This window comes from Taudactylus pleione, unplaced genomic scaffold, assembly GCF_031769625.1.
Source record: "Taudactylus pleione unplaced genomic scaffold, aTauple2 ptg000225l, whole genome shotgun sequence".
In the NCBI taxonomy this organism is placed as follows: Eukaryota; Metazoa; Chordata; class Amphibia; order Anura; family Myobatrachidae; genus Taudactylus; species Taudactylus pleione.
The window spans coordinates 6,891,591-7,179,948 of NW_028284627.1; the positions used below are offsets into that span (position 1 = coordinate 6,891,591).

At 45.7% G+C, this 288,358-nt stretch overlaps 2 protein-coding genes across 3 annotated transcripts; both read right to left on the reverse strand.

The window, feature by feature from the left end:
• Positions 1-32,187: 32,187 nt before the first annotated feature.
• Positions 32,188-128,845, reverse strand: PWP1 (PWP1 homolog, endonuclein). The gene is made up of 15 exons (XM_088478916.1): positions 128,668-128,845; positions 127,295-127,353; positions 123,019-123,197; positions 114,416-114,501; positions 113,922-114,018; positions 97,050-97,160; positions 63,400-63,530; positions 60,994-61,067; positions 58,759-58,855; positions 57,736-57,797; positions 53,504-53,615; positions 44,196-44,286; positions 40,623-40,744; positions 34,264-34,369; positions 32,188-32,615 (listed from the first exon to the last, which is right to left on the reverse strand). The coding sequence occupies exons 1-15, from the start codon at positions 128,731-128,733 to the stop codon at positions 32,515-32,517; spliced, it is 1,494 nt and encodes a 497-aa protein (XP_088335042.1). The 5' UTR covers positions 128,734-128,845; the 3' UTR covers positions 32,188-32,514.
• Positions 128,846-150,856: 22,011 nt separating this feature from the next.
• LDHB (lactate dehydrogenase B) lies at positions 150,857-167,228 on the reverse strand. 2 transcript variants are annotated; one of them, XM_088478918.1, is made up of 8 exons: positions 167,181-167,228; positions 162,693-162,826; positions 161,063-161,177; positions 160,122-160,295; positions 157,680-157,853; positions 157,486-157,603; positions 152,027-152,150; positions 150,857-151,129 (listed from the first exon to the last, which is right to left on the reverse strand). In XM_088478918.1, the coding sequence occupies exons 2-8, from the start codon at positions 162,819-162,821 to the stop codon at positions 150,962-150,964; spliced, it is 1,002 nt and encodes a 333-aa protein (XP_088335044.1). In that variant the 5' UTR covers positions 162,822-162,826; positions 167,181-167,228; the 3' UTR covers positions 150,857-150,961. The 2 variants fall into 2 exon arrangements, with proteins under 2 accessions (XP_088335044.1, XP_088335043.1); XM_088478917.1 differs by lacking the exon at positions 167,181-167,228 and adding an exon at positions 166,261-166,368.
• Between the last annotated feature and the right edge of the window lie 121,130 nt (positions 167,229-288,358).

Genomic DNA, 288,358 nt, shown 5'->3' on the forward strand with positions numbered 1-288,358 from the left:
CGGATGTGCAGCATATATTCCTTTGTGGTGTAAATACCGCTGTCTCTTCTTACATATACCGATTACTCTGTGTAATAACGCTGTTACCAGTGTTACATCTGTTACCACTGTTATCCTTAATAAACCTGCATGCCTGGTTAGTACAAACTGTGTGTCCTAAACTCCATTTCACAGTTCTGCTGGTGCCTATTGTTAAACTCACAGGTTCTTCACAAATAGGACATGTCAATATAATGCACTTGTACAGTCAGGGCCGGTGCAAGGTTTCCGGCCACCCTAGGAAACAATTCACCAACCGCCACTGCTTCCTCCAATTCATAATATGCCATGCATCAGTCTCCCCAGTTAAATAACATGCCACACAGCAGTGTCCCAAATTCATAATATACTATATAGAATATTGCACACAGCAGAGCACCAAAATCGTAATGTACCTCATAACACTGCCACAAATTCATAATATGTCAACCAGCTGTGCCACAAAATCATTGTATGTCACTCAGCCATGAATTATGCCATTCATTTTTATTTGTGGACTCAGTGGCGCCCTCCAGTGGCTGGTGCCCTTAGGCCGCTGCCTAATGGTAGCACCGGCCCTGTGTGCAGTAAATGTAACTGTCAAGGTGAGGATGAGAGAGATTTTTGGGGGGTTGTGGGGTCTGTTGTGAAAGCTATGGGCATACTTACCTACTGTCCTTTATAAATGTCCTCTGCGGGCATGTAGCATCTTGATTTGTAGCATTGTACAAAAGGGTTCAATGAGAATCTCATCATGAAATCCCAGGACCACCCGCTTCACTGGGTAATTGGCATAGATGCATGAGGCTAGTTTATTCTCCAAGAAATCCTAAAATTTGTAAGAACCCCTGAGATTCCAGGAAGTTAGGTAAGTTTGGGTATGATTGTCTCTCATTACTGTAAAAAGCATCTGACTTACAAGCTCCTCCTCGGGTCATATATTCTGCAAGTGTCTCACATTCTGTTCCCCAACCCTCCCCATATCACACATTCTGCTCCCCAACCCTCCCCATGTCACACATTCTGCTCCCCAACCCTCCCCATGTCACACATTCTGCTCCCCAACCCTCCACATGTCAAACATTCTGCTCACAACCCTCCCCATGTCACACATTCTGCTCCCCAACCTTCCCCATGTCACACATTCTGCTCCCCAACCCTCCACATGTCAAACATTCTGCTCACAACCCTCCCCATGTCACACATTCTGCTCCCCAACCCTCCCCATGTCACACATTCTGCTCCCCAACCTTCCCCATGTCACACATTATGCTCCCCAACCCTCCCCATGTCACACATTCTGCTCCCCAACCTTCCCCATGTCACACATTATGCTCCCCAACCTTCCCCATGTCACACATTATGCTCCCCAACCTTCCCTATGTCACACATTCTGCTCCCCAACCCTCCCCATGTCACACATTATGCTCCCCATCCTTCCCCATGTCACACATTCTGCTCCCCAACCTTCCCCATGTCACACATTCTGCTCCCCAACCTTCCCCATGTCACACGTTATGCTCCACAACCCTCCTCATGTCACACATTCTGCTCACAACCCTCCCATGTCACACATTATGCTCCTCAACCTTCCCCATGTCACACATTCTGCTCCCCAACCTTCCCCATGTCACACATTATGCTCCCCAACCTTCCCCATGTCACACATTATGCTCCCCAACCTTCCCCATGTCACACATTATGCTCCCCAACCTTCCCCATGTCACACATTCTGCTCCCCAACCCTCCCCATGTCACACATTATGCTCCCCATCCTTCCCCATGTCACACATTCTGCTCCCCAACCTTCCCCATGTCACACATTCTGCTCCCCAACCTTCCCCATGTCACACGTTATGCTCCACAACCCTCCTCATGTCACACATTCTGCTCACAACCCTCCCATGTCACACATTATGCTCCTCAACCTTCCCCATGTCACGCATTCTGCTCCCCAACCTTCCCCATGTCACACATTCTGCTCCCCAACCTTCCCCATGTCACACATTATGCTCCCCAACCCTCCCCATGTCACACATTCTGCTCACAACCCTCCCCATATCACACATTCTGCTCCCCAACCTTCCCCATGTCACACATTCTGCTCCCAACCCTCCCCATGTCACACATTCTGCTCACAACCCTCCCCATGGCACACATTCTGCTCCCCAACCCTCTCCATGGCACACATTCTGCTCCCCAACCTTCCCCATGTCACACATTCTGCTCACAACCCTCCCCATGTCACACATTCTGCTCCCCAACCCTCCCCATGTCACACATTCTGCTCCCCAACCTTCCCCATGTCGCACATTCTGCTCACAACCCTCCCCATGGCACACATTCTGCTCCCCAACCCTCCCCATGGCACACATTCTGCTCCCCAACCTTCCCCATGTCACACATTCTGCTCACAACCCTCCCCATGTCACACATTCTGCTCCCCAACCCTCCCCATGTCACACATTCTGCTCCCCAACCTTCCCCATGTCACACATTCTGCTCACAACCCTCCCCATGTCACACATTCTGCTCCCCAACCTTCCCCATGTCACACATTCTGCTCCCCAACCCTCCCCATGCCACACATTCTGCTCCCCAACCTTCCCCATGTCACAGATTATGCTCCCCAACCTTCCTCTTGTCACACATTCTGCTCCCCAACCCTCCCCATGTCACACATTCTGCTCACAACCCTCCCCATGTCACACATTCTGCTCCACAACCATCCCCATGTCACACATTCTGCTCCCCAACCCTCCCCATGTCACACATTCTGCTCCCCAACCTTCCCCATGTCACACATTCTGCTCCCCAACCTTCCCCATGTCACACATTCTGCTCCACAACCTTCCCCATGTCACACATTCTGCTCCCCAACCCACCCCATGTCGCACATTATGCTCCCCAACCCTCCCCATGTCACACATTCTGCTCCACAACCCTCCCCATGTCACACATTATGCTCCCCATCCTTCCCCATGTCACACATTCTGCTCCACAACCCTCCCCATGTCACACATTCTGCTGACAACCCTCCCCATGTCACACATTCTACCCCCAACCCTCCCCATGTCGCACATTCTGCCCCCAACCCTCCACATATAACACATTATACCTCCAACCATCCCCATATCACACATTATACCTCCAACCCTCCTTGTGTAGCATATTCTACCCCCAACCCTCCCCATGTCACACATTCCGCCCCCAACCCTCCCCATATCACACTTTGTACCTCCAACCCTCCTTGTGTAGCACATTCCGCCCCCAACCCTCCCAATGTCACACATTCTGCCCCCAATCTTCCCCATATCACACATTCTGCCTCCCCATATCACACATTATACCTCCAACCCTCCTCGTGTCGCATATTTTGCTCCCCATCCCTTCCCATGTCACACATTCTGGCCCTCCCCAACCTTCCCCTTGTCGCATATTCTGTTTTAATGAAAGCTGTGTTGTTCCTTCCTTCCATTTACCACTGTATTCTTCAATGTGATACCATAGGAAGCTAAGGGGTAAAGAGGAAAGTTTGCAGAGTTCGTACTACAGTATATCCAAAGAAACTCTAGTTACCCCTCTAGTGGATGGATACGGGCAGTGTGTCAAACTATAAGGCTAAAGTTTAACTTTCACCTGTTTTTCCCCCCATTAAATAAACATGATTCTGCAGCAAGCTGTCTTCTCCGGGCTCGGTGAGCGGGTCAGTGCTTCGGGAGAGGGAAGAATCAGAGAATGAAATGTGGAATGAAGTCAGCGGCTGCTTTTCTCACATTGCAGTTTTGTGTATAGTTGCCTGTCTCCCAATGTTATAACACCATCTGCATCTCTCATTTAGAACGTCGCTTTGCAGTCTCCATTTAATTTATTCGTTTTGAAGCATTTATGAATGTGCGTAGTCAACTCTGCAAACACAAAAAACACCAATTACCAAATGTTCTGCTATACTGTAAATCACTGCAGCAGCTCTTTAAAGAACATCAAGCTGAAATGAAGTTAATTATATAACATTATGCTATGGTATGCAGACTTGTATTTTTACTTTTCCAACCTCATACACATACAGTACTTTGCAGATACAGACTCTGGAAAACCCACCCTCCACCTACCCGCCGGCGTTACTGGTATATTCTCAGCGGGAGGGAGCGGCACTGGTTCGTGCTCTATATGTTTCTGCTTAAGCTATACTCTGTCCCAGTGGTTTTCAAACTCGGTCCACAGGTCACGTTTTCCAGGTCACCCAGCAGGTGCACAGGTGTATTTATTATTCACTGACACATTTTAAAAGATCCACAAGTGGATATAATTATTTCACTTGCGATTCTGTGGGGAGACCTAGAAAACATGCACTGTTTGGGGCACAGTTGCCGACTTCTAGCTCCCTCCTTCCGTGAGGGAGCTGTCGGGCGTCCTCAGAAGGGGGGGCGTGTCACTTCAACAGGGGGCGTGGTCCGGAATATGAAGCGTCAACGGTGGCGGGGCATGAGTGTCACAGCACGATCGTGATATTAATGGCATTGTGAAGCAGGGGGCGGGGCCACGATGACGATATTCAGCCAGATGGATCGCCGGGGACTGGGAGGATTGCCTGCCTTTCTGGGGGGGCCGGGAGCAGCACCCGATTTTCGGGAGGCTCCTGGTCGAATCGGGATGGTAGGCAAGTATGGTTTGGGGTCCTGAAGACTGAATTTGAGAACCCCTCAGAGGGGCCTATTCATCATGAGAAAAAATTATAAAGTGATAATTATGTTTTGAACTCGCATTGAGTTCACAGCAAATTTCAGAGGCATTCATCATGCCACCTTCACAAAATTATCACTTCCGAAAAGCTGCTCTTTTTGCGGAGACAGCTTTTTGTAAGTGCTCTATATTTCCCCTGCTTCCTCCATATCCTCTTCACAGAGTCCATGCTCCTTCCCGCATCTTCTCTACCCTGTTGTATCCTCTCCATCCTTCCATCCTCTCCTTCGGTGTCTGCTCCCTCTCTTCAGCGCATTCTCTAGTGTGGTACCTGCTCTCTCCCTGCAGTGCATCCTCGCCCCTGGTACCGGCTCCCTCCCTGCAGTGCATCCTGTCCTCCAGTACCAGCTGCAGGCTCCCCAGTTGCCTGCTCCCTCCCCGCAGCATATTCTCTCACCCAGTATCGGCTCCCTCTCTGCAGCTCATCCTGTCCCCCAGTACCGGCTGTGGGTTCCCCACGTGCCTGCTTCCTCGCCGCAGCAAATCTTCTCCCCCTGTGTCTGCTCCCTCCCCATAGCCTCTCCCCCAGTGCCTGGCTGTTCCCTCCCTATAGCCTCTCTCACGGTGCCTGCTCCTCACCCGTGGCGCATCCTTTCCCAATTGTCTCCTTTTAATGAATACTACTGTTACTTGAATATGTAAAATATTACCTAAAAACTAAACTTTAGGTTAGTGAGTACGGCTGTATAAACTTACTACCACTCATTAAACCACACTACTGGTTAAGTCCTAGGTTGTTTTGTGACTTTGAGGATCTGCTGGTGTATATTATTATTCTGCTTATACAGTACCATCGCCAAATAGTACACACTTACTCAACAGGGATAGGGTTAAGCAGGGATTGAACTATGGCATATCAAGATACCAGGATTAGGGATAGTTTTTTTAATATGCTAACCAATGAAATGTGCCCCAGTATGTGACAGCCTAAACAATAATCAATCACACCAAGTATCGATAATGGGTACAAATCCCACCTAACCAAATATGTTGATAAAAGTAAAAGCACTTTTATTGTGACAGCGAAACACTAAAGGGCTATACATAGCAATGTATTACCGCACCACACCTCTACACACAGGGGGTCGTTCAGAGTCGGTCGCAAGCACTGAGCACTCGCAACCGACCCGATGTTGCCCCACTGGGCATGCGCATGATGGAGCCGGCTCCGTCGTGCGCATGCGTGAGACCCGGCTAGCGACGGACGCTCCATCGCTAGGGGTCTCGCAGCAGACGGGGCGAGCTGTCGATGGTGAGTGATAGCTTGCCCCATTTGGGAGGCGGGCAGGGGGCGTGCCTGCCCAAACTGAGGCGTTCCCGCTGGAACGCTTGCCGTTTGGGGGCGGCCACACTGACATCATTGCTGATCTCAGTGGGGAGCTTCCTGCTTGATCAGAGCAGGAAGCTCCCTGGGGCTTACGAGTGCCCAGACCCAACCTTAGGGTCTGGTCGTAAGCCCAGATGGTCGCGATGGTCGTGACCATCACCCATGTCGGTCACTAGAGCTGTGGGTGTTAACCCACAGCTTAGCGATCGACAAGGAGGCGGTCGTTCAGGATGCAAGCGGCCGCCCTGATTCAGAGCGACCGCTTGCAACTAACGACCGCCTCTGAATGAGGTCCTCAATCCTATCCTGGAGAGAGCTCTAATTACCATTCCTGCTTTTCCAAAGGAGTCAATCTCTTATCTTCATTGTTGGCAAGTCTGCTTTTGGTAGGCAGACAAACAGTTTGCAGAGACTTCAAGCCATGTTCAAATGTCCTCAGATTATTGGAGGAGCTGCCATCAAGCTTCTCTTGTTAAGCATGAATGCAGTAGACTCCATTTTGAGTTTGGCATCAGGTAGTCTGGTCTGAGTTGGTGTTGAACAATAGTGTCCATCTCCCATATAGAGGAGCATGGTTCTTCTGGTATCCTTTCTTCATGAGCACCTCCATGTTTAACCCCTTGCTATTGATTTGGGCATAACCGTGTTCCAAAGGGTTTGGTACGGGATGTTGGCGGTGGGGATCCCATCGGTCAAAATCCTGATGCCAGCATCTCAACAGGGTTAGGATACTGACACTTATCGGTAGGTATGCTATCCCTCCCCCTCTCCCTACCCTAACCGTCCCTCCCCGGTGCCTGGACCTAACTTCCCCCTGGTGCCTAAACCTAACCTTCCACTCCCCGCACCCTAAACCTAACTCTCCCCCCTTACTGCCTAAACCTAACCAACTGCCAAGCCCTAAGCCCTAACCTTCCCCCTAACCCCGCTGCTTACCTTTGGGATGCCGTTGGTCGGGCTGCTGGCGCCAGTATTCTAAGCACCGGCATCCCATGTCCTGGGATACTGACTGTATCCCATTCCAAACTGACTGGAAATTTCATGGAAATGTGACTTCTTTAAATCCTACAATGTATAATGAATACAACAGTGAATACAGATACCCCTTCAGCTTGGGTCTCCGGTGTTGTCAGAGGATAGCGCTTTTAGGAGAACATGTATAGAAAATACTGGTGACTAACGAACCCACATGGCAACAATTAGCAAAACATAATAAACCATAATAATCCACAAAAAACATACATATTGGCAAGAGATAATGCCATGGGGGCTTAATCTTTATTCTGACAGCTTGGTATTCTGCTCTCACCACAACATGCATGTTCCATGTCCCCGAGATCAGTACATGCTATGTGACTGTCCAAGATAAATACTCTGACACAGACTATGGAAAGAAACTAAACAGCTGTTAAACCTAGAGACATTATGGGCTCCATTTAAGAATGAGCTATAACTCAGTTCGGCTCTCACAAGGGGCTACGCTAACCGTGCAATATTTAGTCAGCAACGCATCTACGGCAATGCAGGACTACAGGCAATTCAGCAGAGGATGCAGTAGAGGAGGGGGACACTGCTGGACTTCACTGGGCAGGTAAGCTATGGTTAATACCGGCGGCATATTCATTATTCTCAATGTGATACTAAACAAAAATTAATACTGGTGCTAAGGGATAACAAGCCGAATGCAGAGGGTGTATCCTCTAATGGTCGGTAAGTCACAGTGACAAAACTTTTTCTACCAAATAGAACGCAAGACAAATGAGACAGTCACTCCGGATCCACAAAACCGCATCTCTAATAAAGCAGAAAGTTAGATGGTAGGAACAAATCAGTACATACTGTAGCAGCATCACTAAACAATGTGATCACAAATGTGGTCAAGAGTCTCTGCATACAAGGATGTGAATGTCTTATGTATCAACAAGAACAATGGACTTCAAGTACAGTATAACATCTAGAGGGATGTAGTCAGCACAGTGGCGTAACATCATCCCAGGTGCCCGGAGAAAAGATAAATGTTGGTGCCCCCCCAAATTAAAATGTACCACCCCCCCAGCACCTATGCCAGCCCCAGCTGCCGCCCCCCTATGCAGTTTTCCCAGTAGTGGTCCCCCTGTGCAGTGCCCTCTGTAGAGGTCCCCCTATGCAGTGCCGCCTATGTAGTGCCCCCCAGTAATGGTCCCCCTATGCAGTTCCTCCAGTAGTGGTCCCCCTTTGCAGTGCCCCAGTACTAAGGGCCCCTGTAGTGCTCCCAGTAGTAAGCCCTCTGTAGCAAACCCCCAGTAGTAAACTCCCTGTAGTGCCCCCAGTAGTAAGCCCCCATGGAATGCCCCCTGTAGAAAGCCCCCAGTAATGCCCCCTGTAGTAAGCCCCTGTAGAAAGCCCCCTGTAGAAAGCCCCCAGTAATGCCTCCTGCAGTAAGCCCCCAGTAGTGCCCCCTGTATCAAGCCCCTTGTAATGCCCCCTGTAGAAAGCCTACAGTGATGCCCCCTGTAGTAAGCCCCCATAATGCCCCCTGTAGTAAGCCCCCTGTAATGCCCCGTGTAGTACGCCCCCGTAATGCCCCCTGTAGTAAGCCCCCAGTAATGCCCCCCTGTAGTGAGCCCCCAGTAATGCCCCTTGTAGTGAGCCCCCTGTAATGCCCCCTGTAGTGAGCCCCAACAATGTCCCCTGTAGTGAGGCACCAACAATGCCCCCTGTAGTGAGCCCCCAGTAATGCCCCGTGTAGTGAGCCCCCCCCCCCGCGAGCGCACACACATACATACAAAAATATAAAAAATAAAAAAAATACTTACCTGAAACCTCGCTCCAGTCCTGCTGCCTTCCGTCCCCGGCGCCCGCTCCTCGGAACTATGGGAGTGACGTCACTCCCATAGTGCATTGCGGGACCCGGAAGCGGAGCTCACACTGAGCTCCGTTCCTCCAGCTACCGCAGGGGGGAATGAAGGAGCCGGGCGCCCGCTGGTAATACACTCAGCAGGCGCGCGGCAAATAGGGGGTGCGACTGGAGCCCCCGTATTGATGCCGCTGGAGGTGGAGCACCGATCAGCGGCGCTCCATCTCCATGGCAGTGACCGGAACGGCCCTGGGGACAATGGAGCCAAGTGCCCCCTTAAGGGCTGGAGCCCGGCGGCAAATGACTCCATTATCTCCAGGAGTTCCGCCACTGAGTCAGCATCCCGGGGTGTGGGATGCCGATGGCGTAAAAACTAAATGGAACAAAGGACAGTGTTTATAAATACAGCAAATATCAACCTATGGTTGTGCTGCATGCCTTACTTTCCACCGAAGAGCATGAGCTTGTGGAATAAGATGGAGTATATATATTTGCACTGGCTGATGGGAGGAATCAGGAAGAGAGAACATACTGTATGTTCCATCCGGCGCTTTACAAGTTGTAGAACTACTGTCCCCAATCTAGACACTCCTGTTGGAATCATTGTCATTTTTACATATAATCTTATACCTAAAGTGTTTGCACTGTGTGTAGATAAAAATATTCTATTTGCTTGATAGAAAAACTTATGTATATAAAGGCGGAAAGATTGCTAATGGCCTGTGCAGTGTTTTGCTTGTACCTAGCTCCAATGGTACCACCAAACTAAGCTGAACGCTACATTTTAACATGCTTTCCCAGCTGGAGCGTTAAGGCACCGTAATAAATAACCATGTGATTGTGGTGACCATCTCAATATATGTTATTAAAGCAAAACCCGCTAAACTCCCCACCACCAGCACCACCATTACAGGCCCTAGAGGTGTTGCACCCCCTGTTTAGTAAAGTGAAGTGAAAGCTGGTCAAAATAATCTTTACCCATGATTACCCAAACCCCTCCCCAACCAACTCTGCCCACATATAGTAACTTTCACTTCTGACCAGGCCCGGGTGCTGAGAATCGGGACAGTGCCAAAGAATTCATGACTGTTTGGCATATGCTGTAAGTGTTGTTCAAACACAGTGAAGTACTGTACACTATTATCTTTATCACACTCTAACATGGGAGGGGATCATCCCAACATGGCATTATCCCAACATGGCCACTGTGGTTAAATATAGCCAATCAGCTCTTAACTGCCGTGTCACAGGCTGTGTTTGAAAACTGACAGCAGCTGGTTGGCTGGTACTTCTCCAAGTCTTAGTAAATAGACTCCATTATCTCTGATGACTTGTAATTTCAGAGGATGACAAGTAAAATATAATATTTTATCTCTGTTTCATCATGTAGTCTCACATACTGTACTACTTATGTATTATACTTCTTCCTTATTTTGCCACGTGACATTCTTATATGTTCAGTTCTAGCACGGCTTGCTAGTCCCTAGTTACATTGCCGAACAATATAACTTTGTATTTATTGGACATATATTTTTTTTATTTGCTTACCAACTTCTGTTCTGTACTTATTTCCCAAAAGGCATATGGCTTCTTGTAAATTCTCTGTGTAAATCCGGCAGATGCTAAAGGTTTATTAAGTATACTATACGTAATAATATATAAAAAGGGGGAAAAAAATAACTACTGTAAATATATGGGCAGCACGGATGCATAGTGGTTAACATCACTGCCTCACAGCATTGAGGTCATGAGTTCAATTCACAGTCATGGCCCATCTGTGTGCAGTTTGTATGTTCTCCCTGTGTTTTGCGTGGGTTTCCTATTGGTGCCTCTGGCACTCCAAAAAAACATACTGGTAGGTTAATTGGATTGTGACAAAAATTGACACTAGTGTTTATGTATGTATGTGTGTGCTTGTATGTTGGCGACTGATATGAATGGTATATTGTATCTGTACAGCACTGCGTAAATTGGTGGCACTATATAAATAAATATATATTAAATACATATATACAGACATATTTAGCAATTATTATATGTTGCTCTCTGTCTAATTTATGTAACTATATAAATAGAATCAATGGGGTATATTTACTAAAGTGCAGGTTTTTAGAAGTGGAGATGTTGCCCATAGCAACCAATCAGATTATTTATACAGTACTTATCATTTATCTTGCCCCTTCTAGAAGATAAAAACTAGAATCTGATTGGTTGCTATGGGCAACATCTCAACTTCTAAAAACCAGCACTTTAGTAAATAAACCCCAATGTCTCAGATACACAGACATTTTAATAGAGAAGTAACAGAGAATGTAGAGAGAAATAGAACATAGTAATGGACATTAATGATATTTCTATGTATTATTTATCCTGCTACTTGAATCACATAGTGCGCCCATTGTTGCCACTGATATTGTACTCCATATGTTGTATTTCCTCATGGGGACTTTTGTAGTGTACCCAAATTGCCTGCTTTAGCCTCACTGTATTATGTGTTGTTAGTTACCCTCAAATGTAAAGTGCTTTTAGTCCTACTGGAGAAAAGTGTTGTATACTTTACTGGGGTAAATATATGATTTCTAGAGGGGGGTGTCCAAATTCTTGATTTCAGAGCAAGTTGACCAGTCCATAAAGATGGCATAATTAGCCAGCAACAAGCTGCCTCATACTGTGTATGCAGTATATACAATAAATCAGACGGGATGTAGTTAATATGCCGTTCTGGATGCCGGCCGTGATATCCCGACGCCTGAATCCCGAACCACGGGCAAAAGCCCGGCTTCGGAATCCCGTGAGATCCCAACGCCTGAATCCCGACAGCCGGTATAGCGGGTAAGTATATATTTAAGCTGCGGGGGTGGGAGGGTTAGGTTTAGGCACCATGGAGGGGGTTAGGTTTAGGCTCCGAGGGGTGGGGGGAGGTTAGGCACTGCGGGGGGGGAGGTTGGGGTTAGGCACTAACGGGGAGGGTTAAGGTGCAGGGAGGGAGGGTTAGTGGGTGAAGGGGACACAGTTAGTGTACCAACGGAGTCCCTGTCGGTGGTCGGGATGCCGTTGTCGGTCTTTTGACGAACGCTTGCATGTCGTATCACTTCCAATCAGACAGGTCAGCAATCATTATAAGCCATTAGATGTGATAAGTGCTCTCTGTATTATATGATCCCGGTGTCTACTTTCTGGGTCCAGCAGTGCTGGTGTCATGTAATTCCTGTGGGCAGGGGCGTATCTATAACGGGTCCCTGGGTCCGGGGGGGCCCCGCACCGCACACCCTGCACCCAGTGGCGGTTCTAGGGGTGGGCTAACAGGGCAGTCGTCCGGGGCGCCGGCCCCTAGAGGGCACCACTGAGTCCCCAGAAGGTAAAAAAAAAAAAAAAAAACAGCGCCGGTCCCCCCGGGCACCCGGCTCGCTCCCTGCAAAGGCAGCCAAAGCTCACTCCAGAGCTCCGGCTCCAGCAGAGAGCACTATGGGAGGGATGTCATGACGTCTCTCCCATAGATCCGTGGTGGAGCCGTGGTCGGACCAGACGGCAGCGGACGCAGGAGTGGGGCCTAAGGTAAGTATTGTGTTTGTATTTTTTATTTTTCAGAAGGGAGGCATGGGGGCATTACTACTGGGGACATGTCTATAAGGGGGCATTACTACTAGGGGCATGTCTATAAGGGGCATTACTACTGGGGGCATGCTATAAGGGGCATTACTACTGGGAGCATGTCTATACAGGGGCATTATTACTGGGGGCATGTCTATACGGGGGCATTACTACTGGGAGCATGTCTATAAGGGGCATTTCTACTGGGGGCATGTCTATAAGGGGGCATTACTACTGGGGGCATGTCTATAAGGGGACATTACTACTGGGGCATGTCTATAAGGGGGCATTACTACTGGGGACATGTCTATAAGGGGGCATTCCTACTGGGGGCACTGCTATAGGGGGCACTAATGGGGGCATTCCAACTTTGGCCACTACTATAGGGGGCATTCCTACTGTGGGCATTACTATAGGGGGCATTATTACTGGGGCACTACTAATGTGGGCACTACTATAGGGGGCACTACTACTGTGGGCATTGTATTAGGGGCACTACTACTCAGTACTGTGGGCCTTGTGTATAAGGGGCACTAATTTGGGAATTGTGTAAAAGGGGCACCACTGTGTATCATAACATGAATAAGGGACTAATGTGTTGCATAATTTGAATTAGGGATACTGTATTATAAAGGGAATTACTGCATGTGGCATAATGTGCTTTACAGGGCATTACTGCATGTGGCATAATGTGTTATACAGGGCATTACTGCATGTGGCATAATGTGTTATACAGGGCTTTACTGTGTGTGGCATAATGTGTTATACAGGGATTACTGCGTGTGGCATAATGTGTTATAAAGGTCATTACTGTGTGTGGCATAATGTGCTATACAGAGCATTGCTGCATGTGGCATAATGTGTTATACAGGGCATTACTGCATGTGGCATAATGTGTTATAAAAGCCATTACTGCATGTGGCATAATGTGTTATACAGGGCTTTACTGTGTGTGGCATAATGTGTTATACAGGGATTACTGCGTGTGGCATAATGTGTTATAAAGGTCATTACTGTGTGTGGCATAATGTGCTATACAGAGCATTACTGCGTGTGGCATAATGTGTTATACAGGGCATTACTGCGTGTGGCATAATGTGTTTACAAAGGGCATTACTGCATGTGGCATGATGTGTTTACAAAGGGCATTACTGCGTGTGGCATAATTTGTTTATAAAGGGCATTACTGCATGTGGCATAATGTATTTATAAAGGGCATTACTGTGTAAGGTGCATTACTGCACATGGCAATTATTCGCCACGAGGGGAGAGCTTGGGGGAAGCCCAGCACCTTCATAAGTGCTGGGCACGCCCCACAGTTTGATGAATTGGGGGTGTTCCGCAAGGACACGCCCCCTCTCCGGAAGCGCGTGTGCTTTCAACACGTGCAGAGGAACGTCATCTACAAAAAGTTGTTGGTTGTTGGGGGGGGCGCAACTGTGAACTGTTGCCCTGAGCTCCACAATGTCTAGAACCGGCCCTGCCTGCACCCATAGTATTACTTACCTCTCCGGAGTCCCACGTCGGCGTGGGGGTCCGGCGCTGTAAAAACGAATGGAAAATGGCTGCCGCTGCCATTTTCCCGTAGTTAGCATGCGCAGTAAAGGGAAAATGGCCGCCGCGGCCATTTTCCCGGTGACCAGCACCTACTCTATAGAGTCTGGGTGCACTCTAGTGCCCAGAGTCTATAACTCCGGCGCTGGCCACGCACAGCTCACTGCGCTGCCGGCTGCCGGACAGAGAGGCTCCCAAACCTTACTCCAGTGTTCGTACCATTAGTGATCCTTACTGCTCTTTCCTGACCTTGGCTCTGCTTGTGACCTGATTCCATCTCCTTCCTGGTACTGCGCTAGGTAATTCCGGTTTTGACCATGGCTATTCCCACGTGACCTCTTTCCGTCTCATCCTTCTATACCGCTTCGTCCATCTGGCTCTGACTCGGCATGTCGACTACGAGTACGCCTATGAAGTACCCTACTATGCTCCAGTGTACACCCGCACCTGTATTAGGGAACCAAGTCAGGGGACCGCGACCTGTGTGTCGGACACAGCCAAGTCCAAACCTCCTTGCAGGGGGTCCCTGGTAAATGCTGCCAGCGCGTTAGACGCTGCACCTGTATACTGGGTTTTTGTCAATCCTGAAGTACAGACAAGCATCCACTATCCATCCGAGAGTTTGTGACACTCTGTATTTTATGGTTTTCATTATGATGTTCTCTATACTATATAGATATATATGGCTGTCACCCTGACTTTCCCTGCATTATATGGCAGACACTGTGATGTTCTCTGCATTATATGGTGGTCACTGATGCTATTTGTATAGTATGGTTATCACTGTGATTTTCTCTGTATTATATGATGGTCATTGCAATGCTCTCTGTATTGTATGGCGGTCACTGCGATCTCTCTAGATTATAAGGCGATGACTTTGTTGCTCTTTTATAGGTGAACTAGTGTAGTACAGGCAGCGATACTTACCTTTGAGTCTGGAGACAGTGGAGCCTGCATGCTCCAATTAAAAGTGAAGACATGCCTGAACCACAATATAAATACAACTGGGGCTGGCATCTTAATGCACTGGGTTTTGTCCCCACTCTAGAAACATTTGTCTTTAAAATGTTGACATCTGTATTCAAGCAAGCCAAGGAGAAGTGCTTAATACAAGGATAGGGGTGTGCCTTAGCTTTGTCTTTGCTCTGGGAGACAAAAAAGCCTTGCTACACCCCATACAGTATTACAGATTATGCAACCTTTCAGCCGCTATGTTGTTTAGCCCCTATGCTGCACTTGTACTGTGAATTATTGGTTTGTGAGCAACTCTGATGGCTAGAGAATATGCAACATTTATATAATACAATACTTCTGCTATCATAAGGTACCTTCCTATGATTCACCAAGCAAGCAGCACTTAAGTTCATATTGTCCAGGTTTACTAAATGCCGTGTTACTGCTTGCTGGTATTAGGCCATTAGACATTAGAGAGACAGTTGTCCTAACATTGCGGGATACATTTTAGTCCATGTCGAGGAGACGTTGTCCTTTCTTCCCTACTCTGTGAAGCTGGAGAACAGTATAAGAGCTACAGTATAAATGTATTGAGTCTTAATTAGCCATTGTGTGAGGGACAACGTGCATGACTAAACAAGTGATGGTACTCCCTACTATAGTCACACTCATTAGCCAGGTACCTTGAGGAAAAACTTGGGGGAGAAGAATACGGTTAAAGAAATAGTTAAATACATCTGCGAGCAGCGGCCATTTTCTTGTAGTACATATCAGTTAGAGCAGTGTTTCTCAATCTGAGAACTCTATCGTTCTGCTAGGAGTGTCAAGGGTTCAGCAAAGTGGGTGTGACTGGAACTGGGAAAATTGATTAATATTGGGACTGAATATTAATTTGACATAGTCTACATAAATTCCAATCTGGTTGGGGTTTTTTTTTTTTTATATTATAAATATTAATGTAACACTGTCACAGCATGTCTCAGAACAACACTGCACTTCTGCTCTTCTCCTGCCCATGATAAAGCCTATGATTTAATGAGCTGTCTATGCTAATTGCTCTATTTGGCTTCCAAGTAGAGTGTTGGACAGCACAATGCTCTCTCCTGACGCTCCCTATACCTTGTCAGCGCTAGTGAGGCAGCTGATCCACTAAGTATCTAGGATGTCTGATCATGGGAGAATATAAAGCAGTCAGAAGCTTATCTTGAAAGCAGTGTTCCATTATTTGCTTAATGTATTAAGTTGCAGTTCCTCAATCTGGTGACAGGTTCTCTCTCATTTTGAGGGGTTTGCTATTAACTTGAGAGTAGCTTAATATTTGGCTAATAATTTGTTGTTGGAGACTTTGGGCCCGATTCTGAGTTGCGCACAATTCCGATGAGTTGAGTGAGAGAGGGCTTGATTCAGAGATGTACGCTTTTCCGTCAGTCATGGTCGCACTGCGCATGCACCAAGGTAAATCTGCGATGTCGCTCGCCGTGAGGAGTACCTCGCAAAGTAATTGACAGTCAGGGACCGTTCGGGGGAGTTACAGCAGTGACAGCAAAAAACGCAGGCATGTCCTGGCTGTCTTCGGAGTGTGTCATAGCCTACATCTGCAATCCCGTACGCAGATAAAGTGGTTCCAACGCCTCAGTTCATGCGGCCATTATGTAATACCATAGGGCTATACAGATGGCCGATTATCGAATGATCTGCGAGGACAGCTGCATATTTGTAAGCGCTTGCTTGTATCGGGGCGTCTCAGAACATTTCCAGCCAGCTGCGCCATTAGCATATTTTCGCACAGGAGCTGCATGCGGGATGGCAGCGGCGAATGCATTAGCGTACATCACTGAATCAGGCCCCGGGTCGCAGTTGCGATTTCAGACGCACACATGGAGATGTATTGTGTGTTTCTGGGCAGTGACTGGAAGGTGGCTAATCAGATGCACGAAGATGGTCCATCTTATGAGCGTGTTATAGGAGTGTCGAGGTCACGTCACTGAAGTGTTTGTATACACAGGGCGGGATGTACTAAGGGCACAGGTTTTTCTGAGTTTTGGACACATTTCCATATGTACCAAGCTCCGGAATGTGATACATTCCAGAGCTTGGACCGGTGGGTAACGCCACCTTTAGATGGCATTACCCAATAGAAGCCTAAGGGCTTCTTTCTGCATTCCTTCTGGAAGCGATACCCCATGACGGTGCATCATACTGTGCATGCACACATGGACTTCTGGGTCATAAACCCGGAAGTCTCTCTATCGCAAAGGACAGCTCTTATAGGAAGAGTTGTCCTTAGCAATTAGAATTGGAATTTCAACCCGATAAGTGATAGAATGTACTGCATCACGGATGTGATGATTAGTACATCCCGCCCACAGTATCTTCATTGGTCACATAGGAGGCCATACTCAGATGGAAAATCTGCACTTGCTGTAGGGCTGGTGAAAGTTTTGATGGTGGCGTCTAGAGATGCACCAAGGTGTATTGCAGAATCTACGGACGCTGAAAGTGGGGGTCTCGGTGCACTCACATGCACCAATTCGGATGCAAGGGTGTAAACCGGGGAAGGACTTTTGGATAATGTCGCAGACATGCAACTGGCAAAAGACACAAATCAGGCCCTTAGGGTTCTTCAGATCCCATTCCATCAGCCTCTAATGCAGTGATTCCCAACCTCGGTCCTCAAGGCACACTAACACTCCTGGTTTTAGTGATATCCATGTTTGAGCACAGATGGTTAAAACAAAATAACTGAGGTACTAATTAAGTCACCTGTGCTTAAGTATGGTTATCCTTAAAACCTGGACTGTTAGTGTGCCTTGAAGACCGTGGTTGGGAACCCCTGTCCTACTGCAGAGATGCACAACACAGGGAAACTATTAATATATGTCTCATGATAAAGGTGTGCAAGACATATAATAAGACATAATTAAAGCAGCTAAACATATAAGGGTTTAAAAGTATAGAAAGATAGTAAAATAGTATCAATAATTTGTTACCAATAAACACTAATAAAATCAATAGTAATCCCTACCACTGTTAAAAGTCCTTTTTATTAAACAGACTATCAGTTATATTGTAATAGGATTATATCCAGCTGTGGCCTGGGAATAAGCAGCTAATGAAATGTCTAGTGATTATTCTGTGACCTGATTTTTACAAATAGATTAATATACTCATACGACTCCAAAGGACATAACCAGCAAACAATATAAAGGTTGTTCCAATGGGATTTGATAAGGATACAATTATATTGTTTCACTGAATCCCAGTAAAGGCATAGATACACAGCTGCTGAGAGTCACAGTCGGTAATTGCTATTTTAAATAAGAGCTCACAGGAGTTATTCGTTTAACATAATGGCAATAACAACAGAACTGATTCCCATCAGAAGAGGATCACAAATGAACATGGAAACAAGAGATCATAGTGGGTATTCATACTTGCTGAACATCGGCCTGAGATTTATTATGTAATATGGATAATAGTATATAGTGTCACATCTCTTGTTTTGTCTGCTATATGTAATTCCCTGCATAGGCATCGGCTCTGCGCCTCTAACCCATGCTGGCCCATAGTGACGCTCTCCTGGAGATCCCAGATAGAACGGGCAGGTGAGGGGTGGTTGGTTGGCAGTGCAGTGAATCGCATCATCGCAGCACCATCATCCACTGCAGCTCAATGCCGTGATTTGTAACTTCGGCCAGCAGGTAAAGTGGTGACCATGATTATGCGATACTACCCCACACACCTCTCACCTCCCCAGGGAAGACTAGTCATGCCTCACATCCAGCCAACTATATAATATGCTGGGGATTTTAGCTTTGTAACACATAATATTTAAGGTGCATACACACACAACGATTTTTTGAACGATTATCGATAATGATATAGTTTATCATTCAATCGTTGAAAAAATCGTTCACTTTCTGAGTTAAAACGATGAACGATTATCGTTCATGCTCGTTCACGATTGTAGTTTGTAGCTCAGTCAGACTGACCAACTCAACGATTTTCAGTAAGGGATATGCAAAAATCGTTTGTAGTTTAAAAAAATCGTTCATTATATTTCGTAATGAAATGAACAATTTTAGTAAACGATTTTCGTTCATTTTTCCCTTGAAAAAATGAACGAAAACTGTTTACTAAAATCATTCATTTACTAAATCGTTGTGTGTGTATGCAGCTTTAGAGCAGTTGTATCATGATCATCGTTAGGTATTGTTACAGTAATTGCAGCTGCAGTTACAGTACCTGCTGGTCCATGTGTGTGATTCAGAATCAGCCCATGTTGTGCTATGTCAAGGGCCAGGTCTGCAATTACCGGCTACTGGGGACTGTACAATGCACCCTGAGGTGTGCATTCTGGCAGTAGCTATGCAAAAGAGCTTGGATGATTGTGCTTTATAACTAGTGCTATGCAACTTGGTGCTGACACTGATGAGGCAAACAATGACAATGTAAGTATTTAGTAAGGTGAAGCGGGTCTTTATCTTGCTTTCGAAGCCAGTAAACACTAGTCCCAGGACACAGATACACACTACTGCAGACATAAAAATATGGAAACAATACATTAGTATTTTTCCATAGGTATATCAATAAAACACACAAAGACCAGTTAAGGTAATCTGGGCCCCACTCAGGAGCCTAAAATGGCTAATAGATTATCCAATATTATATATATTCATAAGAGTATGGTCCAGCCGCTAGGAAGACCAATAATGTCTTCACGTAACTCTCCATGTCAGCTGCTTTCCCAATTTGTTGATCATTTTCTTTAAGCTATTGCGCATAATTTCGAGTTATGTAACACCTGATTTTTTTGAAGCGCCTGGGAAATTGAAAGAATATTCCATATAATTGTATTATGGTCAATGTTTTCAGTTTATATAACAGTATACCCCATGAACTTCAAAGAACCCCATCTTCGGCAGTTAGTTAAATAAAGGTCCTACTATAGATCATTTTATGTTGTTGATTGATGTAATTCTTCACAAAAATATATTTATTTTTTCATTTTTCCCTGCAGCTACAAGGGACTGCGATGGGGTCGAACATGGCCACATTGTATGATAACATATTTATATATCAGTTTGGATTTAACTACATTACAGATAATTCTGATATTTCAAAATATACATATATTTTTTACATAAGTTATATAGACTATTATTTGTGTTATAGACTAGCAGGGATAAACTTCTCACAACCTTCATTGATTATTTAAATGGCCTGGACACAACCATTAAGTTCACTTAGAACTATTGTTTATCTACTATTAATTTTCTTGACGTAACTATTGTACGCACAACAAACGGTTTCTCCACTAAAGTATATAGGAAGAACACTAATAATACACTTTTTTGATGGCTGAAAACTGCCATCCAAAACCAACAAAGGTACTGCCCTTAACCCAGTTGATGAGAGTTATGCGTATTATCTCGGACATTATTGAATTACCTCAAGCTCTTAATAATATGGGGAGATGTTTTATTGAGCGAGGATATGATTCTTTTAAAGTTGAACTGACTATCTAATTGTATGGACTTGAGTCATGAGCAGTTATTGACATTACGTAAAAAGAGGGAGGATGATCAACGTATTACATTTGTTCATACATATTCGATGGCTTGAAATAAAGTAAAGCACACAGTCATGCAGCACTGGCTTATTATTAATTTGAACCCGATTTTGGGTACTGTTTTGAAAGAACCTCCATTGTTTTTCCATAAAATAAGTGGCAATTTTACCTCTAGGTCAAAAATATAATGAATCAATATAGTAGAATACAGCCAAATTGGGAGAACACAAATGTAGGGGTTAAATTAATTGACAAAACCTATAGAACTGACTGGTAATACTTTCAAATAACCTAATTCTGAAGAAACCTTAATTATAGAACAAAGTATGACCTGTGATAGTCATTATGTGGTATACATTATAATGTGCAATTGTTCCAAGACTTATGTGGGCAAAACATTAAGAATGCCCTACAGAAAGTCCTCCATCAAGAAAGCATATACAGTACTTTATTGGGCAATAAACTGCCATCTGTGGCGAGAAACTTTATGGAGGTTGAACACTCTCTACAAGAGTTTAGATGTACGTCAAGTGAATAAGTGTCACCTTTCTGGCGAGGAGATTACAAAAAGAAGCACATTGGACATAACACCTTAATGAGATGTCACCTAATGGATTGAATGAAGAGCTCGATTTATAATTTTTTCTATAAAATCCGCTTATATGATCTCTACTTTTTAGTTGATTAGACAGTCTATTGCTGCACTATGATCTATTGTTAAAGTTTTCTGGGGTATTTTAGTATACTATTATTTCTTCATTATTGTCTAACAGATGTGTCCTTAAACACTATGATTTCAGTCGCACTAAACAGCCCCTCTCAGAGCGCCAGATCCCGGGCAACGCGGCTGCGCAGAGCACCATTCCCGCCCAAAATGTGCATCTTATTCGCATTAATAAAACAACTACTTTGCTAGACAAAACTACTTTGCTAGATTGCACTGATCTATTTGATGTGTGACATTTGTATATCTGTGTCCGAATGAGTCTGAATCTGTATACGAAGTGCTACGAAGCATCAGCCACGGCATTTTCTCACGCCATGTCCCATTGTGGTTCATCTGTGACTTTGTACGTGTTTAACACTAAGGGGTCTATGTACTAAGCCTTGGAGAAAGATAAAGTGAACAGAGATAAAGTACCTACGAATCAGCTCTTGTCATTTTACAGGCTGTGTTTTGAAAAATTACAGGAGCTGATTTGTTGGTACTTTATCTCTCTCGACTTTATCTCTAAGGGGGAGATGTACTAAGCTCTGGAAAATGATAAAATGGAGAGTGATAAACTACCAACCACTCAACTCCTAACTTCATGTTACAGGCTGTGTTTGAAAAATGACAGTTAGGAGCTGATTGGTTGGTAGTTTATCACTCTCCAACTTATCACTTTCCAGAGCTTAGTACATCTGCCCCAATGGTTTAGTATATAGACTCCTAATTCTTATGCGGTTAAAATCGTAGCCCAGTGTTTGTAGTACACTGTGAGGGTTGTTTTGAAGTATCTGCGAAGTGAATAAGATGCAAAATATAAACAAAGACTGTACGCTGCACCTCTCAGGGCAACTCATTTACTCAAGGCATCTTGTGCTGCATGGTGTATAGACAGGAGCGTGTGCTGTCTCTGTTTGGGTCCCCACCTCTCTGTTGGCACAGTGAGCCCAGTAGATTCTGGCTTCGTGCCAGAATCTACTGCGCATGCGTGGGTCTCCGGGAAAATGGTACCCGTGCCTGTTTTTCCAGGGACATCTCTTCTATGCATGCGCAAGTTACCAGGAAATTAGACGCCGCCATTTTCCCAGTGATTTTTTGCTGCTCTGCAGTGCCGGTCCGGTGCTGTGGAGCAGCACATCAGAATCTGTGGAGAGGTAAGTATTTATTGACTATGGGTGCAGGGTGCGCCAGTGTACACCGCACACCTTGCACCCATTATAAGATGCCTATGTGTATAGATGCTAGGTATATGAGGACACATCTGTATATAATATACTGTAGTTTAGTTTTGAAGCGGTTTATTCTTTCCTATCTGCCCGATATTATTTTTGTAGGGGTTCCACAGTGGTGCTCTGTAGTGTCTATGTAACGTCATCTTTGAGACATGCCGCTAACATCTAGTTACCAGGCATCATGAGGAATGTATTTAGTTTGACATGCTCAGGAGGATCCCAATTGGAAACAGGTGTATTTTTAGTATAGCTGTCCCAAGCATGTAGTAAACAATTATGAATATGCTCATTAGTTGTGCGGCTTCCCTTGATAAAGGTGCTTATGCACTGAAACAGCTGCCGGGTCTTCCCACATATTGCAATGTATACAGATGAGTAATACGCTGTCGTGCTTTACTTTATCTTTGTGGTAATAACACATTTTTACATAAATATCAAGGTGAGCTGTCTGCCAAGTATTTTTTTTTTGGGGGGGGGGGTGGGGGGTGGCAGAATTGATACACATTGCACCTGGATTGTAGTTGGGGTTATGTTTGTGGAATTTATCTAAAGAGAGAGATACAGTATTTTTATATTTGAAACAATGGCTGTAGAAGCAGATGTTTCACTTTTTTTGCTCTCCAAACTAAAATTATTGTCACATAAAACAACAGAAATAGACTGTTGGGTATAATAAAAAAAAGCTACTTGTATACCAGTTATATGTATTCTGCATACGTCTCGACCCTTGTACTTCATTAGCATGATCACCATCGACCACTTTAAATAAATAATTATCCCTCTTAGAATTGCAGGATTAACACTGCAACAAAGAGACTTCCACATACAAAGCTGAAATGGCATAAAAGAAGAAGTGCATTAGGAGAGTGATTTAATATTTATGCATAAAATTTCCCCACAGAATTAATAGGACTTCCATTAATTATAATAATTACTGAATGCATTTTCAAAGAACACTGCTGAAAATGTAAGAGCTGAGTCTAAAGAAGTATTTAGCTAAAGTTATAGTTACATGAATAATTCATACAGTGCTGAAGTTGATTGTGCGCTGTCTCATCCATGTCTAACTTGTTATAGTGAAGAAGAGTAAATATTGAAGAATAGCTTTCATAGCCTTTGATGTAATCATATTCTTATTTATAAGAGGTTGCAATGTATGCAAAGTGGATATAGGCAGCCTTTATGCCCCATATACACTGTGGAGGCAGCCAAGTTGTTTAACCTCTATTATATAAAAACAGAAAGACTTTTGCTATTGGCGCTAACAATAATTCACTGCAAATCTGTGTGTATCCAGCAAATAGCAGCATGGGGATTTTGTACATATTTTGATCAAAACATTTAAGCTTGAGCCAGCCGTCAAGGGACCCCAATTCTCAGTCCTACACTAGCATACAGTACATGCACAACACACCATTAAATTGCAGTTAAATGCACTCACCTCAGAGAGTAGAGAATAACATCTATTCAGCGCCATAACAGGGCTCAAATGAGCGGTCAGCACTGGTAAGTGCAGTGTGGACCAGAGCGTCCTGATTGGCTGTAGTCTGCAGGGTGCTTGTTTGGAGCGTCTGAAGGACACTCTGGTGGCATCACGGCATTGATCCTGGCTGCATGGTCGAACCACACCCACCTAGGCCTTTTATAGCCATGATTGGAAGCAGCTATGATAGCACTAGGCAAAATTCTGAGACAAAACAGAAAATAAATATGCCCCTGCTCAATTTTGTTCATATGTCCTATTGGGGTAGAACATTAGGAATACATGTGCTGCACTCTCAGATACTTGTGCATGTACAACTACACATGGACAAGATGGCACCGGGTTGCGCATGCTCAGTAAGGACTCCGGTGGCCATCTTGGTAAAGGTGGCTTCTGTGCTTCAATGTAGGGTCAGGAGATAGCGCTGGAGCGTACAACAGATTTTACCCATATTCTATATGGTACTAGCCTCTATGATGTATGTGCTTCCTATAGTCCTATATGGGAAAATTCTGGGTTGCAGAGAGTGGGGTGGGGAGGATGCAGATTACCCAGGCCTGGACCTGTCTGGGAGGCCTAGGTCAGTTTGAGAGGAGCAGCAACAGACCCCTTTTGTCTTGTGTCGCTGCACTGAATGCATACTTGCTGAGCAGTGCATGGCCACACCTCCACATTTGGCCTCACCCCTCTCTAACACTGTGCCCACCTGATGTTTTAACGTCCGAGGAACAGGGGCATATTTATAATGGGTGCAGGGTGTGTGGTGCACATGGGCCCCCGAGTCCACACCCTGCACCCATATTTAGATTATACTTACCTTTCCGCAGTCTTCAGGCGCTGCAGAGCAGAAAAAATTTAGAGGGAAAATGGCGGTGGCCATTTTTTCCAGGGACTCACACATGTGCATGCGCAGAAAAGATGTCCCCGGGAAAATGGTGCCCGCGCGTTAAGCCAGAATCTATTGTGCTCAGTACGCTGCCTTCCTCTCTTAAAATGCACCTGCTGGGGAAAATATACTCATCGGTGCAGATAGTACTGTAGGTACGACTCAGAGCATCACCCCCCAACATCTCCTGGAGGGCCTGGGTAAAACGTCAGCAAGTATGGATACAGCAGATCATCAGAGGTGATGTGGTATCTGCTTGCTGAACAGCTACAACAGCCTATTTTTGAGCCAACACCTCTGTTTACTAAATCACAGTATTGAGTGATTATTGTCTCCAATTTAGAACAACTCAGGCTTACTAAATAAGAGTCTGCTGTTCAGTGTCAGCACTTTCATTACATAAGGCCCATTTGGGTGGCCTGGTAGTGTATACATTTGTTTTTTAATAATGTTTAATTATTGCTCTCTGATTTGTTGGCCCTTTCAACCAACCAGAGCTCAGACCAGAGTAAATGATCTAATATGTGGTGAAGGAACACCACATAGACAGAGTTGGCAATGTATAAGAGTGATGCCCACCACACTAGAGGGACACCAGTAATGCCACAACAGAAGCCTGGGGTGTTACCCTACCACATCTGGAGCAAAGTGCAAACATTCACATGTTATAAGGGGGGCTAGAGTAGGGTACAGAGCACCTCAAATTAGGTTATATTAATTGTTAAGCCTTTTGTTGCTTAACGATGCCTTTGTCTGATGTGATCTTAGTATTTAGATAAGATTCTTGTAAAAGGAGATTCAGTCCGTAAAATGGCTGCTTACAAAGTGTTCTATGGTTTAAAAAAAAACAATAACAAAAAAAGACCCAAACAAGTAATATAACAAAATAAAATGTAAGTTCAGAAATAAACTTTATTCAATGGACGTCGTGCAGATATTGCAGCAGAGAAATAAATAGTGCTTTGTGGAATGAGGCATACGATCTATAATCATTAAAGATGCCATAATCCCTAACAGCTATAACATTTCCTGAAACAGAATACAAGTACATCATGTGAATGCTGGAAAGGTCAGCTCACATTATAGCTGTCCACTCCTGAGCCCTACTGCCCTATGAGGTCATTTTACACTCTCCGCATTCTAATTGACAACAGTAGAGGGCAAAGTCTCGGTCAACAAAAGTTTTATCAGCCGTTGCTCAGTAACAATATGCACCGTCCCACGTGCAGCGTTTTTATTCAGCAAGTGTCAAAGTAAAAATATATTTAAAAAAATGCCTAGATTTAAAAATATTGTATCTAGCATCATGCTAGATAAACATGGCAATCCGCACCTACGTCACCCGTATGTGCACTCATTGAAGCTCTTGTAAATATCTCTACCAGCAAAATAAATCACCTTTTTGCCTGAAGATGCATAACGCCCAACATTGGGAGAATGCAAATCGGGATGGGGTGTGGCTACAGCATGGTGGGGCATCACCACACCGTTGGGGTACGGCCACACAGCGGAAGGGGGTTTACAAATGACACCATTTTTTTTCTATTGTAACGCAGCAGAATACCTCCCTACACCAAGCAAATGGGGATGAATGTGCCATTCATGGGACAGTCCTCCAATATGAGGACTGTCCTGCCTAAAATGGACTGTTGGGAGGTGTGCTTTCCAGGAGTGTACCTAGCCTACATTTAGCTAGAAACACCTCAAACTTCCCAGCACCTCATATTAAAAACCACTGATGTTTACCTGCCGATGGCAGATGATTTTATCATCGATGGTGGATATGCAGATAGTTTCCCGCCATCGATGATAGCTGGGTTTTTTCCCCCCCCCACTTGCACTGCAGAGCTATTAGGATGCCAGCCAGAAGCCCTGCACCGCAGCTGTCAGTAACTATCGATGGTACACGATTGCATAGTTTCATACCATTGATGGTTCTGCCTGTATTTTCCATCAATGTAAACCATCGCTGGAGGAGGGCACACCGATGGCCATTCCACCAACACATCAGGAAATGCAAATGTTTGCAGTGAACAACAACTGAACAGGAATAGCTCTGGTTGAGTGCATGTTAGACAATTAAACCAAACATTTGGTTGATTGCGACAGACTTTCCCATTTTCAGTTACATGGACTACATAAAAGACCTATTCACACACTACTTTTAGAATCAATAACAAAAATGGTCGGGACACGCCTGCATTTGAGTCGCCAGTCCCCCGTTGTTGCCCACGACCGGTTCCTGCCTGTCAATTTGCGATAAATCTTCACTGCAAGTGACAACGGTAATGGAACTTGATGAATGCTCAGTGTGACTCAGAAACATGCACAGATCACCGATAATCACTCAACTCCGTGAACATCGGAGATGCGTCCCCCTCCGATTCAGAAGCCGATAGTATGCTTTGTTTTATTGAAGGTTTCTTGCTCTTGATGTACCAGCAACATGCTGTTTAGACTATAATAAATGTGGAATTATTTAATTCATGGTTATGTGTGAACATATTTCTCATCACTGACAGTTTTTATCCATTGCATTCGTCTTTGTCTATTACACTGGAAATTCTTTTTCGCAGTCCCTGATTTAATATTTTGGTTTTATAGAAAGTGTCGGAGCAGCAAATATTGATAGAAATGTTTACATAGATGTAGATTTTAATTTTATTGTATCGCAGCAAAGGAGATATAAAGAGTACCAGATTAAAAATGGGAAGGATGGGACTACAGCTTCAGGCCTCCATAGAAAATATCCCATCTTAATGACAACATGCCAATGACCAGCCGCCAACACGGTCAGCCATAAATCATAGTATTAAAATTTTATTTCTATTGTCCTCACAAAATCATGCCATTTTTCTACTTTTTTTGTATGTAAGGAGATATTGGGGTTTATAGCGTAGAAGATGCGCATGCCCATTGGCCACACCCACACAGCACTGGCCACACCTACTCTGCTTCCCACAATAGGTCTTTGATCATTCTCACCCCAGGCCCATGTGTTCCTTAATGCAGCCCTGGATATCTGGATTATTCCAAAGTGGGAAAAATCGGGTGACTGGATGGGATTTTATACTTGTACAGTAGGTTGGAGTTGCCTGAAGAAAGAGGAAACATCTGAAATATTCATGCTATCTGCTTCAATATTGGGCCACATCTTAGATGATACGGAAAAGTCCAAAGAAACCTAGGACAGTCATTTTCACCCAATTAATATGGCAGATCCAGGATATTGTTTGTCCGGGATGTAGACAGCATCCTGGCTCCAAAATCCCGACCACTGACATCTCGTTGGTACAGTATTAGGCTTTAGGCACTAGGGGGAGAGTTAGGGTTAGGCTGCGAGAAAGGTGTGTTAAGGTTAGGGGGAGGGTTAGGGTACTTACCTGCAGGCGTCGGGAACCCGTACCCAACCCGTTTGTCCAATAAGGTAAGGTCAGGTTTCATTATCGTGATTAGAAGAGGGCAGTTAGCTTGGAAAAATGGATATTGCTTTGAAATAGAACCTCCCAGCCATTTAAGATTGCAACAGTGTCACATAAAGGCAAAAATGGCTTGTTGATTCGGTTTAACAGATGCTGGAATACAATGGGTCTAAAATATCTGTCTTGGCTGTACAGTTTATGTAGCCATAAAATTCAATTTCCCATAAGATATTTGGGTGAGACTGCTGGGGCAGATATCAGCAGGATAATACAAAAAATAACAATATACAGCGCTAAAGATAATTTACATATAAAATTTAATGGTGTAAATCTGTGTTAAAAATAATGACATTTGAAAACTTTAAATAAGTACATGTATCCAAATATAGAAGTATAGGGTCATGAAAAGGCATACAAGACATGCACCCTGTAGGCACTATAGTCTAAAATAGGACAGTTCAAGGCACCGGACAGAAGACTTTGGATGTCAAGTGTCCAGTAGAAAAAGAGAGGGGGGTTTAACCCCCTATTGTTCCTCAGCACACTGAACCATACCAGCAACAATATATGAACACTATATGGTAATAGAATTTCAGAGATATTAGTTGCATGCATTTGCAAAAACATGGGATGCTGCTAGGCCTCGTCGAGGCTTCTCTGTCACTAGCAGTCCCTACACTAAACGGTTCACGTCCGGGGCGCAGAGCACCCCAAAGTAAGTCCAGCCCAGCACCCCCCCAGGGCATCACACGAAAAATGGAAAAAGAGTGACAGTGCAGTGTAAAGTATAGAATTGTACAAGTAATTACTAAGTGTTAAGGGGTTAAAATATATGTGAAAAATTACATGAATATTAAACAAACATAAAAAGGTGATGTGAAAAGTAACTATGTGTATTAAGTGGTGATGCCCTCAGGAGACCCAGCCAGAGCAGCCTCGGGGGCCCTACGCCCAAACGCTCACCCCAAATGTAATGTATGCCAATTAAAGCCTCATAATAAAGGCACGTAAGAATCAGGGCGAGCCCACCAACGCGTTTCACTGCATCCAAGCAGCTTTTTCAAGGTGTCTGTATGCCTACAAATATCATATATATATATATATACATATATATATATATATATATATATTGTCTAAGGAAATCTAAATTGCATCTACCAAGACTACAGAGATCTTTGCAATTAGAGGATTTGACAGGATTTTAACAGCTCAACAACTACCAGCGAGAATATTAAAGGTGAATGGGGGTAGCCTTGACCAATCCTGTTCAATGCGGAAGGGCGCCGATACGGTCCTGTTTACGGAGACTCTGGGCCTTATTCAGAGATGGACGCAAACAATATTTTTGTACTTGGAGGTTTTAATTACTATGCATGCTTTGGAGTAATGCGGCACATGTGCCCCATGGATTACCATTGTCATTCGCGGGAGAGAATTTACACGCAGAGTGGTTGATCGGTATGGACCGTTTGTGCTGGAGTTGAAGGGGAGTGGTTAGAGAAACATGGCTGTGTGCCAACTGCGTCCTTGTATGCAGATTCGCTGGCTCCACCATATTAGTTTCAACAGCCATTCTAAGTAACCATAAGGTTAGAAGTTCGATAACCAACTGATGTTATTTGTATGCAATTTGGATTTGCGTAAACGTAACATAAATGGTCAGGACAACAGGCTGAACTTTTTTCAGCATCTAGGGTCATTAGAAGAGCGGGACGTTTAAGCTTACTAATGATTGGATAGATTGTGCACCTAGTGTGGTCCAATGCAGGACAGCCTTAAATAAAACCAACTTTGTCTCAATCACATCCTCCCGTCAGTTCTTCATTTGTAGGACATTTGCACAAATCCTTAAATCTACATTTAACAACTATATGGACAATTATATGCATAGATTTGGATCACGACCAGGTTTTGGTATCCAAAATGGCTGCCCCCATTCCTTTATCCTTGGTGGCATTATTTTGTTTTCCTGTTTAATCATGACAAATAGTTTTTTCTTCATTAAAAACCCTAATGTAACTTACTTTTCAGTTTATTGTTTTCCAAATGAAGAGATATTAGAAGACCTAACAGTTGTGTAAATATAATGCAAAGCTAATTATTTGTAGAAACCCGCACTGGTATATGGTCTTTCCATTCTGATACTTCATTCCTTTATGTTATTTTAGAATTCATAGAGCTTCCTCATCTATAGAGCCTCTCTACACCATCTCCCCCTCATCTTCAACCTTGTCAAGAAATACTCTCCTTCTCGCCCACTCTACTCTGATGGTAATCTTCATCTCTCCTTCTCTGGTATAACCACCTCGTATTCCTGTCTGCAAGACTTTATACATACTGATTTTAACTCCACACTTACCTTAAAAGACTCAATGGTCTATGGCCGATGGCAAGCGGGATTTTCCATCGAAGATGCGGCTCGGATGCTGCACCATTGACGGAGTCAGCCAGTGTTGACAGAACATTGGTGGCTCCGTCCTGATGGCTAAACCATTGTTTGTTTCCTACTGATGGTTTAAAACCATCATTGGTGTGGCCTTCGATGCTCATCACTACTGCCAACCTCCACTCATTCAAGCACTCCCTTAAAACTCCCCTCTTCACACCTGCTTATCCCAAGTGATCTTCCTCCTCCTGCCCCATCATCTATTGGTGTTCTCCACCATTCATGTCCTCTCTCAAGACAAGGCCTCTCCTTTCTCCTGTCCTCACTTCTTTGTACACATGAACGGTTTCTTTACTTTCAGCTTAGTGTCCACTGACGTTATTGCATTCTTATATCTCAATGATCTCTAATAAAATAGGAACAGCTCCCTTTAGCCACTAATGTGAGGGTTCTGCTACATTAAAAATAATAATTTAAAAAGTGACTTTAAATTAAAAAAAAAAAAAAAGTATTTCTTAAACATTTTCTGGCCACCTACTGCTTTACATAATGCAGAGGTAGAGACTCTACGCTGTGCGGTCATTTTAAAACAACACTCCAAACTGCTGTCTGTATAATGGCGCTGGCAGCTCTCTCACAGCACACAGGGCTCATATTTGCTGCCATCTCAACTGAAGAGTAAAGCCAGTGACTACATACTACCATCAGCAAAGGGCAGTCACTGTGCAGTGCAGCAGAATTCAGTGCCACGTCCCATGTAAAATAAGAACATCTCTATTAGGTCCTGTACACACAATCCTGTACTACTAACAAAAGAGGAAACCCATCGGGGTTCCAAGTTATTACAATATATATATAATAATAACTATACAGATTGAAATGAGAATATGTGGGTATATGAGACATCTCATTCCTCGGTCTCTGCCACATTTAGGCCCAGGGTGACTGTGCCCCTAACGGCGTCAGACCTGCTCCCCTGACATTAGGCCACATCCTCATTATTATTCATTATGGGAAGTTATCCCATTTGAAAGTGTGACAAGAGGCAGAGACAAAACCAATGGTTCTATGGACTAGCGAACCCTCTCCGCATATAGGGCCATTATGGACGTTAGGGAAATGCCTTCAACAGGAACCTTATATATGCATCTCCCTCTAATACATTAATTACATTACAAAAGACAAAGGGAACAAGGGATGTGTGCGATTGTAGCACGATTTTTCGGATAAACTCTGTAGTGTACATAAGGATTAGCTGCTGACAATATAACCACTATAGACTGTATTCTCTGTAATAGACAATAGAATGCAGGTTACTATTTCAAATAAACAAGTGTTCCTACCAAAGTGATGGCTCATAGAGCATTTATAGAGATGCTAAACAGCACTTTATATCTTGTTATATTAAATGGTGATAATCTGAAGTATTCTCTCTATAAGGACATGACGTGTACTGTACAACAGGACTCCAGGAAACAATTAAAACATTTAATGATCTCGGGTGTCTGGTTCCATACAAATTTGTATGTGACCGATCACATTAACAGCAATAATGAACAAAACATGGCACCTCCTCTATAGTCACTTTAATCGGTCCATCGATATATATATTTTATCGATATATATATTTGAACGACAGTCACAGCCGTAGAGGTCACAGGCAATCCTAAGAATTTTACTAAATGGTTTCAAATAAAAGTCATCTGAAGTTGATATACACATTTGCATTAATGTTGCAGCCTTGCTGATCGAGGATGATGTATATAATCAGCTGTGAAACATAGAAGGGCATCAGCGGGCCCTAAGACTCCATAGTTTCGGCAGCTGCGCCGCTGGTCCCTTGGGTGGCACTGGATACGTTGGTCACCATCAGGCGCTCTCTGCTCCCGAATGCCTCTTTCACTGAAAATGAATGTGCACAAATGTGAAATAAATCCATTAACTACTTTTCAGATTTAAAAAAAAAAAAAATGTGCAAAACCAGCCCTTATTATTGTCTACCTGTCGTTTTGTGCCAAATACCCATTTTCTTTTCAATGCCCACAGTGGAGTGACTTATCCTTCCACCACTTACATAGAAAACTTATTGCAAACAATGGGGGACATTGGAGCGGCTGACGTGCATAGTAACCAATCAGGTGCAAGCTGATATTTTCTAATAAGGGCCGCCAAGGCATCAGATAGACATGGGTGCTATAAAGGGGGTGTGGCCAAGTACAGGGGTGTGGTCATGCCCCGCTCTGCATACAGGGTCTTGTTAAAAATCTGTGCAGCGATATATTGTGCCCTGTGATGAATGTGAGCTCTCTGCCTCCATGGCTGACTCCGCTTCCGCAAGGCTTGGGCCAGGGTAATCTGTACCCCCCTCATCTTGGCACCCCTGGTTATGGCCAATGCAAACTTTTTCAGAAATATATCCCACGTGATCAATGTTACAGACCTGAATCATCAAGCTAATGTTTTTATCCATAGGTAATTCATTTGAGGGGAGATTTATCAAAGGTCGGACAGAAATAAAGTGAAGAGAGATGAAGTACCAACCAATCAGCTCCTGAGCTTTTTCAAGCACAGCCTGTAAAATGACAGTTAGAAGCTGATTGGTTGGTACTTTATCTCTCTCCAAGGCTTGATACATTTCCCCCTGAGTATGTCTTGACACAGTGGGGGGAATTCAATTCAGTGCGATGTTGAATAGCGACGGGAGGGAGCTCCTGAAGCTGTTCAATACACCGCGCAGTTTGGGCGCGCTAAGGATTTCTTCTCGCACCCCCCCTGAGGATGTGAGGAGAAATCCGACCAAAGTGCCGGGCATGCAGCTGTTTTTCTGCATAGCACGGCGCTAACAGCCGCGTGCCCGTCACTTTGGCCAGAGAATGCTGATTACCGCACCTTAACACCCTTGTTAAGGCACGATAACCGTCATTCTCCGACCACACAGCGCACTGAATTGAATAGCTCCGGGAGCAGGCTCCCGGCGCTATTCAATTCGCGTTGAATTGAATTCCCCTCAGTGTCTCCACAAGAGATCTCAATTGCAATCCCACAGTACATTTATTCCAAAAATAATTAAATGCTTTTATTTGCCAAATATCTAACCACATAAAAAAATATTCAAAATCATACAAAAGTATATACAAATTTAATGACAATGTTAACCGGATTAACGTAAATACCTCATTGTTGTAAGTGTAAAGCCTCACAAAGGTCACTAGGCTGCATTCTTATACATACAGTACTGGTTCAAACCACAAAATGGCTGCTCCAGCTGTGTGTAGGCAATTGGTACACTTTACATTGAGTAAAAGAAACCTGGAGTAAAATTATGCACGCACAGAGCATTCCCTCTGCTCAAACCAAGAGATGGGTCCAATTTGGCCAGGCAAGCAATTTCCATAGGTGATCTTTCAGCCCATTTTCCAGGTTTTGCCTACAACACTGCAGTGTGTTGGGACGGTTTAAGAGGCAATATTTAATAATTCTGTAGCAAATGTTGCGAAATTCTCAAATAACCCTACTTTCATAACAATCACGCACTGAGTGATCCACTTACCGGCAGCAATACTGCTGATGTCCCATACCCTTAACCCGTCCTTCTGGCCTCCAAATGCATAAACAAATGGAAAATCTGGGCAGCATGCTGTGCAGAACAGTATACTCTAAAAAAAACAAATTAAGATAATATCATATGCTCAAACAACAATATAATGTCCACACAAATATCTAATGACTTATTCAATATTATGGTGTGACAGATATATTGCAACTCATAGCAGCCAATGAGATGTTAGCTCTCATTAGTCTAACATGCACTGATGTGAGATCTGATATTGGATTGGTTGCTGTAGATTAGAACACATTTAGGTTACTTGATCCACGGAGCTATCAAACTCATCACTTCAATTGGCGTGAGACTAGGAGAAATGAACAGTGACATTGGGTAATCCTTTTATTAATTACACTGGGTACTGCTTACACCCCACCTAAAAGAAAGGGGTGCGGCATATCCAGCAGCATTAAAAATACTGTCCATTAGAAGATAATGGTCACTGTATGAGGAATGAAAAAGCAGATAAAAAGTCTCCAGCTTAAAAATAGAAAATAAACCCGAAATGTTTGATATTTCAAAGACACCAATTTGGTTTACTCCAAGATTTAGTATTACAGACCCATATACTATAGTATTTGTATATATCACTTTCTGTCTCTTGGTCACAAAATCTTCACGCCATAAATTAAAGGAAATTCTAGCTTCTATTTTTGTTTCCTCTTTCGAAGCCCATACAGACCAATAACAGGGCGGAAACTACTGGTCGGCCAGGATGGCACTTGACAGGTACACTGGTCAAGGGTAGGCGTCTCATGGCTCAGCAGCACAAATTTAAACCCCTGGGTGGCCCGCAGCTGCCCAACGTAGTGGGAAGACTCGCCTTTTTTTATTTTTTTATTAAAGGTATATTTATTAAAGATCCACACAAAATACAGCAAATATGTCTACAAAAAGACAAACAATATTCACTGAGAATAACAATAGAAATAGACAAGAACAAAGGGCCTGATTCAGAGCCACTCGTAAGCGACAGCTCGTTCGCTCCGAGCGATGTTTGCCCAACTGCGCATGCGTACGGAACGTTATACGCATGCGCGAACCAGTCAGTGCGGTCGAAATTCATGTGCTCGCAAACTAGCGAATGCTTGCTAACTTGAGTGACAGGATGAGGCGTATGTGGGTGGTAACAGGGGAAGGTGCTTGAAAACGGGGAGTGGAGATCCGATCGCAGGCGCGCTTAAAGGTCAAAACGGGCGTTTTATGGGTGTGCATAATTAAAACAGCAGCGTCATTGACCACGTCACTGGGTTATTTTTTAGCCAGAACTGCTCGCAAAATTGTGGTAGCAAAAACCAACTACAAGAATAGCGAACAGTTCATACCCTGTACGATGTACTCGATTAATCTAATAAATAGCGGACATGACGTAGGATGCGAGCGGCCAGGGGGCGTAGTTTCCCAAAAAACAACCACAAGTTTTGTTCGCTCGTTCAGACCTAGAGGCGTGAACAGACCGCAAACAGCGAACGGTTCATTTGAATAGCCACCCCTATTTTCTGGACGAGCGAGCGCAAATAGCGACCGGCTCTGAATCAGGCCCAAAGTTCAGTGGTGTAAGTAAAACTGTGGGATATTATTATTATTACATTTTATTTATAGGAAAGACCAGCAAGGAAAACAGAAGATAAAGAGGAAAAAGGAAGACAGCGTGGCTAGTACTGTCAAAGAAGAAGAATAAAGGGGGAAAAATAGAGAAGATTAGGTGAATGAGGAACTAGCATTGAAAAAGGACAACCAGGGGGCCCAGACCTTATCAAAAGATTTGCAAGAGTGGTTAAGGATACTGGTCATATTTTATTCGCTGAACTGACCAGACCCTATTGATGACTGAATGACAGGAAGGAGGCAATTGTCTCCAATCAGCTGCAAGCTGACAGGTAGCAGCTGAGAGAATGTGCCCGATTAATTTGTTTTGGTAGTAGGTGGCAGCCAAAAACCAGTGAGTTTTGGATAGCTCCACCAAATGTGGAAAAATGTACCTTCTGACAAGCAACCACGCCAGCATCTATCGGATGTACAGTGGGGCAAAAAAGTATTTGGACAGCAACCGATTGTTGCACTTTAAAATATGAGAGAGGTCTGTAATTTCCATCATAGGTACACTTCAACTGTGAGAGACAGAATCAGAACAAAAAATTCCGGAAATCACATTGTATGGTTTTTAAACAATTATTTGTATATTTTCTGAAAAAAAATATTTGGACAATCAAAAAGTTTAACTCAATACTTTGCAAAGTAACCTCGGTTGGCAATTACAGAAGTCAAACAATTCCTGTAGTTCTTGACCAGGTTTGCAAACACTGCAGCAACTATTTTGGCCCACTCTTCCATGCGGATCTTCTCTAGATGTGTCATGTTTTGGGGCTGTCGCCGGGCAACACGGATTTTCAACTCCCTCCACAGATTTTCTATTGGGTTGAGGTGTGGAGACTGGCTAGGCCAATCCAGGACCTTGAAATGCTTCTTACAGAGCCACTCCTTAGTTGCCCGGGCGTTGTGTATGGGGTCATTGTCATGCTGGAAGACCCAGCCACGTTGCATCTTCAATGCTCTTACTGAGGGAAGAAGGTTTTTCCCCAAAATGTCACTATACATGGCCCCATTCATCCTCTCCGTAATACGGATCAGTTGTCCTGTCCCCTTTGCAGAAAAGCATCCCCAAAGCATGACGTTTCCACCCCCATGCTTCACAGTGGGTATGGTGTTTTTGGGAATGCCACTCATCATTATTCTCCCTCCAAACACGGCGTGTGGAGTTTATACCAAAAAGTTATATTTTGGTCTCATGTGACCACATGACATTCTCCCAATCCTCCTGTGGATCATCCAAATGGTCACGGGCAAACTTTAGATGGGTCTGGACATGTGCTGGCTTAAGCAGGGGGACCTTTCGGGTGCTGCAGGATTTGAAACCATGACGACATAGTGTGTTACTAATGGTAGCCTTTTTGACTGTGGTCCCAGCTCTCTTGAGGTCATTGACCAGGTTCCCCCGTGTAGTTCTGGGCTGATCCCTCACCGTTCTCAAGATCATTGATACCCCACGAGGTGAGATCTTGCATGGAGCCCCTGGTCGAGGGAAATTGTCAGTGATCTTGTATTTCTTCCATTTTGTAATAATTGCGCCAACAGTTGATCTCTTCTCACCAAGCTGCTTGAATATTGTCGAGTAGCTCATCCCAGCCTTGTGCAGGTCTACAATTTTGTCCCTGGTGTCCTTAGACAGCTCTCTGGTCTTGGCCATGGTGGAGAGGCTGCAGTCTGACTGTTTGAGGGTGTGTACAGGTGTCTTTTATACAGTTAATCAGTTCAAACAGGTGCCATTAATACAGGTAACGAGTGGAGGATAGATGAGCTTACTAAAGAAGAAGTAACAGGTCTGTGAAAGACAGAATTCTTGCTGGATGGTAGGTGTCCAAATATTTATTTTTTATGCAAGAATATACAAATAAATTGTTTAATAATCATACAATGTGGTTTCCGGAAATTTTTGGTCTGATTCTGTCTCTCACAGTTAAAGAGTACCTATGATGGAAATTACAGACCTCTCTCATCTTTTAAAGTGCAACAACTTGCACAATCGGTGGCTGTCTAAACACTTTTTTGCCCCACTGTATCAGGAAACATCTTTTTCATTCGGGAGGGGACCAGGTACCATTTGTAAAGGATTTTATAGACGTTCTCTTTTATTCTAATGCAGATGGAACTGGAGGCGGCTCTCTCCCTAATCTCCTCCCAATCATCAGGGTTCAGGGTTTCCCCCTGATCCCGTTCCCAGGCTAACTCATGTGGGTCACGTGTGGAATCTATACGTGTAAGACTCGCCTTTTCATCTGAGCTCCTGGCTCCTTTACGGAGCCTCAATGATTTGGGCCAGAAGGCAGCACATGCTGCTGCAAAGAAGTTTTAATTAGTCAAGTACTTCACTTTGCCTGGGTACCCTGACCCCTAGATATAGACAAGCCCACTCCCATACACTGATTTAGGTTTATACATACAGATTGTGCGGTCAGAAGTTCCGATCAGCAGAGTTTGACAGGTTACTATGGGGTCAGATTATACACTTGCCTATAGAAGCTAGTGTTTAGGAAGCATTTAAAAGCTTAAAGTCTGCTGGCATTAGTAATAAAGTGTCTGAGACTAGGGGCCTGATTCAAAGTTGTACTCAGTGCCGATATATATTTGCAGTTGAGCGATTATCGGCTGCTGCGCATGCGTCAAGGTACATTACCGTAGTCGCTGGCAGAGAGTATTTGTTCGCAGTGCGATTGACTCAGGGAGCTCTTGGGGTAGGTAATGGGGAGTGGCAGCTAAGAACACAAGCGTGTCACATCCTGCACCTGTGATTCCATAGGCAAAAAATATGGCTCCAGCGTCTCAGTTCTCCCAGCCATTCTGTGCGGCCATAGAGTCACTCAGGACTGCTAACATCGAATGATCTGCTTTTGTACGCACATGCCTGGATTTGAAAAGAAGCCGGCGGGTGTCTCAAAACATATCCTGGCGACTGCGACATCTGCAAATTTACGCACAGCAGCAGCGTATGGGTGTCAGCTGCGGTGGGAACAGCGTACATCTCTGAATCAGGCCCTAGGTGCAGCATGTGTGAAATCCTAGAAGCGTCAGCAAGAAAAGGAGGTAGGAAGTAACCTGTAGAGCTGAAGTTCCATTTGGGGGGAGTACCTGGAGATTATGGAGGAGGGGTGAGATTGCTGACGGCTAAAACGAGCACTTTGTCACTGTATACTGTACGTAATAAAGAGCCAGTGTAGGGAATGAAAAGAGGAGAGCTGCTGAATGCAGAACAGGTTGATCTGTCCAGTGGTAGATGCCAGGGGTATGCCTTCACCATGTCCACATCTGACAATTTGACATAGGGGTTAAGGGTTGAGTTATAGCAGGGGTTCCCAACCACGGTTCTCAAGGCACACTAACAGTCCAGGCTTTAAGGATAGCCATAGCTGAGCACAGGTGACTTGGGCCCTCATTCAGAGCCGTACGCTCTGAGCAGAGCGCACGCTCTGAATGAGGGCCGCCCTCCATAAAAATGGAGCGTCCTCCTGGACGCTCGTATAGCTGTGGGTCACCACCCACAGCCTATACGAGCGTGCAGTTTGATGGCCGCGATGGTCGTGACCATCGCGACCATCGAAACTGCGAGCCGGAGCCTGCGGTTGAGGTTTTCAACCGCAAGGCCCGGAGTGATTTTATCAGAGCCAAAATCACTCCCACTGACATCACTAGTGATGTCAGTGGGCCGGCTTCTGACGGTAGGCGTTCCCTTGGGAACGCCCCTGTCAGGGAGGCACGCCCCCGGCACGCCCACCAAAGGGGGAGTGCTGTCAATCAACATCGACAGCACGCCCCCTTTGATCAGACACAACGAGCGAAGGACTTTCCTTCGCTGTCGCGTCTGGCGCATGCGCACGACGGAGCTCCCGCCGTCGTGCGCATGCGCAGTGCACAACATCGACCCACTTGCGAGCGGACAGCCACTTGCGAGTTGGTCTGAATCAGGCCCTTAATTAGTACCTTAGTTATTTTGATTTAACCATCTGTGCTTAAGCATGGATATCACTAAGACCAGGACTGTTAGTGTGCCTTGAGGACTGAGGTTGGGAATCACTGAGTTAGAGGTTGACATTATGTAGTCAACATACCGTAGGTGGACATTATGACCTCCTACATAACGTATGTATCTAACCAGAGTATTATTAAAGCATGAAGGCAATATTTTTGTTTTTCAGGAAACAGGGACGGAACATGTGAGATTGTAACCTGAAGACGGCAGACATCCCTTTGTGCGCACACCGTCAGGTTGGAATGTTACCGCCGCATATTGTTAGGTCACCCAGAGAGTATGGTTCGTCAGGCAGAGGAACAAATACAAGTTCAGTTTAAAGCAGCAAAAAGACAGGAACAAGAAGATGGCGGCAACTAAGGACCATTAGGACGCAACATAGATCGCATACAGTGTAATGTTTAATGGATAACTTATGCCATAGACGTGTCATGCTGTCAGGACACAAAGGGCCCCTTCAGGCAGCATATACAGTACACAGAACCACACTCCAGCTGCATTTATTCAGTGAAACTACTGACAAGAGAAGTATATAAATAAAATTGCTATGATTAGAGTAAGCGCTAATATTTGTGTGAAGCACTTTTCGGCTACATTAGCTACACAGCATGTAATAAAGATGGACTGGTCTGTTCAGTGCGCTAAACACTTCTGAAGCTGGTAAAACACAAGGATGCTGGAGGATGACCCACTGTACCGTTACCATCGGGCGCACTCTTACCATTTTCATATCCCGAGTATGAATGAGACTTGGTTTGTCCAGTAAAATGTCCCATATCTTCACATGCTTATCTTGAGACGATGTCACCAGACAGCCTTTAACTTGGCTGCTCAGCTCAAGGCCTGGATGTAAAATGGCAGACAGACAAATTACACAGCATGTACACATATATGGCCACATTTACATAATGTGACTGTGATCTGGCACTGCAGGACTGCTATAGTGTAATCTCAGCTCCGTCATACGGATTCCGTCTCTGCAGATTTATAGCACACGCACCATGCACCAATTCCTACAACAGCACTTATTGTGCAAGGTAGGTTACAGGGATATTCACTTTCCAATATAACGTCCTGCAATTCCTCCTCAGTTACCCTTTTATTTCTGTGTTAGAAGATATTAAGCCAGCGTAGTATTCATTCATTTATATGCTTATTTTGAGGCTGATTCTGAGTTAGGAGCAAAGCAGAGAAAGAACAAGTTCAGTGACTTTGGACTGGGGCAGGTACAAAAAGTGCAGACATTTAGACTGTCCAGTATTTTTGGACTACATGCAGAAACAGACAGTATTTACCTGCATGCAATAATATAAATGTATTTGCGCCCCTTGCATTGCTACATGGTTTGTTCCAGATACAAATGTAATTGCTTTTTCTGCTTTGCTCCCTCAGAGACTTTCCTACTTCCTTCAATTTAATGACGTCGGAAACGTTCAGGTTTTTCTCTAGCAGAGAGATCAGCGAGTCCCCCCTCCCTCCCCCCCTCCCCCCTCCCCTCCTATAGGTGGGTGTCAGAAATCAAAACATGTCAACATATACATACACACACTGAAGTGCCAAATGTGATTGGATTGATGCCTAGTATCGTGTAGGATCCCCTCTAGCCTGGCGAAGTGCAGCAACTCGATAGGACATTAATTCCACAAGTCGACTGAAGACCTCTGGGGACCCATGCCGTCTAGATAGCTTCCCACAGCTCCCTGATATTTGTAGGTGCAGGATCTCGGGTGCGAACGGATCTCTTCAGAGTCCCATAAATGCTCAATTGGATTCATGGTGGGTGAACATGGTGGCCACACAATTCATCGGAACTCTCCAGAATGCGCCTCAAACCTTCTGGAATATTTGATCGTTGTGGGGGTACATGAAGGGCTGCAAATGGTCATCAAGCAATACAAAGTAGTGGTTACTGGTCAATGACGTGTACAGGTGGACCAGCAGACCCAACCCATGCCACACCATTATGGAACCACCACCAGCCTGCATGGTGCCTTGTTGACAACTGGGGTCCACATGGCCTCATGGGGTCTATGCCACACCCGAAGCCTACAATCAGCTCGAAACAACTGGAACCGTGACTCATTGGACCAGGCCACATGTTGCCTGTCCTCCAGGGTCTAATTAGCAACGCAACAAGCCCAGATGAGCCGCTGTGTCTGGTATCGTCATGTTAACGGGCACTCTGATGGGTCTTCTGCTCCCATATTCCATGGAAGCTAAAGAACGCTGCTCTGACCTGTTGGATATGTTTCTAGATCCATGGAAATGATGGGTTAGAACTGCGCTCTGCTGTATGGGCAGATGGGATGTGAGATGTATTGTTTGTATCGTGGTGCTGCACCTTCCTAAAAGCAGGAGTGCCGGGTCCTGTGTAACGATAGAATGGGCTAGAGGGTGCGCTCGCCCTATGGGTGTAATGCTGGAGTAATAGTGTGTTGTGGTCTTTTGTGTTCGATGTTGTGTGTGGAGTGATGAGGTGTAGGGAGGGAAGGGGGTCTAATGGACTGGAGGTGGTGGGTGAGGAAATGAAGACAGAGGCAGAAATGGGGGCCAAAGGGTTTATTGAAAAAAAACAGTACTAATCCTGTTCGGTCCCAGGCACCCAGGTGGGGTGAGCGATCCACTTAGGGGTGTGGGTGGGTGGAGACTGGGGAGGTGAGTGGACCTTTTTAGGGGGCTCCTTTCCGTGCAGTTCAATAGACCGGCACGTTACCCCTGCTGGACCTTTGGTCAACAGTCTTAGGATGTCTCGGGGGGAGGGGGTGGTGGGTTGGCAGCGGGTCTGGCGGTTGTGGATGTACACCCTGGCGGCGTCCCACGCAGGGGTATAAGTCTCGGAGTCACTTACCTACCGGTAGAATTTGTTGGTGAAAAAGGCTTGGGTTGCTGGTAGCTGGTGTTAGAGTTTCCTTTTGCAGATGCGGTGTTGGATGGCTGCTGCGGTGTCAGCAGTTGGAGGAAGCTCTGTGTGTGGTAGTGGCTTGCTGGTGCACTGTGGGGCTTGGTGCACCGCGTTGCTGGCGTTCTGTTCCCGCTGCCTGGTGGGTGCCTGCTGGTGTGGATCGCTTAGGGATTGCTGCTGGACGAACAGCTGTGAGTGGAGCTGGTGTTGGTTGCTCCCAGGGGGCGGTGCGTGGTCGCCTGGGTCTAGCAGGTGGAGTGGTGATCAAGAGGGGTGCGCAGGGCTTTGCTAGGTGTGATGCCCAGCGCGGCCCTGCGGGTGGTGGGTAGAGAGGGTTCTGGAAGCAGCAAGGCTCGACCGAGTTCTCCGCGGGAATGAAGAGCTCTGGTGTAAGCTGGCTGTGGTGTCAGAATGTAGGGGGTCTCTGACGCGTTTCGGCAGGGGCTCTGCCTTGAAGAACAGCAGGCACCCACCAGGCAGCGGGAACAGAACGCCAGCAACGCGGTGCACCAAGCCCCACAGTGCACCAGCAAGCCACTACCACACAAAGAGCTTCCTCCAACTGCTGACACCGCAGCAGCCATCCAACACCGCATCTGCAAAAGGAAACTAACACCAGCTACACCCACCTGGGTGCCTGGGACCGAACAGGATTAGTACTGTTTTTTCCAATAAACCCTTTGGCCCCCATTTCTGCCTCTGTCTTCATTTCCTCACCCACCACCTCCAGTCCATTAGACACCCTTCCCTCCCTACACCCCATCACTCCACACACAACATCGAACACAAAAGACCACAACACACTATTACTCCAGCATTACACCCATAGGGCGAGCGCACCCTCTACCCCATGTCTCTAGATCCCCCTGCATTTGATTTAAGCCAGTGTCCGACAATTCTGGCCAGATGGTGCTGATCACGATCATTGAGCACCCGTGGTCAGCCACTACACTGTCCAATTTGTGTGGAAATGCCTTCCATGAGGTATTTCTGGTACACACGTGACGCCGTAGAATGAGAAATGTTGAATGTCCGCACAACTTCGGAAATAAAATGTCCCATCTACTGGACATTCACTATCATGACCCTTTCGAACTCCAATAATTCACATCGCTTTGCCATGAGCAGCCTAACCGGTGTTCAAACTGACTCACAAGATGTCAGATTACAACTGATGCAGGTCTGGGCATTTCCAAGATGTCACAGAACGGTGATGCCCCCTACCGTTACATACTGCTATCCCAAGACTTTTGGCACTTCAGTATATATTCACAGACACAAATAAATTTTATCCAGATGGACAGACCGATCACACTCTTTTCTTTATGATTGTTCAGAATTTATAGTATATTATATAAAGTATATAAATAAATAACAACATGATATACATACCAGACACTTCTCCATCATGAGCCTTTAATGTGAACAGGGGCTTGTCCGACCGCGCATCTAAACAGTACACAAAGCCGTCCTCTGTGCTAGCCTAGGAGACACACCCCGGTCAGCGACACATTAGCAAAATAATGACTGACCTTTCCATTACAGCTAAAATACAACTTGTTTGGCAATACAGAAAATTAATTAAACCAAGAACAAAAAAATTGTGTCTGACATTTATCGAACCTCTCAGTCACACTTCTGGTAGATTTATTTTCTTTTTAAGAGATCAATTTTTTAGCCTGTAATTTGCTGGAGGTCACAGTGGCAGCTCATCTAAGTGAGAAGCAATGTAAGTAGACTGATCACCAGTTTGGTTAATGCAACTTCACTATTATTAAAGCCCAATTTGCTTGTTGATTCATGGCTGACTAAGAGCACAAATAGGTATTTGTGGATGGTTGTGAAACATTTATCTATTCACTTCTGTCTACTGTCACAGAAGGGTAACTTCAGTTCTAACATAAAAGAGCAGATGTGTGCCAACAGCAGGATCAGCCGTCATGTAACATGGGACCGGCACTTTGAATGTACATAGCAGGCACTGTAAGCACCGGGGGTTCCTTTGGGCTGAAATAAGTGTAATCTAAAACCCACTTGTCTCTCGTCTAAAGGATAACTCTAGGAAACAATATACATTTGATCGATAAGCCTCACTTCATCCAACACACAGTTTAGAAGACCCCACTCACCAGCTTTGTCAGTAATGCACAGACAGCCTGCACTGAATGTGATCATCGTGGCAGACAGGCCAGCCACAGCAGCTTGTCCCAACTATTGTGCTAACAACCAGTTAGCGTAAAAAGGGCTGAAAGAACGCTGGCTGTACTACCTCTAAAAATTTTACACCGATTTAAAATTCCCGGGTGGATGCACGTGAACACGCATCAACGCACGATTTTTGTCGGTGTAAACGGATCAACCCGGGTCCAGTGACCGTGGGTCCGACCAGGATGGTTTGCAGGGTTGAGCATGTGTTGTTCCCGTGTCACCCTGCAGTGTAAACAGCGCGACCCGGGTCACAATGACCTGGGTCGCGCCGCATATTGCCCGATTGGCCGGCTTCAGTGGCGCTTGGAGATGACAATTTAAGAAGTTAAGAAGCGATGCTCACTTGTGCCGGAGAGCCAGGTCGGTGCTGGTCCGGCTCTGGTCTGAACGGTGTTGACGGCGCCGCGGTGTAAAAGGGGGTCTGTCCCGGGTTGAAAACGTGTTCCAAATCCAAGACTTTGGTGTAAAAGGGGTATTAACAGCGCTGGTGACTGTGTGCAAGTCTCGGAACCACAAAGATTTTGGGCATCTGGCACAACCAGCCCTGTAGACACTGCAACTTATTAGACGGTGATATACATTTGTTCCAATACCTGCACCCACTAAACGAGCATTAATCTCATGTGATACAGGAACTGAGAGCTCTGAGAGCCCTATCTCAATTACAGCACTCATTAGCATGTGTGGTTTGATGTGTTATATTCTGACATTATGTTTATATCTACAGGCATGCTGAGATTAGATCAGATGTCATGAGAGTGGAGGTTGTTATTTCCTTTATTTACTTACTAATAATATTGTGGCAATTGATATATGGACAGTAGTTGGGAAGATTTAACAGTGACGCACAAACACATGCTTTCTCTGTATAAATTGATACATATGACATCGGTACTCAGAGATCTAACACCACAGCTAATGTTAATAATGGATATATGGATGTGGTAATTGTGTTACTATAAACAAGATTTAATCCTATGATAATATACTGAGAACACTAGTTATTCAGTTACCAGCAAAAGTGGTACATGTCACAAGTATAAAAAGTCACAGGGTATATTTAATGAATGTGATAAACCAGGTTGGAACTATGTGTCCATTACATGGTTTTGTGATATGATATAAAATCAGACTTGCTCTGTTGGATTATATGATTTAGTGCTGAACTGAATGGTTTTGCACTAAAGGTTTTTTCTTTTGAGTTTTTTTATTTTGCAATTAATACGCAATTTATGTGAGTGCATTTATGTGGAACTCAAAATTGGCTGTTGCTTGCATGTCCTACCTACTGTAGAATTGGTTAGCCACATTATTTATGAGAAAAACTAAACTCATGTCAAGTGATATTTGCGGATCTGATGTTTTCTGAACAAAACATTTTGCTGTGTGTTCCCCGAGCATAATTACTAACATAGTATGTCTAATTAATTTTTTGACTCATTCATTTTAACTAATACATTAATAAAGGTTATATTTTAGCTGAATCATACTAATCAATAAGAGTGCCCCATAAAAAAGAGTCTGCTTTCTCTCCTCTTTGTACGAATTTTGTGTATTCTGACTCAGAGGGAGCACCACCAACACTTAATTTAATACAGGTTTTCTGTATATGGAATACTTTGAGTTGGTTTTTGTGTAACAAATATTTGTGTGTCAATTATAGGCTCATCTGTATAGACCAATATATTTTTTCTAGTGCGGATTCAATTCTTTGTTGTTGTGTGATATACATATTTTAAAAGGACTGCGCTTGCGCTTTACAACAAGTGCACCAAAATTATTCACAAACTTTTCAAATAACCACTCTAATGCACAGGCATCAGAACGGGGGGGCAAGGGGGCAGTTCGCCCCCCCAACATTTGAAAGGTGCCGGGCCGGCCGCGGACAGTCAGGAGCCGAGCTTTACAGCAACAGCCCCTGCACTGCAAGGAGGAAGAGGTGTAATATGTGGTGTTTAAGTGAAAACACAGCACATTACACCTTCCCCTGACTGTCCACGGCCGCTGTTTCTCCAGTCCCAACCCGGGCCGGATGTGATGTCGCGTGACGGCGAAAGTGCGGTTCCATGAACACAGCCGGGTTTCATTCCCACGGAGCTCCAGTGCAACAGGTAAGTTGGGGTTGATGTTGTGGGTGGGGGGCGGCGAGGGGAGGAACGATTTTATGTTGCCCCCCCTTCCACCCCCCCAAAATAAAATCATTCCCAAGCCATGCTCTAATGTCAAGTAGGCATTTAGCGTTTCAAGACAATTCCACCACTTTGGCTAATTGTTCCATTGGAGGTTAAAGATCATTCACGTTATATTGGCAATAGATACATTTTTATCTGTGTTTAACAACCTACAACCATGCGACAATCACCTACAGCGATGTGTGAACTCTAATCTGGATGGACCAATATGATATATGCCTTTTTCCCTATAGATTGTAAACTTGTGAGCAGGGCCCTTTTACCTTTTTGTCCGTCTATTATTACGCAGTCTTATGGTTTTGTTCCCAATTGTAAAGCTCAACAGAATATGCTGGTACTATATAAGTAACTGTTAGTAATAATAATAATAATGTTATTTATAAAAGAATACAATGAATATAAACCCAACCAATATGTTCTCTGTAAAGGACAACTCCACTCAAATATTATAGTTACAATTTAGAAGTTGGTTACTACAATGTGATGAAATAGGTCCTAATACCTTCCCAAAATTGCTTTCCCCAACTTAAAAACACACTAGTAGATGCCATTTGATAGATAGGTGTTTATGGTTTGGTACGTCTTAGCAACACCTGTAACCATGGTAACTGTGGACAGCACTGTCAACCTGTCAATTAGCAGCAACAGTTTGTTTCTGAGTTTTAACCAGGCAAATTTATACAGAAGTCATCTCAAGAATTAGAATTTAGACTAGTAAACTAGGGGCAGACTAGATGGGCCCAATGGTTCTTTTCTGCCATCAAATTCTATGTTTAGATTACCCTTTATATAAGACAAGAAAAAGTTACTGACGGGCCAAGACCCATCCTGTCTATCTCCAATTAAACAGTAAAATGTTATGTTACATAACTATATAGAAATGCAGGCAATCCTTGGGGCTACAAGTCACAGCTGTGAAAATACAAGTTACAACAAGCTCTGCATTCTGTCACAATGAAATTATGAATTATTACAGATTAAACACACCCTATTACAAATCCCATGATGTTGAATACAGATTTCCACAAGTATCTTTGAAGATACAGTATGTTCTCTAATGATCACTAAATTTAAAGTTGGGTTTATCTTTTACTATGGCACAAAATACAAAATAGAGAACCTTAAAATGATTCTTGTGGCCGCTGATTATGATCTAAGGCAAATCAATTTATCACTCTGTGCCTCCAGCAAATGTAAAACCTTAATCTCTGTGGAATTCATGGTCTGAAAAATATGGTTTACTGGGCAGTGCACACAATCTGTGATACTGAAGCTGCAAAACGTATTCAGCTAGGTATATTCTGAACACTCATTAAAAATTATTTATATTGGAATTGTACTTAAAAAGACAATAGTCCAAATAAAACTAAATAAAAAACATATCAGATTGATTTTCAAATCAGGTTCTTATTTGCGGAGAACGGTCTCTCGGAAGCAAGGAAATGTTTCCCAGCAGAGGAACTATCACCATTCTGGAAGGGCTAGTAGTGAGACATCCATTTTTAAAGCCACTTTATAGAAACTGAATTATCTTTCAAACTATTCTACAGAGAACTTTCACTGCCTATTATGAGTATGCTCCAATGTGCCTCTTCTGCAGGCTTCCTTGTGGCATAGACTGTAATGAAACAGTGCCCCCAAGTGGGTAAACTAAGACTGCAAGTGCTGGATACTAAGCCAAACCTTTCCAACTAAACACATCTTTGGCACCAGGACAGTCTTTGTCGTAAGTCGGTGAAATGTGCTCCACAAACATATAGGGGGAGATGAATCAAACCTTCAAGAGTGATAAAGTGGAGAAGTTGCCCATAGCAACCAATGGGCTTGTAACTGCCATTTTATAGACTATGCTAGATAAAGGATAATTAAAAACTAGTGGTTGCTATGAGTCTTTTTTCTACTTCTTCTCTCTCTAAGGTTTGATACATCTCCCCCATATTGTTTTTCAAATAACGTTTTAGTATTATTTATTTTAAAGTGACTAGTTTAAATGCCTTCTCTTGCCTTGAGTGACTAGTTTTAAAGTGACTAGTTTAAATGCCTTCTCTTGCCTTGAGTGACTAGTTTTAAAGTGACTAGTTTAAATGCCATCTCTTGCCTTGAATAGCACTTTGGTGGAAGCCCCTTACTAACAACCCTGTACTGAGCAGGGACTCTGGGTAATGTATACCCGGGGGCTCTGGCATTCATTTATTTCCCTACTAGTCTAACAGCAGCAGAAGTCATCCATCACAGTGGCTGCACATGAAAGCCAGCTCCTGATTGGGGGGGCAGGAGGACCATGTACTATTAGGGAGGGCAATCAGAAAAAACATATGTAATAAAACTTAGGCAGGGCACAGGCTATAAATATTGTCAGCGGTATCACGTCCACTGGAAGAGTCTCGCAGTAGGCGACGTCTGCTCAATCTAACTACTGTTGCGGCTCAGTGTATCATATTCAACTATTTTAAAGAACAAAATACCTGTAAGTGAAATGTTATCCTTAGGCAGAAAGGTTGGGGGGGAAACAGATAAATGGAATGTGACAATAAAAAAAAAATAAGATTTCATATACACTGTAGAGACATTTTTGTTCAGTTCAACAAAGCAAACACAAGTGCAGTGTGCACGCCATTTCTCAGTGAAGTGTTGCAGGCTATTTGACACTAAACGTGTCCAGATTATTTATGATGTGGAGTTTTCATTTGCGGTAAATGAGAAGTGGATTGTGTGCTGCCTTTAGATCTCTGGTACAGATTTGTGTAGTAAATTGAGAGAAGTGCTGGTATTAGTCACCCCTCTGTTGTACGCTTTATAAAGACACACTGACCAGGCTGACTGCGGGAATCCGTCATCCATTAGATCCAGAAGCACGCAGCAGTGTTTTATTTTTCCGGGACAGATGAGGGTTTTATTTACGTACATTTCTTTTTTTGTTCTTAGGCATTATACACAGATGTGTCTTCTAGCCTAAATACATCATGCGGCTCTAGACGATGGGCGTGAGTGAGCCGCGCCGAGATTGTAGTGTAGAGATTTTCTCTGTAAATCTGCATCTTACTCGCACCGCAGGTGCAGCTAAACACCACTCCATCTGTACCAGAGATACTTTGTGCCTTTTTAAAACTAATTCCTGTGCGGTTAAAGATGCAGATGAAGCACAACGGGACTTGGTGTGACAAAGCCGCGGCATTGCAGCACTTCGTATACAGAATCACACATATGTACAAGTGTCGCACATCAAAAATACCCAGTGCAGTCTGGTTACGTGGTTTTGACGCATTACATTATGACTACGACACATAATCGAGCAGAGAAGACTCTCAGCGCGCGCGACTTGGCGGGCTATGTAGGCATGTTCGGGGCGACTACGGCAATGGTGTATGAGGACATATCTCATAAAATAAACCCCAAGTTCTATTTTTCAACACCGACCGTAATTTGTCTATATGTGGTTTTCAATAAAGTTTTCTAATAAAATGTTTTGTTTTTTTTCTGGAAGACCACTTACATGTGTCCCTAAATCTACTCTAAACCTTTAGAAGGGCGCAGCACAAATACAGGAAAACCATATAGAGTATCATTCAGAGTGGATGCCATTGTTTTTGGGCATAAGCATAGGCTTTTACATAGTGTGCATACGTTTTCATACAAGAGTACATTAGACTAGCAGCTGGTTATGCCTGGAGAGGCGGAAGTGTGAATGGAGCACAGTAAGGGCACACACACATAAGTGGAACATTCTCCCCATGAACATGTGACCTAATGAGACTTGGAGGCAAGCAGGGGTGTATCTTGGGGTCCGAGCGCCCCTGGCAAACTAAGGGACTGGCGCCCCCCTCCAATGACTGCTTCTACTTGAAAAAATAAAATAACACACACTGGGGGTAGTTTTTCTCTTTTTAATCTTTTACAGAACTTACTCTATTGCAAACCACTATTTACTAATGCCAAAATACACTGGAAAAGCTTGAAAATATAGCATCGAAAACAAACATGCATTATGGGTAAAATAATTTACATATATTCAAATTGGACTGTACACTGCATTATGCTTTTTTAACTTTGCCATATAATTCACTTGTAAAACCACCCGCATGGGTCCATTGCTATCTCACACACAATAATAAAAACAGCCCATAAGGATTATCTCTTATTCCAAACACCAGAGTATCCACAACCTATAAATATCATGGTCAATCCCCCATACTGAGGAAAAGATAAATGTATTAGTACTTACACTGGGGGTAGTTCAACTTACACGCCTGTAGAAATAGGGAGACAATATATATATATATATATACACACATATATATATATACATACACACACTTTTTTTTTTATATATATATATATATTTTTATATTTTTTCAGTTATAACACTTACTACATGCAAGCACTGTTTATTAATTTCTATATGTCAACAACACAGGAAAAGAGGGCATCAATAACAAACAAGGTGCATTGTGGGCAAGATAATTTGCATATATGCAAATTATCTTGCGAATATAGCATTGCGGTTGATGTGGTGCTTACATTCTTTTCCTGCAAGCTTGACATAAGGGAATTAGTGAGTGGTGATTGGTATGTAGTGGGTATTGTGGGAGAAGAGATATATTAGAAAAAATAATAAAAAAAAAATTAGTCTCTCAAATTTTAAATGTTTCTGATATAAAGGGACATATAAGAAGCCTGATACACATTAACAATCAATGGAGGACACTGATAAGAGCAGAGGAGACAGAAGGAGACCAGGGATCATTTACTAATGACAACTGTCTGCGGCACACTGCGCAGAGCAAACAGGAGACCAGTGATCATTTGTTAATGATGTCGGGTGGCAACGGCGCCCACCCTCGGCCGGCGGCCTTCCAGGCCAATAGAAAGATACGCCCCTGGAGGAAAGCACAGTTATGCTTCTTAGGAGGCTTATCTTCAGTGAGTACCAGAGGCATGGTGTTATATAGAAGTTGATTTTGGATGATTTTTGGTCAATGTTGGATCGATTTTTGGTTGATTTTGTGTTTCAGGATCTAAATCACACATTTGCTAACAGATGATTTTTTTTTTTAAACAATGCCAAAAAACATCTCTAAGTGAATGTGCAATTTGCACCCCGAAACACAAAATCGTACAAAAATTGGCTCAACATCGATCAAATATCGACCCAAATCAACTTTCAGTAAATATACCCCTAAAGAACACATTTTCTAACAGATGCTTTGTGACGTGGTTTAAATTAATTATGTAAAAAATCATCTGTTAGTAAATGTTTGATTTAGACCCTGAAATACACTCAACCATTAGAAAATATACCCTCTGGTGTATAGAGAGGTGAGGACAATGACACCAGTGGCACTATCTAGCCCAGTGATGGGCAACACTTGTGGCCCGACAAGACTTCTTCTCGCACATCTTTTTCTTTTGTAAAGGGGCATATCCATTACCCGACTTTTTGAACAATCCGACCAAAACCAGGAGGTTTTGGTCACATTGCTCACAAAGTCGGATAATGGATAGCCGGCAAGAACCAGCGATGCGCGTGCACGCTGGGTCCTTGCCGTCCCTGACTATCTACTGAACATGCCCGTCAACCTGACGACGCTCGTCAGGTTCGGCATGATTAGAGATAGGAGGTCGGGCTCCTTCACTGAATGCCGTTCAGTGATCGCCGTACATGGCACCGCACCTCGGCGACCTGAAGGTCTGAACGCTAGACGTCCAGTCTTTCAGGTTGCCTAGTGGATAGGCCCCTTAACACTTGTATAAAATGCCTGCGGATAAATTATTGCAGAAGTGTCTCTTATTAACTGTATCAATATAACTCTTTACTCAGATCAAGGGTAATTGCTCGACCCTTTGGAAGGTTGGTGGCAGTCCAATGAAAACAACTGGAGGCATTCGTATTTAATTTTGTATGGAAAATATGATTTTCCCATTTAGACACTGCTCTTTTAGGAGTATGCACCTTTGTTACATTATATGGCATACAAATAAGGTAATACAACTTGTGTATTTACAACCAATATTGACAAGCCACATCCCTACACTGTTTTTGGCATTAGTACATCTCATGTAAAGATACTGCGTTTTGAAGTGGATGAATTTTGGCATACATGCAAACCAGACACATGTAAATCAGCGACTTTCACAACAGAATTGCTTTTGGAAAGGTTCAGGAGGCAAAATGGGTCCAAATCTAAATGAGGCCCATGCTTTGCAAGAATTAGTTATTTTGCCATCAATATAAACTAAATGTTTTGTTATAAAAGAAAATAAAATAAAGTAAAATAAAAAAAAAAACTACAAAACACTTACTAAGAAGTTTCTGGGAGAAAAATGATTCCATGTGACTCTCTCGACTTCACCACTAAACCTCCAAGTTCTGTGATTTTGCTGGGGGCTTCTGCAGTCATATAATATCACTGATCTGAAGGGGAAAAAAACAATACATGAGACAATAGCAAAAGTATGCCACAAAATAAATACAATACTTATGCTGGGCATACACAGCCAGATAAAATGTCTGTCAGACCGACAGACATTTTATCTGGCCGGCTGCCAGCCGCAGATGTCGCCGGCATACACTGTGAGAGAAATCTCACAGTATATAGCCCGACATCCGCGCTCCGCCCCCGAGGGAGGAGACATTTCCCTGTTCCTTCCGTAGGAAGGAACACAGGAAATGTCTGTCTGTCGCTCGCGCTGGGCATACACTGCCCGATGCGGCCGAGTTACCAGGGTAAATATCGCATCGGACGGGCATGCTGGACAATCCTGCATGCCCGACCGAGCAATATTTAACCCTCGGTCACCCGCACACACGCTACAATTATCGGGGCGATTCGCCGATATCAGGCGGATCGCCCCGATAATTGTAGCGTGTATGGCCAGCATTACTAATTAATTGTGATATACAAGAATCTAAATATTTAAAATATTCAAGAATGAAAAAAAAATACTTTGACAAAAAAACCAAACACGGACTGCAACTCCGCGAAGACGTGAGTTTAGACTAGAGTCTGTGCACCAGACATCACAGGGTAATTGACTAGACGTGCGTAGGCGCAACAAATTTTTGGTGAGATGCCTTCAAACTCTATGCATCGGGGACCACACAGAACCTGATTTATTACTTTGCTCATCACAAAATACAATTCAGATTTCACCAAGGGTTGAGCGGTATTAGATAAATGATCTAAAAACACCACAGCAAGCCATCTGTCGCAGAGCTAGACAGCGTCCCAGATGTACTGCAATTCACGTTGTCAAAGCACGTGGCGAAAAAAAAAAAAAAAAGTCAGAATGTAACACTGGATTGAATGGCCCGTCCAGCACAATTAACAGATGGCACAGACAATTTCTGTAGCATTTAGTGTATTGATGGCATGTTTGCCTTTGGTTATCATTGAATAGGTTGTCACTGCAATGCAGGAAATCTAAAAGTTCACTTCCACAACTTGCTGGGATAAAGGTATACTAAAAAGATTACAGACACATGCCGATACACCATTGCCATAGGTGAGCATCTACCAAAACCTTGCATAAACATTACATCAAAAATACCATTTTAGCATTAGAATTTAGTGTACGCCGCTTCTTTTATTGGGAATATCTTCCATAGTTCCTTATAAATAAAAAAATTAAATCTCTGCAAATATATCAGTGTTTCCTGTACAAGGTACCCTAACATATGACATCACATAACTTTTGTGTATGAGGTCATATCACACACAAAGATGCTATGAATCCTTAGGTATTGTGAGTTGGCCGTGATTACACAGACATTGCGTGCTCAGAGAAAATGGTGTATGTTCGCCTGTATGTAAAGTTATATACACCCATGTACTGCCCCATAGCCACATGCTTAGTTTTCTATGCCTTCATTATCAGTGTGCACCTGTCCTTTCCCTGATACAAGGGATCTGCCTGAAAACTACGTATGTACAGTACTGTGCAAAAGTGTTAGGCAGGTGTGGAAAAAATGCAGCAAAATAAGAATGCTTTCAAAAATAGAAGTGTTAATAGTTTGCATTTTGTTAATTGATAAATAAATAAAGTGAATGAACAAAAGAGAAATCTAAATCAAATCAATATTTGGTGTGACCACCCTTTGCCTTCAAAACCGCATCAATTCTTCTAGGTACACTTGCACACAGTTTGTTAAGGAACGCGGCAGGGAGGTTGTTCCAAACATCTTGAAGAACTAACCACAGATCTTCTGTGGATGTAGGCTTGCTCAATTACTTCTGTCTCTTCATGTAATCCCAGACAGACTCGATGATTTAGAGATCAGGGGTCTGTGGGGGCCATATCATCACTTGCAGGACTCCTTGTTCTTCTTTACGCTGAAGATATTTCTTAATGACATTGGCTGTATGTTTGGGGTCGTTCTCCAGCTGCAGAATAAATTTGGAGCCAATCAGATGCCTCCCTGATGGTATTTGCATGATGGATAAGTACCTGCCTGTATTTTTCAGCACTGAGGACACTATTAATCCTGACCAAATCCCCAACTCCATTTGCTGAAATGCAGCCCCTAACTCGCAAGGAACCTCCACCATGCTTCACTGTTGCCTGCAGACACTCATTATTGTACTGCTCTCCAGCCCTTCGGCGAACAAACTACCTTCTGTTACAACCAAATATTTCAAATTTTGACTCATCAGTCCAGAGCACCTGCTGCCATTTTTCTGCACCCCAGTTCATATGTTTTCATGCATATTTGAGTCACTTGGCCTTATTTCCACATCGAAGGCATGGCTTTTTGGCCACAATTCTTCCATGAAAACCACTTCTGGCCAGACTTCGCCACACAGTAGATGGGTTTACCTGGTTCCCACTGGTTTCTGCCAGTACTGAGCTGATGGCATTGCTGGACATCTTCAGATTTCGAAAGGGAAGTAAGCATGATGTGTATTTCATCTGATACAAAGTTTCCTTAGCCGACCACTGTGTCTACGGTCCTCAACGTTGCCAGTTTCTTTGTGCTTTTTCGAAAGAACTTAAACAGCTCATCTTGAAACCCCAGTCTGCTTTGAAATATTTGCCTGGGAAAGACCTTGCCGATGCAGCATAACTACCTTGTGTCTTGTTGCTGTGCTCAGTCTTGCCATGGTGTATGACCTGTGATATGAAACGGTCTCCCACAACCTCACCTTTGTAGCAGAATTTGGCTGTTCCTCACCCAGTTCTAAGCCTCCTACACAGCTGTTACTGTTTCAGTTAATGACTGTGTTTCAACCTACTGTACATATGAAAATGATGATCATTATCACCTGTTTGGTATGGTTGGTTAATCATACACCTGACTATAATCCTACAAAATGCCTGACTTTGTGCAAGTGTACCTACAAGAATAGATGCTGTTTTGAAGGCAAAGCGTGGACACACCAAATATTGATTTGATTTAGATTTCTCTTCATTCACATTGCATTTTGTTAACTGATAAAAACAAACGAGCAACACTTTTATTTTTCATACTTTGCAGCATTTTTTCCACACCTGCCTACAACTTTTGCACAGTATTGTACATGTATGCAGAACTCTGCAGAGCCGCAATTCCGTCATCATGCCTTCACTGCACTTGGCCTACGTGCGAATGTCCCAGTTACCATCCAGTTATGCCCCGGCAACCACTAGTGCAGAAACTACTCAGCTGTTTATGACTCTGAACTGCCCATAGATGCGCTCTGCTCTGGAGCCCGTGCAGTACAAATATACGCACGAGAGCCACAAAACTGACTCCTGTTACCTCGGATCTTGTGCAGGGGAACGGATGAAGTTTTACATTGTTCCTCGGACCAAGTTATAAGCAAGCTCGGGCTGTAATGTCTCCCCTGTGCCTGCTTTTTATCCTATTCTCAGGCCACTGAACCTGGACACACCCTAAACGCTATGCGAATCTTACTCTGCCATGCCCCCAAGCTGTTGCACTCTGCAAGGACTATCACATTAGTATGGCAATGAGAACACAGATGTCCATTTCTGTCTCTCTTCCGTTATGTCTTCGACAGCTGAATGGAGGAGGGAGGAAGACACATATAGAAATCGATTACATCCATTGATAAAGGCCAACGCAATGCTGTCTGTTTAAGTCAGATAATGGAAGAGAAGGGGGAAGTACATTCTAATTGTTCCCGTCCTGGCTTCGGCACGCCCTGAAAATAGAGGCGACACGCCTCCGTTTTTCAAAGTCGCCCCCAAACGCCTGCAGAGTGTCTATCAGGTAACTCCATACTGCAACCAGAGCTGCAGTACCATCTCGGCACATGCATACCGCAGCTCCGGCGCATGCGCAGAGAAAAGAATCATCACCCAATTGCAACCAAATCGAGACTGCGTCCGTGTCTGAATCAGGACCCGACACATTAGTGTCACCCCTTAGGGACGTCGTCTTGGGCTGCATTTCAAGAGCTGTTCCCACTATAGGAGGAGCCATCGCAGCTCTTGGAATATTTTTCACAGTATTTAAAATCCACACAAATAATAATTGTTCTGTGCTATGTAGTAATTCTATCCATTAACGGCACTGAAAACAGTGTACTTACTTGTCATACGACCCAGATATAAGGGTCTGTGGCTCAAAAGGGTGGAACTTTAACGTCTGGACCTTGGGGAGAAAGGCAAATAGGATATAAATAATTAAAAAAGACAAAAAATGTCAATATTTACAATAAAGAAATTTGCTGATATAGAACACATTTTTGTATAGAAAAGAAATATTTTGCAGTGACAAGTAGGAGGACATTACGGGGGGTGCAATAGATCCAAGAACTAACTTATCTAAATCCGAATTATGTAGTTAGTTATTAACAGTTTTATTCCTTCCTGTAATGTGAAATTGGCAACTACAGTACTGTACTAGGGCAGAGTTTCCCAAACTCCGCCATTACAGTCCAGGTTTTCAGGATATCCATGCTTGAGCACTGGTGAAACTTAGTACCCTCAGTCAATTTGTTTTAACCATATGGAATCAAGCATGGATATCCTGAATACCTGGACTGTTATGGCGGAGTTTAGGAAACTCTGCACTTGGGTTTTATTTTATCTGAAACAATATAATTAGAATTCAGTTGACCCTGGTGGATCTGTGTATTTTTTTTGCACATTGCTCATCTTCCATGGGCCAAACATAGAAAGCCTCCTTCTTACGCCCAACCAACTCCATTTTACTCATTCTAGCAGAGCCTTAAATTCCTTGTCATCCTAAATATTCTCTCTGCAATGGTTTCTGGACTAGATTTGATCCCTAGAAAGGAATTATATCTGTTTATTTTACCATGTTGGATTGAATATTTGTTTTTATACCCGCATGTTCCTACTTAAGTTTATCTGTATTCCCCCTAGAATGTAAGCTTTCAAGAGCAGGGCCCTCTATCCCATTGTCGGGTTGGGGTGTAATACAAGTATGTTATGTGTAAAACTAGTCTGTAATGGAGTAATTTACTTTCATATTTTGTTGTATGCCATCACCCATGCAAGATGATCGGGCACCCTTGTTGTGTCTTATACATATAAAAGAATAATAATAAAACACACGTAAGCAGTGTATGAGTTAGACCCTACAGTACCTTGTCTGTGTGCAGTGTAAGGCTGGCAGCTGGTTTACCCACAGACAAGTCCCAGAGAAGTACTGTATTATCTGCCGATGCACTGGCCAGGACATTACTGCAGGAGAGAGTAAAACAGAACAGTTGTCATATAATATAATGTAATAGTCTAGTACAGTGTAATCATTTCAGAGGACATGGAAGGGGAAGAGCAGGATAAAACAGCAGCAGCACCGAAGGGGCACCTGGTAAACTCTGTACAAGTGTAAGGGGATATGGGGCACCCAAAAAAAGTGCATCAAGGGATCTGGGCTTTTCGAAAGTTACAGGGTTTGGTATAAAAGATCTACATGAAAAAGATAGACAATGTCTAGATAGACAACAGATGTTAGACATGCAAAAGGGTCGATAGGGTCAAAAGGTCGAAACAAAAATGGTAGACACCTTTTTTTTCTAACCCTAATCTTCACCCTAACCCTCTCCTTAGTGCCTAACCCTAACAATCGGGGTAAGTGCATAACCCTATCCATCCCTCCTAGTGCCTTACCCTAACCCTCACTCCTAGTGCCTAACCATAGCGGTACATGCCTAACCCTAACTGTCCCTTCCAGAGCCTAACCCATCGGTAAGTGCCTAAACCTAACAAAAAGAAAAAACATGTAGACCATTTTTGTGTCAGCCTTTTTTCCCTGTCAAACAGTTGTCCATGTCAACCTATTGCCTGTCTAACATCTGTTGTCTAGCTGTCGACCTTTTTAAAGTAGATCGATTGACTTGAACCCAAATGTAAAATCCAGGAACAGCAAAGAGAAGTACAAGGGGAACCTTGTAGAACGAAATGGCAGCACAGAGTATTAGAGAACGAAGATGCCAGTTTGCCACTGAATAACAAGTACGTCTGTTCAATGTGAATAAAAAGCAGATATTCCTACATTAAAAATGTTCCAAATTATTTTTAAAAAAACAGACAGTAGCGTTTATGCTGTGATGCAAGTAAATAAAAAAGTAAACATTTCCTAGAATGAGGGAAAAACTGAATTAATCACAGATTTTGGTTATTAGCAATAGACCTAAAGCATGTTTTGATCTAAAAAAAATAACTGCAAGCACCAGGCAATAATGGTTTCCTAATGGACTGCAGAGAAAGCAAGTCACAGGCAATTCATCAGCCTGAGTTATTAAAATGCTTTCAGTGTGCGCAAAGGAACTACACAGAGATTTCCACCCACTATGCTTCAGAGCGGTTTATTGTTTATGATTGACAAACATACTTTGGCCAGCTGCTAGTTGACATTGAGGCCCTTCAGCTGTGGAACTAAAAGTACCAGCAAGTCGTGCCAACCTATTATAATGATGGTAATGGTGGTGCATGCTGGGATTCCACAACTGCCGGGGAGCTACAGGTTGCCAACCTTTCTGATAATGGACTCTCCATAACCATGCAAACAAATTGAAAATCAATCAAAACCATACCTACACATGAATTTGAGATCATGCACTAAAAGCCCCAAAACACCGCTGTTGTAAGCGAATAATCGTAATTGTGAACGAGATTACAAGGAGTAGAAACTGGATAAGAAAATGAATCTTTATTTAACAATTGGTGATAATTGTCCTCAATTTGTTTTAATAAACTCACAACTAGCATACGTTTTTAAACCCATTAGCCCCACCTTGTTCATATGTCATGAATAACTAAAATAAGTTAAAAATAGCTTCCGTAGAGTCACATTTAACACATACAAGTAACTTGGAAAAAACAAACATCAACGTCATAGGTCACCTTACAGATAAGTGAGGGGACAAACACCAACCCATACAACAAAGAGATGACTTCTACCAGCCAATACCATAAAGCCAACTGCATTTGAATTGCTGACAGTGAAATATTATGAGTAAACAATAAATGCAGAGTTGAGCAAAAGTCCATTTTGTGGACGAATCTTGTAGTTCTTCCAGTCTGTATGCTTTGTAGCTGAACATACGCAGCTATGAGCGTTTTCTAAGTCGCACGTGTCTCAGTCGCCTCTCCACTTGCTACCGAATGGGCATACCTGGGTGGTAATGGGATTGGTACTCCAGCTTTCACTGACATTTATAGTTGGTCAATGTAATTTGATTTGCCAATTCTAAATGACAGAAGCACTTTAGTGTTTAGCCTTTGATGTGGGTGGTAGTGCAGGATTGAAAAAAGAATTTGTATAAAAAAAAATAAAAAAAACAAGCAGCAAGTGATAAAGTTCAGCATCAATTTACCGAATTTGCTTATTCCACGCGAGATCTAATACTGCATCAGAATGACCTTCTTGTGTTCCCTCCGAAGAAGCACCCTGTAGGGATAAGCATAAGAGCTGCTTAAATCTGGCAACCCAGTATCTCAGAATGACACTCAATTCTTACCAGACCTTAAAAACAGAGACTCGTATCTCGCCACATTCATTTAGACAGCATAAACCTTCTCTTTAAATTACAGAAAAAAAATCTTACAAAATTAGTAAACAAAGTAAATAATCTAAAAAGAGCTACGAGTAAACATGTAGCAAACTGGAAGAGGCAGACTGCTCTCTCCAGCACAGTCATTGTATAAAAAATGGATAAGGTTACAAGTACTGTCTATGGACAAGCACTACGACACAGCAGTTGTCTATGGAGAGGTCTCATTACACTCTGGTACTCCGACAGTCTAATAGCAATAGAAATTAACAACAGCTCAGCCTTAGATAAATAGTGTGTCCCTGTCACCTACATCTGAAAACTCAACATATAATGGGTGTGTAGGGAATGGATGGATCCTCAGCGATGGCGCCGGTGTGTAGGGAACGGATAAGGCTGCATCCTCAGTGATGGCTCTGGTGTGTAGGGAATGGATAAGGCTGCACCCTCGGTGATGTCTCAGGTGTGTAGGGAATGGCTAAGACTGCACCCTCAGTGATGGCTCTGGTGTACAGGGAATGGATAAGGCTGTATTTCTCAGTGATGGGCTCTGGTGTGTAGGGAATGGATAAGGCTGCATCCTCAGTGATGGCTCTGGTGTGTAGGGAATGGATAAGGCTGCATTCTCAGTGATGGCTCTAGTGTGTAGGGAATGGATAAGGCTGCATTCTCAGTGATGGCTCTAGTGTGTAGGGAATGGATAAGGCTGCATCCTCAGTGATGTCTCAGGTGTGTAGGGAATGGATGAGGCTGCCGTGTAGGGAATGGATAAGGCTGCATCCTCAGTGATGTCTGTGGTGTGTAGGGAATGGATAAGGCTGCAACCTCAGTGATGGCTCTGGTGTGTAGGAAATGGATGAGGCTGCCGTGTAGGGAATGGATAAGGCTGCATCCTCAGTGATGGCTCTGGTGTGTAGAGAATGGATAAGACTGCATCCTCAGTGATGTCTCAGGTGTGTAGGGAATGGATAAGGCTGCATCCTCAGTGATGGGTCTAGGGTGTAGGGAATGGATAAGGCTGCATCCTCAGTGATGTCTCAGGTGTGTAGGGAATGGATGAGGCTGCCGTGTAGGGAATGGATAAGGCTGCATCCTCAGTGATGTCTGTGGTGTGTAGGGAATGGATAAGGCTGCATCCTCAGTGATGGCTCTGGTGTGTAGGAAATGGATGAGGCTGCCGTGTAGGGAATGAATAAGGCTGCATCCTCAGTGATGTCTCAGGTGTGTAGGGAATGGATAAGGCTGCATCCTCAGTGATGTCTCAGGTGTGTAGGGAATGGATAAGGCTGCATCCTCAGTGATGGGTCTAGGGTGTAGGGAATGGATAAGGCTGCATCCTCAGTGATGTCTCAGGTGTGTAGGGAATGGATAAGTCTGCATTCTCAGTAATGTCTGTGGTGTGTAGGGAATGGATAAGGCTGCATCCTCAGTGATGGCTCTGGTGTGTAGGGAATGGATAAGACTGCATCCTCAGTGATATCTCTGGTGTACAGGGAATGGATAAGGCTGCATCCTCAGTGATGTCTGTGGTGTACAGGGAATGGATAAGGCTGCATCCTCAGTGATGGCTCTGGTGTACAGGGAATGGATAAGGCTGCATCCTCAGTGATGGCTCTGGGCTGTATTTCTCAGTGATGGCTCTGGTTTGTAGGGAATGGATAAGGCTGCATCCTCAGTGATGGCTCTGGTGTGTAGGGAATGGATAAGGCTGCATTCTCAGTGAAAAGGCTGCCGTGTAGGGAATGGATAAGCATCATTGTCATGACTGTGTGTGTGCAACAGATGCACTTTATGTCAAATAAAAATATATATATTTTAGTCATCTATAAAACTATAAAATGAAAAATTATATATGACAAATTACACTCCCTTAAAAAACTTACCACCTTGTCCCCTTTGTCAAAATAATGCTATCCTCTAACAAAACAGAACACTGGCAATTTCACATAAATCTATATTTTTCAAGATGTCAGAAAGAGATGTCTGAGGCACAGCCCCGCTGTTACATTTCCCTGCACAGTACTCCAGTCTATAAAACTCCAGTAACACAAATTACCCAGCACCGCTGAGCAGTCCTAACATTTGTCCACAATCTGTTCCTCATCAAGTGCAGTAACCGCATTGGCATTTATTGACCAGTCTGCTCTCCAATTCCATCAACCACAAGCTGTAACTGGCCCTCAATGGGTTATTTGGAAAGAAAGAAAAGTTACACATCTACAAAATTACCTTTTTTCCTTTCTTTTTTTTCTTTTTCATTTTCTTGCTTCCAAGGGAAAAGACAGGCTCTAGGCAGTCCACCAGATCAATGTCCCAGACATCAATGACGGGGGTCATGTTCCCAACAGCTACGTAATTTCCTGGTGAAATACAAGTCACCAGATCAGAGGCGCGCAAATAGCTAAACCTACTGAAACTCAATGTTGTGCTTATTGCATACCAATCAGACATGTGCATTCATAGAGTCTAAATACCCAGCACCGTTCTGAGCTTATGCCGGGCACAGGGCTCAAACCTGTTGCTCAGCCCAAGCACAACAGAATCACAGTCCAATCTGGCTACACACACAGGTAGCCCAAGCTGAATGACATCAGGCCACACAATACATTGACTTACAATGGAGCAAGTTTATGCAGAACAATGACCATGCGCATATGTAGATCAAACATTTACCAGCATGACCACTAATTGTACTATTATGTGAGATTATTAACAAACGTCACATTCGTTTGAGTCCATCTGCCGCAGTTTTGGGCCAGTTGGCCAATATCAGTATGTGGACACTTTACTTCTGGTCGGATGCTTTGGGCTACCGAAATATAAAAGGTAATATCTGCTTAATACAGTGACTGTATAGTGCAAACAAACAGAAGTACAAACACATTTTGTTTATTTATTAAGTAAAGTGTGCATTTCTATTTAGTTCAAGGCACACAGAGATCATACAATAACAAAAAAAAGAACTAGACAAGACAATGTGTGTAATCGAGACAAAGTCAAAATACTATAAGACACAGTTCGACAGACTGCATATATCAAAACAGAAGTGTACAACCACAATGTAAACAATTATGTTGCAGTAAATCGACTAACTACAAACGGTGGATTACTGTGCGATCTGGCACTCACATGTAAAAAGAGTCATTGAATGGCTCCCGTCCCAGGGCTTACAGGGAATCTCACCACCTTGACCACCAGATAGACACTTGCTGCATGTATACACGAGCCTTTCGTGTCAGACTACAGAATTAACCAATCCACTCCAGAAAAGTAGCTGCTTGTAGAGTCATCCAGCATCAACACAAACAGATTGTTAACATATAGTTGGAGGGATAGAGAGAATCTATAATGTACAGACAGAACATAGCTGTCCCTGGGGTCAGCAGGAGGATACACAAATCCCAGTTCTTGCTATAAAATGTGCCACACAGGACCAGACTAATGAAATCAGGGCACATGACCACAATAAATGCCAGACCCTGGTGCACCACACTTTGGATAATTTGTGGTATGAACCCTTCCAAGCTTAACTAGCCCTAGTGGACCCCCGTACATTCTATTCAATATGTATATGTGCATCTGCTGGAACCAGGCAGACTACCTAACCATCCAAGTGACTGCATGCAGAGCAATTTTCCAATCAGCCTTCTCCAGCACCCCTAGATCAGGTTCCCACTTAGCTCCGAGACCCTGCAACAGGTCACCACCCATCTCGTGCAACAGAAAGGAGTACATAACTGATATTTGCTTTCATGTCCTAGAGATATTATAAAACTTATATTGGAGACTCAGAGCCTCATTCAGCAAGATTCGCTGATGCGATCAGGGCTGCAAACGCACACGCAGGTCTGCTGCGAAAGTATGCTAATTAATGCAATCGCAAAGCGCTCGCACGGACAACATGCAGATGCCTACTTCCCCTCTCTCACATCCGTAATACCTAGCAAACCTCCTCAAACATCGAGTACCATTGACCCCTCATGCAGAATAACAGCAGTCCTGACCTTACCTCTAAATTGCTAACCTCGTTGCACGCAGGGAGTACTCAAGCTGCATATGCAATCGCAGAGGCTAATTTAGGCGCACCCATGCAACGGTGTTCAAACGCACAGGAGCGCCTGCATTTCTCCATCCACCCCCCCATCACCACCCCTAAACGCTTACTGCCTGCCAATCATTCTACGATGGCTCTACGTGGTCTCCATTACGCTACGCGATGCATGCGCAGTATGCAACAATCGTCTATCTGCATACGCTTTAGCAATAGCGATCCTTGCTGAATGAGGCCCTCAGAGAAGACCAGTAAGTTCCCAGCTAATTGTATATGAAGGGAATTCACTGCGACTCTCTCTGCATTATCTGGCATTCACTGAGACTCTCTCTGCATTATCTGGCATTCACTGAGACTCTCTGTGCATTATCTGGCATTCACTGCGACTCTCTCTGCATTATCTGGCGGTTACTACAACTTTCTCTGCATTATCTGGCATTCACTGCGACTCTCTCTGCATTATCTGGCAGTGGCGTAACTATAAATTTAGCTCCCCCCTGCCAAAAAATGTCTGACGCCCCCCCCCTCCACCCCCCCAAAAAAAGAAAAAGAAGATGTATAAAGATGACATATTTATTATGGTTAAGATCTAAGTACATTGAAATACTTTGCAAGCCCCATACATTATGATGCTTCTGGTGTAAGTAGTAGTGCAGGGAAAGGGTGAGAATGAGATTAGTAGTAGTGTAGAGAAGAGGGCAGGATGGCAGTAGCAGTGGGAGGCAGGGGTAGGATGGGAGTAGCAGTGGGAGGCAGGGGTAGGATGGGAGTAGCAGTGGGAGGCAGGGGGCAGGATGGGAGTAGCAGTGGAAGGCAGGGGGCAGGATGGGAGTAGCAGTGGAAGGCAGGGGGCAGGATGGGAGTAGCAGTGGAAGGCAGGGGGCAGGATGGGAGTAGCAGTGGAAGGCAGGGGGCAGGATGGGAGTAGCAGTGGGAGGCAGGATGGGAGTAGCAGTGGGAGGCAGGATGGGAGTAGCAGTGGGAGGCAGGATGAGAGTAGCAGTGGGAGGCAGGATGGGAGTAGAAGTGTGACGCAGGGGACAGAATAGGAGTAGCAGTGGAGGGCAGGATGGGAGTAGCAATGGAAGACAGGACAGCTTATGAGTTGTGTTCCACAGGCGAACGTAAATCCCCGGAGCGCACTGGCTGACATATGAATCGGCCTGTTACTGTGCCATGTACATTGCACTGGTGTAGCAATGGGCCCTGCGCCTCCCACCCTTAATCGCCCCCAAGCCACAGCAGGGTCTGTGTGGGCTGTTACGCTACTGTTATCTGGCATTCACTGCGACTCTCTCTGCATTATCTGGCGGTTACTGCGACTCTCTCTGCATCATCTGGCGGTTACTGCGACTTTCTCTGCATCATCTGGCAGTTACTGCGACTCTCTCTGCATCATCTGGCGGTTACTGCGACTCCCTCTGCATTATCTGGCGGTTACTACGACTCTCTGCATTATCTGGCATTCACTGCGACTCCCTCTGCATTATCTGGCGGTTACTACGACGCTCTCTGCATTATATGGCGGTCACTGGGATGTTTCCTGTATTATCTGACAGTAACTTCATTCAAAAATTCTACTTTATTTGCTGCAAAATGCTAAATGGTTTCTAACATGTTATTAAATGGAATAATAATGCAGCTGTCATTATGTTATTTTTTGTATGTGTTACTGATACAAATGTTCCTGGTAGTTTGTGTTACTGTAGATAGCAGCCATCCCACCAGGCGCAGGTGGAGGTCAAGTTCTTATAGAAGATCCAAATGGAGACTATCCCCCATTACCGATTTGTAACCTATTTTACTGATAATAGAAGTAGCTTCCTAGGGGTGTAAGTGGAGGTCTATGAGCCCCAGTAAAACTCTACTGGACTGACAACTAAACACCCTGCTCTCACATTTTTATTACCAATGTTACCGAATTGTCCTCCTGTATTGCTTTGACACATTTATTGTAAGTATATTTATTTGGTAATCTAGCTACCATGGGCAACAAACATGTAAATGGTAGGAAAGGCTGCAATGCGGTGGAAATACACTGTAGCATGTGTATAAGGGGCACTACTACTGTAGCATGTGTATAAGGGGCACTACTGTGTAGGTTAACATGAATAAGGGGCACTACTGTGTAGGTTAACATGAATAAGGGGCACTACTACTGTGGCATGTGTATAGGGGGCACTACTACTATGGCATGTGTATAAAGGGCACTACTGTGTAGCGTAACATGAATAAGGGGCACTACCATGTGTCATAATTTGAATAAGGGACACTATGTGGTGTAATGTGAATCGGGCACTACGTGGTGTAATGAGATTGTGCTGCATGTGGCGCAATTTAAATTGGGGGTCCGAATGCGTTGTCAAGCTCCTTACTTGTGACAGCACAGTTCTTAGGGGCGCGCTGTGCCTTTACAGAATATGGGTGGGAGTGCGGAAATTTATAGCTTGCAGGGGGGCGCCGAACATCCTAGCACCGGCCCTGGTGACGTCCTATAGCTCCTACTGTACATAGTGACAGGACATAATAAAATCCTTAAACAGGTGGCGTATTGTAAGTATAAAACAAACATGAGGCAAATTAACCCACTTTACCCTGCCTCATGTTTCTTTTATTTGTACAAGTGCCGTCTGTTTAAGGATTTCCAAATATAAAAATTTAATTGGGTGCCAGGATGCACTAGTAAATATATATTTGCAAAATGCTGTAATAGACACTCAGGGCCTAAATCAATTAGCGGCAAAAATTGAGGTTTCTTTCGCCATTGGTGAAAACGGGCGTTTTGGCCAAAAAAACGGCAACAGGCGAAAAAAAAACTGGAGAAAAGTTTTCTTCATCCCAGACCAGGCAAAAAAAAAAAGCAAAATCCCTATTTTTGGCTAATCATAAATCACCATAAACAAAAATTGCAAGTTGAGTACTTTGGCGAAAAACGAGCACGCAAATTTTGGGTGAAAAAAAATAAAATTGTTGAAAATAGTTCTAACGTATTGGGTCTGATTTTTCAATGGGCGGTATGGATGCGTCAAGTGTTTTAAACATCGCACATGGTCGCAGCAGGCGGTTTAAGTTTTTAAAACTGTGTTTTTATGACACGAAAATATACTTGGACCCATTTTAACGTACCCCCAACATATGTAGAACAGTCATTTCCTGGAAAAAAAATTGCTTTCAATCTTTTTTTCAATGTTTTTTTTTTTTCTTTCACCCAAAATTTGCAACTTACGATTTTTTTCCCCAGTAATTTATCATTAGGGGGGAGAAGTGGGGGATGGGGGGGTTTGGAGGGGGGGGGGGGGGTGATAACCTGCAAAAAAAGTTTCTATTTTTTTCTGTCTAAATGAATTTACAAATACACAAATGAAGATCTAATCTGTCCTGCAGCTGGAATCATGACCCAATAGCCGTAGTATAAAATATAATTGTACTAAAAAGTGGTTCATATGGATAGGACTTATGAGAGCTACCCCATACTATTAATGGTAGTACCCCATGCACCTTTTACACTATTGTGCAAGCGCTGCAGCAGCTGCGGGAGACCTGAGTGGGCAGGCGGGAGCTGGAACTCTCAGCACACGGGCGGCAGTTGGCAGCTGCATGTGCTGTAGTATAGGGAACCACCATCCTGAGCATCTCCTTCCAGAGGTCACCCGCAGGAGTGGGCTGTGTCGGAGGTGTGAGGGCAGGATGTGAGGTGGAGCCAGTGAGAGTGACAGGCTGCGGGCGGAGATATCTGGCAACTGAGGGGGAGGGGGTGCTGGAAGTTACACTGGGCCCTATTAACGCTGATGAGCAGTCAGACAGAAGAGGACGGCTTCCGGCTGTGAGACACCTCGGGTACAGTGCCCAAACTCAGTAAATTTTCCTCAATGTATAAACCATTAGCTACAATAACAGCTGTGTAACTATGGGGTCTATTTACTAAGCAGTGGCCCTCATTCAGAGCCGTACGCTCTGAGCAGAGCGCACGCTCTGCATGAGGGCCGGGCTCCTTTTTCATGGAGCGTCCTCCTGGACGCTCGTATAGCTGTGGGTCACCACCCACAGGCTATACGAGCGTGCATTTTGATGGCCGCGATGGTCGTGACCATCGCGACCATCGAAATTGCGAGCCGGAGCCTGCGGTTGAGGTTTTCAACCGCAAGCTCCGGAGTGATTTTGGCTCTATCAGAGCCAAAATCACTCCCACTGACATCACTAGTGATGTCAGTGGGCCGGCTTCTGACGGGAGGCGTTCCCGTGGGAACGCCCCCGTCAGGGAGGCACGCCCCCGGCACGCCCACCAAAGGGGGCGTGCTGTCAATCAACATTGACAGCACGCCCCCTTTGATCGGACACAACGAGCGAAGGAAAGTCCTTCGCTCGTCGTGTCTGGCGCATGCGCACGACGGAGCTCCCTCTATTCTAATGTGAATCAGGCTTACATTACTTACACTCGTCAGTCGAACATTACCATGTGTATTCCTAGAGGAAGCAGAGAAATAGCACACATTTTGGTAAAAGCAAGGTTACTTGCTACTGCAGTATTACATTCATTTATTGGTATTGAGGTAAATTGTTGTATCAGGCAACTTATTTCTTGTAAAGTGTTGTGAGGATGACGCAACAGTTAATTCTGCACTAAAGGTATTTTGTAACTTAAGAGTAAATTGTTGACATTGAATTTTATAATTGTATGGATATGTGCACTGTACTATATGTACTAATCTGTTATATATATATATATATATACACATACATATACACACACACACACACACACATATATATATATATATCTCTCATAGTGTATGCAGTACAGTTCAGATTTCACCAACTGTCACTCCAACTGCTGCCAAACATCACTGGCAGTTGGTGTGGCTCCTCTACTTCAACAGTGAGGGAGAGAGTAAAATGTGAAACGTGTTACTACGGGGTGAAGGAAGGGAATAAGGCCCTGATTCAGAGCCGGACGCTCTGACCAGAGCGCTCGCTCTGAATCAGGGCCCACCTCCATAATTATGGAGCGTCCTCCTGGACGCTCGTATAGCTGTGGGTCACCACCCACAGCCTATACGAGCGTGCAGGTTGATGGTCGCGATGGTCTTGACCATCGCGACCATCGCCACTGCGAGCCGGAGCCTGCGGTTGAGTTTCTCAACCGCAAGGCCCGGAGTGATTTTGGCTCTATCAGGGCCGGTTTTTGACGGTAGGCGTTCCCTTGGGAACGCCCCCGTCTGGGAGGCACGCCCCCGGCACGCCCACCAAAGGGGGCGTGCTGTCAATCAACATCGACAGCACGCCCCCTTTGATCAGACACAACGAGCGAAGGAAAGTCCTTCGCTCGTCGCGTCTCGCGCATGCGCACGACGGAGCTCCCTCCATGCGCAGTGCACACCATCGACCCACTTGCGAGCGGACAGCCGCTCGCGAGTGGGTCTGAATCAGGCCCTAAGTTACAACATGGGTAACGAATGGGAATGTGTTACTAAAGGGGTGAGCAGGGGTAATGTGTTAGTACATAAGGTGAGGGAGTGGAATGTGTTAGTAGTGTACATAGGTGAGGGAGGGTAATGTCTTACTTGCATGATGCATTACTATTAGAGATGTGCTGGTTCGGATTTACTCGGTTCTTTTTGCCACATTACCACAAGTTCGGATTAGTTTGGATTTATTTATTATTAGCTATCCAAAACACGTGACAGTCGTATAGCCAATATGATGCCATTTTCAAAATCAGAGTAAAACCGAACCGCACATCTAGGATTAATATGTTAATGGAGAGGTCTGTTTCCATCTTGGAAATGGAAACAGTAAATAGCTACCTAAGCAAAACCGGGTACATCTGCTAGTGTCCAGAACGAGGCAAAACATTATGTTCTGTGCCACGATGTCCATGAAAGATGACATTTTGCCTCGTTCTGAGATCTCATTTTGTGGGGGGGGGGGGGAGATCCGATCCATAACCGAACCGTTCTTCTCTAATATTTATCTGTGATAGCCTATGTGAGTATATCTTGTAATCGGACAGAATAAGAATTACAAATGTATTGCAGCTGTTACTATGTTTATCATAATTATTATTGTCATAATTTTAATATGTGACCTCTTACAGGGAAACTATTTGTCTCAAACTCTTATTCGGATCCCAGAACCAAGAGCTTGCACTCACATTCCTGACTGATTTGCCATTTCAGAGAGCGTTTAGATGTGAACTTCTGCATTACAATTTATAGTCTTAAAAAAAGACTGCAAGACAGAATTTCTGTCTGCTATAAATATTGCAAAATATTGTTAGTAGTTACTTGTATTGTGCATAACATGAATGACATTTCCAAGAATCTGTTATTTCTCAGATTGTCTATCTATTCCACTTCCACTTGGTAATGCAGCCGGGAAATTCCTTCACATTTCATGTAACAGTCATAACATTGTACTAGAAGGCCGACCAATCCCAAAACTTTAGGATACATATTAAAATAGCTTTAGATAGCCTTCTCCTCAGCTGTGATAATTAAGACTGATATACTTTGCCTCTTTTTTTGGTAGCACAAATAAAACATAACACCTCTTACTACATTACTAAACTATGATGACCAGGGCCCTATCTGTGTGGAATCTGTATATTCTCCCTCTGTTTATATAGGGATTTCCTGTGGCTGTTCTGGTTTCTTCCCACATACCAAAAACATACTGGTATTTTACAAATGCACCCTATGGCACTGTTTCCCACCTCCAAGCGCCACAAATTTATTAGCGCAGCAATTTTATCAGCAGAGGGGGACCTGCTGAGAACCCCTAAGAGGCGGCTGAAGCGCTGCAAATTTATCAGCAGAGGGGAACCTGCTGAGAAACCCTAAGAGGCGGTCGAAGCGCCGCAAATTTATCAGCAGAGGGGGACATGCTGAGAACCCCTAAGAGGCGGCCGAAGCACCACAAATTTATCAGCAGATGGGGACATGCTTAGAACCCCTAAGAGGCTGCCGAAGCGCCACAAATTTATCAGCAGATGGGGACATGCTGAGAACCCCTAAAAGGCGGATGAAGAGCCGAAAATTTATCAGCAGAGGGGGACCTGCTAAGAACCCCTAAGAGGCAGCCGAAGCACCACAAATTTATTAGCGCCGCAATTTTATCAGCAGAGGTGGACCTGCTGGGAACCCCTAACAGGCGGCAGAAGTGCTGCAAATTTATCAGCAGTGGGGGACCTGCTGAGAACCCCTAAGAGGCTGCCGAAGCGCCACAAATTTATCAGCAGATGGGGACATGCTGAGTACCCCTAAGAGGCGGCCGAAGGGCCACAAATTTTTCAGCAGATGGGGACATGCTTAGAACCCCTAAGAGGCTGCCGAAGCGCCACAAATTTATCAGCAGATGGGGACATGCTGAGAATCCCTAAGAGGCGGCCGTAGCGCAGCAAATTTAACAGCAGAGGGGGACCTGATGAGAACCCCTAAGAGGCGGCTGAAGCGCCGCAAATTTATCAGCAGATGGGGACATGCTAAGAACCCCTAAGAGGTGGCCGAAGCGTTGCAAATTTATCAGCAGAGGGGGACCTGCTAAGAACCCCTAAGAAGCGGCTGAAGCGCCAAAAATTTATCAGCAGATGGGGACATGCTGAAAACCCCTAAGAGGCGGCCGAAGCACCACAAATTTATCAGCAGATGGGGACATGCTTAGAACCCCTAAGAGGCGGCCTAAGCGCCGCATATTTAACAGCAAAGGGGGACCTGCTGAGAACCCCTAAGAGGTGGCCGAAGCGTTGCAAATATATCAGCAGAGGGGGACCTGCTGAGAACCCCTAAGAAGCGGCTGAAGCGCCAAAAATTTATCAGCAGATGGGGACATGCTTAGAACCCCTAAGAGGCGGCCGAAGCGCCACAAATTTATCAGCAGATGGGGACATGCTGAGAACCCCTAAGAGGTAGCCGAAGGGCCACAAATTTATTAGCGCCGCAGTTTTATCAGCAGAGGGGGACCTGCTAAGAACCCCAAAGAGGCGGCCAAAACGCCACAAATTTATCAGCAGATGGGGACATGCTGAGAACTCCTAAGAGATGATCGAAGTGCCGCAAATTTAACAGCAGAGGGGGACATGCTGAGAACCCCTAAGAGACGGATGTAGAGCCGCAAATTTAACAGCAGAGGGGGACCTGCTGGGAACCCCTAACAGGCGGCCGAAGCGCTGCAAATTTATCAGCAGAGGGGGACCTGCTGAGAACCCCTAAGAGGCGGCCAAAACGCCACAAATTTATCAGCAGATGGGGACAAGCTGAGAACCCCTAAAAGGCGGACGAAGCACTGCAAATTTAACAGCAGAGGGGGACCGGCTGAGAACCCTTAAGAGGCGGCCGAAGCGCTGCAAATTTATCAGCAGAGGGGGACCTGCTGAGAAACCCTAAGAGGCGGCCAAAGCGCCACAAATTTATCAGCAGATGGGGACAAGCTGAGAACCCCTAAAAGGCGGCCGAAGCGCCGCAAATTTAACAGCAGAGGGGGACCTGCTGAGAACTCCTAAGAGGCGGCCGAAGCGCTGCAAATTTACCAGCAGAGGGGGACCTGCTGAGAAACCCTAAGAGGCGGCCAAAGCGCCACAAATTTATCAGCAGATGGGGACCTGCTGAGAAGCCCTAAGAGGCAGCCGAAGCGCCGCAAATTTATCAGCAGAGGGGGACCTAATGAGAAACTCTAAGAGGCGGCCAAAGCGCTGCAAATATATCAGCAGAGAGGGACCTGCTGAGAACCCCTAAGAGGCGGCCAAAGCGCAACAAATTTGTCAGCAGATGGGGACATGCTGAGAACCCCTAAGAGGCAGCCGAAGCGCCACAAATTTATTAGCGCCGCAATTTTATCACCAGAGGGGTACCTGCTGAGAACCCTTAAAAGGCGGCCGAAGTGCCGCAAATTTATCAGCAGAGGGGGACCTGCTGAGAACCCCTAAGAGGTGGCCGAAGCGCCGGAAATTTAACAGCAGATGGGGACATGCTGAGAACCCCTAAGTGGTGGCCGAAGCACCACAAATTTATCAGCAGATGGGGACATGCTGAGAAACCCTAAGAGGCGACCGAAGCACCACAAATTTATCAGCAGATGGGGACATCCTGAGAACCCCTAATAGGCGGCCGAAACGCCACAAATTTATCAGCAGACGGGGACATGCTAAGAAACCCTAAGAGGCGGCCGAAGCGCCACAAATTTATTAGCCCCGCAATTTTATCACCAGAGGGGGACCTGCTGAGAACCCCTAAGAGGCGGCCGAAGTGCCGCAAATTTATCAGCAGATGGGGACCTGCTGAGAAACCCTAAGAGGCGGCGAAGCGCCGCAAATTTATCACCAGAGGGGGACCTAATGAGAAACCCTAAGAGGCGGCCAAAGCGCTGCAAATATATCAGCAGAGAGGGACATGCTGATAAACCCTAAGAGGCGACCGAAGCATCACAAATTTATCAGCAGATGGGGACATCCTTAGAACCCCTAAGAGGCGGCCGAAGCGCCGCTAATTTAACAGCAGATGGGGACATGCTGAGAACCCCTAAGAGGCGGCCGAAGCGCCGCAAATTTAACAGCAGATGGGGACCTGCTGAGAACCCCTAAGAGGCTGCCGAAGCGCCACAAATTTATCAGCAGATGGGGACATGCTGAGAATCCCTAAGAGGCGGCCGTAGCGCAGCAAATTTAACAGCAGGTGGGGACCTGATGAGAACCCCTAAGAGGCGGCTGAAGCGCCGCAAATTTATCAGCAGATGGGGACATGCTAAGAACCCCTAAGAGGTGGCCGAAGCGTTGCAAATTTATCAGCAGAGGGGGACCTGCTAAGAACCCCTAAGAAGCGGCTGAAGCGCCAAAAATTTATCAGCAGATGGGGACATGCTGAAAACCCCTAAGAGGCGGCCGAAGCGCCACAAATTTATCAGCAGATGGGGACATGCTTAGAACCCCTAAGAGGCGGCCTAAGCGCCGCATATTTAACAGCAAAGGGGGACCTGCTGAGAACCCCTAAGAGGTGGCCGAAGCGTTGCAAATATATCAGCAGAGGGGGACCTGCTGAGAACCCCTAAGAAGCGGCTGAAGCGCCAAAAATTTATCAGCAGATGGGGACATGCTTAGAACCCCTAAGAGGCGGCCGAAGCGCCACAAATTTATCAGCAGATGGGGACATGCTGAGAACCCCTAAGAGGTAGCCGAAGGGCCACAAATTTATTAGCGCCGCAGTTTTATCAGCAGAGGGGGACCTGCTAAGAACCCCAAAGAGGCGGCCAAAACGCCACAAATTTATCAGCAGATGGGGACATGCTGAGAACTCCTAAGAGATGATCGAAGTGCCGCAAATTTAACAGCAGAGGGGGACATGCTGAGAACCCCTAAGAGACGGATGTAGAGCCGCAAATTTAACAGCAGAGGGGGACCTGCTGGGAACCCCTAACAGGCGGCCGAAGCGCTGCAAATTTATCAGCAGAGGGGGACCTGCTGAGAACCCCTAAGAGGCGGCCAAAACGCCACAAATTTATCAGCAGATGGGGACAAGCTGAGAACCCCTAAAAGGCGGACGAAGCACTGCAAATTTAACAGCAGAGGGGGACCGGCTGAGAACCCTTAAGAGGCGGCCGAAGCGCTGCAAATTTATCAGCAGAGGGGGACCTGCTGAGAAACCCTAAGAGGCGGCCAAAGCGCCACAAATTTATCAGCAGATGGGGACAAGCTGAGAACCCCTAAAAGGCGGCCGAAGCGCCGCAAATTTAACAGCAGAGGGGGACCTGCTGAGAACTCCTAAGAGGCGGCCGAAGCACTGCAAATTTACCAGCAGAGGGGGACCTGCTGAGAAACCCTAAGAGGCGGCCAAAGCGCCACAAATTTATCAGCAGATGGGGACCTGCTGAGAAGCCCTAAGAGGCAGCCGAAGCGCCGCAAATTTATCAGCAGAGGGGGACCTAATGAGAAACTCTAAGAGGCGGCCAAAGCGCTGCAAATATATCAGCAGAGAGGGACCTGCTGAGAACCCCTAAGAGGCGGCCAAAGCGCAACAAATTTGTCAGCAGATGGGGACATGCTGAGAACCCCTAAGAGGCAGCCGAAGCGCCACAAATTTATTAGCGCCGCAATTTTATCACCAGAGGGGTACCTGCTGAGAACCCTTAAAAGGCGGCCGAAGTGCCGCAAATTTATCAGCAGAGGGGGACCTGCTGAGAACCCCTAAGAGGTGGCCGAAGCGCCGGAAATTTAACAGCAGATGGGGACATGCTGAGAACCCCTAAGTGGTGGCCGAAGCACCACAAATTTATCAGCAGACGGGGACATGCTGAGAAACCCTAAGAGGCGACCGAAGCACCACAAATTTATCAGCAGATGGGGACATCCTGAGAACCCCTAATAGGCGGCCGAAACGCCACAAATTTATCAGCAGACGGGGACATGCTAAGAAACCCTAAGAGGCGGCCGAAGCGCCACAAATTTATTAGCCCCGCAATTTTATCACCAGAGGGGGACCTGCTGAGAACCCCTAAGAGGCGGCCGAAGTGCCGCAAATTTATCAGCAGATGGGGACCTGCTGAGAAACCCTAAGAGGCGGCCGAAGCGCCGCAAATTTATCACCAGAGGGGGACCTAATGAGAAACCCTAAGAGGCGGCCAAAGCGCTGCAAATATATCAGCAGAGAGGGACATGCTGATAAACCCTAAGAGGCGACCGAAGCATCACAAATTTATCAGCAGATGGGGACATCCTTAGAACCCCTAAGAGGCGGCCGAAGCGCCGCTAATTTAACAGCAGATGGGGACATGCTGAGAACCCCTAAGAGGCGGCCGAAGCGCCGCAAATTTAACAGCAGATGGGGACCTGCTGAGAACCCCTAAGAGGCAGCCGAAGCGCCACAAATTTATTAGCGCCGCAATTTCATCAGCAGAGGGGGACATGCTGAGAACCCCTAAGAGGCAGCCGAAGCACTGCAAATTTATCAGCAGATGGGGACATGCTGAGAACCCCTAAGAGGCGGCCGAAGGGCCACAAATTCATCAGCAGATGGGGACATGCTTAGAACCCCTAAGCGGCTGCCGAAGCACAAATTTATCAGCAGATGGGGATATGCTGAGAACCCCTAAGAGGCGGCCGAAGCGCCGCAAATTTAACAGCAGAGGGGGACCTGCTGAGAACACCTAAGAGGCGGCTTAAGCGCTGCAAATTTATCAGCAGAGGGGGACATGCTGAGAACCCCTAAGAGGAGGCTGAAGCGCTGCAAATTTGTCAGCAGAGGGACCTGCTGAGAACCCCTAAGAGGCGGCTGAAGCGCCGCAAATTTATTAGCGCCGCAATTTTATCAGCAAAGGGGGACCTGCTGAGAACCCCTAAGAGGCGGCATAAGCGCTGCAAATTTATCAGCAGAGGGGGACATGCTGAGAACCCCTAAGAGGAGGCTGAAGCGCTGCAAATTTGTCAGCAGAGGAGGGACCTGCTGAGAACCCCTAAGAGGCGGCTGAAGTGCCACAAATTTATTAGCGCCGCAATTTTATCAGCAGAGGGGGACATGCTGAGAACCCCTAAGAGGCGACCGAAGCGTTGCAAATTTATCAGCAGAGGGGGACCTGCTGAGAACCCCTAAGAAGCGGCAGAAGCACCAAAAATTTATCAGCAGATGGGGACATGCTGAAAACCCCTAAGAGGCGGCCGAAGCGCCACAAATTTATCAGCAGATGGGGACATGCTTAGAACCCCTAAGAGGCGGCCGAAGCGCCACAAATTTATCAGCAGATGGGGACATGCTTAGAACCCCTAAGAGGCGGCTGAAGCGCCACAAATTTATTAGCGCCGCAAATTTATCAGCAGAGGGGTACCTGCTGAGAACCCCTAAGAAGCGGCAGAAGCGCCACAAATTTATCAGCAGATGGGGACATGCTGAAAACCCCTAAGAGGCAGCCGAAGCGCCACAAATTTATCAGCAGATGGGGACATGCTTAGAACCCCTAAGAGGCGGCCGAAGCGCCACAAATTTATCAGCAGATGGGGACATGCTGAGAACCCCTAAGATGCAGCCGAAGCGCCACAAATTTATTAGCACTGCAATTTTATCAGCAGAGGGGGACCTGCTGAGAACCCCTAAGAGGCGGCCGAAGCGCCGCAAAATTAACAGCAGAGGGGGACCTGCTGAGTACCCCTAAGAGGCACCCGAAGCGCCACAAATTTATCAGCAGATGGGGACATGCTGAGAACCCCTAAGAGGCGGCTGAAGAGCCGCAAATTTATCAGCAGAGGGGGACCTGCTGAGAACCCCTAAGAGGCAGCCGAAGCTCCACAAATTTATTAGCGCCGCAATTTTATCGGCAGAGGGGGACCTGCTGAGAACCCCTAAGAGGCAGCCGAAGCGCCGCAAATTTATCAGCAGAGGGGGACCTGCTGAGAACCCCTAAGAGGTGGCCGAAGCGTTGCAAATATATCAGCAGATGAGGACATGCTGAAAACCCCGAAGAGGTGGCCGAAGCGCCACAAATTGATCAGCAGATGGGGACATGCTTAGAACCCCTAAGAGGCTGCCGAAGCGCCACAAATTTATCAGCAGATGGGGACACGCTGAGAACCCCTAAGAGGCGGATGAAGCGCTGCAAATTTATCAGCAGAGGGGTACCTTCTGAGAACCCCTAAGAGGCGGCTGAAGCGCTGCAAATTTATCAGCAGAGGGGGACCTGCTGAGAACCACTAAGAGGCAGCCGAAGCGCCACAAATTTATCAGTAGAGGGGGACATGCTCTAGACCCCTAAGAGGCAGCCGAAGTGCCACAAATTTATTAGCGCCGCAATTTTATCAGTAGAGGGGGACCTGCTGAGAACCCCTAAGAGGCGGCTGAAGCGCTGCAAATTTATCAGCGAGGGGGACCTGCTGAGAACCCCTAAGAGGCAGCCGAAGTGCCACAAATTTATCAGTAGAGGGGGACCTGCTGAGAACCCCTAAGAGGGAGCCGAAGTGCCGCAAATTTAACAGCAGAGGGGGACCTGCTGAGAACCCCTAAGAAGCGACAGAAGCGCCAAAAATTTATCAGCAGACGGAGACATGCTGAGAACCCCTAAGAAGCGGCCGAAGCGCCGCAAATTTATCAGCAGATGGGGACCTGCTGAGAACCCCTAAGAAGCGGCTGAAGCGCCAAAAATTTAACAGCAGAGGGGGACCTGCTGAGAACCCCTAAGAGGCAGCCGAAGCTCCACAAATTTATTAGCGCCGCAATTTTATCAGCAGAGGGGGACGTGCTGAGAACCCCTAAGAGGCAGCCGAAGCACCGCAAATTTATCAGCAGATGGGGACCTGCTGAGAACCCCTAAGAAGCGGCTGAAGCGCCAAAAATTTATCAGCAGATGGGGACATGCTGAAAACCCGTAAGAGGCGGCCGAAGCGCCACAAATTTATCAGCAGATGGGGAAAATGCTGAAAACCCCTAAGAGGCGGCCGAAGCGCCACAAATTTATCAGCAGATGGGGACATGCTGAAAACCCCTAAGAGGCGGTCGAAGCGCCACAAATTTATCAGCAGATGGGGACATGCTGAGAACCCCTAAGAGGCGGATGAAGAGCCGCAAATTTATCAGCAGAGGCGGACCTGCTGAGAACCCCTAAGACGTAGCCGAAGCGCCACAAATTTATTAGCGCCGCAGTTTTATCAGCAGAGGGGGACATGGTGAAAACCCCTAAGAGGCAGCCGAAGCGCCACAAATATATTAGCACCGCAATTTTATCAGTAGAGGGGGACCTGCTGAGAACCCCTAAGAGGCAGCCGAAGTGCCGCAAATTTAACAGCAGAGGGGGACCTGCTGAGAACCGATAAGAGGTAGCCGAAGCGTTGCAAATTTATCAGCAGAGGGGGACCTGCTGAGAACCCCTAAGATGCGACAGAAGCATTGCAAATTTATCAGCAGAGGGGGACCTGCTGAGAACCCCTAACAGGCGGCCGAAGCGCCACAAATTTATCAGCAGAGGGGGACGTGCTGAGAAACCCTAAGCGGCCAAAGCGCCATAAATTTATCAGCAGATGGGGACATGCTGAGAACCCCTAAGAGGCGGATGAAGAGCCGCAAATTTATCAGCAGAGGGGGACCTGCTGAGAACCCCTAAAAGGCGAACAAAGGACCACAAATTTATCAGCAGATGGAGACATGCTGAGAACCCCTAAGAAGCGCCACAAATTTATCAGCAGAGGGGGACCTACTGAGAACCCCTAAGAGGCGGCCGAAGCGCCGGAAATTTAACAGCAGAGGGGGAGCTGCTGAGAACCCCTTAAGAGGGGGCCAAAGCACCACAAATTTATCAGCAGAGGGGGACATGACGAGATCCCCTAAGAGGCGGCCGAAGTGCTGCAAATTTATCAGCAGACGGGGACCTGCTGGGAACCCCTAAGAGGCGGATGAAGTGCCACAAATTTATCAGCAGAGGGGGACCTACTGAGAAACCCTAAGAGGCAAAGCGCCACAAATTTATCAGCAGAGGGGGACATGCTGAGAACTCCTAAGAGGCAGCCGAAGCGCCGCAAATTTATCAGCAGAGGGGGACCTGCTGAGAACCCCTAAGAGGCAGCCGAAGCGCTGCAAATTTATCAGCAGAAGGGGACCTGCTGAGAACCCAAGAGGCGGCCGAAGCACCGCTAATTCATCAGCACCACAAATTTATCAGCAGAGGGGGACCTGCAGAGAACCCCTAAGAGGCGGCTGAAGCGCCGTAAATTAAATCAGCAGAGGGGGACCTGCTGAGAACCCCTAAGAAGCGGCCGAAGTGCCACAAATTCATCAGCAGATGGGGACATGCTGAAAACCCTAAGAGGCGGCCGAAGTGCCACAAATTTATCAGCAGATGGGGACATGCTTAGAACCTCTAAGAGGCGGCCGAAGTGCCACAAATTTATCAGCAGATGGGGACCTGCTGAGAACCCCTAAGAGGCAGCCGAAGCGCCACAAATTTATTAGCACCGCAATTTTATCAGCAGAGGGGGACATGCTGAGAACCCCTAAGATGCGGCCAAAGCGCCGCAAATTTATAAGCAGATGGGGACATGCTGAGAACCCCTAAAAGGCAGCCGAAGCACCACAAATTTATCAGCAGATGGGGACATGCTTAGAACCCCTAAGAGGCGGCCAAAGCGCCACAAATTTAACAGCAGAGGGGGACCTGATGAGAACCACTAAGAGGTGGCCTAAGGATTGCAAATTTATCGGCAGAGGGGGACCTGCTGAGAACCCCTAAGAGGCAGCCGAAGCGCCACAAATTTATCAGCAGATGGGGACCTGCTGAGAACCCCAAAGAGGCAGCCGAAGCTCCACAAATTTATTAGCGTGGCAATTTTATCAGCAGAGGGGGACCTGCTGAGAAACCCTAAGAGGCAGCCAAAGCGCCGCAAATTTATCAGCAGATGGGGACCTGCTGAGAACCCCTAAGAAGCGGCTGAAGCGCCAAAAATTTATCAGCAGATGGGGACATGCTGAAAACCCCTAAGAGGCGGCCGAAGCGCCACAAATTTATCAGCAGATGGGGACATGCTGAAAACCCTTAAGAGGCGGCCGAATTGCCACAAATTTATCAGCAGATGGGGACATGCTTAGAACCCCTAAGAGGTGGCCAAAGTGCCAAAGAGGGGGACCTGCTGAGAACCCCTAAGATGCGGCCGAAGCGCAGCAAATATATCAGCAGAGGGCGACAGGCTGAGAACCCCTAAGAGGCGGCCGAAGCGCCGCAAATTTAACACCAGAGGGGGACATGCTGAGAACCCCTAAGAGGCGGCTGAAGCGCCGCAAATTTATCAGCAGAGGGGGACCTGCTGAGAACCCCTAACAGGCGGCCGAAGCGCCACAAATTTATCAGCAGAGGGGGACGTGCTGAGAAACCCTAAGAAGCGGCCAAAGCGCCACAAATTTATCAGCAGATGGGGACATGCTGAGAACCCCTAAGAGGCGGCCGAAGCGCCACAAATTGATCAGCAGATGGGGACATGCTGAGAACCCCTAAGAGGCGGATGAAGAGCCGCAAATTTATCAGCAGAGGGGGACCTGCTGAGAACCCCTAAATGGCGGACAAAGCACCACAAATTTATCAGCAGATGGGGACATGCTGAGAACCCCTAAAAAGCGCCACAAATTTATCAGCAGAGGGGGACCTACTGAGAACCCCTAAGAGGCGGCCGAAGTGCCGCAAATTTATCAGCAGATGGGGACCTGCTGAGAAACCCTAAGAGGCGGCGAAGCGCCGCAAATTTATCACCAGAGGGGGACCTAATGAGAAACCCTAAGAGGCGGCCAAAGCGCTGCAAATATATCAGCAGAGAGGGACATGCTGATAAACCCTAAGAGGCGACCGAAGCATCACAAATTTATCAGCAGATGGGGACATCCTTAGAACCCCTAAGAGGCGGCCGAAGCGCCGCTAATTTAACAGCAGATGGGGACATGCTGAGAACCCCTAAGAGGCGGCCGAAGCGCCGCAAATTTAACAGCAGATGGGGACCTGCTGAGAACCCCTAAGAGGCTGCCGAAGCGCCACAAATTTATCAGCAGATGGGGACATGCTGAGAATCCCTAAGAGGCGGCCGTAGCGCAGCAAATTTAACAGCAGAGGGGGACCTGATGAGAACCCCTAAGAGGCGGCTGAAGCGCTGCAAATTTATCAGCAGATGGGGACATGCTAAGAACCCCTAAGAGGTGGCCGAAGCGTTGCAAATTTATCAGCAGAGGGGGACCTGCTAAGAACCCCTAAGAAGCGGCTGAAGCGCCAAAAATTTATCAGCAGATGGGGACATGCTGAAAACCCCTAAGAGGCGGCCGAAGCGCCACAAATTTATCAGCAGATGGGGACATGCTTAGAACCCCTAAGAGGCGGCCTAAGCGCCGCATATTTAACAGCAAAGGGGGACCTGCTGAGAACCCCTAAGAGGTGGCCGAAGCGTTGCAAATATATCAGCAGAGGGGGACCTGCTGAGAACCCCTAAGAAGCGGCTGAAGCGCCAAAAATTTATCAGCAGATGGGGACATGCTTAGAACCCCTAAGAGGCGGCCGAAGCGCCACAAATTTATCAGCAGATGGGGACATGCTGAGAACCCCTAAGAGGTAGCCGAAGGGCCACAAATTTATTAGCGCCGCAGTTTTATCAGCAGAGGGGGACCTGCTAAGAACCCCAAAGAGGCGGCCAAAACGCCACAAATTTATCAGCAGATGGGGACATGCTGAGAACTCCTAAGAGATGATCGAAGTGCCACAAATTTAACAGCAGAGGGGGACATGCTGAGAACCCCTAAGAGACGGATGTAGAGCCGCAAATTTAACAGCAGAGGGGGACCTGCTGGGAACCCCTAACAGGCGGCCGAAGCGCTGCAAATTTATCAGCAGAGGGGGACCTGCTGAGAACCCCTAAGAGGCGGCCAAAACGCCACAAATTTATCAGCAGATGGGGACAAGCTGAGAACCCCTAAAAGGCGGATGAAGCACTGCAAATTTAACAGCAGAGGGGGACCGGCTGAGAACCCTTAAGAGGCGGCCGAAGCGCTGCAAATTTATCAGCAGAGGGGGACCTGCTGAGAAACCCTAAGAGGCGGCCAAAGCGCCACAAATTTATCAGCAGATGGGGACAAGCTGAGAACCCCTAAAAGGCGGCCGAAGCGCCGCAAATTTAACAGCAGAGGGGGACCTGCTGAGAACTCCTAAGAGGCGGCCGAAGCGCTGCAAATTTACCAGCAGAGGGGGACCTGCTGAGAAACCCTAAGAGGCGGCCAAAGCGCCACAAATTTATCAGCAGATGGGGACCTGCTGAGAAGCCCTAAGAGGCAGCCGAAGCGCCGCAAATTTATCAGCAGAGGGGGACCTAATGAGAAACTCTAAGAGGCGGCCAAAGCGCTGCAAATATATCAGCAGAGGGACCTGCTGAGAACCCCTAAGAGGCGGCCAAAGCGCAACAAATTTGTCAGCAGATGGGGACATGCTGAGAACCCCTAAGAGGCAGCCGAAGCGCCACAAATTTATTAGCGCCGCAATTTTATCACCAGAGGGGTACCTGCTGAGAACCCTTAAAATGCGGCCGAAGTGCCGCAAATTTATCAGCAGAGGGGGACCTGCTGAGAACCCCTAAGAGGTGGCCGAAGCGCCGGAAATTTAACAGCAGATGGGGACATGCTGAGAACCCCTAAGTGGTGGCCGAAGCACCACAAATTTATCAGCAGATGGGGACATGCTGAGAAACCCTAAGAGGCGACCGAAGCACCACAAATTTATCAGCAGATGGGGACATCCTGAGAACCCCTAATAGGCGGCCGAAACGCCACAAATTTATCAGCAGACGGGGACATGCTAAGAAACCCTAAGAGGCGGCCGAAGCGCCACAAATTTATTAGCCCCGCAATTTTATCACCAGAGGGGGACCTGCTGAGAACCCCTAAGAGGCGGCCGAAGTGCCGCAAATTTATCAGCAGATGGGGACCTGCTGAGAAACCCTAAGAGGCGGCCGAAGCGCCGCAAATTTATCACCAGAGGGGGACCTAATGAGAAACCCTAAGAGGCGGCCAAAGCGCTGCAAATATATCAGCAGAGAGGGACATGCTGATAAACCCTAAGAGGCGACCGAAGCATCACAAATTTATCAGCAGATGGGGACATCCTTAGAACCCCTAAGAGGCGGCCGAAGCGCCGCTAATTTAACAGCAGATGGGGACATGCTGAGAACCCCTAAGAGGCGGCCGAAGCGCCGCAAATTTAACAGCAGATGGGGACCTGCTGAGAACCCCTAAGAGGCAGCCGAAGCGCCACAAATTTATTAGCGCCGCAATTTCATCAGCAGAGGGGGACATGCTGAGAACCCCTAAGAGGCAGCCGAAGCACTGCAAATTTATCAGCAGATGGGGACATGCTGAGAACCCCTAAGAGGCGGCCGAAGGGCCACAAATTCATCAGCAGATGGGGACATGCTTAGAACCCCTAAGCGGCTGCCGAAGCACAAATTTATCAGCAGATGGGGATATGCTGAGAACCCCTAAGAGGCGGCCGAAGCGCCGCAAATTTAACAGCAGAGGGGGACCTGCTGAGAACACCTAAGAGGCGGCTTAAGCGCTGCAAATTTATCAGCAGAGGGGGACATGCTGAGAACCCCTAAGAGGAGGCTGAAGCGCTGCAAATTTGTCAGCAGAGGGACCTGCTGAGAACCCCTAAGAGGCGGCTGAAGCGCCGCAAATTTATTAGCGCCGCAATTTTATCAGCAAAGGGGGACCTGCTGAGAACCCCTAAGAGGCGGCATAAGCGCTGCAAATTTATCAGCAGAGGGGGACATGCTGAGAACCCCTAAGAGGAGGCTGAAGCGCTGCAAATTTGTCAGCAGAGGAGGGACCTGCTGAGAACCCCTAAGAGGCGGCTGAAGTGCCACAAATTTATTAGCGCCGCAATTTTATCAGCAAAGGGGGACCCGGTGAGAACCCCTAAGAGGCGACCGAAGCGTTGCAAATTTATCAGCAGAGGGGGACCTGCTGAGAACCCCTAAGAAGCGGCAGAAGCACCAAAAATTTATCAGCAGATGGGGACATGCTGAAAACCCCTAAGAGGCGGCCGAAGCGCCACAAATTTATCAGCAGATGGGGACATGCTTAGAACCCCTAAGAGGCGGCCGAAGCGCCACAAATTTATCAGCAGATGGGGACATGCTTAGAACCCCTAAGAGGCGGCTGAAGCGCCACAAATTTATTAGCGCCGCAAATTTATCAGCAGAGGGGTACCTGCTGAGAACCCCTAAGAAGCGGCAGAAGCGCCACAAATTTATCAGCAGATGGGGACATGCTGAAAACCCCTAAGAGGCAGCCGAAGCGCCACAAATTTATCAGCAGATGGGGACATGCTTAGAACCCCTAAGAGGCGGCCGAAGCGCCACAAATTTATCAGCAGATGGGGACATGCTGAGAACCCCTAAGATGCAGCCGAAGCGCCACAAATTTATTAGCACTGCAATTTTATCAGCAGAGGGGGACCTGCTGAGTACCCCTAAGAGGCACCCGAAGCGCCACAAATTTATCAGCAGATGGGGACATGCTGAGAACCCCTAAGAGGCGGCTGAAGAGCCGCAAATTTATCAGCAGAGGGGGACCTGCTGAGAACCCCTAAGAGGCAGCCGAAGCTCCACAAATTTATTAGCGCCGCAATTTTATCGGCAGAGGGGGACCTGCTGAGAACCCCTAAGAGGCAGCCGAAGCGCCGCAAATTTATCAGCAGAGGGGGACCTGCTGAGAACCCCTAAGAGGTGGCCGAAGCGTTGCAAATATATCAGCAGATGAGGACATGCTGAAAACCCCGAAGAGGTGGCCGAAGCGCCACAAATTGATCAGCAGATGGGGACATGCTTAGAACCCCTAAGAGGCTGCCGAAGCGCCACAAATTTATCAGCAGATGGGGACACGCTGAGAACCCCTAAGAGGCGGATGAAGCGCTGCAAATTTATCAGCAGAGGGGTACCTTCTGAGAACCCCTAAGAGGCGGCTGAAGCGCTGCAAATTTATCAGCAGAGGGGGACCTGCTGAGAACCACTAAGAGGCAGCCGAAGCGCCACAAATTTATCAGTAGAGGGGGACATGCTCTAGACCCCTAAGAGGCAGCCGAAGTGCCACAAATTTATTAGCGCCGCAATTTTATCAGTAGAGGGGGACCTGCTGAGAACCCCTAAGAGGCGGCTGAAGCGCTGCAAATTTATCAGCGAGGGGGACCTGCTGAGAACCCCTAAGAGGCAGCCGAAGTGCCACAAATTTATCAGTAGAGGGGGACCTGCTGAGAACCCCTAAGAGGGAGCCGAAGTGCCGCAAATTTAACAGCAGAGGGGGACCTGCTGAGAACCCCTAAGAAGCGACAGAAGCGCCAAAAATTTATCAGCAGACGGAGACATGCTGAGAACCCCTAAGAAGCGGCCGAAGCGCCACAAATTTATCAGCAGATGGGGACCTGCTGAGAACCCCTAAGAAGCGGCTGAAGCGCCAAAAATTTAACAGCAGAGGGGGACCTGCTGAGAACCCCTAAGAGGCAGCCGAAGCTCCACAAATTTATTAGCGCCGCAATTTTATCAGCAGAGGGGGACGTGCTGAGAACCCCTAAGAGGCAGCCGAAGCACCGCAAATTTATCAGCAGATGGGGACCTGCTGAGAACCCCTAAGAAGCGGCTGAAGCGCCAAAAATTTATCAGCAGATGGGGACATGCTGAAAACCCGTAAGAGGCGGCCGAAGCGCCACAAATTTATCAGCAGATGGAGACATGCTGAAAACCCCTAAGAGGCGGCCGAAGCGCCACAAATTTATCAGCAGATGGGGACATGCTGAAAACCCCTAAGAGGCGGTCGAAGCGCCACAAATTTATCAGCAGATGGGGACATGCTGAGAACCCCTAAGAGGCGGATGAAGAGCCGCAAATTTATCAGCAGAGGCGGACCTGCTGAGAACCCCTAAGACGTAGCCGAAGCGCCACAAATTTATTAGCGCCGCAGTTTTATCAGCAGAGGGGGACATGGTGAAAACCCCTAAGAGGCAGCCGAAGCGCCACAAATATATTAGCACCGCAATTTTATCAGTAGAGGGGGACCTGCTGAGAACCCCTAAGAGGCAGCCGAAGTGCCGCAAATTTAACAGCAGAGGGGGACCTGCTGAGAACCGATAAGAGGTGGCCGAAGCGTTGCAAATTTATCAGCAGAGGGGGACCTGCTGAGAACCCCTAAGATGCGACAGAAGCATTGCAAATTTATCAGCAGAGGGGGACCTGCTGAGAACCCCTAACAGGCGGCCGAAGCGCCACAAATTTATCAGCAGAGGGGGACGTGCTGAGAAACCCTAAGCGGCCAAAGCGCCATAAATTTATCAGCAGATGGGGACATGCTGAGAACCCCTAAGAGGCGGATGAAGAGCCGCAAATTTATCAGCAGAGGGGGACCTGCTGAGAACCCCTAAAAGGCGAACAAAGGACCACAAATTTATCAGCAGATGGAGACATGCTGAGAACCCCTAAGAAGCGCCACAAATTTATCAGCAGAGGGGGACCTACTGAGAACCCCTAAGAGGCGGCCGAAGCGCCGGAAATTTAACAGCAGAGGGGGAGCTGCTGAGAACCCCTTAAGAGGAGGCCAAAGCACCACAAATTTATCAGCAGAGGGGGACATGACGAGATCCCCTAAGAGGCGGCCGAAGTGCTGCAAATTTATCAGCAGACGGGGACCTGCTGGGAACCCCTAAGAGGCGGATGAAGTGCCACAAATTTATCAGCAGAGGGGGACCTACTGAGAAACCCTAAGAGGCAAAGCGCCACAAATTTATCAGCAGAGGGGGACATGCTGAGAACTCCTAAGAGGCAGCCGAAGCGCCGCAAATTTATCAGCAGAGGGGGACCTGCTGAGAACCCCTAAGAGGCAGCCGAAGCGCTGCAAATTTATCAGCAGAAGGGGACCTGCTGAGAACCCAAGAGGCGGCCGAAGCACCGCTAATTCATCAGCACCACAAATTTATCAGCAGAGGGGGACCTGCAGAGAACCCCTAAGAGGCGGCTGAAGCGCCGTAAATTAAATCAGCAGAGGGGGACCTGCTGAGAACCCCTAAGAAGCGGCCGAAGTGCCACAAATTTATCAGCAGATGGGGACATGCTGAAAACCCTAAGAGGCGGCCGAAGTGCCACAAATTTATCAGCAGATGGGGACATGCTTAGAACCTCTAAGAGGCGGCCGAAGTGCCACAAATTTATCAGCAGATGGGGACCTGCTGAGAACCCCTAAGAGGCAGCCGAAGCGCCACAAATTTATTAGCACCGCAATTTTATCAGCAGAGGGGGACATGCTGAGAACCCCTAAGATGCGGCCAAAGCGCCGCAAATTTATAAGCAGATGGGGACATGCTGAGAACCCCTAAAAGGCAGCCGAAGCACCACAAATTTATCAGCAGATGGGGACATGCTTAGAACCCCTAAGAGGCGGCCAAAGCGCCACAAATTTAACAGCAGAGGGGGACCTGATGAGAACCCCTAAGAGGTGGCCTAAGGATTGCAAATTTATCGGCAGAGGGGGACCTGCTGAGAACCCCTAAGAGGCAGCCGAAGCGCCACAAATTTATCAGCAGATGGGGACCTGCTGAGAACCCCAAAGAGGCAGCCGAAGCTCCACAAATTTATTAGCGTGGCAATTTTATCAGCAGAGGGGGACATGCTGAGAAACCCTAAGAGGCAGCCAAAGCGCCGCAAATTTATCAGCAGATGGGGACCTGCTGAGAACCCCTAAGAAGCGGCTGAAGCGCCAAAAATTTATCAGCAGATGGGGACATGCTGAAAACCCCTAAGAGGCGGCCGAAGCGCCACAAATTTATCAGCAGATGGGGACATGCTGAAAACCCTTAAGAGGCGGCCGAATTGCCACAAATTTATCAGCAGATGGGGACATGCTTAGAACCCCTAAGAGGTGGCCAAAGTTCCAAAGAGGGGGACCTGCTGAGAACCCCTAAGATGCGGCCGAAGCGCAGCAAATATATCAGCAGAGGGCGACAGGCTGAGAACCCCTAAGAGGCGGCCGAAGCGCCGCAAATTTAACACCAGAGGGGGACATGCTGAGAACCCCTAAGAGGCGGCTGAAGCGCCGCAAATTTATCAGCAGAGGGGGACCTGCTGAGAACCCCTAACAGGCGGCCGAAGCGCCACAAATTTATCAGCAGAGGGGGACGTGCTGAGAAACCCTAAGAAGCGGCCAAAGCGCCACAAATTTATCAGCAGATGGGGACATGCTGAGAACCCCTAAGAGGCGGCCGAAGCGCCACAAATTGATCAGCAGATGGGGACATGCTGAGAACCCCTAAGAGGCGGATGAAGAGCCGCAAATTTATCAGCAGAGGGGGACCTGCTGAGAACCCCTAAATGGCGGACAAAGCACCACAAATTTATCAGCAGATGGGGACATGCTGAGAACCCCTAAGAAGCGCCACAAATTTATCAGCAGAGGGGGACCTACTGAGAACCCCTAAGAGGCGGCCGAAGCGCCGGAAATTTAACAGCAGAGACGGAGCTGCTGAGAACCCCTTAAGAGGAGGCCAAAGCACCACAAATTTATCAGCAGAGGGGGACCTGCTGAGAACCCCTAAGAGGCGGCCGAAGCGCCGCAAATTTATCAGCATCGCAAATTTATCAGCAGAGGGGGACATGACGAGATCCCCTAAGAGGCGGCCGAAGTGCTGCAAATTTATCAGCAGACGGGGACCTGCTGAGATCCCCTAAGAGGCGGCCGAAGTGCCGCAAATTTATCAGCAGAGGGGGACCTGCTGGGAACCCCTAAGAGGCGGATGAGGTGCCACAAATTTATCAGCAGAGGGGGACCTACTGAGAAACCCTAAGAAGCGAAGCGCCACAAGTTTATCAGCAGAGGGGGACCTGCTGAGAACTCCTAAGAGGCAGCCGAAGCGCCGCAAATTTATCAGCAGAGGGGGACCTGCTGAGAACCCCTAAGAGGCAGCCGAAGCGCTGCAAATTTATCAGCAGAAGGGGACCTGCTGAGAACCCCTAAGAGGCGGCCGAAGCACCGCTAATTCATCAGCACCGCAAATTTATCAGCAGAGGGGGACCTGCAGGGAACCCCTAAGAGGCAGCCGAAGCGCCGCAAATTTATCAGCAGAGGGGGACCTGCTGAGAACCCCTAAGAGGCAGCCGAAGCGCCGCAAATTAAATCAGCAGAGGGGGACCTGCTGAGAACCCCTAAGAGGTGGCCGAAGCGCCGCAAAAATATCAGCATCACAAATTTATAAGCAGAGGGGGACCTGCTAAGAACTCCTAAGAGGTGGCCGAAATGCCACAAATTTATCAGCAGAGGGGGACATGCTGAGAACCTCTAAGAGGCGGCCGAAGCGCCGCAAATTTATCAGCAGAGGGGGACCTGCTGAGAACCTCTAAGAGGCGGCCGAAATGCCACAAATTTATCAGCAGAGGGGGACCTGCCGAGAACTCCTAAGAGGTGGCCGATGTGCCGCAAATTTATCAGCGCCACAAATTTATCAGCACAGGGGGACCTGCTGAGAACCCTTAAGATGGAGCCGTAGTGCTGCAAATTTATCAGCAGAGGGGTGTTTATTGAAATTGTGTCTTAGTCGCATGCATACGCATTGCACGAACACTCCACTGTAATTGGGACTGCAATCGCAGTGACTACGCAGACCCATTGTAGAGTGATTGACAGGAAGTACCGTTTGTGGGCTCCATTGTAATAAGCATTTTAACAAATACATGTGGTTTTATATCCAAGTTCATCATTTGAATAAGGACTTTTCTTCCTGAAAACAACAGTATTGATATCCTAAGGAGATGTGATTATCTATGAATTGTTAACACTTTACAGATGGAGATGTATGCAGCTCAAAAGCGGTGCGCTGATACCGCTCCTTCCCGATGTATGATCGGGTGTTGAGCTACTCGCCCCTGTCATTATCGGCGCTGCTATCTACAAGATAGCAGCGCCGATAGCCTGGGCCATGTACGAACGGTCAGATCACCTGACCTTTCGGCCCGCTCTAGCTGTCGCTATCGACAGCTAAAGCGTGGCGCTGCCCTATCTCCACAGCAGTTGCAGCGCTGTGCCTGCTGCAGCGGCTGCCGGCTGCACGTGGGAATCTCGTGATACTTGTGAGATCCCGCGCATGCTCAGCTCTAGGCTGATGCGCTGTGGTCTCTAGTGGGTAGAGCCGGGGGGAGTTAACGCTCCCCCTCCACGGCCGATGAGATGTTCATACATCTCATCAGTAGTGCTTCCTGCTTTGCCTCGGTAAAGAGGCGAAGCAGGAAGTGTTATATCGGCATGTTAAGTGCCGCCTTAATACATCTACCCTATTGTGTATACTCAATGTGAGTCAAAAGTCAGCACAGCATTGAAGGGGCTAGGCGTTTATTATAAGCAGCTTTCTGACCATAACTCAATTTTAACTTGATTAGAATTTAAGAAATTAAGAGGCATATTAATTAAAATAATTTAGCAGGAAAACCCTAAACAAAGCGGATACCCGCAGCAGATGTTCATTGCAAAAGCAGACCCCAGTAGGCTTCCATTGGGAGCTGCTAAATTGTGAGATTGCCCAACTTCAGGAATGGGAGCTTGACCCTAGAAGCCTATTACTGTACCGCATTTTGTCTCAGAGAGCAATGCTTCAGATCCCTTACCGTGCACTTGTACTGGCAGATGTTCAGCCCAATTTAAAACCATGGGAACTCTGCACTCACCATATACGGGATGAAGATTATATCCTGGCTGTCGGCATGCCGGTGCCAGAATCCCGACACCTGTCAGAATCCAGCCAGCAACTCTATCACCGGCATCCCAACAGTTAAGTATTGTGGTTAGGCAGCGGCTTAGGTAGTTTTAGGCTGTGGTGGGAGGGTGTGTATGTGTGTGTGTGGGGGGGGGTTAATGCTGCAGGGGGGGGCGAGGGTTAGGTTTTGGGGGTAGGGTTAGGTTATTAACCTGCAGGTGTCGGTATCCTAACCCTGTCGGGATGCCGTACCCACCCCCTTATACTGAAATACCAGAAGTTCCAAAACTTACAGTCCACATTTTAAGGATATCCATACTTGAGCACAAGTGACTTAATTAGTACCTGAGTCAGTTTGATCTGACCATCTAGATAGACAGCCTTTAAACATGGACTGCAATGGGTTTGGGAACTACTGCTGTATACTATGAACACTCCAAACTGCATCCTGTATAAAATCAGGGAATTAAATAAACGAACTAGGTGGTCACATGCTGTGTGCGCCCCAGATATAGTATTTGGGAGTGCTGTGGATAAAGGCCTCGTTTAATCTGGGGTTTTTTATTTGTTTTTTAGTGGTCACTTTTTCTCTTCCAGTTTAGCTCATTTACTCCAGCTTGTGGCAGGTGATTCCCCAGGGGATTTCAACCCCAGTATGTTAGGTACTTACCCTCAGAGTTTACCTGGGCACGGTGGGTAGGCCCATAACCATGGCCATGATTATGCCAAAACCTCTATTCATTTATTGCAAAATTCTATTGCAAAATGTATTATATTATATATAATTAGTAATGTTGGAGTTGTGCACTTGTAATTCTTCTTTTTGTGTATGCAACAATAGTCTCCCCAGGAAGCACCTCCCACTATATATATATATTCAGGGTGTGCATTCTAGGGCCCCTTTTCTACATATTCTATTTAGTGTGCTCCTATGCACACCTGGGACGCCTTCAGCCTAGGCTAGCACCCCTTCCCACCTGTCCCCCTACTGGTTTTAAGCAGCGATCTGGCATTTTGACTGCACTTTAGTAAGAGGCACAATCTAGTCAAGTCCTAAAAATTTTTATACAGTAGTGCAGCTATGGGTTGATTTTTGGGGCGTGGGTCCCCTGGATTGCTTTGGTGGGGCTGCTTCAGGGCATCGCATTATAAACACATTTTTCCTTTCTTGCACTTTTATTGTTTAATATATGTATTATTTTCACATCTTTATTTTGCACCTTACTACATGCAGCAGTAGCTGCTCTTATCGATCTAACACCTTTTTACACTTCAGCTTTCCTCATAAGAGTGATGCCCTGGTGTGGCCTGTTTGGGGGTGTCCTGCGTTCTGGATTTCAACCCCAGTATGTTAGGGACCTACCCTCAGAGGTTACCTGGGCGCGGTGGGTAGGCCCATAACCATGGCCATGATTATGCCAAAACCTCTATTCATTTATGGCAAAATTTAATTGCAAAATATATTATATTATATATAATTAGTAATGTTGGAGTTGTGCACTTGTAATTCTTCTTTTTATGTATGCAACAATAGTCTCCATAGGTAGCACCTCCCATTATATATATATTCAGGGTGTGCAGTCTAAGGCCCCTTTTCTACAGATTCCCCAGGTGTATAATAGTCAATGTGCATGGTGAAGGTCTTGCCCTTAAAAGCCAGTAAGCAGGTGAGCCTCAAACCAGGAAACATATCTTATATTTACAATGTATGTGATAGCAATTGCCATGTTTAACAATCTGAGTGTTAAGGGGTGCATACATCAAGCTGCTATCGCGGCAATTCCCTGTTCTGCCAATGACCAGGGAATTTGTGATATTCAACATGTTGAACAATCTCGATTCCCTGATCCCAATTCGAAAATGGTCAGAATCGGCAAGTTGGGGATTTTTAACAAGCTGAATTTCCCAGATTGCCGATTACCGATGGCCACCGATCTGCTGATCGTATTGTCGACTGGTAGAACGGGTAATCGGGCTGTCGATGTACACAGAGTAGGACTGATCAGATGGGGGAAGCCTTTGGTGCAGTTGGGTCAGCTTAACAGATATTGCAATATTTGGAAATAACACTCCCTGATTTTATACAGAATGCACTTTGTCGTGTTCATAGTATACAGTATATGGTGAGTGCAGAGTTCCCATGACTGTTTACACAAAGTGGTCACATGCCACGTGCACCCTAGATATAGTAGTGGAGAGTGTTGTGGCTCAACGCCTCTTGTGTACAGTACGTGTGTAAGATTTTCATTAAAGTCTGTATAAATAGCCATTATAGCTGCTATTATTTGATGTTGTTAAAGTAGCAGCAATGGATCCCCCGAGTAAACCAGCTCTAAAGTCATTATAACCACATTGTGGGATTTATCAATAAAACAAAGCACAGATCAGCCAAGGCGGAGATTGGGCCAACGCTGATTTAATGTAATAATCGTAACCGAGAGGAGAAGAATAAAAGTTTTACTGCAAATAACGAACACTTACCAGCTATTACAGTCCTCCTTCTAGGGCTTATTATGAAGTCAGCAAATAGCTAATAAATCAAGTAAGGACTATTGCCAATTATATTGTTTGCTGTTAGCAACAAGGTAAAAATCCATTATTTTAGGTAGAAATTAAAAAGGGTACAGGTGCTTTAGATTAAATGCTTCAATTCAGTGGGTATCCCAGTTGGCTCTTAAGTGAATGGCTGTAATTCTGGATCCAGCAGGCCGAGCACAGCAGCCAGATTCCTCTCCAAGTCTGACGGCAGCTCACTTCTGATTGTTGGGCAAAGGTATTTGGTATAAACCTGTTCATATACCAGACCACCTGCCCACTTCTGCTATCCTACTAAATATTAAAAGGTGTTCCATAATGGATCCAACCGTGGATTTGGGAACCAGATTGCTCCCCAGCCAGCACATTGTCCCTGCAGTAAGCACTGCAGTCCATACACAACTCTTTAAGAGAACCCTAAAGGCAAAGGTTCCCAAACCTGGTCCTCATTCATTCGAATACCGTTTTATACCTAAATTCCGGGTCTGACCCAGAGGTTGGAACAGGGTTCCAAACCGGAAAAACACGGAATTTAGTTGGCGACGTTCACACCGAAGCCAGCTCTTCCGATGTGGAAGTGGACGCATGGAGAGGACGTCATCTCCAAGCGCCACTGAAGCCAGCCAATCGGCCGCCATGCGGCACGCTCCAGGTCATTGTGACCCGGATCGCGCCGTTTACACTGCAGGGTTTCACGGGTCTTTCCTGTGTTAATCCCTGCAAGTTACGTGGGTTGTATGGCCAGGTCACTCGATCCAGGAATCCAACCCTGTCCCTTTTTACACAAAGGAGCTACCTTGGTTAACCCTGCAATAACCCGGGTGTTAGCTCTGGTGTAAAAGGGGTATAACAGTCCAGGCTTATCCAGGTTTACCACCTGTGACTTCATTAGTGCCTCCATCAATTTGATTTAACCACCTGTGCTCCACCATGGATCTCCCTAAAACCTGAACTGTTGGGGTACCTTGAGGACTGCATCTGGAAGCCTCTGCCCTAAGGTATTGCAGTTTTATGAGACAAGCAGTGAATGCTGCAGATGTTCTATAACCCATAGCAATGACATTCCCAAGGTCGGAAATCTGCTGCATTTTAGAAAATGTGTGCTCTGAGCAGTTGCCAAAAGTTACATGAAATACATACAAAACCTGTTAGATAAGTCCAAATTTAGGCAAAACAATGTACAGTATATTCATATCATACAAGCTACATTTTTATTTATTTGAAACTGTAGCTTTGCTCTTCACAAAAGCCACAAGGTGCTGCCTCCATTTATTGCACCACAATCACAGTGACAAGACTGCCACAGCAACAACAGCCCCAACCCCTGTGGCTGTCCTTATACATAAAGGTTGTAGACCAATGTACTGTACGGAAAAAATATATTTCAGTGGCCTCAGATGATTTCACAACATTAGCGCAGAGAAGCTGTAGATCCTATTATGAGATCAGAGCAGCAGTATTAACCTATTATTAGTTGCTAGTCAAACTGGTGAGGAGACATCACCATCCAAATGCTAAATAACCTGCTACATAGACTACTTGTCTGTACAATGTTCCTCCTGTCTCATCACAAAACAATCAGTAACCTGCTACAGAAACGATGTGACTACACTGTGCACACCCTGTGACATCACCATCCAATGCACACAAACCTACTACACAGTCTGTGTCTACACTGTGCCCATCCTGTGACATTAAGGGTGCGTAGATAGATAGAGCAGATTACAACATTGTAATCATACAGTTGTTCCTCATCCCCTGTAGTGCCTACACTGAACGATATGTCGGTCAGTGCAGGCAACCTCCCTCATCCCCGAACATACCCAATCTGTCGTTATCAGCAGATTGACCAGCATGTTCAGGCGAGGACTGATGTCGGAAACGACCAGCGGAAGTGCGCATCGCTGGTCGTTTCCAACATTATAGTGCACGATTAATGAGCGATTGAACGATAACGATGTCGTTATCGTTCAATCGCTCATTTATATCGGCAAGTGGATATGCACATTAAGAGGCACTCGTAGAATAAACAGTGGATAAATGACAAGTTAAGAGGGTCTTGTGACACCTTTGAGGGCAGTACGTAAATTACCTGTAAATTCTTCAGGGCTTGGGTCAAAGTTCAGCCACTCGGTGCACAGAGGGTACGCAGGTAAGATAATGTCATGATGCACATAGAATGAGTCCTCCTCATGGTTGTACACTGGATAAATCACAAGGTAAAAAATTATTTTACATTACAGCAACTTTATAAAAACACACAGGAGAAAGGTTTTAAAAAGGGTGTTTACACCTTTACATGACCATAATTTATTACTTTAGCTTCTACAGGTTCTCCAGCAACTTTTGCTTAGAGCGGGTTTATTTCAGTGCCTAGTTAGATTTATCCAGATGGCAGCTTTGAGATATATCTAATTGCAGAGGACACAGCACAGCGGGTAATATCCCAAAAGCATCAAATCTCAGCACCTGATTATGTAACTACATGGCGGGTCATATCCCAAGCATCAAACCTCAGCACCTGATTATGTAACTACATGGCGGGTCATATCCCAAAAGCATCAAACCTCAGCACCTGACTATGTAACTACATGGCGGGTCATATCCCAAGCATCAAACCTCAGCACCTGATTATGTAACTACATGGCGGGCCATATCCCAAAAGCATCAAACCTCAGCACCTGATTATGTAACTACATGGCGGGTCATATCCCAAAGGCATCAAACCACAGCACCTGATTATGTAACTACATGGCGGGTCATATCCCAAAGGCATCAAACCACAGCACCTGATTATGTAACTACATGGCGGGTCATATGCCAAGCATCAAACCCCAGCATCGGATTATGTAACTACATGATTAACATGTACAAAAGAAGCCATATACTGTTGTACATAGAATGTATAGATTTATATTAATGAAATAGACATTGAAAAAATAAAAGTTCCTTTCTAATAGTGTCCTTTGGAAGCTCACTCACTGCGATAAAGTGGGTTATCCAGGCAGAATTACCTCACTCATTTTTGCTTGCACCCGCAATGTGCGCAAACGCATAACGCACTAGCCTGCCGTGGAGCATTGCTCTTAATTGAATCTCCCCATAAACATCTCAGACTGTCCCTTTAAATAGTGCTGTAATACAGCATGTACACAGTAGAGTAACAGGCGCATTGTACCATGTGGTAGTCTTTACTCTTAATCCTTAATTCTCAAGAGCCAATAATCTAAATCCTTTTAATTTAATTTAACATAAAAGAAATCTTTCTGTTCTTCCCCTCACACACTTTTCTGTGTTCCGCTAAAGGTACTTAAACATACATAAGCAATTAAGCAACAATAAAATACAAATGCCTGTAGCAAGAAAAAGTATGTGAACCCTTTGAAATTACCTGGATCTCTGCATATGTTGGTGATAAAATGTGATCTGATCGTCATCCAAGTCACAAGAATAGACAGACACAGACTGCTCAAAGTAACGCACAAACAATATGTTTTGATGTCTTTATTGAATGCACTGGGCCTGTTTCAGAGGTGGACACAGGGCCTGATTCAGACCAGCTCGCAAGCGGGTCGATGGTGGCCCAGTGCGCATGCGTACGACGGAGCCGGCTCCGTCGTGCGCGAGACCCGGATAGCGACGGCAAACCGTCGCTCCGGGTCTCATACCAAAGGGGGCGTGCTCTCAATGTTGAGTGACAGCACGCCCCCTTGGGTGGGCGGGCCGGGGGCGTGGCTGCCCAGACGGAGGCGTTTCCATGGGAACGCCTACCGTCTGGGGCCGGCCCCACTGACATCACAAGTGAAGTCAGTGGGAGTGCTTTTGGCTCTGTTAGAGCCGACAGCACTCTTGGGCTTGCGGCAACGAGACGCTACCACAAGGGTCTCGTCACCATGGCCGCTCGCTATAGCTGTGGGTGGTCACCCACAGCAATTCGACCGGCCAGGAGGCCGTTCTGCAAAACCAGAGGAACCGGCCCTGATTCAGAGCGAGCGCTCTGTCAGAGCGTCCGGCTCTGAATCAGGCCCACAGTCTCAGCAGCTACTGTACCTTTATACACAGCCACTACCACGGCCGATGGACTTCCTACTGAGACGCGCACTGGCTACAACGCTACACAGCCGCTGTGCGTATAAAGATTGCACCAGCCCTATGGAGGTGCAATTTCTCTGTCTGAACAAGACTGCCTGTGTCACAGCGCAACTGCATGTATAGACAGTCACCGCTATGGCACGCCCGCGTCTGGCTGGCCAACCCCAATACCACCCAGAAACGCCCACAGAAATGGCCTCTTTCTGCTTCCAAATTAACTCTGCGCACTTCCAAAATCGGCCAACTGCGTGAATACCGGTTTTGTGTGCACTTAGTGTGCATCTCTTAATCAGGCCCATTGTGTGACTATTCGCAGTGCAGGGTGGAAAAAGGATGTGAACCATTGGATTTAAGAACTGGATGACCCTCCTTTGGCAGCAATAACCTCAACCAAGTGAATGCTGTAGCTGCGGATCAGACCTGCACGGTGAGAAGTGATTTTGGACAAATCCCTCAGTACAAAACTGTTTTAGTTCAGCAATATTCTTGGGATGTCTGTTGTGAGCTGATATCTTAAGGTCAGTCCACAGCATCTCAGTCGGGTTGAGGTCAGAGGGTGTATTTACTAAAGTGCTGGTTTATAGAAGTGGAGATGTGTTACTGCAGAAGGCAAATTTTCTTCTGCTGAAGCCATTCAGTCGTAGATTTACTTCTACGTTTTGTGTCGTTGTCCTGTTGCATCACCCAACTTCTGTTGAGCTTCAACTGGCGGACAGCTAGCCTTCCATTCTCCTGAAAAATGTCTTAATACACTTTGGTAATTTATTTTTCTGTCAATGAGAGCAAGCTGTCCAGGCCCTGAGGCAGCAAAGCTTCCCCAAACTATGACGCTCCCTCCACCATACTTTACAGTTGGGATGAGGTTTTGATTCTGGTGTGCTGTGCCTTTTTGTTCTTTACAAACATCTCCACTTCGATTCATCTGTCCACAGAACATTTTGATAGTAGCGCCATGGAATATCCAGATGCTCTTTAGCGAACTTCAGACATGCAGCTAAAGTTTTTGGACAGCAGTGGCTTCTTCTGTGGTGTCCACCCTTCTTCTGTGGGTTACACCATTCTTATGCAGTGTTTTGCGTATTGTAGACTCTACAAGTTGCACAGATTTCTAGAACTCTTTAGCACAGGGCAGGGCCGTAACTAGGGTAGTGCGGCCGGTGCCATCGCACAGGGCACCACAGGTCAGGGTGCGCTGTTTGAGCCTGTCAAATTTCTGTTTATTATCATTCTTGCTTGCAGCTTCCTCTTATTTCATCCCCAGCATCTCCTGGTCTCTCCTATCTCTTCCCTCGCCCTTCCCCATGAACCCATGGCCCTTTTTTGGGTGCATTATGTCCCTTTGAAAAATGAGGAGGGCGCCAATGCTCTTTCTGGCACAGGGCACCAAAAAGTCTAGTTACAGCTCTGGCGCAGGTGTTCCCAACCACGGTCCACAAGGCACACTAACAGTCCAGGTTTTAGGGATAGCCATACTTGAGCACAAGTGACTTAATTAGTACCTCAGTTATTTTGATTTAACCATCTGTGCACAATCATGGATATCACTAAAACCAGGACTGTTAGTGCGCCTCGAGGGCCGAGGTTGGGAATCACTGCTTTAGCGGAAACTCTAGGATTATGGTCATCCTCTTTCAGCGGTGCTCTAGTAATCATCTTGGCAGGACAGCCACTCCTGGGGGTAAATTTACTAAAGTGAGAGTTTTTAGAGGTGGAGATGTTGCCAATAGCAACCAATCAGAATCTACATATTATCTTCTAGAAGATGCTAGTTGAATGTTACGTAGAATCTGATTGGTTGCTATGGGCAACATCTCCACTTCTAAAAGCTCTCACGTTAGTAAATATTCCCCCTGGAGAGAGCGGTAAAAGTGTGGAACTTTATAGAACACTTCTTTTACCGTGGACTGATGAACATCAAAGCTTTTAGAGATACTTTTGTAACCCTTTCCAGCTTTATGCCAGTAAACATTTCTTAAAATTAGGTCTTCTGAGATATCATTTGCCCGAGGAACAATTCACATCAGTTAAATGTTTCCTGTGAATAACCAACTGAAACTTTGCGAGTGGCTTTTAAAGGGAAGGACAACTCTAACAAACACCTCCAGTCTTGTCTCAGTGATTAGACTCCAGGTTATATTACTGCTAACACCAATTAGCTTTCTAAAAATCATTACCCTAAGGGGATTCACATTCTTTTTCGAATATATACTTCCAGTGCTAAAAGTATTTAATATGGACAACAAATGCACTGTCATTTTTGCATCGATAGTTTAAGCAGACTGTCTATATTAGTGATTTAGATGAAGATCAGATCACATTTTATGACCAATTTACACCAAAGGGTTCACATATATTTTTTTGCCACTGTAGATCAAACTGCGACCTTTCTGTTAAACTGTACAATTAAAAATGCTTTCATCCTAAACTACCTGTACTAAATGGATGATTATATTCATTTGATAAGATTTGCAAATCATTACAGTTTGTCTCTGCCTTATGACTAAAATACAGAACTTGCAAATACCAGTATTTCTGAAGCAGCATTGTTACCTCTGTGTGTTTGGTATAGCTCTGAGTGATAAAGTGGCCACATATGTTGCATTATTGAAGCATGTGGACCCAAAACATGCATCACAAATTAATAAGCCATGACAAATTAATTAGATAATTAAAGGGCAAGTTGGGGATTAAAAAATATCAGCCTGTGTACAGTCTACTTTGTCTAAGGATCTTTGCTGCCACACTGCAAAGTAACCAAATGACACTGTGGTGTGTTATGGCACTTGGTCCTCACAGTAGGATTGGCCTTGTGTAATTATTATTATTAATGGCTTTCTGCCTGACAAAGTCTGCTGCAATAATTACTAGACAGCAGAGGATGTGTTAAAGCCCAAACTATTTAGCTTAGGTCTTGCTTCAGATGAACAAACATTCATAAAGAGCACTTTTAAGTGCTGTATTTCAATCATATAGTACAAATTGTCCAATTATAGATTGGAGTCGAAAAAATATGAGATATTGTTAAGAACGTACCTTTGTTATCTCTATTTCTACGAAGTCCATAGGGTTCCACAGGATAGGTGTGACATCAGTCATCGGGCACCATAGAGTAAAGCTTTCAGCCTCCCAGGATGCACTAGGGTCCCCCTCCTATACCCCGCCCCCGAGCCAAGGCATCTCAGTTTTGTACCAAGCCATAGGCCGAAGGAGGAGAAGGAAGAGAGAGAAAAAAGATCTGGATACACACAAGAATCACATTATCACCAGAGGGAGAGGGAAAAACCGGTGACCAGAGCAAAGCCCATCTGCAGCACAGGTGTGACAGGGCGGGAGTCCTGTGGAACCCTATGGACTTCGTAGAAATAGAGATAACAAAGGTAAGTTCTTACCATATCTCATATTTTCTACTTCAGGGTATAGGGTATCCACAAGATACCTTGGGGATGTCCCAAAGCAGTATCCTTTAAGGGTGGGGACGCTCCTGTGCTGAAAGGAGAATCCGCCGCCCGAAGGAAGCATCCTGAGAGGCGAAGGTGTCAAACCTGTAATACCTCACGAAGGTATGGACAGAGGACCACGTAGCAGCCTTGCAGATCTGGACTGCAGAGGCACCACGTCGAGCTGCCCACGAAGGACCCACAGACCTAGTGGAATGAGACTTCACAGAAGGAGGAACCGGCAGGCCTTCATGAAGATAAGCTTCAGAAATAGCCATACGGATCCAGGCTGCCAAAGTTTGCTTTGAAGCAGGCCAACCCTTTTTACGGAAGCCATAGAGGACAAACAAGGCGTCCGACTTCCTAAACGAAGAAGTGCGGTCAACATAAGTCCTCAAGGCCCGCACAACATCCAAAGTGGCCTCACCCACTGAAAGGCCAGGTGAGTTAAAAGCCGGAACAACTATTTCCTCGTTAACATGAAACAACTTTGGGAAGAAATTCAGGACGAGTGCGTAACACTGCCCTGTTCCCATTAAGGGGGTCTACAAGAAAGAGCCCCTAAATCAGAAACACGTCTGGCCGAAGCTATGGCCAGAAGGAAAACAGTCTTAGCTGTTAGCCATTTAAGATCCACTGAGCCCAGTGGTTCAAACGGCGGTCCCTGGAGAGCCCTCAGGACCACAGTCAAGTCCCAAGGCGCAACAGGTGGAACAAAAGGCGGCTGAATTCGCAGAACGCCCTGCATAAAGGTGCGCACATCAGGGATTGTAGCAATCCTACGGTGAAACCAGACAGACAGGGCCGAAACCTGTACCTTCAAAGAAGCAAGACGAAGCCCATGGTCTAGTCCCGCTTGCAGGAAGGCGAGTATCCGACACAGACGAAACTCCCGCGGTGCATAACCTCGCGGTCGACACCACTGGAAGAACGTATGCCATACGCAATGGTATATCCTCGCGGAAGACGGTTTCCGAGCTCTTAACATGGTACGCACTACAGAGCTGGAAAACCCCCTGGACCTTAACATGGCCGTCTCAACAGCCACGCCGTCAAAGACAGCCGAGTCAGGTCCGGGTGAAGACAAGGACCCTGCGACCCTGAAGGTCTGAGAACCAGTGCCGTCTGGGCCACGCAGGAGCTATCAACAGGAGCGTCCCTCCTTCCTGTTTGAATTTCCGGATTACCCGTGGAAGAAGGGAAACCGGAGGAAACAGGTAAGCGAACCGGAACGTCCACCGGACGGACAGAGCATCCACCAGAGACGCCTTTTCGTCTCTTGTGCGAGACCCGTACACCGGCAACTTGTTGTTGTGCCGGGACGCCATGAGATCGATCTCTGGAAGACCCCACTTGTCCACCAGCAGTTGAAAAACGTCCGGGTGCAGGGACCATTCCCCCGGATGAACGTCCTGGCGACTGAGAAAGTCCACCTCCCAATTTAGCACTCCCGGGATGAAGACAGCTGATATGGCCGGAAGATTGCGCTCCGCCCATACCAGGATCCGAGACACCTCTACGAGAGCCGCCCGACTTCGGGTTCCTCCTTGCCGGTTTATGTAGGCCACGGTGGTAGCGTTGTCCGACTGGACCTGCACTGGGCGACCCTGGAGAACCCGATGTGCCTGCTATAGAGCATTGAAGACCGCTCGGAGTTCCAAGATATTTATTGGAAGCTCTGCTTCTGTCGGAGTCCACCTGCCCTGGAACAAGTGTGGACCCGAAACTGCTCCCCAGCCCCGAAGACTGGCGTCCGTTGTCAACAGGACCCAATTCGGTACCCAGAACGGACGACCCTTGTTGAGATGGGTCGTCTGCAACCACCAGGCAAGGGACAGGCGAACCTCCGGGGTGAGCACTATCGTCTGGGATTTTAAAGACTGAGGCAGTCCGTTCCATTTGGACAGGATTAGGTGCTGCAGAGGTCTGGAGTGAAACTGGGCATATTCCACCATGTCGAACACCGACACCATGGAGCCCAGTAACCTCATTGCCGAGTGTAGAGACACCCGGCGGCTGTGCAGACAACTGCGCACCTTCGACTGTAAGGCAGAGATCTTTTCCCCCGTAACAAAGATCCTTTGCTGTCCCGAGTCCAATAAGGCTCCGAGGTGCAGAATCCGCTGAGACGGGATTAGAGTGGACTTCTGCCATCTTATCAACCAGCCATGCCTGTGCAGTAGGGCAATGGTCAGGTCCAGGTGACGCAGAAGGAGCTCCGGCGATACTGCCACTAAGAGAAGGTCGTCCAAGTACGGCAACATGCGGACTCCCTGCAGCCGCTGAGAAGCCGCCATAACCGCCATCACCTTGGTGAACACACGTGGTGCTGTCGCCAGGCCAAAAGGTAACGCCCGAAACTGAAAGTGGTCGCTGCGGATTGCAAACCTGAGGAACTGTTGATGGCGCAAAAGAATAGGGACATGCAGGTAAGCGTCCTGTATGTCCAATGACACCATGTAGTCCCCAGGTTCCAGCGCCAGAATGATGGACCGTAGGGTCTCCATCCGAAACTTCGGCACCCGCAAAGACTTGTTGAGAGCTTTGAGGTTGAGAATCGGACGATACAACCCATTGGGTTTCTGCACCAAAAAGAGATTGGAATAGAAACCCAGGCCCCTGTGGGAGAATGGAACAGGCACTATAACTCCAGCCTGGATCATAATGTGCAAGACCTTCCGCAGCTCCGTGGCCTTGTTCCGGTCTGATGGTAGACCCGTGGTGAAAAATCGAGTCGGGGGTCTGTGCCGGAAGGAGAGGGCATACCCGTGGGAGACTACCTCGAGAACCCAAGTGTCTGTCGTGGTGACCGACCAACACCGGGCGAACTGCAGCAGGCGGCCTCCCACCTTGGGATCCCCCAAAGGGAGGCCCGGACGTCTGGTACTCCAGGCCTGCTTCCTGGGCTTGGCCGATTTCTTGGGACCAGCCTGTCGGGGAAAAGACTGTGGTTTGGGCCTGCCCTGGGCCCTATAAGACCGAAAGGACGATGGCCCTGAACCAGAAGGGACAGCAGCCGACGGGAGACATGCCGATTTAGCCGCCGCCAGTGTGGCTACAATCTTGTCCAGATCTGGACCGAAGAGAACTTCTCCGTTAAAGGGCAACGCCTCCAAACCCTTTATGGAATCAGCGTCCGCCCTCCAGGATCGCAACCACAAGGTGCGACGAGCAGCCACCGCTGCCGAAGAAATTCGAGACACCAGGGTATTAATGTCTAAGGCCGCCTCGTTGATATAAGTGGCCGAATCACGGAGATTACCAATCAACTCCGCCTGCTCAGCCGGACAGTCGGAATCGAAGGACGCCTCCAATGTATCTGCCCAGCGCTCCATAGCTCTGGCAACCCAGCAAATGGCCATAGCCGGCCGCGCTGCCCCCCCCCGCAAGTGAATAAGCGGACTTCAGGCAGATCTCCACCTTGCGGTCCGTAGCATCCTTAAGGGAGGACATGGATGGCATTGGTAGTGTGGCACTACGGACAAGACGTGTCACATGAGAATCCACCTGTGGAGGGGATTCCCACTTAGCAAAATAATTATCCGCGAACGGATAAGCCACCGCCAGACGCCTCTGCGGCTGGTATCGCTTGCCAGGCTGTTTCCACGCCTCCTCTAAATGGTCCACCAACTGACCCGAAAGAGGAAAGACTGTGGCGTCACCCTTCACATCCTTAAAAAAGGCATACTTGGATTTAGCCGCTGGGGGAACTTCGTCCTCAATCACCAAGGCTGTGCGGACTGCCCTAATAAGTCCAGGAATAACAAGAGATATGGTAAGAACTTACCTTTGTTATCTCTGTTTCTACGAAGTCCATAGGGTCCACAGGGTTGACCTTGGGGTATAGGTTGGGAACCAAATCCGGGCACCACGCAGTTAAAGCTTTTAGCTCCCAGGATGCACTTGGGTCCACTCTCCCTATAACCTCACCCCCAGCCAGAGGCACCTCAGTTTGTAAGTACCCAAAGGCCGGAGGAGGAGAAAAAAGAGAGAAAACTGGAACACTCGATAACCATACTCACAGAAATGGGAGACGGAAAACCGGTGACCAGTCACACAGCCCATTTGAAGCCAGGTGCGTCAGGGCGGGCGCCCTGTGGACCCTATGGACTTCGTAGAAACAGAGATAACAAAGGTAAGTTCTTACCATATCTCTTGTTTTCTACTTCAGGGTCCATAGGGGGTCCACAGGGTTGACCTTGGGGATGTCCCAAAGCAGTTCAACCAAGGGAGGGGACGCTCCTGTGCTGAGAGGAGAATCCGCCGCCAAAAAGGAAGCATCCTGAGAGGCAAAGGAAAACAATGCCTAGAACCTTAAAAAGGTGTGGACAGAAGACCACGTGGCCACCTAGCAAGGCAAAACAGCCAAGGCGCCACAGCGAGCAACCCACGAGGGTTACATGGCCCGAGAAAAAACAAGCAGCAACAACAGAAAGGCCTACCCATGGGTAGGCCCCTGAAGAAGACATACGAGGCCGTCCAGCCAACATATGGCCATAGGCCGGCCATCCTTTCCTGTTAAAACCAGAAATCTCAGACCACCAATAAGGAGTCCGATTTCCGTCAGGAACATGAATGGATCACATAAATCCACAGAGGCCAAACCACAGTCAATGAGGCCACACCAGCCGAGAGGACTGGGGACTGAATGGCCGCACCATAAGTTCCAGAATAATATGGAACCTGAAAATCACTAAGAAGAAACACAGGGTGAGAACAACTCACACCCTGACAAGATGCCGTCCAGAAGAGGGAGCCACATGAGAACGCTCCCAATTCCGCCACTCACCTGGTTGATATAAACTCCCTGATAGAAAGAGAGAAAGCCAAAGCAATAGACCATGTAATGGCTATCACAACCAGCGGTTCCATTAACTTTCCCCGGAGTTAACGAAGAACCACTCCTAACTCCCAAGGAGTCCCTAGGGAGGACAAATGGAGGCATAATCCAGAAAACACTCCAAAGGATAAACTGGATATCAGAGCGGAGCAATTCCATAACCTAATCATACTGACAGTGTAGAGATCTGCACTGTCAGGAAGGCCAGGCCGAGGGTGAAACCCAAGCCAGCCGGAAGGAATGCCAGAATATCTGGAAATCCTGGACACCAGAGGATCGTATCGATAGGTATAATACCATAAGAATTATGGCTGCCACAGTTTGTGGTAGGTCCCAGCAAAAGCTGATCCATGTGCTCCAATCATTCCAACGATGACAAAGCTATGGAAGCCGTAAGACCACTGTAGGGACGTAGTCAAAGACAAACGACCCAGGTCCAAGGCAAACCCCAGGACCCTGAGACAACAGGTCTGGGTAGTGAAGCATCAGGAATGGAGTATCGATGGAGAGACTCCGAAAAAAAAACCAAGTACCCCTGACATCTGGGGCAATCAGGAGCCACCAGCAGGAAAGCATCTCTGTCTCGATTGAAACACTTCCCTCGAGGAAGAATGGAGACTGGAGAACACAGGTACGCAAATTGGAAGAACCCCTTCACCGACAAAGAGTCACTGAAGGTTGCTTCAGAATCCCCAGAGTTGGACTGTAACACCATAGTGTGATAGAGTCAGAAGGCCATGAGTGTCACCTCAGGAGGGCCCCCCCCCCCCCTGCTCACCAGGAGATGAAACCTCTCTTGGGGAAGAGACTAGTCCCCGGGATGCACGTCGTAACGGCTGAGGACTCCCGCTTCCCAATGGAGAGCACCTGAAATGAACACTGTCGAGATGGTCGGGAGGAGACCCTCAGACAATGTCCGAATGTATGACATACCTGACATTGCCACCCAACGAACAGTATTGCTAAAAAGGAAGCTACTGTTCTGACCCTGTCGGACTGAACTTTTTCAGGTTCACCGGGAAACAAGGGCTATGCCAGAGTGAAGGCCCAAGACAGGCTAAAGTTCCAACAAGTTAATTGACAGGGTGGAATCGACAGACATCCAATTGCACTGAAATGGATGCGAACCAGACACTGTCCTCAGCAAAGAATACCCTGGACGAGATGGTCATAGTCACCCGAAAAGGGACAGACTTGCCTTCGGGGAGAGCAGCATCATTTGAACAGTGATCAGACAGAAAAAAACTTGTTCCATCTGGAGATAAGCCAATTATGGAAAAGCCTGGAATGGAACTAAGCCCATTCCACCCTTCCAAAGGCAGACACTGAATAGTGGACCATGCATCCCAGAGTGCAAAGACATATGTCGACTGCGCAGACATCCATGTACTCCTAATGGAAGAGTGGAGATGCCGTCTTACGCCAGAAGAATTCTCAGATTCTGAGAATCCAGCAGGGCTCCTAGGTGAAGAATACCCAGAGAGGGATGCAGGGAGGACTTTTTCCCCATTGATTAAACTTCTGCACCCTGAAGAAGCCACAGTCAACCTGACCCGGCTGTAAAGTATCCCGGTGATCCTGCCAAGAGCAGGAGGCCATCCAGGTACAGGAGCATTGGGATATACTGAACAGAAGAACTGTCAGAAAATCCAAAACGCTGGTAAACCCCTGTGGGGCTGAGAACAGTCCCAACAGGCAGAGCCCGAAAACCGTAAGTGCTGTGATACAGCAAACCTCAGTCCATGCTGAGGCAAGGTCTCTGTAAGTGCCCGTAGGCATGCGTCCTGTATATCGAGTGATACCATAAAGTCCCCAGGTTCCAAACATAGTATGATGGAGCATAGGGATTGCCTCCTGAGCCCAGGTAGCTTTAGGAACTGGTTCAGGGAATTGAGACAGAGAATAGGCCAAAGAGGACCATTCAGCCACCGCACCAGAAAGAAAGCAGAACAACCAGTCCCTCGCTGAGAAAGTGGGGATGGCCCAATTAGCTCCGCTTACCCCAACAACTGTATAGCTTTCTGGATTCGTAAGGCCCTGTTCGGGTCCGAATAAGGGCCTGCGTACCATCACATGGAAATAGGCCGCCTGAGCAAAGAGAGGGCGTACCCTCCTACCCACGTAGCCGCGGCAACTAGACACTAGTACCGGGCGAACTGAGAAAATCGCCATCTCCCAGTGGTAGGCCTGTCTCGTCATGCTGACGATATAACCGTAGGTTCAGAAGCAGGATCGGCTGGCAGTCCAGGCCTGCTCGGTTGAAGAAACAGACCTTTAGGCTGACCCAGAGGACAAAAAGACTTAACAGACTCAGTCTGAGGCCCTGTAGTGGGCATAACTGAAGGCGGGAAATTTGTACTGCCACTGTCAAGGTCAGGACCCAACAAGATCTACCCTATAGATGGTATCTGCACCTCTGCATTCTCAGAGCGCAGCCATAGGGTATTACGGAGGATACCGTCGCAGCCGGAACTCTGAAAGTTAGGAGACTGGTATCCAATATAGGCATGTCCACCTATGACAACTGCATATATTACATGAGCGACCAAATACATTTGAACCCCAGACGTGTTGGTGGGGAAAAAACATTACAAATGCATCAGCTCAGTATGCAATAGTATTGACCAACCATGCTATAGCCATGGTAGGATGGGTAACAACCCCTGAAAGCGAGTATACTGATTTCAGGCAGAGTTACCACCTACGGATCAGAAGAATCCGACCACGCAGGAATGGGATGCATAGTAACGTCTGTAATCTGACGAGTAACATGCCCATCCACCCCATGAGGGGCTCGTGATGACCCTCAGGGAATTTGGGACAGGAGGCCAAACACTGTTGTAATACCTCATAACTGACAACAGCCAGAGTCCCGCCATGCGATCCCCCCGCTAGTCAGCAACAGGGAACCAGAAGGCACGCAATACTGAGGGTGTATGATACAGGTGCAGGTCAACATTCACTCTAACCAGAATGGACCTGCCACCAGCCCAAAGCAGGGATAATAATACTTGAAATAGGCTTCCCCCCGTCCGTGTAAGAGGGAAAGAGCCCAAAACAGTATCCAGTTCACGCAGAGCCAACTGGGAAGTAACCACAGGGCATCAACCACGCCAATTTGCGTTTCGTAGAAAACAACATCCACCCAGGGTGGCCGTGGGAATCCCTGCAAGGGGAATGACAGACTATGGTGGCACCAGGGGGATTTCATATACTGCGAAAACCCCCTGCAGGGAGCAGTAGTCTGTGTCACAGGGGAAGAGTGCAAGAAACTGCGAGATACCCTGAGATGAAAAGGGCATTATTGTGAAGTAACCCCCAGGTGAGGTACAACAATGGGGCCCACCCGGCGATCCGCAATTGAGAGGATCCCGAGAAAACAAACCTCCCAAGGGGGTCGTGAAAGGGGCCGGCACCAGATGACGCCACACACAGAACTCTTTATGAAACAAATCCTCCGCACTAACACCTGCAGCACATGACTTGCAGGATAGCAAAAATGGGTGCAGTATAATCTCCTGGTCAAACATATCTGACCAATCTTGGCGGAAATATCAAGCAGTGCTATACTGGTCCTGACTGATGCTAAAATTAGCCGCAGGGACCCATTTTCAGCGTATGCAACACACAGTTCCAACGAAAATGTGGCAACGTGCAGCACGCAACAGTATGTGACAAACCTCACAAATATCAACGAGTATATAAATGTGAGGTCTCAGAACCACCCTAAGTACAGCTGTATTAGGGCAGATAAGGAAAAGTGATAGATATACCCTGACAGGTGAGAGAATTAAATACAGACAGTCAGCACTAGCATAAGTCACATACCATGCAGATATATACATATATACATAAACATGTCATATAATATACTGCACTATTACACTGCATTCAACTTACCCAGATTCAGTGTCTGGGAAGGCTACAGCGCTGTGTACACTGACCTGATGGTGAGGTACGCAGGGGGACTGGACTCCCTGCCATCTCCGGAGCTCTGCTGCTGCACCACAAGAAAATGGCCGCTGGAGACCTCAGAAGAAGCGTGGCCCGCGGAGGAAGCAGCTCAGCGACGCCAGACTATACATACTGAAAGGCGCGCTGAGCTGAGGGGAGGAGCCGCTGTAACAGGGAAAGCTTCCTCCCCTGGCCGGCTATTAACCTCCCGGGACGCCGGCTCCCAGCGCCGATCAGTAAGTCCCTGGTGGTCTAGTGGACACACGGGGTATGGGGGGCCCGCCGCCACTGCCGGCGCCTCCGGTCTGTCCCCGGAGACCGGAGGCACAGGACTGCATATTAAATGCGCGGATCACCGCAAGCGGTGATCCGCGACCATACCTGCTCCCCGTAGATCCGGCAGCAGTCCTGGGCGCCCACAGAGTCCGGCTAGTACAGACTCTGGGGTCCCGCTGAGATCCCCAGATCTGTACTGGCGTCTCAGCGCCGGCGGGGTGACGGAGCGGCAGCTTAGACGTCTTATGGACAGTCCGACGCTGCCGCTCTGAAAGTCCAAAGTAAAAATAAAAAAAAAAACTCTGTACTTAGAAAAAATAAAGCTTAGGGGCTGCTAATCAGCTCCCCACTGCACTAAACGGTGACCCGACTCCGGCCGAGCACAACTTAAACTGAGGTGCCTCTGGCTGGGGGTGGGGTTATAGGGAGAGTGGACCCAAGTGCATCCTGGGAGCTAAAAGCTTTAACTGCGTGGTGCCCGGATTTGGTTCCCAACCTATACCCCAAGGTCAACCCTGTGGACCCCCTATGGACCCTGAAGTAGAAATACACCTTGGACCTAGCGTCAGCGTCCTTAGTATGGAGAGGTTCCTGATCGTAAGGATCCAGAATCTCCCCATCATCAGACGTCCCTTCGTCATCCTCATAAGGAACCGACAGAGACGCCACCGGCCATTTATGTGGCCGCATCACAGACTCCCCTTGCAACACATCCGACAAGTGCTGTACAGAACTCGTCAGGGAGTTAACCCACGCCGGCTCCTGAGAAACCGGGAGAGGGGAAATAGGGAGACTGCGGGGTACCACCAATTGTCTTGGGAAACCCTGCATGGGTGACGACACCACTGATTGCTGGGACAAACCCATCTGTGTAAACGCGGGCTGCGGAGCTAACTGGCCCACTAAGGTTGTAAGCGCCTGAGCGAAACAAGCCCAGGGCGGCTCCTGTACCGGTGCTGTAACCGTAAAAGGCCGCGCCAACGACAAACACTGCCGGCAGAGGCCCTCCGCGCTACCCTCCCCCTCCGCTAAAGGTACTTTACACGTAGTACACTGCAGCCGGAGAGGAAAATCACTTTCAGACATGATGGTAGAAAGTATGTGACCCCACTCACCAATTTTATAAAAAGGCGAGAGACCACCCTGCAGCACCGCACCGCAAGGGCTTTAGCAGAAAGAACAGGGACAGTAATAAGGCTGACAGTCAGAAATGGAAGATACAGGCAGCAGCGCTAGCACAGTCACATACAATGCAAAGAAACTCAATTCCTGCACTAACAGCGCTGATAAATCAACTACACAGACACAGAGTCTGGTAGGACACAGCGCTGCATACACAGACCTGACCACAGCGTAGGAGAGGTATGTGGGGGGACCCAGACCACGATGCCTCCGTCCAGACTTCCAGCAGCGTTCACCATGCGTTCTTGAAGATGGCCGTCGAGGAGCAGAGAGGAGGCTGGTCTGGTGGAGGAGCGCTCCCACAGGGCCAGTCGGCGTGTTGCAGAGAGGGCTGTGTGCAGCGGGGGAGGCGCCGGCTGTGAGACAGGGAAGGCGCGCTCCCCTGCCATGCATTTAACCCCTGGGACGCCGCAGCGCTACCGCTCTGCCGCGGTCCTGCAGTCCCAGGGGGGTAGTGGAAGCGCAGGTTAATACCTGGCTCCACGCTGCAGCCAGTCCCCAGGGAACCCCCTGCCTGGGGACTTCTGGACCATGTATCAGCGGGGACCCACCGCGGGACCCCGCTGCTTACCTTGCTGCCCCCCTTGAATCCGGCCATGGTCCGAAACATCTGGGGTCACCGCTAGCTGTGACCCCAGATGCTTACCAGCATCCCCGGATCGGTACCGGCGTTCTGGTACCGGCGGGGGTGTAGGGAAGACAGCATGGACGTCAAAACTGACTGTCCATGCTGTACTTCCAGATGTGCAGCCACAGCTGCAAAACGAAAACTTCAGGGGCTCTTCATGGCCCCCCTCTAACAGGTGCCTCCGACTCCGGCCGGGCACCGAACTAAACTGAGATGCCTTGGCTCGGGGGCGGGGTATAGGAGGGGGACCCTAGTGCATCCTGGGAGGCTGAAAGCTTAACTCTATGGTGCCCGATGACTGACGTCACACCTATACCCCAAGGTATCCTGTGGATACCCTATGGACCCTGAAGTAGAAAATAGGTATGGTTGTCACTAAAAAACTGCCACACATCTACTTTGAAACAAGAAACTGTTTCTGTAGGTAAACTATGCATTGTGAGTATATTTTAAAGGTTTTATGTTAAAGCAGGATTATGACAATCTTATGATTTATATGGACAGTAACAAACGAATACATAACAAGTACAAAACAGATCTATTATCATTGCTTACCGTGAATTTCAAGATTACAGTGATCTTTCTCAGCCCGCCCGCATACCAGAAGGTTATCAGTGGGTTTAATAACAAAATCTTCTGTCTCATATTGTTCCTAAAATGAAATGAGAATTAGGTACAGTATTAAAGACAAAAAAGCATCACAAAGCATTAACAGAAGTGGTCAAATATTTATCCAAGGAGAAGTTTCAGCACAGGAGACCCCCATTTCAGTATTATCATCATATGAGGGGAGGTGGAGAGATAAGCTCTCTCCTGACTGTGATCTTTAATGCTACTGATCAGCAGGTATCTTCTGCATATTACTGCATTTGTTTATAGCCGGTTACTACTATTGCTTATTTTAAAATGCGCCGCAATTTTATTTTTAATAAGACAAAGACATAAAATGTTCGTCTATGTATCAATAAACTCCATTTTTAATTTTCTGTGCTGTTCTGGTTGCCATGCTCTCTAACGGAAATATAGTGCTAGTCTGCAGGTTTACGTACTGTATCTTTAAGAGTGATGTAAGCATCCTGGTCGCTGTTGCAATAAACTGCGAGTCCAGCAAGACTATCTCCGAGGTTTCCGACATCTAAAAAGAACAGAGATAAAGGTATTAGTTTCGCTCTATGAGCATTACTCAGGTCAAACAGGACACAAAATGTAAAACAATACAAAAAGATGAACTATTTCTTCTTATTATTATTATCAGTTACTAGTGTTTGCCCTCAGCTTCGCTGGCGTGGATGTCTGTTATTGCTCAACGGAACTGATTTTACAAAGACAGTAGTAGCATCTAATATTGTGATGTATATTTTATATTGTAAACATGGAGTGTGATTCAGTACGGATCGCAACTGCGAATGCAGTAGCGTTAACGCACGCAGTCTCACTGCGAATATATGCTAATGCACTGCGATTGCTATTCTGGCGTACCACTACATAAGACGCCCATCTTACCTCACACACATCCGTAATACTTAGCTAGACTGCGAAACCATCGGTAACATCGAGTACAATCGCAGCCTCACGCACACTTGCACAAAGCTCTGACCTTACCCAGGAATTGCTAACCTCATCGCACGCAGTGAGTACTCAAGCCGTGTATGGCATTGCAGTGCCTAATTTATGCATGACCCTGCAACGGCGTTGAAACGCACTGGCACGCCTGCGTTTCGCTGACCACCCCCTAGTCTCCACCCCAAAACGGTACTTCCTGTCGATCATTCTGTTATGGGTCTGCGTAGTCACTGAGATCGCAGTTCCGGCTGGTTCACGCACTGCAATGCATACACATGCGCAGAACACAACTGTGTGTGTAATCGCAGTTGCGCTCCTTTCTGAATCAGGCCCATTGTTCACAAAATGTCTTTGTAACCTATAGTTGCAGGTTTTCCTTCAGGAATTAACACAAAAAGCTGCTTGGAGCTACTAACTCGTGAGCAAGCCATGTAAAGCTGCCCATTGGTTCGCCGCCATGTATACTGCAACTTCATTAGTCAAGATAAGCTGCCTGATTAGCGCTTAATATATAGTTGGATTTTCCTGCGCAATAGATCTATCTATGTATTTCTATACGCATACATACATAACTGTTTGCGTTTGGGGTGTGCAATATATGTATGTATTATATATATAGTACATACATATAGTAATTTTGAACTTGAGGAGCCTGTGCAAATTCCAATAAAAATTGTTTTTGTCTCCATAGTTCATAAACAGTCCCTAAAAGTACATATGTCCCCAAAAAATTATATTTATATACACCTAGTAATTTTTGGCATATGGTGCCTGCACACTGCACGCACCGAGTGTAAAGCATCTGGTTTTTCCTTTATTGCACCTCTCCCTGATGTCACATTGAGATAATACAGACCTTAGTTTCTTTCTATGTGGCTTAGCTATACAATATTGAAAACGCAATTCAAATTCTTCCCGTAGTTTCTGCGTGATGCCGAAACGAAGAAACAAAAATTCAGAAAAAAAACATCTGCCTCCACAGTTCACACACTGCGCCTGATTCAGAGCCAGACGCTCTGAAAGAGCGCTCGCTCTGAATCAGGGCGTTTGTTGCTTTTTTTCTGTGCGGCCTCCTGGCCGCTCGCTTAGCTGTGAGTGACCACCCACAGCTATTGCAAGCGGCCAGGTGATGGTCGCGATGGTCTCGACCATCGGGGCTTGCGACGAGACCCTTGTGGTAGGGTCTCGTTCCCGTAAGCCCCAGTGAGCTTTCGGCTCTATTAGGGCTGGAAGCTCACCCACTGACATCACTCGTGATGTCAGTGGGGCCGCCCCCAAACGGCAGGCGTTCCTACGGGAAAGTCCTCCTTTTGGCCAGCCGCCCCCCCCCCCCTGCCCGCCCTCAAAACGGGGCAAGCTGTCAATCAAAATCGACAGCTGCCCCACTTTGGTGCGAGACCCGTAGCGACGGAGCGCCCATCGCTAGCCGGGTCTTGCGCATGCGCATGTCGGAGCCGGCTCCGGCGTGAGCATGCGCAGTGGCCAAACATCGACCCGCTCGCGAGCGGGTCTGAATCAGGCCCACAGTCCCAAGAATTACATTTCTAAAAAAAAAAAAAAATCTATTTACAGACACAACCATTACAACTTTATTGTAAGTATAGATATATACAGCGCACACAAATTCCGCAGGACTTTACAGAGAATAGTCATTCACATCAATCCCTGCCCCAGTGGAGCTTACAATCTATATCTCCAAGTGCGCATTCACACTCACACTAGGGTTAATTTTTGTCAGGAGCCAATTAACCTACCAGTATATTTTTCGAGTGTGGGAGGAAACTGCAGGAAACCCATGCAAGCACAGGGAGAATATATAAACTCCACACAGGGCTGTAGTGGGAATTGAAGCCACGACCTCAGTGTTGTGAAGTAGAATCGCTAACCATTACACCATCTGTGCTGCATTTATTCATCAAATTATTTATATAGTGCACACATATACCACAGCGCCCTACAAATAATATCTAGTTATTCATATCTGTCTCTACTCCAGTGGTGCTTACACTCTATATTCACTACCACACACACTAAAATAATATAGATTTAATTTTTTTGTCAGAAGCCCATTAACCTACGTATATATGTTTTTGGATTGTGTGGAGAAACCAGAGGGCCGGAGGTAACCCACGCAAACACAGGGAGACACACATACTCTACAACAGGGGTTCCCAAACACGGTCCTGGAGGCTCCCCAACAGTTCAGGTTTTTCGAGATATTCATTTGTAAGCACAGGTGGTTTAATAAACTTGACTGAGGTACTAATTAAGTTACCTGTGGTCAAGCATGGATATCCTTAAAACCTGGACTGTTCGGGTGCCTTGAGGATCGAGTTTGGGAATCTCTGCTCTACAAAGATAGGGCCCTGGTTGATATCAAACCCATGATCCCAGAGCTGTGAGGCACCAATGCTGAACACTGTGCCATCATGTGGCCCGATTACTATTCATTATTATTGTAGAAATAAGGCAATTTTCGGGACTAATGATTTTGGAAATGAAACCACAGCACAAGCTGAACATATGAAAAGACAACTATAAATACTGACAAAGGTGAAGTACTTAGTCTATCTATGACAGTGGTTCCCAAACTGTGAGCCAGGGTGCCGCTATTACAGGGGGGCCGCAGCCTCGTGGTCCAGTCCGGTCCCAAATTAGGTGGGCCGGCAAGTTATTAGCTGGTGTGCGGCCATTTGCACAGAGACTCAGGGCTACATGCTTCAGCTCCGCCCCCTCCATTCTCCTCCTCCCTGCACAGCTTAGGCTGACCCAATTCCAGGCTAAAGTCCTTCCCTCTCCTCCTATGCCCCTGCCGTGGTTTTCCCTCTCCGAGGAGTAATGACATTTCTGCAGGACATCAGTACTTCCCTCCTCCTAACCCAGCACTGGCTGTGGTCAGGCTGCTCTGCATGCTCCCGAGTTTGTACAGGCAGCCAGCCGCTAGGGGTCGCATTGGAGTTAGGAGCACTGGAATAGTGTTATTTTAACCCTCTGCACAAAGTATCTGTGCCAGCTTCACCTTCAGAGTGATTGCAGTGGGAGTCCTGCTGTGCAGAAGCTGTCTGCAAACTACAGCAGGTAAGAAGTATACTGTGTGTAGCCCACCTATGCCCCCGCCCTGTTTACATTGGCATTGAGGAGTCCAACCTGTAACCCCACCAAGTGTATACTGACATTGTTCAGCCCATCTGTGCCCCCATGCTGTGTACACTAACACTGTGTAGCCTCATCTTACACTGGTACTGTGCTGCCCCACCCAGTGTACACTGGCACTGTGTGGCCCACTTGTGCCCATAGACATATAGGCACAAGGGATGGATCTGGGGGAGAAGGAGGAAGCGATCAGGGCGATCCTCCGTAACACCACCCCATAATACACAGCTCCCTGTCGGGCTCAGAGCGTTGCAAAGTAGTACAGCAACTTCCCGCCACTGCACAGTCACACAAAGTCTCATTACTCAACTATCCGGCCTGGATCTGGGTTTTTTACAGTCTACTCAAGTTGTCAGGTACCTGTCAGGCTTCATTATAGATCATTTAACAATCTGTCAATTGCTTTGGAACAAAGCAAACATTCTGTTGCTAGACATTTTCTCTACCCACTGGCCTAGGGGTGCCACGAAAAACATCTTCGTCAATAAGGGTGCCATGAACTGAGAAAGTTTGGGAACCACTGGTCTATGCATTCACTAGGAGCTAGTGGCATCACTAACTGACTGACACAGCACGGGCCACAATTGCCATTTGCTAAATGCCTGCTAGAAATATATTTTTCCTATACTGGGTTATCCTTAAGGCCGGTACACACTAGACGATGTCTAGTGTGTAGCAACCTGGTTAGCGAAGGGACCCGGTGGGGTGCCGGCAGCGGCAAGTGCCTACACACTCACCGACCCCGGGAGCGACAGCGGGGGCCATGCTGCAATCCGCAGCATGGCCTCCACTGATGATATAGCCCATCAGACCTGCATGCAGGAGCGCGCTTAGTCAGCGACATAGCCGATACACACTGGCCAATGTGGACAATATGCCGTCTGATCCGCCGGATCAGACGACATATCGTCTAGTACAGAGGTGGGGAACCTTTTTTCTGCCAAGGGCCATTTGGATATTTATAACATCATTTGCGGGTTCGGTGCTGGCCATGCCCCCTTCACGTGATGTCACACAGAGGGGGTGGAGCCACAATGTCCAGTGATTACAGCAATGCCCAGAGCATCCTGAGGATGCTCCAGGGAGCTGTAAGTGCAGCAGTGTGACCATCTGAAGCGTCCTAAGGACGCTCCAGGCAGTACAGCTAAATAGATTCTGGCTGCAGGGTGCCATTGTAGGCACCCATCTAGCCAGACGAGGCTAGCAGAAAAAAGCTCCTAGATTTACTGAATTTCAAGGCCCATCTGCAGTTGCCTTGGAAGGCCAGACCAAATGTTTTTGCAGGCCTTATACGGCCCGCGGGCCGGACGTTCCCCACCCCTGGTCTACTGTATAACCCAGCGTTACATGGGCTCATATGACAGATCATACTTGCTTTATATCAAGGTTAGGCAAACCCTGGCTCTCCAGGCATTGTGAAACTACAAGTCTCACCATTCTTTTGCCTTACACATCAAGAAGGTAACAGGTTGCTAACCTGTGTCTTAGCACAATACAAAGCCACTGGAACATCTATTTGGATGACTTTACATTTATAGGCTTATACAGGATCACCAGTAACTTTTAAAGATATGCTGCATAAATCACAGGTATGTCCAGGCAGGCAAACAGTATTCAAAACTGGATACCTCTATATAGTGTAAACAGCTAGTAATTGTTTATTACACAGCATCTTCTGCAAACCAAGCAGTATAGATTAAGGTCTTCTCCTCTAGACCATGTATCATTGACAAATCAATTCTTTCTAATCAATCCTGACAAATTGTCTCATCTCGCAAGCTGACGTGGCAAATGTAAATTGATTAAACTGTAATTACTATAGCGGTAACCTTGCTCCTACAAATTTGTTTTCTTGTATTAACCTAATTGCCCTAGCAGAGGGCCTTACAAGTAACTTATTTGCGCTACCGCTACTATGAGTGACAGCTGTAACCTAACAAATCCAAAAGTACAAACCAAAAGTTTATATCATTTACATTACATTCATTTACAGCACAGGCACTGTACAACAATTCTTTTTCTGTAACAATCAACTTTTGTACGGATTATATTGTGGAGTAAGATCACGTAACAACTGGCGCTTCTCAGTGCTTTTATTTAACATCTATAAGATGCAGAATAAATCACTGTTTTTGAAATGCAAATAGTCAATTTCTGGGAAAATTACAGCGGGCACTGTTCCTTAAGGGCCATATTTAAAAGGATTGTAGCTCAAAAAATGTAATTAACAGACCCATGGACCCAAACACCAGTCCAATAATACTACTGTAGATGTATCCAGTATACAAGTTTTTAAGAATTAGTTGGCTAATTTAAACATTGTGCTTTTGTTGTGCAGCTGTTATTTAATAAATGATGGAAAGAGTTTTAAAACCCAGTGGCCTCTATTGTTTTTAATATCTCTGATAAAAGTCACAAGATGTGGCCGAAATGCTTTAGTAGCCGATTGTTTAATGGGAATCGTCATTTTTTTTTCTTTTAACCTCTACAGCTGTACAAGACACCGGTTTCAAAGAACAAGTCGTTTCCATGTAATACTCCTTTCACATCACAATCCTGGGTCGCACCCGGGATTTTGTACACCGGTCCATCCTGGTTGCAACCACTTTCAGACTGGAGGCCCGATCTGGCTTATTGCCGGGTCGGTGACATCACGTGCCGAGCCGGTGCTTGGAGATGAGATCATGTCCAAGCGCCGGCCCTATTTATGCTGTGAATGGGACCTGGGTCGCATCGACCCGGGTTACCAATTCACACTGCATTGCGAGCCGGGTTGAACACGTGTTCAACCCTGCTCTTTACCCGGGTTGAAATGTTATCTCAACTGGGAGCTTTCACACTGCCCAATAACCCATGTTGCAGCGCGTTCACGCAAAAAAACCTGGGTTATTGCTGGCAGTGTGAAAAGGGGTATTAGTGTAATAGCCTGATTAGTGTGTTGAACCATTATTCTATTTGCTTAGATCCCGCTTGCACGATATTAGACACATCCAGTATTTTGACTGTGATAGAACTGGGAGTTTTCCGACTTATTAAGCAAGAGAGGAATGTCAAACCGCGGTTATACAAAAGTTTCAGGACCCTTTGGATCAGTCATACATTATTATCTCTGATAATGCCACTGTGTTTTGTTACTATTTTCAGACATTGTATTCCTCTCAGTACAACCAAGGTAGTCCAATTTAGTGTTTTCCCAATTAACCACCTGCTCTGTGACTTAGGGGGGAGTTTGGTGTACAGAAATTATGTTATTTTGGTACCTTTAATTGTGCCTTACAGACACAATATGTACCTGGGCGCTTGCAAATAAAAGTGACACTATTACATCACAACTGAGGTCATCGGGGGAGAAAAAGTTTACACCCATGACACATTACAAACTACTTACCGAGACCTCTGTAAAATATGTTGGGTGGAGAGAGATATTGGTTCTTTGGAGGATGAGGATTGGGACTTGTTGCTGAGCTGTCCTGTGACAGGCACTTTCTCCATTAGATTTTCAACAAATCCAGGTTTATCTTGTAAGGAGAAAATGTGGAACCAGAACTACTAGCGAGCTGCCTTAAATGTGGGGGTTTGCAGGGAACCTTTTGTGGCAATGTCCTGAAACTAGATTGCTGCATGACAAGGTGGGTGGCAGCATTCCCCTCATGCCCCCCTATTTTTGGTTTAGGCTTTAAAAATAAAGGGAGCTGATCTACCAGTCAGTAGATCCTTAATGCCCTGGCTTTAGCTAGGGTCTGTATAGCCAGAACTGTGCTGGCAACCAGATGTCCCACTTTTCATTAATGGTCCATCTGATGAGTGATATGGAACAGGTCATATATATGACACGTGTGCTGATATATGACCGAATCTGGGGTTCCTGAAATGAATCTCCTTATGGTTTGTAAAATAGTACAGTAGATACCTGTGAGATGGATGGGTCGTCCAGCAAGACCAGACATTTAGTAAACTGTTTATTCATTTATTTCTGTATATTCTGTGGCATACAATCAATCTTATACCATTCATTTTTAAGACACTGACACTTGTTGTACTGTGTTTACAAGGTTCGTATATGACTGTAGTTCATTGCCGGATATTCTAATATGTTAATGCTCTGATTTATATTATAATGATCAGCAGCTGTTTGGTACTACAGTATATCTTTGCTATTGTCATTTTACTGTTTCTTCTGCAGAGGGCATGCAGGGTTGTGTGACTATTGGGTGTTTTGTTTTCTTTAAAAAAAAATGTAAATAATAAAAATAAACGATTAAAAAAAAATAACAAAATAAAAAGATGATTGCACCGTGTGTTTTTTCCCTACAGACATCATCTGAACGTTGACATAAATATTCTGATTAAGGAATGAATAAGATTATTTTACCTTTTAAAATTATTGGGATATGAATTGTCCAATTGCTTCAATCTAACAGCTCATCCTACAATTAACATGTAAGACTGGGGACACATTGTCTAGCTACTAAAGTAAGTGAGGCTTTAAGACTACAAACCCATCATAACTTTTTCTGCTGATCTGTAATTACTGGGAGAGATCTGTATATGAACTTTCTGCAATAACCCCAGTGTGAGAAGCAGGAGTCCGCTTAATATCATTGTCAGTAATAAGAGGTGTGCGCTGAGAAAACTGAAGTAGGTTTGGGCACCGACACTAAATGCAAATGGTAATTGCCAGACATAAGTTCTATATAAACCCTGTCTGCATTTCTGGTAACACTCTACAATTACATCCCCCAAACGCTCCCTGACTGTCGCTCACACCGTGGATAGTCACTGTGAGCAACGACAGGAATGTACCTTGATGCATGTGCAGTGTGACATGTGTGGTTTAATGATAATGGCGTGACTGTGTAAATATGGGCATTGTGTCTATCTCTGAATCAGGCCCTCAGTGTTAGCGGAGGTGCAGACAGTTTCGAGAATCCTGTACCTGTTCTTCCTTCATCGTCATAGTTGTCCAGGTCATATTCTGCAAGTTCATCATCCTTCAGCTTTGAAATATTTTCCTCCTCAGCTGGCTGCGTGGCATCTTCCTCGGGTCTCTCTGTACTTTGCATCCCGTCATCTGCATCCTCACCAGCCTCATCTTCATTATCATCAAGTTCTCCTCTGAAGAGTCATGAAGAGAGACATAGAGGTGCTCAGCCCCACAGTTGCTAAGACAATTTGCTGCAGATGTGTCCTCATTCATCTAGCCTCAATACGCAGCACGAAGTGCCTGGCATCATTCAAGTCCTGTGCTACTCTCCTAGCGTCGGGCATCTTTGCCCGAAAATGCCTCTAGGTCGCAATGCAATTTGGATTAGGACTCACCAGCAGACTGTGCTGATTAATGTGATATGTGACACTTGTATATCTGTGTGTGACTGAGTCTGTATATAAACCACAAACTGAACTTGGAATGAAAAAAGCTGCGGCTGCTACATTGTATCACATTGTATACAGATTCAGAGACTCAGTCGCTCACAGATATACAAGTGTCACAATCAAAGTAATCGGCGCAATCTGCTGGTGCGTACTAGGTGCATCGCATTGCGACTTAGAAGCATTTTTTGCTGGAAAAAAAAAAAAAGCAAAAAAGACGCCCGGCGCTAGCAGAGTCTCACGGGACCTGGCGCGGAGAGGGGCTTTTTAGCGCGACTGCAGCAAAGATGTATAAGGACACATTTGTATATTTTAATAATATAAGGAAGTGTAGATTCTAGGGATTGCTCCCGGTTATCACCACACCGAGTATCAGTGCAGACATAGAACATAGAGAATAAAGTACTCCAGGGTTCTATGGTCCATATGGTAATGAGGGTGGAGAGTGAATACTTAAGTGGAATCTACACCAAATGACTACACAGGGCATGAGGCTGAAGACACTCACTTAAGTGAAGGAGTGGTGGACTCAAAGGGATTGAGTCAAGTAAGTGCGATGTCGGTGATGCAGTGTGAGCATCAGCCATACATACAGTAGCCCCGACATTAGCACTTTAATACGCACCTCAATGGGCAGCAAACTAAAATGTGCAATTTAGGGCAGATGAAAGGTGCATTAACAGCGTTCCAAGCCCATTACAGATGTGTCCTCGTACACCTAGCCTCAATACGCCATGTGGCACGAGATAAAGCACAACGGTCCAAAGAGAGGAAAAAAGCCGCAGTCGCTGCATCGTAGTACTTAGTCTACAGATTCAGAATCCAGTGCACACAGATATACAAGTGTTACATATCAAATTAACCAGTGCAGTCTCGTGCAGCAGATTGTCACAGCTGTTTGTGGGAAAAAAAGATGATAAAAAGCCGCTCATCATAAGCCAAGTTAGACGGGACCTGGGTGGTATTAGAGTTTGATTGAATTAGTTTATTTTTAAACTGGCTTTGCATCGCCGAAACTCGGGGAAGTTTCCCATTTTTAAACTCTCAAAGTTACTAAGAAGTGAGTTTAGCTGAAAGTGAGTTGGCCGATGGTGAAGTAGATCGGGATATCTCCCCCGAGTAGCAAGTTTTGAAGATTACTCACCTGAGATTGCAGTGTTTTCTCTCTGCCTAACTCTCCCAAACAAGCAGCCGCACATTTCCGTGAGATATATGAAGGCTGCTTGTGTGGTCTACCTTTTTAAAAAATGACGTAGCTCCCCCCCCCTATATTTACGGGGGGAAAATGTGTAGGGTTCTCCCTATATTTAAAAGCAGCACCGGACCCAACCCGGGGTGTAATGCCACAGCCAGGAGACCCTATCACCGGGTCTCTCCAGCCAAATAAGTGTTTTTTTAACTATTTATTTTACAGTGGGGGTACGGGTGCCGGCCGCCTGCTGGCACTTGTAGTTCCACAAGTGCTAAAGGGCAGGCATGCTGGCACCTGTAGTTCCACAGTAAAATACAATAGTTTTTCTTTTTTTACAATACTATTACCCCCGTACCCACAGCCCAGGGGTGCGGGGAAGAGCCCTCGGCTTCAGACTAAGCCTGGGGTTTCGGGAAAGGGGGGGACCACTTCTTGGGTCACCTCCCGAGATCCCCGTCTTGGGCTGACCGGCTTGGGGCGTTAATGCTTTGGCCATGAAAACCCGGTGATAGGGTCTCCCGGCTGTGTCATTACACCCACGGTCAGTTTGGGTCAGGTGTTGGTTTTAAATATAGGGGGACCCCTACGCATTTTTCCCCCTCTAAAGTTAAAACCAGGACTGGCCCTGCAGCCAGGTGCTGGTTCCTAAATAACGGGGGAACCCTACTAAGTTTTTTCCTCGTAAGTTTAGGAACCAGGAGTGGCTGAGCAGTCTGGGGCTGGTTATGTCTTTTGAGGGTTACCCTACATCATTTTTTTATTAAAATAAACACTTTAGATTATGTATACAGACAGAGACATACACAAATCACACTGATCTGTGTATGTTTCTGCAAAGTCGCAGCTCAGGAGGTGGAGTGTTGGAAACTTCAATTTATCAGCAATTTACAATCTCACCTGAAATAGTAATCTCGATTCTTGAAAAATTCCCGAGTTGTATCTTTTTCATGAAAAGTGCTTCCCAGTTTGGCCGATGGTGAGTTTATTCGAGTTTACAATCTCACCGAAGTTTTACCAGTGAGGAGAGAGAAATCTCTCCCAAACTCACCCGAGTTTGTCTTTAGTAAATTTGTGAAATGAAAAACATGCTTAAACTCACCCGAGATTGCAATCTTACGCAAACTCGAATCTTAGTAAAATTTACACCCTGGTGTCACAGCCGTTCGCGACTAAGACTCATTTTCATGTGAAAAAGGCGAGAAAAAGACACTCAGCACAAGCCAAGTCAGACGTGATCTGGTGTGCCAAGAAGGGGTGTTTTGCACGACTGCAGCAATAGTGAAACTGGACACATCTGTACGACAGCACATCGCGGGCATCACCTGCACATAGCGCCTTACAATTATTTTCAATTAAACAGTCATAACTCCACAAGTAAACTCCATGCAATAGCTTATTGATAAGTAGAAACAAACTACCAAGCAAAACACACTTCATAGAGCACAGGCATATTTGAGGTAATATATCATAAATAATGAATAATCTGCCAATTTGATTATTACTTTGAACATATTTATGTCAAAAGAAACTGGTACCGTATTCCTACATAAAAGCACTGTGCATATAAAATAGATCTGTGCTGAATTACTATGGGACTGTCAAATTAATTCACCCACCAAATTTAAATGGCCTTGGAAGGTGCAGGGAGTAAGGAGAAGTGACATCTCTCTAACTAGGAGTTTATAATTGCTCCATACCTGAAAATCGATTCACCGTGTAATCTTTATTTCAGCCGACAGTTATCGTCAGCCCAGAGCAATTTGATACAATGTTTAGTGTTCATTCTAGCACCCTGCACCAGTCACAACCTGTGCAGTTCCTCTTTCCTGCCTGGGGCGTCGCTCTCTGCACTGGTGCTTCTAGCACACTCGGCTAATGCAACAAACTGCCGAGATACAGACCAGAGTGTGCTAGATGCACCAGAGCAGAGAGCAACACCCCAGGCAGGAAAGAGGAACTACACAGGTTGTTACAGGTGCAGAGTGCTAGAATGATTTGTTCCATACTCTAACCGTGTATATATTTAGGCAATGCATTTGCATATACACTATGCAACCAAGCCACAAATTCAATCATTGAAAGATCTGGAGGTGTTAAAAGTTATTTATTTACAATTACTGGAGGTGTCGGAAATGTTACTTAATACATTTTTCTTAGTACAAGTATAACATGTCTTCCTACAATGACAAGGTACAGGTTTGAGGGGGCATTTATATTAGTATATGGGGCTTACTTTAATGTTTTGGGGGTTTTTTTGCAATTAAATGTGCTACAAATTTTAGAATTCTTCCCAAATTTAAAAAACCTGACCAAGCATGTACAGATACTCCATGCTGTGCGAGGGATAAAAAAATATTTGTTTTGAATAACTGCATCCAAGTAATTGGCCTTTGCTCACATGTAACCAAACTGTTCATAGATCTGGTAGTTCTATGATGGAATCAACTAAACAGATAGCACCACGTAAGGTGGAACTTCATAGGGGCAGATTCCATTCAACACAAATATCTGCCAGTTACGGTAGGCAGATTCTGCTAACTGAATCTGCCTTCTGTAGTTATTGCGTGGAAGCCACTGGAACATGTCCCAACATCCTCGGCGCTTATTTGAATCTGCCCCATTCTGTCATTTTACAGCTCATGTTACTTACTCCAACTGTTCTTTGGCTTCAATAATAAGTTTATTTAGCTCCTCTTTGCTGAGCTGAACCTGAGGGGAAAACCATGACAGAAAACATAAATAATAATAATAAAAAAAAAAAGGAAAGCCAAACAACTCACATTAGTGAACTGTGGAGCTCATTCAGACCCTCTCGCTAGATGCGAACGCTCGCTCGATGCGTACGCAAATCCAGCGCATGCCCAGCAAGACAGGCGATCGCACGGCAAGGCATTAGCACGCCCACAATCTCTTGGCGTGCGATCATTATGTGTATGCAGACACCCACCAGCCATTCATGAGACGCCCACTTGTGCACGTCATTTCCTGGAAGTACATGAAACCATTATTACATCGAGCACCATAGGATGCGATCGCAGCGCTTGAGGTTGACCATACCCTGCTGCTAGCACTGTGATTACTTCAGTGTGTATTTCAACCAGGTGATGTGTACTATGGCGCTGCCTGTTAATTATGCATGCATCTGTAACGGCGTTGTCTATGCTGGGCGAGCGTACGCTTCCCGATCTCTCGCTGTGGTTCGCGCACACGCATTGCGATGCATGCACAGAAAGTGACAATCGGCCAGCTACGAGCGAACGCATCCTGGCGAGAGGGTCTGAATCAGCTCCTGTAATCATTAACATACATACTGTATCTGTAACAACTAAACAAGTAGTGTTTAATTCAATACGAGAACGCATCTTTTAACACTCACAAATGTACAGTAGATGTAAGTTACCACATGGGTAACAAAATATTGTGTAACATTGTATATAATGTTGTATCCTTTAACATATACAGTTAGGGCATCTGACCTGCATTGCTTTATTTTGTTGTTTTATGGTGGGGGGGGTGTCTCATTTGTTGGTGAATGAAATTGGAGGATAATGCAGAAGTTGCTCACTGCCATAGCACGTTACTATATATACATTTTTTTATCATTACAATTTTAAATAAATATTGGTCACCAGCAGCAGCCAAGCAGCACAATATACTGTAAAAGGAACCTGTGTATATATTTCCACCTGGTCACTTTACTGGATCTGCCTTAACTTTTAATACAAGAGTTCTCCTTTGCAACACACACACACACACACACATATATATAATGCTATTGTATCTCTGCAAAAAGGATCTATAAAGATATGCAATAATTAGAAAATACAATGACATAAAAGAGAAGAGTGCTGCGTACGTTATTAAAATATCATAGCCGATTATTTATCCGAGTCTGGAATGGCATGCTGGGACACCTAGTTCCACAACAGTGATTGAGTAAAGGAAGACTGGAAGCTCTAATACAGTTAGAGGGCAACAGTATAATAATATCCAATAATAATATTACACACGCTGATGCCCCACCTTATCTGGGACCTCTTTAGCGACCCCCCGCTGTACCCAGGACACACAGGTAATCTGACAGCTCATAGTGTACCCGGTACAGGCTCCTGTCTGTGTGCGGTCAGTACAGTACAGACTTCCTATCAGCAGCAATGGCGGCTCCCATCCCGCACACGTGTGTTCCTGTGTCACTGTGTATCCGGCCACATGACTGGCTGAGAGAGCCTCCTCCTACTGTATAGCATCAACATACTGTAGGTTGTGTGTGTGTGCCGAATCTGTATGGGTTGTGGTGCCTTGTGCCCCACACAGTATGGTTACAGGCAGATGTAGATGTTATTTGTAATAATAAATAGCAGAAGTGTTTGTACGCCTAAGTTTCATATGAAGCTGCATTTACCAATGGATGAGAAGATCAGACAGATGTTTCATACTGTATATAACTAATACAGTTATTTCGTAAAAATTAATCACATCATTTTCCCACTGCAAACAAAGGGCCTGATTCAGACCCACTCGCGAGCGGCTGTCCGCTCGCAAGTGGGTCGATGTTATGGACTGAGCATGCGCACGACGGAGGGAGCTCCGTCGTGCGCATGCGCCAGACGCGACGAGCGAAGGAAAGTCCTTCGCTCGTTGTGTCTGATCAAAGGGGGCGTGCTGTCGATGTTGATTGACAGCACGCCCCCTTTGGTAGGCGTGCCGGGGGCGTGCCTCCCTGACGGGGGCGTTCCCACGGGAACGCCTCCCGTCACAAGCCGGCCCACTGACATCACTAGTGATGTCAGTGGGAGTGATTTTGGCTCTGATAGAGCCAAAATCACTCCGAAGCTTGCGGTTGAAAACCTCAACCGCAGGCTCCGGCTCGCAATTTCGATGGTCTCGACCATCGCGGCCATCAAAATGCACGCTCGTATAGCCTGTGGGTGGTGACCCACAGCTATACGAGCGTCCAGAAGGACGCTCCATTTTCATGGAGGCCGGCCCTCATTCAGAGCGTGCGCTCTGCTCAGAGCGTACGGCTCTGAATGAGGGCCAAAGTTTCAATAGTGAGAGAAAGGGGGCAATTCAACTGTGTGGGTGGCGATAAATAATGGGCACCCAGTGTTACAATTAAATTGTTCTGGGTACCCATTAATTATCGCGGTCTTTACGCCCTATTAGACCATGTAAAACTGCTAAACCTATATAAAGTCCGGGTTAGGGCACCCTAACCACTGGTTTATCGGACATTTTTGTTAGCGTCCTCCTGTGAAGGTCTGAGCAGAAATGCCAGCGCCGGCAGCTTTCGTGTCTGAACAGTGCAACAATTGAATTGCTCCGTTGGGCTCCCTAAAAAGAAGAAACAATTGAATCGCCCCCCAGACAGAGAGAGAGAGAGATGAGCAGTTCGGTTCTGCAGAACTCCTAACACACCCAAACTTGGGGTTTCCAAAGAGAACCAACTCCTGACCGTTCTTCCCGCCAAATTTGGTTCTCAAAATGAAGTAAAGCAGAATTTTCCTGCAAATCTCAATCTCTCATGTTTTGGGTTGCATATGAGTCCCTCCCTCATGCTCAGATGCCATTTTACACAGTGATCTTCAAAAGATTATAACGATCCTATCGTTATCGTAAAAATCTGACAGTTTCTGGCCCCTGCAAACGACCATACGATGGTCGATGCGATGCCACGTATTGTCGCTATCGACCAACTACCGTCATCTGTGCAAGCAGGCAGACCTGTTCGATATCGACCAGGTTACTGCATGTGTTGGATGAACATCCAACACATGCAGGACGATCAGACAACGATTGTCTGATCGTTGCCATCGTACCGTGTATACGCAGCTTAAGTGGAAAGGGTGACTGCAGGCATCTTTGTCACTGTGTAGGTGTGTTTGTCAGACACACTAGCTAACACCTGCAATTCAGTGCACTGCAAAACTGCTGTGTGCTTGGTAGACATAGGGGGTATCCAAGTAGCAGCGCTAAAGTAGCGCTGCTGATTGATCTCGGCAGGGCTATCCAATTAGCCCCGAAGTGCCACCCGACGCCAGCACTTATCATGGATATTTTTTGGGACCTGACATATCCTGAAAAATAATCCACGATAAGTGCCGTTTTTTCACAACCTAAATGGCGAAAACACATAGGTCCGTGAGCTTATCGCGGATCCTATGTGTTTTTGGGAAAAATACCGTATTTTTTTGACAGAAATAGTAGGATAGGGGGGGAAAAAAAGTGGCGAAAAACCGGGATAATCGGCGAAAAATTCCCGGGTTTTTCCGATCGTGGCTAATTGGATACCTCCCAAAGTAGCACATGCAAACAAGCTGCTGTGTATGTTTGTTAAAGTGCACATCTTTCATTTGTTTTTTTTTCCCACACGGATATCTAATCTATCTACTGTACAATGCAATATATAATTTATATTGTCACTTGTGCATGAGGGTATAGAGACAGTGTGATTTCAAGATTACTTGTCCAAAAAACAGTATACTGTCTGTGCTGTGTCTGAGTTTGCTGCACCCCAAAGAAGACCTCTTTTCTTGTTATAAAAAATAATTGCAAAATAAAAACCTCAAAATTATTTTTAATGTGCATTCTTTTAAAAATCAATTTAAATAGTACTTTAAGAGTGTGTGTCTTTGGAAGGCAGCATACTTGTATATTACTGTACTTACTCTAGATGTTGTCGTGTCCCTTTTAGCTGCATCCCAAAAAAATAATTACACAGGATGCACAGGTAATAACAATTTCTGTACAAGATTTTGTTAATCACTTAATTAATTGTTGAAGTATAGAAGCCATTTTGTATCATAAGAATCCATTTTGTTTTCAAGTATGCCACGTATTCATTGAAAGTAAATGCACAGGACAGGAGGGAGTTAATTCATTGTACAAGAGCCTCTCACATACACAGAAAAGCATATGTACATACAGTCAGGTGCATAAATATTGGGACATTGACAGAATTTTCATATTTTAGCCTCTATTCACCACCACAATGGCTTTGAAATGAAACAAACAAGATGTGCTTTAGCTGGAGACTTTCAGATTTAATTTGAGGGTAATTACATTCAAATCAGGTGAACGGTGTAGGAATTACAACGGTTTCTATATGTGCCTCCCACTTTTTAAGGGGCCAAAAGTAATGGGACTATCAACTCAAAAGCTATTTCATGGACAGGTGTGGGCTATTCCATCGTTATTTAATTATCAATTAAGCAGGTAAAAGGTCTGGAGTTGATTCTAGGTGTGACATTTGCATTTGGAATCAGTTGCTGTCGACTCAATATGAGATCCAAAGAGCTGTCACTATCAGTGAAGCAAGCCATCATTAGGCTGAAAAATCAAAGCAAACCCATCAGAGAGATAGCAAAAACATTAGATGTGGCCTAATCAACTGTTTGGAACATTCTTAAAAAGAAAGAACGCACCGGAGAGCTCAGCAACACCAAAAGACCCGGAAGACCATGGAAAACAACTATGGTGGATGACAGAAGAATTATTCCCCTGGTGAAGAAAAACCCCTTCACAACAGTTGGCCAAATCAAGAACACTCTCCAGGAGGTAGGTGTATATGTGACAAAGTCAACAATCAAGAGAATACTTCACAAGAGTGAATATAGAGGGTTCACCACAAGATGTAAACCATTGGTGAGCCACAAAAACAGGAAGACCAGATTAGAGTTTGCCAAACAACATCTAAAAAAGCCATTACAGTTCTGGAACAACATCCTATGGACAGATGAGACAAAGATTAACTTGTACCAGAGTGATGGGAAGTGAAGAGTATGGAGAAGGAAAGGAACTGCTCATGATCCAAAACATACCACCTCATCAGTAAAGCATGGTGGTGGTAGTGTCATGGCGTGGGCATGTATGGCTGCCAATGGAACTGGTTCCCTTGTATTTATTGATGATGTGACTGCTGACAAAAGCAGCAGAATGAATTCTGAAGTGTTTCGGGCAATATTATATGCTCATATTCAGTCAAATGCTTCAGAACTCATTGGACGGCGCTTCACAGTGCAGATGGACAATGACCCGAAGCATACTGCAAAAGCAACCAAAGAGCTTTTTAAGGCTAAAAAGTGGAATGTTATGCAATGGCCAAGTCAATCCCCTGACCTGAATCCGATTGAGCATGCATTTCACTTGATGAAGACTAAACTGAAGGGAAAATGCCCCAAGAACAAGCAGGATCTGAAGACATTTGCAGTAGAGGCCTGGCAGAGCATCACCAGGGATGAAACCCAGCGTCTGGTGATGTCTATGCGTTCCAGACTTCAGGCTATAATTGCCTGCAAAGGATTTGCAACAAAGTATTAAAAAGTGAAAGTTAGATTTAGGATTGTTTAGTTTGTCCCATTACTTTTGGCCCCTTAAAAAGTGGGAGGCACATATAGAAACCGTTGTAATTCCTACACCGTTCACCTGATTTGATGTAATTACCCTCAAATTAAATCTGAAAGTCTGCAGTTAAAGCACATCTTGTTTGTTTCATTTCAAAGCCATTGTGGTGGTGAATAGAGGCAAAAATATGAAAATTCTGTCAATGTCCCAATATTTATGCACCTGACTGTATTTGGGAATGTTATTCAAATGTTAGGAAGTCTTGAGACTGCCAGCTCATCAGTTTCACTGCAGATAATGAACAACAGATGTGTTACTTGAATCCTATAAATACGAGTCTGTCTATTAAATAAACCAGAGAAGGAGATGCTTGTGGTTACATACACTTGTGTCCAGTATCTCTTTTTTCCTCATATGATCATATGTAGGTTATAGCAGACAAAACCCTGAGGGTGACCAAGAAAGAACTCAATTTATTAGCCATAGATAGTGATCAGATTCAACATAATTTTAATTTAAAATTGACACACAATTTTGATCCACTTAGTACTGACTTTTTGGATATCACCCTTACCACTGAAGGTGATAAAGTTATCACCAATAATTATCGTAAATCCATCGACACGTGTAATTATGTTCATTACAAGAGCAGTTATTATAAACCATGGATTAAGAATAGCCCCGAAGACAACTGGGTAGATTGTGCACGGAGTTAAGATCTTTCTGCCCAAACTGTACAGATGATAGACGAGTTTTTAGATAGACTCTATCCAATCGAACTCCGCAATGAGGCTTAGAATTCTGTGTACAGATAGGATAGAAGCTTAATGCTTACCACTAAAAGGAACCCTGGTTAAAAATTCTCAAGTCAAAAACCCAACGGGGATAATAACGTTGATAAAAAAATAAATAACTTTAATTTCTAAATATACCACCAAATCAAATAAAATTAGAGGCATTATTAAAAAGAACTGCAAACTATTAAAACAGATAATATTCTAAAAGATTTTAATGAAGAACATTCAAGGATTATATGTAAACGTAATGGTAATTTGATAAAGGTATTAGCACTTAGTGTATTAAAACAAAATAATATAGCAAATTTGGGAGTCCACACATGGTTACCCCCCGAACCTTGTGGATGTTTTAGATGTAAATGATCTGTCTGTGTGAGATGTTCTTACATTTATAATAGGCAAACTACAATTGAATCAAACTAGCTGAAGTACACCGCATTGCCCGAGTTTAAATCTTCAAGTTATTATGTTTTATTATGTGGTGTTGTTCATATCCATCCGGCCAGGACCTCAATCCCCTAGTATGTCTTCTGGGATCCAATGTTACCACTCTGTAAAGTTTTCGGACAAATTATGTGATGTCGTCCAAATACTGTACATCCAGTGGAAGACCCAGCACAGGCTCCCTGGGTCAACGTTATGCCTCTTGCACTCCACCGTGAGGTCCGACCGGGACCCCAACCACTCAATTAAACATCCCAGACCATTTGCCACCCCACTGTGAAGTGTTCGTCAAATCCATCCAGTGGAAGGTCCAGAACAGGTTCCATAGGTAAAAGTTCTGCCCGCTGCACTGAACCGTGAGGTCCTACTGGAATCCCAACCACTCCATTAAACATTCCACACAATTTGCCACCCCTCTGTGAAGTTTTCATCCAAATCCATCCAGTGATAGGCCTAAAACAGGTTCCTTCGGTCAAAGTTCTTCCCGCTGCACTCCGCCGTGAGGACCAACCGGGGACCCCAACCACTCCATTAAGGCATCCCAGACCATTTCCCACCCCACCAAACCTGGCCAGGATCCAACTGAACCAGCATGCGTTGGTTTCATCCCAATCGGTGCAGGTGTGTCCGAATGCATAACCGGACAAACAAACAGACCAATTAATTTTATATATAAGATATATTGAATCTTTATCATCTGGATGAGTATCCAAGGAGAAGGTTACCTTTTTTGGGAAATAGAGATAGTTACCCAACAAACAACAACTACCCTCTACATATTTGTGTTTTAAGCATATCTCTGGTACGCATACAACTTGTAAATTTCACAATAATTGAATGAACTAACCTAACACACGTGTTGAACGCCTCTGAAAAAGAAAAAAAAACTTTCAAAGAGTTTTGTCTTTTGCAAGCCACGCCCCATTTTAATAGTTTTAGAGCAGGGGTGGGGAACCTTTTTTCTGCCGAGGGCCATTTCGACATATATGTTATTCGCGGGCCGGTGCCGGCCACGTCCCCTCCGTGTGACGTCACACAAGGGTGGGGCCACAATCACCGGTGATCAGGGCCGTAGGGAGGGTGGTGCGGCCGATGCCTCCGCACAGGGCGGAATCCTGCAAAGTCACCGGTCGCTACCTGCCGGGCTCCGGAGGTCTGCAGGAAGAGACCTCCAAGAGTGCTACGCGGCAGAGCAGAGTAACTTGAAAGATATCCCCGCCCTCCACCCGAAAGGCCGGATGAAAAGTTAAGCGCACACGGGAAGGAGGGGGCGGGGGCGAGCGAGAGGGGCGGCAGTGCAACACAGAGCGCACTGCCGTCCTGCTACAGCACTGCCAGTGATTACAGCAATACCAGGAGCAGCTATAAGGGGATCGGTGTGACCGTCTGAAGCGTCCTAAGGACGCTTCAGGCAGCACTACTGCATAGAGTCTGGCTGCAGGGTGCCATTCTAGGCACCCTGCTAGCCAGATGAGGCTAGCAGAAAAAAGCTTAGAGGGCCATACCAAATGATTCCGGGGGCCTTATGCGGCCCCTGGGCCTGAGGTTCTCCATCCCTGTTTTAGAGGAACAGGTTTGCTTTGGTTTCTTGGTTCAGTATAGTGATGGTCACATGAGTAGTCATAAAGGCTGCTTTGGCCATGTTAAGGCTCTGTCTTCCAGTAGAAGAGTGTGCATATGTCTATGCAAGATTGTATATGATTATTGTGTACACTGTACATGCTTTGAGGGTGTTTTTTTTATATAGAGTTAGTAGAGTACTTTACAGTTTGATTTGTTTACAGAGGGTCATGTGACAGTTGGAAGTAGTTCAGGTGAGCGGTTACGCTGGGAAGTGTGCGGCCTTTGGGAAATAATGCAGTCATGTGATCTAGTGTGTCCAATTATGTTAGTAGGAATGCTGTCATTATAACATACTACTTTTACATGAGAACTTTGCTGCTCTACCATGCCCGAACCGTTGCCCAAATCTCATTTTTCTCTTTGACTGGCACATCTACATGGTAAGACCTTTGTTTTGATACCACAACCATATTTTACGTTCTCAAAATAGGTCTCAGTAAAAAACCTTATAGAATTAATATATAGGTAAAACAGGGTTTATTTACCCTATTAGACAATTTATTAATTGTGAAAGCTCATATATTATTTATGTGCTCCAATGCAAATGTGGTTTTCAGTAGGTGGGCTGTTCCACTAGAACTCTTAAAGAGCATTTCAGAGAAGACAAAATAAATATAGAGAAGGGTATTGTGAGTAGTAGTGTAGCTAAGCATTTCCATTAACATCATAATAAAAACCCTGAAGGTATATATTGTCATAGGAGTAGAAATTATTAATCACACCAAAACAGATGAAGATAGATTCCGTCAATCATGTAGGGCTGAAGTTATGTGGTTCTATAAGTACAGTAACAAACACTTATTTCAGATGGCAGCTTAGAGTTTAATGACTGGTATCAGAGGCAAATGGAGGATTATTAAAGGGGGGGTTTCCAAATGCTTGAAAAAAGCAAGTGTGGCCAGTCCATGAAGAGGGCATAATCAGCACTTAACCAGCTATAATATATACGTCATGCAAAGTATAGTGTATGTGATAATTCTAATATATACAGGACCAGTGATCACAGTATGGCATTATATGAGGAAGTAGGGCCATCCTGCCTGAGCTGAATGTTTTTATTTCAGATGTGGGCTCCATTCCAGATCATTGGTGCAAGTTCAGGAACCTGGAGGAGCAGCAAAAGAACCTTGCACTGCCCTGGACATATACGCATACTTGCCTATCTTTGAAAAAGTATTTCAGGGAGATTGTGAAAGCAGCACCTATAAGCGTGGCGGTAAAGTGAGCGTGTACTGCTACATCTGAGAGGCGTGTCATAATACTGACTTACATTCAAATGTAAATGAGCCCCAAAGCAGTTAGTAAGATCTATTTGTTGATGAAAACTAGGGATGAGCGGGTTCAGATTTCTGAAATCCGAGCCCCCCCGATCCGAGCCGGGAACCGAGTCAGGCTCGGGTTTTTCCGCCTGACTCGGATCTGAAATCGAGGCAAAACGTCATCATCCTGCTGTCGGATCTCGTGGGTTTTGGCTTCTATAAAAGGTCAACACGTCGGCGCCATTTTTCACTCCGGCTGTGGACAGTGAAGAGGGAGGGAGGGTGGGAGTTGTGCTGCTGTTGTCCATAGGGGCTGTGTCCACTCCATAGTCCATAGGGGCTGGCTGGGCTGTGTTGGCAGTCTGTTGTCCATAGGGGCTGTGTCCACTCCAAAGTCCATAGGGGCTGGCTGGTCTGTGTTGTGCAGTCTGTTGTCCATAGGGGCTATGTCCACTCCAAAGTCCATAGGGGCTGGCTGGGCTGTGTTGTGCAGTCTGTTGTCCATAGGGGCTGTGTCCACTCCAAAGTCCATAGGGGCTGGCTGGGCTGTGTTGTGTTGTGCAGTGTCCCATAAAGGCTGTAGTCCTAAAGGGGTCCTGTAGTGTTGTTCAGGGGGTGCTCTGTCCATCAGAGGTGCTCCCCCCAAGTGCAAAAAAAAAATTTTTTTTTTCTGTTTGTGTGCACTGTAGCCGCACGTGCATCAACAAAGTAGCAGCCCCAAGTGTGCACCTGTGTCATAAGTCAAGGGCCGGCTGGCTCGTCTGTTGAAGGGTGGTGTAACCCCAAAGTGCTCCAAAAAATAAAAAAAATTTTTTTTTCTGTGTTTGTGACCTGTGTGCGCATTAGCCGCACGTGCATCAACAAAGTAGCAGCGCCAAGCGTGCACCTGTGTCATAAGTCAAGGGCCGACTGGTCTGTTGAAGAGCGATGTAACCCCCAAAGTCCCGCCAAAAATGAAAACATTTAAAAAAAATTTATTTTTCTGTGTTTGTGTGCGCGTTAGCCGGACGTGCATCAACAAAGGATGAGGATGACACCTTGCCTCCGTAGAGCCAGTTTGTGCAGGGACAGATTAATTGCCAGCTAGTTTTGTGGGGGCCCAAACGAACCAGTCATTTCAGTCAGAGTCGTTTGGCAGACCCTGGCGCTGAAATGATTGGTTTGTTAAAGTGTGCATGTCCTGTTTATACAACATAAGGGTGGGTTTTTCTTTGCAGTATGTACTCTTTGGGGCCTAGTTTTTCAACTGCCATCCTGTCGGCCACTGCAGTGCCACGTGTTTGTGCCGCCCACTTGTGTCGCTTAGCATAGTCATCCAGCTACCTTGGTGCAACCTTTTTGGTCTAAAAACAATATTGTGGGGTGTGAGGTGTTCAGAATAGACTGGAAATGAGTGGAAATGAATCTTACTGAGGTTTATAATAGCGCGGGAACAAAAAAAAAAAAAAATTCTGTGATTTTAGCTGTTTTTATGCTTTTTCCCCAAAAAATACAGACCCAAAACACAAAACCCAGAACCCAAAACACGGAAGGGTGGTTTTGGCAAAACCAATCCAGATCCAAAAGACGAAGAAAGATCCAGATCCAAAACACGAAAAGTGGCTGGTGCACACCCCTAATGAAAACACACTGATACTTTTCAGAAAATGCATGTAGCCATAGTATCATTGTGCCTTATAACCAATGCAGGGAAATTATACTATGATACTAATGATATAATTTGAATGTATATATCTCTAGTAGGAGAGATATATATTGAGCTGGAAGAATGCACTAATGAGATCTACCACTTAATCCATTACGCTCACCTGTAAATGATTATACTGAGTCTCCGGAGTTATACGAGGAGGAGCACAGTTGCCTAGGAGCACGCTTTGAGAAAGTTTAATCATGTGGATAAAACACGTCAGTGCGCTCCTCCCCCCCAACTGTGCAGATGATCTTGTGACCAGTGCCCGACTTACATATTTACAGTAGCTGCCCTAACAGCGGGTATCCAGCTGCAACAGGACATAACAGAATACTGCGCCAGAGGGTGGCCACCCGAAACACTGGTGATGCTGCTATACATTTGTCACTTTCTATTTGGAAGTGCAGCTGATTGCCACTCTGATCGGTGCTGCTTGTTCACGGTGGTATCGCTCAGCTACATAAGCAGATTGCTGGGATATGCACAATCAGAAATAAATGGTGCATGTTATTTACATCCAGTAGTGCATGCACCGATCACACCATGGACCTCATTCAGAGGCGGTTGCTCGGGAGCGATCGGTCACACCCAAAGTGACCGAGAATATGCAAAACGAGCGCTCAGTCGCAAAGCACATCGTAAGCGCGGAAACACCAACAACAATGAAAGCACACCTCCTATCTCTACGGCCTAATTCAGAGTCGGTCGCAGGCGGCAACCTAAGTCAGCACGATTAACACCTGTTACATTGTTAATTGCCTACAAACATCGGTTGAGGCAGTAACCATCGCCTGCACTCGCAATGCTTAAGGTAGATCCTGGGCTACCCTTAGCTCTGCGAGGAGTAGCGTCGTTATTGCAACGAGATGACGTGTGATGATTCGCTCAGTAATATATGCATGCCCTTAAAACGCCCTTTTTAAGGTCAACCACGCCTGCGTGCGCACCACCACACCCCCGTTCACAAGCACCTTCCCCTGTAACCACCCACAAACGGCACGAAATGTCAATCACAGCTATGACCTCGTAGTGACTAGCGAGCAAGAGGATTGCGGTCGGGAAGACAGGCTTGCGCATGCGCACTGCCAGGTACACGCATGCGCAGTTGAAAAAAACATCGCTCGCTACGTCCAATCGCTCCGTGCGACCGCCTCTGAATGAGGTCCCATTTGCTTGCATGTAATAATAATGCAATACAAAGCTGCTATTAGCCTGGAGGCTTGTTCATTCCGATATTGTTTCACTGGAATCGGTATGAAATACCGACGGCTGAATAGCCACCGGTTCTCATACTGACGCCGGAAGCCCGTCAGGAGGACATCCTGACAGGGGCACATAAGTACGTTAACACTCCCCTCTCCTCCCTCTAACCCTAACCCTTCCTTAGGGGTGCCTAAACCTAACCCTCCACCCGGTGATGCCTAACCCCCCTCCCCACACCCTAAACCTCCCCGGGGAGTGCATAATCCTAAATCGTCATCCCCCCTTCCCCCGCAGCTACAACCTAAACTGTGCCCGGCTTACCTCGTCCGGGATGTCGGCCGTCGGGATTTCGGCGTGGGGCTAAATATAGGCGTCGGCAATTCCACGCCTATCTTTAGTCCCGGGTCAGCCTTCCACCGTCAGGATTCCGGCAGCCGGCATGCTGGGTGTCGGTAAATTAACTGCATCCCGTTTAACTAACACTGGATGTGAGAGAACTTTTAAACATCACTAACAGGAACTATATCTTATGCCTATTTGTGCATGCCTATGCTGTTTTGGATTAACTGCTGCCCGATGCTATGACACTAACACTGTTTTTGCTCGTCTGCAGATAGATATTATCCTATTAGGTTTATAAGTAGTGTAGTGCTTCTTTTCTTTTTTTCATTTATCTATTTGTTTTGCACTATTTTGTGAAATAAAGGGTTACCTGTTCACTCACAGCCATATGGTTCATTATTGTCAATTGGAAGGTATTTTCTGTACATGGCAATGCTATGTTTGAAATGACTCCATATAATATTTTTTGGATTGCTGTTTTAAATAATTCGGAATTATTGTGTACAGTATACATATTACCAAAAATAAAAAAATATATATATTTTACGACTGGGACAGTTTCATCATCTTATACACAACACCATTTTGGATTGCACCACACCAATAGTGTTCTTTTTTTTTCTTGTCTAAAGTTCAAAAATATATATATTTTTTTAACTGGTATAAAAATAAATCTGTAGTCTTTTATAATTCAATTGAAATAGTATTTCATTAGTGTGCGTTTTTGAAAGGCAGCGTATATTACTGTACTTATTCTGGGCATTGTCATGTCCCCATTTGCTGTACCTCAAAAAAATGATCTGATGTAAAAAAATATCTGCCGTTTTTTTATACTTTAATTTAAATAGTATTTCAAGAGTGTGTGTCTTAAAAAGGCAGTGTATATTATATTGACCTGTCCCCGTTAGCTGCACCCACAAAAAATAATTAAAGTGAAAAAAAGGATTGTATAGTTTACTAAACTGCCATCCTGTATGCCTGGGCGGTATACAATCGGGAAGCCAGCAGCCGGCTACCCGACTGCTTTATACCGCCGTGGGATAAATGACTGGCGTCTATATCTAGACGCCGCTCATTTCTCCGATGCCGGGAGACAGGTGCCCGGCATCCCGATCGTAGTGATGCCGGGCGCCAGGAGTGGACAGCTGCGCGGGGGGGGGTTAGGTTTAGGGCACCCTGGGGGGACTTAGGGTTAGGCACCCCCCCCGGGGGACTTAGGTTTAGGCAGCGGGGAAGGGGGGGATATGGTTAGGCACTTAGAGGGGGGATTAGGGTTAGGGACAGAGGGGGAGGTTAGGCACCCCTAAGGAGGGTTAGGGGGGTTAGGTTAGATTAGTTGATACTTACCTTACCACTATCGGGATTTCCAGCGCTGTCGAGCTTCCGCTGCCGGGCTCTGCTGTTTTGTTGGACTGCAGCTGCCGGGATTCGAACTCCCGGCCATGCGGCAGCTAGGATATCATACAGATTCCGCCACTGCTGTGCCATTGATTCATAGATGTGCTACAGTATATTCTTTTAAAATTGTCATGTGCTTGTGCTGCTGCTCTGTCGCTTAGTTTAGCCAGCCAGCTCGCTGCAGCCTTTGGCCAATACTGACCAACAATATTGACCAATACTGAACTGTGAGGTGGTCAAAATTGACTGGACATAAATGTTATTGATGTCAATACTGTAGGAACAAAAACAGGTCAAAATTACATGATTTTAGCTGTTTTTATAAATTTTCAAAGAAATCCAAAACTAAAACACAATGAAAATTTAGAATCATAACCAAAAGATGAGGGTATGCACATGTCTCTACTTTATTTAACAATCTCTTCTTTATACTGTATATATAAAATAAAGTCCCCGGTTTAGGGGTCTGTCTGTTTGTTCAGACTAATCTTTTGAACCACTGGATAATTTTAATGGGGTTTTTACTATTTTATACAGCATTGGTCGAGCAAGGCTTAGGTGTATGAATCATTCATCTGTGACAAAAAGGAGCAGATTTTGTGAAGCAAGTCACAGAAAAAAAATCAAGCTGCTGTATAGGAGCTGGCCAGGGTGCTGAAACTGCAAGAGAGCATCAGAAACTGAGGCTTGGAATGAAGCAAGTCACAGAAAAAACTGCTGTGCTGTGGGTGTGTGTGTGTGTGTATGTGTGTGTCTGTGTGTGTGTGTAACTGACTGCTGCCGCCGTGGTAGAGCCAAAGGCTGTGCTCTGATAGGCTCTATGTGACAGTGAGAGCCAATCAGAGATAGCAAAGTGATCTGTAGCTTAGGGGAGGGCGTAGCTGTCAGGAATTTTAAAAAAAACCAACTGTCGGAAACAACATCAAAAGATTTCCAATCGATGGTGGCAAACTGTTATGCCACGGGTGTGACTCTTGAGGGTATTAGTTCCACAACAGCCTTGAGGGCTGGTATGTCTTGGCTAGATGCGGCTGCGAAGCAGCTTTGAGAGCTGATATGCCTTGGCTAGATGGGCCTGTGGGCCGTAAGACACGATGCAGCCTTTGGACCATGCAGCAGCCTTGAAGGTTGGTATGCCTTAGCTAGCCGTGGCCTGAGGGCCGTAGGACAAGATGCGGCTTTTGGGCCGTGAAGCAGCCTTCAGGGCTGGTATGCCTTGTCTAGTTGTGGCCTTTGGGCCGTAGGACAAGATGCGGCCTTTGGGCTGTGCAGCAGCCTTGAGGGCTGGTATGCCTTGGCTAGCTGTCACCTGCGGGCCGTAGGACAAGATGCAGCCTTTGGCCCGTGCAGCAGCCTTGAGGGCTGGAATGCCTTGGCTAGCAGTGGCCTGTGGGCCTTAGGACAAGATGCGGCCTTTGGGTCGTGCAGCAGCCTTGAGGGCTGGTATGACTTGGCTAGATGTGGCTTGTGGACCATAGGACAAGATGCGGCCTTTGGGTCGTGCAGCAGCCTTGAGAGCTGGTATGACTTGGCTAGATGTGGCAGATGATGGACTAGTGCACAGGTTCTCAAACTCGGTCCTCAGGACCCCACACAGTGCATGTTTTCCAGGTCTCTTCACAAAATCAAAAGTGAAATAATTATAACCATCTGTGGATCTTTTAAAATGTGTCAGTGAGTAATGAATATACCTGTGCACCTGCTGGGTGACCTGGAAAACGTGACCTGTGTGGGGTCCTGAGGACCAAGTTTGAGAACCACTGGACTAGTGCCACGGGAGAGACACAGGCATTGATATGCAGGATTGCATACTTTGGACGCTGTAGTGTGGCCTGTGTCGCCGGGTTGACACAAGTAGCTGACGCTGGATTACGACCTGTGCCGTCGAGTTGACACAAGCAGCGTATGCTGGAGTGCGGCCTGTGCAGCTGGGTTGACACAAGCAGCGTACGCAGGACTGCGCACTCCTGAACACAGAGTGCTGTCCGTGCCGCCTAGATGACACAAACGGCAGAACAATCTAGACAGGAGAACTGGAGCTAGACTGAATCACAGGAGACAATGCCAGAGCCGGAAACACGAAAACTCTTATCAGAGCAGCCTTCACACTAGCAGGAAATAGCCACAAGAGTCAAGACAGATCGGGTCAGGGATGATGAACAGCTGGTAGGAGGAGTTCAGTGAACAATCGCCCACCGTTCGCCTCGTCCTGCGTTCACAACTTGGCGGCTTGTGACACAAACATCAGAGTGCCACCATCAAATGGTAAAAACACTACCTTTGGAATAGGAGGCACCTGCCATGGAAGTAAGTGCTGTCCTCAGACAAGGGCACCAAAGTGAGGAAGCTCAATAGGAAGCCCAGGAAATATAGGGCACATGTTCGGCAGCTGGGGAGGGGTGCGCATGGAGGCTGCAAAAATATGCACAGGTGCCCCAGCCCTGGGGACATGCTGCTGATTATGCTTACTGTAGCTGCAATACAAATCTCTCATCCATGATCCTCCTGCCCTTCCCAGCACATCCCAGTGGCCGGGCCCCAGCCAGCTGCAGGGCGGCAGCAGTGATGGTTGTGGAGACATGCAGGGGGCAGGAGTGAGAAGCAGGGGGTTGTGGTGAGATGCAGGGGACTGTGGTGATGTGGCATAGGTTTTTATGAGATGCAGGTCGCTTTGGCGGGATAATATTGCTTCCGTGGGAAGCCAGGGCAGGTTCCTAGTTAGAATATAAAATAATACAGAATAGAGTAGCTTGACAGAGAACAGAGACACATAACACATGTTGAAATACAAATATAATGGAGAACTGGTATGCTAAATCAGAGTAATCATGACAACTTATATTTTATGAAGGTGTGTAAAGCTGAGTGCAGAAGTGTGGAATAGAGAAGGAAAGGGAGTTCTGGAAGCAAAAATGGGCGAATGTGAACAAAACTTCACTAAGCAGAAGCGTCACTGGGTCTGGTGACACCCGGTGTACACTTTAAATAACCCCTGTTCAGCGGAGCCTTGCTCGCCTGAAAAGGGGGCATGGTCTGACATAAAGGTGGTGACCCCGCGTGCGCCCTGCACCCCTATAGTGACGCCACTGTCACTAAAGACTTATTTAGTGCAAATATGCATATCCGAATATAACTCCACCCACAATACCCATCACATACCAATCACCACCCACTGATTCCCATATGTCAGCCATGCAGGAAAAGAGTGCAAAAACCACATCAATCACAATGCACTGTTCACAAGTTAATTTGCATATATGCAAATTGTCTTGCCCACAATGCATCTTGTTTGTTATTGATGCACTATTTTCTTGTGTTATTGACATATAGAAATGAATAAACTGTGCTTTGCATGTAGTAAGTGTTATTACTGAAAAAAAAATTATATATTCTGTATATTAAAAAAAAATAAAAAAATAGTCTCCCTATTTATTAGTTAATATTTTTTGAGGAATGGTTAAATATTGAGGAACATATGATATCGTAAGATGATCAAAAATACTCTATGTATTGTATGGTAGTCACGTGATCCCAACAGCCGGCTTCCCGACTGCTTTATCCCGGCGTGGATTAAATGACAGGCATCTATATCTAGATGCCTGTCATTTTCCCGACGCCGGGAAACAGGGATGCCGGGCGCCGCGAGGGAAAAGGTTTAGGGCACCCGGGGGGGACCTAGGGTTAGGCACCCCCCCGGGAGGGTTAGGGTTAGGCTAGGGGGAGGGAGGGTTAGGGTTAGGTACTCCCGGGGGGAACTTAGGGCTAGGCACCCCCCCGGGAGGATTAGGCAGCGGGGAAGGGGGGAAGGGGGTAGGGTTAGGCACTTACAGGGGGGATTAGGGTTAGGCACTTACATGGGGGAGGTTGGGCACCCCTAAGGAGGGTTAGATTAGTTATGGACGATCAGCATTTCCAGCGCTGTCGGGCTGCCGCTGCCAGGTTCTGTTCATCTGTCGGGCTGCCGCTGCCTGGAATTGAACCATGCAGCCGGCGGTATTTCATACCGATTCCTCACTGATGCTCTGGTTTTATATAGTGTCAGTGATGCTCTCTGTATTGTATGGTGGTTCCTGATGCTCTCAGCATTATATGGCGGTCACTGTGATGTTCTATGTATTATATGGTGGTCACTACAATGCTGTATTGATGCATAGTACAGGCAGCAACACTAATCTTTAAATCTTGAGACAGTGGAGTGTGCATGGTCCATTTATAGGCTAAGACGTCCCAGAACCATAAAATAAATGTAGCAGACGCTGGCACCTTAGTGTTACAGGACTTAAATGGATTTTGTCCTCACTCTACATACATTTTAGTCTTCTTTACAATGAGGACATCTAATCAAGAAAGCCAAGTATGCTACTGTGAGGAGGAGAGGGGGGTGATGCCCAGGCCCGCTAAGAGCCGTGGCGGGCCCGGATAATAGGGGGCATGGCCTAACGCTGTGTGCTGGGCTGCTGTGAGGGAGGGGGAGGGGCGGCGCCAGACCCGGGCACCTCAGGAAGCCCGGGCCATCTGTACCCGCTCCCCCCCCTCTCGGCGCCCCTGGTGAAGCCGAGCTGAGTCATTGCCCCGAATGACAGAGCCTAGCTTCACCAGTGTATATACAAAACTAGATTACTGCAGACCCTGCACCAATGATAGATACGCCACTGGTGTTCAGGCTTTAGCAAGATGTAGGTCAGCCTGTCCCCCTACAAATTGCTGTAGGTCTACACTTTCATATACTTGTAGGATGGGACAATATTTTTGCATGTGAACCCCTATTCTATGTTTGTATTTTTGCTCTAAGTCTATTTATGATAGTTATTGTGCCCTACTCTTTTGGTATAATACATTTGCACAATAGCTTCTACTTTGTCTTAATATTTTGTAGACAGTCCATCTGGTGATACCTGGGTAGGCAATTTGGTCTTCTTTGCCCCAGCCACGGTGTGGACCTGGTCCTGGGATCGCTTGCCAAACAGGTGTTGATCATTAGGTCTACAGTAAAAAGGTAGACAATGTAAGTTAGGAAATAGGTCGACATGTGTGTGTGTTTGTTTTATTTTATGGTTAGGCCCCTACTCCAACAGTTAGGGTCCAGGAGGGAGTGTTAAGGCACTTACCGGAGGGTTAGGCACCAAGTGGAGAGTAAAGGTGATGATTAGGGCTAGAAAACAAAAACAAACAAAAATGTGTCGACCTTCTTACTAGTCAACCTTTAGTATGTCGACCTTCAGACCCTGTCGAACCATTGCCTGTCTAACTTCCATTGTCTACCTTTTTACTGTGGACCTAATGACCAGATACCTTGCCAAACACATTGTGCATCATTGTTATTACTAATCAGCACAAATATAGAATGATGAAAGGAAGCAGAACCTGAAACCTTGTTTGGGTGACTATTACATATATTCCTGATTGCTTGCATTAAGCAGATTTAGCACTCAGTGCATTACAACAACCAAAATATTTTAAATATAACAAATGTGTTATTTTCTTTACAATTATAGTTGAAGTTAAAGGCCAATTCTCTATACGGTTCCTTTACTACACTAAATCCCCTCCTCCCCCTCGCAATATTCCCAATATATCCCTTTAGCTAGCAAGCATCAAAAATTCAAATACATTTGAAAAAGTTTTTAATCTATTTTTATATTTAACTGAATTATGGGACTTCTAAAGGCACCCTAATGTTGGATACACACTAGGGAGGCCAATCCCAGGCTTGGAAAAAAAAACTCAATCCCAGGATACCCGGAATTGGCCTATTTTAAAAAAAAAAATGCCCCAAGGTGACTTACTGGCAATGCTTTCGGCTGTAGGCGGCGGTGTCATCTGTGTCCTGTAGAGGGGTGGGTGGGCGGACCAACCGGCATCGGGCTGCACAGCGTGGCACAAGGTCATGCTGCGCAGTGCCAGCTGGGGGAAGGAAGAGCTAGGCAGCATCTGAGCACTCTGCTGGAGGTGCTCAGTGCTGCCCGGCATAAAACATTTTTGGCCAGTACTGGGATCGGAGGCTTCCAATCCCAGGATTCAATCCTGGCCATTTATAGGCCAAAATCCCAGGATGTCGCCTCCCTAGTACACACTAACATACTGTATATTGGCCGATCAATTGACGACCCTTCAGAGAGACCCTGCCGAGAGAAGCAGCCGCCGGTACCTTCAGTGCTTGCCTCTGTGGGTAATCATAAAAATCAGACAACTTTAGCTGTTTTTGGGGGAAAAAAAATTGTCAGTTAAGTGGTTAAAAATAGACATGCACAGTTTACAGACCAAGCACTTAAGTGACAGTGACTGCCACTTTTGTGGCTAAAGTCCTTGGGTTGTTTGGGCACAAAATTTTTTTGGAATGACCTCTGATCATTAATGGAGGTTGATGAGGGTGTTTGTAGTGGAGATTGCATGTGCTGATCCAAACTCCTGGAAGCTGACACTGGACTGCTTGTTATTTTGCAAATCATACTTTTGTTGAATAAGTTGCATGAACTCACTGCAAATTACATAACAGGGAGGCGGTGCCTATAGATGGTTAATGTCCTTACCTTTAACTTTGGCCTCACAAATGCTACAGATGCCTTCACAAGTGTCAGGATGCGTGTAAAAATAATTCCACGGCCAAGAGGTGGCATTTCTGGTCTTTTGCCCAGGCATGACAATGGCTCCTTTTTATCACAAGCAAGAACTGCTGTCACTGGTGGCTGACTTACTTAAACAGCCTCATTATCAGATGTTACATAAATATCCCCCTCCTCAATTTCTATTATGTCACCATCTTTACTTTTACTGCTCATCCCCACATTTGCTGAAATGGTGGAAGGAGGCTTCTCTATGAGTACAATGTCAGACTCACATAGCCAACATGGAATCCTAGACTCTCCTCAGGGGTTTATGAACAGTTTGTTCTTCAGCCTCAGCGGGGTTTTTTTGGGCACGGATTTGTCCGCTTTAAAGTGGACACCTACTAGACGCATGTGTTGCAGTATCATATGCAATTACAGAAGGAGTTGCCCGACTGCATTTAGCCCATGTTTTGCAATAGGCATTCTTCTACTGCATGAAACAGAACCATCACTTGCAAACAGCATGACTTCAACTTTTCCTAGCCACTGCATTTGGTTTATGGCATGTTACCAATTTTACATTTTTAGCAATCAATTTCCCTTGTTAGGAGTGTTTTCTTTATAACCGTGAATTTAGATTTCAGGTGCCCTTTCTTAAATTCGGTGTCCCTTGTACCACCTTTCATAGATGTTGAATTACTATCAGGACTGGCAGCAGCCGCAGCACTGGTACTGGGTTGCTTCTCCTGCTCTATCAACTGACCATGATCCATATTGACTCACAGCGCTTTGAGTAATGAACGGTGGCATGCCACCTAATGAACATTTTATTTTAACAGTGCCACTGCCTAAACACACACGTTTTATTAACTTTGTTACAACACACTGCGACTCACAGCACTTCTATTAATGGTAGCGCACTGGCACCTAATGCACATTATTTTACAAGTGTGCCTGAAGCTGTATACTTGTTTACGCGCACACACACTGCTGCATGAGTTTTAATTTTATTTTTTGATATGGTGCCTTCACTGAACAGTGCTGCACCCCACAGCCCTTCACCAACAGTCTTAGTGCTGTAGTCCACAGCCCTTCAGTCTGACACAGCCATGACAGTAGTGCCACAATAGTGCTTGCATCCTACAGCCCTTCACAAGTCTGACACAGCCACAGTAGTTCTTGCACCTCACAGCCCTTTGACAGTTTTAGTGCTGCATTCCACAGCCCCACACCCTAACCCTCTGGTGTCCTGTGTGAAATTACTCCCAAATCACAACAGGCTGAACTTTTATTGAATCCAAAACACGAACGATCCAATGTCGGGAAAATTATATTTTGCAGTGTTTGAATCTGAAGTTGACAGGAAGACCCGGGCCAGGGTTTGGATCAACTTGTAACCTCTAAGTTTGGGCGTGTTCAGATTTCAGGAATCCGAACATCTCTAATCTGGACATTATGCATCTACAAGATCAGTGCCTTTACTCCTGCAGCTGTCACACTGGCCTGCTCCCATCCAGATACTAGTGTGGACGGTGCTACCAGACCATCAGTAGCTGATCTCACACTGTTCTGCTCTCCCTGCCCGATGCGGGTGCTGCATTTTGTTACATGGGTGGAGCTGTAGAACCCAGGCCCCCCCACGAGACTCCTCCAGCATGCCCAGGTAAAGAGTATCCACTCCACCTTCAACGGCCCTGCATATTTTAACTAAATATGACGCTTTCCGATCATGTTAAAGTAATTCCAATACCGTTAAAATCCTTTAAGCACAAGTGTTTGTATTCTTCCATTGGCATAAGTTATTTTCACAACTTTGTTTTAACAGTAAAGGAGTCTTGTTCTAGGCAGGTGGCGGTGACCCAATGTTACTGGTGCATTCGTATTATTGCCAAGTGTGTTTCTAAATTTCATAAAGCTTTAGGGTTACTTAGTATGCTTTTCTTGTTTGCCATCACTTACGCCCATCTTGTATTCGCCACAAAGGAAACTCAATTATGCTGTTGATTTCTGAATGTTCTACCACTGTAGACCTACAATCTGCACCGAGTTTTAGCACATCAGAACAGACCAGGTTTTAAACTCTGTATATTGACAGTTTATAGGGAACCAAGGTTTCCATGGGAAGGCCTTAGAGTGGCAAGAGCCATAGAACAGTGTGCCATGGCAAGGGATCATTTGAGACAGTAACCTGTTGCTAAGCCAATATACCAGTTAGAAAAATCTATTCCAAAGAAATCTTTCCAGCGGAAGTTTATAAAAACTGTATTAGGTCCCTCTGCACTGCTAGAGAAGAAAATGGTTGAACCATGTACCTGTGCCTACAAGTTTAGTATAATGTGCAGTATATGCAAACTATTTCTACCCTTCTGCTGTGCAAGAATAACCATTGCAAGCATAATGTAACTTCAGATCTCCATGCTGCCTCATTACTGCAGAGAAGTCAGACATTGTCAAAATGTTAATGATCAGTTAGGAAGATTTGTGCATTTCCCACCATCATGGTTTTGTACAATCAGGCAAAGTTCACTGCAGAACTCAGTTAATAAGAAATCCATGAGAAACCAATCTGTTCCATCAAATTTTATTATTACAACTATCTTTACTTTAGAAACTGGTATGTAACAAGAGAATTCTAGCACGGTAGTGTGCAGACCACTATCAGAAAGTGCTTTAAAGGTCTTTAAGGTCTTTCTGGATGTTCCAGAGCGTGTCTGCACTCTTCCTCAGCTGAGCAACCTCATTGTCTGTTAGCTTCAGATTCACAACATCAACCAGTCCCTGGGAGTTCAGGACACAGGGGAGACTCAGGAAGACTTCACCCTCAATGCCATAGAGATTCTGGAGAAAAAGGAGATAGAGGTTTCAGAATTCAGAGTCTGTTATATAGCAGGGGTATTCAACATGTGGCCCTCAAGGTGATGTGGAACTATACATGTCCTGACAGTTTTGCTATTAAAAATGAAAAAAAAAAAATTAATTTAGAAGACTTGGGTGTAGTTCCACAGCAACTGGAGGGCCACAAGATGAATACCAGTTATACACCCTGCATCTCCCTTATTTATGGGAGGCAAAAAAACATTAAGTCCTAATTGCAAGGCTAGTGTGGATGGACCATATGTATTTCAGTAATTGGAATCACAAGGCTGCTTGTAATGGGGGCTGCCATTTACCATTTGGCCAATTGAACAGTTGCCACATTAAGTCATTTAGTTTCTCCATACAAGGTACACCTGCTATAGGTCTTAACCAATGGGAAAACTAGGACATCATATGAGGTTCTGTGTCCATCAATTAACTTTCTGCAGACATGTGCCATAAAGATCTATGTTATAAATAATCAGAAGATAGCATGGAGTAGCAGAGTTCAGAGGTGAAAACAAGAAAATCTAAAATAAGGTCTCAGACATGAGGGTACAAGACTTAAAGCAACTTGAGCCCCAGTTAGTGTCCTGTAGACCAGCCACTTATATGCCATAATGGGAGTAATATTGGCATGTCACAAGTGTGGCTTAACAGTTTTAGAGCCATGTTCTTTACATCCCTCTGTTAATCAGGTCAAGTTTCCCAAGGTAGTCATGAGATTGATTTGGCTCATTTCATGGTGAACATAGGCTACAGATCTAAGCCATTTCATTCAATGTACACTGTTGCAGACAGATTTTCTACTCCCTTGAAGTAAATATGGTTGCAACTGTTGAAGACACATTAAATCAGTCTACTACAATGTCTCCTTACCTTCACCATGGTGGAGACAGGATGGACCCTGCTCAGATTCTTAGTTATGGATTCTGACAGGTCAGCCACACTCATGCCAATTGCCCAGTTGGTGTATCCTTTAAGCCTGATCACTTCATAGGCACTGTAGTGGCAAGTTACAATATGGATTTACATACAATTCCACAAGTATGGCACCAACATTATGAGTGTTCTACAAGAGACGAGACCTTTCTATACCTTCAATCATTACACCCCTTACTACTAGGGATGAGCGGGTTCGGTTCCCTGAGAACCGAACCCACCCGAACTTCGGGGATCCGGGGCGATCCGAGCCCAAGCTCTGATCTCCCAGTCTGCCCCGGATCCCTCTCCCGAGGCAAAACCTCGAGATCTGCTGTCGGATCTCGAGGTTTTGCCTCGAGCGGCCATTTAAAAAAAAATGCCTTTGCCTTTAATGGGCAAAGTGCTGATTGGCTGACAGAGCCGTCTCTCATGGCTCTCAGCCAATCAGCATTATGGTGCTCATTTGCATGTAGCACGGACTCGTGAGATCCGTGCTACATGCATCTGTGTGATTGACAGTGACACAGAGCACAAATGGGTCAGTGAGACCTGTCTGTGCTGCTGTGTATTTCAATGACACAGATGCACGCACGGACCAGGAGATCCGTGCTACTTGCATCTGTGTCATTGACACAGAGCACTGACGGGTCCGTGAGACCAGTCCGTGCTGCTGTGGTAAAAAAAAAAAAAAAAACCCTGTGTAAAAAAAGAAAAAAATGGCGTGCCCCCCCCCAAAAAAAAGAGCAACCAGCCCCGGGCATTAGTGACCCAGTGCTGGGTGTGCTTAAATACAGGGGACAAACGACGTAGGGGTCCCCTGTACTTAAGCACAACCAGCACCGGGCTAGTCAGAACCAGCGCTGGTTGCCAAAATACGGGGACAAACGACGTAGGGTCCCCCGTATTCTGCGCAACCAGCTCTGATCCGGTCCTGGAAATACAGGGGGAAAAAAAATTGGTAGGGTTCCCCTGTATGTTCCAGAACCAGCACTGGACTTTTTCTAGCGGGGGGCTGATGCCACAGCCAGGGGAGCCCTTTCACCGGGCCCCCAGCCGCAGCATCAGCCCGGACCACTAGTCAGCCCAGGCCGGGGATCCCTGGAGACCTCCCAATAAAGGGGTCACCCTCTCCAGGGCACCCCAGGCCGATAGCCCGGGGCTATCCCCGCCACCCCTGGTAGCGGTGGGTTGATTGTGTGGTGTAAATAAAGAATATCAAACATTGTCTTTACAAGTAGAACTGCAAGTCCCAGCTAGCCTGCCCCACATGCTGGTACTTGGAGAACCACAAGTACCAGCATGCAGGGCATTAAGGGCCCACTAGTACCTGTAAAAAAAATGTTTAAAAAAAAAAAACACAGGACACACACACACTCACCTTAGTAACCCTGTAGCATCGGTCCACTTGTCCGGTAAAGTATCCATAGGGGACCTGTGAAAAAAAACTCACCATCTCCTATGCGAGGTTCTGTCCTCTTCGTTCCAAAGTAGGCATCCCTGAACTTGGCAAAAAAAAAAATAAATGCGATCCACGAACTTAGTACCGTTCTATAGAACGGTACTTCCCGAATGAGAGCTTAGCGGCGGGGTAACTATGGTGTGGAACCATGGAAACCCCGCTGCTAAGCGTTCATTGGCTGAGAGAGGCCATCTCCCGTCTCTCTCAGCCAATGAACGGCTCCCTCCATTGTCGTCAATGGTGGGAGCCGCAAGGTTATTAAAGTTTACCCTGCGGTTCCCACCATTGACTACAATGGAGGGAGCAGTTCATTGGCTGAGAGAGACGGGAGATGACATCTCTCAGCCAATGAACGCTTAGCAGCGGGGTTTCCATGGGGATACCCCGCCGCTGAGCTCTCATTCGGGAAGTACCGTTCTTTAAAACGGTACTAAGTTTGTGGATCGCGCTTTCGTTATTTTTTTTTGCAAAGTCCGGGGATGCCTACTTTGGAACGAAGAGGACAGAACCTCGCATAGGAGATGGTGAGTATGTTTTTTTTCACAGGTCCCCTAGGGATACTTTACCGGACAAGTGGACCGATGCTACAGGTTACATAGGTGAGTACGTGTACGTGTGTGTGTATGTATGTTTAATAAACTTATACTGTCACGGTGTGTGTGTCCTGTGTTTTTTTAAACATTTTTTTTTACAGGTGAACTACAGGTACTACTGGGCCCTTAATGCCCTGCATGCTGGTACTTGTGGTTCTCCAAGTACCAGCATGTGGGGCAGGCTAGCTGGGACTTGCAGTTCTACTTGTAAAGACAATGTTTGATATTCTTTATTTACACCACACCATCAACCCGCCACCCACCGCTACCAGGGGTGGCGGGGATAGCCCCGGGCTATCAGCCTGGGCCTGGGGTGCCCTGGAGAGGGTGACCCCTTTATTGGGGGGGTCCCCAGCTCTCCAGGGATCCCCGGCCTGGGCTGACTAGCGGTCAGGGCTGATGCTGCGGCTGGGGAGCCCGGTGAAAGGGCTCCCCTGACTGTGGCATCAGCCCCCCGCTAGAAAAAGTCCAGTTCTGGTTCTGGAACATACAGGGGAACCCTACTAATTTTTTTCCCCTGTATTTCCAGAACCAGGATCGGATCAGAGCCCAGAGCTGGTTGCGCAGAATACGGGGGACCCCTACGTAGTTTGTCCCCCGTATTTTGGCAACCAGCGCTGGTTCTGACTAGCCCGGTGCTGGTTGTGCTTAAGTACAGGGGACCCCTACGTAGTTTGTCCCCTGTATTTAAGCACACCCAGCACTGGGTCACTAATGCCCGGGGCTGGTTGCTCTTTTTTGGGGGGGGGGGTGCACGCCATTTTTTTTTTTTTTTACACAGGTTTTTTTTTTTTTTTTTACCACAGCAGCACAGACGGGTCTCACGGACCTGTCATTGCTCTGTGCCAATCAGATGCATGTAGCACGGATCTCCCGGGTTCGTGCTACATGCAAATGGGCGCCATAACGGTGATTGGCTTCCTGTCTGCCACTGCAGTGCCACGTGTTTGTGCCGCCCACTTGTGTCGCTTAGCATAGTCATCCAGCTACCTCGGTGCAACCTTTTGGCCTAAAAACAATATTGTGAGGTGTTCAGAATAGAGTGGAAATTAATGTTATTGGGGTTATTAATAGCGTAGGAACAAAAAAAGGCCCATTTTATGTGATTTTAGCATTTTTTTTTTTTTTTTTTAAGAAAAAATCCAGATCCAAAACCCAGAACCCAAAACACGGAAGGGTGGTTTTGGCAAAACCAATCCAGATCCAAAACACAAAACACGAAAAGTGGCTGGTGCACACCTACTTACTACTGTACCTATTTTAGGATCATTGATATTAATCTATACTTGTAATCTACATGGGTTAACACTGCAGAACCAATGTGCATTCCATATACAGTAGCTTGCAAAAAGTGTTCACCCCCCTTTCCATTTTTCATTTTTTGTTGCCTCACAACCTGGAATTAAAATGGTTTGAAGGTGTGCATCATTTCATTCACAGAACATGCCTACAACTGAAGTTGTGTTTTTTTTATATTGTGAATCAAAACATTTAGGACAACATAACAGAAAACTTCAGCGTGCATAACTATTCACCCCTCTAAAGTCAGTACTTTGTCGAATCACCTTTTGCGGCAATTACAGCTGCAAGTCGCTTTGGATAAGTCTATGAGCTTGCCACATCTTGCCCCTGGGATTTTTGCCCATTCCTCAAGGCAAAACTGCTCCAGCTCCTTCATGTTGGATGGTTTTTGCTTGTGAACAACAATCTTCAAGTCTGACCACAGATTCTCAATTGGATTGAGATCTGGGATTTGACTTGGCCATTCCAATACATTTAAATGTTTCCCCTTAAACCACTCGAGTGTTGCTTTAGCAGTATGCTTCGGGTCATTGTCCTGCTGGAAGGTGATCCTCCGTCCCAGTCTCAAATCACAGGTAGACTGAAACAGGTTTTGCTCAAGAATATCCCTGTATTTAGCACCATCCATCTTTCCCTCGACTCGAATCAGTTTCCCACTCCCTGCTGCTGAAAAACATCCCGACAGCATGATGCTACCACCACCATGTGTCACTGTGGGGATGGTGTTCTTGAGGTGATGGGATGTGTTGGGTTTGCGCCAGACATAGCATTTTCCTTGGTGGCCGAAGTGTTAAAAAAAATTTTTCTAGCCACTCTTCCATAAAGCCCAGCTCTATGGAGTGTACGGCTTATTGTGGTCACATGCAGATACACCAGTCTCTGCTGTGGAACTCTGCAGCTCAGGGTTACCTTTGGTCTCTGTGCTGCCTCTGATTAATGCTCTCCTTGCCCGCTCTGAGTTTTGGTGGGCGGCCCTCTTGGCAGGTTTGTTGTGGTACCATGTTCTTTCCATTTGATGGTGCTCCAGGGGATCAAAGATTTGGATATTTTTTATTTTTATAACCCAACCCAGAATTGTACTTTTCAACAACTTTGTCCCTGACTTGTTTGGAGAGCTCCTTGGTTGTCATGGTGTGATGCCTCTTGCTTAGTGGTGTTGCAGCCTTTGGGGCCTTTCAGACAAGGTGTGTTTATACTAATTGTGACTTCTGAAGGTAATTGTTGCACCAGAACTTTTGAGAGGCTTCATAGCAGAGGGGGTGATTACATATGCACATGCCAATTTTCAGAATTTTATATAAGGATTTTTTACATATATTTCTCATTTCACTTCACCAAATAACACTATTTTGTGCATATTCATCACATAAAAAACACAGGCTGTTTTTTATGTGAGGCACTGTATATTATATAAAACATTATGCAGCACTTTACAGGGCATATTTTAGTCATTTACATCAGTCCTTGCCCCAGTGGAGCTTTTAGTTTTAATTCTGTCAAAAGCCAAATATGATTGTTAATCTTGGATTGTGGGAGGATAGCCGTGCATGTAAACATGAGACATCACAAATGACACGAGTGGGGGGGGGGCCTTAAACAGTTCTGTTGTGAAAGTTACTTTAACCTCCTCATTTTCTAATTGGGATTCTGTAATGATGGTAAGCTCCAGTTTTAGTTAACAAAATCCATGTGCAGAACGTCAGAAGCACTGGCTACAGTATTTACATTATGCCAAATGCATTGTGCAGTTTCTGTATTATGCCTGCTCAGGCCACCAGGTGGCACTCCTGTACTCACATCCAGCACCACATCATTTGGTGTAGTCACTGGCTTACAAGTTGGAGCTCGCCCATCAGGTCACCATTAGTTAATAAAAATAACTGTTTTTATGTAGCATTCCCAATTATACAAATTACTTACCCAAGTGGCCCTACAGCCATCTATGTTATAATCTAGCATAGTAGGACATCCAATCAAGTTGGCATAGAGGTTGTTAGAAGTAGTCAGGTAGTAACCCTACACACCAAACCTCAGTGTGTGCGTGTCTCGATAGTACTTACCTGTCGACCACTTGTTTGTGAACCTCCTGCCAGTTCTCTGGATCCCCAGCAGTTCCAATTGCAGGATTAAGGTTCTGCAGAGCGACACCAGCAACATTAACACCACTCCAGACAGGAACTGTAAGGAGAAGACATTTGTTATACCATATGAAGTAGCCCTCAAGAGCATTGGCTGGCCATGTTCAGTTACTTACCACTAGAGTCTCCATGTTCTCCCAAGACGTAGCCATTGCAGCTGGTCGGATGGATACCAAGTTTTTCAGAAATTAGGTAGCGGAACCTTGCTGAATCTAGGTTGGTTCCACTTCCAATTACACGGTTCTGTGGCAGGCCACTCAGCTTCCATGTAACGTATGTCATGATGTCAACTAGATGAAGAGGAAGGAGTCTCCATTAGACAATGGTTACTCAGCAGAATGAGCATCAGCACATGGATTCTACAGCAGGTTATTAAGACATCTTGAGTTGCTACCAAGGGCATCGTAAACAAAAGATCTTGCACTTCAAAAAAGGCTTAAGCAGCTATTAAATCAGTATACCTGGCTAATAATTATAGTTAATAAGTTTATAGAAGTACTTGTAATTATGCAACTATGGTGTGACATTTTGTAATTATTAAAATGTAATAAGTGTTTAATTTATGGACCAGCAATGTTTGACATCCAATACACTCAACACATAAATAGACAATGTTTAAACATTGTGTATTGTATGTCAAACATTGCTGGTCCATAAGTTAACCAATTACAAAACACCACACCATAGTTACACAATTACAAGTGCTTCTATAAAATTAACCAAAGGGCGTAGTAATAAATTTTCACAGGGTGGCAAAAAGGCTGAGGACCACTACTGGGTCTGGAGCCACTTTTTTCTTGCATTTTGTATCTCATTTTACGAGAGTAGTAAGGGACTGTAGTCGATATACAAAGACTACCAATCCTAAGTCAGTTTTAATCAGTGTTTCTGGGGTTGGCCAACCAGTTTCATGGTTTAAATTTACTATAAAAGTGTACACAATGTTAATATTAACTACCAATTAGTACAATAGCAGTTTGGAAAATGTAAATCTTGAGGATGAACAATTGAGTTTATCCATCCAAGTCATTAACCTAGCTTTTATTCAGATTTAATTGACAGCTTAATGTCATTTGATTGGGAGTATTTTTAAGTCTATTGTCACTGGTTACAGTATGTGCTACAATCTGGAGACAATGAGACTGCTGCCAACGGTTTAAATCATCCACAGGCCGCAATAATTCGCTCTGTTCCACTGTTGTACACAGGGCTGCCATCAGAGTGGAAGATGGGGGACTGTAGTCCCAGGCACTCTGAAGACGGTGAGGGGCTGAAGAATGTCACCTGCTCCCACCCCCTCCTACTACCTGCTTGAGTGAAGAGGGGCCCTGCTCCATACCATGCGGATTAGCTGTTTGGAAAGGGACCCACCCACTTGTTCAGTAAAGTTTTTGCCGCGTGTGAAGTCATGCCCGATACGCTGCTGGAGAGGAGAGGAGCAGCAGTCTCCTTCAAGGAGGTAAGTCATGAGACTTCTAGTTTATAGGAATGGGATGATTTGTTTCAGCATGTGGTGTACAAGTGATTATATTTAGGTTAAATAGAATCCCTTGTATACTAAGGGGGATAGAGAAATGTGTTATGGGGAAGAGGCAAGATGTCAGGAGGAATGAGGAAAGAATGTTACTATAAAAGGTGATACATGGTAGCCTCCTATGCCACATGTCGGTATGCGGTCAGGAAGCCGGCGGTCGAAATGCCAACCGCCGGCTTCCCAACTGTGAAATCCCGGCATGGGACTAATGATAGGCATCGAAATCCAACGCCAGGCATACAGACATAGGTAGGTTGGGTATGGACAGCTTTGAAGCGGGGGGGGGGGGGGGGGGGAGGGGGGAGTGTAGGAGGAATCAGGTACCTCCCTGGGATGGTTAGCCAGCCCTAACGGAGGGTTAGGATAGATGGTCTCCATTTATTTTGTATGCAGCCACCCATTATTATATAACATACAGAAATACGGACCAGAGTCACAAACAATGGGCAATATAACCCACAGGCTCCAGTCAGTCGTTTTAGCCGAACTCCTTCCTTATGCAGTCACCATTTACAGCATTATACCATGTTGGAGATGGGGCCTAATGTGAAGAGCCAGCCCCCAATATATTTTAGCTGCATCTCATCTCCAGGCTTGTCATGGAGAGAAGCAACTGAAAGTTGGCAAGTATGCCCTGGGTTCACCAAAGGGGGCCCTTCCTATTTTGTCAGTCCTGGGCCCCACAATTTCTCATGGCAGCTATACAAGAACAGTCAATGGGAAGTGCAGCTTCCTAGTCTCATGTCTGCTTACTGCGCCAAAACGAGTGGGGCTTCTAAAAGAAAAAAAAAAAAGTTTGCAAGAAGTGTGCATTAAGATAAAACTTTTTGGTAATCAGAAACAGTTGGTGAGACCAACCATTATTGCTTCATCCCCATTTTCATTTCATCCATCCCAATTTGCTTTTGTGTAGAAGTTAATGGGGCAAAAAGTCTGCCCCACTGTTTCCTATGCACTTGGTGACCATGCTACCTAATGAACACAAACCCAGGTCCAAAATGCCATTTGGCATCACTTCCTTTACCTGGATTGGAAACCACAATGATTGTGGCGTCAGGACTGTACTTCACAACCTGAGGTATAATGAACTTGAAGACATTGACATTTCTCTGTACCAAGTTGAGCCGACTTTCCCCCTCCTGCTGACGAACCCCACCAGTGACCACTACGATCTTAGAGTTTGCCGTTACCGAGTAATCTGCAGAGAAGGAAAGAAATGGTACAGATGAGACACTGGAGCATTCAATGTCTAGTTTAGGTCATAATATACATATTGAAAAGTTAGGCAAAGAATTTAGATATGTTTGGGTCACAAAACTAACAAGGTTACAAGTAGAGATGCAGTATTAAATAAAATGCAAGTTTGGATGCCATTCATTAAGTTATTGCATACCTCCCAACATCAGGGGATGTGATCATGTCAGACAAGGGGGCATGTCTTCTAATGGGTAGGTGTGACCAACCCCTGGCATTTAAAATTACAGGGATGCTCCTTGACCAGTGTTCCCCCTGCTGAAACCATTGATTGATGTGAGCAGTAGTGGCAGGTGTGTGCATGGGACCTGGTCACTGCTGCTCTCCAGAACAGCAGCGGATGACCATAACTCCAACTGCCCAGCAATTGGGACAAGTCAGTCATTTGCAGGACAGATCCCACAAATAGGAACTGTCTCACTGAAATTGGGATGGTTGGGATTTATGTTATGGTTTGGCTCCTTAGACATTTATTGTGAATAGTCCTATTTGCCATAAGGAGTATCGCTTATTTTCTGAACCAAAGTTTAAAAATCAGGAGGCATGTAATGAGTCAATGTTTCATTACCACAAGTATGTATAATGGAGGATGAAGTGCCCTATGGGTCAGCTAGGGGGAGGGACCACTTTAGAAAAGTTCTCCCAAGTGGTAATTCATACTTCAAGCAACATGAAACATATATTAGCACTGACAACAGAAGGCTTGCTTACCTTTATCAGCCACAATCTTTGTTTTGAGGAACAGGCTTCCATGTTGCAGGTCCATCATTTCACCCTTTAATTTGTCTTCCAGGATATCAACCAAGGCAAGCTCCTCACACAGTTCCTATGAAGACACTCCATTTAAGACAAGTCTACTAGACATTCTGATCAAACTAAGCCCAAAAAGCATTATGGCAGAGGTTCCCAAATACGGGGTCCTCAAGGTTCCCCAACAGTTCAGCTTTTAGAGATATTCTTGTCTGAGCACAGGTGACTTATTTAGTACCTCAGGCAATTTGATTTAACCACCTGTGCTCAACCATGGATCTCTAAAACCTGAACGGTTGGGGGAACCTTGTGGAACCTCTGCATTATGCTTGTGTACAGTAACTTCCCTGAACATTACAATCAAGTTGGTCTCCATGTCAGTGTGAAATACTAGTTGGCTTTTAGTAACTTACAGTACTAATAAGTTATAGCTATGCAGGATCACAAGGTTTAACTGGGACAACTTTATAGCAAAAAAATAAAATAAAATTTGCACTAAATTCAGTGTTAGGAGTTTGGTTCTCTCAAGGTAAAGAACTGTTATATGAAGTTTATAAATACACCCAACAGGATATCTTTAATTGCTGGTATGCAAGAGATTAGCCCCACAGACTGTCCTGAAATTGCTAGCAATTTTCTTCCAAGCAATAGCTCAATATTAATGTGCAATAATTCACATTCATTCATCTCAGCCTGACCTAACAAGCTGCTGTGAGCCATCAGGGACAGTTGTGTTATACAGCAGAGATGGGGAACCTCAGGCCCGGGGGCCATATAAGGCCTGTTGAATCATTTGGTCTGGCCCTCTGAGCTCCCCCCCCCACCACATCTGGCAAACAAGGTGCCTAGAATGGCACTCTGCAGCAGTGCCACCTGGAGCTCCCCTAGGATGCTTCAGATGTTCACACAGCTACCCTTACTGCTCCCTGGGGCATCCCCACAATGCTCTGGGCATTGCTGTAGTCACCGGAAATTGTGGCAGGGCCTGCACCAGGACCGCAATTATATATACACATTTATACACCCCATTAAAATGGCCCTTGGCAGAAAAAAAAAAAAGTTTCCCAACCCTGCTATACAGCCTTCTTCTTTGTCAGAGCCATGTCCACCCAGTTGCCATGAGCTGCCAGCAACAAGATCAGCACAAAATCTGCCCACACATAGGAGTCAATATAGACAAGGTAAGATTTTTTTCCCCCATTTCCCTCCTCCTTACCAGCGATAACGCATCTGTCATATAGCAGTTTGTTTAATAAGAGGTGGAATTTAAAACCCCAGACTATTAATTTCCACTTGTCCCAAAAGGTGAGATACATCTCTACAGCACCCCCCCTCCCCCTCAGCCATCCAGTGTGGCTTTAGCTCAGAAGTTGCATGGCTTTTCATTTCACCTCTACAAGTTTGCCCTTCGTGTCATTTGCATTCTTGCCCGGATTACAGGGCTGCTTCTATCAGTAATCTGCCTTTAAAGATACAGGAAGGGGCCGAAAATATATAGCAAGGATAAAAGGAACAGTTGCTGAAGGTCATCCCTGCAGGAGACAGTCACATGCCCAATTGTTTCCCCAGCCAAGCTATATTTGGCACATACCTTTAGAAGGATGCTGGTGGCACAGGCCATGCCGACCTGCCCGACCCCTACAATGGTTATCTTGTTCTTTGGAATGCTGGTCTTATCATTTGTAACGCTGGTGAGAAGTTTCTCTTGTACGCCTGCCATGGTGGCTAAGGGGGGGGAACAATAAAAGCAATGCTTTAACCAACAATTGAAAGGTTAGATCCAGTATTTTAAAGAGAAACCTAAGAGCACATGTTTAGGTTTAAGAAAAGATTCAGTGCATAGAGATTCAATTGTAGTTTTCCCCCATCACCTATTAGCAACTTTAAGGGGGTCTATGTACTAAGCCTTAGAGAAAAGTGAATAAAGAACCAACCAGTCCATCCACTCCTTTCATTTTTCAAACAGCCTGTAAAGTGACAGTTTGGAGCCAATTGGTTGGTACTTTCTCCCCAAGGCTTAGTACATACACCCCCCAAGTCACTAGTTTCTCCCCAAGGCTTAGTACATACACCCCCCAAGTCACTAGTTTCTCCCCAAGGCTTAGTACATACACCCCCCAAGTCACTAGTTTCTCCCCAAGGCTTAGTACATACACCCCCCAAGTCACTAGTTTTGACTACAAAGACGTTAGAGATTTGAAGTTCTCCTATATTGTGAGCACTGGAATGGGCCCTAACAAGGTTTCTTTAGTTAGGGGTATAGGGACCCCTGTGCAAAATCTGAGTTCTTCATATCTGCAAGTCTGTGTGGAACTAAAAGTCCTAGCATGTCTAGTCAGCTTCTTCTAGAAGAGCCACATTGCTTAAGGTGCCTACACACTTACCGATTCGCTCACAATCTGACATCGTGAGAGATTTCCCTTGTGACTCTCCCCGGCAGGCCTGGACACGATTTGGTCCAATGTGACAAACTGTCATGCAACTTTGTTCAGTGCATCGTGTTCCAGATTGTCAGATCTGCCCTACAGCACAGCAGATCTGACAATGCAATGTGCGGCCAGCGGGGACACGCATAGTGAGATCACGATTTGGGCATATTTTACACGATCTGTTCCGATGCATCGGAACCGGACAAAATATCGGTAAGTGTGTAGCCACCTTTACAGTTATCGGTCTACAGCAGCCGGCCTTCCTAGTTCAGGAGCAATATACGATCATTTCATGAAGGCAGTAACGGCTATACAAGGCATTATTCACATCACCAAATAACAGCGCAGACTTATTCTAAATAAAGCACTGTGCCATAGCCACACAACACTGCTGCATTAGAAGGAGAGTGCTGCTGTATTCAGTACACTGCTTCTAACAGCGGGGAGCCAGGTCCTAGGAGTGCAGGGCCTCTTCAGCCTCCATTAACCCTTTATTTGGGAAAGCTGCTCTCAAGTAACATAAATTTCATATTATATGGTTATGTCGTATTGTTTAAATTTTTAGCAGTCAGCTGTTTCAGAAGATCCAACATTCAGTGGGATGGAGATTTAACAAAAATTAATTGTACACTTTAAATCAGTGGTTAAAGTTCTCCCAACAGACCACGTTTTGGGGATTCCTTTACTTATGCAGACAAATCTATTTTGCTGGGTCAGTAATTATCCCACCTGCTTCCACAGATAGGAATCCCCAAAACATGACCCGTAGAGGGACGGAGTTTAAAATCACTGCTTTACATGTTAGGTCAGGGGTGGGGAACCTTTTTTCTGCCAAGGGCCATTTTGATATATAACATTTGCGGGCCTGGTGCAGGCCACGCCCCCTGTCCGTATGATGTCACAAGGGGTGGGGCCACAATCACCAGTGATTACAGCGATGTCCAGAGCATCCTGATGCTGCTGCGTGGCGCTGTAAGGGCAGCTGTGTGACTGTCTGAAGTCCCAAGGACGTTCCAGGCGGCACTGCTGCATAGATTCTGGCTGTAGTCTGCCATTCTAGGCACCCTGCTAGTCAGATGAGGCTAGCAGAAAAGTCTCAGAGGGTCAGACCAAATGGTTCCAGGGGCCTTATATAGCCGACGGGCCTGAGGTTCCCCATCCCTGTGTTAGGTCCTTTTAGGCTTCATATCCTGCATCAATGCCAGCTTAGGGTCCTGTATTCTCACCTTAGTTCTGTATATTGGGCACCATCTCCACACTAGTACATTTCCCTACAGAACAGGGCAGTGGAATTTGCACCTTACAGATCACCAACATTAGGGGGAATAGGTGTCAAAACTATAAAGTAGAGGTGATGTCCATAGCAACCAAGTCAGATTCTAGCAATTATGCTATAGAATATGAATTGAATCACTGAATCTCCGCTTGTCCTTTAGATGTTTTGATAAGTCTTCCAATCTGGTGGTAGCAAACTGGTTCAGACCCAGAATACGGACTATGGTGAAGGGGAAGGGGGTGTATAGTGGTTAACTAGATCTAGTATGTAAGGTGACAGTAACTAGCTCTCATCTTTGTATGGGAAAAACTGCAGAGGCCTGGAGGATTCTACGTGCAGTTTCGCAAGTTGAGGTTTAGGTGTCAGGTTTACTTTACATCAATTACAAGTTTATGTCTTTGCCTTGGAAGCGCTGTAATCTTTCCTTGATGTCACAGCCAATGTGTAAGCAAGTATCTGGGTAAATATTTAAAATACACCAGTTGGAGATTTGTGCATTCTGCAAGCTAGTATAGGCACGCATTGTGGCCACGTGTATAGGAAGTGACTGCTACGCAATAACTAAGCCTGGGGAATTTGTGCTTAGAGTTCTAGTAACCACCTACGTCTCAGAGGCACATCATCGCTAGGAGCCAGTCATAGCAGTGATCCGCTCCAGTCTTTGTCAGACTGCTGAAAGCAAACACATGCACTTTAACATGAGCAGTGAAGCCGAAGCCATTACATAGTTACAGACAGGCCTATCCATAGGTGACGGGCCTATAGATGCTTTCCTCACCCTCCATTCAGAGGACTACAAGGAAGAGAATATATAGATTATATATACACAGACAGTGAGTCTGGAAACTTAACAGGAGTAATTGGGCCCTTTAAATGCAGGCATGAAGACTTGGCAGGCTTCCAGCTCACGTCCTACAATAAAGGTCTGTGCTGGACTGCTGAGGAAGGAAAGGGGCTGGCTGGGATAACAATGCATTGCACAACAGTATACAGAGGCCAGAAATAGGACTGAAAAGCCGATTGCCATCACCGGTGCAGCATACAGAAGCCACATGCGGAAATCCTAAGAGGAACAGAATAATAAAAACACTGATTTATAGTCTTATTGCTGCTTTTTCCATTTTGCTTTGACACATTAGGAGAAATCCTCTCCCCTTCTGCATCCTTCAGGCAAGTAACGAGAGGTGCCAGAATTAGCATGGGGACTAATGCCAAGAGGTTGCCTTGGTCACCCAGCTGGTACTCCAACTGCAGACACAACCATCTAACAACCCCAATAAGCAGCTGGAGGACTATGTGCTGTACTGGAGATTATGGAATTGCACAAAGAATGAGCAAGCAAACAAGTTTAACCCCTTCAGTGCTGCAAGCACAACTACAGCTACAGACAGGTATGCAGGAGCGGAGTATTAGGGAGCCCATATAAAGAGCAATATACATACATACATACATACATGTCTTAAGGCTGCAGGAGAGAAGACTGCTGGGACGTGGGCTCTGCTGCTGCTGTGTAGTGAGAGGAGAGGAGTGGCTGCAATATGGGTAATGTTCCTAGCTCTGACTACATCATTACAGCTCAGAAACACACCCCATCACCTCACTCAATCCCCTCCAAGGACAACTCTGCAAGGGCACCAGAGCCCAGCCCTCATCCTCACGCCTCCTAGAACAAAAATTTCAAGGCCATATGGGAGGAAGTTCATGGTTATAAGAGAGCATCACAGATAGATAATTAAGTGCAGGTAGATACTGCAAATAGATTACAGACTGGGAAACAGTTAACCCATATAAAAGACTGCCAAAAACAAACAAAACAAAAAACCCCACACAAATATATAAAGGCAATATGAGTACTATAAACAAGATTTACAAAAAAATAAATAATGAGTTGTACATATGTTAGTGTCTCACCACCATTTCATTTTCAGGTTTTATTTTCTGGGTATACAGGACAGATTCATTTTATCAGTACAGATGTGATGCATGGGTGTAGAAGATCCCTAGGACACAGCTTTCCCTATGTAATGAATGAATCATTATATGGATGTCACATCCTACCATTGCCATTACTGAAAGTGCTTTGGGTACCCCAGGATACAGTAATTCAGCAAACCAGTACTTGCACTCCAACTCAAGAGCCATTGCACATGACACCTGCCAGCCCCAGTTTGCACTCTATAGCCTTGTAATGTCCTAGGAAACTCACAAAGACAGTTATAATGAATCATCCAAACATGACTGAAAGCTGCTAGGGACAGTCTGCAGCCAGTTACAGCCCATGTATTGCATGGTTACCAAGTGGAATAAACTACTTGTGTAAAAAGAACATTAGAAGATTTAATATAGCTATTACATAGATTGTCTATATCCTTACTGAGCACTACACACAGCGATCCTTCTGTTCTCAGCACTGGGAGGAATACCTAATTCTCCTACCTAACAGCTATTTATATGTCATTGGGGCTAATTAGGTCACAGCTGATCTGCAATAATCAATTGAGCAGATTGACTCCAGGGCATTTTATTGTGTGATTACACAAGATAACATGAATGCAGTCTCAGTAGCATCTGAGTTAAGGTCCCCATACACAGGGGCTGGCTGGCAACTTTAAGCCTGGGGGGCAGGCACAAGTAAGTGGCCCGGTTTTTCCACCAGCGCATTGCAGTGGAGAAAGTCGCATGATAATAGCCTCTGTAGGTGTGGCTTGTCTAAAGTGGGCGTGCTTTAAATAGCCAATTAAAAATCTGAAAAATTGTTATGTCAAAGTGCTATAAACAAATACAAAGACCAGCCCCATCCCAAACCAGAAACCATTCCAGTGACCACTGCAAAATGCTCACAGCACTCTAGTGACGTATATACATTGCAGGAACCATTCTACTTACCAATATACAATACAGGGATTATTTTCATTACTAAGATACAGTACAGGTACATTTCTCGTGATAGATATATAATAAAGGGAGCATTCTAGTGACCAATATAGAATGCAGGGACCATTCCAGTCACTGATATAATGCAGAGAGGTTCCCAGTGACCATCAGATCAGGGAGCGTCACAGTGATGTGCCACATAACGCAGAGAGGTTCACAGTGACCGTCAGATCAGGGAGCGTCGCAGTGATGTGCCATATAACGCAGAGGGGTTCACAGTGACCGCCAGATCAGGGAGCGTTGCAGTGATGTGCCATATAACGCAGAAAGGTTCACAGTGACCACCAGATCAGGGAGCGTTGCAGTGATGTGCCATATAATGCAGAGAGGTCACAGTGACCGTCAGATCAGGGAGCATTGCAGTGATGTGCCATATAATGCAGAGAGGTTCGCAGTGACCGTCAGATCAGGGAGCAGTGCAGTGATGTGCCATATAATGCAGAGAGGTCACAGTGACCGCCAGATCAGGGAGCAGTGCAGTGATGTGCCATATAATGCAGAGAGGTCACAGTGACCGTCAGATCAGGGAGTGTTGCAGTGATGTGCCATATAACGCAGAAAGGTTCACAGTGACCGTCAGATCAGGAAGCGCGCAGTGATGTGCCACATAATGCAGAGAGGTTCGCAGTAGCCGCTAGATCAGGGAGCGTCGCAGTGATGTGCCACATAATGCAGAGAGGTTCACAGTGACCTTCAGAACAGGGAGCATCGCAGTGATGTGCCACATAATGCAGAGAGGTTCGCAGTAGCCGCTAGATCAGGGAGCGTTATATTGGCTGCCAGATAATGCAGAGCATCGCAGTAATCGCCAGATAATTCAGAGACCAACAGAGACCCACATATAACACAGATATTATGAATATCCTCTAACACACAATAATAATACACCCTATAAACAAACATTATTACACCACCCCAGCACAGACTGTATTAAAACACCCCCCTCCCCCACAGAAAACAAAAAAAAGCAACTATACCTCTCCCCATTACATAAGTATTCCATCCCCCACCCCCTCAAATATTTAAACATTTCATATCCCCACTAACACTTACCTGTCTGGTTCCTGCGGAACTCCAAGGTACAGGAAGAGATAAAATGGACTTGAGGGGGCGGAGACTCGGGTGAGGGGGCGGAGTCTTGGGCACGGACAGGAGGAGGTGGATTAAAATAGCCAGTTAGGGCAGGAGAGGGGTGGGCCTCCTGGTGAGGGGGCGGGATAGGAACAAGTTTAGAATAGCCAGAGAGGGTAGAGGAGGGGGCGGGATCTTGCCCGGTACACTGGAGAGAGTAGATTCAGTAGTGACAGACAGGAGGGGTGGAGACTCAGGGGTGTCTCAAGCAGGGAGGGACTGACACAGTCTCGTCTCAGACAGGAAGCAGGTAGTGTATCAATGCAGAGTGCACAGCCCCTGCTGCGGAGCAGACTCGGAACAGTGCTCAGTGTGCAGCTACAAGCTGCATGGATGTGACAGGCAGCCGGGTAACAGGCAGAGAATGCTGCACAGCCGCTCTGATGGTTCTATTGTTGGAGAGACTGCAGAGCACTTTCTGCCTGTCACCCGGCCGTCAGTCCTGCATGTGCAGTCACACCGGCCCTCACTGAAGGAATAGTGTACCGGCCCGGGGGGCATATGGCACCCTGCCCCCCGGCCCAGCCCGCCCCTGCCCATACATCAGAGATTGCACGATTGCTGCAATCAATCGTGTATAAAAATCTTTCCCTTTTTCAATCGATTGCAGAATTGCCACATTCGATTGAAAAAGGGAAAGATTTTTATACACAATCGATTGCAAATTGCATGATTGCTGCAATCAATCTCTGATGTATGGGGGCCTTTAAGCCCCATACACACTGGACGACATTTGAACGATATGAACGATAACAACATCTTTGATTGATATATCGTTCAAATCGTCCAGTGCACTAAGCTATGAACGATGCGCGCTCACACACTGTTGTTAACGATATCCCCAGTCGTGTGTACATGCAGCTCAATCTGGGGATATCGGTAACAATGGCATGCTGCCGAATGTGCAGCATAGCCCCACCCCCCTCCACCGTCGTTCGCCGTATCGCTGGGTACACATTTCCTCCAGTGTGTACCCGGCTATAGATGGATTGCAAGTCAGATGTTATTCACACACTAAACTATATATATATATTAGGGATGTGCAGGCTCGGATAGGTTCGAGTTTGCACGTGGAGTTCGGATTTTTCCCTCCAAAAAAACGGAACTCAGAAAGAGGCAAAACGTCATCTTACATGGACGAACATCATCATTCCTGGACTTTTGTCCAGGAATGATGATGTTCGTCCATGTAAGATGACGTTTTGCCTCTTTCTGAGTTCCGTTTTTTTGGAGGGAAAAATCCGAACTCCACGTGCAAACTCGAACCTATCCGAGCCTGCACATCCCTAATATATATATATATATATACACAGTCACACACACACATACATACATGTAGAGGCTTCCCGTAATATCCCTTTAATCTGGGACACCTATGATTTACGATTTACACAAGTTCTGGTTTTGCTTTTAAAATAATTGCTGCTTTAAAAATACAGTAAGGCTTGCAGTAGTTTCCGCAGCAGCTGCAACCTATTACATAAGTAGCTGATTAAAACCAGGAGAAATCTAGGCTTGAAGTCAGCAAGCCAGGGACGTACCTAGGTATTTGAAGGCCCCATAGCAAATGTTTGTAAGGGCCCCTATGTACCACCCAATGGTGAAAAATGTATATAACACATGTAAAGCTGCATACACACGGGACGATTCGCTCCATGAGCGACATCGTCCAGTGTGTCCCCAGGAGGGGTGTGCTCAGTGTCATTAACAACACTGAGCAGAAACACTGAACGATATCAAAAACGAAATCGTTCAGTGGAGGGCTCCCTCCCTCATCCTCCGAACATGCTACAACCTGACAATATTGTCAGGCTGAACAGGAGGTTCGGGCAATGAACGGCAATGGCCAACGACCAGCAGGAGCGTGCATTGGTCGTTATCGTTCATCGTTTTGGGGCAGAAACTGAACGATATTTTTGATGACTGAATAACGATATCGTTCCGTCGTTCAAAATATTGTTTCGTGTGTACTTGCACCTATGGTAGTTACGCCCATTCAAGCAGACACAAAATCTGTGTTCCAGATTAAAGGGATATAACAGCAATGGCTGTGGGAAAATATGCAAATGTCGCAGCCGCTGGGATTTGTATTGAGACGCCCACTAGCGGCGTCTCAAGTCCCCCGCTTGCGCAACCATCTGACGCAAATCGCATGATCAATGACTCACAGGATGGCCAACAGAACTAAGACGTCAGAGCCTTAACAACTGCATACAGAATCTCAGTCGCAGACTGTGACATGCCCTGAAATGTTCGCCACTCACCTGCGTTTAAGTCGCCACCCCGTTACCGGCCACAAACGGTCCCTTCTGTCAATCAGTTTGCGAATAAATCCTCTCTGTGACCACCGTCGTAAGGCCATAGTGGCACAGTATGACTCTGACGCATGCACACTAGTATAAACATCGTCCATTTGTGAAAACATCAGCATTGCATCCATCGCTGAGTCAGGCCCATAGTAGGTTATTATTATGGGAGTGTACATCTCACTTATTTTGATAAAAACAAGCTAGGTTATTCTGCATAGATAACCTGCGTCATGTTAGTGCACATGGTTCTGACAGATAACTGTGGGCCTGATTCAGCAAGTTTTGCAATTGCAAATCTGCACGCCTTGCAATAATGCAAATGCAGCAGGCAGTGACATAACTAGGGTATTTGGGTGTATGACACCCCCAGCTGCATTTGCGATTCCAGTACTGTGACTGAGATCACAGGCTGGGATCACCATCATGACCATCAGTATTCGATGGTGGACAACGTTGGGGCGGCCTCAGCTTACTCAGGCTGGCTAGCTTGCGAGCCCAGCAGACTGCGTACATCCACGTAGCCCCTGAGCTGGCCACTCCCGGAAAACGGGTGCGGACACCCCCCATTTCCGGGAACGCCGGCCGCCCCCGCCCCTTAAATGCCTCTGCCTGTCAATCAGGCAGAGGCATTCAAGGGCTTACCTGCGTCTTAGCAGGACCCATTCTGCATACTCACAGAATGGGTCCTGAGCACGCGCAGATTCCCTGAGTCTCCCCTATATTAATACTACAGAGGGCCTGATTCAGAGATGTACATTCATCCGATGATGAACGTACATCTCCGATGGTTAGAGGTCGCATGGGCAGAACAGGTCCTGCGATTACGCTCGAAGACCCCCCCAAGCCATAACATGATTGACATGCTGCAGCGTTTGGGGGCGAAGCGGGGGCATGGCTGGTTGCCGTTCCTGGAAATGGGTGTCGTCCCCATTTTCCAGGAGGGACGAGGCCACAGTCTGCGTCGGCGGATGCAGATTCCTGGCTTCTGAAGTGACCAGCACCCAGTCAGGCTTCAGCTCCCGCAGCATTCCACCCACTGAACCTACAGTATGTACAGTAGCAGCACCAAGATGGCTGCTTAGCCTGGTAATTTCGTGTATGGGATGAACAATCTGTGGAACTGATGATTCTAGGGGCATCTTGTATTAGAATTTCAGTTGTTTTTTTTATTCATCCACTTTACCTACTGCAGTGCGCCCAAGATGGCTGCAACCTTGCAATATTTTGTCTACTGCAAATTTAAATGCTTTGAGGGCCTGATTCATCATGAATCGCTATTGCTAAAGCGCACACAGACGTGTGATTGTTGCGTACTGTGCATGCGTATGCATCACATTGCGCGTGCACGAAGGCACCACTGCCATCGCACTACGATCACGGAGAACACGCAGGGTCATCGCAGAGTGATTGATTGGCAGTGAGCGTTTGGGGGTGGTGACGGGGGGCTGGTCGGAGAAATGCAGGCATGCCTGACCATCTGAACGCTGTTGCATGGGCATGCATGAATTAGCAATTGTACTTACTGCGTGTAACGAGGTTAGCAATTTCTTAGTAAGGTCAGGGCTGCTGTAAATCTGCGTGAGAGGCCGATGGTACTCGATGTTACCGATGTTTATGGAGGATTGCAATGTGCTATGTATGTGAGATAGCGGTAGTGGGAGGCAGTGGGCGTCTCTATGCTGGCAGTGCGATGGCATTGCGATTACAATCATTAGCATAATTTTGCAGCAGACCTGCATGCGTTTATGGAGCTGCGATCGCAATAGCGATCCTTAATGAATCAGGCCCTGAGTCCCCTTGGGGAAAAGCGATATATAAATAAAGATTATTATTATTGTTTTCCATAACCTGTAGTGTTTTTATGTATTTATAAACTGCATGTAACTGTGTATGACATGGGAACCATTGTCTCCAGTGCTACCATTCCCATTGGCTTTTTTCTGCTGTCAGACACTTACCTTCTCTTGTGTCTTCTGGCTGCTTCTCTTCGCGCTGCGGCCGGCTCCACTGTCAGTGTTGTGCCATGTGTAATATCATGATGTCACGTGCGCCTTGTTTCAATTAAGAAAAAAACAACTTTATTGTACCAGGCAACTGGCGGTAAAAGGCTACCTGGCCAGACCCCAGAGTAATGGATAGGATAGAGCCATCTATAACTGCTGCCTGTACAGCTGCAGGGAACAGCAGGGTGCAGGCAGCTGTTGCCCGGAGGCCAATGCTTTCATGGCCTCCAGGAGTCCCACCACGGTGTAGCTCTCCAGGTATCAGCTGTAGGGGCCCCTTCTGCCTGGGCCCGGATCTCCTGATGGGGGCCCTGCTCACCATCATGTAGCCCAGGTTACTGTAGTTATAACAAGTAGGAACAGCAGAAGCCAAGTATCATCACTCTTTGAATATATGCAGATATGGAAAGATAAATAAAAGGAAAATATTAGCAATTAGCCTCAGGTAACAATTGTTTTCCAAGCACACATCGTTTTTCTGGTTCACCTTGCTACAAAGCTGAATAGCAGCAGCTCATAATTACCTGAAAGTCTCAGTCACCTTCACAAGTTCAGCTATGCAGTGTTATTATTACAGGGCACGCTGGTCTGTGCACTCTGTGTAGTGCGTGACTTTCCATTAAGATTCTGAGAGATGGTAATCACAGATTCAGAGTTATGCAGGGGCGGATTGGGATGGAAAACCAGCCTGGGAAATTTATGGAAGCAGCCCTAATGGGGGTGGGGTCTGTCGAGGGGGAGGGATCCCTTCTAATAGGGCCTTATTCTGATTTGTAAATAGTTGCAGCCATCCTTGCGTATTTTGCCACAGTTTCGTCTGTGACTTTAAGATAATACTGCTACAATGTCATTCCCTGGTGTACAGTCCAGATATGCAAGGACTGAGACACCCGCTTTCAGTGTCTAAGAGGTCTATTCAATAATCCATGGAGAGCGATAAAATGGATAAAGATGAGTCCCAGCCAATCAGCTCCTAACTGTCATGTTACAGGCTGTTTTTGAAAAATGACAGTTAGGAGCAGTTGGCTGAGACTTATCTTTCTCCATTTATCTCTCTCCAAGGATTAGTGAATAGACCACGAAGACTTTAGACTCCACTATCTATTGCACCATTGGAAGTGCAGATCATCCATGTACAGTAAGTATGGCCTCCATTGTGAGCAATTCAGCGTCCCTATAGCCTACCCCCTGTAACCGCCCAGGAACACCCAACACATTTCTCATACACTACTTGGTGCATGCGTCTGATCCGCACTGCCACTCACACTCATGCGCAAAACAATGCACAAGAAAAAATAAAACACTTTGGTCCCCACGGGAAAATAATAAAAACACATTATCTCCCACAGGAAATAATAAAACACACTGGGCACCACAGTGAACGAAAATACACACAATGACACCCGACAGAAAAAAAAAAAAACACATTAGCCTCCACAGGAAAGAATAAAACACAATGGCCCCCACATGAAAAAATAAAAACACATTAGCTTCAACAAGAAAAAAATAAAACACACCAGCCCCAAACAGAAAAAAAAACAAATACATTCGTTCCTACAGGAAACAAATACATTGGCCCCCATAGGTAAACATACAAACACATTGGACCACTCAAGAAAAAAATAACACATTGACCACTGCAGGAAAAATATTAAAACACATTGTGCTCCGCAAGAAAACAAAAATAGGGTGCGCAGTGTATGCCCCCACCAGAACCTGGAGCACAAACTTCATAAACTCCACCAACGCTGGGGTCGGGATGGGAGTAGCAGTAGTGGGAAGCAGGATGCAAGTAGTAATAGTAGTGGGATGCATGGGGCAGGATGAGAAGAGTAGTAGTGAGAAGCAGGGGGTTGAACGGGAGTAGTAGTAGTGTGGTTCTGAGGTCATGCTGGGAGTAGTAGTAATGGCAGAGCAGGTGCAAGCTTAGAGTAATAATAGTGTGGGCAGGCTGGTAGTTGTAGTTCAGAACAGGGGGCAGCATAGGAGTAATAATGGAAAGCAGGGGGCAGGATAGGAGTAATAATGGAAAGCAGGGGGCAGGATAGGAGTAATAATGGAAAGCAGGGGGCAGGATAGGAGTAATAGTGGATAGCAGGGGGCAGGATGGGAGTAGTGGTGTGGAGCAGGGGGCAGGATGGGAGAAGTGGTGTGGAGCAGGGGGCAGGATGGGAATAGTGGTGTGGAGTAGGGGGCAGGATGGGAGTAGTGGTGTGGAGCAGGGGGCAGGATGGGAGTAGTGGTGTGGAGCAGGGGGCAGGATGGGAGTAGTGGTATGGAGCAGGGGGCAGTATGAGAGTAGTGGTGTGGAGCAGGGGGCAGGATGAGAGTAGTGGTTTGAAGCAGGGGGCAGGATGGGAGTAGTGGTGTGGAGCAGGGGGCAGGATGGGAGTAGTGGTGTGGAGCAGGGGGCAGGATGGGAGTAGTGGTGTGGAGCAGGATGGGAGTAGTGGTGTGGAGCAGGGGGCAGGATGGGAGTAGTGGTGTGGAGCAGGGGGCAGGATGGGAGTAGTGGTGGGAATAAACGGGCTGGATAGGAGTGAAAGAAACTGAACAATAATGACCTCCACTGTAGGGTCAGCTCAGCTCACCGCCATCGTTTTCTCAGCGATGACATCATCCTCACCCAGCCAGAGTGTGTTGAAAAGCCCCTGCCATCCGTGTCCCGCTCCTCTCCGTCCCATGCACAGCAGCACACACCCCGCCTCCCTGCGTGGTACAGTTCATCATCTCCCGCAGCCCCAGGGGACAGGATGGGATAGCCCAAAGAAAAAGAGGGGCTGCTGATAGCGGGCAACAGAGGATGAGGGAAGGAGGTGACACCTCACATACTGGAGCCGGTGAACTTCCGGTTTGCATGCTGACTGTTGGAGGCGGGCCGCGGAGGGGCTGGAGGCGGGGCCGTCAGTGTTGACTGATGACTCTGGGCTCCGTAAAAGCTGCAGCTCCTCCGTCATTAAGCTTCTGCACTTGTGCAGGAGCTGTGCTGCCCGACCGGACCTAAGTTAAGCTCCGATCGCGGCAGCGGGATGGAGGAGCGGTGGCCCGGGGAGGAGGGGTCAGACTGTTGATGGGGGGCCGCCGTCACTAAGCTGCTGCGCTGCCCGAATCGCGGCAGCGGGATGCGATTCAGTAATTGAAGAGTGCGTTGGGCGGCTGCCGGCCACCAAGGGGACCGGCCCAGCGGGAACTGGCGCGGCTTCCCGGCGGCCCAATCCGCCGCTGGAATTATGGTATGCAAGTCGACATTCATAATGTACACACCAGATTGTTGAATGTTATAATGTCGACATAATGAAAATGTCAACATTATCTTACAGTTGGGGTTACTGTCACGATTGGATGTCGACATTACAGCAATGTTGGCATGTTATGAGTCGACGCTGTCTACATACATGTCGATGTCATGTAGTCTACATACTGTATTAACATTTTAACCACTGTTAGACTCTCCATCATTACTTGGTTTATGTACTGTAGATGAAAAGCTGGGCTGAATACAGAATGGATGCCATAACCCCAATAGCCAGTGCTAAAGGTGGTGTGGTTCCTTCTTAAACTTAGGACCTATTGGATGGATTTGATTATGTTAGAACGTCCTTCCCACTTCCATCTCTACAGTATGAGAATTATGCGTGTGGGTCTACATAGGCATGTGTGCATGTGTTTGCTTTATGATTATGGGCCTGATTCCGCAGCGCACGCAAGTAGAGTAGATGAATATTGTAAGACCATAGGTTTAACTACCATTAGCGCAGGGTGTGTGGCCTCCAGGGTCCGCTGCTTCCCCTGCACCAAGTCATGCAGCCCTGTCTGCAACAGTCACACTCACCACAGAACACTACTAGCTGTTGCTGTGCTGCCTGCCCTACAGGGTCGTCCGTGGGAGGAGGTGTGCATGTCCTAGCTAAGCAGGCAGCACCGCAGCAGAGTCAGATTAAGGGGCGGTGCTGGGATACGTGTTCCCAGCGCTCGCAAGCGGGTCGATGGTGGCCCAGTGCACATGCGCACGATGGAGCCGGCTCCGTCGTGCGCATGCACGAGACCCGGATAGCGACGGGCAAACCATGTCTCCGGGTCTCGTACCAAAGGGGGCGTGCTGTCGATGTTGAGTGACAGCACGCCCCCTTTGGTGGGCGTGCCGGGGGCGTGGCTGCCCAGACGGAGGTGTTCCCATGGGTCAGTGGGAGTGATTTCGGCTCAGCAGTTTAAGGGTCAGTGACTTCCTGAACAACCTGTGCCTTTTATTCTCTCTTGCTGCCTGATCTACCTGCAGAAGTGTCTACTTTATAGTGGTGTAGACTTGCTGGATCTTAATTAATTTCTGTGGGCTGGGACCTGTAGTTCACCCTTCTGGATTCCTGCTGTGTGGTCTGTATCTCCTGATTTATTGCTGGGCTGCAGTTTGATTATTCTACAATTCCTGGAATTTCTGTCTGCATTAAAATTCAACTTTCAAGTATCCTCTGGTGATCCCTTTGCTATATAATGGGGAAAACTGTCCATTCCTCTGGGGCTGCCGCTAAATTGGAGCGCTTTGCCCGTACCCCTACGCCACCGGTTGAACCTCCTCCTGTCATTCCGCCACCTCCTTCTCCTACTACTTCATCTGATTCTGCGAGTGACTCTCATCTTTCACATATCGTACACGCTATTGCGGAGTCAGAAAAGAGGGTCACTGACAAGATAGGCGAAGTACAGATTGATATCTCCCTGTTCCGTCATGATCTTCAGAAAATAAGGGAACGAGTTGGGGATGCTGAACATCGTATCTCTGCTGTGGAGGATCTTACGGCGCCAATACCTGGGCAGATTGCGGCCCTCTCCACTGAAGTGGCTGCCTGTCATTCCAAGCTATCCGATTTGGAGGGACGCCTCCGAAGAAACAACCTGCCGAAGCGGGCTGAAGGTTCTGCTCCTGAGAAGTTCCTGGAGGAGTGGTTGGTGAAACTCTTTGGTAAAGATGCCTTCTCTTCGCAGCTTTCCGTTGAACGGGCCCACCGCGTGCCTGCTAGGCCGCTGCCTCCGGGAGTCCCGCCGAGGACATTTATTGCCCGCATGCTTCATTACAAAGACTGTGATGCAGTCTTGCAGCTGGTCCGTCTCCATGGTCCTCTCAAGTTGGATAATCACTCTATTTCAGTGTTTCCTGATTTTGCTGTTGAAGTACAAAAAAGCTCCAACTCCAATATTCCATGCTTTTTCCTTCTCGTCTGCGCGTGGTGGCTGATGGAATCACTCATTTTTTCAATACACCTGCAGATGCTGAGGCCTGGCTGGCTGGATGTCCGCGGCCTCCACGTTGACTTTTTTGCCTTGGACCCCTTGCTGTTTCCTGATGCCGATCTGGGGGTTTCGTGAGTTCGTTACTGGTTTCCCCTGTTTTAAGTGCTTCCCCTATTTTGTTTGATCATTTAATTTATTTTATTGTATATTGTGGTCCATCTGCTGTTTTGTCGTGATTTTTTCATTTATTCTCTGGTAACGGGGTAAGTTGGGACAGTTTAGTGGACTCTAGTTTGTTCTGAGGGGCTACCGCTCCTCTATAACTATTTGGAGAGCCTTGCTAGCAATAGCTTTGTCTACCAGCCCTAGATATGTAGGTTACTGTTTGCTTATTTAGTCTATGTTTGTTAATTTAGACTAGGGAATTTTTCTCTTTTTTTTTTTTCGGGATTAGGTATACCTTAAGTTTGGCAGGGTATGCAGGGTGGGTTTTGGATGTGGGTTAGTTTGTTATTTTTCTTATGTTGTTTTTATTTGAATTATTTTTATATGTGTTGCAGTTTTTTTTGCTATTCTTGTATGATGGTATATGAGCCGACCTGTATATTGCTTGCACATGGGGGTGTCTTTATTGTCTTTCTGTCTGTTTTTTTTTTTTATATCCTTTTTGCTCTCTTATGTGATTTATTATTATTATGGCTGAGGGGATAATTCTGGGGGCATCGTTTGCTCACCTGGAATGTTCGGGGCCTTAGTGATAAGGTTAAAAGAGCCCTAGTTCTGTCACAGGTTAAAAAATTAAATGTGGATATTGTCTGTCTTCAGGAGACTCATCTCTTTGGTAGCCGTATAATGGCTTTGAAAAAGCCCTGGGTGGGATGGATGTACCATTCCACTTTCTCTCATAATTCTAGAGGCGTTTCTGCTTTGATTCACAAGAGTCTTCATTTTAGTCTTGATACAGTCCAAATTGATCCCATGGGTAGATATGTTTTCCTGAGAGCATTTGTTAAATCTCTGTTTGTGCATATACTTGCGGTCTATATCCCCCCACCATATTCTAATGATGTTTTGGGTAAGGCTGCTGCCTTTATTGCACTTTCTCCCTCTATCCCTGTTATTTGCTTGGGTGATTTTAACAATGTAATGGATCCATCCCTGGACTGTTGGCGAGAGTCCATTTCTTCCCTGCCTCCTTCCCCGTCTCCCTTTTCTAAATTGATTGCTGAATTGGGCTGGTTGGATGTCTGGCGTGTCCGTTATCCTGCTGTCTCTGCTTTCTCCTGTCAGTCCTCTGCTTATCGTACTTTTTCCCGTATTGATATGGTTTTCCGCTCACCTATTTTGATTCCCAGAGTTTCTGCAGTTGATTATTTGTCGAGGGGTGTCTCCGACCACTCTCCGTTGTGTATTACTGTTGGTTCCTCCCTTTCGGAGGGTGCCCGTTTTTGGAAGCTTAACCCATTCTGGCTGGGCCTAATTGGTGCTGGCTCTGAGTTGGAGGCTGCTTGGGTGTCCTATTTTGAAGATAATGCAGGTACTGAGGTTTCTCTCCTTTGGGATTCCTTTAAGGCTTTTTTAAGGGGCACCTTTATTAAGCGTATTGCTAACATTAAACTATATCATAGGCAGCGGGAAACTATTCTGGAAACTGCTTATAGGGATGCTGAGGCTCGGTACCTCTTGTCCAGAGTGATCTCAGATAGGGAGACTATACTTTGTGCCCAGCGGGAGTGGTCGGATCACCTGTTTGATAAATCCAAGCGTAAACTGTTGTTTTCGCGTCATAAGCAATATTCACAGGCCAATGTTGGGGGGAGTTATTTAGCCTTTTTGGCAAAAGAGGATGGTGCTTCCAGAACGGTCTCTGGTATCCTTGATTCTTCTGGAACATTGCATACCTCTGCTCCTTCTATAACAGATGTATTTTTGCAATATTACTCCTCTCCTTATGCTACTAGGGTATCATATTCTCCCTCCCAGCTTTGTGCTTATTCAGAGGCAGTCCGTCTGCCCCGTCTTGAGATTGAGGTAGTGAATTTATTAGATGCTCCTTTTACAGAGGAGGAATTGGAGGTTGCTATCTCCTCCTTTCCACACTGTAAAGCTCCCGGAGTTGATGGTGTCCCGATAGAGGTGTATCAGAAATGTAAAAACTTCTTTATTCCGCGTCTCATTGAGACTTTTGATGCTTTTTTGAATGCTGGTTGTCTCCCGCCATCCATGTCGGAGGCCTTGGTTGTAGTGCTCCCAAAACCTGGGAAGGACTCTTATAGACCTATTTCCCTTCTTACCACTGACATTAAAATATTGGCTAAACTGCTGGCTATTCGTCTTAATTCTGTTATAACTTCTATTATACATCCTGACCAGACCGGCTTCATGCCTGGTAAATCTACTACTCAAAATATTAGGCGATTATTTTACCATAAGCAAATGTCCCATGGGGATACCTCTGACGCGGTGGTGGTCTCCTTAGATGCAGCCAAGGCCTTCGATTCTGTGGAATGGGAGTATTTATGGGAGGTCTTGTCTAAATTTGGTTTTGGTCCTCGTTTTATTGGCTGGGTCCGTCTTTTGTACTCTTCCCCGACAGCCAGAGTGTCGGTGAATGGTTGTGTCTCCTCTTCTTCTCAATTTGGGCGTGGCACGCGCCAGGGGTGCCCTTTATCCCCTGCATTGTTCGTGTCTCATTCGCTCAGATTCCGATATTCCAGACGTGCGAGTGGGCCATGTAATTGACAAAATAGCTCTTTATGCGGACGATATGCTCCTGTTTCTGGCAGACGCGGGCCCAGCTTTGGATCGTTTGATGGACGTTATTAAGGATTTTGGGTTTTTTTCGGGGTTGCTGATTATTTGGTCCAAATCTAATATTTTTCCTTTGAATGGCTCCCTGCCTCTATCCCCCTCTCTCTCCTGCCCTTTACAATGGACTCTCTCCTTTCGGTATTTGGGTGTCTCCATTTCACCTATCCCTGCTGACTTTGTAGAATTAAATGTGATGCCCATTACCTCAGCTTTTAAACAAAAGATTCATGTGTGGAAGAAACTTCCGCTTACAGTGACAGGTCGTATTAACTTATTTGAGATGTCCATTCAACCTAAATACTTGTATGTTTTACAGCTTTCCCCTGTATATATTCCCAAAAAAGTTTTTTCTCATATTGATTCTATTTTATCTTCTTTTGTGTGGGGGGATAAGAGACCACGCATTGCTCTCCGTACACTTTGTAGATCTAAATCTTCAGGTGGACTGGCCCTTTCTAATTTACGTATTTATTATATGGCTTCACAGCTGTCACAATTGGTGCCCTGGTTATCTGCTGGTACTGATACTGCTTTGGCGGGATTTCTTAGTGTGCAAACAGGCTCCCCTTCAGCTCCTCTACAAATTTTGTTATCTGTAAAATTGCCAGGTAGATCTCCCCCCTTACTTCGACAGGCTCGACTGGTTTGGCATTTTGCTCAGGGATTATTTGGGGATGAGGGTGTGGATCCGGAGATCCCCCTGTGGTATAATGGTGGTTTTTCTGAGCTGGGAGTGCTGGGATCGGAGTCCTTCTGGATTTCATATGGTATCAAATCCCTTGGCCAGTTGTTTCATAGTGGGGTGCTTCACTCCTTTGATCATTTGTGCATGGAGTTTGGCCTTCCCTGTACGGCATTTTATAGATACCTTCAACTTCGTCATGCCCTGCACTCCCAGTTTGGATCTGACCCTGTTTTATTATCACCTTCTCTTCTTAAACTTGCACTTATCAAATTACCTGTTTGTAAGACAGTCTCCTGTCTTTATAGTGATCTTATCTCTCGTAATTTGCCAGATGCCCTTCTCCCCCTTAGGAATAAATGGGAACTAGATTTGGGTTCTCTTCAGGATGAACAATGGCCTCAGTTGTTGGGCTCTATAAGATACACTTCCCTTTGTGTTCGTTTCCAACAAATCCATTATTTTATTTTGCACAGGTCTTACCGGTCCCCTGTTTCTATTGCACGTATTGATATTAATGCTCCAACTAATTGCCCCAAATGTCATGCTCTTGGTTGCGATTTTTGGCATTTGTTATGGGATTGCCCTAGAGTTAATGATTTTTGGACCTTGGTATGGTCTGATATACAGTTTACTTTCCCCTCATTACCTCCCTTAGAGGCAAAACTTTGTTTATTCGCATTGGATATTGAGGAATTGTTTAATTCAAATATTTATCGTTATGCTTTAGGCTTATCCACTTTAACAAAAGTAATTATTGCCCGTTTTTGTTGTGCTCCAGATCCTCCTGATATACACAAATGGAGGGCACTTGTTAATGATACCATTGATCATGAAAGGTATGTCACTCTATACTAGTCGTAAAGCCCTTTCTAAATTTCACAAATTATGGGATAGATGGGCTCTTTCTTTTTTGGGCCTTCGTAGACCAATTGGGGATCCTTCCGTGTAATCTAGCCTCTTCTATTCTCCTTTTTCTTTCCCTTTTTTGTTTTTTGCCCCGTTCTTTGTTTTGTTTGCTTCCTTATTGTTCGATTATTTTATTTTACTTCCATGCGCGAGCTGTTTATATGTCATATTTGTGATCTCAGGTTCGGTTTACTGCTGATTGTTCTTTGATTGTATATTTTGGTATTTAATTGTACCACTGTACTTTCTTTTTTTATTGGCAACACTTTTTTACTTGTTTATCTGTTTTTTGTTTTGTTTATAATATGTAGAAAATTTTCTAATAAAAATCTACATGATTTAAAAAAAAAGAAGGACAGACCTGATTCAGAGCGAGCGCTCTGTCAGAGCGTCCGGCTCTGAATCAGGGCCAGAGTTAGCAGAGAGAGAGAGGGATCAGCAACAGGGGCCCAGGGGGCTTAGGAGAAGAGAATTAGCTCGGGGGAGAGAGGAAAATTAGCAGAGGCTGATGGGGTTTCGGAGAAGAGAGTTAGCTGTGGGAGAAAGGAACAGAAGCAGGGGCCCAGGGGACTTAGGAGAAGAGAGAGTGATAGCTGTGGGGAGAGATGGACAGCAGTAGGGGCAGGACAGTTAGCTGGGGGAGAGAGGGACATCAACAAGGGGGTTTAGAGACCCCCTTGATGGGATAAGAGTAATAGCTGAGAATCTCCAAGCATAGGCAGAAACAGGCACAGACTGGCAGACCCACGACTGGCAGGACCCGAGAAGCACACGTCAGAAACGCTATAGCCAGCAATGAGCTAGCAGCCTTAAGAAAGGTAACGAACCAATGGAATAACAGGGCAGGTGATTAATGAAATCCACAGGTGAGGAAGATCATCCAGTATTCCCAGTATCTTGTGCCATAGTCCGGCATCCCAATCTCCTAGCAACTAAAGGTACAATCCCAGTACAGCGTGTACGTTGCACAGGAGCTGAATTCCGGGCGTGTGACTGGTGACCTGGAGGAGAGACCACTGGAGAACAAGTACATAACAAGGCACGCTGGCGACTTGTGACAGATCTGTTGTAAATCAGATCTATGAGGCTGGATAAATTCATTTGGAAACGGGCAGAAAGTACAACATGACTACAGGCATAGTTACTATGATGGTCCTGCATATAAAAGATCTCTGGAAACCAATGGTATACGGTCAGGAAGCCGGCTTAAGTTAGGGGGACTTAGGGATAGGCACCCCCCGGGAGGTTAGGGTTAGGCTAGGGAGAGGGAGGGTTAGGGACTCCCGGGTAGAGGTTAGGGTCAGGCACCCCCCCGGGAGGGTTAGGTTTAGGCAGCGGGGAAGGGGGGGTTAGGCTTAGGCACATAGAGGGGGGATTAGGGTTAGGCACTGGGGGGAAGGTTAGGGTTAGGGGGGTGAATTAGATTAGTTATACTTACCTCTCTAGACGATCGGGATTTCCTCCTGTGTCGGGCAGACACTGTTGGAATTTTAACCGCCGGCCATGCGGCCAGCGGTAAATCATACCAAATGCAAACCAATAAATGAGTGCTAGTAGTCGCAATTATACCCTAGAGGAGAATGGGGTAGATAATTCATTTGCCAGGGTCCTTTATAGCGATTATTGTAAGTAATTGTAAATGGATTATCAAATCTATCTATGACAACCTCAGAGATTCCAGTACTGATAAACCATAATGTCTCGGAAACAAAGTATAGACATTCCTCACTTAACGACCGAGTTCCGTTCCTACGACTCGGTCGTTAAACGAATTGGTCACTAAACGAGGAACAAGGAGTTAATCATTTTTATGTATTCTGAATAAAGAAAAGGTCTAAAGGAAACTCAAACTTGATACTGTAACGGTTTTACTTTGCTCTTACATACTGTACAGTACAATTAAACTTATGAAAAAAAAAAAATCTTCAGAATAACATTTTAGTCATTGTACTATGGGTTCCAGCTGGTCAGAGTGCTGGTCGTAAGTCCGAACGGTTGTTAAACGAGTAGGTTGTTAAGTGAGGAATGTCTGTAGTGCTGTAAAGTTATAGGCTGAAATTAGTGTTTTGGTGACAGCATGGGTTACAGATGCTCCCTGCAGTAGCTTTAAGAGAAAAACCATCAAGCTTCATGCAATGAATGTTGATAGTGTACGCTTACATGCTAATGGCATTGGGGAGTCATGTGCAAAGCTCTTTAACAGTAATTATATGCATTTTATAGGTCACAATAAATGTGCTGCTCTGGAAGCACTGTGAGTAATTATATACCCCTTTTCCACTAGTTTGCCGGGTCGCATCCGGGATGATGTTCACGCACCCATCCCGGGAGTGACCTGGCTGAGACCCCTATCAGACAGGCGACCCGACTCGGCGCTAATGCCGCGTCAATGCAGCGGCGTCACGTGATGAGCCGACGCTTGGCTACCATCTCATCTCTAAGCGCTGGCTCTTCCTATACAGAGAACGTGACCCGGGTCGCATCGACCCTGGTTACCCGTTCACGCTGCTTCATGAGCTCACGTGTAAAAACCCAAGTTATTGCTCGCAATGGAAAAGGGGTATAAGAGAGCACAGCCCATATCCAATTCAATTCATTGGACTTTCAGCATATAGAATAGGGGTGTCTTATCAGGAGAGAGGGCCCCACTCATGTCCCGGTGCATTCGCATGATAGAGTCAGGTACTGTGCTAGAGTATAAAGCGTATGCACATACCTCATGGAGAATGGCGTCTGCACTATTTTATGTAACACCAATAATCAAACAAACAAAACATAAAAATAAACCCTAGACAAACAACGCTCGCTCCATACGGGCCAGTCACTTTCTGCAAAAGATGACCGAGGGTGATGATGTGGAAGCGTATCTTAAGGCCTTTGAGAGAACCGCAGAAAGGGAGAGTTGGCCCAGGGAACAGTGGGCAAGTCTTGTGGCACCCTTCCTGTCTGGAGAACCACAAAAGGCCTACTATGAATTGTGTCTGGCTGATTCAAAGGACTATGAAAAGCTAAAACGGAAGATCCTAACTCGCTTGGGGGTCACCTTGTTTGTTCGTGCCCAACGAGTCCACCTCTGGGAATTTCAAATGGAAAAGCCTCCATGCTCACAGATGCATGACCTCGTCCATCTAAACACAAAATGGCTTCAGCCCGAGACACTGACAGGACCACAGATTGTCGAAAGAGTCTTGATGGACCGGTATCTGCGATCGCTATTTGCATCTCTGCACAAGTGGGTAAGTCATGCAGACCCTAAGTCCGCAGACCAGTTAGTTGAACTGGTGGAGAGGTATGTGGCGGCTGAGGAACTGTTGAATGTGTCCCACCGAGCCCCGATTCTGCAACGGCGATCTCCCATGACTACTAGTAAGACTGTTCCAGGGGAGAAGGGTGCTGGGCGGTGGAATGAATTTAAGGCTGTGGGTTTGGAACCTGGGGATAGGCCAGCCAGGCCAAGAAGGTTCTTACCCCATAAGAGACTTGATAATAATATGATACAATGTTTTTGATATAGTGATTTGGGCCATATTGCTGCTAATTGTCCACTCACCTCTGAACCTATGCAATGTGATACTGCTTATGTCCGTCGCAGAATGTCTTTCTTTGCACAGCCCGCCTGAACTGCCGACCGACAGGCTGAGACAGACAAGCAAATGTGTAAGGTTATTGTAGAAGGCAATCAAGTAGCGGCTCTGTTAGATTCTGGCAGCCTGGTTACACTTATGAACGCTGAACTGGTGAACCCCTTAAAGCGCAAGGGAAGAGCTGTTGGTGTGACCTGCATACATGGGGATACTCTGTATTATGGTACTGCGGAAGTGAACATAGAAACACAGTGTGGTTCTGCTATAGTCTCTGTGGGTTTAGTGCATGGTTTGAGGTATGATATAATGTTGGGGAGAGACTTTGCTCACTTCTGGAAGTTCTGGGAAAGCCGATTTGTTACCGAAGTAAATAACCCCGACCCATTTGAGAAGGTTGCTGATACAGTAGCAGGGGAAGTTTCTTCCAAGTTTGAGAAGCTCCCTTTTTCTAGCATGATTGGTGAACCAGAGAATACTGAGAAGGGAAGTGTTGTTAAACCAGTTGATCGTCTGTCTGATCTCGAGGTCAGAAAAGAGATCTTTGCAGTGGAGCAGTTCAATGACCCTACTCTGGTAAAAGCCGGGGAAAATGTAAATCTTATCAAACCTTGGAGGAACAGAGCAGCTCTGTCAGCCGTCCCGGCCCCTCCAGTAAACCCAGGGCCTTTGGTTCCTGAAGTGACAATAGCTAAAACCCTGTTGACCGTTCAACAGCAAGAAGTTAAGAAATTTCTTATCAGAAATAGGGTTTTGTTCTCAGATGTGCCTGGCAAAACCACAGTCATTAAACATGACATAATCACTGACCCAGGGGTTAAGATTAACCTAAAGCCCTGTAGGTTACCAGAAGCCCAAAGAGAATCAATGTCTAAAGAAATTAAAAAAATGTTGGAACTGGGTGTAATTGAAAAATCGCATAGTGAGTGGTCAAGTCCCATTGTGCTTATTCCAAAGCCTGATGGGAGTGTACATTTCGGCAACGATTTCCGAAACTTGAACAGTGTGTCAAAGTTTGATGCCTACCCAATTCCAAGGGTGGATGAACTAATTGAAGGGCTAGGAATAGCTAGGTATTTAACCACTCTAGACTTAACTAAAGAGTATTGGCAAGTACCGTTAACTGAGAGTGCCAAAGAAAAGACAGCTTTTTCGACACCATAAACGGTATGCTGCTGCTTGTCTAGGTGATTTAGTCATTCATAGTCCTGATCGGCAGTCTCATTTGCCCAGAGTACAAGCAGTGTTGGACTCCATCTATAGGGCAGGGTTGACAGCCACCCCAAAGAAATGTTGCTTAGGGATGTAAGAAGTAAAGTATCTTGGTTACACCGTTGGCAGAGGTTTAATAAAGCCACAGCTTAATAACAAGGTGGTTCTTGGCGTTACAAAGTTTCAAGTTCACATTAGAACACAGGCCAGGAAGCCAGCTGGCCAATGCAGATGCTTTGTCACATGTCCATTGTTTGGGAGCTGCAGTTGTTCTGCCCATAGGTTGAAACAGAGGGGGGGGGGGATATGTGATAGAGGCACTGGAGAAGTTGGGGATGGCATGTATGTGTGTCCCAGATTCCTGTGATATGTATTTTAAACTCCCAGGAAAAGTCTGTTTTACCAGGCAGATTTGAGTGTCGGCTTTTGGTAAAAGCCGGATAATGGGTCCTGGGGGTGTGGTTGTGAGAGAGAAGGGAGGGCTCCATCCTCAGGGCTGCTTCAGGTGTTGGGCTTTTCATCCTGAGACTAGGCTAATTAATGATTACACCTGGAAGTGGTTCATTAGAGCTGTGTAGAGTTTTGATGCAGTGTCTCACCCACCCTGGGGAGAACAGACATTAAGGTTTTGTTCTGAGACACTGTGACATTGGTATATACTATGTTTATGGTAAGGCAGTAGGTCCTGCCACATGTAGAGAGGGAGTTACCTGTCTAGTTAGAGCCCAAACTAGGGCTAGGGTTTATTTTTATGTTTTGTTTGATTATTGGTGTCACACAATAAAAACTGGTGCCGACCAGCTTGCACGAAAACCCACGACTACTACTGTTTCCTGTGTAAGGAGGCGCCTGTCTACCCCAGGAGAGGGACCCCTACCTCGATTATATTACAGTATGTAGAGACGCTCACTAGCGCACGTCATCTCCAGGAAGTGTATTAAAACATTGGTACATGGAAGACCATCGGAAGGGCTCGCAGCGCTTGTGGGTGCCTTACCTTACCGTAAGCACTGCGAGGATTTCAGTGTAAAAAAAATGCTGGTGACGTGTACTATGACGCTGTCTGTTAATTATGCACGCCTTAGAAACGGCGTTGCAACACTCAGACACGCCTGCGTTCACAACTACACTACCCCATTATTAGTGTCCTGCCCCTGTTACCACCCACAAACAGCCTCTCCTGTCACTCATTACACTGGGCTGTCTTTGCTTGGTGAGCGAGCGGATTCCGATCGCTCTGAGTAGTTCGCACATGCGCAGTACGAAGCGTGCGTATGCGCGGTCGCTTAACATCGGCTGCGTACGATCGAGCGGCTGCTTGTGAACGGGTCTGAATGAGGTCCAGATTCAGTGCAGCTACAGGGCCTGGTGGTCATGCACAGCTGCACATTTCCTGGGTTTGCAATCTGTCCAATCAGAGGTGGGGGGCGGGCAGTGATGTCACAGGGAAGTCTTTGGAATTCTCGAGCAGGTCTGTCATTCAGAGTGAATCAGCCAATAAGCATGATGGGGTTAATGGGATGCATGGGAAGCTCACATGAGCACTGTCTGCTTGCGGGGGATGCAGCTAAAAGTTCCATCATTCCCTTTAGTGCAATGGAGATATGGAAAATGCACACTGTAGGTGAGTCATGTAATGGGACTTGCACAGCTTACTACCTCAGCAGTCTGGGGTACAGTCAGGGGCATTTCAAGAAAAGAGGGTGCCCGTGTGAAGTCTCCGTCACGGGCCCTCTCCTCTCAATCCAGCGGCCGGAAGCGCACTGAGCGCAGCGCGGCATGTTCTGCACTGGTAGAGTCTGAGCACTAGGGCATGCCAAGTGTATATAGTGTATGGGCAGGTCACCGGGAAAATGGCCGCGATGGCCATTTTCCCTGACCTGCTCATGACGACGGGAAAATTACCCAAGAAGGGATCCACCCTCTCCCGACACCTCAGGCTTAGGCTGAAGCCCGGTGCTCTTCCCCGCACCCCTGGGCTGTGGGTACAGGCGTAATAATGGGGGAAATAGTTCAAAACTATTGTATTTTACAGTGGAACTACAGGCACCAGCATGCCTGCCCTTTGGCACTTGTGGAGTTACAAGTACCAGCAGGTGTCCGGCACCCGTACCCCCACTGTAAAATAAATAATTAAATGACCACAAGACAAACACACCATGCATAGTAAAACTTTATTACATTCCTACCTAACTCATTCACACATACTTACCTGTTGCCTGTCGTTCTGTCCCCTTCTCCAAGTAGATTCCAATGGGGATACCTGGAAAAAAGATGAAATACTCACCATCATGCTCGCGCCACTCTCTGTAGCATCCCTGTACTTGGCAAAATAACAAAATGACTGACCCAATCCATGCCCGACATGTGTAAGTATATGTTGTCACATATACTTACACTACGCAAAATGACAGATGATTGCTGTCATCTGTATTTCCCACGGACCGCTAGCCAATCAGCGGCCGATTTACATGTGGCGACCCCTCATTGGCAGGGACCCACGTGTAATCAATTCAGATTATACAATTGTATTTACATACTATATGACACCAGCTTAAACGGTTGGGTACAATAGTCTGGTGATGACCATCGCGACGGTCACAATGCTTGCAGTGGAATCCTGACAGTCAATATCCAGACAAATTTTAGTGAGCATTCTAACCCTAACCCACCTCTCCCACAGCCTAACCCTATCCGTCCCTTACCGCAGCCTAACCCTAGCCATCCCCTACTGCAGCTTAACCCTAACTGTCCATTACCGCAGCCTAACCTTAGCCATCCATTACCGCAGCCTAACCCCTTTGGCAGCCTAACCCTAACCGTCCCCTTTGGCAACCTAACTCTAACCGTCCATTACCACAGCCTAAACCTAACCATCCCCTTTGGGGCCTAACCATAACCATCCCCTATCGCAGTTTAACCCTAATTGTCCATTATCGCAGCCTAACCCTAACCGTCCATTACCGCAGCCTAACCCTAACCGTCCCCTTTGGCAGCCTAACTCTAACGTCCCCTACCGCAGCTTAAACCAAACCATAACCCCAATACTCATCTTCAGGATTTTGACTATTGGGTTCTGCTGCTGGTATTTTGGCCTTCAGGGTCCTGACTACATTCCATCTTAAATAATTGATGGTAAGTCTAAAGTAATTCTATTTACCACATATATTTACCACCTAACTGACAATTCTTTGTGATTTACGCTGAATCGCGTCATTGTGGCCCCACCCCCTGCTGCACAATGCAGGGCCTCAATGAAGCGATAGCGCAGTCACGCCTCCCCTCTACCCCCAATCACGTGTCATGCCCCTTACCATACCCCCTGCTTAAAGTGGTTAGTTACTGTTTTGCACAAATCAGCACTCTTTAAAATGTTGCAAAATTGGATTTGGTTTGCAGATATTTCAGTATACGAGTATATTTATAGATAATTGGATGCCATGTGGGTCAGACTAAGCTATAACACACACATGGATCAGTGATGTATAGTTCTCTGATACTTCATGAAGTGTCACGACTTGTTTACATTTCTTCTAAACATGTACATTGTTTCGTATTATCTTTTAGGAAATACATTATTTGCTGCCCCATAGCACTGGGATCATGGATCCAATTCAAACGGGACCTTATCTGTGTTGAATTTCTATTATCTCCTCCTCTTACACTACAGAGACATAGTGATAGGTTAATTAGAGTGATGCCTGGACCCAGAGGTCCTTATAAACCCATTATAGATATGATACTGCACAAGATACCTCCAAATGTAGCCATCCAGGAGGAAGTAATAAATGTTAAATATAAAACTGATCAGCCTAAACAGTGCTGACATAGTAGCACGTCGCTGGGTGGATAGCATATTTTCTCAATGCTCATCCAGAAGGGGACTTAAATCTTCTCACCTGGAATGAAGCTGGAGAGGCCATCAGCCAAAATAGGGCCTGATTCACTACCGATCGCAGCTGCGATTAAGCACGCAATCAGCTGATTGTTGCGTTCTGCGCATGCATTGCAGTGTGCGAAGACTGCACTGCGATCAGGACTGCGATCACAGTGACTACACAGACCCATCGCAGAGTGATTGACAGGAAGCACCATTTGGGGGTGGTAATAGGGGGGTGGTCGGCGAATGCAGGCGTGCCACTGCGTTTGAATGCCTTACAGGGCGTGCATAAATTGGCCACTGTGATGCCATACGCAGCTTGGGCTTTCACTGCATTGAGGTTAGCAATCTCTGAGTAAGGTCAGACCTTGTGCAAGTGTGCGTGAGGCTGCGATGGTACTCAGGGGGTCATTCAGACCCGGTCGTTAGTGCCGATGCGCTGGAACCGGGTTGATGGCCCCCACAGAGCATGCGCACGACGGCGCCGGCACCGTCGTGCGCATGCGTGAGACCCGCTACGACCGACAGCGCCGGTCGTATCGGGTATCGATCCAAAGGGGGCGAGCTGTCGATGTTGATTGACAGCTCGCCCCGTTTGGAAGGCGGGCCGGGGGGGGGTGGCAGCCCAAACGGAGGCGTTCCCATCTCTCCACTAGTGATGTCAGTGGAGAGATTCCGGCTCTGACAGAGCCAGAAGCTCTCCGGGGCTTACGACAAGGGAGACCCTACCCTAGGGTCTCGTCGTAAGCCCCGATGGTCTCTGACCATCGCGACCATCACCGGAGCAGTCGTTAGAGCTGTGGGTGTTAACCCACAGCCTAACGACCGCAACAGAGGTGGGCGGTCAGGATGCAAGTGGCCGCCCAGTTTCTGAGCGACCGCTTGCATCCTCCGACTGCCTCTGAATGAGGCCCTAAATGTTACCGATGGTTTTTGCTAAGTATTACGGATATGTGTAAGGTAGAGGGGGAGTCCTTATGTTAGGCTGTGACGGCACTGGAATTGCAATCATTAGCATACCTTCGCGGTGAGACTGCGTGCATAATCGCATTAGTGATCCTTACTGAATCAGGCCCACACTTATAACATGGCAATAGCAGACCCCCAGTGCTGTAGCCTGATATATTAATGATGTGCCTAAATAAAGTTGGTTGTCAGCCACTGGAAACACCTGAGACCCCTTCTCAGCAACATTCTCCTAATAAAATGTGGATTTGCATCTATGTATGTATATATGAATAATAAATCCTACAACTGGTGTGATTAGAGCAATTCTAATAGCCCATCTCATCAAAGAGGCCCATGCCAGGGCTTTCCTGACTGGCTAAGGTGCCCATCACAGTCGTTTGTCAGTCTGTGATGTGCCTACGAGCAGTCATTCAGTGTAGGCACCCTCCATCATCTGCAAACATGCTCAACCTAACGTTATCGTCAGGTTGTCCAGCATGTTTGCCCGATGATAGATGTCTAAACGACCAGCGGGAGCACCTATCGCTGATCGTTTTAGACATTTTTGCAAACGATTTATGAATGATTGTTATTGTTCAATCGCTCAACTTAATCGTCTAGTGGATGGGCACCTTTACTGCATTCACATGAATATGAACTAATTAACTTTAGCTGTTTAATGTGCTCTAGTGATTTCTGCCTTCCATCAAGCACAGTCCCTGCGTTCCCAGATGCAACCTTTGATTACCCCATATAGGTCTGTTCACTTGCTGCCCTTGTGATTTTTTGACAACTGTTAATATAATATATATTTTCTTAATATAGTTATACAATTGGACAACACTTTCCATAGTTGCTCTGCAGATCCTATCAGGGAAGGGAGAGAATGTGGCGTTGAGTTTTAAGGCCAATATGATTGTAGCGGGTAAATTGAAGAGATGATGCAAACAAGTAAGCTTTTTATTCCAGGCTTGAAAAGGCAGACCCAGCGTAATAATTTCTTACATAAGGCAAACACAGTTCAGGAACAATAATACAACTTACATGAGTCAGCAGTTCAAACAAGCAGAGTATTTCCAGCACAGTCATGGTTCAGATTGTCCAGCATAGGGAGACCTGCTAAAGGTGCAATCTTTCCTACACATTTCCACTGACTAACTAAACTTACCATGTTTTTATACCTTAGCTGGTCTTAATTGAGGTAAGGGTGTGGTTCCTCCCTAGCTACATGAAGGTTAATCCTATCCACAGAATGTGGGAGAGACACACTCTGTCACATACATCCCCCGTTAAAGGGCGAACCTAAATCGCCCGTGGCGGAAGCCCGACTCTCTAGCCCAGTTGAGGACAAAAAATCCACATTCATATGTATACGTCCCGGTCGGTACCACCTAGTCAGTCTCGCGTTAGAATTTTTCATAGACTGTAACCATTTTAACAGTGCATGATCAGTAACCACAGTAAACCTGGCCCCACAAAGATTATATCTCAATGACTCAAGAGACCATTTTATAGCGAGGCATTATTTTTCTATTACAGAATACCTAGTCTCTCGTGCGAACAACTTTCTACTAAGATATAGGGCTGGATTCAATTAGATGCGAAAAGCTGTAATCGGTGAAAAAGTTTCGCCTATCCGTGACTTATCTTCTAAGTCAATAGAGGACAATTTTGCCTAAACAGAAATTCAATGCACTGTCACAGGCGGAAAAATTTCACCAATGCATGGTGGCGGAAAAAAATACAAAATCTCTATTTTGGGGTACAAATGTGGGGAATTGATTCAGAACCCTTTGGATACCCCCCTCAAAGGACAATTCAGCCAAAAAAAATGTAAAAAAAATTACCTCAGAACACCCCAAAGAAGACATGTCATTTTTGGGGCAAAAAACAAATAAGTGGGAGGGGACAAGGATAAAAACTAGCAAAATAGGTTCCTTGGGGGCTGTATGGATGGGGCAGGTGTTTTTAGGATTGCAGGTGCTTGCAGCAGGTGTTTTTTCACATATTTTAAAAGTGCACTTTAGAGACACAAAAATACGCTAGCACCCATTTTCAAGTACCCCAAACTTGACTGGACTATTTATTTTGGCCCAAAAATTCTGTTTTCTATCATTCTTCATCACTTTACAAAAAAGCTTCTAAAAAGCTTTTAACACAAATTACGGACACAAAGTGCTGTTATTAGGGCTAATAGAACACATCTGTAATGATTTCCAGTAACAGTGCATCATATTTTGGGGTACAGACTGATTCCCTCAATCTATTCAGTACTTTCCGCCTGTTATGCATTCGCCTATTTGCGTTTTTGCCTGTTCTGCAATTGAATAGGGCAAAATGCAGGGACGCGCATGCTGCCAATTCGCCTCCCAAACAGGTGAAGGCGGCGGAAAGTACAGCTAATTGAATCCAGCCCATAGAATCGGATGTTCAATGCCATCAAACTCCTGACACAAAACTGCCCCCAAGCCCACATCTGAGGCGTCTGTTTGTACAACAAAAGGCTTGGTAAAATCTGGATACTTTAAAACCGGGCCTTTACACAAAAGATGTTTAATTTTGGTGAACATAGACTGCCAGTCCCTAGACAACTCAAGTTTATTTGGAGCAGAATTTTTCAAACTATCTGTTAAGGGAGCCGCTAAGGTAACAAATTGAGGCATAAACCTCCTGTAATACCCTGCTAAACCCGAGAAGGACCTTAACTATTTCTTGGTAGTTGGAACTGGGGCATCAGCTAGTGCCTGTACCTTACTCACAAGGGGCTTCAGACACCCACTGCCCACCACATACCCTAAGTACTTGGTTTCATTTTTACCTAAAACACATTTCTTCAAATTCAAAGTCTGAAGAACAGCCCTAAGCCTATTAACATGGGCATTCCAAAGCTGACTATACAGTGCATCCGGAAAGTATTCACAACGCTTCACTTTTTACACATTTTGTTATGTTACAGCCTTATTCCAAAATGGAATAAAGTAATTTTTGTCCTCAAAATTCTATACACAATACCCCATAATGACAATGTGTAAAAAGTTTTTTTGTGATTTTTGCAAATTTATAAAAAAAAAACAACTAATAAATCACATGTACATAAGTATTCACAACCTTTGCTCAATACTTTGTTGATGCACCTTTGGCAGCAATTACAGCCTCAAGTCTTTTTGAATATGATGCCACAAGCTTGGCACACCTATCGTTGGGCAGTTTCGCTCATTCCTCTTTGCAGAACCTCTCAAGCTCCATCAGGTTGGATGGTAAGCGTCGGTGCACAGCCATTTTCAGATCTCTCCAGAGATGTTCAATCGGATTCAAGTCTGGGCTCAGGCTGGGCCACTGAAGAACATTCACTGAGTTGTACTGAAGCCACTCCTTTGATTTCTTTGCTGGGTGCTTAGGGTCGTTGTCCTGCTGAAAGATGAACCGTCGCCCCAGTCTGAGATCAAGAGCGCTCTGGAGCAGTTTTTCATCCAAGATGTCTCTGTACATTGCTGCATTCATCTTTCCCTCTATCCTGACTAGTCTCACAGTTTCTGCCGCTGAAAAACATCCCCAAAGCATGATGCTGCTACCACTATGCTTCACTGTAGGGACGGTATTGGCCTGGTGATGAGCATTGCCTGGTTTCCTCCAAACATAACGCCTGGCATTCATGCCAAAGAGTTCAACCTTTGTCTCTCATGGTCTGAGAGTCCTACAGGTGCATTTTGGCAAACTCCAGGTGGGCTGCCATGTGCTTTTTACTAAGGAGTGGCTTCCATCTGGCCACTCAGGCCTGATTGGTGGTTTGCTGCAGAGATGGTTGTCCTTCTGGAAGGTTCTCCCCTCTCCATGGAGGAATGCTGTAGCTCTGACAGAGTGACTATCGGGTTCTTGGTCACCTCCCTCACTAGGGCCCTTCTCCCCCGATCACTCAGTTTAGACGGCCGGCCAACTCTAGGAAGAGTCCTGGTGGTTCCGAACTTCTTCCATTTATGGATGATGGAGGCCACTGTGATCATTGGGACCTTCAAAGCAGCAGATATTTTTTTGTACCGTTCCCCAGATTTGTGCCTCAAGACAATCCTGTCCCGGAGGTCTACAGACAATTCCTTGGACTTCATGCTTGGTTTGTGTTCTGACATGCACTGTCAAGTGTGGGACCTTATAGAGACATGTGTATGCCTTTCAAAATCATGTCTAATCAACTGAATTTACCACAGTTGGACTCCAATTAAGCTGTAGGAACATTTCAAGGATGATCAGTGGAAACAGGATGCACCTGAGCTCAATTTTGAGCTTCATGGCAAAGGCTGTGAATACTTATGTACATGTGATTTCTTAGTTTTAGTTTTTTTTATGAAATTTACAAAAATCTAAAAAAATCTTTTTACACGTTTCATTATGGGGTATTGTGTGTAGAATTTTGAGGACAAAAATTAATTTATTCCATTTTGGAATAAGACTGTAACATAACAAAATGTGGAAAAAGTGAAGCATTGTGAATACTTTCCGGATGCGCTGTATGTACGGTATATTGTAACAGGACTAGATTAGGGGTCCCTCTCCTGGGGTAGATGGGCTCCCTCTTCACACACACAGCAGCCGGAAAATAGTACACCAGTCTGGGTCTCGTGCTAACTGGTCATCGCCAGTCTTTATTGTGCCAAGTAAAAGGAAAAACAAAACATAAAAGTAAACGCTAGCCCGTCTGGGCGCTAACTAAACAAGAGGTTCCCTCTCTAAAGAAACAGTGGGGCCTACTGCCTCCACCATCAACACAAGTACATGCACAGACCTTACAGGTAGTTTCACCAAGTGTCTCTGAGCCAGCCAGCGTGCTTGGTCTCCCAGGTATCAGACACTCCCTTACAATTAGACACAGCCTATATCAGCCAGTTCCAGGTGCAGAGCATAATGAGCCTGCTAACAGGCCAAAAACCAAAACCTGGAGTGGGTTGTGGATGGAGCCCACCCTCTCCTCACATCCACACCCCCAGGTCCCAAACCGGCTTTTCCAAAAGCCGAAACTCAAATCTGCTTTAGTGCAGACTTTCTCCTGGGGGCTTTTTAGAACACATAGGTCAAAAACCTAGGGCAAATGTATCTACCACTGACCACTTTACCAGTGATCCTATCACAATATATATATAGATGCAAAAAGACGGCAGCACTCCATGGACTTAAACAATAATCACAGCACGCAGCTAGGTATCACTTAGCTGCGTGCTGTGATTATTGTTTAAGTCCATGGAATGCTGCCGTCTGTTTGCATCTGTGTCATGGGTCTGCTGAGGGCCTATGGAAGTGCACCCTGGCTGAATATCAACTATTTGGAGTCAGCAGATCCATGACACAGATGCAAAAAGACGGCAGCACTCCATGGACTTAAACAATAATCACAGCACGCAGCTAGGTCATTCAGCGCTCATACAGCGCAACATTTTGCTTGACAGAAGCACAATAAAGCACTAAAACGTTCATTACAGCATCAGTGTGATGTAATTTCATTTATTGAGACCGGAGTGCTGCCATCTGTTTGCATGTGTATATTTATGTATATTTATATTTCTATAGACAGGGGGGCACCAGCCAAAATCTTGCCTAGGACACCAAATTCGCTAGGGCCGACTGAGCACACCAGATACCAATAATAGCAAATCAATGGCCTGGCATGGTATAGATGTCCTTTACTGATGTTAGACTTTTTATATCTCCATTAATGTACTCAGGCATAGGCAGTTATATTTAGTCTCTAGATTAAAGGCTTTGATCCTCGGGTATTATTAGACCGTTGAATGCATGTCTCCTGAAACCCATAATACCACTGTCAGAACAAGCTTTCTCAGATAGTCAGCAATGATCTCTGCTTCTCTCTCCTTAGTGTACCACACTCGGTCCAAATAAACTCAGCAGTCAGCCGAAGCATAAGGTCCTCAGAAGCTGCAAGGCCTTCTCATAGATGTACTATAATTCATAGTTTTGCCTCCCATCGCAAACACATGGCCAGAATTACAGCTGGAAGAAATTATTACAGCTGGAAAAAATTACAAAGGTGGTCTGCAAAAATACTCTTTTACTGTGCATATTTTGTTTTACCCCACTCTAAAAGAATTAACCAGCACAGGTGATTATAGCTAATGCAGAGGGGCGAGTATTAGGTCCCGGTGCAATGGTAGCAACCAGCACCCGGCTATGGCAGGCTGATCTGTGTTAGTCATGCTATATCATGAAAATCACAGTGTAGGTTCCTCCTTTTATTAGTGGATGTACATATAGGCAATTGAGGCACGTGCTTAGGGGTGCCACTTGCAGAGAGCAGCACATCATTCACCCCTTGCTTTAAAGCCTGATGGTGCAGTCCAAAGGCCAGGTGATTATTTGTCATTGTGAATTGTTATTGCGACTTATTTTTTTACTTTTCGACTAGTGGGGATAGGGGTGGGTGTCAAATTGGGATTCAGGAGGTGTGGGGGGGTGAGTTTGAGGCTGTCTTGGCAGTCTGGTGGGGTTGGGAGCGGCCCGATATAAGGGGGGGTGGAGCCAACAGCGACGTGATGTAAGGAGGGCAGACAATTGTGGAGGGGTGGGGGCAGTCTATAATGTCAACCTGACCCCTGAATACTCCCATGCTTCCTTTTATAATGTAATATTAACCCCAGCCTTGTCACCACGAGATGGAATCCCTAAGGACTTAGTACAAGACAGTGCACTATATAAATACACTACAGTAGTTGAGATGACATAGGGGCTACAAGCTAATTCTAAGCGGCAACAGACACATGACAGTTGTTGATCCTTGCCGATTGGCTTGTTTCCATTCTATTATCTTGTTTGCTGATCTCTAGACAGCTCGTATATCCTATTAGCACCTTCCTTCACTTGACGTTTTTCTATGACATTTTCAGTGCTACAATTGTACTGTACATAATTGCGCCTAATGTTAATTGCAGTTCTGCTGGACAAATTTTGGAAAATATTATGACACTTTTTGCCCCAAAATGCCAATATTATATGTGATTTTATATATTATATATGCTCTTATACATTATTATCAAAGTATAATACAGTATACTCAACATCTATATAACATATTATTTTAAGCACTCTTTGCAATTTACCAACACAAAAATAATAGATACTGCTCTTTACACAGCATTGCCAAATTTCACTGTAAATTCATTATTACATGACTTTAGCTACTAGTAACACTTATTCTCGTCGGCAGAGTACAATCTAGTCTAACTTGCTGTAGCAACATTATAACTCTAGGCATTTTGTAGGTGAAAAACCAACAATTATAGCTGAAAGGTATATTTATCTAAGCACTTAACTGTACATGAATGCATTCCAATAGAATGCTGCATTTGTACATTTTATCATCCCTGCTTTTTAAATATGTTTGTCCAAATTAGTACAGTAGCTCCTCATGTACTATCCTCTCTCTTATTGCTTCTTATATTGATCACATATTATTATTTACTTAAGGATATAAAGCTTATTGGCTACAATATCTCAAAAATGTTAGTGGCCACTCGCACATGTGCAGCCCAATAGCTGCACATGCGTATTACCTATATCAGGTCCGAAACTCGTCTGAAAAGTAAATACTGTACAGGGACAGCTTGATATCGGTGATGCCGTTCTGGCAAGTTCAAAGTGTTAATTCTTAAAACGGCATCAGACCCAAAAATGACAAAGAATATTCCTATCCATATAAAGTTGCACCTTCTTTCCCCATTGGGCAAATAATTTCGAACAAGTCAAATGAACAATTACTCAAAGTGCCTATTAATCTCCCCTCCATGTACTTTGCTGTTTTTCCCTGTTACAGATAACGCTTGGGGAAGGATGGACAGACATGGTGGTATGAATAAAGTAGGGATGAGCGGGTTCGGATTTCTGAAATCCGAACCCCCCCGATCCGAGGCCGATCCGAGTCAGGCTCGACTTTTCCCGCCTGACTCGGATCTGAAATCGAGGCAAAACGTCATCATCCCCGCCTTCCGGGTCTCGCGGGTTTTGGATTCTATATAAGGTACCCGCGTCTGCGCAATTCTCTCACTCGGCTGTGGACAGTGAAGAGGGAGGGTGGAAGTTAGGGCTGGCTGGGCTGTGTAGTGCAGTGTTGTGCTGTGCTGCACTGTGCTGCTGTTGTCCATAGGGGCTATGTCCACTCCTCCAAAGTCCATAGGGGCTGGCTGTGTTGTGCTGTGCTGCTGTTGTCCATAGGGGCTGTGTCCACTCCTCCAAAGTCCATAGGGGCTGGCTGTGTTGTGCTGTGCTGCTGTTGTCCATAGGGGCTGTGTCCACTCCTCCAAAGTCCATAGGGGCTGGCTGTGTTGTGCTGTGCTGCTGTTGTTCATAGGGGCTGTGTCCACTCCTCCAAAGTCCATAGGGGCTGGCTGGACTGTGTTGTGCAGTCAGTTGTCCATAGGGGCTGTGTCCACTCCAAAGTCCTGTGCTGTGTCCCAGTCCTAAAGGGGTGCTGTAGTGTTGTCCAGGGGGTGCTCTGTCCATCAGGGGTGCTCCCCCCAAGTGCAAAAAAAAAATTTTTTTTCTGTGTTTGTGAATTGTGTGCGCAGTAGCCGCACGTGCATCAACAAAGTAGCGCCAAGCGTGCGCCTGTATCATAAGTAAAGGGCCGGCTGGCTCATCCGTTAAAGGGTGCTGTAACCCCCAAAGTGCACTCCAAACAAAATAAAAAAATATTTTCTGTGTTTGTGAATTGTGTGCACTGTGGCCGCATGGTTATCAACAAAGTAGCGCCAAGCGTGCGCCTGTGTCATAAGTAAAGGGCCGGCTGGCTTGACCGTTAAAGGGTGCTGTAAACCCCAAAGTGCACTCCAAACAAAATAAAAAATAATTTTCTGTGTTTGTGAATTGTGTGCACTGTGGCTGTACGTGCATCAACAAAGGAGCAGCGCCAAGCGTGCGCCTGTGTCCCATAAGTAAAGGGCCGGCTGGCTTGTTCGTTAAAGGGTGCTGTAACCCCCAAAGTGCACTCCAAAAAAAATAAAAATATATAATTTTTTGTGTTTGTGAATTGTGTGCACTGTGGCCGCACGGTTATCAACAAAGTAGCGCCAAGTGTGCGCCTGTGTCATACGTAAAGGGCCAGCTGGCTTGACCGTTAAAGGGTGCTGTAACCCCCAAAGTGCACTCCAAACAAAATAAATATTTTCTGTGTTTGTGAATTGTGTGCACTGTGGCCGCACGGTTATCAACAAAGTAGCGCCAAGCATGCGTCTGTCTGTTAAAGGGTGGTGTAACCCCCAAAGTGCACTCCAACAAAAATAAAATATTTTCTTCTGTGTTTGTGAATTGTCTGCACTGTACGTGCATCCTCAAAGCAGCAGCGCCAAGCGTGCGTCTGTCTGTTAAAGGGTGGTGTAACCCTCAAAGTGCGCTCCACAAAAAATAAAAAATTCTTCTTTTTTTTCTGTCTTTGTGAATTGTGTGCACTGTAGCTGCACGTGCATCAACAAAGGAGCAGCGCCAAGCGTGCGCCTGTGTCCCATAAGTAAAGAGCCGGCTGGCTCATTTCTTAAAGGGTGGTGTAACTCACAAAGTGCACTAGTCTCCAACAATAATAAAAAAAAAATTTCTGTGTTTGTGTGCGCCTTAGCCGCACGTATATATCAATATAACATAAATGGAGGACCAAACTTTCTCTGATAAAAATAAAATAGGGAAAGATCAAGAACCACTTCCTCCTAGTGCTGAAGCTGCTGCCACAAGTCATGACATAGACGATAACATGCCATCAACGTCGTCTGCCAAGGCCTATGCCCAATGTCATAGTAGAGGGCATATACAATCCCAAATGACAAAGTTCAGGAAAATGACCTTAAAAAAACATTTAAATCGGAGGAGAAACGTAAACTTGCCAATATGCCATTTACGACACGGAGTGGCAAGGAACGGCTAAGGTCTATCCCTATGTTCATGACTAGTGGTTCAGCTTCACATGACGATGGAAGCCCTCATCCCGCTAAAAAAATCAAACAAGTTAAGCTGGCAAAAGCACAGCAAAGAACTGTGCGTTCTAAGAAGATATCACAAATCCCCAAGGAGAGTCCAAGTGTGGTGGCGGTTGCGATGCCTGACCTTCCCAGCACTGGACGGGAAGAGGTGGCTCTTTCCACCATTTGCACACCCTCTGCAAGTGCTGAAAGGAGCACCCACAGTCTACTTGCTGATATGCAAAATAAAGATGTCACTGTTGAAGTACAACAGGATGAGGATACTGGTGTAGCTGGCGCTGAGGAGGAAGTTGGCGAGGAGGATTTTGATGGTGATGTGGTTTGTTTAAATCAGGCTCTGTGGGAGACAGTTGTTGTCCGTGGGATGAAAAAGCCCATCACGGTCATGCCTGGGCAGAAGACCAAACATTCCACCTCTTTGGTCTGGCAATATTTCTATCCAAATCCAGATAACAACTGTCTTGCCATATGTACCATATGTAAAGGTGAATTAAGTAGAGGTAGGGACGTTAACCACCTAGGAACATCCTCCCTTATACGTCACCTGCAGCGTGTTCATAAAAAGTTACTGTCAAGTTCAGAAACTTTGGCTAAGACCGTAAGCAGTCCAGGGACACCTAAATCCCTTTGTCCTGTTGTATCCAAGCACCTGCAAACCACACCGTCAACTCCCTCCTCGTCAATTTCCTCCTTAGTCAGGATCGAAAGTAGTCCTGCAGGCCATGTCACTGGCATGACTGACTCTCCTATCCGGGATTCCTCCGGAGGATCCTGCATTGCTACGCCTACTGCTGCCGCTGCTGCTGTTGCTGCTGGGAGTCGTTCATCATCCCAGAGAGGAAGTAGGAACACCACTACTTTTACTAAACAATTGACCCTCCAACAGTTCTTAGCGAGGAGGATGAAGTACGACAGCAGTCATCCTGAAGCAAAACGTATAACTGAGGCCTTGACTGCTATGTTGGTGTTAGACGTGCGTCCGTAATCTGCCATTAGTGCAGTGGGATTTAAACAATTGATGGAGGTAGTGTGTCCCCGGTTCCATATCCCCTCTATATTCCACTTCACTAGGCAGGCGATACCGAGATTGTACAGAAACGTCAGAAAAAGTGTCCTCAGTGTCCTGAAAATTGCGGTTGTACCCAATGCCCACTTAACCACGGACATGTGGACAAGTGGAACAGGGCAGACTAAGGACTATATGACTGTGACAGCCCACTGGGTAGATGTATCACCTTACGCAGCAACAACAGCAGCGTCACCAGTAGCAGCATCTCAGAAACGCCAACTCGTTCCAAGGCAGGCTACGCTGTGTATCACCGGTTTCAGTAAGAGGCACACCGCCGACAACCTCGACAACATTGCCCAGTGGTTTACTCCACTTAGGGGGTCATTCAGACCCGGTCGTTAGCGCCGATGCGCTCGGACCGGGTCGATGGCCCCCCACAGAGCATGCGCACGTCGTGCGCATGCGTGAGACCCGCTACGACCGACAATCCAAAGGGGGTGAGCTGTCGATGTTGATTGACAGCTCGCCCCGTTTGGAAGGCGGGCCGGGGGGGTGGCAGCCCAAACGGAGAAGCTCTCCGGGGCTTATGACAAGGGAGACCCTACCCTAGGGTCTCGTCGTAAGCCCCGATGGTCGCGATGGTCTATGACCATCGCGACCATCACCGGAGCGGTCGTTAGAGCTGTGGGTGTTAACCCACAGCCTAACGACCGCAACAGAGGCGGGCGGTCAGGATGCAAGCGGCCGCCCAGTTTCTGAGCGACCGCTTGCATCCTCCGACCGCCTCTGAATGAGGCCCTTAGACTCTCCTGGGGATTTGTGATATCTGACAATGCCACCAATATTGTGCGGGCATTACATCTGGGCAAATTCCAGCACGTCCCATGTTTTGCTCACACAATAAACTTGGTGGTGCAGAATTTTCAGAATAGCGACAGGGGCGTGCAGGAGGTGCTTTGGGTGGCCCGAAAAATTTCTGCCCACTTTCGCCATTCAGCGACTGCGTGCCGAAGACTGGAGCGCCAGCAAACACTCTTGAACCTGCCCCGCCATCATCTGAAGCAAGAGGTTGTGACGCGGTGGAACTCAACCCTCTATATGCTTCAGAGGATGGAGGAGCAGCAAAATTCCATTCAAGCCTATACATCCACCTCTGACAAAGGAGGGGGTATGCACCTGACTGAAGTGCAGTGGAGAATGATTTCCGTGTTGTGCAAGGTTCTCCAGCCCTTCGAACTTGCCACACGTGAAGTCAGTTCAGACACTGCCAGCTTGAGTCAGGTCATTCCCCTCATCAGGCTTTTGCAGAAGCAGCTGGAGAAAGTGAAGGAGGAGCTAAGACGGAGCGATTCTGCTCGGCATGTGGGACTTGTGGATGAAGCCCTTCATTCGCTTTGCCAGGATTCCAGGGTGGTCATTCTGTTGAAATCAGACCACTACATTTTGGCCACCGTGCTCGATCCTAGGTTTAAAGCCTATGTGGTGTCTCTCTTTCTGGCCGACACAAGCCTGCAGAGGTGCAAAGACCTGCTAGTGAAAACACTGTCAGCTGAAGCGGAACGTGACACATCAACAGCTCCTTCTTCATTTTCTCCAACACCTGGGGCTGCCATGAAAAAACTTAGCAACCCGCTGGCGGTGATGCAGGGCAGGCAGGACCAAGTTTGGACATCTGGTCTGGACTGAAGGACCTGGCAACAATTTCTGACATGTATACTGTCACTGCATCTGATACTGTCACCATTGACAGAATGGTGGAGGATTACATCGGTGACAGCATCCAAGTAGGCATGTCAGACAGTCCGTACCTGTACTGGCAGGAAAAAAAGGCAATTTGGAGGCCCCTGTACAAACTGGCTCTATTTTACCTGAGTTGCCCCCCCTCCAGTGTGTACTCTGAAAGAGTGTTTGGTGCAGCCGGGAACCTTGTCAGCGAAAGGCGTAGGAGGTTGCTTCCACAAAATGTGGAGAAGATGATGTTCATAAAAATGAATTATCAACTCTTCCACGGAGACCAGCCTCCAGAACGTACAGAGGGACCTGTGGTGGTGGATTCCAGTGGGGACGAATTAATACTCTGTTAGGATGAGGATGTACACAACACTGAAGAGGGTGAGGAATCGGTGGATGAGGAGGATGAGGATGACATCTTGCCTCCGTAGAGCCAGTTTGTGCAGGGACAGATTAATTGCCAACTTGTTTTGTGGGGGCCCAAACGAACCAATCATTTCAGCCACAGTCGTGTGGCAGACCCTGGCACTGAAATGATTGGTTTGTTAAAGTGTGCATGTCCTGTTTATACAACATAAGGGTGGGTGGGAGGGCCCAAGGACAATTCAATCGTGCACCTCTTTTTTTTCTTTGCATTATGTACTGTTTGGGGCCTAGTTTTTCAAACTGCCATCCTGTCTGCCACTGCAGTGTCACTCCTAGATGGGCAACGTGTTTGTGCCGCCCACTCGTATCGCTTAGCATAGTCATCCAGCTACCTCGGTGCAACCTTTTGGACATAAAAGCACTATTGTGAGTTGTGAGGTGTTCAGAATAGACTGGAAATGAGTGGAAATTAAGGTTATTGAGGTTAATAATAGCATAGGAGCAGAAAAACCCACAAATTCTGTAATTTTAGCTGTTTTTATGCTTTTTTAAAAAAAAAATACAGGTCCAAAACACAAAACCCAGGCCCTCATCCAGACCCGGACGCAAATGGGCGTTCGTACGTTCGGCGTACGTACAGAATTATGTTAATTCAAGCGCTCGCTCGTAATTTCGAACGCATCTAAACATCCTCCCCAAACTCTACCGACCCCTCCTCTAACTAACGAGTGTGCCAAATAGCGAGCGTACATCCCCAATGTGGCTTTCAGGGAACGCACGCACAAGTCCAACCCGGAAGTGGGCCTGTCAGATTCCGATTACCTGCTCCTTTATTCTGCCTACCTCCCTCAATCGTATCATGCCAATCAATATATCAATTATCTTAATTGCTCGTCAATTTTTTTTTTTTTTTTTGTTTGAAATGCAATAAACTTTACTCTTGTCCGTGTTTGTGTTTACCCGCAGAATACGTACGGCTTAAACATTCACTTTTATTTGTCAAAATACATGTTTGAGCCAATTATCCATTTGTTTTCTTTGTTTTTAACCACGCATATTTTACTGGGTTCATTTCTTTATTTAAATTAGCTTACGCATGTCACTGCATCAAGCCTATCATAACTCGCAATAGATTTGTGGCCCTGTCGAACACATGACTCATACACTAACCAATAGAATTTGTCCTGTTAATTACCCAAATACATTAGCCAATCAAATTTTTTTTCGGGTCTTTATTAAAATTGTTTTTTATAAAATACACCATTGCCATCATGAGAGCCTCGGCATTCACCAGGTGCGAGCTGATGGTGTTAACCGAGGTGATTGACAGGCGGATCACCAGCCAGCCTCCCCCCATCACCAATAGGGAAAAGCGTTCCGCATATGCGGAGGTACGTGGCCGCCTGCGTTCCTTCGGCTCACGCCGCCAGATCGGCCAGAACAATCCGACCAAGATCAACCTGAAATGGCAAGAATTGAATGTAAGATTTTTTTGGCCAAAAATAATTGAAAAATTACTTAGCTTGATGATACAATCCAATGATGCTTACATGCCGGGGTATTGTCATGATTTTCCAAACCTATAAATAATAACAAATAAACAATGCAACAATTTAGGGTGGGCATTTAGGAATCTAAATTGGGTGCAAGACAAAACATAAAAGGGGAGAAACACACATTTGGGCAAAGAGCAAAACGACAGTGCGCAGACTACCTAAATTTTGGCCAAAATTAAAAAAAAAATTGCTAAAGGGAAATCACAACCAATTTCACGAAAAAAAATAAGCAGATAAAAAAGCACTAATTAGTTCGCAAATACAAGACAAAAAATACGCAGATAAAAATGCGCTAATTAGTTCGCAAATACAAGACAAAAAATACGCAGATAAAAAAGCACTAATTAGTTTGCAAATACAAGACAAAAAATACGCAGATAAAAATGCGCTAATTAGTTCGCAAATACAAGACAAAAAATAAGCAGATAAAAAAGCACTAATTAGTTCATACATTTCGGAATCACAAAACCAAAGGTTAAAAGTGTAAGGTCAAACAAAGTTGCGTTAAAAAAAACATGAACATTTAATAAACAAGTGAAAAAATAAACTTACCAATAGAGGATGTATTAGTCACCGGATAAAAAGGTCGTTGGGGCAGAGCCAAAAGAAACCTAACAAAGGAGATTTTTAAAAAAATTAACGACCCAAAATTAACAAAAAGAAGGAGACACAAAGTGAACAAAAGTAAGACGGGCAAAAAACACGACAAAGAAAACAACCACACCAAAAAAAGCAAACGGAAGTAAAAACTCCAAAAAGACAAACCAAAAACAACTCTAAACAACGCAAAATACAAATCCCGCCAACAATCCACTCCGACCAACGTAACCTCCAACAACCAACACCCGCCACCTCGACTCGAGACGCCCCAAGCCAAAAATAGTGTTTATTTTCCCGCACAAATTAGGGAGGGATCGTAGGAACGCACAATCAATGATGCGGACGAAAAATAAGGACGCATGTATAAATACGTCACGACCCAAAAAAAACGTTCTGGTGTATTTCTTGTTTGGAGGTAAGAAATGGCTACAGACCAGGGAAACAATGGCCAAGAGTCTGCCGGTAAGTATTTCATGCATTTCCAAACAAGGATTATTTTGAAACATAATATAGTGCAAGTTTGCAAGCTTAAATTTCTCAACGTTTAAACAAATAGGTGAGGAGGATGACATGGAAGAGGCTGCTGGGCCCAGTATTCCGGCCAAAGCAGGGAAAAAGAAAAGGCAGCCACAATTCACAAGAAAGGAGATGGAGGTTTTGGTTCAGAAGTGTGTGGACATCCTGCCACAGGCAGACAGGAATATGGGTGCAAGCCAGAAGTGGAGAATGTGGGAGGAGGTAGCCAGTGCTGTCAATAGGGTGGGTGATTATGTCCGTCTATCCCGGGATGTCAAACGGCGGTAAGTAAAAACTTGACCCCCCTAAAACCAAAACCCCCCAAAAAAACGGAATAATGGTTCCTTTTTCACCCACAGATGGCAAGACTTCAAATATCGCCTGAAACAAAAAATGGCGGACAGGGCTAGGCATGCAAGGGGGACAGGTGGGGGTCCCACCCCTGTGTCATTGGAGTTGAATGATTTAGAAGAGCTGGCACAGGGGTGTGTGCAGGCTGTGGAGGTGTTTGGCGTGTCCAACATGGATACGGACATGCCAGACTTTGCGGCTCCTCATGTTGTCCCAGGTAAATATTGTGATGTAACCAACTCTGAAATGTTATTGTGCCAATATGTAGATTCTAATGTGACTCTTTTCTCATTTTTCAAACAGAGACACATCCGGCTGAGGACCCTGCAGAAGCCAGTCCAGGGCAATCCCCCTCGCAGGCAGTGTCCCTCCTCACAGAACCCCAATTTTAAATCGGATTTCCATACGGAGATTCTGCAGAGGATGGACGCCAGTCTGGTACGGGTGGCTGAGGCCCTGGAGCAAAATGCTGCGGCCAACATGACCATTGGTCAGGCCCTGGCGGAAAATACCAGGGCCAACATCCGCATCGCCAATGCCCTGGAGCAGCTCGTTCGCCATCACATGGTGGAGCCGACCTCCCTTCCTGCCGGAACATCAGGATCCTCCACCTCTGGCACAACATCAGCCAATCCTCCAAATGTGCCTAGCCCTGTGCCTAGTCCAGCGGCCACAACATCTGCCTCTGGACAGGCCAGCCCGATGACATCCCGGACCCGGTCTGGCGCCCACCCTCCGCCAGCCAAACGGGGGAAAAAACGTTGACAGCACTGGCTACTTTTCCCACACTCCTTCTGTGCTTGCCCCATATTCCTTTCTGGCCAAAACTTCCCTCTCCTTTCTTGTGAATTGTTTTTCATTTTTTGATTTAAGTTTCCATACCTTTTATGTTTGCACAAATTATAATTTTTATTGGAATAACACTGCCAAAAATGTTTGGGCCAAAAATGTGCCAGAAAATGTTTTTAGTTTCCAATAAATTTTGAAAAAATGTTCGACATTGTATTCTGACATTATTTTAGAAATGGTTTACAGTTAATCCTGGCCCACAAGGCAAAAACGACCTCCCAAAAAATGAAAAAAAAAAAAAAAGGCACTTTAAGGAACACTTTAAAATTTACATAAGGATGCAAATTCTCCAGACAAAGGCAAAATGGAAAAATACACACAAACATGATGACATTGGCCCTCATTCAGAGCCGTTCGCTATTTGCGGTCGTTCGTTTAAAAACAAGGGGTGGCTATTGAAATGATCCGTACGCACATTGCAGTCTGTTCACACCTCTAAGTCTGAACGAGCGAGCAAAACATACGCTCGTTTATTTGTTAAAAACGCCCCCTGGCCGCTCGCACCATACGTCATGTCCGCTATTTATTAGATTAATCGAGTACATCGACCAGCGTATGAACTGCTCGCTATTCTTGTGGTTGGTGTTTGCTACCACAAATTTGCGAGCAGTTCTGGCTCTAAAATAACCCAGTGACGTGGTCAATGACGCTGCTGTTTTAAATATACACACCCATAAAACGCCCGTTTTGACCTTTAAGCACGCCTGCGTTCGGATCTCCACTCCCCATTTTCAAGCACCATCCCCTGTTACCACCCACATACGCCTCATTCTGTCACTCAAAATAGCAGGCACTCGCTATATAGCGTACAAACGAATTTCGGCCGCACTGACTGGTTCGCGCATGCGTACTAAAAACCGTACGCATGCGCAGATGTGCAAACATCGCTCGGAACGAGCATACGGCCGCTAACGAGCGGCTCTGAATGAGGGCCATTATTGTTACAATAGCACAAAAACCAAATTCAAACAAAAAAAAACATACCTACAAATGTACGCTAATTGATTGTGTAATCCTGAAATTAGCAGCTATGATTTCCACCTGCGTACGGTTTTGTGCTAACCAAAAAAACTGTTTTCAAAACACATTACAGGCTGGTTTTCAATTCAAAACTGATTGATTTTCTGACAAGCCCTGAATAATCGATGAAACATCGTGGAGGGCCGGGACGAAGGAGAAGGCCATCGCCAATGTGGTCGAGTAATCCAGACCCCAAGCTGTGCGAGCAGTTTGAACGGAAAGAGGATCATCCAGTGACGTATGACTTGGTACGAACACATTTGACGTTTGCATCAGATAATGTATGTACGCCCAAAAAACGCCTCGCCACGCCTGCGTTTTTCCATCTCCACCCCCGTCAACACCCAAAAACGCCCTGTTCTGTCAATCACATTTGACATGTCACTTCCTGTACGCAATTTGACGAACGAGACAAAAAAAACTCGCAATATGCCGTACGCACATGCGCAGTGTTACACCGACGCATGCGCGGTTTCTCAACATCGGAACGCAACGAGCGTACTGCTGTTAACGAGCGGCTCTGAATGAGGGCCCCAGAACCCAAAACACGGAAGGGTGGTTTTGGCAAAACCAATTCAGATCCAAAACACGAAGAAAGATCCAGATCCAAAACCAAAACACAAAAAGTGGCCGGTGCACACCCCTAGAATAAAGTGAATAAAGCTACAGGTGTTCCCATCATAGGATTTCCCCATACATTCTATGGTAATCAGTGCTCGAAGTGTGCCGGTATACAACGGTATGACATACCGGCACTTCGTTCAAGCACTGAAACATTTTTTTTTACAGTATCAGCTTCTCACAGACTGCAGAGCTGAGGCGGAGGTGTGGCTTGAGCGTTACGCAGGGAGAGCTGTTGCCTGCTCCGCAGCCCTGCTGTGCCATCCGCCCACCCCCAGTAATGTTGAAATGTGGAACCCTACTGTGCCGCCTGCCTGCGCAATGCTGATGCCCCGGAGCCCCGCTGGAATACCTTTTTACCCCCTGTAATGACTTGCGGAGCCCTGCTGTGCTGCCCGCATCAATCCTGACGCTCCGGAGCCCTGCTGTGCCATCCAGCGACCCCTGCCCCAGCAAAGCTGACTTGTGGAGCCCTGCTGGGTCCACTGATGCTGGTGCCGGCTGCCGCTGCACCTGTCACACTATGACAGGCAGCAGCAGCCTGCTACAAAGAGAAGTGCGGCTGACCCTAAGAGAGGCTCTTTAAAGGCCCACCCCCTGCTGTTCCCTCTCCTTCCTCCCCTCACTGTTCCTCCGCTGCGCTGTAACAGTGCCTGGAAGGGCCTAGCCCTTGACGTCAGGCACTGGTCAGGAACATATTGGCGGGACTCCGGACATCGGCAGATCTCGCACTGCAGAGTGCCCATGCCGTGCGTCCGTGTTTGAGGGCAGCCAGACAGCGGGACTCCAAGTGCGGCCAGCACCTGGTTGCTGTAGTGTGCTCCCAGTAAGGTGGTAAGTCTGCCTTGTAAGGGGGGAGGGCGGTGGGTTCTAAGTGTACCCGGGAATGAAAAGATGGGGGTGCTATGTGTGTCCAGATTGGGGGAGGGGTTAAGTGTACCCAGGGGCCCTGTGACCCCTGTCCCCTCTCATTGTCCTATCCTGTCACCACTAATCTGGCCCTGTCACTGCTCTCTCCCCACTGTTCTGTCCTAGCCCTCACCTCTATCCTAGCCCCTCTTCCTGTCACCTCTGTCCTGGCCCTGTCCCTTCTATCCTCCTCCCTGTCACCTCTGTCCTCTTCCTGTCACCTCTGTCCTCTTCCTGTCACCTCTGTCCTGTCCCTGTCCCTTCTATCCTCTCCCTGTCACCTCTGTCCTGTCCTTGTCCCTTCTATCCTCTCCCTGTCCCTTCTATCCTCTCCCTGTCACCTCTGTCCTGGCCCTGTCACCTCTGTCCTGGCCCTGTCCCTTCTATCCTCTCCCTGTCACCTCTGTCCTGGTCCTGTCACCTCTGTCCTGGCCCTGTCACCTCTGTCTGCCCTGTCACCTCTGTCCTGGCCCTGTCACCTCTGCCCTGTCACCTCTGTCCTGTCCCTGTCACCTCTGTCCTGGCCCTGACCCTTCTATCCTCTCCCTGTCACCTCTGTCCTGGCCCTGTCACCTCTGTCCTGGCCCTGTCACCTCTATCCTCTCCCTGTCACCTCTGTCCTGGCCCTGTCCCTTCTATCCTCTCCCTGTCACCTCTGTCCTGTCAGTGTTACCTCTGTCCTGGCCCTGTCCCTTCTATCCTCCTCCCTGTCACCTCTGTCCTCTTCCTGTCACCTCTGTCCTCTTCCTGTCACCTCTGTCCTGTCCCTGTCCCTTCTATCCTCTCCCTGTCACCTCTGTCCTGGCCCTGTCACCTCTGTCCTGTCCTTGTCCCTTCTATCCTCTCCCTGTCCCTTCTATCCTCTCCCTGTCACCTCTGTCCTGGCCCTGTCACCTCTGTCCTGGCCCTGTCCCTTCTATCCTCTCCCTGTCACCTCTGTCCTGGTCCTATCACCTCTGTCCTGGCCCTGTCACCTCTGTCTGCCCTGTCACCTCTGTCCTGGCCCTGTCACCTCTGCCCTGTCACCTCTGTCCTGTCCCTGTCACCTCTGTCCTGGCCCTGACCCTTCTATCCTCTCCCTGTCACCTCTGTCCTGGCCCTGTCACCTCTGTCCTGGCCCTGTCACCTCTATCCTCTCCCTGTCACCTCTGTCCTGGCCCTGTCCCTTCTATCCTCTCCCTGTCACCTCTGTCCTGTCAGTGTTACCTCTGTCCTGGCCCTGTCCCTTCTATCCTCTCCCTGTCACCTCTGTCCTGGTCCTGTCACCTCTGTCCTGGTCCTGTCACCTCTGTCCTGGCCCTGTCCCTTCTATCCTCTCCCTGTCACCTCTGTCCTCTTCCTGTCACCTCTGTCCTGTCCCTGTCCCTTCTATCCTCTCCCTGTCACCTCTGTCCTGGCCCTGTCACCTCAGTCCTGGCCCTGTCACCTCTGTCCTGTCCTTGTCCCTTCTATCCTCTCCCTGTCCCTTCTATCTTCTCCCTGTCACCTCTGTCCTGGCCCTGTCCCTTCTATCCTCTCCCTGTCACCTCTGTCCTGGTCCTGTCACCTCTGTCCTGGCCCTGTCAAATCTGTCTGCCCTGTCACCTCTGTCCTGGCCCTGTCACCTCTGTCCTGGCCCTGTCACCTCTGCCCTGTCACCTCTGTCCTGTCCCTGTCACCTCTGTCCTGGCCCTGTCCCTTCTATCCTCTCCCTGTCACCTCTGTCCTGGTCCTGTCACCTCTGTCCTGGCCCTGTCACCTCTGTCCTGGCCCTGTGACCTCTATCCTCTCCCTGTCACCTCTGTCCTGGCCCTGTCCCTTCTATCCTCTCCCTGTCACCTCTGTCCTGTCAGTGTCACCTCTGTCCTGACCCTGTCCCTTCTATCCTCTCCCTGTCACCTCTGTCCTGGTCCTGTCACCTCTGTCCTGGCCCTGTCACCTCTGTCCTGGCCCTGTCCCTTCTATCCTCTCCCTGTCACCTCTGTCCTGGTCCTGTCCCTTCTATCCTCTCCCTGTCACCTCTGTCCTGGTCCTGTCACCTCTGTCCTGGCCCTGTCACCTCTGTCCTGGCCCTGTCCCTTCTATCCTGTCCCTGTCACCTCTATCCTCTCCATGTCACCTCTATCCTGTCCCCGTCCCTGTCCCTTCTATCCTCTCCCTGTCACCTCTGTCCTGTCCCTGTCACCTCTGTCCTGTCCCTTCTATCCTCTCCCTGTCACCTCTGTCCTGTCCCTGTCACCTCTGTCCTGGCCCTGTCCCTTCTATCCTCTCCCTGTCACCTCTGTCCTGGCCCTGTCACCTCTGTCCGACCCTGTCCCTTCTATCCTCTCCCTGTCACCTCTGTCCTGTCCCTTCTATCCTGTCTCTGTCACCTCTGTCCTGTCCCTTCTATCCTCTCCCTGTCACCTCTGTCCTGTCCCTTCTATCCTGTCCCTGTCACCTCTGTCCTGTCCTGTCCCTTCTATCCTGTCCCTGTCACCTCTGTCCTGGCCTGTCCCTTCTATCCTGTCCCTGTCACCTCTGTCCTGTCCCTGTCCCTTCTATCCTCTCCCTGTCACCTCTGTCCTGGCCCTGTCACCTCTGTCCTGTCCCTGTCCCTTCTATCCTCTCCCTGTCACCTCTGTCCTGTCCCTGTCACCTCTGTCCTGTCCCTGTCCCTTCTATCCTCTCCCTGTCACCTCTGTCCTGTCCCTTCTATCCTGTCCCTGTCACCTCTGTCCTGTCCTGTCCCTTCTATCCTGTCCCTGTCACCTCTGTCCTGGCCTGTCCCTTCTATCCTGTCCCTGTCACCTCTGTCCTGGCCCTGTCCCTTCTATCCTCTCCCTGTCACCTCTGTCCTGGTCCTGTCCCTTCTATCCTCTCCCTGTCACCTCTGTCCTGGTCCTGTCACCTCTGTCCTGGCCCTGTCACCTCTGTCCTGGCCCTGTCCCTTCTATCCTGTCCCTGTCACCTCTATCCTCTCCATGTCACCTCTATCCTGTCCCCGTCCCTTCTATCCTCTCCCTGTCACCTCTGTCCTGTCCCTGTCCCTTCTATCCTCTCCCTGTCACCTCTGTCCTGTCCCTGTCACCTCTGTCCTGTCCCTGTCCCTTCTATCCTCTCCCTGTCACCTCTGTCCTGTCCCTTCTATCCTGTCCCTGTCACCTCTGTCCTGTCCTGTCCCTTCTATCCTCTCCCTGTCACCTCTGTCCTGTCCCTTCTATCCTGTCCCTGTCACCTCTGTCCTGTCCCTTCTATCCTGTCCCTGTCACCTCTGTCCTGGCCTGTCCCTTCTATCCTGTCCCTGTCACCTCTGTCCTGGCCCTGTCACTTCTGTCCTGTCCCTGTCCCTTCTATCCTCTCCCTGTCACCTCTGTCCTGTCCCTGTCACCGCTGTCCTGTCCCTTCTATCCCTCCCTGTCACCTCTGTCCTGTCCCTGCCCCTTCTATCCTCTCCCTGTCACCTCTGTCCTGTTCCTTCTATCCTGTCCCTGTCATCTCTGTCCTGTCCTGTCCCTTCTATCCTGTCCCTGTCACCTCTGTCCTGGCCTGTCCCTTCTATCCTGTCCCTGTCACCTCTGTCCTGGCCCTGGCCCTTCTATCCTCTCCCTGTCACCTCTGTCCTGGCCCTGTCCATTTTATCCTTTCCCTGTCACCTCTGTTCTGTCCTGTCCCTTCTATCTATGCTGCATGCGCGCAGCATCCATTCAGGATCCGGGGTCCCGGCACCCGTGGGCCACTTCGGGATGCTGAAATTGGGATGCTGGGGAAGGGTGTGCCCTCTATGGGTGGTGCCCCTGTTCGACCGCTCAGGTCGAACAACCGTAGAGCCGACCTTGCCCACAGCTAATGGGCGCCTGATGGAGCAGCAATTGAATTGCTTCGTCAGGCACCCATTAGCTTTGACGCCATACAGAAGTATTGAATTCCCCCTAGGTGTTTTATTTATTTCCTTTAGTGGCCTATGTGTATCTTTTTTCCTATGCTTGCCAATATGTTTGTTTGTTTTTTTACACAAAGCAAATGTGTTTTTTTTTTTTTACTTCTGTGGGGACAATGGGTCTCATTCAGACCCAGTCGTTAGATGCAAGCGGTCGCTCTGATTGAGGGCGGCCGCTTGCATCTTGAAGTGTGGCCTCCTGGTCGCTAGCTAAGCTGTGGGTTACCACCCACAGCTTAGCGACCGACCAGGGTGATGGTCGCGATGGCCAGGACCATCGCAACCATCGGGGCTTGCGACGAGACCCTAAGGTTGGGTCTCGGCACTCGCAAGCCCCAGTGAGCTTCCTGCTCTGATCGAGCAGGAAGCTCCCCACTGACATCACTGCTGATGTCAGTTGGGCCGCCCCCAAACGGCAAGCGTTCCGTCGGGAACACCTCTGTTTGGCCGGCCACCCCCCAGGCCCGACTTCCAAATGGGGCGAGCTGTCAACTTCGACAGCTCGCCCCCTTTGCTGCGAGACCTGGAGCGACGGAGTGGCGTCGCTAGCCGGGTCTCGTGCATGCGCACGTCGGAGGCGGCTCCGACGTGCGCATGCCCAGTGGGCAAACATCGCTGAGCGCTTGCAACCGGGTCTGAATGAGGCCCAATGTGTGTGGCTTAAGTGACAGGGCAGGAAGCTGGTGGGGATACAGGGGGCAGGAGGTGACACGGGGCACGAGTCTGGTTGAACCTCTGTTGTATGATGATGACATCGGTTATAACTTATATTCCTACACAAACAGGCATCTTCCGGACCATGTGATCTACTGACTGAAGACACCTTCTACCTAGGGTGGATAAGTTTCTTCAGAGGTTCCCCGTTGCAGAGAAACCACCACATAGGTAAGGCGTATTTGTAATGGAATGTACAGGAATGCTCCTAGAGTGACAAGAAACGGCCAGTGTGTCATGCTGACACTCCCCTTGTGACGCATGACCAAGTACATTTTTCCTGCACGCCTTCGGCGCACGCTCATATTTTTACTACATGCACCGGTGCCAACACTTGTAAAAATTCCATACCCCCACTTCAAAATTCCCACTTCGACCACTGATGGTAATAATGGAAAAAGAGGAATCCTAATAATATTGGGCAGATGGGAGCCAACTCCACTGATTACGTATGGCCATAGACCATCAATGGTTAACCACCTATGGCCGATGGTTTTGCCATCGATGGTGGAGATCTAATGGTTCTCCCCCATCGATGGCACAGAGCCTGCAATGTTTTTCTTTCTCCCTGTTGCCGGGACACGGAGCCTAGCTCCGCCTCTGACATGACCCAGGAAGCCCTGTCCCCACCTCTGATTGGCCTGGTGAGTAATAAATGACCATCAGTTGGCAAAACCATTGATGGTTTCATACCATTGAGGTAAACCCCCAGTGGTACAATCTATAGTGACCTTGAATGGTTAACCCACCGATGGCCATCCCTATCCCTGATATGTATATGGATTTTCATATATTGCACCCCAGTTTTACTTTAATGGTTGAGTTGTGCACAGTGGCCTCCATTAAGAGTTGGAAACAACTCGATTGGTGGCGTGTAAAAATATACATTTACATACATACTGCTCATATGCGCCAAAATATGTCCATATCTTATATGATGATAAGGATATCAACCGCACCTGCTTCTTAATAGCTGTTAGCTTTTTGACTGACAGAACGTTATTCATTTGCATTGCATATTGGGCCTGATTCAGACCCACTCGCGAGCGGCTGTCCGCTCACAAGTGGGTCGATGTTATGGACTGAGCATGCGCACGACGGAGGGAGCTCCGTCGTGCGCATGCGCCAGACGCGACGAGCGAAGGAAAGTCCTTCGCTCGTTGTGTCCGATCAAAGGGAACGCCTCCCGTCAAAAGCCGGCCCACTGACATCACTAGTGATGTCAGTGGGAGTGATTTTGGCTCTGATAGAGCCAAAATCACTCCGGAGCTAGCGGTTGAAAACCTCAACCGCAGGCTCCGGCTCGCAATTTCGATGGTCGCGATGGTCACGACCATCACAATGCACGCTCGTATAGCCTGTGGGTGGTCACCCACAGCTATACGAGCGTCCAGGAGGACGCTCCATTTTCATGGAGCCCGGCCCTCATTCAGAGCGTGCGCTCTGCTCAGAGCGTACGGCTCTGAATGAGGGCCATTGTGTTCAATTACAGCTGTCAATTAGCATAATTGCCCTTTCTGGATGGAATACTATAGAAAAGAAGATTCTTAGTGGATTTATAAAGCGGTAAACAATAGATTTTTTCTTCGTTTAAAATGCGTTTTCAACTAGCACTGTAAACACACCATTTCGTCTTGTGTATTTCACACATCTTCTTATGCTAGTATCTGCCAACCTAGGCCCTCATTCAGACCCACTCGCGAGCGGCTGTCGATGGTCCCCACTGCGCATGCGCACGACGGAGGGAGCTCCGTCGTGCGCATGCGCGAGACCCGACGAGCGAAGGACTTTCCTTCGCTCGGAGTGTCTCATCAAAGGGGGCGTGCTGTCGATGGTGACTGACAGCACACCCCCTTTGGTGGGCGTGCCGGGGGCGTGCCTGCCAGACGGAGGCGTTCCCAAGAGAACGCCTACCATCTCAAGCCGGCCCCACTGACATCACTAGTGATGTCAATGGGAGTGATTTTGGCTCTGATAGAGCCAAAATCACTCCTGGCCTTGCGGTTGAAAAACTCAACCGCAGGCTTTTGCTCGCAGTTTCGATGGTCGCGATGGTCAAGACCATCGCGACCATCATCCTGCACGCTCGTATATGCTGTGGGTGGTGACCCACAGCTATACGAGCGTCCAGGAGGACGCTCCATATTAATGGAGGTGGGCCCTGATTCAGAGTGAGCGCTCTGGTCAGAGCGTCCGGCTCTGAATCAGGGCCCTAATGCCAGCAACTGTATATATGAGTTTGTTCTGTGATTGACGCATTTGTATTAAACGCTGAAAATTAATTTTTTTCTTATCAATTTTCCGTAGATACAAATGCTTCTTATTGTGGTTAATCTCTCTTTAGTGTATACTGGCCCTGATTCAGAGCCGGACGCTCTGGAAGAGCGCTCGCTCTGAATCAGGGCGTTTTTTTTTGGAGCAGCCTCCTGGCCGCTCGCATAGCTGTGGGTGACCACCCACAGCTATTGCGAGCGGCCAGGATGATGGCCGCAATGGTCAAGACCATCGCGACCATCGGGCTTGCGACGAGACCCAGAGATCTTCTGGCTCTAATAGAGCCGGAAGCTCTCTCACTGACATCACTGGTGATGTCAGTGGGGCCGCCCACAAACGGAAGGCGTTCACATGGGAACGCCTCCGTTTGTGAAGCCACCCCCACGCCACGCCTTCAAAACGGTGCGAGCTGTCGATCAAAATCGACAACCGCCCCCTTTTGGTGCGAGACCCAGAGTGACGGAGTGCCCGTCGCTAGCCGGGTCTCACACATGCGCACGTTGGAGCCGGCTCCGGCGTGCGCATGCGCAGTGGCCTAACATCGACCCGCTCGCGAGTGCATAGCGCTTGCGAGCGGGTTTGAATAAGGCCCACAGTGCGCTCCTGTATTCTCATCTCACAAGCTGAATGTAGTATGAGTTCATAAATTACAACACGTGGCACAAATCATTGAAATATTAATATTTTACAGAATGGCAGGCCAGGGAACAGGCCACAGAGGAGGAGGAGTTAGAAGAATAGGGTGGTGCTAGCTGAGTAGGCTGGCGTGGTAGGAGCAGAAAGCAGCAGCGCAGTTCAGGAAAGAGGCTGCACTGAAGGCTGAGATGATTGGCCCCAGATGAGGAGCTGGCGTGCCAACACCTGAGCCTAGGGAGGGTGCAAACTGTGGGACATCAGTACATATTGAGGAGGAGCAACCTGACCAAGATAAATATTCTATATATTGTATAATAGATGAAAATATATAAATAAATGTCATATGTAGAATGCATTATACTGTGGGCCTCATTTAGAGTTGATGTACTTTAAGGCCACTTTTGGCCATGCACACAATGGGGCTGATTCTGAGTCACGCGGATCTACATAGAGCGCATACTCAGATGCGTATTTATGCATCTTCGCCTATGTCCGTCCCTGAGTCGGACGGAACTCAGGGCCTGATTCAGAGCCGCTCGTAAGCGGCCGCTCGTTCGTTCCGAGCGATGTTCGCACATCTGCGCATGCGTATGGGTTGTAATACGCATGCGCGAACCAGTCAGTGCGGTCGAAATTCGTGTGCTCGCAAAATAGCGAATGCCTGCTAATTTGAGTGACAGGATGAGGCGTTTGTGGGTGGTAACAGGGGAAGGTGCTTGAAAACGGGGAGTGGAGATCCGAACGCAGGCGTGCCAAAAGGTCAAAACGGGCGTTTTAAGGGTGTGAATAATTAACAAAGCAGCGTCATTGACCACGTCACTTGGTTGTCTTTTAGCCTGAACTGCTCGCATGATTGCGGTAGGAAAATGCTACCACAAGAATAGCGAGCAGTTCATACGCCGTTCCATGTACTCGATTAATCAAATAAATAGCAGAGATGACGTATGATGCGAGCGGGCAGGGGGCGTTTTTTTCAAAATAGTGAGCGCATGTTTTGTTCGCTCTTTCAGACATAGAGGCGTCAACAGACCGCAAAGAGCGAACGGTCAATTTAAATAGCCAGCCCCTTTTTCTGAACGAGCGAGTGCAAATAGCGTCCGGCTCTGAATCAGACCCTCAGACGGATCTGTCTATCCATGAAATAACATAGAGACTTCTAGGCATGAACTAGGTGGTGACATGGGCGTGTATCAAAAGCTGTGTCCTTTTTTGATTCATGCATCTGGCTAAGGGAAGCCTGCTTCTGACGTACAGTACCTCTTGCACCTAGTATGGGGCTGGTGCATGTGTAGAATCAGTCCCAATATGCAGCCCTGTTTAGAGATGAACAAATCTTAGGCTTCCTCTCCCTTGTAGTCTGAGAAATGCGACAGTGCCGTTCACATGTAAATTCATTAGAGTGAGAGACACAAGCCAAATGCGTCCCTTAGTGATGCGTCTGATGTTGACTCAGACATATCAATAATATACGCCCTCTTCCCTCTTGTTCTTTCCTTGCAATGTCCTCGCCACCAGTGCTCCCTGTCTTTTTTCACCTTCTCCCCTTCAGCTACTGTGACATACGATGGGTACAGGATCATAGGAAACCAATGTACTAAGTCTTGGAGAGAGATTAAGTGGAAAGAGATAAAGTACTAGCCAAAGTTAGTTATGAGCTGATTCATTGGTACTTTATCTCCGTCCACTTTATCTCTCTCCAAGGCTTAGTACATAGATCCCTTAGAGAGCTATTGTGCCTTCCCCTGTCACTCACAGCTGTCTGCTGACTCCAGCTACAGTGAGGTGCCCTAACCTTCCCGCTGCTTGTCTTTCCCTGTCTATGGTTTTATTGCAGTGCTGGTATTTATGCTGTGTACTCCTGCGATGCAAGCCTACTGTAATATGGGATAGTTCAATGTTTACAGATTATATACAGTGTGTCTGTGACTCCCAGGAGTAGTTACGTTTGACGTATGGCAATCACACTAAGTTCTACTGGTATTTCAAGTTTTTCATTTGCTTCGGTTTTTAACCTTTATTATACAGTCTTTCATATTCATTTGTCTTTTAAAACAGACATGATCGCAATCGTTTGCCACATCAACAAAAGTTTTGGACTTTGGACAAGTTTTCTGGAAGGAATACTGATGTATAGAAAGCATATTCCAATTTTTGCCATATTATACGTTTATGCAGCTCATGGGCCTGATTTAGAGATGGACGCTAAATGCAGCCGTGACTGGCTCTTATTCCTCAGCGCAACTGCGACTTTATGCTAAGGGCCCAGCCAATGGGATTCGGACAGAGACGCTCACCAGCTTTGTTACTAATCTGCCGCTGTGCTCATTAAGACGCAAACCAGGCCGCACATCGGTCGCATCATGGAACATTGCACAACCCCTATGGAGGCGCAGATTATCCGCCTGAACATGGCAGCCGAAATCAGTACAACTGAGGCGAAAGACGCAGTCGCTGACCATGATACGCCCGCATCTGGCTAACCACCTTCTGTTACCACCCAGAAACACCCACTGACATTGCCTCTCTCTGTGTCCAAATTCATTCTGAGGCTTTCGGCGGTAACCATCGAGACGCATGCGCTGACTGCAAACATCGGCAGTTATCGTGTGGCATCGACTTAGCGTGCATCTCTCTATCAGGCTCTATGTCTCCTAATTTAAGGGTAGCACTCTTGTTACATCCTTACACTTGGTCCAATACATGCTGGAACCTGAGTGTATATCCGCCTGTATGCAGAGTTATAGGCATCTCTGCACAGCTTCCCCTGGCAGTGAGCTTGGTTTCAAAGTCATCATCATTATCGGTGCACACTTGCACCAGCCCTATTCCTGGTGCAAAAGATCCACCTATAAACAGGCATAATTATGCCTATACACACAATACTGTATAGAACACAATTTCATCTACAAGCCCTTTCTGTGGTCTGGCTACGTTCAGATGCCTCATTACAGCCAACCCAGTTACAGTATGTCCCTGTCAAACAAAAATGGTAGATGAAATCAGTCTCTGCATCGTCTGTAATTCTGTATGATGGGCACCTGAGCATGCACACGGGGCAAACTTGGGAGATACAGTATGTCTGCCTTCAACTCACATCACAGGGCCGTAGCAGGGTGAAAATGTCCCCCGTGCATCCCCCGAACATGTGACATGACTTAGGAGGCTCCAATCCGTCCTGAGGTGTCTTGCTGCCAGGACCAGGGAGAAATGACCTAAGGAACAATCCAGCTGGCGGCTTTCTAGGCTGCAGGGCGCTGTTCCAGACTTCCCTGCGGCGCTGCAGTACCGTCCACATCAGCATCAAGCCCAGAGATTTTCACAAATCAGTGTCTTAAAAAGTTGAAATTATGTTTAACTCTTTTATGTTTTGGGACACCCATGGAAAGTCAACAATTCATATTTCAAGCCCACAATAGTCTTTTAAGGTCCAGAAAGCACAGGAATTACACCCCAAACCCATTTGATGCATTATCCCATGTTCCCAGCTACATTTATTCCAGGCTGCTGTTTCTGTCCCTTTACCTGTGTTTCCCTTGGCGCAAGTTAAAGAACCATTTAACCGACTTAACAATACAAACAGAACTGACTGATGATTTTAAAAAAACTGTACTGAATGAAAAAAAAAATCCCTCTTGCACCAAAGCACTTCATCAGCAGAAGTGAGCACAGTTTGATTCAACTGTCACCCAGATAAGAATCAAATCCTATAACTCCTTTAGCTGCCAGTTCTAGAAACATGGCAGTAAATCATGTAGATTACTATCTAATTTATTAAAAGGGGAAAGATCTTACATTGACATATGGCTTTTTAAGATGCGCAGGGCAGCCTGTGCCATAAAGGTAATGTAACATTTCATAATTTTACTGAGATTTATAAAGATCTTTATAAACTGGATCAGGCTGATCAGGAAAATAGAAAGTATTTTGAGATACAGTAGGGTTTAACTCCTTCAGAATTCTGAGCATTCATGACTGAAGAATTACTAAACCTAATGGCTGATGACTGCCTTGTGTGCGTGTCACCTTAGGCATAAATTAACTTAAATAAAAACACAGAGACATAAAATAGGCAGTAAAGGTCAGCTCATTATTCATTTAAATTCAAAAGAAAAAACTGTATGTTGGCAGAGAAAGGTCGGCTAGTTACCAGAGTAAGCCTAGACTATGCAAACCTCAACAGCAACTAAATAACTGAAGGTGGGAGACTGCCCTACAGTAGGTGCCTTTATCCACAACATAGGTTATCCAGCCCCCCTTCCATCAAGCAGCAGCTGCTCTCGGTAGGGTGCTATGAGGCTTTAAAATCCATGAAGGACAATGCTCCCAGACAAAATAACTGCACATCTGCCATTCTTTCCTGCCAAAGCAAAGATCTGATGACAGAACCGCCTCCATACATTAAAATAAACACTTCTGCAACAACCTAAACATTTCAACAAACAAACAAAATGGGCTCCATCAGGCCAATGTAAGTAAGTGTAATAGAAGCGGATCAACAGATGCCACACAAGTTTCCTTATTTACCAGCAAAAGGCAAGACACAGAAGCACTAAGCTTCTTCCTGACCTCATCAGTAGTGGCACCACTCTACTGGCAGTACCAGACATGCTTAGGTATACTGTACCACCAGATAGCCTTAGATATTGACTAAGCTTCTATAATACTATATGATGTAAGTCATTTACAAAGGTGACCCTCAAATACAAAGACATCCCTTTCCCAAGGTCAATCCTACATAGTTTAGCCACAGGCCCTAAGGGACCACAAGCAATGAACCAATGAACACGAGTAGCCCTGGGGGCAAGGCTGGCTCCAGGGGGAGCTGCGCCTTGTGTATATTGGGACCACGGCGCCCATTAACCGCGCGTGACCAGAAATGGGGGCACATCCCTAAATGACATTATTTGGGGGCGTGCCCGTATGGCACGCCTCCAGTTAACATCAGGCTGGGGGCAAGCCCAGCACTACATCAGCAGCTGGACTGCCCCCAGCCCTCTTCCTGCACTGAATGGATGCATTCCTCTTCTCCGGGGCCGGCGGTGGAGATGCCCAACCTTCCACGGGGCACTTCGCCCTGCGCGTGGAACAGCGGGGCAGTGCTCGAAAAACGGGACTGTCCCGCTGCAACCGGGAATGGTTGGGAAGAGTGTGCCCTCTATGGGGTCGAGCCCCTGTTCGACTGCACTGTTCGAACGTGCCTCGAGCCGCCCTGCCTGGGGGGAAAACAGAAATGTCAAAGGCAGCAGTGGATTTAGATGCCTAGAAATCAAAGGAGTAGCCAATGATCCAAGCATCCTTGAGATCTAGCACCTGAAAAGAAAAGAGACAGCGGAGGCGACTTCAAAATTATTTCAGATATGAAACAACAACATAAACATCAAAAAACACCATGATGTCTTACCATAGCAAAATCCAGTATCATGGGAAAAAGGGGGTGAGGGAAGGTAAAAGAAAAGAGGGAGTAAAAGTACTGGAGTGGGAGGGAAAATATAACTCAGCGAGAAATACCAATCAGGTCCCCATAAAGGCAAAACAGGTTCTTACTGTGAAATGAGGAGAGTAGATGAGCGTGGCCTGGTCAGCATGGAAGTCGGATGTGCCTACACTGGGCTCCGGGGCTTTAGCCAGTTATAAGCTCTTTCGGCACATTAGAGAAACTGCGACCCCTTCCCTGACACTGAGAGAGGTGGTCAGTAAATAGGGATGGAGTAATCAGAATCGGGGGGCTACTTTTGGACCCCTGCGGATTGAGGCCTGGTTCCTCACTGAATCCCCGGCCTCGATTTCTTACCTGCCCCGGGAGCTGCCTCCTGGTGTGCCTGCGCTCCCGCTGATGTTAGCAGAACGTCCGGAGAAAGACATCACTCCATATGCGAGGAGATACTGGACGCTGTGCCCGGAGTGAGCCCATCGCACTGTAAGTAGCGGGGGGTTGCCGGCGTCTATTAACTACGCCCGCTAGTTCCCTGCTTAAGCCGCGTGACGATGCGGAGGCTCTATCTCCCGCTGACACATGTGACCACAGGGTCAATACAGATCCACTGTCTATGAGACAGAAATAGATTAGTGACCTGCCAGAGTGACACTCTCCTGGGTGGTGAAGAGTTATTACCAGAAAAACAAAAGGGTGACAAACGCCATCTTTTCCTGCCCTCACTCCTTTTCCATGCCTGGAGACTCCTAAGGTCACTATTGGAATAAAGTGATAAAACACACTTGGTCTTAACACGTGTCTCTGACAAAGTGCTGTTTGATAGTGCAGATACTTTAGGGGCTTCATTGAAAAGGCATCATTCTGTATTTCTCCTTTTACTATACTATTACCTAACAAATACCATTACTGACACAGGTATGCCCTCTTGTGGCCTGAATCTACCATTACCACTAGCCTTAATTATACATGCACTAATATAGTATCCAGACCATATACCCTGAAAAGTGCTAGTGTCAGCTTCAACTTCGCTGACAAGTATACTCCTTGATATGTAGACCAAGGACGTGTGCTCGACTGACATGTCTTGATCAGGCCACTGTAATGAAGGGGACCGTGTGATGTGACACACTGATGTAACTGATGCCTAAACCAGTCTCATACTAAAGCTGCACGGGTCTTTCTCTGAAGCCTTGAGTTCTGACTCATGGGGAGACGTAATACATTTGGAAGTCAGCTGCTACACCTTCAAAACCCTCGCAGTCATAGGAACTCCACTCTCTTTTTGGGGCCTCCTCCTTTGGACCCTCTCTACCTACCCCATCATCTCCAGTCATGGCCTCAAGAAGTTCGGAAGGAAACACAACCCCCGAGACACAATCCCCAGTAACGACACCTCAATCTCGCCCAGGGAGTGGGGATATGGCCGAAATTCTTACCTTAAATCACTACCAACATGCCAGTATATACAACAAGATTTACAAATACAAGAACAAAGGATTCAAGAGTCTATCCAGGCGCGAATTCCACTATACAGGCAGACCTTGTACAGGTCGCGTATCGAGTAGTGACACTTGAGGACCATAGGGAAGAGGCAGATACACAGTTGTCAGGCTTACAAGGGACTCTTTCTCAACAATCACGCAAACTTTTGGAGATGCAACATCGCTTAGATGACATCGATAATAGGGGCCGAAGGAACAACTTAAGAGTTAAAGGGATACCAGAAGAGATTCCACCACAAGGAATAATTGATGTATTAACAAAAATCTTTAATGAACTCTTAGGGGTGGATCTAAAGGTCTACCTTCAGAAAGACCTAGAGACATTATCTGTCATCTTCATTACTACATGGTGAAGGAGGAGATTGTCCGTAAGGCCAGACAGGCCTTTAGTGGCAATGCAATCCAGATATTCCAGGATTTATCATGGCATACACTCTAACAGAGATCTTTTACATCCTCTTACTGAGGAGCTAAAAAAATGGGAAATAAGTTACCGATGGGGATTCCCTCTGAGTACACAAGTGAATCATGAGGGAACCTTATATACTTTACAAGAACACGAAGATGTACAAAAATGTTGCTCTGCCTTGGAGTTACCGACCCTTACACTTCCAAACTAGCTGGATCCTCCAGACTGGAATATGATACCTCTTCCACGAAGGGAACATTGGAATATGGCTTGTAACTCAAGGAGACGATCTCGTCAAAGAACCGATACGGCTCCTAATAACACCTGAGAGGGAGACGAGATGTCCTCTTGTATCCTTTCAATTGCTACAACTCGGGACTATACAAAACTCCTAATTGATGTGCTTACCGTTATTTATTTCTATTTTTATTTTTGCTATTTACATCAAGCTGTAGGTTCTGTGGTTGTTTAGTAGCCTGAATTAATATTTCTATGCCAGTTTGAGTTAGCTGGATCTTTCCGTGTTAGGCACATTATCTAAGTGCGTAAAAGATATTATTAATGTATACTTTAATTGTTGATGTTTAAGGTTTAGGTATATTGGCCATTTTTTAGGCTTTATTATATGAAGATAATTGGAATGTGTTGAGTCCACTAGCACCCTTCTATGCCTCCTTCTCTGCTGTATATAAGATGACCATGTGTCCATTTTGGGATCCTATGGCTTATTGTGCAGAGTGTTTTTGTTTTTTATTCTCAATGTATTGTATTAAGCATATTTAGCAGAGGCAACGGAATCTAGAAAGACTCAATTCCTGTGTAGTGAAACTGTGAAGATACCCATCATCGAAAATCTGTTGTTCTACCTCATTCAACAATGGCTAAGTTAACGTCGTTTTCTAATAATATAAAAGGACTCAATGTCCCAGAAAAACGATCATGACTGCTTCACACACTACATATAGACAAAGTTGACATTGTATTTTTACAGGAGACCCACTTTAAGAGAGGAGTGGCCCCGAACTTGTACTCTCGACACTCCCCATTAGGTTTTTTTTAATAATTTCACAGCCCGGGGAGTGGCCATACTATTCTCCAAACACCTTAGGCCCGAAAACACTAGATTCCTATAGGGGATGGGAGGGTTCTACTGGTAAAAACTACTATTGCCCATCAAAAATACACCTTCGTAAATTTATATCTACCTAACCAGAGACAGACGCCTTTTTTACAAGAGGCTCTAGAATTAATAGAAGCGCATATTGAAGGAGTCCTTGTGGTCGGGGGAGATTTTAATTGGATAGTAGAGCCCCATATAGATACTTCTACAGGTGCCTCCAGGACCTCTTTCAGGGATCTTAGGCGGTTCCGTTCGATTCTCCAGGACTTTCAGCTGGTAGACACCTGGCGGCTACTACATCCTTCAGAAAGGGATTATACCTTTTATTCACCTCCCCACAATTCGTATTCCCAGATTGACTACTTCTGTTTAGGTCATTCTGCTCTTGATCTCCTTATAGACGAGAAAATAGGACAGATAGCAGACTCTGACCACGCCCCAATTACAATTTCCCTACGCATACTCCACTCGACGCCACGCCAGTGGCAATGGCAATTTAATGAGCAGTTCCTTAGAGACACGACCTGTCACTCACAACTTGATAAAGCAATAGATGAGTATATCACTTTGAATGCTTCTTCGGAAGCTTCACCGGTGTCTATATGGGAGGCACATAAATGCGTCATAAGGGATGAGTGTATCCAAATGGGTACTTTCCTTAAAAAACAAAGGGTTGAGTGTAGGAATTCCTTGCTTACACAGATTAGAACTCTTGAAATGGCTCATAAGTATACACTTTCCCCTGACACATATATGGAGCTTCAAAATGCACGGTCGTCGCTTAATAGCTTATTAAATGATGGGACTCAACGTGCATTTCAACATTGTAGACACAAACATCACAGATGGGGTAATAAACCTGGAAAGCTACTGGCACAAGCTCTTCATGCTCAAAGATCGCTCACATATATATCTAAAATTAAAGAAACGTCTGGCACAGTTTGTGTCACAGATACAGAAATAGCCAGGGTATTTCACTCATATTATACAACACTATACAATCTAACTTCTAACCGGTCCACTTCTGAACTCATGGCCCATTCACAGGCAATTCGAGATTTTCTGGAGGAAATTAAATATCCCACTTTGCCTCAGACAGTAGCCCAAGCTTTAGATGAACCTTTCACAGAGGAGGAACTAGTAACGGCCCTTAAATCTTCACCTACTGGTAAGAGTCCAGGAAAGACGGGTTTCCTACTTCGTACTACAAAGCATACAGAGATAAACTCCTTCCCATCCTACTAAAAGCGTACAATTCGATCTCCAAGCAGACCCCCGTATCAAGTCAATCTCTCAATGCTCATTTTACCGTGATCCCGAAAGAGGGAAAGGACCCAAGCTTACCGGCAAGCTATAGACCCATATCATTATTAAATGTTGATATGACACTGTATGCCAAGGTCATAGCAAACCGACTAGGATCATTGCTTCCGAGTGTTATAAATTCTGACCAGGTGGGGTTTGTCCCGGGGAGGGAGGCAAGGGACAATACCAAAAAAGTCATTGATCTTATTGTTCAGGCTCAAAACACCAAGACCCCTATGCTACTCCTCTCCACTGATGCTGAAAAGGCGTTTGACAGGGTGGATTGGACTTTCGTGTAAATTAGGTCTGGGGGAGATCTTTCTGCAGTGAATCCTGGCCCTGTTCCGAGAACCTTCGGCACAGATGAGAATAAATGGGATTTTATCCAGTAAAGATAACTAATGATACACGCCAGGGCTGCCCTCTTTCGCCAATGGTGTTCGTATTGTGTGTGGAGGCCTTGGCAAGGGCCATAAGGAAACGGAACAAATTTAACAGGCCTAAAGGTGGGTGATAGAGACTACCGGTTGGCTTTATTTGCAGACGATCTACTCGCCATTATCACAAATCCGACTACATCCTTACCTAATTTAATGATAGAGTTTACACGTTGCGGACAGCTTTCGAACTTCAAAATCAACTATGCGAAATCGTTGCCAATGAATGTAACCTGTTCAAACTAAACGATTTCGGCTTTAACAACCTCTTTCCCGTTTTCATGGCATCCTTCTCATATCAAATATTTAGGCATTACTATCCCTAAAAACCTTCAAAACATGCTCACCTTAAATCATACTCCACTATTAAACAAAATTAGACCAGAATTGATGCAATGGCTCAAGCAGAGATTTTCTTGGATAGGACGAATAAATATTATCAAAATGAATGTACTCCCTAGATTCCTCTATTTTTTCCAGGCAATCCCCTTGAAGATCCCACTTACATTTTTACAAGAATCCCAAAAACTTATTCAGGATTTTGTATGGGGGGGAGGAGACCTAAGTTCAAGCATATTCATCTCTTTAGACAAAAAGAGCAAGGGGGACAACAATTACCCATGATCTCGTCATATTATAAGGCGACGGTCATACGAAGGGTACTGGATTGGACGAGAGGTTCTGGGGAGAGACAATTGGTGAATCTTGAGGCACACTCAGAAAACCTAAACCTGCAAAGTGTACCATGGTGTTCAAAAATTATAAGCTCCATACACCCGACAGTAGGCCCCACATTATTAATGTGGAAGAAACTATGTACTAGGCCTGGTGTATCTTCAGAGGTCTCCCCACTTACTGCCATCATTGATAATCCTCTCTTTCCTCCTGGGCTGACCAGTAATAATACATCTAGATGGAAGGAAGCAGGAATTATTAGGCTGAAACATTTAGTTACAGATGGCACTATTAAATTCTTTAGTGACATTTGTTCACTCACAAGCATTTTAAAAAGGGATTATTTGTTTTTCTTTCAGGTACGACACTTTGCCACATCACAGGGAGGGCTACCTCAGATAAACAGAGACCTTACAACATTTGAACATGTGTTCTCATACCTCTGAACCTATTCATACTATATCAGCAATATATCAAATGTTATTACAAGGGAAATTCCAAGATGCTCCCTCCTTCTGGAGAGCTTGGGAGAGGGATTTAATACATCGTGGTATCCAAATAAACTGGGAAAAGGTGTGTCAGATCATGTCAGTGTGTTCTGGAAGTCTTGAGGTCCTGGAGACTCGGTATAAACTGTTAACTAGAGGGTATAGAATCCCCGTACTACTTCATAGGTTCTTTCCCTCAATATCCCCTATGTGCTGGTGGTGTGGTAGCGACACAGGAACTTTATTACACATTTCGTGGGATTGTCACCTAATAACATCTTATTGGGAAAAAAATTTTGACTTATCCACACAAGTTTTGGGCCATCCGGTTCTCAAAGGTCCGGAATTTTGGCTCCTCTCTTACTCTACCATCCCGATTTCAATGTACAAAAAATCTCTCCTTAAACCAGGGATGGGGAACCTCCGGCCCACGGGCCGTATACAGCCCGCAAGGTGAAATCATCCGGCCCGGCTGTCAGCGGCAGCAGCGGAATCAGCGTAGTGTAGCGGCTGTCAGCGGCGGCAGGTAGCACAGCTGGGGGAGGGTGTTTGTGTCAGGGCTGTCATCGGCTATCAGTGACGGGAGGTAGCACAGCGGTGGAGGGTGTCAAGGCTGTCATTGGGCGGATTAGTGCAGGGGCTCTCTATCAGCGGCGGCAGGTAGCACAGGGGGGATCAGGGTGTCAGGGCTGTCATTGAGTGGCATGCAGGGCTCTCTCCCCATCCACGGCAACAGGCAGGCAGCGCACAAGGGGGGGGAATCAGGGCTGTCATATGGCTGCCATTGAGCTGGTTAGTACAGGGTCATGCAGGGTCTCACCCTAACAGTGCGGGCAAGCAGGCAGTGGTGGCACAGCAGGGGGTGTGTACATTCAGTGCTGTCATCAGGCTGGTTAGGACTGAGAGGACCCCAGGGCTGCCTTATCAATCTGTCTGTCACACATCCATAGGGACTGCCCCTCCAGACTCTGCCTGGCAACATACCAAAGAGAAGCAGTTACTTACAGCCATCGCATTAAGGGTGAGTTAATAAAGTTTTTAACCAAATATAGGAGGCAAATTTTAAGTCAATAATTTTGTATGGCCCCCGAATGATTTTCTAAAAATCAAAATGGCCCTTGGCAGAAAAAAGGTTCCCCACCCCTGCCTTAAACATTTGGCAATGCTGCAAGGGCAGTGGTACCTGTACACTGGCGCTCTACTGTAACACCCCCGATTTGGGAGTGGTGTAGGAGAGTTGATTTCTATATGGCGATGGAGGATATTTTTTATACGAGTTTAGAGAAATACTCTAATTTTGTTGCCACATGGTCTGCTTGGATAGATTTCAAAACATCACCTGAATACAAAACATTGGTCCCAACACATTAAGCTTTTAATTTCAATAGTCCCATTTTTCTATAAGATCCGTCTCGCCTTTTGAGAAAGGGTTTGACCTTGGCCCAACTTCATCATTCATCATTATTCCAAAACTATTCAAAAATATATGCTCATTTATTTTATTATGTTTTTTCTATCCTTCCAATTGTCTTGTCTTGTCAACCCATATTTTATTTTCCAGTTCTTTTGTATAAGGTATTTAAGTATTGAGTAATAGGATATTTCAATCTGTTTTTACGATGCAGTAATTGTTTGTTAGAATGGAATATTAAGTATTGCACTGTTCAAACCTATTCATGTAAAACATTTGATTGTAATATAAACAAACTGAAATTTTTCTGCAATAGAAATTGAAAAAATAAAGAATTCATAAAAAAGAAATGAGGAGAGTAGCCAAAGCCCCAAGTTAACACAAGCAGGGGAAATGTATCAAGCTGTGTAAAGAGTGGAGAAGTGGACCAGTGGAGAAGTTGCCCATAGCAACCAATCAGCATCCGCCTATCATTTTATATAATGTATTTGATAAATGCTTTCTCAAAGCTGATTGGTTTCTATGTGCAACTTCTCCACTGGTCCACTTTAACACTCTTTTCGCTGCTTGATACATTAACCCTTTTTTTAATGTCATGAAGCGTAAAACCAGCTGTCGCAACAAAAACAGCAGCATCAATCGGAAAGGAATGCCTCCCGAAGCCACACAGCCAGGGCCCAATGCCTGAAATAAACTGACCTATGACGGTCTGAGTATTCTGTAGATCCGGCTTGGGACCTTTGTGTATGGCGGATGTCCATAGCAAACAAGATGGCTTGATAATACTTTGGCTCATGGGTATGAACAGGAGTATAGGTACACTAGTGACAGGAACCACAGACTTGTGATATGCATGGATATTGGACTGGAACTGGAGTAAACAGACCAGGTACATTGGTCAACCCCTTGCCTAGTGACCTGTGAAGGCCAGCAAGACCAGGGATACACTCCAGAGACAAAGGTGAACTCCAGGACTCAGAACACTATAGTACTGGTAGATTGGAACTCAGAACTCAAGCCAGGAGTCTTTTGTAGTGTACAACTTGAGGAAGCTGTAACTCTAGTACTGCTCTGACGCCAGACCTGGAATACAGATTACTTGACACCTCAGTGTACAGACCGTATACTGCACACTGAACCCTAGCCCTTGGACCAGCACCCTTCTCTGTACCAGACCAAGACAATAGCACACAGCACAGGGAAACCAATACAAGGTCAGCACAATAGTATAACCTGATAACCTGGACAAGCACCAAACACAGTATAAAGTATAGGTAACTTGCATGCACTGTCCCAGCGGCACTGATGTAGAGCGGAGTCCACAGAGAGGCAGTAGCGGCAGAAGTAATGGTAACTGCAGATGCCCATGCCGGCTAGCACTGAGGAAAGGCAAATCTATTTGCAGCGCGGAAGCTGCTGCGTTGACAGGTAACAAACACAGTGGCAGGTGGAAGGCAGGTAACAGTATACCCTGGCCGAGTGAGGTGGCTGGAGTCGGTCTGTATGCAGCATGGAAGCTGCGGTGCTGACAGATAGAATGCAGATAGCAACAGGATATCACAGGAGACACCTTATCAGCACACAATGAATGAATCCTGGAGCCTATAACTACCCTGGGAAGGAAGCATGTTGTTCAGGCCATGTGCTGACTCCAGGTGCACATATAAATAGCAGACAGTCCATTCCCATTGGAGCAGAAGATCAGGTGAGCACTGCTAAGCTGCTCAAGTACATCAGGTAATTGCAATGGAATGTTTCTGCATAGGCCTGGAGACAGCAATGAAGGAGTGTCTGAGCTTGTCAGAAATGCTTAGTTAGATCCCAGATTTGTGACACCTACTTGGTTGCTCCTACAAATTACTCTGTGACAGCGTCACATCCATGACCCTAAAGTGCAGAGACTCAGAACTAGACACAGAGCACATATAGTAGTGCCTCAATAGGGTAGATTCACTGTGTGCGGGGTCCCTGATGTCGCCACCCTGCTGTTAATCTGACACCGAAATTTCCAATGACAAGATGACAATACAGCAATTCCCTGACAGGTATATTACAAGCAAAGAGGCCTGCATCTTAAAAGCCACATACTTAAATAGACTCTAACCAAACCCCCAAACCGTGATAGGCTCAACTAGTCAGCTGACATAACCACACAAACCAATACCTGACTCCTGGTTTTACCAACCTCAGGTTTATACAGCCTTCTGTTATACCCCTTTTACACCAAAATCCTGTGTCCGACCCTGGAATTTGAACACTGGTCAATCCCTGGTCGAACTCGGCTTCAGACCCCGTTTACACTGCAATTCGACCCGGGTTATTCCCGGGTTTGCCCCGTTCACACTGAACCCGGGTAATCCCTGCTTTTCCCTATAGATGTCATTAAAAATTTACTTTTTTAAGGGCTGACAAAGATGAGGTCACAAAAGGCAACAAAAGAGAGGGGCAGGGACTGCTTACAGCATTGCAGCAATGATGGCAGACGGAGCACATGTGGGTATTCCCGATGTCCTCACTGTTTTCAGCTTTCTGTTGATTTCAGCAACAGAGAATTGGATGCAGCTTTTTATGATGTGGCACCTTGTGCAGGGATCGAGGAGGAGAGCGCAATTCTTGGCTGAGAGGGCCAGATTTCGACGCCAATATTTGTGCAGGAGGAGAGCACTGATATCAGCCAACATCACCACCATGATGAGATTGACCACGATGAGAAATAGAAGAATGTGGGCCAGAGACCGCCACCATGGAGAAGCTTTCATGCAGACTGTAGAAGCTTTCCAAGTGGAGCAGTGGCTGGAACACTTTCAGATGTCGCGTGCCACCTTTTATTATATATTGGAATTACTGGCACCAGCACTGATGATGCAGACCACCAACTACCGAAAGCCCATCACTCCAATCAGGAGATTAGCCATTGCACTCTGGTGGTATGCTACCCCCGGAGAGTACCGCACACTCTCCTGTCTATTTGGTGTTGGGATTGGCACAGTCTGCAAGATCATTTACCAGGTGACGCGGGCATTAGTGGATACCCTGTACCAGCGCTTTATCTCCTTGCCAGAAGGACAGCGCCTAGATGAAACCATCCAAGGCGTGAGTATCCGCAGTGTGCTGGTGCCATAGACGGAACCCACATTCCCATCATCGCCCCCCATGAAAACCCTGTGGATTATTATAATCGTAAAGGGTGGCATTCCATTATTCTTCAAGCTGTTGTGGACCACCGATACTGGTAAGTAAATTTGTACAAATTATTCTTTCATATCTACATTTATTTTATGTTTTTTGTTGTTAGAATACTAATTTTTTTTTTTTAGTTTTACAGATGTTTTCATAGGCTGGCCTGGACGGGCACATGACGCCAGAGTACTAGCCAACTCTGACTTGTACAGCATAGCAGAGGAAAAGCGGGGTGGATGGCTTTTCCCTAGAGAGGTAAGAATATATGGTCCTTTTTCTCTTTATGTCCACTATTCTTATGTGCTTTAGCAAAATATGAAGTGTGAAATGGTGCGGAATGCATGATATTCAAAAGTATTTGCCAACATATATATTGTGCTATAAAATACATGAATTTTTTTAAACCTACTTGACCACCATGTGACTACACCTTATGCCACTTCTCATTATAGTGACCATATTTTTTTTTTAACAGAAATCGGTGACCCTAGAAGGCGTGGAGGTCCCGGTCCACATCATTGGCGATGCGGCATATCCTTTGAAGCATTGGCTAATGAAGGGTTATACACAACATGTACAGTTGTCCCCGGAAAAGGTCACCAACACTCACAGCCTTAGCACTGCCCGGATGGCTGTGGAAAATGCTTTTGGACGTTTAAAAGGACGTTGACGCTGTCTCATGAAGAGGAATGATGTGGACCTAAAAATCATGCCCCATGTAGTAGCAGCCTGCTGCATACTGCATAACATTTGCGAAATTCAAAAGGACCACTTCCTTCCCGAGTGGAATGTGCAGGACACTGAGGTGGGGGCATTGCAAGTGATGCAGTAAGCTACGTGGGGGAGCATGAGGACAGCACCGAGATCATCCGGGCCACCATTTCTAAAAACCTTCCCTTATTGATTTAAAATAAAAAGGCAAAATTTCATATTTCAAACATGTTTTTGGTTTATTTGGTTTGAAAGTTGTTTTTTTTTTACTTTAACCATGTGCATATATTCTGTTTTTTAATAGAACAGTTTTAACACATTCTTAGATTGTAGAAAAAGTATAAAAACAGTATAAAACAAATGTCAAACATCGTATGCCCAATATAAAAGAAAAGTGCCTTATAGATCCCTGCGGGCAAAACAATATACTATAAATATAATATACTATAAAAGTAATAAAAAAATGAAAAGTGCCATCACACAATAAACATGATACTTTTAGCCACACAATAGAAAAAAAAAACTAAAGTAGAACATGTACCGGTTGGTACAACGATAACATATTTAAAATGGCCATGTTTACGGCAATTGCCTATACACTGTATACTGTGGTGACTCTTGGTTTGTTTGTGTTGTGTTAGGGTTAGTGCTAGGGTTGTAATAATTGGGCCCCATATTGCACTGGCCAAATCTGTGTTCTGGGTACACTGGGGCCTGTGGTAATGCCTGTGTTTGGTTTGGATAGCCACGACCAAATGTGCGCTCAAAAAACAACATCTGTCTCTCCTGCATATCCATTAATTGCCTCATAAATGACTGCTGCATTTGCCTTTCGCACCCTAGAAACCGATCCAATCTAGCATCCTCCTGCCTCTGAATATCGGCATCCAATTCACGGAGATGCTCCACGATCACAGAAGTCATCGCTCTAGCCGCTTGCTCCGACCTGTTGAGCTTCTTCTTTCTGGGTGGCACATTGTAGACTGCAAAGGGGAGAAAAAAAAAAATATATAATATGCATTGAGCCGACATAAAGATAGCAGTGGTGTTTGCATCCATGTGCTTGTGGCCTTCTATCTACCTGCACGCTAGCAGCACTCTGCAACAGTTACCCTTTGGATTTAAGTGAATGTAGTGTGTGTGTGTGTGATGTGGGTGTTTTTTTTTTTTTAAATACTTACTATTAGCGCGTAGCGGAGGGGTCTTTTTAGGGGGCGCAGTCTCTGAGCTTGTCTCAACTACCTCATCTATGGTGGAAGCGATACTGTCAGCATTCACAGATGAATCCATCCTGTCACCATTCACAGATGAATCCATCCCACTACCTTCTCCAGGCTCATCGGTCAGTAGGAGCTGTGATGTTGGTCTGCTTTGCGAGGACGGCAGGGTAACCTGTGTAGCCGGTACCTCTTGACTATCCTCCTGCTGGCTGGAGCAGGATGGCGCAATTGAGGAGGACAGTGCTATGGGGTTTGAAAGCGCTGTATTTCCAAAAGCGCTGTGGCACAATTGGTAATGCACCCATTCCTTGCGGCCTGCACCACTTTTGTTGCGGTTATGAACGTGCACTTTAGTGAACTGCTTACGCAAGGCCTTCAATTTATTGACCACTTGCTGCTGCGTGCGTTTTATCCCTCGGGACTCCAGCATCTGGGCTATATTGTGGTACATCTTTCACTGTGCCAGTCATCTGGCGTTTAATTTCTTCCTCCGCCCTGATGAGCAGTAGCTGTCGGATATCGGCATCGGTCCAGTTCGATGCAGCACACATGCTGCTGTAGTAACAGGGTGTGGCTCAGGCTGCTGTTATGGCTGTGTATCAGCCTGCGTTTGGAGCTGCTGGTCCGGCTGTGGTGCAGGCTGCAGTTCTGACTGTGGCAGCCTGTGTATCAGCCTACGTTTTGTGGGAGTTGGTCAGGCTGTGGTGCAGGCTGTGTGCAGGAGGTTAGGCAGGCAAGTAATGGCTGCGTGTGCGTCTCTCTGCAGGGCCCTGACAAATGACATCATCTGCCAGCGCCCCAGAAGCTCCAATCAGCTAATGGCAGAATGTAGCCGGGTAAAATAATCCGGGTAGCACCAGTTCACACTGCCGCATGACACGGGAACAACCCGTGTTCAACCCTGCTCTCAACCTGAGTAAGATTCCCGGGTAAATCAACCCGGGAAATTTTTCTGGAAGCCGTTCACACAGAGCATCGACCCGGATTGACCCGGCAATAACCCGGGTTATTCGGTTGGTGTAAAAGGGGTATTACTCTTTCATTATGACACTTAAGGCTTTTAAATCTCCAGGTCCCTGTAGTTTGATGGAAATTCTTCAGATTTTTAAAATTTCACATTAGTGAGCATTTTCAATCATATTTTATTTCTCTAATGAGTCACAGATCTTTCCAAATGTATTCAATTCGGCTTACGTACATGTCTTAGCTACATAGAGTTTGCATCTCGGGATTAAAGAGCTCATCCTTACTAAAATCCTTATCAAATAACCTTGTATTATATGGAGGAGATATTCAATAGCAAATATCAGAAAGGTATTATGAAAATATATAGCACTTTAATACGTTTAAAGTCTCTGCCCTTTGCTTTATAATCTTATCATTAAATGCTGATAGATCTTTTAAACTTTTTAATAGGTAACCTTATGAACTAAGGTCAATTTTCAGTGTTCAACAAATTTTTGCATATCATAAATAATATTTACCCTAGTTCCATGACTCAGATAGCGCTAATGTAATGATCTACGTTCAGCTCCCTGCAAAGGCACAAAACCAGCGTGAACAATGGGCCTGAATCAGAGCCGGTCGCTATTTGCGCTCGCTCGTCCAGAAAATAGGGGTGGCTATTCAAATGAACCATTCGCTGTTTGCGGTCTGTTCACGCCTCTAGGTCTGAACGAGCGAACAAAACTTGCGGACGTTTTTTGGGAAACTACGCCCCCTGGCCGCGCGCATCCTACGTCATGTCCGCTATTTATTAGATTAATCGAGTACATCGAACAGGGTATGAGCTGCTCGCTATTCTTGTGGTTGGTGTTTGCTACCACAATTTTGCGAGCAGTTCTGGCTTAAAAAAAACTCAGTGACGTTGTCAATGATGCTGCTGTTTTAATTATGCACACCCATAAAACGCCCATTTTGACATTTAAGCACGCCTGCGATCGGATCTCCACTCCCCGTTTTCAAGCACCTTCCCCTGTTACCACCCACATACGCCTCATTCTGTCACTCAAATAATCAAGCATTCGCTATTTTGCGAGCACATGAATTTTGGCCGCACTGACTGGTTCGCGCATGCGTATTACGATCCGTACGCATGCGCTGTTGGGCAAACATCGCTCGGAGTGAACGAGCAGCCACTTGCGTCCGGCTCTGAATCAGGCCCAATATCACCATTACTTTTAGCTCTTGTTTTAGAGATGCTAGTAATTGTTTTATGCAGCAGCAATAGCATTTCATGAATTAAGTCAGGTTACTAAGAATGTAAATAAGCTTTTTTGTAGATGACTTTGTTGCTCTTGTCTAACCCAAATAACCACCCAGCAGAGATATAAAATATAATGGAGCTTTTTAGCTCAATCTCTGGTTGCATGTACATATTTAGGTTGCGGGGTGTCCCTCCATGCACCCCATAAGCTGCAAAAGGGTACCATCGCAAAAACAACTGTGCCACCCTTTAGTCCTTTTCACACTGTTTTGTTACGGTCCTGTTGCCAAGTCACACATGAATGCATTAAACAAATGTCCATAAGATCTTGGCCTCTTCCCTCCTCCCCAACGGCAGTGACACGCCTCTGTTTTTGGAAAATAGAGGCCGTCACCACCTCCACCCTGACCCAAAACAGCAGCAGACTGTCAATCACTAACATTCTGCTGCTGCTTTGCGTTCGATCAGGCAGGACCCGTTCTGCACATCCCCACTAATGGAAATCTGCGTTCAGCAGTGCACTAGTATGCTGTTAATAAGAGATCCATAAAAGGCAAAGATTATTCAAACTCCCAATACCGACATTTCAGTTAATCTATTCAAAATATCTGTGGTTGTGGCTATAATGAAAATGATTTTTTTTTTACCAAATAAAATAGAAATTCTCTATCCCCAATTCTATGTGTTTCTACAAATTCGTAATTGCATGAACTCGCTACTTTGAACAAGACCAAGAATATTACCATTCTGTTATATTTTACTTAAAAGAAAAAAAGAATTTGCTTTTATCTGCCTCCTCGTTTTATTAATTTAAAACAATTAATAGTGCATCTATCTCTCAGACCTGGAGAGAACAGATGGTAAAACAGGAGCTTGGTTTCAAGATAGTAAATCCTCATTAATTCTTATAATCATGATTGCCAAAAGAAATGCATCTTACTAAAATTTGCTACCGCTCACACTTTCACCTCGCCTCCACCCCCCATTGTGTGATGATGACATAATAAATATCTAATAATATGGAAGAAAAGTTGTGGTTTCAAACATAGAAAAAGGGGTGGAAAGATTTTACTTAAAATGGGATCTACAGTATTTGTTAAAAACATTAGAGGAGGAGCAACGTACACTATGGTAGTGATATGGGGACACAGGGGTGTTGAGGGAGGGGGGGAGTAACCAGGCATAGTCCATGCCCCCAAGATGAATTGGACACTCCCCTTGAGCCAGCACCACAGCATGTAAATAGGGCCCCCATTATTCCTAACAAGGTTTGGCCACACCACCTCATGCTAGTACCGAGGCCCAATGGAAGAAATGATATGTTAATGTGGACAGCCAGTCGCAAGCAGTTTCTAGCCTGATGTGTTTCTATTGAAGGATCTAAGCCTTAGGGGCCTATTTATTATTTGCAGTCTACACCCCAAAAAATAAGGATTCCTTATAGCCGCAATTCACAGTCATAAGGAATCTTTATTCACTGGATGTACCATTGTGAGCTGCCAGGACAGGGGCTCCAATAGCTGCCCGTCCCGGCGATCACTGAGAAGTAATGTGATTGCATTGTGATCACTTTACTTCCACCTTTGCCCCCTCAGCTGCACTACTGGGCATGCACTGACAGATGCTGGCACATTAGCCAGCCAGCCGAAGCCACTGGGGAGAAGCCTTCTTCAGTCAGGAAGACGGTTCCCGCAGGCTGTTAGGGCAGGGTGCTTTTTGCCTTCCAGAAAGAGGGCAGGGCGCCCCGCCCCGCTAAAACAGCCTAGCGGGAACGCTAGGCACATTCGAGGATGTACATGTTTGGGGGGGCGCGGACTTGGTGTGAACTTCGTGCTCTATGACCGTTATATAGATGATTTGTTTTTCATTTGGGATGGTGATCAGCACTCACTGGCACTTTTCATAGCACAGCTAAATTCAAATGATTTTAATTTATCATTCGCTAGCACTTTTCACTCCACAAGCATCTCTTTCCTTGATATTACCCTTTATGTAGAGAATGGCAAAATTCTCACCAAAACGTTTAGGAAGGACGTTGACACATACAATTTCCTTCATTTTAACAGCTCACACTACAAACCCTGCATCCGGAACAACCCATATGGACAACTTAGGAGGATTCGCCGTAAATGTACTAGTGATGATGTATTTGAAAGTCAGGCTTCCACTATTCTGGAATCTTTTAAAGAGAGAGAATATCCTGATTCCCTTCTAACCTCTGCTTTAGAAAAAATTAGATCATTAGATAGAAATGACTTATTAACCATGAAATCCAGGGATACTCCCCCTCTGGATGGGCCTAAATTTATATATATAGGTATAACAACTGTTCAAATAAAATTAAGAGAATTATCTCTACGAATTTCCCGATCTTATTGTCCGACAACATCTTAAAACATAATATTCCAGACGACCCATCAGTTATCTTCAGAAAGCCTGGTAACTTAAGGGATCTACTGGAACCCAGTTTCTTTAGACGACCCCCAGGAAGTGACAGTAGATCAGTGATGAGGAGTAGTTGCCTATCCACAAAACCAAAAGGCTGCTATAAATGTGGATGCTCCACCTGCATAATCTGTAACTATATTACTAATAAATGCAAAGAGGTCTCATCAGCCAGTATAAATGAGAAGTTCCCCATAAAATGTTTTATCAATTGCAACACTTCATATGTTACAGTCAGATCCATAAATATTGGGACATTGACAGAATTTTCAGATTTTGGCCTCTATTCACCACCACAATGGTTTTGAAATGAAACAAACAAGATGTGCTTTAACTGCAGACTTTCAGATTTAATTTGATGGTAATTACATCCAAATCGGGTGAACGGTGTAGGAATTACAACGGTTTCAATATGTGCCTCCCACTTTTTAAGGGGCCAAAAGTAATGGGACTATCAACTCAAAAGCTATTTCATGGACAGGTGTGGGCTATTCCCTCGTTATTTCATTATCAATTAAGCAGGTAAAAGGTCTGGAGTTGATTCTAGGTGGGACATTTGCATTTGGAATCAATTGCTGTCAACTCTCAATATGAGATCCAAAGAGCTGTCACTAACAGTGAAGCAAGCCATCATTAGGCTGAAAAATCAAAACAAACCCATCAGAGAGATAGCAAAAACATTAGGTGTGGCCAAATTAACTGTTTGGAACATTCTTAAAAAGAAAGAACGCACCGGAGAGCTCAGCAACACCAAAAGACCGGGAAGACCACGGAAACAACTGTGGTGGATGACAAAAGAATTATTTCCCTGGTGAAGAAAAACCCCTTCACAACAGTTGACCAAATCAAGAACACTCTCCAGGAGGTAGATGTATATGTGTCAAAGTCAACAATCAAGAGAAGACTTCACAAGGGTGAATATAGAGGGTTCACCACAAGATGCAAACCATTGGTGAGCCTCAAAAACAGGAAGACCAGATTAGAGTTTGCCAAACAACATCTAAAAAAGCCATTACAGTCCTGGAACAACATCCTATGGACAGATGAGACAAACATCAACTTGTACCAGAGTGATGAGAAGAGAAGAGTATGCAGAAGGAAAGGAACTGCTCATGATCCAAAACATACTATGTCATCATTGAAGCATGGTTGTGGTAGTGTCATGGCATGGGCATGTATGGCTGCCAATGGAGCTGGTTCCCTTGTATTTATTGATGATGTGACTGCTGACAAAAGCAGCAGAATGAATTCTGAAGTGTTTCGGGCAATATTATATGCTCATATTCAGTCAAATGCTTCAGAAATCATTGGACGGCACTTCACAGTGCAGATGGACAATGACCCGAAGCATACTGCAAAAGCAACCAAAGAGTTTTTTAAGGCTAAAAAGTGGAATGTTATGTAATGGCCAAGTCAATCCCCTGACCTGAATCCGATTGAGCATGCATTTCACTTGATGAAGACAAAACTGAAGGTAAAATGCCCCAAGAACAAGCAGGAACTGAAGACATTTGCAGTAGAAGCCTGGCAGAGCATCACCAGGGATGAAACCCAGCGTCTGGTGATGTCTATGCGTTCCAGACTTCAGGCTGTAATTGCCTGCAAAGGATTTGCAATAAAGTATTAAAAAGTGAAAGTTAGATTTAGGATTGTTTAGTTTATCCCATTACTTTTGGCCCCTTAAAAAGTGGGAGGCACATATAGAAACCGTTGTAATTCCTACACCATTCACCTGATTTGGATGTAATTACCCTCAAATTAAATCTGAAAGTCTGCAGTTAAATCACATCTTGTTTGTTTCATTTCAAAGCCATTGTGGTGGTGAATAGAGGCCAAAATCTGAAAATTCTGTCCATGTCCCAATATTTATGGACCTGACTGTATATTCTGTACATGTTGGAGCGTACATGTGGGACTCAATATATTGGCAGAAGTATTAGACCACTGAGATGCAGGTTCCTAGAGCACAGGAGGAACATTCTGAATAAACATGATATGCACAGTGTCTCAAGACACTTTGCGTCCACACATCAATTTAACCCTAAGGACATCAAAGTCACAGGTATAGAACATATCCCCCCGACAGAGAGTTGGTGATAGATTTTCTAAACTCTGTATGAGGGAAAATTTCTGGATCCACAAAATGGGTACATTATCTCCAGAGGGGTTCAATGAATCATTGAGATGAAATTTTGACAATGCATAGCCCTTACTGGTTGAATCCATTAGAAATTTATCAGTTTATTTTGTTAATTAGAGATTTTTTAGTCCATATTATTGTAGCGCGTACAGATGTGATTTGACATTGGAGACCCTCTGTCAGGAGGGATCTAATGTTATGTATCCCGTTTGTATGATCACACATCATATATGTGTATTCATCTATACATCCTTTAACTCTCTAATATGTTATCACAGTTTGTATAACTCACACCAACATTCCTTTCAGAAGGAATCATGTAACGTGATATGGGAACAATTTCAACATCCCGGTAGTTTAGGTGTTCCATATGTAGAAAGGAGGGGATATTTTATTTATCCCTGGAATTCTGTTAAAACTATTTAAGAACATGTTACTGCTGATAACAGGATATAGGTAATTGATTTTAGGTATTCATATGGGAAGCAATCGGGAAGCCAACTGCCTATATACCGGCAGCCGGCTTTCCGACTGTCTTATCCCGGCAAGGGTGAAATGCCAGGCGTCTAGATGTAGACGCCCGCATTTCCCCGACGCCGAGAGACCGGCGCCCGGCATCACGATCGTAGTGATGCCGGGCGCCGCGAGCGGACAGCCGCAGGGGGGTTAGGTTTAGGGCTCCCGGGGGGGACTTAGGGTAAGGCACCACCCCAGGAGGGTTAGGCTAGGGGGAGGGAGGTTTAGGGTTAGGCACCCCCGGGGGGGACTTAGGGTTAGGCACCCCTTCGTTTAGGTGGCAGGGGAAGGGGGTGGTTAGGGTTAGGCACTAAGAGGGGGGATTAGGGTTAGGCACTTGGGGGGGAAGTTAGGGTTAGGCACCCCTAAGGAGGGTTATGGTTAGGGGGCTTAGGTTTGTGGATACTTACCTATCCACGATCGGGATTTCCAGCGCTGTCGGGCTTCCGCTGCGTCGCACTCTGCTCCTGTCGGGCTGCAGCTGATGGGAATCGAACAGCCGGCCATGCGGCCGGCGGTATTTCATACCCATTCCATTCATATATTTATTCATTATGGTATACATTTACTACAACACTATTTCCCTGTCTTCTTAGCCTCTATACTTGTCATCGATGTTTTTTGATGTAACAATATTATCCAAATAGCCTACTAATTAAAAAAAAAAAATATATATTATATATATATATATATATATATATATATATATACACATACAATTTCATGTTGGCTATTGTCAAAAAAGATTTGTTTTTGAACAAGTGATTTGATGTAAGCTTACAATATAAGAGATCTAGGTAACGTAGCAATTTGGTAATTAAACCTATAGTTTTTGTATGTTCTTTAGAATTGGTATTTAATGTATAGCTATTAGCTAATAGCATATTAGTCACTGATATCATCTATGAATTCCTAATAACCTTTATACCCAAAATGTCGCTGTTTAGCGTACCGTACTCATATGCAATAATCGCTTTCCAGACTTTGAGTGTGGTTCCAAAGCACAAAAGTTATTATTCACATAAAAAGCATTTAGTTACATGCTGTGATCTAAATACAATTAGCGCAAAAGATGATACATTAACAAGGTACAAACCAATACTTACGCATGCGCACTGGCCCAGTATGCAGTATTTCAATCCTGACTCTGCGGTCAACGTCACCCAAGGATATGGAGGAAATGACTGCCTGCTGCCCCAGCTCACAAGCCTATATTCGGTACAAGTTTCAGAGACAACAAAGGTACAGAATAACAGATGCTCATTGGTTCTTGCTTCAGGTCACTCAGTTCATTGGTTAGTTCATATGGTGTCATCAGAGCTATGGATCAGCTTTCCAACTGCTTCTTTGTGTAGGTTTCCCTCCTAAGAACTAATAAAGAAACACTACATACAGATATACATTCTAACCTATAATTCATATCTTGCGAATGCCTGCTGCGATCTCCTTGCCGATAGAACTGAAAATCTGCAAATAAACAGTTTTAGAATGGTACCAAACATGACATGTCTACTAGCTTCTATACCTAAAATATCATATACATACACTTCACAACATAATTATTCGCTAATAAAACCTCTAATATGAAACTTTTAATGTGGATGAACCTTTTTATAAGTTTTGGTATGTGTAAGTGTGAGAATATTGCGTAGTTTTGCTAATATGTGTGGTGCGTTTATGTGTTTTGTACTTTGATAAACATCACAACTGTGCGCTGTGCGTCTTGTATAGTTATATGTTTTATTTAATGTGTGTATGCATGTAAGTCTATGTGTGTTATGTAATTTAGGGTATTTGTGATGGATTAATATACAGTCAGGTCCATAAATATTGGGACATGGACAGAATTTTCAGATTTTGGCCTCTATTCACCACCACAATGGCTTTGAAATGAAACAAACAAGATGTGATTTAACTGCAGACTTTCAGATTTCATTTGAGGGTAATTACATCCAAATCAGGTGAATGGTGTAGGAATTACAACGGTTTCTATATGTGCCTCCCACTTTTTAAGGGGCCAAAAGTAATGGGACAAACTAAACAATCCTAAATCTAACTTTCACTTTTTAATACTTTGTTGCAAATCCTTTGCAGGCAATTACAGCCTGAAGTCTGGAACGCATAGACATCACCAGACGCTGGGTTTCATCCCTGGTGATGCTCTGCCAGGCCTCTACTGCAAATGTCTTCAGTTCCTGCTTGTTCTTGGGGCATTTTCCCTTCAGTTTTGTCTTCATCAAGTGAAATGCATGCTCAATCGGATTCAGGTCAGGGGATTGACTTGGCCATTACATAACATTCCACTTTTTAGCCTTAAAAAACTCTTTGGTTGCTTTTGCAGTATGCTTCGGGTCATTGTCCATCTGCACTGTGAAGTGCCGTCCAATGATTTCTGAAGCATTTGACTGAATATGAGCATATAATATTGCCCGAAACACTTCAGAATTCATTCTGCTGCTTTTGTCAGCAGTCACATCATCAATAAATACAAGGGAACCAGCTCCATTGGCAGCCATACATGCCCATGCCATGACACTACCACAACCATGCTTCAATGATGACGTAGTATGTTTTGGATCATGAGTAGTTCCTTTCCTTCTGCATACTCTTCTCTTCTCATCACTCTGGTACAAGTTGATGTTTGTCTCATCTGTCCATAGGATGTTGTTCCAGGACTGTAATGGCTTTTTTAGATGTTGTTTGGCAAACTCTAATCTGGTCTTCCTGTTTTTGAGGCTCACCAATGGTTTGCATCTTGTGGTGAACCCTCTATATTTACCCTTGTGAAGTCTTCTCTTAATTGTTGACTTTGACACATATACATCTGCCTCCTGGAGAGTGTTCTTGATTTGGTCAACTGTTGTGAAGGGGTTTTTCTTCACCAGGGAAATAATTCTTTTGTCATCCACCACAGTTGTTTTCCGTGGTCTTCCCGGTCTTTTGGTGTTGCTGAGCTCTCCGGTGCGTTCTTTCTTTTTAAGAATGTTCCAAACAGTTAATTTGGCCACACCTAATGTTTTTGCTATCTCTCTGATGGGTTTGTTTTGATTTTTCAGCCTAATGATGGCTTGCTTCACTGTTAGTGACAGCTCTTTGGATCTCATATTGAGAGTTGACAGCAATTGATTCCAAATGCAAATGTAACACCTAGAATCAACTCCAGACCTTTTACCTGCTTAATTGATAATGAAATAACGAGGGAATAGCCCACACCTGTCCATGAAATAGCTTTTGAGTTGATAGTCCCATTACTTTTGTCCCCTTAAAAAGTGGGAGGCACATATTGAAACCGTTGTAATTCCTACACCATTCACCCGATTTGGATGTAATTACCCTCAAATTAAATCTGAAAGTCTGCAGTTAAAGCACATCTTGTTTGTTTCATTTCAAAACCATTGTGGTGGTGAATAGAGGCCAAAATCTGAAAATTCTGTCAATGTCCCAATATTTATGGACCTGACTGTATATATTATCCATTTCTAAGATATTTTAACATTCAAGCATTGCCTGGACCAATTCTAAGGTGTAAATGGAAGTTTATTTCTAAACAGGGGGGGAGAGAGACCCACAGCTGCTTGTAGGTGCCACATAGTCTGGTCAAGTAATTAAAATGTAGATGTTCGTTTCTATGGACCAAAACAGCATTGAACAATAGATATACAACTGCTAATGATTTGCAGGTCCATGACAGTAATTCGTAACTTTACATTTAGACCACTTCCTTTGAGCATACTCATCTGTGTACATTTTAATTAATTTGTTACAGACACATATACACATTTGTGCTGCAATCAGACTGAGCTGAAGCAAAGCATCGTCCAACTCGCTCTTCAACAGACCATCGACGACCAGATCGTCAGATAATAATTTGCACAATGATCATAACCAATCATTTGATTTTGACACATCTAATTAATAAAATTCTTTATATGTGATCTTAGGCTGGTACTGTTTCTGAACCTTTGATTCAATGTCGATGAACAAAATAGGTCACGGTTATGCCGTAATTGAGATGCAGTTGCCGTTCACAATCCCGATGGCAGAATGCCGGCTAGGGATTATTGATAGGCGTCGAAATACCATAATCCCGACACCGGAATCTAGAATGACGCGGGACCGAACGAGGTAAGTACGGTCTACGCATCCTCATAGCCACGAGGGGGAAGGGTTAGGTTTAGTGCACCCCGGGGAGATTTAGGATTAGGCACCCCCCCGGGAGAGTTAGGGTTAGGCTAGGGGAAGAGGGGGTTAGGGTTAGGCACCCCCGGGGGAAGGTTAGGGTTAGGCACCCCCCCGGGAGGATTAGGGTGCGGGGAGGGGTGGTTAGGTTTAGGCACCCCAGGGGGGAGGTTAGGCACTAAGGGGGGAGGTTAGGGTTAGGCACCCCTAAAGGAGGATTAGGGTTAGTGGGGGGAGAGGGGAGGGTTAGATAGTTTACTCACCTCTGTCGGGATCTCCACTGTTCGGCATGTCGGCGTTGGGATTTCGACAGCCGGGGTCTCGTCCAGCAGTCATTCATAACGAAACCCACAGTAATTGACTATTTTTTGTAATATACATCTGCTGGCTAAAAAGCCTCTTGAAACAACTTATGCTGTAAAATACAGTTTATATTAGACCCATAGAGTGCATTTTGACCTCACTATGGCTTAATGATAGTCTATGAATAGCATATGGTATGTGTATCAAATTAGCTAGGAGTGAGTGATAGAAATAGAACTTCTCTAATCTGTTGGTGCTATAGTAGGGATAGCAGTATACATCTAATCTTAATTTAATGTGTGGTCCCTTTTTAGAAATATCTTTTCTATATATGTATATAGATGTATTATTACCATTACATATATTACATGTTTTATAATATACACATTTTATTATAACTGTATTTGTTTTTTTATTAGATAGGGTGATATACTATAATTTTTATTATGATAATTTTATTGTGATACAATTGCAGAGATGTGTCATTAGTTGATTTTAGGACTAAAGAATTACTTAAACGCTGATGCATTTACTCATTTAAGCGTCACCTGCTGGAGTGTGGATATAAGGTGTGTCCATTAGACTCTCGAGCACCTTTGAAAAAGTCACATGATCAGTGATGAAACGCATTAGGCGGCATGCTGACATATGTTTGAATAATTGAGTACTGTTGCTCTGCTCTCTGGTCCGGCGATCACTGAGACGGCATGTTTGCCGCATGCTCTGCAGATGAGGGCATTGTCATCCTGGAATACATCCCTACCATTAGGAAAGAACTGCTGCAACATGACTACTCAGTACTATTAAGTAGCCATTGTTATTCACCTTGCCTTCTAAACTGCAACAAAACCATGGCACGAGAATACACATTACAGCCTTAGAGAACTACATTAACCATTCACTGTTGACTCGAGGCTGTAGAGTTCTTTCCGTTGGCTCCACAAATGCTCACAGAAAATGGTAAAGCATGATTCAGCTCGGGATATTACCAACCCTACTTGGTAGTTGATTGCTTGTGCTCTTCACAAATCTGATCTCTCAATGCTGTATTGTCAAGTGTAGGGACTGGTAAATACACTGCAACCTGACTGCAATATATTGATCTGGGAAGTTACTGTTGGACCATTTTTGTTTAAACTTTCTGCTTGCACCATAGGTTGAATTTGCAATCAATTTGTCTGCAATTAATTGCCTGTTGTGCGCATTAGTATCATGATACTGGAGCATGTGCTTCCATACTGTCACGACCAGAGTTTCTTGGCGGTGGTCGACGGGTATTACCTGTGAGGTCACTATGGCGGGGGGCATCTGGTGGTGTCGCTGGTGTTTGGCGAGGGGCATTGGCTGTGTATGGTCCTGTGCGTACATGTTGTCACTTTGGGCTGGTGAGGCCTGGTGGTGCTTCCGTTCCACTCCGGCATGGGCACCGCCATCTTGCCTCTGGTCATGTGACCTAATCGCCAAATCCTGGTTTGTCACATGCTCTCTCTGGCCAGTCACGGCACAGCACTTGGTATTTAGGGAGGTTCAGAGCCTCACTTCATTGCCAGTGCAACGTGTTTCTCAGCTTAGCTGAGAGAGAGTTCCCTGTGCTCGCCACCTGTTTTGCTGTGATACGCTACCTGCCTGCCTGCTTGTCTGCTCCAACCCCGCTGGACTACCCTGCATCCTCCATTACCTTCCCCTTGCCTGAGTACCTGTGTCAGCTGTACCCTGCACCCTGCCTCCTCTCACATTTCCTCTGGACAATTCACCTCAGCCTGCATTCATCTCAGCCTGCATTCATCTCAGTCTGCAATTCACCTCTTCTACCTGCAAATCACTTCAACCTGCAATTCATTGCAGCTTCACAAGACCCGGATCACTGGACTGCTCCTATCTGCCACTACCTGGACTTTTACTCATTGCTTCACCTCAGTTCCCATTTGCACTTAGTGCCATCCCTGAACTTTATTTTCTCCCATTGTTACGTCAGCCAAACCACTCATTAAAAGTTCCAGGTTTGTTTTAAATCTGCTTCTGTGTCTGCTCCTGTCACCACCCCGGGCCCACAACAAAACCAGAACCTCACACATACAAATGAAGTCTTTCCCTTCGGCGTTACATCATCAGACATTAGCAAGTTGAGCTGTCATGGCCACTGCCAAACGCTCCCACAACTTAACTTCTTTGTCGAAATGATCAAGTATACTCTTGCAGCCATGTTGGCCATGATTTAAGGCACCTAGAATTTGTATTCATGACCCTGACCAAGGTATTTGCCTAGTGAACACATTAGCTTGCACTGTAGGTGATACTGATTTTATAGGTAATCTATTGGCACCAGTCATCTGACATAGAAATGTCATTGCTGTATGAATATACTGATTTTATAGGTATTTTGTTATTAATTATTATTTGCAAAACCAGAGTAACTTAAGGTCTGGCAATATAACTATATATTAACTCATAGATACATGGGATGCTGTTTAGGGTCTGTTTGTATTAGAATTTTATGCCTTGTATCTGGTGTGGGTGAGGTTATTGGGGGGTGGGGTGCAATCAGTGACTACACATGTATGCTTCATTATATACTCAGTAGGTTACAGGCTGCAGGCCTGTTACAAGGCTGCATTGTTTTTTTTATTTCAAAGGGTTTTTTTTTCTGTGGTATTAGATATACAGCAGAATTTAAAGAGTTAGACAGGAGTTAAGCAGGAGGAACACAGGATAACAACATTTAAAAATAATTATTTACAACTTGGAAACAATTGAAAAGGATCTTCTGAGCTTCTGGATACCCTGCAACTCAGCCACCAGATTAGTTTGTTCCATTTTAATTTTTTTTTTTTTTTACTCTACACTGTTTATATTATTCCTGTACCACTGTCAGTTTCTCTCTACACCACTGTAGTATCTACTATTGTTTAACACCTGTACATCTTTAAGAATACTTTATCCTTAATTTAAAGTCCTTCAACTTTAACAGCTCCAAACTCATTTTGTTTATTATATACTATTGTAGTTGTGCCTTTACATCTACCAGCACTGTTCTTCCTTTTATCTGATTTTTTAACATCTTAACTGTACTGTTCCTCACTCTCATCACTACTACTGCTGTTTCTCTCCCAATGCCCTCATCTACACTATGTCTTTCTTTTCTTCTGCTCCCCATCACTCAGAAGCTACATAATACTTTCCTCCGCCAGTTCCCATCTCTTTCCTCCCTCCACCTTCTCCTCTCCCTCCTTCCTCTCCTGTCTCCCTTCATCCCATCTAGTACTCTCCACCACATCTTCCATAACTCCTAAGCACTGCACCCTCCCTTTTCTTCAAGTTACACCTCTTCTTAATCCACGCCACACTAAACCTCCACCTTTCCCACCACCTGCTGTCACCCTTCCTCATTCAGAAGCCCACTACATACCCACACTCTCTTTATCCCCCTGCACTAAATCAATCTCAACCCCACACTGCACTAACTCTAACAGTCTCCTTCTCTCTCTCCCAACACTGTCCATCTCTCCTGTCTCCTCTGGAAAGCCAGTTCTGTCTATAATCAACTGGTCCCCATCCATGATGGTTTCATCTCCAACTCCTTGAATCTCTTAGCCATCACCAAATCCTGGATTTACCCATCTGACATCACCATCTCCTTTGGGGGCCTCACATTCTATCACGCTCCCTGGTCTGGAGGTTGCCACTGTGTTGGGGTGCTTCTATCGTTTGGTCACTCCCACCTACTCTTACCTTCTAAACTCTCCATTTCATCATTTCCATTCAATGCTCATATCAAGTCACCTCTTCCAACTTCCTCGAGTAGCTGCCTTTTTTCATCCCCCTGGACTTGGGTCAAAATTCCAGATAACTTTGCTTCTTGGCTCCTAATTTTCAAATGGACTCTCAAGACACCTTTCTTCCTCAAAGCTTTCCAGTGCTCATCCTAACCCACTACTCCATATTCATTCCTTACAATCCAGCCCATCTGTGTCACCCTGTTTGTCTGTCCCCTCCCCTTTAGAATGTAAGCTCTCTAGAGCAGGGCCCTCTTAACTCATGTGCTTCTCATTCCCTTACTTCTATTTTAATTTACAACAGCACCTTACACTTGGTTGCTGACACCATGCTGCTTATTTAAGTGTTATGTTGCAATGTTTATAAATCATGTATTTGTCCTGTATTGTTTGTACTGTTAATAACTATTTCTTGTGTGCTCATTTGTTTCTGTACTTTGTAAGGCGCTGCGGAACCTTGTGGCACCATATAAATAAAGGATAATAATAATAATAATTAGCCTATGTGGAAGCTCTATATGCTTGATGTCCCTCATTTGCACAGTAGCTTCCATTGTTTTGTCCTCCTCTGGCAGTCCAGTTGAGCTATTTCAGTAGATGGGGAATGAAGAGCGAATTCTGATCTCAGAACCCAATTATGGAGCTGTGATTTAGTGGAACGCGCTGGAATATGATTCACAGCATTGCAGCACTACAATTCATCACTCTTATTTCTGTTGTATATTTATCATGTTTTGTAACGCCCCTTATTTACTTTTCCTTCCCTGTACCACTCTAATATAAGTATTCTCTCCTTATAATTAACATTCATTCACCACCTACACCCCAATATGTTACTTCTTATTTCTTCTATCCTTTAATTACCCCTATCCATTACAAGCACCTAAATCCAACACAGTGTTTGTTCTCTGACCACACCAGTCACATCTGCCTATTTCACTGTATAATACCTAATACAATTCAAGCCATTTTCTTTTCACACTGTAAAGGCTAGCTATCATATTTTACTTTATTAGTAGAGCCACAAGTACCGGCACTCCTTCTTAATCAGTCCAACAGCTGGGGTGTTAAGCCACGAACAGCAGGCAGAGGCATTCTGTTTTAACGTACACCGTAGATAGGCAGGGCTCCACGGATTTATAAAACAATCTTAGATTATACTGTGCAACATTTCAGATTTATTTAAATCTTTCATAAAGATTGAAAGATTTAAATAAATCTGAAACGTTGCACAATAAAGATTGTTTCACAAATCCGCAGAGCCCTGCCTATTTACGATGTCACTTTATTAGTATATATATTTTTCCCTTCCATTTATTACTTAGCAATCAAACTGCATGTTTCACTGTCATGAGTCATTAACCTTTTCCCACCAATCATTGCTTATCTATTCAACTACAATGACGAGTCCTGGGGAATAGTTCCCACCTACAGTATATGCTCTGGACACTAAGCTAGAGGGACAGGACCATAAGCAGTCATACTAGACTCCTCTATAACCAGCAGGATACAAGACATCCAACCATAGGATAAAAACACACAACAGATTTTTCACCTGTGGGTGGACTACAAAACGTTCTCTAATAGGGCTCAAAGTGATTTTCCACCTTCAATTGAACTGCACTTATTGCTTTGTATATGCCACACTGCAACCTTTACTAAACATTTTTAAGTGCTTTTTGTTTCTAAGTTTATATTGTGCGTTTTTTGTCATTTACAGTATATGGTATAAAGCGATAGTTCAATATTTTCATTGCCATGACATACGGTACAAAGCTGCTCTCTGTATACAATTACAGTATATCAATAAAGTAATTTACAATACAATGTATTTTTCAGCAAATTGGAACTGATTGACTATTTCATCATTAGGAATACACAAAATGCACATTGCAAGCAAGCATTGCTGATTTATGAATATACCAGGCCAATAGTTCTGTAAATTAGTTATTTAACAGGTGGGGGAAAAATTATATCAATCTGCAGACACAGTAGTAAGGAGCAGGACAGTAGAGATAAACATCTCTAGAATACAAATTCAATTGGGTTGTATCTTTATGGGAGATACTGCTTCCACTGGCAGGTAGTAAAAATGATATAGGCAAAGCAATCCGCAGCCCTAGACAGATTTAATAAAGCATTCAAGTAAAGAAAACACTTCTATCTTTACAAGAGATCTGCGTAATATATGGTGAATAAAGTCTAGCTGGCTCCTGGGGTCAAACTGGAACAGTTGTGACTGATAGATTAAATTGATTCTAAAAACCCAACTACTTAGGAAGTCACTTTCTTGAAGAACTCTCGTAATAAGTCTTTCCTATCCACACAGATTCATTGTGCAGCTACAATTCCCTATTTGCTATAACTTTCTTTCTGGTGCATTTTAAAAAAAAAGTATTATTATTATTATTATTTTGATTTGTTGTTTTGATGCATTTTTGTTCCCACCCATTTTAAACGTAAAAAAGACTCCCATTTTTATTTTGTCGGCTACAGTATATGTAAAAAATAATTCCTACCCAGTGAAATATTTTTTACAATACTATATGATGGTTGTGTGGATTTTCTATAAAGATCTACATACTTGACAAGTTACCCCTATACAAATTTGCATAGCTGGGTACAAAAACTGTACCCATGGCCGTGCCGTACAAAAGTGCTTATAGAATATGTAGTTATGTATGAGAATGAAATGTATGCATTCTGCTACTTTGTAAAATAACTTCTTTCTATAAATTTTATATATTTCTGAATGTGAGTGTGGGCTAAAGTATTTAGCAAAAACAAAAAAGCCCTTAAAATGTGCATCCAAGAACATGTACAAAATGTCAAATGTGTTTTAGATTCAAGGATATTAAATATGAGCAACAGAATAAGAAAGATAGTGATTGGCTTTTAAGACTTTTACAGAATTAAATTTTTTGCATACTTCAGTACTTTAAACACTTTTACGCTGGTGTGAAATAAAGGTGTGACAACATCCTTTTCTATCAAGTTACGTGAGTGCGACGGGGTAATAATACATACCTCAGAATATTTATCTTGTTTTATATGTGTGCATTTGTACCAAAGACAGGCATTTTGGGCCTCATTTATCAACAAGTGATATTTTTGTTATCACTCCTTACTAATATTAAATAATACTCCAACCAATCAGCTCCTGTTATTTTTCACTCGTTGATAAATGAGGCCCTTAAGGTGCACATCCACTAGCAGATGAGGTAACGACAGTACGATTATGAAATCATAATGGTACCGTCGTTCCCTATCCCCTGCAGTGCCTACACTGCATGATTAGTCGTTCAGTGCTGGCACCCTCCCTCGCCCCCGAACATGGTCAATCTGTCGTTATCTGCAGATTGACCGGCATGTTCAGCCGATGATTGATATTGGAAACGACCAGCTGGAACACGCATCGCTCCTCATTTCCGACATTATAGCGCACAATTTGTGCATGATAAATGAGCGATTGCACAATTACGATGTTGTACTCGTGCAATCGTTCATTAATATCTGCTAGTGGATACGCGGCTTTAGAGTGTGTCTGGCATTGGTATAAGTGGTATAAGGTTCTGGCAATGTACTTTCTTTCTTTAATAAGAGTATAAGATCACTGAACAGAGATATATCTTTGTGTTATTATCAATATCTGCATTATATAAAATATCTCTTATGTAAGAATTGCCGTCTTGCTAACCCGCTTTAAGTTTATGCTTAATTTTCTTTTATTAGGTTTTCTTTGATTAAATTCACTCTGACTATATATTGTCTCACTTGGTAATATACTACAAAGCACCCATTTAGTGAAATTAGCATTTTAGTGTAGAAAAAAAAAATTCTGCTGTTCTAGTGGTAGGTCAGAGTAATATCCATTATCTTATTATTCAGAATGTGATACTACTCCTGCTTGGCTGCCCGTGTTATGCAATGCATTGCACAGTTTGTTCCCAAAACAGATACTCTTGCTGACTGAGATTGGCCATAACTCTCCAAACACTGTTACTATTAAGGACTGAGCCATACTGCGGGCGGTGCGACTATTGCCACATTCCACGGTGTAAGGCGGCAGGTAACCCATCCTTGGTCCCTGAAGAGGTCCTCAACTCCTGGCTGCCGGCTCCATTCTAGGGAAGAACCAGAGACAAAGAGAGCCTGTAGCCAAGTGGAACCAGATGGTAAGTATGGGTTGTGACAATTCAGAGATGACCAGGGAAAATCGCCCTCCCCCGAACACTTCCCACCTGTCCACTACTGCTGGCTGCTGTGGCACATTATGTGTAGAGAGAGCGGCAGCACCCTCCCTGTACCCTCCACAGCCCAGCACATAGCAATGTGTGCTGGGCTGGGGAGAGAGGCTGATGCCGCTGTCCTGCATGATGTGCCGCTGTAGCTGTGCTGCTATACAGCGTCCAGTGGTAGTGAGCAGAGAAGTATTACGAGGGGGTGATCGCACTGATCCCCCCTCCCTTCCGGATACGCCACTGACTAGATTACACTGATCAATTTGATGTGTGACATTTCTATATCTATGTGTGAATGAGTCTGAATCTGTAGACAAACTGCTACGATGCAGCGGCCACAGATGTTTCTCACGCCAAGTGCCATCGTGCTTCATCAGCGACTTTGCACGACTTTGACTTCGCAGCCCAGCGTCTCTAGTACACTGTGGGCTCGATTCAATTGAACGCGAATTAAATAGCGCTGGGAAGGAGCTCCTGGAGCTATTCAATTCTGCGCGCTGTTAGGTCGGAGACTGGCCGTTCTTGCACCCCTCGCGCCTTAAACATGGTATTTAGTCACGAGAACGGGCATTCTCAATCTAAACTTCCTGGCGCAATGCTGTTTCTGCGGTGCTAAGGACAGAAAACAGCAAAGGGCTCCGACAAAGGAGGGATACGAGAAGAAATCCTTAACAGCGCGCAGAATTGAATATATCCGGGAGCTCCTTCCCGGCGCCATTTAATTCGTGTTCAATTGAATCGAGCCTGTGAGTGATGTTTCAATGTGAATAAAACGCAAAACTTAAAGTAAAAAATTGTACTCTACACCTCTCGGAGTGGCTCAGTTGCGCGGGGCTTCTCACGCTGTATGGCGTATAGTCGTTAGGTGTGTGAGGACACATCTGTACCTTTTCTCACAGTACCAGTACAGTTTTTTATAGATAAAAAGAAGAGCTGAGAATTCCCAGTCTGACAAATTCCCTGATATGCCCACACAAGCCTATTTTGATTAAAGCAAAGCCCTTTGGTCATTGTCATTTGTGTTTGCCCCACTGAAATCAGGTTTGTTGACAGATTTGGGACTATTTCTGAACACAGTACTGCGAAGAGGCGTCACTTACCTGGGTGACACCCGGTGAGGCAGCTCGGAGTTCTGTGTGAAAGGGGTGTGGCTTAGTGGAAGGGGCATGACATCACTTGATTGAGCCACGTCCCCTTATGTGTGCCGATCTTGGGGGCGGTACCGACCCCCGTTCTTGCACAGTGGGCTTACTCAGTGCTCCAGCAGTTGCTGGGGTAGACCAGTCTCTCCCCTGCCTCTCTCCACCTTCTGGCTTCTCGGTGACACCATCCGAAGTGGCGACACCAAAATAGCAGAGCAGCTCTGCTATTTTGGTGTCACCTCCTCGAATGGTGTCACCAGGTGCAGTACGCACCGCCCCTAGTGACGCAAGTGGCACTGTGCCTACCGTTTCTTGCTCTTTTCTTATTGTTTTCATCCATAGTGTATAAATAGGAATAAGAGTTGCCAGTCTGCACTCATTGGTCCTGGTAGAATTTATCTAATAGTTACTGGGTTGGCAGTTACCATTTAATCCAGTGTAAGTTTTATCTAAGTGCTGGCAGTATAGGAGGCAAACTGAATGCCCTTGTGAAAGTCACCCTGCAAATGGAAATGTTAAAAACATCTTACTAAAACTAGAAATGGGCAAGTCCAGTACTGAGAGAACTGAAAACAACCGAATTTAGGGGCTCCGCGTCAAACTGAGTCCCAGTTCGGAGTCACTTTGGGGTACTGTGACGAACCTAGACCCAACTCGTATAATCTCTCTGGTTCAGGACTTGGATTTAAAAACCGAACTCAGGTTTTGGATTGCCAGCTAACAGGTCAAGATGACGTCATTTTATTTATTTATTTCGCAAGAAGCAATCGCTCTCTCTGAATGAGGGCGGCCACTTCATTTTTGAAGTGCGGCCTCCTTGTCGATCGTTAAGCTGTGGGTTACCACCCACAGCTTAACGACCGACCAGGTTGATGGTCGCGATGGTGACCACCATCGCGACCATCGGGGCTTACGACCAGACCCTAAGGTTGGGTCTGGGCACTCATAAGCCCCAGGGAGCTTTCTGCTCTGATGGACCAGGAAGCTCCCCACTAACATCACTGATGATGTCAGTGCGGCCGCCCCAAAAAACGGTAGGCGTTCGTTAAGGAATGCCTCCGTTTTGGAAACCACCCCCCGGCCCGCCTACCAAACGGGGCAAGCTGTCGATCAACATCGACAGCCGCCCCTTTGGTAGCGAGCTCCGGAGCGATAGAGTTTCTCTGTCACTCCGGGGCTTGTGCACGCGCAGTGCGGTCGCCGCGCGTGCGCAGGACTAACCATCGAGTCGATTGCGAGCGCATCAGCGCTTGCGACCGACTCTGAATAAGGTCCAGAGCCTTTTCGGAAGCTCTGTCCCGGCGCCACAACTTTAATAAATGCAAGCAGCAGTTTACATGACCGCATTGCACATTGGGGGTGTAATTATCAAGACCCAACTGCATGCAAAATGTGGCTGGTGATAAATACGCCCCTAAGAATATAGCAGTCTGCACATATTGCAAAATGTCCTATTTAGCTTTTATCGCAATACAGAATAGCCTCTTGAATGATGATAGTTGCAATCTCTAGTATATTGTATTTTTCATTTTAAATTGTAAGGCGATTTGTTATATGTAATTTTTCAGTATAGCCTATTTGCAATATTTGTCCAGTTGCACCACCATCTGTTTAAGTTAGGTAATGCATACTAAAATACCTTTTTCTGTAGACTGGTACTGTATCTCTGGTCAGCAACCATTAGATCAGGCCAACCTTTAGCTCTCCAGCTGTTGTGAAACTACAAGTCCCAGCATGCCCTTCCACAGTTTTGCTATTATTGAATGCTAAAACTGTGGTAGGGCATGCTGGGATTTGTAGTTCCACAACAGCTGGAGAGCCACAGGTTGGCCAGGCCTGCATTAGGTCATGGGTAGGCAATGTTTTTCTCCTTGGGTGTCAGACGTTACAAGCCAAAATTTTTTCCAGAGTGCTAGTATGATTAACACATGTACAAACGTTTACAAAAGTAATAATAGATGGGTACTAAAAATGTCAGTGGATTCCTGTCCATTTTTTGAAGTTCAAGTGCTCAGATAAGGTTGGTAATGTATAGTCCGGAGACAACGACATGCTTCAGAATTTAGTACTGTAATTGGATTGCGAGCAGGACTTACTGTTGCAGGGCCCCAGCATCGGCACAGCTGCAGGAGCAGGCAGAGGGGATGTGTCCCCTGCGAGACACATCCTTGGCTGGCGCAGGGACAGTGCGTTTGTTCCCAGCGCCGGGTAAGCAGATGCGCCGGGTACCAGTTGCAGCGCTAAAGCATCGGTGGGAGAAACTTGGCTCCGGGTGCAAGCTAAGCAGAGCTCGCCGCCCGGCAGCCAAAAAATGGCGGCGGGTATTTGGCTCGCGGACCAGCAGCCAATAGGAGGCAGACACAAGTCAATCGCAGATCACCGCATCATAGCCCTCCCACTCGCGGTGTGTTGTATTAGACGCTGCTGAGCGGGAAACTTCAGTTCAATGGCGGAGGGGGAGGGGTGAAGACATCCCGAAGAAAAGAAGAAAGGTGCGGCAAGAGTTCCGGTGGCCACGGAATATGCCAGAAGATGCCGCTGTCAAAAAAGAAGACAGGCGGCGCCAGCTGAAAGAAAAGAGCCGGTGCCACGGGCCAGCGTCAGAAGAATGCGGCTGAGGACCGGAGAGGACTGCGGGGGTGGAAAGTAGAAGAGCTAACGAAGTTCCCCCCCGCAGCCTCTTCCAACGTAACAGGTAGACCCTCCGTGAGGCCTACCATATACTCTTCCGATCCCTAGACCACCAGGGTTGTCGGACACTAGGCCCGTGGCGGCACATCCAGGCATTAGACCTGTGGCTATATAGGCAGGCACAAGGCTTGAGCACTGTAAGGGGGCAGTAGGTCCCATAGAATTTAATTGGCCCTGTTAGGAGTAAGTGACCTGGGTGTTAGGCCCAGGTCACTAAATGTGCAATTAGGCGTGCCACTCTAAAGTAGAAAGTGGCCTGGGTATTAGGCCCAGGCCACTAGTTAAGCCCCACAGTAGGCAGGCCCCTAGGCCTGAGCCCTAAACACAGAGCTGGGCATTAGGCCCAGATAACTGAGGTGAGCCCCACAGTCAGATGGGCTCGTAGGCCTGAGCCATCATTATGAAAAGGGGACTCTGGGCAGTAGGCCCAAGTCCGTCCTGTGCCCCGCAGTAGGCAGGCACAAAGCCTGAGCCGACAGCCCATTGAGAGTGGTTCTGGGCGATAGGCCCAGACCACTGGTATAGTAAGAAGGTAGCCCCTGTGTAAATCTACAGAGGTGTGAGCAGTTGTGTGACTCTCACCCTCCAAATACCCTGTGGAGAGCTGTCAGGCTCCCACCAAAATGGTAGTGTTTCCCCCGTCATTTAGAAGAGGAGCTGGCCAGCTCTGGATAGGCAGGTAGCAAGCATTTAAAGGGACAGCGACGTGTTTTACTCTTGTGTGATTAACGTCTGATTGTTGTTCCGTGCAGGGCAAACGTTTAGTTTATTGTTATACATGCCGCACTACACACACTGTAGGTTGAGGGCGATGTTGTCATATGTGTAGTAGCGTGACACAGGTTTAGGCCCTGCACGGCTGTGGCGTGTATCTCCTTACAGGGACCTGTAGGCGAGTGACCAGACGAAGAGCAAGAGTGGACACAGTGAGAAATATAGTGGGTCTCGGTGCAAGGTCGGGTCTTCACCTGGTGCGCGAGTACCTATAGGTGAAAACTCGGGATCTGAGGCCAAAAGTGCCAGTGATGATCTTCACTTAAAACCCGAATCTATCCCTCGGTCCGGTAGGGCGTGTCGGTCGACGTGAGGAAAGACGGTTCTCACATCATCTCCTTCCTCCTAATTCATCGTGTCCGAGTTCTGTTCGGGGATTCCAGGACCGTCTGTTCAACATACGGTCTGAAGGTGAGAGGGTGCGATGCTAGGTAAGAAACAGAAGTACACCTGCACGGCAGCAGGCACTACATATTGAGCAGTCCCCCTACACGGTGCGATCGGGTGGCCGACATACCCAGCTCCCCCCAACCGCATCCCCAGATCGACTAAACCTACAGTAAGATCTGGGGGAGCGATGTACGACTGATATCATATACGGTACGCTATAGCAGCCAAATCGTACCAATCCGTCGGATCGGCTGATTTATACCACCGTGTATGGGCACATAAACAGGAGGAAGGAAGCAGAGGGCCTAGTGGATGTAACTCTAACCATCCTGAAGTACCACCTAGAGTTTAATGCAAGTCGCAAATCACAGTATTTCAGCACTGTGTGGGTCTGTGTGGGTACCCAATAAAAAGTCAATACTAAGAAAAAAAACGAAACATCTTATTTAAATATAATACGTTTGGTCTAAAATTTTATGTAAAAAAGAAATATATTTGATTTAAATAATGATGACATACAACAGGGAACAGCAGTGTCAGACTGGGGCATGAAAGTTCCACCAGGGAAATGCAAGGGCCCGCTAAGGGGCGTGGCCAGCTGCAGGAAGGGGTGTGGCTATCTGACTAGAGGAGTGGCCAGCCATTAAAGGAATGCCATAGTATAGTATATGCATAAATGAGGCCAGTTTCACATGTATCATTGATCCCCATCATACTAGCAGGACATAGGGAATCAGTATGTATGACCTACGGCCCTAGCCTAACCCTCCCGGGAGGGTGCCTAACCCTGTCCCCCCGGGAGCCCCTAACCCTCCCCCTCCCGTTCGATATGCTGTGCGTTGGGCTCCCGGCGTAGGGATGATAGGCGTCGGGAGTTCGACGCCTATCAATAGACCCCTGCTGGGATTAGACAATCGGGAAGCTGGCGGTCGGCATTTCGACCGTCGGCTTCCTGACTGCATCCCGTAATAGCACCATTATCACTGTATCCCCATGTGCGGCCCTCATAAAGGTTAGATGTCCACCCAATGTGGCCCCCAAAGTGTTTCAGGGTGTAGCTATCTGCCCTTGTGGATGGTCCCGCAGTAAACCAGGCAAATACTATATGATGTACTAGTGTTTTCTCCTGGCTTCAGCCTGGCACATACTGCATACTACTGTTCTCTATCCTTACAGCTGGTGCATATGCCGTTACAGAGATGGACGCAGTGCGAGATACGCCCAGCTCTGCAACCTGGCACATACTGTATACTTCTGTCACCCCTGTTTTCTGTGAGGGACGAGGCCAGGGTCTGCGTGGACTTCAGCTCTCGCAACCTGACCAAAGGAGCAACCATCATGACCATTGGTCGCGATGGAGATCCCAGCCTGCGATGTCGGTCGTAGTGCTGGAATCACAAATGCAGCAAGGATTTGGTTCCCAGGGACCCCTCACTTTAAAAAATTGCAAATCATAAATAATGTCCTTTACAGTACCTCTCTGGAGGGCAACCAAATATGGCCAACACTGGGTGACAGCTCTCCGCAAGTCAAGTGAAGAGTGGGAAGGTGGTGGGGATTTCAAAGCAAAAACAGAGCTCAAATGGGCTTTCCAAAGACTCCCCTGCTCACCATACATAACATATAACACTGTGGAAAATCTAAGGAATTGTTACTCATTAATACTAGTCTGTACTGTAGAAACAAACCAATGACACATGTTAAATATCAAGATTCTTCTTATAGCCTGACAGTGATTTATTTGGAAAAACACACCTCATTTTATTATGGGTTTTAAGCTTTATTGAAATCCAGTAACCTTCTCATCATGGCCATCATGCAGAAGGTATAGATAATAAGTGCTCCTACATTCATTTCTGGAGTATAAGTAGACTTATGTACACAAACCCAATGATTTATGTCCATCCAGGATGGCGAGTGGCCTGTGTATGCGCAAGACACATTCTGTGCATGAACAGAATGGGTCCTGCAAGATCGCTCGCAGTGTCCCCAAATCCATATCATAAGTGACATGTTGCAGCCGTTTACGGGCGGTGACAGGGGCCATTTTGTAGGTGTGCTTGGGCCAGGGTCTGCGACTTCCAATGTAGATTTCCTGGCCCCAGCTGAGCAGTTTCTTTGCCCATTCTGAGTATGTTGAAGCTTACTCAGATGGGGATGACTGCGGCCATGGCAACAGATGGTGATCTGATGCTGCATCAAAAGAATGCAGCACTTAGATCTGTGATGCTGGCAGTAGGCTTCTTTTGTCATCAGAAACCACTTGCTGCAATAGCATATGTAAGCATCGCTGCTGTTCCAAAGACTCAGCAGATATAATAACAGCGCCCATCTCTGAATCAGGCCCATAGACACAGGCAGCACCATAAGTAGCACTTTAGTGGATTCTGCAAGGTGTAAACTAACAAGTAGTTCTATATTCGGGCGCTACACAGGGTTGTTGTTCTAATGCAGCTGTTAAAGGGAGGATAGTCACACCTCCATACTCAGAAAGCATGAACAAGACATAAACAGCTCTAGCTTACATACTAAAATAGGATGGAATGGATTGTAAACCCTGAGATTTAATATATAAATAAACAGAAGTTACATCAATACAAAATAGATACAATATAATTACCAATGGGTAACCAAAGGCTCAATCTATAATCCTACATTAAATTTCACTGTTCTCAGTAGCTGGGACAAATTAGCACTTGATAGATTGTGCACACAAATATATTTTTCTGTAGTATCTATAAGACCAGTGACATATCTAGGGGGGTAGAGCGGGGCACATGCCCTGGGCACCTTGGCAGGCCCAGCAGAGGGAGGCGCCACCGGCCATGGAATCGTACACGCACCGCCCCCCTCCAATGAGCCCAGACCAAAGAGGGCTTGTCAGTCTAATAATGAGCAGGCAACTGTGCCCCTCCCAGGCAGTCACTGTCATTCCCATCAGAGCTGCTGGGTGACAGAGTGACTAACTCTTTCTTCCCCGGTGCTCTCTCTGCTCCAGAGCAGTTACTGGCCTGCCAGGTGAGTATTAGTTTGTTTTGCTAGGGGGTGGGGGCAGACTGCCACAGGGGGAAGAATGCCACGGGCGGTGACTTTTAAAAACAATTTTTGTGAATATGTGTCAGTGTGTGTGACTGTGTACCTGTGTCAGTGTGTGTGTGTCAGTGACAGTGTGTGTGTCTGTTAGTGTCTGTGTCACTGTGTGTGTCAGTGTCTGTGTGTCCGTGTGTACCTGTGTCAGTGTGTGCGTACCTGTGATGGTGTGGCTGAGAGATGCCGCAGGGGGGAGGTGATGGTGTGGCTGAGAGATGACGCAGGGGGGAGGTGGTGGTGTGGCAGAGAGACGATGCAGGGGGGGAGGCGATAGTGCACCGAGATCCGACGCGGCGGGAGGCGATGGTGTGGCTGAGAGATGACGCAGGGGTAGGTGATGGTGTGACAGAGAGACGATGCGGGGGGAGGCGATAGTGCACTGAGAGACGACGTGGCGGGAGGCAATGGTGTGGCTGAGAGATGACGCAGGGGGAGGTGATTGTGTGGCTGAGAGATGACCCGGGGGGGTGATGTGTCCTGAGAGACAATGCAGGGGGAGGCAATGGTGTGCTGAGAGATGATGCAGGGAAAAGGCAATGGTGTGGCTGAGAGACGATGCAGGGGGGAGGTGATGGTGTGGCTGAGACAAGACACAGGGGGGAGGAGATGGTGTGGCTGAGAGATGACGCAGGGTGGGAGGCGGTGGTGTGGCTGAGAGACGACACATGGGTGAGATGGTGTGCTGAGATGACACAGGTCGGGCGGTGATGGTGTGGCTGAGAGATGATGCAGGGGGAGGTGATGGTGTGGCTGAGAGATGATACAGGGGGGGAGGTGATGGTGTGGCTGACAGGGCGGGAGGTGATGGTGTGCTGAGAGATGGTGTGTCTGTGTTTGCTGCAATCGATCTGCAAATCACTGAAAAGATCTGTAATATATGGGCGCAGATTGCTAGATTTGGAAAATAAATCTTCAAATTCAATTGTGGTTTTCAGATTGCTGATGTAAATATCTTGTCCTAAATCACAAAATCTTGTTTTTCCAGGTGGGAGAACTAGAAGTAATATTGCCACAACTATTCCACACTTACACAAGGAAACTTCTTGTCTATCCAGCTTCTCGCATTACAAGGAGCAATTGCACATTTTTGCAGCTTCATAAATTATTTTTATTGTTTACTTGAAGCTTAAATTATTATTGTTTCTTTTTAATTCTTATTTTAATTCGGTAAATACATAAACAATCAAAAAATTTGTACAGCAGGTGGCACTATTGTTTAATATACGGCCCACTTTTCTCCTGTTACTTTTACTTGTATTGCCAAATTGATTTTAAAAAACCTACTTTTCTCGTCAGTTTCTTTTATAAATTAAATTTCACTTGCATTACCAAATTTATTAATATAAAGAAAGACAATCTTTCTCATTAGTTATTTTTAAAATATATCGCAGCTACGATTTTGCTTGCAGGAAAATATGCTAATGATTGCTATTGGAAAGCCAGCATAGAGACGCCCACAGCCGGCACAGACATCCACTACCACTTTCACACATCTGTAATACCTTGCAGTCCTGCGTATACATCAGGAACATCCAGTAACACCGGCCCCTCACGCACAATTACAACAGGTCTGACCTTACTCAGAAACTGCTAACCTCGTCGCTTGGAGTGAGCACAGAAGCTGCGTATGCCGTCACAGTGGCGAATTTATGCACGCCCATATAACGGCGTTCAAACGGACAGGCACGCCTGCGTTTCTCCCACCACTGCCCCGTCACCACCGCCAAACGCTGATGTCCTGTCCCTCCATCTAAGATGGCTTTTTTTCTGAATGCATGATCGCAGAGCGATGCATACGCATGCGCAGTACGCCACATTAGCCAATCTGTGTACACTGCTGTAATTGCGATCCATCAAGAATCAGACCAGAGTTCTTAGTAATGTGTTTCATACAGGCCCTTCCATGTAAATGCTGCCTTTAAGGGCTCTATATATCAGTCTTTTTTTTTTTTTACTAAAATAATATGAAAACGGGTATTTAAAGGGTTTTTGGTTTTGGAACAATTTTTGATCAAAACTACTCCAAGCCTTTTATTCTGCAGATGGGAAGGGGGGGTTAATGCTAGCCGGCGTCGGTGCATGCACGGAGGCACTCTCTGTTTATTTGAGAAATATACAATGAGACTGACAAATGTGCTGTGATGTTTTGCAGGGACAGAGCTTTCTCGCAAGCTGCTTGAGAATGTTAAAATATTTTCTTGATAATTCCTAAATTCGCAGTTTAGGTGAAATGCGAATTGTAGTAAATAGGGGCCTGATTGAGCTTCCCTGCTGTATGAAAAATAGAAAAAAGAGGGTTTTGTAGCAAGACCTGCCGCAGATACAGGGCCTAATTCAAACCCGCTCGCGAGCGCTGGGCGCTCGCAAGTGGGTCGATGTTGGCCAAGTGCGCATGCGCATGAGGGAGCCGGCTCCGTCGTGCGCATGTGCGAGACTCGGATAGGGTCTCGCTACAAAGGGGGCGTGCTGTTGATGGTGAGTGACAGCACGCCCCCTTTGGTGGGCGTGCCGGAGGCGTGGCTGCCCAGATGGAGGCGTTCCTATGGGAACGCCTACCATCTGGGGCCGGCCCCACTGACAACACAAGTGATGTCAGTGGGAGTGCTCTCGGCTCTGATAGAGCCGAAAGCACTCCAGGGCTTGCGGCAACGAGACCCTACCACAAGGGTCTTGTCGCAAGCCCGATGGTCGTGATGGTCTTGACCATCACGACCATCTTTTTGGCCGCTCGCTTTAGCTGTGGGTGGTCACCCACAGCTATGCGAGAGGCCAGGAGGCTGCTCTAAAATTCAGAGGGACGGCCCTGATTCAGGGCCACTGTCCCTTTTGTTAGTGTACAAAATACTAGTGGATAAAATCTTAGCAGATTAGGCAGTAAAATAATAATTGTAATTTATTAAAATATACGAGTGTCAGGGCCGGGCCAGCTCCAGAGCCGTTCGAGCAGTGCGGGTGCACGTGGGCGCCACCCCATAGGAGGACCATTAACCAGCCCTGACCGCCAGCTGTAGGATCCAGCTCCAGTCAGTCTTAAGCTCTGTCACCACAGTGATGTAGATGGGAGTCACCGAGAGGGCTGGATAGGGGGAGAGAGGCAGTGACACAGGCTAGCCACACCTCTGTTGATGGTGGGGGGGGCACGGCAGGTCTATAAAGACTCAGGTTCCTGGCGTCAAAAAGGAGGAGGAGCCGCGGCCATTATTCTGGGACTGCGGGACCCCACTGGTATTCTACTTATATAAGATAGTACACTCAGGTGGTTATAGAAAAAGGGGAACTGCCCTAATTAGGACAACTACTGTGGATATGGCTGATAAAAAATAAGAGTCAGATAAAAATAAAGATAAAGAATGTGGTGTCACTGTCCTTCTTATGCATGCAATATCTGATAGATAGATAGATAGATAGATAGACAGTAGCATAATACTTACTTCTGCAAGAACCGTCCACAGGGCAGGTACAGCCACAAACCCCTTTCCACACATCACTGCAAGCTGGCTGACAGAGTGGTCAGAGAGGTCAGACTCCGCTCCCTCTGCAGCGCTCCTTCCAGAATGCTGGGCGGGCCCGACGGGCATGAAGACATCACTCGGCACCCCCAGCATTCTGGGAAGATAAGGTTGGAGGTCGGAACTTGCTGTATAGTATACGGAAAGCACCACAATTATATTCCCCCTCTATGCCCACTTGGATGGTAGAGAATGACGTTGGACACTGGTTGATGACATCATGGTCAACCTATGGAAGGGGATGTAGCTGCTTTCTATAGTATACTGGGGGCCGCGGAGGGGTAGGGTGTGCGGGCGCTATACTGTGGGCTGTGGGAGCGAGGGGGATGTCCTGTACATTAAGTGGCTGACATAGAATTGGAGATGCACCAGTTTGTATGAATTATTTTTTGAACTATGCATGCTCAGAAGGATGACATTTTGTGACTAGCCAGGTGGGATGGTGGAGAACAGGGGCAGAAGTACATTAAGGACACATCTTTATTCAAGTACAACTGATTCAGGGATGGAGACTTGCACCCATACGCCTATCTGTGACTCTATATGGTGTGGCTGCTCAACGCCCAGTGTGACTACTAGTAATAACAATGCTGATGGCTGATTCTAATTGGCTACTTGCATATTCACCTCTCATGCAGCTAATGCAATACCAACACATCAATCATTGCTGCTAGTGACAAATGCAGTTATGTGACCACTTCTTTGTGGATTTAGATGGTGAAGTATTTTGTGCTTTGCTAAATTATGATTATTGAATATTGTTAAAGTGTATTATATCAGTGTCGGTCGGCACATTTTTATTATGTTATTTTCTTATATATGTAGTATATAAGCACAAGACCGCTATCATGTAATCAGCACACATTACTAAGCCTGCCTGCATATTCATGTATTTTCTGCTTTTCTTTCTGTCTTTACCATGTACATATTGTACCCTATGCCGAGTGTGCAATGTGTGTAACTGAGGTGATAAACTCTCATTTTCCATACAGCTTTTTAGTTAAAAACAACTTGCATTCGCTTACATACAGTACACAAGTCTGAGTCAGACCCCAAGGCTTCGGTTTAATGCCGGTGGGTAAATGGCCTTAAAGAGTTTGTCCATTCCAACATATTTTATCATCAAAATCTTAACCTTCTATATATGAGAGTAACAAGAGTCTGATGCCAGTGACTTGTTTCACTTGTAGTGCCCCTTAGGCTAAGCACCATTTAGTGGGTAGCACAATCCCAGGTGAGGGCCACACAAGTTGAGATGGAGATGGAAGTAGAAATGTTTTGACATCCTACCCTTCAGTAACTGAGCATTGAGAACTGGGGGCCTGATTCATCTTTGCGAATAGAGTGAGATATCTCTCTCAACTGATCATCTTGGTGAAACCATGTTGCACTGCAGGTGGGGTAGATTTAAAATGTGCAGAGAGATTTAGATTTGGGAGGGAGGTGTCCAAACTGACATCTAAATTGTAGAGTAACAATAAAGCTGTGCAGTATTTGTGGGCTACATGTAAAAGCAGCCAGTATTTACCCTACATGCAAAAAAAACTAAATTATGTATTTACACCCCTTGCATTGCAACATGGTTTGTCCAGGTACACAGTAAAGTGCTATTTGTCACTTTATTCCCAACTCTGAATCAGGCCCTGGGTTGAAGAATGATCAGTACCTGAGTCAACTCCATCACGATAGTCTTGACCTTTTCTGGTAGTGGACCGGAGGCCTGCTGAGAGGAGGACTGACAGCAGAGATACAGAGACAGAAATTCAGTCAGGAGAAACAGTAAGTAAGGTTCCAAGTGGGAGATTAGTGAGATCCATATGAAGCTGCAGAAACATTGAAAGCATGATGATAATGATAGTGCACCAAGCCCAAAACTTTTGAGTCAAGCTGTAAAGTGAACAGGACTGTGTAGCTATGGAGCTTGAGCAGAGTAATAGAGTACCTATTACTTGGGTTATGCCCAAGGGACATGGCAGACACCCCAAAATACCCTACCCAATGACCCAACAACATGCCACTACCAAACTATATAACATATTTAATTATATTGTACATTTAACCCTCCCCCTTAGTGCCTAACCCTACCCCTAGTGCCTAACCCTCTCCTAACTCCCGATAGTTACCTTCAGGATGCCGACAGTGTCGGGATTCCGGCACCGGTATTTAGACCGTCGGCATCCTGTCTCCCGGGATGCTGATTACATCCCTTCTACACAATTATAGGCCACTTACATTTGCCAATGGTAAGTGAAAACTAAGCTCACTAGATTGAGGGTCTCATTTTCCTACCTACTTGTTACTGTAGTTTCCCACCTCATACACTCTCTGCATCTTTTTCTGATTTCTAACAAATCTGTCCAGAACATGAGACCCTACGAGACTTCAATTCATGGGCTCATTTTTTTTTTAGTTAGACCTACAACATTTTTTTCCGCAAGAAATGCTTTTCAATACTGCCCATGTGCATAGAAAATGTATACCTATACGTGGTGGATGGTGGTAAGCAATAGCTGGCAAGTGTAAGCTGAGTGCAGTAAGTGTGTGTTCACAAAATTGCGACATGGTAGGTTGTGGACATTTCCACGTATATGTTTTTATTTGGCATAGCTCTTGTCCGTGCCATAACTACATATCCCGGCGCCTGGTGCAGGCCACACCCCCTCTGCATAATAACACGCGGGGGTGGCAGTGCCACAATCGCTGGTAATCACAGCAATGCCCGGAGCATCTTCAGGATGCTCTGGGGGGCTGGAAGGGCAGCAGTGTGCACGTCTGAAGCATCCTAAGGATGCTCCAGGCAGAACTGCTGCAGAGATCCTGGCTGCAGGGTACCATTACAGGCATCCTGCTAGCCAGATGTAGGGACCGTTGGTGAGCAGCGCTCTCGCACACCTCTAGTTATGGCCCTGGCTCTTATGGGATGGGTATGACCATCATTAGCACTATCTAGCTGCTTCTGATGGGGTAATTGCATACAGCATACCCTCCAGCAAATAAATCATTAGGGTCACAACTATATTATATCACAAACATCTGTTTTCAATATCACATTTCCATTTGGATGACTACAGGAAAGAACATTCTTGTTTGATTGTCAAAATGGTAAGCATCAGATGTAGATGTGTTTGCATTAATTACCGTCAAGACTAAGGGCCTGATTCAGACCCAGACACTAAGCCGCGAACGCACGCTATGGCCGATAATTGCCCATTTGCGCATGCGTCAATATGCACATGCGCGAGTCACTCACTGCGCTCGGGAATTGTGCGCTCGTAGTACACAGACTGGATGCTAATTTGAGTGACAGATACTGCCATTTGTGGGTGGTAACAAGGGAAGGTGTTTGTGAACAGGGGAGCGTGTCTGGACGTCTAAACGGTGTTATATGGGTGTGCATAATTAGCAAAGAAGCGTCACTGTACACGTCACTTGGTTGGATTTTAGACATCACTGATCACAGTGTTTGCGGTGGAGTAGGGTCTACCTCAAGCGCTGCGTGCAGCTCCGATGGCTCTCGATGTAACCGATTAATCATACACTTCCTGGAGATGACGTGTGCTAAGAAAGAAAGGTGGGCATCTTTATACTGGTGTGCGTTTGCTCTGCCGTCGCTGTCTAAGGCATAGAGGGCGTCCTTCCACAAGACAGTGCGATTGCGGCATTTGCATCCCCGGCCCATTTTGGCTGCGTGAGAGCGCAGCTTAGCATCCAGATCTGAATCGACCCCTAAACACTATTTTCTGTACATGACACATCATTACATTATTATATTGTGTACAAATAGGTTAATGAGACATCAGCCCTTATTACACATCAATGCGCTCCTTAAATGTAAGTACTGTATACACAGCTGTATGAATGGATGGTGGCATCAATGTATAAATAGAGTGACTGCAAGTATCCGAGTGGGGGAGAGAGAGAGAGAGAGAGTTGTACAAAACAACAATAGTTTGTGGCATATTGGTATATTCAGTGAATTGTACATATGCTCTATTTACTAAAAGAGATGATTTTCTCAAATATATATGACAGTTTTGCAACAATGTAAATTTCTAATAATTACTGTTTGATTCTCAAAGATACTGGACCTCATTCAGAGTCGGTTGTAGCGGCCGCACGGGCTACGGCCGCAAAATCCGATCGTACGGCTGTTCGATCGTAAACAAAGTGACGCCCATTCATTAGCACTGCACCTCCTCTAGCTACCGACTGATCTGATCGAACAAACGAGACAGTCGTAGTCAGGCGCTGTCAGTCGTTGTATGCTAATTATGTTGTGATGGTTGCAGCCGTATGTGTTGTATTGATGGTCACATGTCATGTTTACATGGACTATCGATCAGCTTGTTATTAGCTTGTTGTCAATTATCTAATTAAGAGTCTTGCTGTTCTTTTTAATCATTTTTTTTTCATGTGTCAATAAACTTTATTGTTTTTTTTGTTTGTGTTTTCCCCATTCTCGTTTTTTTAAACAATTGCCAAAACAAAGTAATGTTTATTATCTGTGAATGTACTGTTGCTAATTGTGTTTACTTTAATAATGCATGTGCATTTTGCGTTAGGATCATTTGCACTCTTATGTTTGCAATTGCACACTGCGTGTTTTAGCCAATCAAATCTGACCTTATTATTCGGGTCACATGATTAAAGGATTGGCCAATATTGTTTTTTTTAAGGAAACTGAGTAAATATTTTAGCCAATCATCTTTATTTTACCCCATGTATATTTCATGTTTTCTGAAAAATCGGCCATTGCCATCATGAGAGCCGCAGCCTTTACCCGTCGGGAATTGATGATTCTCGTTACGAACGCCCAGCCTCCAATTTCCAACCGCATAAAGCGGTGAGGCGAGGCGAGCCCTTCGCAGTGCGGGATATAGGTGCAATATAGCGCAACTAGAGAGGTGGTGGTCGGATTTGCGCCGCCGGTCACCAGTCCTTTTGCGAAATTTGCGGGCGCGATTACGCAGACGTAAGTATGCGTTTGTATAAATGTTACAATTAATGGACTGTTAAAAATGTATGTTCCTTTTCCAATTCTTTTATTAAATGTAAACAAACCCTCCTGTATGTTGTCCCTATTGTCCTGAATGTGTAAAGGGTACTTGTATTGTGTAGCCGAAAGTGAAAACTAAACTTAGTTTTTTTTAATATCTTTAAATTTTAGAAACACAGCGGAGACAGAGAAGGGCCCGTAGATTTGGACGCAATGCAGGTCCCAACCTGCATCCCTCCCCCTCACCTTCCCCATCCGCTTAACCCAGCCATCCCTCCCCACCACCATACTCCACCAGTAACCCTCCCTCTCTCTTCCAAAACTCCCATAGTATTCCTCCCTCCCCTGCCCACTCATCCCAAATCTCCACTCCCGTGCCCGAGTCCTCATCCCAAATTTCCCCTCCCTTTGATTTTTGCCACTCCATTTCCCCTCCCACCATTCCCCCAACTCCAACTTACTCCCCATCTGTATCTCCTGCACCATCTCCCGCACCATCTCCATCGGGTGCTTTGTTGCAAAGCTCTGATGGTATGTGTTTTTTAATATTATTTTTTTTTGTTTTTGTTTTTTTAGAGTGTTGTTGTTATCCATGGTTTTTTTTTCTTTTTTGGGCTGTGTGTTTTCTTTTTTACAGTATGGGTGTCATAATCATTGCGCAGTGATGCTGTTATTCAATATTTTGTGCTTATGTTTTGTGCCTGGGCCCTTTTTTGGGGGGGGGGAACCCAAAAATGTATGCCTCTTGGGGTTTCCAAAATGCTTTTTATTTGGTGTAAAAATTGATTACATTTGGATTAGTATTTTAGATTTAAATAAAACATGTCACAGAACTTGGGAAGGTGATAGGAACCAGACTAACCTTGTTAATGTTGTGTACACTGTGTTTAATATGTCCTAAGATGTAACTTCATTAGGAAAAGTGATGTTTGCCATAGCAAACAAACACATTGTATTTTTGGATTATCAAGAACATTCTAGAATTGAATACGTGCAGTGTGTTTTAAGGATATGGCCATCATGACTTAAGAATACACATCCCAGTTGTTTTTTAAACATCCTAGGGGTTTTTTGGTTATGCCACATAGTTAGGGTTTCCAATTGTTTTTACACCATAAAAGTTTCTACATATTAATAATGTTGTGTGGAGGAATCTTTCGAACACACCCTAACATCATTGTGTATTCCCACTTTTTGGGACATTGAATAATGTTTAATGTTCAAATGTTGGACATTTTTTAGATGTTTTTAACCTACAAATACATTTTTCTGTCCACAGATCTAACCAACTTCATGGTGGAAATTCGTGAGGAGCTCACGCGAACAAGTGGACATTTGTTGGAGGCCTACTGCTGCCTACAGCGGATTGTGGGGAGGCTTGAGCGATTTTAGTTTTTATTTTCCTCTTTGTACATTTTAAATTTGTGCTTATTCCAGTAAAGTTTTTGATTGAAAAACATTTGTCCTCTTTTTTAAAAAAAAAATTAAATTGTGTAATTCTGCATTTCAAATAGTTTGTGAACAAAGCTGGTTGCCTTTCCATAGTGTAACTAATTCAAAAATGTTTATGTAAACCTTAAGAACATTTGCAGTAATGTTTTTTTTTTTTGGTTTGGGGTTGCCCTACATTATCCACCTCAAAATGGCTTTCCAAAAACATTTACACGAAACCTTTTTTTTTGGAAAAACATTTATTAAATAACAAACATGTTGCCAACATGCTTTTAATCGTAAAAAGCATTTATTCACAGAATCACACATAAAAAATGTCCTCAGGGTTTTCAAAATTAAAATATCTTGCTTAGTCAGACATAAACAACAATAGGCAAAAACAAACATAATATTTCTTTTTTAACAGACAAATTAATAAAATAAAAGGCAAATTAACTAAACATGTTGTGGTATATCCGGGCAAATTTTGTTAGTTGTCCAAAAACAGTACAGGGTATTGCCAATGGGTTCCATTAGTTTAGCAGTTTTGGAAAGTGTTGTGATTTTTGTGGAAGAAAAAACAAATCAAAAATTAGGTACACCTTAATATACATTTGCTCTAAGTGTAAAATTCAAAATAAATGAAAAAATTATTACCTAAGAAATCTGGAAACAACAGAATCACGTCTGCCCCCCCCCCGACAGCATCATAACACCTTCCTCCGGGGGGCCATCCTCTGGCAAGGCATCCTCTGGCTGCATGGGTACTCGACTCCTTATTGCAATGTTGTGTAAAATCCGATACAGGACCACAATGCGAGAAACCATATCCGGCGAGTACATGAGTGCACCACCAGAGTGATGGAGACACCGGAACCGGCCCTTTAAAAGGCCGATACAGAGCTCCACCACCTGACTGGTGGCAGTAAACACGGCATTACATTGAGTTTGTGGCCCTGGTGTGGGAGTCAAATAAGGAGTCAGCAGCCAGGGCGTGCAAGGATATCCACTGTCACCTGATGGAAATGGGACACCAAAAGATACATAAATTGACCATGAAAACATGTTTACACTATTACTATAGCTACATACTGAATTTCGACTTACCAAGAAGCCACGCGTCACCAGCTTGCAGTGTGCTTAATTTTGGCCAAATCACTGAATGCTGGATCACGTACGCATCATGGCTGCAGCCTGGAAATTTGGCATTCAGGGAGAGGATATGGAGGGAGGCATCACATAGCACCATTACATTTAGGGAATGGAAATGTTTACGGTTCCTATAGATTTGTTCCCTGCATGCAGGGGGCTGAAGTGTTATGTGAGTACCATCCACTACCCCTATGACGTGTGGAAAGCCTGCAATCTCAAAAAACTTCTGCTTTACCACATCAAGGGCTTCCGTATCCAAAGGCATACTAATAAATTGTGCTATATGATTGAAGAATGCATCTAGCACACGCCTCAGGATCTGTGAAAATGAGGGCTGGGAGAGGCCACCCACCAGCCCCACAGTGGTTTGGAAGGACCCTGAGGCGCAGAAATGTAAAACCGCCAACAACTGTGTAAGTGGTGGGATTGCTGTAGGAATGTTAATCTGACTTTCTAGATCATTCTCTATTATTGAAAGTGTCTAGGATAATATTTGGAGGCAGTCGATAAGTGGTTACAACCACATCATCAGGCATTCCAAAAAGGGTGACACGTGTTCTACATATCTTGGCCCTTGCACGCCTCCTATGCCTATGCCCAGGAGGAGGCTGAGGAAGGTTGGTGGGGGGCAACATGGCCACTATTAGCTGGCCCACATCGCTCTGTAAAGTTACAATAAACAAAAAAAAGTGTTGAGAAAGAATTTTCAAAATTTTCACAAAAATACTTAGCTTAGTAAGAATGGTGCATATTCTTACAGGGTCGGGCTGTGCCATCTTCGGGAACCCCTACAGGTGTTGTTTGTGTACGGGTTTTTATTTTATGGAAGAAAAAGAAAATTTTATTTTTTTTAAAAAACACCACTATTACTACTATTATTGTGAAAACAATCCTTAACTTTGAAATTGGGCAATATTAAAATTTGAAAGCATAATTATTGTTTTATCAATAATAACCACAAATGCATTATTAAATGTAAACAAAACAGCATAAAACACTTCATTATTAAAGACAACAAACTTTTAGGTTTGTAAAAATAGACACCTGAATCAAGTACAAACTGGACTGTTAAACACCTAAAACAAAACAATAGAACATGACAAGAATTGTTTGAATAATGTCCTTTTTTTCTTTTAAAATACCAAAAAAAAACAAAAAACCTTGCAGTAGGCTGACACACTTACTTGAGTCTGCAAAGCACGTTGTTATTTGGATCCTCAAAAAACACGGCCACCCAAACACACAAAGTAACCGGGTTTTGGAAATGTATGGGCAAACAAAAATGCAAAAATAACCCACCACCCAAAAAAAAACACCAAAAAAACCCCAACACCCAAAAACAACAAATAAAAAAACAACACCAAAAAACGCACCACCCAAAAAATAAAATAAAAAACACCACAAAAAAAACCCAACACCCAAAAACAAAAAAAAAACCACCAAAAAAAAAACCGAACACCCAAAAAAAACCCCACACAAACAACACACACAAGCACCACTCAAACAACACACACAAGCACCACTCAAACAACACACACAAGCACCACGCCAAAAACACACAAGCACCACTCAAACACACACAAGCACCACTCAAACAACACACACAAGCAACACTCAAACAACACACACAAGCACCACTCAAACAACATACACAAGCACCACTCAAACTCCAAACACTATAAACACTAGCAATCCCTTCCTGCACCACAAATCACTCTGACTACAACCCACAAGTAAGGGAACATTTGGCTTTGCCTTAAATAATGCCCAAAAAAACACAATGATTGAATAATGCAGGCAAGGTGTGCATTGTACGTATGCAAATAGGGATGCACGGGTAACCAATCCAGGGATGCGCTCACATCTATCCCAACCCACGCAGTGATTACGGAATGCAGGCAAGGTGTGCATTGTACGTAGGCAAATAGGGATGCATGGGTAACCAATCCAGGGATGCGCTCACATCTAGCCCAACCCACGCAGCGATTACAGAATGCAGGAAAGGTGTGCATTGTACGTATGCAAATAGGGATGCACGGGTAACCAATCCAGGGATGCGCTCACATCTAGCCCAACCCACGCAGTGATTACAGAATGCAGGCAAGGTGTGCATTGTACGTAGGCAAATAGGGATGCACGGGTAACCAATCCAGGGATGCGCTCACATCTATAAAATAGTCTTCACAAGCACTATTCTTCATGCTCTGTCACAAGTTTGGAAAATGGCAAGCGAGGAGCATGGTGTGCAGAGGCCAAATGAGGCAGGTAAGTGTTAAACACATTTTGATAAAAACCCAAGAACAGTTCATATTTCCCAAAAATGCATTTTTTATTTAATCTAAATTTAAAAATATTGTAGGTGCTGGAAATCCAATACCACCACTAGAGGAGGAGGAGGCGGGCCAAGCAGGACAAGGGCAAGAAATCCTCCGTTTTCAAGGATAGAGCTTGAGACATTGGTGACCATGACAATGGAAAACCTTGTCCATGCCCCAAGAAATATGGGGACTGGAGCCAAAGACAGGATTTGGGAGGAGATATCCAGGGCTGTTAATGCTGTGGGGACAACCCACAGAACCTTGAAAGTCGTGAAAAAACGGTAAGAAAATGATATTGTGAGTCAAAAGCGAGATCTTAATGCAAAATCACATTGTCAGATGGATCGATTTCAAGTACCAGTTGAAGAGGAAGCTACGGAGTAGGGTGGACCATGCTGTGGGGACAGGTGGTGGTCCCATCCCTGAGGAGCTGACCTTGACGAGGTTGGAGACGTTGGCTCAGGGATGTGTGACGGAAGAGGAGATAGTCGGCGTGTCCACTATGGACACTGACATGGCCCACTTCAATGCTCCACATGTGCAAGAATGTAAATATTTTTTGGAAGCAAAAAAGTCTAAAGCTCAAACGTGTATGCGTTATTTTATTTATAAAAAATACTAATTTTTTTTTGTTTATTTCCAGACTCAGAGGAGGTAGTGCCTGCTCCTGAGGTCAGGTCTGGGTCCAGCACAGATGGAGACTCTGCAGGGGAGGATCCAAGTACTCCATCTGGGGACCCTGTGGAGTCTACTCCAGGGCAACCATCGGACCGAGCAGTGCCTCTCCTCAACAGGTTGGTCTCCCAAACTCAGGAGAACAGATGTGTTCTTCTGAGGATGGAGACCACTCTGGTGAGGGTGGCGGTGCCCATGGAGACCATTGCTGGGGCCATAGAACGTTGGGCCAATATCCAGGAGCAGGCAAACCCACCTGCCATGATGGAGCGAGACTCCCTTCCTCCCAGGACCACCACCTCTGGCAGCCCAACAGCCACCCCCGCAAGTATGGAGAGCCCTAGGCCTGAGGAAATCACATCTACCTCTGGCCAGATCAGTCGGCGTGTTACACGCCAGTTGGCTGTCCGTAGCTTACCTCTTCCTCCGAGCCGGCCCAAACGATGAAAGTAGCCCTGGATATCTCCTCCGTCACCTCTTGTCCAGTCCCCATATTTCTTGTCACCAATGTCTTGAGCTTTTTTTTTTTATTAATTTATTTTTAGAATTGTGTTTTTTTTTGTTATTTTTATTTATATGCAAATGTTGCCCTAACAATTGTAAGTTAAATTGTGATGAAAGGCTAATTTCCTAAAAATAAAAAAATGTAAAAACAAAATGTCTATATTTAACTATATCAATGTATACATGGTTTAAAAAGTATGGTATCTGAAAAGGCTGCTACGCAAAACACAATGCTAGATGTTTTAAAAAATGTCCGAACAAAATAAGTTTAAAAAGCACAAATAAACATTTGTGTTACGAATTCCCTAATGCACACGCAAGTGAAATCAGTTACAAGGTAATTAGCAGTGTTAATAGTTACAATGAACCAATCTTAGCTGCTTGGTTTGTGTGGTTCCAATTAGAAACATCACAAGTAACATCGGATTAACGATTGTACTGTTGTGGCTTACGGACGCTTCTTGCCTACCTTAGCCTGGACGATCATCCTGTTCGTAGAGTGACGTTGTCATGCATCCGCAATTCATGGTCGTACGAAGTAGATAATTTATGCACTCCCCTAAAACACCTGAAAACGCTGAAGAGCGCCTCCATTTGCAGACCACCACCCCCGTATACACCCATAAACGGACTTTCCTGTCAATCAACTTTAGCAATCCACTTCCGTTTCGGAAGCCCTACGACCGACAGTATTTTGCATCGGTAGAGCTCGTACGCACATGCGCACAGCTAGCCGTGCGCAGGCGCAGAAAGAAAAACTTCAGATGCGTACGACCGTGCGGCCGCTACGACCGACTCTGAATGAGGTCCATAATGTCTAAAACCATAAAAACATAATATTCTCAGTCTTCAACCCCATTTGTTTCTCCGAAGGCACCTTAGGATCTCAATCTAGTACTCTCTTTACCTCAGTCATCTGTTTCCGAACCTTTGGAAACAGTCAATTTGAAAATACCTCTCTTGGAAGACTGTGCTTCTTTTGGCCTTGGCTTCGGCTAGGGGAGTTTCAGAACTGGGCGCTCTGTCGTGTTGCTCTCCTTACTTGGTCTTTCATTAGGATCAAGCGGTGCTCCGTACTCGCCCTGATTTTTTGCCAAAGGTGGTTTCCTCTTTTCATATCAACCAGCCTATCATGGTCCCAGTTTTGGTAGTGGATCAGCCTTCGTCGCACTCCTTGGATGTGGTTTGTGCTTTGTAGATTCATGTGGAGCGGACTGCTCACTTCTGGAAGTCCGACTCTTTGTTTATTATCAATGATGCGGTAGAACGTGGATGGCCTGCTTCCAAACAGATTCTGGCACGTTGGATTCATTTGACTATTCGTCAGGCCTATCTGCGGCTTCCTGGCCTCCGCTGGTGTCTATATTAGCGCATTCTACAAGGTTGGTTGGTTCCTCCTGGGTGGCTTATAGGGGGGTTTCTGTTTCCCAGCTCTGCCGTGTGGACACTTGGTCAAGTTCCAACACTTTTATTCGTTTCTACAAGTTTGACACCTTTGCAGCTGCTGATTCCAAGTTTGGCCACTCAGTGTTACAGGTGTCGCAGCACTCTCCCTCCCGTGGAAGTGGCTTTGGGACATCCCCACAGTCTTGACTCCAGTGTCCCCTGTGGATGAAGGAGAAAACAGGATTTTGGTACTCACCATTAAATCTGTTTCTCTGATTCCATAGGGGACACTGGACGCCGCCCTGCACTGCTCTTTTCTGCTTGATGCTTGTTGCAGTGTGACTGCTTGTTTGGCTTTGTTCTGTCCTGTTTTTTCTCCTTCTCTAAGAGGTCTGTTTTATTCTCCGTCTCCTCTCGGCTCAGTTTCTATAACTGGGGGAATGAGGGGCATAGAGGGGGAGGAGCCAGTCACACTTATAGATTTCTTAAAGCACCCGTCTGTACCCCACAGTTTTGACTCCAGTGTCTCCTGTGGAATCAGAGAAACAGATTTAACAGTGATTACCCAAATCCTGATATTTACACACATACGGTATGCAGAACCATACAGATCACGAGATGCATGCACTTCCGCATCGGCAGCATGTCCGCTTTGTTTAGGACAAGTCTTCAATATTAAGCACGTATTTACACCTGCTCTATAGCAGGTGCAAATGTTACGTCAGCTAACAGGAGATAATGCTCATAGTTGTTGATCTGCATAAGTCACATTTGTGTGATCATGAGCTTAATGAAGTTACATATCCATGAAAACTTCCCTTCCCATTTCCCCCTCCTTTGCATCTAAGCATAGGACTCACTTTGCATTGAGCCCCTAGTATCTTACGAGGGATGAGTGCATTTATCCTGATCCCGACCTTTCTATAGTAGTAGAGAAAGTACTGTTACTAATAAGAAGCAATGCTTGTGTGTTTTGTGCTGCACTGATGCACTAAATATACATGGTAAGAAGTAGTTACTTTCTAACAGTGGAAATATACAAATCTTTGAATAGAATCTGTTTGAATGTAATGTTGTAGCAATGCTTCTTCTGCTCCTATACTCATAAAAGAGTGTTCTCCGTGGGCAGTGCTTGTCCACCAATATTGGAGTTTGTTAATATCAGTCTTCTAAAAGTGCAGATCATTTCTCCTTTCAGCAGAAAGGGAGATGTCCAGCTTACAAAAAGTATCAGTTTGATGTCCTATGCATTTCATCAGCATGCAATCAGACTTCATCAGGGAATAAGAAGTACAGCTCCGAAACTGATGCCACAAAAGTAGGGGGGTTGCAAAGTTGTAAGTAATTCAGTCGTATCTCCACTTAAAATCGGAGGAGAGTAATTGGTCTGTAATGGGGCATACAAATATTTGCATGCAGTGCAGAGCTAAGCAGACTTATTTGTAAGTATAAATATGTCCGTCATACGGATTCATTGCATCAAGAATATGGTGTTGGTGCAAACTCACACTGATAATAATGGCAGCTATCTAGCCAAGCACAAGGATGGGGGCAGTTGGTAGCAGAACTGTCTGCAACTCGCATAGGGGCGAATATATGCATTTAATTTTGTGCACAATTTGCGTTCATCTCTATTTAACCCTCTATTACTGTAAATGAAGAGCTTTCATATCCAGTAACTAGCATAAAAATAAGCAATACCACCACCAACTAAATACTAAACCAAAAAGCTTTGCTCAGCAACATTGTCTTAAAGATTGTGTCCCAGCAACATAATATCGCAGATATATTAGTCCTTTACCAATGTGCATAGCTGGAAAATTGAAACTTAATCGATATGTATGCGCAAATGATTACACAATATATAGTTTTTTCCTTCAGTAAATATCAGGCACTCTTGGATTTCCATAAAGAAACATTACTGTGTTCTGTAGCCATGGGGACGTTGTCAGTGTGGGGAGGACGACATGGGTTGTGTGATTGGAAAAGTTCACGTGTCTGAAATGGTGAAATTGAAGCTGTTTGTGACCCACTGGAAATGACATCTGCAAATGATTTGAACTAGATTTTCTAATCTAAAGATCCTGGCATCTAATACAAGGAGGAGGAGAGGGGTGGGCGGAATTCATCACAGCTGAAACTGCAACCTTATCTGTGCTGCTCTAGAACATAATGGAATCCTGGTGCGGCCCTCCCAGACAATCATGTGGACTCAACAAAACCTTTTTATAGATATACATATATATTTATACAGTACAGATTGCAACACATATATTGATAGAAAGAGTAACCATCTTCCCCTTTGGTTGGAAAATGTACCAAAGGGACAATTGTTGAGACTCAGACGGAATTGTTCCAATAGTGCAACATACAAAACTCAAGCTAACAAAATGATTAGTAATTTTATGAAAAAGGGATACAATGCCTCAAAATTGAAAGGGGATATGGAGGAAGTATTAAAGGTTGATAGGAATTCTTTGCTGGAAGACAATAAAAATAAAAACCGTAATAACAAATATATGGTGTCCTTTAGCACACAATTTAATAATAAATATAAATATATCGAAGGTATTTTCAGAAAACATTGGGGAATCCTATTAAAAGATGACATTCTGAAAGATATTCTACCAGAGAAACCTAGAATTATATATCGGAAAGCCCCCAACATTAAAAATAGATTGGTGTCTAGTGCACTGCCTATTAATGAGAGACGTCGATTACCTAGAAATAAAGGTTTTTACAGGTGCGGTGACTGTAAAATGTGTAAGGCATGTCAAATCCCTCAATCTAAGATAACTGAAGTATATATAAATGGACATTGTTTTCCCATTAAGGATTTTATTACATGTTTACAATATTATTAGAGGTTGTGAAAACCACCCTTTGTCTATGCATTTTAAAGAAAAACATAATAGTTCAATCAAGGGTTTAAAACACTGTTGTGGCATGGTCTGTGTTAAGGAAAATTGGCGAGTTAAAGATAGAGATATTAGACTCACCAAAACAGAGATGCGCTATATATATGAACTTCAGACACTTAAACCTACAGGATTGAACTCTGATTTTGAAATTAAGTGGTTTTTATAAAGCATTGTATTTTATGTTGTGTACAAGATGGATACCGGCTATAACGTTTAATTTTCTATTTTATGTGGTTTTATTCTTTTTTATGTTGTTACACAACCGTAAGTTTTTTATTTGTGGGTCACGTGACCGATTGTTGATGTGGTTCCTTAAGCCAATTGGTGGGCAGGTTTAACCAGATCATCTTTGCCTCATGGGATGTGTAGTTCCCCTTAACAATATTGCGACTGTGCGCTATCATAGGGCCGGTGCCATACGAGTATGTATGTTTAATAAGGTACATGGACAGTACCTGTAGGGTCTGAATACTGAAATTTTCTAATTTATATGTTTGGTTCCCCTTTTTTTGGTTTGCCGTGCTGCCGCGGGTCACGTGACTGGTGTTGGCTATTCAACACATGTTAGAGTGATCACGTGATGTTTTTGACTCCAGTCACTGTGAACCTGTGTGTGACATCCAGTGACGATATAGGTTTTAAGTAGGGGTGAGCGGGTTTGGTTTTACTCGGTTTTACTCGGTTCTTATCACCACTTTACCGCAAATTTGGCTCGATTTTATTCGCTATCCAAAACACATGTTCGGCGATAGCCAATAAAAAGATCCGGGTAAAACCGAGTAAAACCGAACCCGCTCACCCCTAGTTTTAAGCCAATAGGTGGCTCGTTTTTAACCGGATCCTCTATACCCCATGGGATTTGTAGTTTCTTAACAAAGAAATGAGCGTGTGATACTACGCGGCCGGCGTCATAGAAGTATGCGCGGCATGTTGTGAGGCGGACGCACACTGAGATTTTATTACCAGCGGGCGCCCGGCTCCTTCTCTGCAGCTCCACAGTAGCCGGAGGCTGGAGTTCGGCCCGAGCACTATGGGAGAGATGTCATGACGTCTTTCCCATAGTTCCAAGGAGCAGTCGGGCGGACCGGACGGCGGCAGACGCAGGAGCGGGGTTTAGGTAAGTATTGTGTTTTTTTTGTTTAATGTAAGCAGCACTACAGGGGCATTAGTATATGGGCACTACATGGGCATTACTATATATGGGCACTATAGGGGCATTACCATATGGGCACTACAGGGGCATTACTATATGGGCACTACAGGGGCATTACCATATGGGCACTACAGGGGCATTACTATATGGGCACTACAGGGGCATTACCATATGGGCACTACATGGGCATTGTCCAGTTTTAATATTCTATTGGAAGAGGTTCATTGCTCATTGCTATTATTGTTATATGCTTATGAATTGGCTTATTTTACATGTTATTTCTATTAAATAGTATTTTGTAAATTCAATACATGTTTACTCATTGACATACATACTGTAGTGCTACTATTTTTATGATATTACTATATGGGCACTACTACAGGGGGCATTTCTATAGGTGCACTGCTGTAGGGGACATTACTATGGGGAATTACCAGGGGGGGCACCAAATTACTGTCTTGCCCCCGGTGACAAAAATCCTAGTTTCGGCCCTGGCCATGATGCCACATCCCTCCCTCCCAGAAGCCACTTTGGCGCACGCAGATGTGCCCTCCTGCTTAATCAAGAAGCTAGAATGAACACGATAAAGCATTACAGTGACTGACATATATTACAGTGACAGTAAGATAATACAGAGAGCCTTAAGGTGCCTACACACTTGGCGATATTTTACACGATTTGCCCGATTCCGACGCATCGTGGCGACAAATTGTGTAAAATATGCCCAAATCGTGAGTGTCCACTCACGATTACGATGCCGATGCGCGTCCCCGTAGGTCATACATCGCATCTTCAGATCTGCCGTGCTGTAGGGTAGATCTGACAATCTCAGTCACGATGCACGGGAATAGTTAGGAGGCACGATATATCGTTTGGCACATTGGACAGTTTTTAACACCAAATCGTGCCCACGACTGCCGGGGAGCTGCTGGGGAGAGTTCAAGGGGAAATCGGACACAATGTCGGATTGTGAGCACATCGCTAAGTATGTAGGCACCTTGACAGTGGCCGCCATAAAAAACAGAGGGGATGATTCAGCCTCCGACACTATTGCTATCACAGCTGTTAACATGGTAGCAGCTGCGGTAGCACTATTATTGTAATGCAGCAGGAGGCAATACGCCTCCTGCATGCATTACTGTTACAAGCTGCATCCATGGACTCAGCATCGGAACATCTGCATGAACCTTGGTCGGCTAAGTGACCATGGGGTCACTCTAGCCGACCGCCGCAGATAGGCAAAAGAGGCCAGAAAATCTCCGTCAGTTGACAGAGATCCTGGCCTCTGCCCTCCACCCAGCGGCGGCAAGGATGCACTTGAACATGCAATTGAGCGTACACACTATGCGATGTGAACGATATGTCATTCCAATTTGCCTCAAAATGACATACCGTCCAATATATCGCCTAATGTGTACCCAGACTTACACTCACAAGGTACTTCAGGTGGCAATAAGACTTACTTAAATAGGCAGTATTTTAAGAAAAAAAAACATTTGACATGGATAAAAGACACAGTACATATATTTACATTGCATTCCCTAATCACAGATTGAACAGGAAGCCTGTCTTTTTCTCCCACTCTCTGCCTGCACCCCCAGCACTGAACAAACCAGAAAGCACTGTTCAGCTCACCTACTCTCGTAGGCTCCCACTCATTGCTCGCTCTCTCCTGCATAGGGGCTCTGTCTTATGGGTTCCTTGATAAATTTGCACATGCTGGCTTGTTTGCTCCACTCCCTCCTGCTGCACTTCTCTCTTGGCCAGCACTGACTCCTCCTCCCTATCCAATCACCGGCCGGCCCCTAGGCTGAGGCTGAACCCAAAGCATCAGGAAGATGCTGTTTCAGGCTGTCACAAATATGTCACTGCCGGGGCCCATCTGCCCAAATTAGTGACAGCCAAGACAAGCCTATCACTTGCCACCTCCTTGCTGAACACTGCAAGAGCGGTGGTGGATCTTAGAATGGCCTAGGGGCGGAGCTTCGGACATCATGGGGTGGAGCTTCAGACAGTCCGGGGGCGGGATTTCAGATGGTCCAGGGACATGGCTTTGGACGGGCGGGGGAGAGTGTGAATGGGTGATGCTTTAGGTGGCCGAGAGGTTAATGTGCTGAGCTTCAGGAAGCTGTTGGTGATGACAAGGAACAAAAACTCCGGTCTACAGAGTCTCCCCTCCAGTGGATCCTGTGGGCCTATTTTCATGGGAGGCCTGGAGCAGAAGCTCCACTCGTCCCATTGTTAAACCAGCCCTGTTTGTCATATATATATATATATTATATATACATATATACACACACACACACAGGTAGATTGGCGGCACTCACAAATATTTTCAAGAAAGGATCACAGAGATCTCAGATAAGAAATGAATGTTTCGGTTTATACAACCTTCGTCTTCATCAGGATTCAATAAACAAGTGCAAAATCTTACCTGATATAACCGTCATAATCACCCTGTGAATCTTCAAAAGCTGGCATGTCCGTAAATACACGCTGACGTCATCAACAGTGCCACAAGCGACGGAAGTGACATCAGCTACCCGGCATCCAGTGTTCAAACATGGTGTATACCGTCACCATAGTAACAGACCGCAATGTAGCTGTAGATACAAGCTTACACAGTATTATTAATACAGATTACAGAAAAAAGTAACACAATGGAAACAATATAAACAATGATCTATGTACAAGACATAATAACTTTCCCAAAAAGCAGGTTGATGAAAAACTATCATTAAGGTCATATGGTTTAACGGTATTCAGGTAATGTATCCACCATGCTTCCCTTTGTAAAAGGATTCTTGAGCGATCACTCCCTCTACTATTCTCTGGCACATAATCTATTATTTTATATCTTAACATAGCTAACGGGTGGCTACATTTCTTAAGATGCCTCGCAACAGGCTGCTCATTGTCCCTACCATCTAGGGAAGACCTAATGGCACTGCGATACATTTGCTCCTTAAACATTCTCTGAGTCTTCCCACATATAATACACCACAAGGGCATCTAATGAAATATACCATTAAGCGTGATGTACAAGTCAGATTATACTTGATATGAATTTTTTTACCTGAATGT

What these genes read in the sequence shown, in the direction of transcription:
- PWP1 (XM_088478916.1), bottom strand. Translation starts at nt 128,733, where the DNA reads ATGAGCTGTCAGATTACCTGTGTGTCCTGGGTACAGCGGGGGGTCGCT. An exon ending in CTGTAATCTTGAAATTCACG is followed by an intron (nt 97,161 to 113,921) that starts GTAAGCAATGAT and finishes TGATTTATCCAG; the next exon opens with TGTACAACCATGAGGAGGAC. An exon ending in TTTCTCCCAGAAACTTCTTA is followed by an intron (nt 44,287 to 53,503) that starts GTAAGTGTTTTG and finishes TGTGTCTCCTAG; the next exon opens with GCTAGCACAGAGGACGGCTT.
- LDHB (XM_088478918.1), bottom strand. Translation starts at nt 162,821, where the DNA reads ATGGCAGGCGTACAAGAGAAACTTCTCACCAGCGTTACAAATGATAAG. An exon ending in CATTGTGGTTTCCAATCCAG is followed by an intron (nt 157,854 to 160,121) that starts GTAAAGGAAGTG and finishes CTCTTCATCTAG; the next exon opens with TTGACATCATGACATACGTT. An exon ending in CTGTCTCCACCATGGTGAAG is followed by an intron (nt 151,130 to 152,026) that starts GTAAGGAGACAT and finishes CTTTTTCTCCAG; the next exon opens with AATCTCTATGGCATTGAGGG.